The 288,358-nt window shown below is 38.3% G+C and overlaps 1 protein-coding gene across 4 annotated transcripts; it reads left to right on the top strand.

The window, feature by feature from the left end:
* The first annotated feature begins 42,872 nt into the window (after nucleotides 1–42,872).
* igsf11 (immunoglobulin superfamily member 11) lies at nucleotides 42,873–58,682 on the top strand. 4 transcript variants are annotated; one of them, XM_053321357.1, is made up of 7 exons: nucleotides 42,873–42,926; nucleotides 51,855–52,062; nucleotides 52,578–52,733; nucleotides 54,542–54,604; nucleotides 55,962–56,031; nucleotides 58,121–58,332; nucleotides 58,438–58,682. In XM_053321357.1, the coding sequence occupies exons 1-7, from the start codon at nucleotides 42,888–42,890 to the stop codon at nucleotides 58,680–58,682; spliced, it is 993 nt and encodes a 330-aa protein (XP_053177332.1). In that variant the 5' UTR covers nucleotides 42,873–42,887. The 4 variants fall into 4 exon arrangements, with proteins under 4 accessions (XP_053177332.1, XP_053177330.1, XP_053177329.1 ...); XM_053321355.1 differs by having other exon boundaries at nucleotides 55,884–56,031; XM_053321354.1 differs by having other exon boundaries at nucleotides 54,542–54,664; nucleotides 55,884–56,031.
* The last annotated feature ends 229,676 nt before the right edge of the window (nucleotides 58,683–288,358 follow it).

Genomic DNA, 288,358 nt, shown 5'->3' with positions numbered 1-288,358 from the left:
TAAAATAGGGAAAATTGTGCACTTGCATGCTGTATACACTTAGCTCTCGTGGGTAATAACGTACTTATCTGTTTAGAGAGAGACAGATTGCCACGGTCCACAGTGTAATATCCTGTGTTCCCTCCTGTCCATTTGTCTGCTAAGTGTTCCTATAGACTCTGTCATACGGCAGATTTATGCTCTCCTGGCTCTAGGCGACAATATTGTAAAGTATGGATTAGAACTACAGTGAAAGGCCATGGATAATCCCACTCTCTTGCTTTTTTTCTGTCATTCACACTCTTTTGTGCTCTGCCTCTGCCACCTCAGCCTGCTTCCCTTTTTCTTATGCTGTAAATCATACCATTTTTCTATCCAGGATTCAACCCCTAACAGAGAAGATTGATCATTTATAGCACAAAACCAATACAACCAGCCTCTTCATTCTTTTGCTGCTACTGCATTGATCTACTCACGTGTCTACATTTTTTCCTGTTTTGTTAATTTTATGCTCCAGAAAAGCAGAGACCTAAACAAGACAGATTGTCACATATCGGTTAGAAACACCTCATGATGCAGACAATGTTAACTTTAGCTGGTTGGTCAGTTTTGAGGCTGTTTATATTGGGTTCATATTGGAAAAGAGAAACAGTACTCACAAGTAAACCCTCATCAACATGGTCTGAAAAAAACAACAATTTCATAGTAATGTAATGTACTGTACTGTATTTCTATCATTTTTGTCAGGGTATTGAAGGCAGTAATATACATTTCTCAGTTTAATCTTGCAATGGGACAAATCCCCTCAAAAGAAACCACTGATTCCCTGCTGAATATGTTCACATGAACATAAGGACAAGAATTAGTTTACATATGAAAAAGCATTTTATTTATTTTCTGTTTTTTTGATTACTTTCTGTCAATCATCACAACAGTAAGAGGAACTGCTAAGCTTATAGTAGCTTTTTGTAATCTTTAGTCATTCTCCTAATATATTACAACCTGACAGTATAATAGCATTAAGTACTGTTTGGTACACTTGATATAAAAAAGAAAAGAAAAAAAAGAAGTTGGCTAGAGGTTAAACACAGACAGACAAACTCATGGGTTTGTTTATTTCCTGTATCCAGAGGCCTTTAATAGACTGCTTTAAATGTGGAGCCATTGTTTTGTTTCTGAGTACCAAAGGCATATAGGAGTTGTCACTTTAGCTGTAAAACATATGCAGTTGTACATAAGCCTCAGTGCACATTTATTCATTCAAAATGTTGCCCTCTTATTCTCGCTCTCTGTCTTCTTCTCTTACACTTTCATCTTCCATCTTTCTCATCACCATATCATCAGCATATTGCTGTGTCGTTCTCTTTCTTCTGTCACTGTAAAGTATCACTCTCACTTTAATCTTCACAGCAGAGAGGGAGGGAGAAAGAATGAGCGAGGGGTAGGAACATAGAAGTAAAGGTGCAGACCCCCACTCCACCCCCTTGGGATATAATTTATGTTATCGCATTTATTTACATCAAACCCAATAGTAAGGCCTGCTCTACACCAGTCAACCACTCTACTTCTGACTCTAGACATGAATAAAGATTCTATATTTCAATTGGATTTTCACCCCTTCTACTCCTCATGTCTTTGCCAGTAGCATCATTTTTTAGATGAAACGCAAAAAATATGTGCCAGTGAGGGCAGGGAGAGACAAATTGGAGCCATGAAACTATTCCTTTTCATGGTGAGAGGAGAAGGAGAGCTCTGTTAGCCTAGCTGACATTTCACTTAATTTGATTCATTACTGCGTGGTGACGCTATTGTCGCCACATGCAGGGAACTGGGCCAGTTGTACAGCTTTGAAATACCCTGATGGAGGACAGTACAGCCAACAGAGTATGATAAAATATGAATCAAGTCCAACTTGTGTAGCTTCTTCCTTAGCCCTAGCCTGAACTGCAAATTGCCTTCACCACAATTTCTCTCTGTGTTTGTGAACCAATTGTGAGAGGAAATTGTGAGAACGAATTGTTAGTAGAGATTGACTCCAGCCAGAACTGAACTCATGGGGTTGATAACTAGTTGAACTCAGCCAGAAATATGGAGTGATGCTGTAAGGTAAATTATGGGTTAGTTGAGTTGAATATAGAGAAAGAAATGTGATTTCTGCAGCCAAACTTCATAAGATTTCTCTCTAAAACTGTACTCTATCTTACCTTTAAAGATAATCCTGCTTTTTCTGTATTTTCAACAAATCAGTTTAAAAGACCAAAACCTACAATATATATAATAAAGGAAAATGTCACCCAATGCAACAGTGTCGCTCATTGATATGTTTTTAATCGCTTTTGAACAACAATGGAGCCTTACATCACAGAGGAATAATACAAGACAATACGCTGTAGGATCGATTCATTGTTGGCTTTCATGTGATTCATGTGATTTGTTGACAAGAAGAAAGAATATCACCAGACTTATCTTTTATCCTCATTTGATATTTCGGGAATCACACATTGCATGGATCAGTTGAATGTTCTGCACAAACTGAAGAACAATAAATAAACGTTCTTTTGGAAACTTCAATCATGAGATTTCCAGTTTTCCCACCATAGACAATATGTTCACTCGTAGATGACAGAGCACAGCAACAATATGTGGCTGTGCTATCACTGACATATGAACGGACTCAGATGGAAAGCAAAGCACAAGCTGTCTGCGGGACGTGCTGTCGTATGACTCATAGAGTATGCATACAGTACAGACAACTGGTCTGATGGGCAGTTTTGGCCACTACAAGTTGCTCACTCATACTGTTGTTCAAGCACATAAGGAGTGATGGACAATTTATGTTACATACTTCTGGCTTTGTTCTCTTAAACAGTTTAGCCACATTTATTTGTCCATTCCAAAAATGAATAGTCTGTATTTTTAAAATTCTAATCCAGTTTTAATATTTGTTTGTTATATGTTTGTTGTTTTGAACAGGCAACAACAAATATATCATCTTACTGTAGAATGAATGTTAGACTAGACTATATGGTATGTTCAGTTTTTCCAGTGTAACGGAATGATTTTAAGATCTTCCTGCTGCAGCTGTAAATGTCCAGGAGACACATGCTGTTTTGTATGCTATGTGTTATTGGTTATTCATTGAACTGTAGGGAGCAGCCGCAGAGAGCCACACATTACAGGGGTTCCCATTGCTGTTGATATGTATGATTTTATTCATATAAAATAAATACAGAGCGAATTATATTAGCATACTAAACAAGCACCTGCTCCTGGCTCTCCTTATGATATCAGCAAAAACATGCATTTAAATGAGTAATTATATTATAATTTGTAATACAGAGCAGGTAAAAGGCAAGTTATTACTTGTCACGATCCCACCCCTGTGCGCCCTGTGTGAGTGTGTGTTCTATTTATTTTTTTAAGTCTCCTTTTAGTATGAATGCTGTGTGCCTGCTGTGTTGTTGTCCTCTCTCTCTCTCTCTCTCTCTCTCTCTCTAGTTGACTGCTTTCCATGGGAGGAGTAGCACACCTGTGTTCAATGTGGTCAATGGACAGTGGGCTTGCAGCACGCCACAACTTGGCAGCTCATTGCCTCCATTTATAAAAATACATATAGGCTGTGTTCTTGGGCCAACAGTTCCTATAGCTTGAATATTTTCAGAGGCTCAGTTTGTTTTCTGTGACTTGTTTTGCAGTTGCAGTTTCTTTTGTACATAGTTTGTGAATTCTTCAGTGAAGAATTTCCACTTACCTTTTCCTATCCCTGAGTCTGCATCAGTATCCTTCCACCTACTTCATCATTACTGCTTTTATTACTGCTTGTATTCCCTGATGTAACGTCAGTAATCGTGATTTTCACACATATACACGTGTCTCATTGTTCACTGACGTTAACTGACAAATGTCTTGAGGAGAACAATAAACAATGGGGCTTTTTTGTTCAGACCAATCCATTTATCACCATCAACATCCGACGTGCAGGACTTCTTCCTTCCGTAGTAATATTAACAGACTGGTCTGCAGTTGTCAGCTGGCAAAGTATAAATCCTGGAAGGCGTTAATACAAAGGCGTTTTTGAGTTTGCCTGTGGACTGTTCTGTCAAAAGTTAGAGCTTTAGCTTGTTTTTGAATATATTTACACCATACAGAAAGCAAACACTACCAGTTTATTTTTTCAGTTGTATCAGAGATTCTTGAGGGCATCTACATGCTTGTAGCCTTGACGCTTTACTAAAATCAACACCTCCGTTTCTCTCTCTTGAGGAGATTGTGCTGCCCACCTTCTTCCATGCATCTTCATTCTAATACACAAAGGTATGAGAAACAAATGTGTGTGAGTGTGTGTGTGGGTTGTGGTGGGCCAGGGATGATTAGAAGAAGACAAAGCTCTACAGAGCCTCTGGATGTATCTAAAACCTACTGTACATTGCAGGAAGACCACTGTGATTGGCATGCAGAGACTACTATTCATTCATCATGCTACGCTTTCATACACCGCCACAAGTGATTTTAAACCAAGCCATCCACCAACTTCATCTCCCAAACGCCCGCTTTCCTCAGCTATAAATCATCATCTAGCCACAGGCCACTGGGCACAGAGCAAGGTGACACTCCACCCTGCTACTGGCACCATTGGAGGTGGGAAATGGAGAGAGACAGAGAGAAAGGAGGGAAGGAGAGAAAGAGGGAGGAAAGGGCAATAGGTTGAGAACAGGGAGGGGAGAGGGAGAGAGGGAGAGGGAGAGATGTGCATATCTGTCTACCAGGCTGTCACAGTGGGAGGCAAATCTTTGATGTAAACTCTTTTAGTATTTGGCTTGTAGAGACAGAGCTCAGACTTGAGTGAGACCAAGGGTGGTTCATAGCACCTAAGAAAGAGTCAGTCCTGGTTGGAAATTCAGACATTCACATACATCTCAGAAATGTGCAGTTGCTAGGTTGCATACATGAAGAAAGAGGGCTGGCGCAACAATATATAAAATATGTTTCCTTTAGCCGCAGGGAAATATGATTTCTACAGTCTGTCTGGTTCTTGAAGGAATAGTTTGGTGTACTGGAATTTTCCCCTACCTACACAAGGTCAGAAAAAGGCAGTTCCTTTTTTACATATGTGTGTGCAGAATGACCTTTTAACCCATAAATAGTCCATTATAGCTCAGTTCATGACTTTAATTAGTAGCTCATCTTAATATAGACTGTGAAACATCCCCAGGGAATGGTTTAAATAACTGCAAATTCTATGTAGATTTTTAGAGTAGCCTAATAGATAAAAAAGCAATTAAAAATAAATGAGATTATGTTAGGTAGCCTATGTAAAGTACTTCCCACAAAAAATCTAAATATAAGAAAATATCCTGCTCTATATGTGTTTTGAACTTATTTAGTGGAGCTGACATGAAAACTGTTTTGGCTTGGTAAATTTCTTCTGTCAGTCATCCAGGTGGAGGCAGTTTGGCCACCCACTGTCATCTCAGCTGTACAGGAGCTGCAGACGACTGCTTCTGTGGACAAATACGCTGAAAGCAGGTTGGAGATTGTTACTTGATGATTTTTCTCAAGAATGAGGTGTCACAAATTTGCGTCACTGCCAGTATGAATGGTTTTGCAATATTCACAGGCAAGTATGTTGCTCTTTCCTGGTGTGTAAAAGCCTTTAGATTGATTGATGCTAACAGCATGTCTATATTATAACCTTATGGCACCCACCTGAAGGCACCTCTGCACAAAAATTGAAATGTAAAAAATGAAAAGTTGCAGTTTTATGAGCTGGAGGTGCTGGCATGCAAATTTGTCTTACCTTTGGAGAGAGCCTGGGGGGCTGTTTGCTGCTACCTCCAGACTTTATGCTAAGCTAAGATAACTGGCTTCTGGCTGTAGCTTCATATTTACTGCTCAGACGTGAGGGTGGTCTCAATCTTCTTATCTAAACCACCAAAATATTGAACCATTCCTTTTACTAAGAAGCCTGTCATCATGTTTTCCAAATAAATCAAAGCAGCTTCATTTATCTATCTTGAGAAAGCACACTTTTTTGTCCGCTTGGTACGATACGAACTGAATGAGTTTGTGTCACCATCTAAAAAGGCTCAGGAACTCAACTGTTAAATGCTCTAAATATAGTGTAGAGGAACCGAGGAGGGGAAAAAAAGGACTGGCATATGTGGGATGTTTCCATGAAAAAGCAGCTAGTCCAATGTGATGAGCACATCAGTTACACAGGAGGCCTATGGGTTTAATGGTGAGCCACTAGAGCGTGAAAAGTGTATTGTATGTGTTTGTATATTCATGCCAGTGCAGCACTATAATGCAGGTAGATTGTCTTCTGTTAGATAAATAAAACCTCTGTTTGGTTTATAACACAGACTTTCACAAGAGAACATCTCATCTCGATCTGCAAGACATTCACTTGTGAGGAACAGCTTTTTATTCGCCTGTAACAATACCAATGATTTATACTGCCTTCATTAATCAGCTCTCAAATGTAATGAGCTCATCCGAGTGGGAGCAGAAGGTTATAATAGCAGCTTAACAGGGAGTTGGCTCACTTAACCTAGACTGCATAGGGCCTTATTTCATGCAAGATGGTATAGACAGAAAATCAAAAATTAATTTAATTAATCACCAGCTCAAGTTTAATGACCCTTGTGTATTGGAGTATAGAGAAACCAGTGTTACTGCCTTCACCTGCACACTTAGAATGGCACATTATTGCTCGCATCACATTGTCTCGTTGGAACACAGATGAAGCCATTTGCAATCTCATATTTATCACTTCTCAACTGAAATAAGGCAGGCAGGCTGGATGTGATGTGATGGCATGAGATTGACCCAGCAGGCTCAGCGGGGAGGGTTCAATACCGCAACGGTTTTATTTCCTAGTTTATGAAAGAGAAGCAGAAGAGGGTGAAGCCAGCCATCTATCAGCCCTCAATGTGTAACGAGGCTGCCCTTGTGCAGTGTTATGAGAAAGTCACAGCAGGAGGGAGAAAAGACAGGCAATATAGGCTATTCCTACACTGCCATCACTTCCTTCTTGTTCGGCAGTAATGGCATGTGGATGCCTGGTGTCACATGTTATTCCACGTTTCATGTACTGTGTAGTATAGAATTAATAAAGCCATAAGATTTAAATCATTAACAGGCATATATTCCTATGTTGGCATGTCGTTCTTTTTCTCATTCATTATATATCAAACTGATATGTGGCTTTCTGGTAAGCATGAGACAACTCATTCAAAGAGTATTCTTTTTTTTTCATTTTAACTATGCAGTAACTCCTTATCCATATAAATAACACATACAAGAAATACACATATGTACACCCATACCTACACTTACATACAAAACCACACAAAAACTGAAGAAAATAAATAGATTGAATAAACTAAAAAGATTAAATAAAAAAATAATGATGATGATAATAATAATAATAATAATAATAATAATAATAATAATAATAATAATAATAATAATAATAATGATAGGAAGAAAATAGACATGCAGTAATTCCTTTAACATAACCATACCAGTTTAGAAATTTAAACATATTCATGGCTGAAGCCTGTGCGATGATTGGCCCCCTGAGGAGGGAACTAAACTACCTCTTCTGAGAGAGTTCGACCATAATGCTTTTCTGGTTCAAATGCAAATGGCTCTATGCTGATAGGTGTTTTTCTCTTTAGCAAGGGAAGCACAAGGAGAGGCACTGCTCTTGTCTCCCCCCTGCAGCCTTTCTGTGACACAGACTGATGCAGACACACAGACGGCATGTGAGCAGTGATTTCCTGATGTCAGCTACAGATGGCCTGTGTCATGCCAGATTAATGACATTATTGGGGGGAAAAAAAGTCCACAGTCTGACACAAAATGTCCAAGTTTGTGATAAAACCAAACTATGTTGTGCAGGTTTGAAACTTCACTCACTAGAGTGTTTTCAGGTTTAGTTATTACTGCACATGCATGTGTGCAGGATTGTGTGTGTGTGAGAGAATATGTGTTCTGGTTTTCCATTTGGCTCTCTGTATTGTGATGAAAGGATATGAAGATAATGAGAGGGCAACAGCAGAGAAGGATAAATGGATGGATGGATGCAGTTGGAGAGGAAAGAGAGACTCCAAACTTTTTGTTTTTGTTTGTGTCAGCTCAGCATCAGTTCATACACCGGTTTCTTCTCACACAACACTTCATGATGGTAGAGAAATGAAAACCATGTGCTCATCTGCCCTGGACTGTAACTGAATCGCTTGTGTTAATAATATACACTACTAGCACAGTGTTGTCTGGGGTTAATGTATGTCACTTTGCAGGCTTTTCATTGCTGCCTGTTCACCAGAGCTGTTGTAGACAGAGTGCTGTGCTGCGGTGTTGGTGGGCTACCCAACACACACATCACCTACATGTGCACCAATACACACACACATACATACACACAGATATAAAAACACACAGTCGTCTCCCTTGCTCCAGGCAGTTCTTCTGCTTGGCTTGCAGTGCTTGTCCTCTTGTTGGCTAAATGACAGTGGGTAGCCTCTCCAGTTCACACTATGATGGCAAAACTTAACTGTTCCTCCAAAGACTGTCATCATCATCCATTGTTCAGATGTGAGACCATTTAATTTTTTTCCGAGCCTCCTTTTTGATTTTGATTCAACTACAGACAAAGATTAAAGATTTTTTACACACAGAGCACAGAGACATACTGTACAGTACACACACATGCACACACACACACACACACACACACACACACACACACACACACACACATGCACATTCTCACGCACTCACACACACACACACACACACTGACGGATTATTCTCACATCTACTGGCTTTTTGTCAAGTTCACACAACTGCCTCACACCAAAGGAAATTCATTGTTTTTCTGTCACCCCATCCTCCCTTCCCTTCCATTCCCCATCACACCTAGTGCACAGCGGTTGGAGTGTAGTTCAGCTCGAACTAATAACCATGATTTTTCTTACAATATTTAATGGAAGCCTGGTGATAAAGTTTAATCATTTCCTCAACTGCAGAGTCTGCATCTTGGGGTTATATTGAATATTCTTGAGTTTATATTGAATCCATATATCCTGAGCACAGTCTCACATGCTGTGTAATACCCAGTGGTAGAATTACAAGTTTGCACTTTAAGCTGCTAGTTGTCATCACTTTGTATGTACTTAGTTTTAGTCCCATAGCTAGCAGATGCTGGAGTGTATTTCTAGCCAGTCGCTCGCTGGTCTCCCAACACAACAGAGATGATGTGTGACTTTTTCTTTCAACTAGTCTTCAGTGTCAAGTGTATTTGCAGGGTGTAACACCATGCATTAGGCTAAAAGAAAGCTGTGTAGTGCAAATTATTATAAAGCACTGACTTCAAAGGCTGAACCTCATGTGTTACATAAACAATGAAGTGAAATATGTTGAATCATTTGAGCTCATGGATCCATTTCATGGATCCTGCTGTTGTTATTTGGCTTTTGCTTATTTGACTGAAGCCCTAAGGAAGAAGCATGCAATATATTTCATATATTGGTGGTAGCAAAGATGACTCTGGGCTGCTTGTCTTGAGTAATTGGTTACCTAATCAAGCATGTCAGTAATAGAATTTTTAATGTGAAAAAGGTCGTTTTTGGAATATGTTTGATCTGTTTTGCATAATTAGACTCTGACAATAAAACTGGGAGCAAAAGGGGCTTGAGTTTGTTGCTGGATATTGACATCTGACTGTTCAATGTAAAAGTTGGAATGATCTGATGGCAATAAAACCATTTGTCAGTGCAGTTTATGTTCAAACAGACGTATAGGAAACAGGAAGGTTTCATCAAATTAAACTCACCACCTAACTAACCCACCTGTATTGGTGTTTTACTTCATATTTTTAAGCTGAGTAATGATGCTAATTTACATGCAATGAAGCAATTATTATGATATTGTAAGGAACAAAGCCCATAAAGGGAAGTTTCCCTGAAAATATGATTTTTTATATTTTTAAAAATAAATCTTTGTAGCTGTTTCCCTCACAATGAAGCAGCTAGAAGTCAGGGTTGACCTACATGTTCCTACCTGACAAGACATTATATAATATTGTTTCTCATTATAATGAGAAGAACAAATCAATCCCATGTCCACGGAGCTGACAGAGGTCTGGTCCTGGTCCTCCTGGCCACCCTGCAGTTAGGCTGTCCTGTAGTGTGACTGTGGTACTCTGCTCTACAGCATTTTATTCTGTCCTACTGGATGTTCTACGGGCAGTGTGGCTTTACAGGTTGTGACCTAACCCAGCTGTTCTCCGGCTCTGGCACTCTCTCTCTCTGTCTGTGTGTGTGTGTGTGTGTGTGTGTGTGCGTGTGTAGACCTGGCTGAGCAGCCTCCTGTTCTGCCTTCTGCCATGCACAGTGTAATGTCGAAGCTGTGGTGGATTGCTCGGCCCATCGATCTGCACATCACACCTGACCACCTCTCTGCAGCCACCTCCTGTCTCACTATACCACCTACTGAGTCCATAGCAACACAGTGGAGCAAAACCTCTCACTTCATTCTCCCTCCCTCCCTATTTCCCTTCTGTGTCCAGTATTGACCTGGTATGGAAGCCTATGCTGCCATGCCAGAAAAAGAAAAAAACATTATAACGAGATAAGTTTCTCGTTATAATGTGAAACTTATCTCGTTATAACATGAAACTTATCTCGTTATAATGTGATAGTTTTTACGTTATAACGGTGTGTGGAGAACAGATAGGAATGTGGCTAATTTACATATTAAGTGTACTTCATGCTTGGATTGAGACATGACGAGATCCTGCTGTTACTGGACACAGTGGATGATACTGTGATAAATATGCTTACACTGAGAGGGATTTTAAAATGCATGGGGTTGTATACAGAGGGTCGGACTCATTCATCCAGCATACAGAAGGATGAATGAGTCCGACCCTCTTATGGTAGGGTCATTCATTCATTGGGCTGACATAGGAGGAGCCACCACTGTCCACAAACACTAACACGCATGTTAAGGGGTACACAGGTTGTGGTATGACTCCTTTTAAGGTGTGCTAAGACAGATCTCTCTCCTTATGTTTCATGGTAGGGTGAAATGACCACAGCATGTTTTAAACATAGATAGAGCCTCACTTCTAACAGCTGAAGGACAATTATCATATCAGATTGAGGGTAGGTGTGCCCCTCTCCACACACCAGCAGCAGACCATTTCATAACGCCGTTGTATATGGAGAAAGTGTGGGAGTAGGTATACAGGCATTTCACCTCTGCTTGAGACCAACTATGACTTTCACGTTATAACATGATAAGTTTCACATTATAATGTGATACTGAAGCATTTTTATATTTCTGGCGTGGCAGCAATATGTTTCCATACCCTGGTGGTCCAAAAAGAAAAAAAGAAAATAAAAAAAACCCAGGAAGCTCTATGAATGTAATGTAAATGTAGCTGTATTATGTACATTTTACTACATTTGATCAACAGTAGGGTTGAGTATTCTTTGAAATTCTTGATACTTGATATTATGTACTATACCAAGTTTTTTATTCTCTGATATCTGACTAAACATTTTTTTCTATAATATGTTTTTCTCATATCCAAACAGGAGTCATAATCTCTAATCATTTGATCTAAGAATAAGTAAACACAATATTAAATTTCAACAGCTGTTCAATACCAGTAGATACTGTTAATACTTTTTGGATACATGTCATCCATTACTCAAAGTATTGAAATTCAATACAACAGTGTTTATTCTTGCTGTTTAATCTTGTGTTGGTGTTGGATTTGAGTTTCTAACTAGGCACTTATATTACAACACTATTTACATTGTTATTGTCCAGCTTACAACTCTTAATGGATTGAGTGACTTTCCTTCTATAAGCAGTATGTTGTGCAGATGCAGTAGTGAGGAGGTGTTGATACAATAGCTGGAGGAGTTGTATCCAATTCATTGTGGGCCATGGAATAATGCAATGCACTTTCACACACACAAACCCATAGTCACATGTACATACTGAGCAGTAGTCATTCAGACAATGTCTGGGATTTGAACAGTAGCTCCTTTGTTTAGCCTGGTTGTATCTTTGTGCCTGAGATGAGTTCCTTATGGCTATACTAATACTTGGCTTGACTGGAAAACATGTGAGACAGAAAAGTGTTGCTATGTGAAACCACACATACTGAGGAATATGAAAGATGGGCACAGGTCATAAATAAGCTCTACTTGACATTTAACCAAAAGGTTTCACATCGCACCAGCTCCATCAGGGTTTTATCCCTACTTTGCATGTCTTTGCTAGTCAATGGTGTGTAATCCATTTTATATTTTCCAATGGCAACGTGTCTTATCACCTATCAGCACCTCAGCATCTGACTTAATGATTTCTTGAGAGACACCTCAAGATGATGGTACTATTTTAAACACGACAGCAGCTGTGGCATTTGAATGGTGGAGGTTATTTTAAGAGTTTTACGCACCAGGCCAGGCAATATAAACCAACAAATCTGTCTGTGTGTGTGCATGTGTGTGTGTGAGACAGAGAGATTTGTGAGAAAGAAAAAGAGAAGGTGAGAGAGGCTTCTTTGACCCCAGAGAAAGTGAGGAGGAGCTCAAGTTGCCAGTGCCGCTGAGTGAGGTGGCTATTCCAAGTATCGGTGTATAGTTTCATCTTTGTCATGTTGACATACCAAGCTCGGGCCTGGTCTGTCTGCTTGTCTTTCAAAGACTCTGTTCTAATTCAGAAACGTCTTACAGACGCCTCAACATACCACTGGATTCATGTGTCGAGAAGTCTCCGTCTCATTCTGGTGCTCAGTCTTAACAGAGGTGTTGAGGGACTGTGTGTGTGTGTGTGTGTGTGTGTGTGTGTGTATGCGCGTGTTGTGAGATTGAGTGATTCACAGATATCCCCTACCAGGAACTTGCACTTGTGTCAGCCATTATGTGTCAAGGTAATCTCCGCTCCTATGTATGGTGTGTACTGTATTATGATCACTGCAGCTATATATTATACCAAGCTGCTCCAGTGGTCCAGCTGTAATTAGCTTCTAATAGTATAAGCCATGTCCTTTACCTGATATGTCTTAATATTTACTGCACCACAGGGCCTACGAATGCACCTCTTATCATTCTCAGTGTATCTCTCCCTTGAACAGTATTTGCAATGGCACACCATTACTTTGAGACACCCTGCATGATCTACTAATTGCTTCCTTAAGGCTTGTTTTAGGAGCTATATTTTCTGTGCAAACAGCCTTCATAAGACATACTGTAGATAATCAAATTAAATCGAATACAATTTAAGGGCCGTCCTTTTTTTTCTCCCAGTAATGAACTAAACGTGCTTTATAAGTGTCCTTTAATATGCAAAACACCAATACCAAAGGACACATTCCTCGTGAGCATGCCTAACGAGCTGAAGGAACTAACGGTCCAAAATAATTAGTCTTCACCAACGATCACCATGCTCGTTAATCACCTTAGAGTGAACCGTGAATGCATAAACAGCTTTCATACTAGCCCTAAATCCATAGAACATTACAAGTATGTTATTACCAGCCGGATTACACAGAATATATGGGTCTTTAGTCATTACTAACCTCACAGTAATTCAGAATCTATTTCCATTGCAATCATGTAGGGCCCATGCCAAAGCATGAGAACACTTGAATACAATCAGTCAAAGGGGGAGGTAATAAATCGGCGGTAATCAAGCATCAGACAGTTTAGAGAGCAGTCAGGATTACTGACAAGCAATGAGAGCTTCATTGTACAGCGTGAAAATGTCTTACAGGTTATGTTTCTGTACGTATATGTAAACATCACCACATAAAGACTCAGTGCTGCTGAAAATGGCGAGAGGATAATAGCCTTGATTATTTATTTTTGTTGTGGGCCAAACATGTTTTCCTTTTGCTACATGTTCAACATGATTTATGACAGAAGTTGACCTGCTCATTACTGCTCCGTTCCAACTGAGTTAACCTCCCCCTCTCTCTTTCTCTCTCTGTGATAGGTATGAGTTAACTTATTTGCATGATTTACAGATGCCTCTTAACCGCTTTTCACACTGCATATATATATATGTAGACCAGATGAAGTTTTGCTATGTGTGTGTGTGTGTGTGCCTGTGTTGCCTGTGTGTGTGGTTGTGAAATATATATATCTATATATCTATATAGATATATATAGTGTGAGTGTGTGTGTGTGTGTGTGTGTGTGTGTGCGTTTGTGTGTATTGTGTGTTTTAAATAGAGAGTTAGCTGATATTATGCATGTCACGTCACAGCCAATTAAGCCCCTGCTTACTGGAGCCCCTTTAAGTGTGATTTTTCACAGGAGCGAGTGTGAAATCTCAAGGATTGGATGGAAATTACACCAACTCTATATTCAGAGGCTGAACCAGGCTCCTAACTCCTCTCATCTAAACCTGCTTCTCTAGGTTACCCAACTAATGAATGTGCTTGCATTGTGGTAATTTTTCAGCCAGAGCAGCAATCTGTGTTTGTACACTTACATTCAGGTGAAAGAAAATTGAAAACATCAGCCTGGTTTTTCTCTTATTTGTCAATGAATGATCAAAGAGGAAAGCAGAAAATTGTTAGAGATACAGTAACTGCCTGTTTTTTCCTCCCTGTTCCTATTATCAATATTAATAGCTTGTGTGCTAAAGCCTTCATAGCCTGTATGTCATTACAGTATATAATGTCTAAGTGTTGTCTCTGGGCAGGCCTCATATGGCTCCATACTTGGCCACAATTCTGACCCTGTGTTACCATAGTCAGACATTGATGATTTTTCCAGGGAGCTATCGTGGGATGTGTTTGAAGCTGTGTATGATTTAAACCTCCACTGGGTTGAAAATGATCCTTGGATAGGCTTATGGCTGAATCGCAGCCTCTCTGGGATTCATGTGTGAAACTGAGTGTGTGATGGAGAGATAACTGTAAAGTGGGACTGACTGTCAGTTTGTATTTTTAGATGGCAAGTTTGTTAACAATCTCCCCTCCACGTCTCTCACTCTCCTATCTGGTTACTCTGTTATACTGTTATTATGTCCCACCCACCAGACACATTAGAATGGACAGAATGGTCCCAAATGACGAGCACTGCTCTTTTATACCAAAACCTCTATTGTCACAATAAGTGGCTTGAATTAGAGTGTGCTTTTGTCTGTAATTGTGTCATATGTGGGAAAAACATGTTGCTGTAAGACTGAGTGCTTGAAATATTCCAGTCTGGAAGCTGTGCATTTTCCCTGTGCTGTAGAGTTGTTGTCTAGACATGAAATATTGCCTAGTTGACCCAGAAATGTGTGTGTGTGCTTATATGTTTGTGTGCGCATGCACCCGTTTCTCCATCTGTGTGTCACAATGTTTGTGAATGTGTGTGTGTGCGTGTGTGCGTGTGTGTCTGTGTGCGTGTGCGTGTGTGTATCACTGAATTTACAAGGCGTAACCTTGTCAAATAGGGCTGCATCATGTGCTGATCATCCTCCCGTCTGTCCCCAGGACAAATGTATCTCTTTTTCTCTCTCTCTAGCACTTTGTGAGGCCTATCTGTCTTCACTATTAATTGGGTTAAGGGCTCCGTCTTTGTATCTCTCTAACTTTGTAAGAGTCCAGCAGGACGGTTTAGTTCCCACTGAGGTTACAGATGCAGTAACGCAAAGCGTCGCACAGGTGATTAAATACTTTTTTCAGTTACAATCAGGTTACAAGGGAGACATCAATCACTCTGGGTAACATTGTTTCATGAGAACATTCTCATATAGTAGGAGTTTTTGGCTTTGAAATTCACTGCTCATCTTGTACATTTCTGTTTTTGTTACACAACAGAAAAATGCTTCTCCAGACACATGGGAGATAGGATTAAGATAAAATAGATAGGAAATAAGATTATTGTGTATTTATTTTATTAAGATTCCAAGGTATCCCTTTACGCTTCACTTGTATTTCAGTACTGCCACAATTAATAACCTCAAAGGTGCACAACTTTTGCTTCAATGTGCCAATTTATAGCCAAATATGTTTGCTGTGAAAATGAAGACCTCATAGTTCTCAGACAGCCTTTAGACATTATCCCAAGTTAAGCAACATAGAGTTAGTCAATGTCCTCGTGCTTCTCAGCCCCCATTGCTGCCTTTTATCTTCAGTGCAGTTTGTTCTTTGTACAAAGAAAAAAAGTCTGCATCACCCCAAGCAGAATTTCAGAGAATTGGTTGATACTAATTGATATTCTAAACTTGCCTGCTCACCCCTGAGGCAATCCCGTCTCTATTAAACGATACAGGATAACCAACAAAACTTGCTTTCTTGTCGATCTAAGCACATTTCTGAGCCCACCACCATGAAGAGTGAGGAGTTCCTAGAGCACGAGCTCCAGAGGAGAGAACATTTAGCTTTCCCCCCTTTTTTTTATTATATTTTCTATCAGGGGCAAGATACTCGAGGATGATATTCACAGGTCATGTGCTTGGCATTTTTAGATGATCCTGCTGTCAGAATATTGTATCTGTATTATACAGTGCTCCATATTAGATAGAATTATGCAAAAAGGACAATGTCTGTAGTGAGTTTTCTTTTTTCATTATGCCGACATAATTTCCCATGATCCTTGTCTTCTGGAATACATTATAGATAAAGTGATAACTGCTGACAGAGTGGTGCAACAGCACAGAGACACATCTGCCACATCTGTATAGTGTGGACTGCTCCCTGAGCCAATTCTCTCACTCGACACTTGCAGTAAAAATAGCTTTTTGTGCTTCAAATAAGCATGCAGATTACCTGAGTTTGTGAACCAGCATTCATTCTTGCCAGAAAATGTCCATAGAAAGTCTAATTGCTATTGGATAAACATATAACCTGCTGTGAGCAGGAAGGAAATTGCTCTGTCTCCTGGTGTCGAGCTCTTTACATCCCTCCCTTCCTTTTCCTCGATACCGCCACCCCTCCCCTCATCTCCTTGGCTGGGCCCAAAGCTTACAATGTCTTTGTAGGACTATCCCCAAGACAAGATGTGGGTATGAGTTTCAACCAAGGTCACCCATTCATTTTCTAGCCTCTGACAGTTCTGTGGTACAGATATGGGTCAAAGCTCTCAGAGTGTAGCCGTACTCCCCCCTTTTTTCTCCCTGACTCTCCGCTAAAGGGCTTTAGGAGGAGGGGGGGGGTATTGTACATATAGTCACCATTTCTTCGGAGACGTCTCAGTGGAATTTCAGTATAAATTTAGAATCTCCTGCTCCCCACCAACATTGAGTGCTGAGTGGAATCTGCAATGATCTTTCATTGATTCTGCAGCGCCATATGGAGGCCCATTAAATTGATCGCAGTGGCAGCAACGGGAGCGAAAGCACGCTCCCCGCTAGTAGATTTCCTCTGCGTCACTGTCACCCCTCACGAGTCTATATTTTACAGGTGAAGGATACCACGCGCCTAGACTGATTGGTTTTCTCATTATTTGTTAATCGTTTGGCATGAAGACAGCTAAGTAATCAAGACATGGGACTAATGTGCATAGAAATGAGAGAACAGCGAGGCTGGTGCTCCACTTTGGTACCATTTGCAGCTCTCGCTATAGCACAACAACATTGTATACAGTACAATGGAGCTATCCTCATGATCTCATACTGTACTGAAGGTTCCCATCGGACAGACTCTCGCAGAGTGGAGCATCTAAGCCAAGATTTCTTCATTATTTCTCTGTTGAGAGTGGTGCATGGTGATAATGTTGGCCCTCAAAGCACATTCTGTCCTGATTTTATTCCCATTGTCTCAGTTCCCACTTTTAATGAATATACAGTACAATAGCCAGCAGAGACTGTTCCTTTGCCAGCCTGTCTTCCCCAATAGTGAATCATGTTCTTTGTTTAATGACAGTATATCATCACTGCTATTACAACTCATACAGCAACCCCCCACATCCATTCTTCTTCAGTTCCTAATAATCCAATGTGATCATATTCAGATGAGCCTATGCAAATATTTCCTGCAAGGGCCCCATATGACATTTTACTCATTGTGTTCATTCCCAGGTTGGCTATCAAATTAGCTTACATGGCTTCTCAGGCTCTGTGCAATATGTGCCAGGAAATATAAAAAAAAACCCTTCATATTATCAAAATGTAGATATGAAAAGATAGATATACATTGCTCTCTGCCCTCATAAAAAATAGCAACCCGAGAAATTCTCACTTCTGGGGAGATGGAATGATCCATTTAAGAAATCGCAAGTTCTTCAAATATCGTTAAAGATGAATGCATGAATCATTCATAATGTGAGCCTCTCTGAGCGTGATGGGCGCCTCATCCCTCTTTCTATCACTCTTTCTCCCTCCGTCACTAATTCTTTTCTCACACACACACACATTAGTGGAAGTCCATCTCATTTTTCTCTTCTTTTTCTTTATGTGTTCATTGCTAATAAATACCAGAAATCAATCAACTATGCAGCAGCTAGGGTGACTGTTATCTGCTGGGACCACAGATGGATGGGGGGGAAGTGAATTTTGGATAAATGGCTACTTTCTCTCTGTTGCAACAGCCAGACATATTAGACTTTCCCTCAGTCAGACATGCTCTGCTACCAGTTTAACACTGCTGAATGTATTAAGGAGGGTCAGCCCAGGTAAGATTGGTTTAGATCACAGTTCTGACCTGGACAAAGTTCTGCTTACTCCTCTAAGTTCACTGTTTAAGTGACATTGTTGTATTTGTGTCATGATATCCACAATGCAGATCACAAAATCTAATAGCTTAAAGGTGTTACCTCAGACGACATCCCTGTGTGTGAGCCTTGAAGGGAGTTGAAAGTCACAACATGTGACTCGTACATACTGGAAAAGAAGTGCAAACAGCTCTCAAGCAGGAGTTTTCTATTCCCTGTGGAAAGCTTTGTTATGTGATGCTTTTATGACTCTTCTCTAGTTATTTTCTTTATTCAATTTGCTTCATTGTTGGCTGTAACTTGTTTCTTGCATGCTGGTTGTCTGACTGTAATTGCTCATAGTTCTCAAGTCTCTCTTGAAAAATAGTTTGATCTTGTTGAGACTACATGATTAATTGATGCTAGTAAACTAAGAAATGTTCAAACAACGAAATGACAGCAGCTTGATGGTAGGGAATCAATTTATATACCATATATATACCTCTACATACATACATACCTCTTTGTCTCTCTCAACATTCACAAAAAGATAGCTGCAGCCAAATACATCCATTATATGTCCATCCATTGTATTTAATGTGTTTTTAAACTAAAACCTACATGAAGTAGACCTATGAGCTCAGATTACTTTGTTACATATATATTTCAATCATTTATCATTTATTAGTCCTGTTAAAGAAACCCACTTACTGTATTCAAACTATCTTAGTGTCCCCATTACACTCAGTACTGAAATAAGAATGTTACAGAGTTGGAAACAGACAAATCAAATGATTCACCATATGTAATCAATTAATCTGCCAACATAGAACATTAAAAAAAAGTTTGCAATACTACTACTGTGCTACTACTACTACTAATGATAATGATAATAATAATAATAATATGAGATTGTGCGACCCCCAACGGTGTTACTAACACATCTTTCAGGTCATCTGAATAGAATGTGAATAGAAGTTGTCTCTGTAGTGTATGCAAGTAGATTCTCACATATCTCTGGGAGTCTATGTGCAACGTGTGGGACAGACTGAGAGTGGTGGGGAGAGATTCGTAGAAGTCAGCCAGTGAGGCAGACAGAAAGCGACAAACCCAAGAAAACCTAATGACATCTCTCACTGAAATGGAATCTGTAATATTCATGTTAGGGAAATCCTCTGGAGGTTTTTGGAGTAAAAGCGCAGAAAGCTCTAACTCAAGATGGACTGTTATGTTCTAGTTTTATGAGCAGCACTGACTGAACAGAAATATTGCTGCAAATGCACGTGAAGTTTTAACTTGCCTCCATATCTGCCAAAGTCACTCTTACTTTCCCTTCGTGAGTGAGAGGAACTAATGGTTATCCTTGTATCTTTTTATTCCCTTAAGAAGGCATGATGTAGAAAAAAATCCTTTCGGGATCATCTGTGTGAAATGCAAGGAGACAGTACGCTTTCTGCAACAGACAAAAATATTCTGAGGATTTATCCCTTGCTTGATGTATCATTCTCAGATCTTCAGGGAGGCCATGTGCACTGCGCCAGATCGGTGTTACATGATTCAGTATATGGATAGACTTAATCCCTTTTATCCATATGCTATAAGGGTGTGGCATGAAACTATATATTGTCCTCCCAATCTGTTTTACGTCATATCTTCCGGGTGATGAATGCAGAACACGGTGCAAAATAACATTGACTCATGCTGATATAAATGAGATTACACATGCAATATTTATGGTACGTCTCAAAGCTTATCCTAGCATACTAGCGTATAGCACAATTCATTTTCTCTCTGGGTATTTCACTTAAGGATACAGCCGTTGCGTGATATTTTAGCCCAGATCACTCTTTACTGCTTTAGTGGAGTTAAGTTTAACATATCAACTTTTGTTTCATTAATAATCAAACACAAAACCAGTTTTATCACGCTGGGTTAAATCAGACTCTACCTTGCATCTCTCACCATCTCTTTATATCTATTAGTGTATGACGTGTGATGATAAAAGGTCACAAAAGGTTAAGTGCTCACAGAGAGCAGGTTGAAACTTTTTTTAACATCCACTTAAGTGTGTGTACTTGGACATGGCCAAGTAAGCAGATACTGTTATTTTCAGGGGTGAAACATTTGTTTGTTAGTTGTCTGTGTTGGGTTTATTTGTGTATGTGTGCTTGTGCTTCCTCCATCAACAGAAGGCAGGAGGTTTATTAGAGCAGCTGGAGTCTGAATGCCTTCTGATGTGCCACTAAACTTTAAATTACAGACTTTCCTGAGCACATGTTTGTTTGTGTGTGTGTGTGTTATGGTGGGATCCTATACTATACTTATTTGGATTAAGCACATGTGAGCACAAACCTTCATATGTGTGCTATTACTGTACCACATGTTTATTCATGTGCACGTGTATGCGCTTATGCACGCCCCATAGGTGTATTCATCAGGATGGGAGACAATTATTCCAGAGCTTAGCACACCTACACAGTTCACCTTTCAACACCATGCACAGCTCGTCAATGGATGAAAAATTATGTTTTGCCTCCCAAAGTCCACCAGGGTATTTGTCAATGTGTAAAAGCGCAGGCTGTTGGCTAACTGGCCCACTGTGACACATTCTCAGCTTCTTTTTTTAAAATAAAATAGGTACAAGCAGTGACATAACTAACCTCACAATACTATGCCACGATTTTACACACACATTTACAAACAAAATAAGTTACCTTTAAGAAGATTGCTGCATACTTTACACTTTGCAGTCTTTCTTCTTAGTTAGAGTTTCTTTTCTGGAGCTTTAAGCTCTTTGGGAGTCCACCACCTATGTTTGACTGTCTTAATATGATGTTTTATATCAGCAACGTGCACAACTGAAATTTTCTTTGTCGGGTAGTTAACGAAGGATGCAGTCAGTTTCCTGGAGCTTTGGAAAAGGTTCATAGGCTGGTAACAACCTAGCCAATGTAGCATATTGATTGATTGACTCACATATAGACAAATCAGTGTTGAATACAGACACATGGTGCATTGTTTATGTTTTTCTATTGGGTAAGGTAGAACATGATAATTGTCTATGTAAACACTGAAAACAAGTATAATATTATAATTATTATTTCTATTGTGGTGAAAACAAAGACAATTTGGTAGCGAATGTTGAAAACTGCAATATTTTAGTATTTTAAAGATATTTGTCGGGACTTTGAGCTTGAAACCGGGACAATCCCGGACAAACTGGGACGCCTGGTCACCGTATAATCTATATCCGTGTGAAACTTTGGCCTGCGCATGTGCATTTTGAGTGTGTGCTTTTTCCCACATGGTCCAGGTGGCACGAGGAGGCATCCCTTCCGGCTTCCACTTTGAACGCACACATACACACAAGCACACTCCGGTGGATGACTGCACGTTTTTACGGATGATTAGATTACGTAAGAAAACACTGCAGAGCCCTAATAGTTGGTAAACCCAGATTACGCAGGATTATCATCCCTTTTGCTCCGCCTCTGTTTTCTGTATGTGTATGTGTGTATGGGTATGTGTATGTGTGTGTGCAACTGGGAGAGCGGATGACGGGCGATGAAACAGTAGGAGGATGGGGTAAAGGGGTGATGTGTGTGTGTGTGTGTGTGTGTGTGTGTGTGTGTGTGTGTGTGTGTGTGTGTGTGTGTGTGTGTGTGTGTGTGTGTGTGTGTGTGTGTGTGTGTGTGTGTGGGGTGGGGTGGGACAGGGGAAGGATGGAGGGGGGGGGGGGGGGGGGGTTGAATGATGCTGCAAACACCAGAGCCAGATGGGACAGAACCCCTAAGCAGCTTAGAGCCACAGTAATCATGCAGGCTAAGTTGCCATCAATGGTGTATGTGTGTGTTTGCGTGCGTGCATGTGGTTGCATGCATGAAGACGCGGGTCCGTGTATGTACATAGCGCCTCTTACGTTAAACTGGCACACGCTCGTGCACTGATGCCGACAAGAGAAAATGTGAGAAAGAGTGAATCAGAGATGGAGCAAAAATTCTCATGCAATGTAGATCTACGTGGTGTAGGAAGAGATAATTGAGGAGAGAGGGCCAAAAAGGTGGTATTATTTTCATCAACGTGCCACTGAGATATCACAGAAACAATGGAGTGGGAAATGACACTGTGTATGTCAAGCTACACGGATATCAGCCTCAGGGGATTAGGAATCAATAAAATTCTGTCAATAGCAATCAGCTTTGAATTTCTTTATCAAATTGATCATACAGGCTAAAAACAACAACAACAACAAAAAAGACCCTAAATAATAAAATTATCATGTGTTCTGAGGATATACAGTCAAGCATATTACAGATATGATAATACGTTAAAAGCCTTTACAATACACATGAAGAGCATTTGTGTTTTTTTTTTTTCAAAGCATTTCTGTTGTGTTCCTCCGTGCACAGTTAGAGCGCTTTAAAACTACAGGAAAAAAAAAAAAGAAACAAAGAAAAAAACGAAAGACAAGCAAACTGTGAAACCCAGGAGAGAAGCTTGCATGAATGTATTTACCTACATGAATATTCAATAATTGGGCTGCAGCACTTCACAAAGGGAAGTAATCACTGATTTATTTATTAGTGTTTTTGACATGCTATGCAATTATGCCACCACCGGCAAGCTGTTGGGCTGCTCTCTTGCCCTGCCCTAAAGCTGTGCTTGTGTGGGTGTGTGTGTGTGTGTAGCTGTGAGAGACATGGAACTAGTTTGGGTGTAAAGCTCTGATATTGATTTAAATGGATCAATAGTGATGATTGTTCTGGTGGAAGCATAATAACAGTGATCAATGAGTGATGGATAAATGATATGCTGCTTTTAAACTGGGTGCAAATTACTCACAGTGTTTCTTTTTTAAATCACCAAATCTGTCCAAAGACATTAGTCGTCATCAATTTGTGTGCTGCTTTGTTCCAATTATTCCGTTTGAATACTTAGAATCAGATGCTGCTCTTGCTCTGCAACTCTCACGTTACCTTACTTGTCTTTCACCGTATCCCCCACTTCTCTCGCTTTCATTCTTTCTCTCTTCGCCCTCCAGAGAAGAGAGGGTGATGACAGCTAGCCACACTCTCCGCTCATTGAACATTCAGCTTTGCTTTTGATGGAATTAATTTGAATGTAAATGATGCTGTGATGGAAAAGCTTTCATTGGCTCCACTGCAAAATTTCACACAGCCATAGCACTCTCCGCTACCTGTCTGATGTCTGAGTTGGTCCATGGAGAGAGGGAGAGAAAAACAACATAACGCAGCAACAATATGGAGCTATTACTTTCTCTGAAGCCATAACAGCCCAGGCTCATAATGAAATTACATTTCCACTCAGTGGATTTAGTCAATGATTTGATCAATAAATGACTTAGTTCTTCATTTGTAAATTTAACTCAACAGGGCCATTTGTGTCATGACTTATTGCTGTTAAGGCAGACAGCTGTATCAAACAAGAAAATGTATTTTGTACTACTAAAGTGGCCATTTACACTGTAATATGTTGATGTAAAGGGAAATGGAACATGTAGGAGCCATGTGTTTGATTTGTGTGTAAGTGTAATATTCCTCCGAGCACTAGGGGGTGTATGGTAAAGGCCAGGCTGGCCACAGGTTATTTAAGTTCATGTCAGTAATCGCAGGTGTTGCTGATTAGAAAAAGGGGCACACAGTTTGTCACTGTACTCAGACAACATCATTATGTGCACCTCAGCAAACCTCACCTTAAGGATGACTCCTCTTTTAATTTTGGTTTTAGAGCTGAATTATAGAGGTCCCCTAATTTTATTAGTGTACAAGAAGTGGGGAATCATGTAGGGATCATTGTTTTGGGGGAAAAGCCACATCTCTCTTCTCTCTAAATATGTTGTGTGATCTTGATTCTTCCACACAACCTCTTTCTGTAAACTTGCTTCACTTCTCACCACTTTATGTAATCTGTTTTTTCCACTAAAAACCATTTGTCTCCAAATTTTCTGATTCACCAATGAAAAATATAACAATGAAAAATACTAAAATGATTTGAAAGTATGCTAGTTAAAGTACAATTGATCAAAAACACAGTGTGAAAAGCATACGAACGTTGCTCGAATGATCAGAATTTGAGTAAACCACAGACTGTAGGCCATAGTAAATAGATCCAGGGATTTATACTCTTCTGACTCTATGTTAGACCCATTTAGGATCGAATAGATCCACAATTTATATTTGCTAACATCTGCACTCGACCCCTTGGCCACTAATCACTGTGTTTTATTAGGCAGCTGCAGCTTCCTTCATGTTCAGAGGTCTAACATGACGTTCACCATTCCACGTCTTTTACACCACCATTGATTTCCAGTATCCGTCCAATGTGAGCCTTTGGCCCGCTCACCCCGAGCATCATACATCATCCGACATTAAGGCTTCACCTTTTATATCTTTCTCCTTATATCATCATATCCCTTACAGACACCTCCGCCTTTACGGCTCTCTCAGCCCCTCTGATTTCAAACTGATGCCTCTCTGAATTGCCACTTATCTTCCCCTGTGAGAAAGACAGTTATATTTTTGAAGATATTTCTTAGCATGGGAGAGGTTTTTAAAGATTTATCAGCCTTTTCTATCGTTCGAGCATCCGCCTTTCTTGAACCCTTCTCTTTCAACTACCCAGCCTGGGCGTAGAAGTGAAAATCAGTCAAAATGTCACTTTGATGCTTTGTAAATCCTGCTCCTCTCTTTTGACTTTCCTTAGACGGAGGTATAAGAATCTCATATCTTTTGGAAATCTTATGCGTTCACTGTTCTCTCCAGGGTTCTTTGAGACAGGAATAGACTGATGAAGTGTGTGACTGCCTCCACAGTAATTATGTGATGAATGTGTTCATTCTGTGCGTAGCCCCGAGCACTGAATAGCTCAACTGATTATTGAGGGGTGTGTTTTTTGTGTGTGTGTATATATGTGTGTGTGTGTGTTCTTTGTAAGAAGACGTGAGAATAGATTGAAACAAAGAATCTCTAAGAAAGAGGGCAACATGTGTGCTTTGGACTCGCCATGACTCTGATGAACTTGTACCCCAAACAGAACACATCTTAATGGCTTCTCACTAAAAAATATGTATATAAAAATTAACCAAAAAGGTGGGCTATTCAGTGCCAAAGCCCACCCACTGTCATTTTCAATCACACATCCAGAAATATTGAGCCAGTTGCCAGTTATGCTATTTCTGTGACAATACCATTTCTCTCTGCTTTGAGTGAAATGTTAAGGCTAACACATCAAGCCTTCAACATTTTAAACCCCTTCAGATGGATGTTAAGCTCCATTAATAATACTGCGGTCTTGCTGTCCAGCTCATATGGATTTTCCTTCACCGATGGGATATAGTGTGAGAGGCAGAGAGTGACAGAGCTGGAGAGAGTGTGAGATGGATCATAGAGGGATAATGTACAATAGCTCCCATATCTATACTCCGAATAGACCTACATTATGCCTTGCCTCCAAGGGCTTGACTTTGGCTGCATTGTATTTGGAAGGTCTGCCAGGAGGGAATGTACAATGAATGCTGGGTGGTTGTGTTTTAGTCAGGGAGCCAGAAGATCCTTTTTTTTAACTTTGCATTAATATACAGTGGTGGAGTACATTTATCCAGGTGCAAGACTTATAGTAAAAAAAACAGAAAACATTACAGAAGGAAATATTTTACTTTTACTCCACTGTACTAATATCACAGCTGTAGTACTTCTTTTTTTTTTTTTACATACAACAAAACATGACGATAACCTTATAAAATATGCCGTATTGCAATAGATTAAACCGTCAAACAGGCAAGGCTGAGTCCAATGTGTAATGCCACATATGGCCAATAGATACTGGCTCCAAAAAATCGCTGCATCAGCACCTCTCTACAAATATTAAGTCATTTTTGTCATTATTGTCTCAAAGATGGTGCTGACTGTGAGATGTTGCTCTGGGCTTCAATCTGGCTGCAGTGTAAACCAATGGGTTGTGTCACACCTGGCTACTTCCACCTGTGCAAACATTATATGGTCAGAGTACCCCTCCCCTTCCATTTCCCCCTGGCTTTCTCAAGTTAATTTAAAAAAAAGAGACAAAGGGCCCCTCTTAAAAATAGGGCCTCAGGATCAAGTAGATTAACAATACTGAAGGGCCTAAAAGGTTATATTAATTTAGTCAGACTGTGCTTTTGTGGTGCCTGTAAACAAACAAATGTACAATTTATCAAGTAACAAATCACAACTCCCACACAGTTAACCTGGGACCTTTAGAGACCACGTGGAGTTGGGGGCGGTTGCACAATTTGCCTGATTTGTAATCCTTGCAAGTTTGCCCATGATCGAGCCAAAAATGCTGATTACTCAAGATTGTACAAATAATGATTATTAAAATATAATGAAATTAGATGACATGAGAAAGGAGCTAAAGTGCTGCACAATACTAATACCTCTACCAAATTATAGTTGTGCTTTTTGGTACTTTTACATTCTGCTGATAATACTTGTATTTGTATTTTTACACAAGTAAAGGATCTTGAATACTCCTATACAGTTTGTATACCACAATCACAGTCCCCCCACTTACACACAAACATGGACAAACACACACCCACTCATTCTGCCTCTGAGGCTGAGAACCAGCTCGCTGCCTGTCAGTCAGGCCCTGAGGAGTCTCCGCGGACCCACACAAAGACGTGCAGGAAAGATCAATGGACTTGCGTTTATTGAGAAACATATTCCCGCCTCCCACACAGAAGCAAGCACCTCCACCACACCATCACCACTTCCCCCCCATCTGCACCACCAAGTCTCTGACCTGCCCCCCCGACAACCGACGTAGTGAAGGTATTGATTTCCCCATATTAACGCAACCTCCATGAATAGCCCTGGGCAGCAGAGGAGAGGAAAGAAGAAAGGAAGGAATGAAGAAGAAAAATACAAAAAGGAGGGAGCTGTAGACGAGATAAGAGGAGATAGGGGGAAGGAGGAGGAAGGCAGGAGGAATGAGTGCAAAGCGATGCCTGGTGCTTCTGATACTGTACATCATGCTCAAAAAGATGTCAGATATAAGCAAGGCCTGAACTTCAGTACCCGCTCTGGCATTTGAAATGTTAAAAAGGAAAAAATGAGTAGTTTGAACTGTACTTGTTGAAGTTGTTTGTGATAAAGCGTGATACATATGAGTGAAATGCTCTCATGAGGAGAAGGGGGGTGTGGTAGTTTCCACTAGTGATAGTTACAGTATGGACACTACATAAATGATTTATACTATAGCATAGACTATGAATTGGACTGGATTAGACTCCTTTTTTTCTTTCTTTTGCCATTCTACCTACATTTTGTAATGATGTTTAATATGTGCAAACCAATGCAAATGTCTCTTAATGAGCTCAATACAAGGCTTGAGGATTGGGACAGAAGTAATGTATTCAGCTGTTTGGAGAAATTTGAGAAGTTTCAACTTTTTTTTACTCCATAAAATAACTAAAGTAACCATTGGGGTTCATCATACTGTACTAACACAACCAATAAAGCCAACCACAACCTCCACAGCCTTTCAAGTCTGAAGGTATTTGAGTGTCATAACTCAAGAGATTAAATTATATTTTGCTTGGAATGTCCCAGTAATAAGAAACGAAGTCCACACTAATTCAAAAAGTGTTGTGATTCTTATAAACTCCTATTACATGCATCCTTAAACAGATTATAACCTGAAAGCTCACCGCTTCTCATCATCTTAAAATAATACTGTAACTTGTTTTACTTATCTTAATGTGCCTCCCTGTCATTTACAACTCTGGTCAAGTAAAAACAGAGGTCAAGAAGTACGCTTTTTTGCAATTAGTATCTGACCTCGACCTGACCAGTGTGGATATAGTTGCGTTGGGGTGTTTAAAACATTAGTGTGTGTGGAGGTGGATCTGTCCTCTGAGCCATAATGTGCAGCACGTGCTCCTCACTCATCAGCTGTTACTCTCTTCTGCCTTCCTTCCCTTGTGCTGTCTCTTACACGCTTTTCCCTCCTTCACTCACGCACACTCATTTTCACTCATTTCCACTCATTTTCTCTTTTCATTGCTAACTCTCTCTTTGTGTAGGAGAAGTAGGAGGCGTGTTTGCCAGCCATATGGCAGTGCCAGAGGCGTCCGGAGCAGATGTGCTCGGCATTGGGGCTCTGCTCCATCAAACACATGCATACACACACACGCATGCACGAAAACATACACACACACACACACACACACACACAAACACACACACTCACAGAGGCTTACGCATTGCCTATTACTGAAGAAGAGATCACTGACTGACAACAGTATTATCTAACTCCCTCAGTGCAGCCACACTGGCTGCAGGAGCGACAAAACCTACAGCGGGGTACCTCAGAGATGTAGGTACTGCAACACTGAGTGACCAGTCAAACAGAAACCCACACACAATGTGACACAATTAAAAGCACAGTCCTTTACAATGTCTATAGGCCAAAAGGATGTCGGTTTGGAGTTCAGTATCATGTTTACTAAATTTTATATGTGTTCTTTTCTGTTCAGACTTTGTAGGAAAGAGTGTACTGAAAGCAGGCCATCTACTCAAAGAGTCACTTTTGGCTGATCAGTTTTTAATAACAAAAAACAAAAAACTTCTTCAGTGATCAGTTTGGTGCTTTGACTTCTTGGATTTTTCTGCTGTCTGGGAAAGAGCCCCCCTTGACTGAAGAGTGCTGACTCAGTGTGTTTGTGTTGATTTTTTTTTTTAGAGCAGTTTTTTGCTGAATAGTAGAAGAACGATTGAGGTGCGTGTGTGTGTGTGTGTGTGTGTGTGTGTGTGCGTGTGTGCGTGTGCGTGTGCGTGCACGCGTGTGTGTGTTACAGTACAGTTAAGTTTCCTCTGAATGAAATGGGATGTAAATTTGACCAGCGTGTGCAATGCAAACGTAAGTTGGTTCCCAGTGCTTGCTGAGCCAGCGTTTGACCTACATCAAACATCCAAAAGCAGAATAAGTTAGAAAGCATCACCATTCTGGTCAACACCTCAAACACTGCACATCAAAGAGATCAGCCAGAAAGACCAAAACTCCCCACACAGAAGCACTTTTATGATTTATTCCCAAATTACCATTTCAAATGTACCTCAGTTTATTATTTACATCTGATTAGTAGAAGTGGATCAGAGCTGGTTTCAGAGAGAAATCAAAGAAGAATGAAGCAGTGATTGTGCCAGGCCAATTATTATTACATTTATGATGCTGTGTGGTAGTTTCTTGACTGTCATAAACTGAAGTTTGATGTATTTCCATTTGGAAATATCAGCTCTGTAGTACACATACCCAAATGTATGTTTTTTATCCTGTAACATAGATAAAGAGATACATGTAAACCCATCATGGTGATGCAATAGTTTGAGTAGGAGGAGGATAATCTTTGATTGTATTGGGAATGCTTATGTACTGACGACCATGTAATGCAATTGTACAATACGATGTGAGTTCCCATGAGGATTCCCTTATGTGCATATTTGCCTCTGCAAAATGCTGTTCATTTCTCAGTACGCTGTTTATCATGTGCTCTTGTTTACACAAAACTATTTTCAAAGAGTCCATGCCAGCCCATCCCCTCCACTGTTCCTGGATCAACAAAAAATGTATCAAAAGATGTCTGTAATTAAAAAATGGTCCATGAATGGTGTCACTAAATTGGATATGAGGGAAAACAACAGCAACTAAAAAAGAGTTTTAAATGAGATTGAAATGGCTTTTGCAGGGAATCAATAGTTGTTTCCTCTCTTAATACCAACATACATCACTTGGTGTTTGTATGTCATGGTGGAGTCAGCTCAGGGCAGCTGTCCACAGGGAGATCACTAACTTTTGCGACACTGGGGGCAAAACAGTTAAGGGCGAGAATGTGTGACAGGTGGTAAAGTGCAGGCAATGGCTTTTTAGTCCATTCAAATATACAGACGGGTAACAATGTAAAGAAAAAAAACAATAGAAAGTGTCTAAGTAAGGTGTGGGCCTCCATGTGCTACCACGCCAGCTTCATACACCTTAGCATTGATTCTACAGTGTGTGGACTCTGATTATGGTGGTGGAGAACGCTATCTAACATGTCGGTCCAGGATCTCCCATAGGTGTTCAATTGGGTTGAGATCTGTTGACTGTGAAGGTCATAGCTTATGATTCACATCATTTTCATACTCATCAAACCATTCAGTGACCCCTCGTGCTCTATGGATGGAGACAGTCATCCTGGAAGAGACCACTCCCATCAAAATAGAAATGTTTTATCATGGCATAAAGGTCATCACTCAGAGCAACTTTGTATTGATTTACAGTGACCCTTCCCTCTAAGGAGACAAGTGGACCAAACCATGTCAGCAAAATGCCCCCACAACATAACAGAGCTACAGGATCCCGTCACTGTAGGGGATCAATCATTCAGACCTGTATTAAGACTAAGCTTACATACAGTATATGTAATATGTATATAAAATGTATATGTGTAAAAAAAAAAGAATTAAATAAATAAGAGCTATTGAGGTAAGAAGTAGCAGCAGCTCCTGTGGGGAAATGGCCTTGGTCTGATTCTTCTTTTCCCTACAGTCCATGACTGTCTCCATTCCTGTCTGTCTGACTGACATCCTGCTGTTTCTCAGAGAACAGAACTAGTTAGGCATCCTGTCTCGTCTAGCATTAGATACATTACCTCCTAGTTTCTGAGACAGATGGCACGCTAACTGGCTAAAATATAATTCTGGTACCAGAGAATTTTCCTAATTCCACTAATCTAAAGAAAGAGGGGTTTTTTTGTAGGAAGCCCCTGGTTATATTCACTAGAGAAACAATATTTATTGAACTAATGACTCTACACTAATGTCATGATCTATATGACTGCTCTGTAATAGTCTGGCTATTTGGCACAGGTAGTTTAAGATACTCTCTGGAGTTTCTGACCTCTAGTTTTGTGTGTGTTAGAAGATCCTTGATAACTCAGTAATACGATAGGTTAATGTTGAGGCCATCAGTTTTAACTATTTCTCCTTTCATATATAGAAACACCTCCCTTTTTCTAGCAATAGACTAAGGAAATGCATTGTTTTGTAGGTGGATGTGGCATGTTTGACTCCTGTTTTGGGTTGTCTACCATCAGTGGGCTTCATTCCATTTCAAGTTGCACATCTCTGCTTTGTCTTTTCACCCCTAATCCCAACTCTAACCTAAGCATTTCAGGCCTTCCTTCAAGCCTGCAGTAATACCCTAGATTGTCAGCAGTATAGTCATCTCTGAAGGTGACTCATTTAGTCACTATTCCCATTGAAAACAAACAAACACACAAACAAAAAGCCTAATTTTATAAAAGTGTTCTCTGAAAGTAGCCTTGGATGGCTTGTGTTCATGAATTGAGAAAATAAAAACTTTGTCTTGAAGCTAAACCAAACACATTGTTAGAAAGGACTCAACCTGGAGAGTAGCATGTGTCAGTATGAAGACTCTACATGGCCCCCGCTTTTAAATACAGACCTTTGAACCTTGACCCTGGTGCACGTTTGAAGGCTTATAACTCAGAAACAGAAGGAACAACAGACATGAGACCAACTGTTATAGAGAGCTGTTGACCTTAGCTACCACGTGACGAGAGTATAGTCAAATATATTAGATGCTGTCAAATATGGGTAAAATATAGTTCAAATTAGTTTTCACCCATTTATAAAATGAAACACTTTTAATCCAATTACACAAATGTGTTTGGCAGTGTACTCTAAATTCAATATTTACAACTTCCAAGTCTAGGAAAAATGATAATCCTTTTTTGTTTTTTAACTACAAGCTTGATAGAAATCAGCACCATAGTTGCAGTTCTTCTGGTGTAGGGCAGTAAATAGAGTCTTAAAAAATATATTTCTACTGAATATATCACATTTAACATTTCTCTGTCAGCTTAGACAGTTAGTGCCTGCTACTACCAATATTACTGAGAAAAATACATAAAACAGCTTTCAGGATTGTTAAAGCTGTATCTACGGAGCTGCATGTGTGAAAGATAATTAGGGGCCATTTTTAAGAAATTCAACAAAACCAGCTGATGTATTATGGCAGATAGGCTGGCTAACCTGAGTTAGAACAATTCACTCAACAGTTCATAAAAACTTAATAAAAACGGATTTTAATCATTCTGCTTTGGTTATTAAACTGTCACATGCAGTCAGTCTATCAGGCAAACTGTCAGGTTTTATCATGTTTTGTGCAAGCAGCCTGATCTCAGAAAAGTACAGCGATATTAAATCTCAACATGTTTTAAGTGTGCACACAACTAGTCAGCAGATCCTCCAGTACACCCACCAGACTTTTGCAGACCATTCACTGTACTTATAAGATTTTATAAGAATTTTCAATTTGTTAACAATTAAGATGTTGCACATCCAGCATGTATTACTAACCCAAGTCATTCTTAAATTAAACCAGTTTAAAATATGTGAAATCAAATGTGGTACACCACAGCCTTGGCCTTGCTTTCCTGATAATACACTTCAGCAGCACTGAGTTGAGCGAGGGTTCATTCTGAAGGTTAGCCACTCAGGGACTCAAACAGGCGATAAATCATTACGGGGCCTTATTACTGAAGTACTGCACTGACCAAATCACCTGCAGAAGCTCTGCTCTCCCAGGTGGCCCAGTCAGTGTTAGTGGGCTTAAATTCACTGTTTTCATTTGGAGAGCTAGAGCAGAGGAAGAAAGAGTGAATGACACAAAGAGAAAAAGATCAAACCAAGGAGAGTGAGACATAAAGAAAAGAACAAAGATGAGTAGAACAATTCAGAGTGAGAGCATGCCTACAAGCCAATTACTAACGGGCAACAGACAAGGTTACCTGAGGCTAAATGCTTGTTCCAGGAATAGTCTTCTAGTATTATCTGCTGGCTGGCACTTTGAGGCTCTGGCTGGCTAAGGGAGAAGCTTAGACTACATTTACATTAACCTATATTGTGCAGACAGTTAAGAGGGTGCCAGGAGTTTGGCCTCACCTGCTTTGTTGTACAAAGAGTGAAACAACGATGGTTTCCTACAACATCCCGGTTTTAGGGCCTAGCAAAATCACTGAGGATAATTCAAACCAACCTGCTCTACCTCATGAGCCACAGTGGCTTTGGAAGACCAGTGATTTGATTCCCGGTTCCTCCAGTCCATGTGTCAAAGTGTCCTGGGGCAAGATATTGAACCCCAAATTGCTCCTGATGGCTGCACCAATGTTGTGTAAATGTATGTATGAATTTAAGCTTCTCCCTGATGAGCAGGTTGGCACCGTGCCTGGCAGCCCTTGCCATCAGTGTATGAATGTGTGTTCAAATGGGTGAATGTGACTTGTAGTGTTTAGTGGTCAGAAGACTAGAAAAGTGCTGTATGAGTACAGTCCATTTACCATTTAACAAACATCTGCACAAAACAGTTTCATGTGGGAATTTACCCATCCAACCAGACTACATGGTGTTGTCTCTATTTAAGGGTAAAGGCTCTAATGCAGTTTATGCTCTGATAAAATGATTGATGTTATCTGTGACAACTAACAGTACAATAAGACACTTGTTATTGTCTGGGGGATGCAGTGTTGTTAACACCCATTATCTTCCTCCTAACTCCTATTTCTATACCAGTTGTACCTGCAAACCAGACACACATTCATTCAGATGTCTTTGGCAGAACCAAGACGATGTCACCTAGTTAAAAGGGACCTTAGGATGGCAACTGCCAAATAGCAAAACAGAGCGCCTTGCCAATCATGTCATCTTACTGGCAGATCAGTATTCTTGCCAAGATAGATTTACGTGCAGACACTGTGACAGGTTTGCCAAACATGCAAGTCTGCCAGGGAATGCAGTTACTACACAGACAGACACGGTATGAAGACTGCGAGGAGGCTGGTGGCTGACAGGAACAGAGTCTGATACTTTGGGGAAATCCAGGTCTGGTTTGTCAGCTGTCATTTGAAACAACATACAGAGGAACATGTGCTAGCAATTTGAAAAAGACTGTTTTATTTATTGGTTTCTGTTCGCAGTATAACAAAGTACAGGAATTATATTTTAGATCAGACCAGTAATATTTGTGATTAGTGTACTTCACAGAAGATGGTATTTGATGTTTATTTGGACATTGTATGTGTGTGTGTATGTGTGTAGCTGTGTCCAGGGCTGCATGTGCAGAGCCATCTGTTTGCTGCTTTAGCGGTAGTCTTCCAGTGCCCAGGCTTATCTGTGCACGAGGGCAGTGGCCTACTTTAACCTTCTGCTCACTCACTTTACACAGCCGAGCACATTAGTTTAGCTGATCACCCATTAGCTTTGTCATAGTAACTTTCCCCCAGTTCATTTGCATCAGTCTTAAAAAAGACAAGAATCATAAAAAGCCAATATTTCTCACTGTTATATTTTTTTTCTTCCACTTCTAAAAATGTTACTTCATTATATTAGTACACTAAATCCCATAATATTTCAATTGCGTCATCTCTCACTTGTCTCATGTGTTTCTATCTACATCTTATTGTGCTGACTAAACTGGTTATGTCACGAAATATATTGATTGTTTGGTAAATTCTGAAAGTTTTAGCTTATAGGGTTGTTAATCATTCCAAACAAACATAAAGCTGAAGCGGTCAGATGCAGCATCTCAAACAAGCAGTCTCTCAGTCTCATGAGGAGCAACTGGGGACGTGCTGCTGCTCATGTGATGCATGCTTGTTTGTGTACAACATAAGACCAGTCTGGGAATTGTGTGGTATTTATGTAATGTAAATATAGAGGGTTAAAAAAACCTACTTGCTGTGAAAATGCAAATATGCTGAATATTTTTATCGTCAGCATTCACGATTGTGAGACTGAATGAGAAAGACTTTAAGCAACTGTATATGTTATAGCTTGTTTTTGTGGGCTGTGAGGCCTTGTGTTCATCGTAGTAGTGCATTAGGAGCGCAGTAAGCCAAGCTAGTGAGATTCAGTGCTGTTTATAAGAGAGTATAAGGCTATGTAGGCTAGTCAGTGGGCCCTGTTACGGAGTTGGCTGTGGTGGCTAATGGGTCAACTAGGATGGGCAGGGCAGGGGATGAGGGGGAGGATGAGCAAGAGATTTTGAAGGCTCTTTCATTGGGCTGCTGTTTGCAGGACAGGCTGAGGAGAGAAGAATAGAGGGAAGGAAAGGAGGGATTAAATGGGCAAAGTCATGTGAGCAAAACCTCTGGCAGACGTTGAGCTGACATCATTATCTGAGTTCCCTTTGACCCACCAAAATCCCTCACCCATTGAGAATGATTTACCAATAAATATTACTAATAAAAAGAAACATCAAACAGATATATTATCTACATTCATTCATGTATCAATTTGCTGCATGCGCACAGCAGTATTGCATTTATTATGGTCTCTAGTTAAAAAACAGAGAAATACACAGCCTTTTGATTTAGGACAGGAAGAAGCTGAAGTTTTTTTTTCTGCTTTAGATCGTGCTGTGCTGTTGAAAGCAGAAATGTGTGTACACGGCACACAGGACCAACATTTGCTTCTTTGTGAAATATGAATGAGGACCTTTTATAATGTGGTCCCTATGGACTATGATTAGAAACTAGGCCTGCCCTAAAGGTTGAGTTTTTTTAGTCGAAAAGGTAACATCTTCTCACAGCCTTATCGAGAGAAAGTTAGTTGTAACTTTATTACAATCAGCTGTAGCTTGAGAGTGGATATTCAAAAGATTATATATAATGCAGTGTTGTGACTCTGGAGGTAGCTTACCTCAGAAACTGAAAGTTTTTCAACTTTTCTTTTTACAAATAAGCTTGCCAAGAAAGTAAAGACCCATTAAAAAGATATTAAGAATTCCATACAGAATTGCATCAAAGCTAACAAGTGCTATCAAAGCAGCTTACATTAACTAAAGACCATTCCAGGAAGGAAACTGATTTGGTTCATGACTTTATTTTTACCTCAGCAGCGCTTTGAGCATGGTGCTCAATGAGTTCCCATCAAGCAGCTGGGTACACAACTATACCACCTGAGTTTCACATGGATGTCTTTGCTCGCTTGTTGGTTTGCCCTGGTGCCTCACGGGCAGTGGCAACATCACAGGGTCTGCTACATACACAAACACAGCTCACCATGAAGCCCCTGGGTCTTTTGCAAGAGAATGGGGCACAGAGTTCCGTTTGTGTGTGGGCACAGGTGTCGGTGCACTTGAATCCATGTATTGACGTGTTCATTGCGTCTGTTCAATTTCATGGTTTCGCTGTTGTTTTTGTCCTTGCTGCAGTAGATTCACTTCTATTGAAGATGTTAAGACACTGCATCAATCCAAATTGGCGTTTGAGTCCAAGGAGAAGTTCTAAAAGGATGGAGATTGAATATGAAATGTGATCAGAGCTGCCAACTGTCACGCCTCGAGCAGAAGATACATGATTTTATGCTCGATCTCTCATTGCTCCCTCTTACTCTTTTCCACTAGTGTCTTAAGAGGTCTCATGCTTTGAGAAAATGCAGCTCACAAAAGGTGGCTATCACGTAGGAAACTGGCCCTTCGGCATAGGAATGTGGTTATTGTTGGTATGCTGCATAAGATAAATGAGAAGGTTTAAATCTGAAAACAGAGATTTGGCAATTGTGATGTCAAACTGGAGGAATTCAGACATTCACTGTTACCTGCAAAGAGCTAGAAAAAGAAGACATTTCACTTATACATAGATGTGTGCTTTGTTCCCTCTCTTTAGTCAGGACTTTACACCATCATCAATCATCCCACTTAAACAGGTGTATGTATGTATGTGTAAGTGTGTGTGTGTCAGCCCACCCAGGGAAGCTGTGCCAGAGGCTCGTCACATCACAGCATCAGGGGCATCTGTTTGAAACTGAAATAAAAGTAAAGCCTATGAATAAAAGAACCACATGAATAAAAACACAGGATGCAAATGACTTGCCAAGCAGGGATTGTGTGTGTGTGTGTGTGTGTGTGTGTGTGTGTGTGTGTGTGTGTGTGTGTGTGTGTGAGCGAGCGAGCGAGTCAGAGAGTGGAAGTATTGTATTCACCCTGCATTTGTTCACCATCCCATCATGGCTGCACCTTAGCTTGATTGAGTGAGTAAGCACATACACATAGGCACCACACGCAGACACATTTCCATGTTCTCTAAGGTGTATGGATTTCTCATACATTAATCAAAAGCAGTTTTGACACTTCTTGGCTCCCAAATGAGGGGAGAGAGCTGTTTTAACAGTGCATCGCCATTGGTTCTCTCATTCACTCCACAAGCACCGCCAGCACTGCCCGGGGTGACTTTATCAATTAGGCCTCTATGGAAACAGCAGCATCCTCCCTCCGTCCTTCTATCCTCCCTTTTTGTACTCCTCCCCTTTACTTTCTTCTTTGAATTTATTCTTCCTTTCTAGACCTCCCTATTTGACTTCTGTCCCTCCCTTCTCTTCTCTTGTGCTTTCCTCTTCCTCCCTTCTTTCCATTCACCCGTCACACCACTTTGCCCTTCCTTACTTCCTACATCATTCTTTCTCAATTACTTTGTCCTTTGTACTCCATACAAAACATTAGAATCACCTTCCAGACACCGAGTAGCACATCATCTGTGATTGTCTTTTAAGAAAAATGTCATCATAAATGAACAGAATCACAGTAAAAACTATGACAAATACGTACACTATTATTTTTCCACACAAAGTCTCTATATTATTCTTCATTTATTTATTTATTTATTTATATAGCAAATACATCACTTTCTTTGCTTTTTATCTGTTTTATGCCAATTTAATCTCAAAGGTGATCCCAATACACACACATGCACACGCACGCACACACACACACACACACACACACACACACACACACACACACACACGCGCACACACACAGGAAAAGAGAGAGAGAGATGTTGTAGTGCTAAATTGGATGATGTGGTTCAATATTAATTGAGGGAATGTTTTAGGAAAGATGGTTTCATATTTAACACTCTGAGTCATATTCTTGGAAATATGAAATTAAGTGTTAGGAGATAAATGAATGTTTCAGTGTTTTATTGAGGTCTAGCAAAGGCGAGAATGTTGGTGGCATTCATCAATTACAGGTACACATCAGTGTGGGCAGCACGGGGTCAGCATCAGGGATTGCTAGCTTGGTTCAGTTTTTTCCTATTTCCTGTCAGTCAGGCAGGTCTGAGCTCTGTTGAGCTGTGCCTCAGGGCTGCTCAGGGCTGAAAAGGAGAGTAGGAGAGAACAAGTTGTTTGAAAACAAGAAAAATGGAAAGACTTGGATGGTAAACTCAGTGAGATGGACAGCTCTTGTACAGCAGCAGTCAAAAGTTTGGACACACTTTCTCATTCAAGAGGATGATAAGGTGTGTCCAAACTTTTGACTGGTACTGTTAGTCATGTATGCACATTTGCCCGAAGATAAGAAGAAGACTGCATGAAGTTAACTGCAGAACTCCATGCGGTACTCAGCCTTTGGCAAGAATAGTAAAGTAATGTGCTTGAAAGGAATAAAACAGGGAGAAGTGTATCACATCACAGTGTATGAAAACCTGTCCTCTCTATGAGACAAACTATGTGTCATTTGAGTATAGTCTGCTGGAGATTAGAAAAATGTACACAACACAGTCATACGCACAGTTACAGGACACACATTCTGTTGTGTATGCATTTTTTTATCCCGATGGCCTTATATGGCAATGAGTCACTCACCCTTTAGCCTTCACATATCAAACTGTTTACAGTATGCATTCTGGAAGAGTGGTTGTTGACTGGACATGCTCCAATAGAAGAGCTGAGGAGACGGCATAAAGCTTTAGAAGAAGTGTGTGCAATAATGAGGCAATGCCAAGCAATGCCGTAGTGGTTGGTGAGCTGTCGAGACGTTCTGACTTGTCTCTTAGATATGTCCCTAAAGGGCCACCATACATGTCACAGTTGACATACGCTGATGGGTTAGAATAACTGAGCACGTGTGTGGTGGGTTGTGTTCGTCATGGTAGGTGGTATGTCGCGTGCGTGTCGGAAGGGCATGTGGGTGCATGTATGTACTATACATGCACATGTGTTTGATAGCATGTGTGTTCATGTACATGTTTGTGATTTTGTGTGTGTGTGTGTGTGCTCTTCTTTGGTCGTGGGAGCTTACAGGCTCTGTGCGCAGAGGTTTCCTAATCCAGTGTTTTGAAATGAGCCCTCCAGCTGTTGTGGGCTTGAGAGACTACCTTGGAGGAGGCTTAGAAACGATAAGATGCTCCTTGTATCTTCGTTCCTTTAGGACCGCTTTCTTTCTTTCTTTCTTTCTGTCTTTCTTTCTTTCTTTCTTTCTTTCTTTCTTTCTTTCTTTTTGTGACTTTCCTCCTCCTTCAATCTAGCACATTTAATATCTGTGTGGACATTAGAATAAACACTTGGACTAATCTCATGCCGCCAATATAATCGCACATATTGTTAAGGCCACAACCTTTTGTATGAGCTTCCTCCTCTTGAGCTTGAACCATCTAATATGAACACAGATTGATTCTGTGCAGGAAGTGAACATTGTGTACACAGAGGATAGAAGAAGATCAGATTAGGGAGGTGACCTAAGATTTTGTTTTTTTATTGTATGTACAATGATGGCCTGAGACTGCAGATGTCATAAGGGGTAATGGGAGCTCATTAGCAGCATTGTGATGTACACACTGAGGTCATTGTTGTCTCATTACGTAAGCAATTGAGTTACAGCGAGGAATCAAACAAAACGTACATTCCAGTGGAATATAATACCTTTAAATTAAGCTGCTTGCATAATTAATGGGGAGTCTTTTCTTGAATATATCTCTTATAAACTGTAATGAGGCAGAGCAGTTTGAGTGCATGCCTATCCCTCCTGTGCCAGCAGTGAGCCTGCAGGGTGTAGGTGGTGTCTGCCAGCAGAGGGAAAGCGTAGGAAGTCCAGCAGGTTTTGGACAGACAGAGAAAGAGCAACAGGCAGTCTGTCAGCTACAATGTATTCAAAACTCTAATTTGGCAGAAATGATGAAGCCTGAAAGTCTTAGCAGACATTTCCTGAGTAAATACACATTATTAAGTTATTATTTTACAGTGAAAAATACTCAGTAAGAAAATACTCAGTTTGAAGTACCAACTTATTGCATTTGGGCTCATTAATTACATTTTAATTAAATTGTTTTATTGCACACGAGAAAAAATCATAATACAAAAATGACATATAATACATGCATTACATTGAGATTAGGAAAGAGAACAATAACTATCAAAAACAAAAAATTAGTTTGATAAGAAAGATGACAATTTACAAAGGTGGGGAATATGATAGCGAGAGTGGTTATGATGTTGCATTACTTAATCAGCACAGAAAGAAGAGTGTAATCTGGTAAATGGTTCCAACAGTGAGGACCATTTACAAATATTTTAAAAAACTAATTTGATTCTTAACACTTCTTTAACTGACAAAAATGCTTCAGTTTTCAGTTTATACTTTTGCGTATAAAACTATATTAGCATATTGCATTATTTATTTAAAAACTCTGTACATTTCCTGTATACTACCACATTACATAACCGTTTCAATGTCTTAAGAATTCAAGCTTACACAGCAGCTACTGTGTAATCCTGGAAATTCATAGGAAAGGAGGGTATCTGTAAAATAAGAAACAACCTCATATGATAACATATCATTTGACACATGAAACTACACATTGCAAACTGTTGTGTGTATGTTTTTATTGTTTCCTGTCAGTTAAAATATCTAATTTACTAAGAATTTTTGCAAAATTAATAACTACATATGAACCCAAATATGAGTCTGCACTAAACTTAACACTTTTTTCTGTTTTTTCTTATTATTTTACCAAATTGCCAATGTCCTACAAATGTACCATTAAATAAAAGCAAACTACTCTTTCTAGAGAATTAGCATGGGATTAAGGGACCTTTAAAATAAAGCATATATTCTTTTACCTATAGATGATACAAACAACTTGATGAGATCTATATCTTAGTGTGCAATGTGGTCATTGCTTGTACTTGACATCTGGTTTGACTCCTACATACAGTACAAATGACATGCTGGTGTTTTCCTCTGGCAAGATCATCATCTTACATTATCACTAACAAGGGCAATTCACAGGACATGATCAATTATCTGTAATCATATCACTGCCATCATCCTCCTCACCATGTTTAGATACGATTACTTCCCATTGGGTTTTTTGGACATGGATACATGCTTGCGGGGGAGATTTAACTTAATTTTGGCTGTAATGTATTTAGCTGGTCTAGAAATAGGATGCTGCATGTACATATCTGTCTCTATGGGTCTGTTATGGCTGACGGCTGATGAGGAAAGCAGCTCCTTAGTTCTTTAGTTTGGGAGGATAAACCTTTGTTGCACAAGACAACAAGCTATCGTGGTTGTTTAGTATGCTGGATGCGTACAGCAATCAGAAAATAGTATCCAAAATAACCATTACTAATCCCACTTGGCATGTTCATTTAGTATGTATTGATACAGACCGTGTTCCCGTGAAAGAAGCAAGTTGTTTTAGGAAATGAATAACTCAAGAGACAGCCGATCGTGTTTCCCCATTTAACTGCTACATATTTCATGTCATCTTTCACAGGGTGGTCTAGATGTTTGTTTAGCTGCAGAGAGCATTTCAAAAGAGGAGCTTGGTTCAGAAATCATGTTTGTTTTGCTGTATAGATAAAAGGATGGCAGACGAGGATGAACTGAGAGATTAAACACAAGTTTTTGCCTCTTAAAATATTGTACATTCACAAGTACATGTCAGATGTTTTGCTCATTATTATTTGAACTTATAGATCTACCTCTCTCGGCCTCATTGTCTCTCTCTATCTCTGACTCCCCTAAGACAAGTTTTCCAATATCACTGAAACAGGTGATCTTGAGTCAAATAGCCTGCAGAAAGACTTTGAACTTGCTTCTTGCTTCTTTTACAGAATGAGAGAGATCATACAAGATATATCTGTTTGCTACAGTTAGACATCTCCTCTTCTCTCTCTGTTCTCTCATGTTATTTCCCTCTGTTATATATGTAATTCACAATATACATCTTGTCCCTGAGTGTCTATAAAGTATTGATTGCTGTCTTGTTTCTCCGCAGTGTGTGTGCGGGCGCTGGATGTGACGGTGTCCCAGAGCAGTATCCAGGTGGCCCGCGGCCAAGCAGCCGTCCTGCCTTGCTCTTTCACCACCAGCGCTGCTCTGAATAACCTCAACATCATCTGGATGGTGATACCACTGTCCAATGCCAACCAGCCAGAACAGGTAGAGAATGAATCACTCACACCCACTCAGAGTGGTCACTGCCTTACATTTTACAATAAGGAACCAGTTAGATTAAGTGCTGAATTAAAGGAAAGGAGTATTCTTGTTATTTGGATGTAGCAGACAGAATCCTGCAAACCACTTTGGCTTTCTGTTCCTTCACTGTGAAATGAATGTACACTAGCAGTCAAAAGTTTTAGAACACCCCAATTTTTCCAGTTTTTTTATTGAAATTCAAGCAGTTCAAGTCCAATGAATAGCTTGAAATGGTACAAAGGTAAGTGATGAACTTCCAGAGGTTAAAAAAAAGGTAAGGTTACCCAAAACTGAAAATTATACAAAAGCACTTCTAAGTAAGTCTTTCCTACAGAGAAATTGTGAAGAAAGTCAAGGTGTCAGAGAGTATAGTTTCCTTCACCAAAAGCACTCAGAAACTGGGAGAATCTCTGAAAGGAAGAGGTCTGGCAAGTCTGGCAGAGTCAGAAGACAAGTTTCTGAGAGTCAACAGCTTGCGTGATAGGTGGTTCACAAGACAACAGCTTCAAGCACAGCTTCATAGTGGTCGTAGTAAGCAAGTCTCAGTTTCAACTGTGAAGAGAAGACTTCGAGTTGCAGGTTTGACAGGTCGAGTTGCAGCAAGAAAGCCATTACTAAGATGTCAGAATAAGAAGAGGCTTGCCTGGGCCATGAAACACCACCAATGGAGTACTGAAGACTGTTCATCACGTAGGAGTTGGGTATGCCATTGAGTAGGCGAAAGGATGGCTTCCTCGGTGTGTGACATTAACTGTCAAATATGGAGGAGGAAGCATGATGGTCTGGGGCTGTTTTTCTGGATCCAGGGTCGGCGACCAAACCATTCTGCAGTGCCATGCAGTACCCTCTGGTATGCACGTAGTTGGTCATGGGTTCATCCTACAGCAAGATAATGATCCAAAACACAAGTCCAAGCTATGCCAGAACTACCTTAGGAAAAAAGACCAAGATGGTAAGCTTGAAGACATTTTTTCAATAAAAACCTGGAAAAATTGGGGTGTTCTAAAACTTTTGACCGGTAGTGTAGTTGTGACAGATGTGATTATAATGGTGTTTGGATGGAGTAGAGAACTGTTTAGAGACATACTGAGATGCATCTAACTTATTTTGTAATGTAATATTATTCAATATGCATCGTGCGGATGGCTTCACTGCTTACATTACAGCCAAAACAGGTACTATGAAACATCAGTCTTAAACAGTAGTAAGGTGTGCTCAGATACAGCGTAAAGAGAATTTCAGAGGTTGCAGAAATGTATAGAGGCAGACACAGATTCTGCTAAGTGGCCTAAATTGAGATGATAAAACATTTAATTTGTACAATGCATCCACCGAGCGTGGCAAGAATCTTCAGCGCGTCATCTGTTCTTGAAGATGATGATGATGATGATGACATCCCAACGCTAATGTGCAATATTCGTGCCAAACGTTCATTAGCCTTTTGTGCAAAACTAAATGCAGACTGCAATAGTGATATAGTCAAGCTTGAGCAGATACAGAAACTCAAATGTTCTCTTTTCGGTGCATCTGAACGCACCATTCAGTTATTAGTTATGTAACTTAGATTAACATATAATTGTAGAGCTTGCAGGTGTGTCCATGGTATAGATAACTATCACTTTCTATCTTCTTCTGTAGCCTTCAATGTCAAGTGGTATTTTTCTACCTTTAAAATTATGTATCAGCTGTATGGTAAAGAATATCCTGAAAGTCATTTACTGTTGAGTAGTTTTATTTTCATACTGCATGATTTAGACTTTAGTTGTTTCTTGTTGGTATTAATTTAGTCTCCCTTAAGTAGTTTCTCATCATCTTCGCTTCCTGTCTTGCTGCCCTTCTTTTCCATTTGTTTTTTTCTCACCTTCCCTCCCTCTCTCTCAAACTCTTCCTCCCCCCTTGTGGGACTTCTGTGATTCCATTTGAGTTGTTTAACATGCAGCTGCAGGCCGTACAAGCTCACCTGCCTCCCTTCACTTTGAACCCCGGCGCTGGTCGGCCGTCCAAATAATACAATCATCTTCTGCACTAATTACCTCACGCCCATGACAGGCTCTATATCGCAGCTGTTCTCACCACAGACACACAGACACACACACCAGCACACACACAAATGCAGACACACAAACTGGCATTAGACAGAATGCTGGTCCAAATGTAGTGCAAAATTGCATGCATACATGCAGAGCTTGTATATATTTACTGCGTTCACACATATATGCATGCATTATGTAGAATAAAAGTGTGAAAACTGACATGCATCTACACATCCACAAATAGAAATCACACAGTGATGCTCTAATGTGCATACCTGTGGATCAAGGCTTATACTCTTATCTTCACACACACATACACGCAGAGAAACTAGAAACAATAGCAAAATACACTAACACGTATAGCAACTTACTCATGGATGACTGCATGTGACTCTCAGATGCCAGCCAAGCAGTGATGGGTGCTGATACATGTAGAAGGCTGCATAACATTCATCTTCTCATGCTATACCTTCACACTGTATTGCATGACAGTTCATTTCAAAGGGACAGATTACATGGTTGCAACACTACGTGCATGCACAAGCGAAAGAGCATCAAGGATAACATAAAAAAGTCACATGACTTGTTTCCATCTTGGTCTTTGTTGTAGTTAGATGTTGCGGCTTTGTTTAATCTTGGTTTTTGGTTTTCCCAAGGTGTAAGGAGAGTTTTTTTTGTCACACACTGATGTTGCTTTACTGTTAGCTAAGCATTTTCATGGAGCTGAGCCAAGTATTTATCAACAACCACCAGAGCTGAGTCATCTGCATATATGAACAAGTCACATTTTCATGTAATTTATGTACACTAGGAACAGCAATGGCCCTAGCACAATTCCTTGGGGGACTCCACAGCTTAGGGGACGGGCTTCTGAGCTAGGGCAATTTTCTTTACTTCCACTATCTGGTCCCTGTGTGACAAGTAAGACCCAAGTAAGTAGCCCTTGGAAGTACCTTATCTCATCATTCTTACTAATTGCCAGTAGGGGGCAAATTCACTGCCTCAAAAAAGAGGTCTGATTGTATAGATGTCTATGAGAAAATGACACTACTTCACACTTGATTTTTTATGTTTATGTTCTCAATCACTTGTTTCAAGTCTTCTTCAGCACGATGTTCATTTTGTAAATTATGACTCCATTAAGGGTAAAATACACAATAAAGCAAGGTACAATTTAGAGGGTGGCTACTTCATGATTAACTAGTTGCTGCCACAGCGGTGCCTGAGGTGCTGTAGTTGGCCCCTGAGAAGCCCCTCCCTAGCTCTCATCCAAATATGGTCACTTATCATCACTTATTGCTCCAAAATATGAAGATGGCGATGGTCACAATACCAAAGTTGAAGCTACAAAATGGGAATCCACAAGCCATTGATTGTTGTCACAGTGGCTACATCCAGTATTTTAATGCAGGTCATCATCATTAGTTATCATCATCATACAGAATATAACATACCTAGTTAAGTCCATGCCCATAATTAAGTCTCTGTATACCTTCAGAGGCATGCTGCACACACAAGGTTTCAAGTGTGCATTGTCATTTTTTACACACAAGCATGCAATGACACACAAGAAGACACAGTAAGCTGGAGTTCTACCATCAGGCTGGTGCGCTGTCTAAAAAGTGAGCGATGAAATAAAGTGCTGCGTGGGGCGACAGTACAAGTACAAGGTCATTTTAGAGGAAGAGAATGTCATAAATCATTACAGTTGATGCTAAAAGCCATTAAGAATTACTGAACAAAACTCACCCACTCACACACCCTCACATCCTGCGTTAGCACTTTGCCAAGCACACTTGGACCACTCAGATCTCTCTCTTCTCAAATTTGAATACCAGGTTCCGATATAAAGAGACAATGCAATTTATTGGGCGCTGTTACACTGTTTACTCCACATTTTAGACTGTATAACTTGATGTTTCAATATGAGTATGAGTTTCATATACTTTGTTTATGATTTGAAGGAATCTCTGGAGTCTGTTTAGATGAAGCAGTTAATACAAAGGAAAGGCATTTTTTTTTTTTTAAATCTAAAAAACCGTCCCAGCACCAACCAGCAGACAAACACAGTAGCAACTAGCTGGGGAACATAGTGGAGCATTTTGCAGCTTAATAGCCAGATATTTCCATCAGGAGTGAAAGTATAAATAGAACTGAAAGGAGAGTGAATATCAGACTCAAAATGAATGCTGATGTTGCTCTGTATGTGCTGCATGTGTAAATAGTTTGCTATGTAACCTTAAAAGGTGAAAATATGGCAATGTTGTTTTTAAATCTTGTTTCCACTGCAGGTTTAATGAGGATTAATAGTTTGACATTGGACAATTTAAGAGAGAAGTATGATAACAGTGTTTGTTGTGTAAGGATTGAACATACTGTGCTTTAGCCATAAAACACTATCAGTGGGTTTAATGGCCTTGAGAGAGATGGCCTTGAGAAAGATGACTTGAGGCATCCATGTTTGTATTTTGGTGGGAGTTGGATACATTGGAGCTTTCCCAGTCGTAATTACAATCAAGTCAAATGTTGAAGGGAATGTTAATTTTAAGTTGTAAACTGGTAATTAATCAATGTTACAGCTTGTTAAACTGCAGTAAACCAATTGGGAGGAAAATAAGAAGCAGTGTAGTAAATTCCATTCAATTTTGAATGAAGCTGCTGCCTTTGAAACTGAAGATAATGAGATTAATGCAGAAAAAATGTCTTCACTGACTTCGTAGTGTTCAAATAACACTCAACCTTAAATCCCCATCTTATGATCTAAACTTAAGTGGTTGTAGTCGTGTTTGTTTACTCTGATTAACTGACATGCTGAGCTCAAGATTACAACGTGTAGCCATGTAGCTCAGAGAGGCGTATCCGTGTGTTTGTGTGTGTATGTTCATGTGTTGTTTTCTGTGTATATAATCTGTCTGATCAAACGTCCTGACCTCTTTCCTCTGGGCCGCTAGGTGTGAGATAATCCAGATAAACACACGCAAACCACACACTCACGCAACTAGACAATGGTTTTATGTTTCCGATCTGTTTATCCTTTCTAAACAGTTTGCTGGATATCAGTTATTTATGCACTAATAAAAGCTCTAGTTTCACTCTTCTCTTGGACCATCTGTGAAACTAATTTCTAAAACTAATTTTGTAGTTGCAATCATTAAAAGAGTTGACATATCAAAAGTTTATGACCAGCACTTTGGAGACATTCCTTCATGGTGGTGAGCCGGGCAGTTTAATGTTGCCACTGTCTTTTGAAATCTTTTCAAATCCAATTACGTTAGTCAGAGAAAGAAAGTTGCTGAGAAAATTTTGTCAATCCAAGTCTGATTAACACTGCAACTTTTTTGTATTTTTGCTAAATTAGGTTTTTTTGTCTGGAATATAAATTAGATATGTTTTTATCTGTTCCTGGATAGGAGGTGTTTGTTGATTTTTTTTTTAACCAATTGTAAAATTGTGCAGTTCAGTGAAATTGAGGTCAGAGAGAATCTGTGGTGCAGAAATGATGTTAATCTGTAATTGAGAACATCTGTCATAGTATTTTAGCTGATCAGATTCTGATCCTTATCTGAACCTAACAATCTGCTAGAGGTTGTATCGGATAGATGCTGCATTCACATTATCTCAAAAATGTGGCCCTTTTCATGTTTTGCTACAACCCCATTCTGATTTCATGGTGGAGAGATCAAAGAAAATGAACAAAGACATGAACTCAAAATGGCATGTTGTGTGTCCGAGGCCTCAACTCCTCCCTATGGAGAGAGAGAAGAGGTTACACATGCGAAGAGAAGAGGTTACACATGCTCAGCTTCACAGTATCTCGTATACAGTAATGTCATATGTTTTATTGATCAGTACAAAGGAATTTTTTTTTAATTTGCTTATCTTCACCCATGGGGCATCAGTATGAGGAGTCAGTGACAGTACATATTTACAGGTACAGTTTCAATGTCTTTCCAAAGGATACCTCAGCAGTGAGTTGATGATACTTGAACCCAGAACCTTTAGTCGACCTAACCACCCTGATTTTTTCAGATCCAGATGACTTACACTCTTGGTAACATTGCATACCGTAAAAGCAAGTTAAAATGTGGACTAATATGTATGTACTCTAAGTGAACAGTACTGAGATGGTGAGTGTATGATGGCAGCTATGCTTTGCAAATTAACTTTAATGGCTTTCGAGAAAGTTCAGAGTGATCAATCTTTATTTTTAATTAAAAGTTCCATCAATGACTCAATCAGTGACTTGGCATCACCGCTCTCACCCATTGATAAAAAAGAGAATGGTGGCCATTGTGGCAGAAACACAACTCTCTGGTATGACATCATCCTTACCACACATGGAAAATAGTTGGAAATACCATAAGGTATATGCGCATTATGTAGTATATGGGCTAAATTGTGCAAAACCGGCATAAAGTGAGTAAAAAGGATCTGAGCACATATTGTTCAGCGCATGTCTCAGAGGATAGAAAGAGATAACAGTGGCGGCTTACAGTCTGTAAATTGAAGGGAGACTGTAGGGGTTTAGAGGTTTATTCAGGCTTTATTGAGGCGGTGGCAGTATCCCTTGTGTCCAGGGCCAACAGGTCCTTTGGGTCAATCAGAAGTAGGCTATGGTCATGAGACTAGTGTGGTAATACAGAATATCCAGAGGCTTTTTGTATGCAGGATATAGTGTGAGTGGATGCTTGTACTGTATGTGTCTGAGTGTGTGTATGAAGAGGAGTGCAGAGGATTTTAGCGAGGAAAGGATGTAGCAGAGGTTTACTGCTGGGTCAGCGGTGGAACGTCCAGCTAGTCACTTGGGCCAGCAGAGTTCTTAGGGCCATCCGCCATCTGAGCGTCAGCCATGACCTCTTTTCTCCCTGCACACAGCGACAAAGCCAACCAGGCCATGCGAGAGGATGAGGTGGTATACACACACACATAAATTTAGATCACATAGACATGTACAGACAATAGTTGGCATGCAGCACATTTTAAACTATAAAAACTGACCATTGAATTACTATTTGATTATAAGCCTTGATTTATACTTTTTTTAAATGTTAAAACAAATAAAAACCAACAGTTTTTAGTGCAAAAAAAAGAGCACAAAAAAAAAAAAGAAGCAAAGCATGGGCAGGTGAAAGATGCGGCTCAGGTTAGGACCTGCTTTAATCCTCTGCTCATTCATGCACACACACACAAACACACACACAGACAGTGTTGTGGGTGAGGCCGATTGATTGGATCACTTTCACCGGGCATGCAGATTATTTTGTTAGGTCATCAGGAGTGTTGAGCCAGGTCACACCGATGCCGCCCGCTAGAGAGAGATACAGGCAGGTAGGCTGTGAGAGACAGACAATGAGAAAAAGACATTACTGACTAAATCTAAGTGAGGCCACACAGTTATTAGCGCCATGTAGAGACTGAGACAGTTGCTGTGACCGAACAATCACACACACTCAAAACTGATACACTCTGTGTGAGTAAATGAATCTTCACTGACACACTGAAACACACACACACACACACATACACACACACACACACTGAAACACACACACACACAGAGGAGATGCAGTTGCAGGCTCTCCTCACAGCTGAGGAGCTGCCTATTCATCTGCACATAAGAGGACAAAGCGAGTCTACTGCACTCAGGAAATTGCAGCCGCGCAATTTACAACCGTTAAGCAGCGGTGGAGGACACAGTCACATACACACCCCTGCACTTTCATCAGAACTATCACTCTCATGCATACACACACACACACACACACATGCGCGCACACACTGAAGCTGGTTGTTTCCCTGCCTGGGTCTTTGAACAGTTCAATGAGGGCTCTTTTCACCAAAGTGAATAGCCCCTCTGATTCCCCTCCGTGCTTTGTGTGCATGTGTGTGTGCGTGCCCGTGTGTGAGTTGGTGTGTGAGTGTGTGGGAGTGAGTGCCGGGCTTGTGTGCACATACTGCGTGTTTGTGTGTGTCCTCTTCATCTTTTGTGTGGGCCCAGCTGAGGGGTGAGAGCTGTTTTGCATGTGGCTCTGCCTCACAAATGAGCTGTTCAGTCCAAGTTTGAAGCCCGGGGGAAGCTTTTGAACAAATTGATCTTTCATTGCTCTTAAATTTGGACCTGATACAACCTCACCTCAACCCGAAGGCGTGAACTCAACTGTTCAAGAGTGTTCTTGCTTTGATTATTCTCAAAGGTCACAGATGTAATGATGAAAGTTGAGGTTTTGACATATTTTCTCACTGAATTTGATTCCATATGCAGAGGACTGCCTGCATTGCGACACATGGATTCATCAGATTGCTGTTTATATGTTTCTAAGTCAAAATGTTTTCAATTATGCATACCATTTAGTGGATGCTTTTATCTAAAGAGCCTTATACTACCATTAAAGAATACTTTTAGTATGTGCTCCTTACCCTGAAACCGTCCTCTACTCACTGAAGTAGAAAGAACCACTTACAAATAAAAGGTTTTTTGGTTTCTCTGTCTGTTTGTTTGCTGTGTCTTAAGACATACAAGTTCTGTTCACTCTTTTACTTACTCTGTCCACTGTCAAGCTGTTTTCAGCATCTCAATAGAACTAGGTCTCCCTCTAGTGAGGGATATTTGTAATAGTTAGAAAAAATGTCTGAATAATACTCATTTACATTTTTTGTCTATAGGAGGACCTAATTTTAAATTTTTCTTTTCTTTTTCTACACACTTTATTTGTCACCTATATCTCTCTCTATCTCTCATCCTTCCCCATGCACGTCCTATTTTTCCAAACTTTTCTTTAAACTTAATGTCTTTCTCTGCATCCCCTACCTTGTCTGTCTCTCTTCCTTCCCTTCCCCTCTCTGTGACGCCCTGTTCCAGGTGATCATTTACCAGGGTGGCCAGGTGTTCAGCCTCGCCAACCACCTCAATGGTCGTGTGGGCTTTGTGGCCACCATGCCAAGTACAAGTGCCTCCATCTTCATCAACAACACCCAGCTGACAGACACTGGGACCTACCAGTGCCTGGTCAATAACCTCCCAGACAGAGGGGGGCGCAACATTGGCGTTATTGGGCTCACCGTGCTGGGTAACTAAATGCAGCAGTGCCACAGATTGATTATTTATTTATTATTGTTTGAAGGTTCAAAAAGATAAGATAAGACTAGTCAAAGAATAAGGCAGGATAAGAGTTTTTTATGCACTTTTATCACATCTCTATTATCTTAGATCTTGTAAATTTATCCTGTTTGCAGAAAATAAATCTTAAGTGTCAGTTAAGGTAAGAATAATATAACCTATCTTATGTCCAGATTGTAAGAATAGTGGCCTTACCTGCTTAATCTATTATTTCATTGTTTGAATCATTTGGTGAAAGGCAACAGTAATGTAGAGCTCTGAAGTAAATGTAAAAACGAAGTCTTCATCATTATGACAAAAAAAAAAAGAAATTGAAGCTGAACCAGAGGAATCATTTTAAGCAGCAAGTAAGCACGGTTAGATTGCAGCTATTTTGAATATGCAGTTTCTCCTGCAATTACGAAAACATTATATTTGCTTTGTGAACTGGTTAACATGACACCACCCACTCTCTCCATCTGCCAGTGCCCCCCTCGGTGCCAGCATGTCGAATCCAGGGCACGCTGGATGTAGGCAGTGACATCATGTTGATTTGCAGCTCGGATGAAGGTATTCCCACACCGTCCTACTCCTGGGAGAAGCTGGACGCGCTGCCCAAGCTGCCGAGCAACGCCATGCAAGGTATTAGACACAAGCTGGCCGTCGGAGTACCCTTTTGCCCCACCTTTGCTGGTAAATCTCACACGCATAGCTCAGCTCAGATTCAGCAACAATCCCACCATCATCGCCACCTGTTGTGTGCCAGGCCTGAACTACTGCCCGCCCTCTGATCCTGCTGAAGGGTGATGATTGATGGAAGGATGGATGAAGTGATTCAGATGTAAATTTGCGACTGAGTGTGTGCATGTGTCAGAAATGTGTGAAAGCAAATGAAGTGATCATGCTTTTGTGGTGTGATAATGTTCTTCCTCCTTCTCTCATGCTGAATACCAAACTCTGCAACAGTTTTTCCACCTAATTCAAACATTTGTTTGAACTGGGCTGGTGCAATCACTGACTTAACACCTGTGCAGATATTCTCAGATCTACCAGGATCACAGCAGCAGGTGTGTTGGAGTTGCAGGTGGTTTTCAGCATCAGAAAGCATTGGTGTAGTAGACTCTCCTTTCTTTTCCAGCTTTGCCCATTGCAGAGTCAAATAACCTTAATCAGTGATTGCTTGTGTCATGTGTACACTACTGGTCAATAACAGGCTGCTATACAATGAGCAAAATCAACTGCAGAGAGCAGATTGCCACAGTTTTTTTTCTTAGGCAGCTATAGAGACAAATTATGTGGACACCTGCTGAGAGTGGACTGCAAATCTGAAGAATATGAATCACAATTGCAAATTCAGCTAGACAAGTGCTTCATACATTTCAGCCATCTGCATTTTATGGTGCTAATTGGTGGGTCAGGCATGTCAGCACTTTGATAAGATAACACCTTCAAGCTTCAAAGAAGCCCAATCATGTCTCATCTGAATTGTAATTGCACAAAAAGCTTCACGAAATGAAACTACCTAGTGTTAACATTATATAGAGGATTTATAGATACTTGTAATTGCACGTAAGCCATGTAACATAGCACAAACCACAAGTTACTAATATTGCATGTTGATATTATTATTTTTGAACTGATCCTACTATTGAAATAAAAATTTAATTGTCTTTTGGCATTTCAATTAAAGCTATTAGAGGGTATCCCACCCTGTGTTTACAAAACAGAAACACCAGTTCACTAAATAAATATAGGCCTATTCTTCAGTTGCTCATGAATACTGCTTTGAGCCTAGTTTGACCTGATTTGACATGTCTGATGTCATACACTGAAAGAACAGGCCTTGTTCTTTTGTGTGATGTATGTTTTATAGATTTGAGTTTGTCTTATGCTGTTTGCATTTGATTCATTCATATTGAAATAGGATCCAGGATTTGTTACTGTCAGTCTTATCTCTCAGTGTGTTGTGTTCAGTTTGATACATGTATGTGCTCAAGCAGTGATAGGTCATGTCACTATGAAGAGAGCAGAAGAAAACCTGTCTCACTTCCTGCAACTCATGGTGAAGCCTTTTTTAAAGAAGCCAGTAGTGTATTACCCTTGTTTATTCTGTTCATTCATCATTTGTGGCAGAAAGGAATATGCACCTTTACTTTACTCAATAGTGTACTTCACTTTCTACACCCTGTATTAAAGGTATACAGCACCCCCTATTGGTAGATGTTAGTAGTTCAGTTAAATATATTGTGTATTGTCAACACTTATAAATGTTAAATGACTTATTTGGTTTAAATTAATTTAAAATAATAGGCACAAATAGGCACTCTTCATGTAAATGTTTCTTTCTTTTAGTTCATATGTTTGTGTGCTTGGACACTGTGCTCTGTGTCCGTGTATTTGAGTTTTTTAAATACCTTTAGTTACTATGTGGTTCTGTGTGTGTCCACCAGACCAAATGCAGGGCACTGTAACACTGAGAAACATCAGCACCAGCACCTCAGGACTCTACCAGTGTACCTCCAGCAACGCAATTGGCAAGAGCACCTGTCTTCTGAACCTTCAGGTTGTAGCACGTAAGTATACACAGACACACTGCTGCTGGATGAATGAGGCACTTCTACTGTCATATGGTACAGACGTGTTTATTTATAGATAGAAAAGCCACCTCCACATTTCACTCATGACTGATGAAGATAAAGAAGCCTCCTACTTGAGTGGCACTTGTCAAATAGACAGATAAACAGGAAACAACACAATACAATAAAAACACAGCACAAGAGCAGAACATCTTGCAGACAGCAGAACTCCCCACATTTGACACCAATCGCACAAAAAGACAAGTTAAAACAGAGTTGGTTTGGGTCATGCAGGGCCAGTATATTTTTTATATATATAATCTGGCAGTGTATGACAGGCTGACACCCAGTGTCAGAAGTGCAGGCATAAAGACAGCTGAGTGCTGAGTCTGTCTGCCAGAGACAGCAATGGATCTCAATTATTTAACTACAGGCAATGCCAACATGGAGCAGATGTAAATACTTTGAAAGTTGACGTTTTACGTCAAAATGTTCTTTTCCATCCCTGTTACTACTATTTTCAGTATTATATAAAAAAAATCTGATTAATAAACACTGTTCATATATGCCATTGTGCATTAGAAATACATGTTTCATAGCCATTTCACAATCCTGATTTAGAAACAAAACACATTTTATAATATATTGTTAAACCCCCACCCTATGTTGGCCCTATGGGGTGAACAGCAATCCACCATTTATCAAAATACAACAGAAACACTAAATCACATAAAATCCCACATTGAGGCAAGACTAGCAGTCCGCAAACAAGATGCATACTCTCTGTCACAGGAAGCTGGAGCATTTAACCTCTTCCTCCATGGGCCAGGTGCACCTCATTGAGGACTGATTAGGTGTAGATGACCTGGATGGAGCAATACACAGGAGAGGAAAAGGACACAAAGCACAGCTGTAACAGTACACAATTGTACTTTTTAGACAGCAGCTGTTATTTAGGGAACACATGAGTCATATTAGCTGAAATTCATGACCTCAATTTGCTGCTTTATGTCAGAAAAATTGATTGAAATGCACAAATAATCTTGAACACAAGCTAATCAACTTATTATATTGCTTTTGTCGTGTTATTTAGTTTTTTGCAACCCACCCAACTCTCTCTTCAGCTGAGGACTGTTCTGGATGATTTTGACTACACTCTATGTAAATTATTTGGCAAACATTTGTGACACTGTCCCCTCCTTTCTCTGTCCTGCAGCCCAGCCTCAGAGTGTGGGTCTGATAGCCGGGACCATTGCTACTGGAGTCCTGGCTGTCATCATCTGCTCCCTGTTAGTGGCGGTTACACTCTTCTACTGGAAAAACAAGAACAAATATGATGAGGAAGAGATCCCCAATGAAATCAGGTTGGCCTTTGATTGCTGATTTTTCTCTTTCTGTACAGGATGGTGCTTTGGTTCATTTCAATCAAATAAATACAATATGGTTGACCACTAATGGCCATATGTTTCACTATAAATAGTACACACCTATTCTATATATGGTGCAAAGTTTCACTGTGTTTCTGACCCACTGTGTTTATATTTTAACCAAATTTCACCAGTAGAGAAACAAATGTTAAAGCTGCTGTAGTGCATAAAGAACAGATAATATAGTGCATGTATTGGAGTTGTGTCTAAGGGGAAGTCAAGCAGTTTCCTGTGTATGTATTTCATGCAGTGGCAGAGACTACATTTGTGGCCTATTTACTGTATTTCAAACGGCTGTAAAATACAGCTGCAGCTTTGTGTTTCTCATTGTAGAATACTAACAAAGTTGCAGCTCAGAAAAAGCCCTGGCCAGTGACTTGGATTTCAAGTGCGGAGCATTCAGCTTAATTTTATCTCGTTTTCCCCCATCATCACAGCCTAATTTGCCTTTTCAAACAGTCTGTGAAGCTCTGTCAGTTGTTTAAATGGGCAGCAATTTCAGCTCTCAATCTCTCCATGAATCATTTAGAAGATAAATCATTGTTCGGATATGTGAGGCTTCGGCTGATTGGAATAACAACTGCATCATTTTGGGCTGAAATTCTGCATTTACAATTTCTACCCCTGCGGCTCTGCTTTTCTTGCATATCACAAGAGAGATGTTTTCTCAGAGCCAAATGTATGACTAGCTCATCTACTTAAAATCATTCATAAAACATCAATTATATAAGTGATGTTTGATTAGACTGTACATCAAAAATTAGTTGTAATTTTTTAATGACATGTTGATTAATTGTAGTGGTGGTGGACACAATATTCTAAACATTTTTCATGATGTAATTTAATATAAAAGCCTTGTAACAAATCCCATCTGAGGTTGAAGTTTTGTGTCCAGTATTGTGCTGCATGATGATCTGATGGCAGAAACGAACAAATAACTATGTTGAGTCTCAGTATGTACTGCAACTGGATTTTTAATGCATCATAGAGGACTTATGTTAAATATTTAAAAAATAACTAACTGACTATCTTAATAAAATCATTTCTCATATTACTGATGTCTTCACAAAAATACAGCCATCAGTCATTCATTCATTTTATTTACACCTGTGCTTTTCCAACTGTAACTTTTCATTTCTTTGAACTTAGCACTACAATTTAGACTTCATAACCATATAGATGCCATTTAATGCCTAAAACTTAAATCTTTTTCTTTACTATATCAAGGAGTGTATTTGTAGTGGTGATATTTAACTGTTTTTTTGAGTGTCTATTGGTGATTTTAAAAGCAGCAATAGTTGATTTTTTTTTTTGGAAAGACACAACAATAAGATATTATCACTTTATAATGCTGATGTGATAGACTTGTTAGCAAAAAGCTGCCAATTTTACACATCCATCACACCTACTGGAAATGAACCACTGCCATTCTGGTGTTTGTCTGTCCACTCGTGTCACGCTCACGGCTCCTTACCTTGGGTTTATGTCTGTGGGGGCTGCTCATGTCTCTGAAGTGTGATACTCACTTGTAAATATATACAGATACCTTTTATTTATTGGCAGTTGACATAGAGGTCACTGGTAAAGACACATTTTTAAATATATTTCGTGTTTGTAGTCCGTCAAACAGAGAGAGCAAAGTAGAAAAGTGGGAGAAGGAGACACTGATGGATGCTACGCATATTCAGAGTTGTTTTCTGGCCACCCTGATTTTAGGTCTGTTTTGGTCCTGAGAGAAATATCTGACTCTTAAGGTGCTACATGGTCCACGTCGTTGACCACCTAGTTTCTAACTGCAGTTGGGTGCTGGGCAGTTATCGAGAATGAGAGTGAACCAAAACAGTAATTTGATTCTATGTGGGTTCAACACAAGTAGTGACTTTTTTCACATTGGTTGTTAATTAATTGTGATATGAAATATATTGATTTTTAATTTTGTAAGATTGTTTTTAAGAAAGCCAATAAATATGTATTTTGATGTCAGATGTTAACCAAACTGACTCTTTTTAAAATATCTCCCCAACAGAGAAGATGACCTTCCTCCCAAGAGGTCATCATCAGTTAAGGCTTTCCATGCAGACGCCTCATCCTCAGAGAATGACACACTGACATCTACCAACACCTACAACAGTCGTTACTGGCACAACCCAAAACCTAACTATGACACCAACTCCTACACCCGCTACAACGGAGACACGCGCCAGACCTTCTCTGCAGCCACCCATGCCGCACATGGACATGGACAGGCCCAAAACGTAGGACACGGCCACAGTTCTGTGGCCACAGCACCAGGCTCAGCCCCATTGTCCCGCCACGCACCACCCACAACAGCAACAACAACAACAACATCATTTGCCAATGGCAGCCACACGCTCCCGCCACCCAAGACTCTGGTGGTCACCACGAACTCTGCTCCGTCTCCCCCCACCATGGTGCGCAGCAACGGCTCTGTGAGCCTAAAGCCAGTGGTGACATCCACACACGGGCAGCACACGCACTCCTATGCGGTGAGCCAAGCCACGCTGGAGCGGATGGGGGCGGTGCCTGTAATGGTGCCTGCCCAAAGCAGAGCGGGCTCGCTGGTCTGAAATCTGATTTGGTAAACTGTTTGCTTTGAAGAAAAAAAAAAGACTACATTAGTTTTTGGTTGTGATATTTGAAATCCACTGATGAAAAACAGACAGAATATGGGCTGAAGCAGCCCGCTGCCCTTTACAGCTGTGTCTTTCTGTATGTCTCGACCTTTTTATCTCAAAACAAACTGATTTTACAGTGCAGAGTTCATTTAATGCCAATTCCTTGAAAGAAAAGGACCTTCCATTTTATAGACGAGTACTACATGGAATCAGGTCAACCCCTACATGGATGGACTTTCCTGGTGGCTGTGGTGAGAACCAGTTCTCAACCACTTTTGGACGATTTCACAAAGCTAGAGTGAAATTTCCTACACAACCTCGATCTCCAGATCTTTTTCAGGGCTGGATCATTGTGATGATTGTGTTTTTTTGAGCTGAAGGCAATGCAAGGCATTTTCATCTCAGTGTGTCCATACTGCATGGTCAGTGAGAAGTGAGCTTGGATTCCCACATAAATGCATGTGTCCCTTGTTTTAAGATAACAAATTAAGTCCATATTCTTTGAGATAATTTCTTCTTTTGGATTGATGGTAATGATAGTGATGATGAGGATTATTATGCACTAAAGAAGTGAATGTTTAAAGTCTGTTAAGGGTGATCTAAAGGATGAAAGTATAAGAATAAAATTAAGTTGGTTGAAATTGCCTTAGAAGTGTAGAGAGCGAGGGACTTTGTCAGGTGCAATACATCACATAATAAACTTCACTGAATGCAAACATTTTAGTTATGTTTTTGCACTTTTCTGAGAAATTATATCAAAACTGCTGTCTTATAAAGAATAATTCAGTCTTACTAATGAAATGCTTTACCCATACAATATAAATCATAATATTTCTGCACATACAGTAGGGGGAAATGACACAGTACTGGTGATAAGTTTTATAAAATAATACAAGTGCTGGATTCTTGTTTAAACTTGCAGATGGATCTTGATGTAGTCTTTGCTGTGTTCATCCTTGCTGTTGTCCTAATCTGGTAAATGTCACATCATTGCTGCTTTAAGAAGATGTGGAGAGGATGTCTTACGTCATAAATGCTTTATAAAGAGACATATATATATATATTTAAAGGTGAACGCCCCGCCCCCCTGACAAAATCAAACACAGACTATTTTCTACTGTACATATTGTAACTACAACAGTAGGCTAGATTATGGATCAAAGAAAATACATTACATGTCTGATTGATACATACTTTACAACTCATGTGTCTTAATTTTTTGTTACGTTAGACAACAGGCTCAATTCGATAGACAGTGTGATTGACTTCGATAAAGGAATGGGTTCTTTTTTATATTTTCATTTTCTAATGAGAATTGCCATTTCAGTTCGAGATCTGGGGTAAATACAATATGGTTTAATACTTATGGTCATATGTTTTACTATAAATACTTCACACCTATGCTGTATATGGTGCAAAGTATCACTGTGTTTCTGACCTGCTGTATTTATGTTTTAACCAAATTTGAGCAATCCTCGTTTCTTTCTGTGCATGAACCGAATGCACAAGTTATACACAGCTATGATACAATATTTCATACAGCAATTATTTGTGTGTTACATGCAGTATTGGAATGTGTGTTGTTATTATTTTTCTTTCTTTTAAAGCTATTTTTTTCTATACATCTAACTTATGGGTTTTAATTAAATGCGCTGTTTGCTTTTAAAGTCTTACAGAAACATATTCGTCTGCTAACAATACAAGATAAGAATTCACATACAATACAGATGAGATACAATCTCATGACTTCTGGTAAAAAACGTTTTTGTATTATTATCATTATTATCTCACCACTTCACTGACTCCAACACTTTATATGAAGATTACTACATTAATGTCTCTCATGCCATGTCCAAGTGTGTGTTAGATGCATCCAATAAAAAGTGTGAATGAAGTTAATTGGATTAGAACATTTTAAAAAAGCTGGAAGTTTAGAAATTAAATTTAGAATGACATTAACTTACAGTATTAAGCATATAAGCAATAAATACTAGCCATGGTGATGTACTTTTGTATTATTGATGTTATCCCTTAATTCACACATTTATGGATGGAGTCTCAAAAACATACCCGGTGAGTACTGGTTTTCCATGCGAGTTTGTAATAATGTACACAAACCTGTTTCTTCTGATTTTGCCCAAAAAGTCGTGATGGAAATGGCTTGTAGTTTGAATTCTTTATTTGTCAATTTATCCTCTATTCTATCAATCACTACAGCATGTACTGGTTCAGATCAATTACAAAGATCATGTCCATCAACACTGACCCAGGCCTAGGTCTGACCACAGCTACTCTTCTGTTGTGTAGCTGAGTTGTTGCAGAATAGTTCATCTTTTATTTTATTAAGTCTGCTCTCCTGCCTGCAACAAACACACAAACACAGAGGTCAAATGATCAGTTTATCATAAACGCCCAAGCTTCCGATCATCTTATCTCCTTATTCGTCTGTCAGTGTTTTCACTGTGAAGTCTTCTGTCTATGTAGATCCCAATCACCATCTGTCCCAGTGTCCCTGCCCTGAACACTGGCTGACAACATTAGAGAAGAACTTTTCTCCTGAGATCCCTGGAGATATTCTTCCAAGAGAGAATGAGAGACTGGAAAAGCTAAACTGAGATTATTTAACTCTTAACTCTGCCCTACATTTGCAGGAGCAATAGGGGGAAAGTGAGCACAATCGGTAGAAAACTACTGAGGTTTAAACCCATATTATATAAAGATCTCATCTTCTACCCCGACCATTAGGTTGGCGTATGGTACACAAGGTGGTTCATGTGTTGTGTATATAAATGAATAAGGACATGTGATATATTGCCAATAGTAAAAACCAATCTGTATATATGTAAAGAAATACATATTGTTCTTACTGTTGGGTTGAGATGAAGTAGGAAAAATAACACTGGAACTTGTAGTGAATAAATATTGTTAATACATTCTAGTTGGCATCCTGCTTATTTGTGTGTGTGTGTGTGTGTGTGTGTGTGTGTGTGTGTGTGTGTGTGTGTGTGTGTGTGTGTGTTTGCGTTTGTCTAACTGCTTCATGTATTCAAGGTGAATCTATGAAAATACATTTTTAAATACGAAATAAATATAGAAGATAGAAAAATACACCCTCAAGTGGAACATGATCATTAATGAATAATGACATTGTACTGCATTTTAATTACATTTATTATATATTTAATATATATTTAATATATTTTGCATAAAATATCTCATTTAGATAGCGTGTTGAGGAGGAGCTGCTGGGCCCCACTGGCAGAATACTGTGTAATATTAATACCACATTTCAGGGTTTGCTCAGCAAGCTTTCTATGAAACACATTCATTGAGCCTTTGGTGCTGCTGCAGGCTGTTAAGGCAGCCATAAAGAAAAGAGATCTGTACAGAATAACAATATGAAAAAATATGCAAGTGTGCTAGTTTCTTTGTGCACTTGTGGGTTCTATTCCCAAGATAAATTGTGTAATATTGCAAAAAAGAAAGGAAAAAGATATGTTAAGTGTATTGTAAGTAAAGCTGCAGATTCCAATCCACACTGGATACATGAACACATACACATTAAGATGTGCAATTATTTTCTGTTTACACATCTCCTCTGTGTGGTGCTGCTCACCCTCACAGTTTAGCTGATTACAATTTCTCTCAGTTGCTTTGGCACATTTCCCGAAACAGCTCATATGTACAGAAAAATACTATAGTTAACCTGCAAAAGGTTGTAACTCATCCAAAACTTTAATTGAGTGATTGCTTCAGTGAGTAAGCCACTGTCATCAAAATGATTAGTTCCTTTCCCTGCAATGGTCACACAACACAGAACAGTATAGTAAACAGAAAAAAAAGTAATACTGAAACAAAACATAGGCTGACTCTATGTAGTAGTATTGTAGGAAAATGAAGTAACAGTGCTTGGAATCATAGGACATCCTGTAGCTTCTCTCTGTTCAGTCACAGATTGTCATCATCCTCACACCTAATGCTCTCCCTTGCAATGCAACAGGGGGAGAATAATCTTCACAACCATCCTCTCCATGCACCTGCTGTTGCTCCATCAATAACAGCATACATCGCAGCATTTATCTGAGCAGGCTCCTACATGTTCTCAAACTGCAGTAATGCGCTCTGTAAATGCTCATGACTTACACTTGTGAGCTCACTGGACAGCGCATGCCATTGGTTGATCTAAGTTGTAAAAAAAACCTCCCCATTTGTGAGTAAAGTTCGAGTTTCACCTGACAACAGATTTATCAATTTACCAGACTTTACAACCATTCCATATCCATGCATTTTATGAAACATGGGCTTTTTCCTTCAGTAAGTATTGTGTGATGAGTGACTGAATGCATGTTTCTGCTCATTACTGCCTATACTGTGCCATATTATCCTGATATTCACATATCTCATCAAGCTGGGGGGGATCAAGAGTTTTATGTATTGCCCTGAATTATAGATTAGATTGTGATTAGAGGAATGGTTGTGTGTGTGTGTGTGTGTGTGTGTGTGTGTGTGTGTGTGTGTGTGTGTGTGTGTGTGTGTGCTCTGTTGGTATGTCCATGGTGTATTTAGCTGATTTATACCAGCCATGCTATGATATGCACCACTAGGGGGCAGTGTTTATACATTTATGCAGCTCAGAGTTGCAGAAGGTTCTACAGAGCCACTGAGGGAACATGGAGAGCAGAATTTTTTTTATATACTTATCTCAGGATCCTGATTTAGTTATCCCTGGATCCTGAGATAACTTTGTGACATTAATGTTCTTCCAGGTCAGGTAGGGAAGAGAAGAGTCAAAGAGATAGAGAGGGGAGGAAGGGGGAGAGAGAGATGGAGAGGAGGGGTAGACAGAGAAGGAGGGAGTAGCAGAAACAGAGAGGAGAGGAAGGGGGAGAGAGGGATGGAGAGGAGGGTTAGAAAGACAAGGAGGGAGTAACAGAGACAGAGTGGGGAGGGAGAGGGAGAGAGAGATGGAGAGGAGGGTTAGAAAGAGAAGGGGGGAGTAACAGAGACAGTGGGGAGGAAGGGGGAGAGAGAGAAGGAGGGTGGAGGTGGTATGGACACTAATTTAGAGCTTGATTTAAGTTAGCTCTTCCTAAATGTATTAATAAATTGTGTTTAACAGGCCTAATGTGATGTATGCTATTCCTGAACCAGACAACAGATTTCCTCTCCCCTGTTGAAGAAGAACACAATCAACTGTGCAAACATGAGTGTGTCTTTCCGTTGGCTGTACCATGTGTTCCAGATGTCTATGATCGCTGCAATATCTTTATGGCTGAGTCCTGTCTTATACCACCAACAGATCCATACCAGGCTGTGAACATGTATATGCAGCTAAGAGAGGCTGTCACTGCATCTCTGTAAATCACCCCACCCTCCCCAGAGGATAGACATGCAACTGCTGTTGGCCTCCCCCTTACATTTTTCAGAGGATGGACACTCAACTGCTGTGCACATTATTTATAAATCTTTAGTGTTCCTTTTACAAATACACAGGGATATTGGTACTCACTGCACTGCTTGTTTGTTTCTGTAAGTATATAAGTATATAGTATAGTATGTGTATATGTTGGGGCCTTGTTTTAAGGCCATGGTGGACTGAGCCCATGGATTTTCTTTGTCTGCTGAAAGACAAAGCATGAAGGGCGGCCTAGAGGAAAGATCAAGGCCTGATTCCTCAACAAAGGAAACTGCCAAGGGGGCAAGCGGCGCCTCTTCCCTCCAGCCCTAATGGTCTGGGTTTGAATCAAACTGAACTCTGGATCCCATAATCCCTTTTGGGACTCTCGTCCCTCATTGGCTGTGAGGCACCTGATGTCGCTCCAGCCCGCTGACGTCAACCCTCGCTGGCGAGACAAGATTCCAGCTGTTATACTTGAAGATAACAGTAAACAGGATCCGCTGGCTTTCAACTAGTGCCTCTATTTGTATCTGCAGAAGAAACAAGGGAAGTTCCCTTCATTTTGGCCTGTGGGCAACCTATACCCACCGCCATAAACACTTTTGCATCCGCAAACAAACTATGCCACTTCGCGGATGCCAGCACCTCATTGGCGGACTTTTCCCTAACGGACCTTGAATGCCACACCGCTCATTGCCCTGTCAAGATAAGAGACCATAAAGCAACCATAGACCCCACTGTGGCTCACGAATATCTGTGGACAGACCAGCCACTGCATTTCCTTTACAATTACATCTCTATCTTTGTTGGCAAATTAGCAGCCTGTGGGTGAATGCCATTGTGAGTGAGAGGAATAACAGCTTTGTCATCCCGCATCAGGTAATACAGGGACTTTCACTCGTAGCTTCACAGAGGTACCAGGACACCCCATATGTCTGTGGGACGGAGGGCTGTGAGAACATAGGGTCAGAATTTCAATAATTTCTTAGAAACGTGGGAACGTAGAGCTGTGGGAACGCTCTGTGTCACTCTGAAACTTCTACTCATACAATACACCAACTTCACCAATACAGAATCACTCCATACTAAATGTAGCTCTCTGTCACTGCTGCCTGCCAACTGTCAGCGTCGAGAAGTGCTGCTGACTCATCTGTTTGTGCACTGTCAGTGCTCTTCGTGCGATGGGTGCTAACTATACACATAGTGTACATACACACATACACTACAGCTAGTACATTAACATATTAACATTAGCTACAGCTAGTGCATTAACATATTAACATTAGCTACAGCTAGTGCATTAACATATCAACATTAGCTACAGCTAGCGTGTTAAGCTACATTATTTCTGCCCACCTTGTCTCTGTTTATTTGCGATATATCCTCCTGTGGGACATCTCTGGCGGTAGTCTTCCAAATCCTCCTCCATGGTTCCATATTGCCTCTTGAAGCTGTCCCGATAGCTGCTGAAGACCCGGAAGTACACTGAACTCGCAAAGTTAGACAAAAGTTAGCAAAAGTGTTCTTAGGATCCCGAGATAACTGGCTTCTTTTTTTTTCTCCATGTCCCTTCAGGGGCTCCACATGTTTTTTTGTTTTTTTGCCTCATTTTCCTTCGGGGGCTCCGTACTGTTCTCTACCACACTGGTAGAAAATTCATCCTCACAGTGTTGCATGCATTATAACATGGCAAAGTATCCACTGGTAATGGATTGATTATTAATGGACTTATTCAAATTTAGTTGAATGGAGGGGAAATAACTTGCAGCTGACAGAACACTTGTCTTAATGCAGTCTTAATCGGTGCATTTTAATTACATTAATCTCATGGCCTCAGTTCTAATCTGAACCCTTTATTCTTCCTCTAGCCCATTTCAGCTTTAAGGATCAACAGGAGTGACCTTTGGAAAAGCAGAGGCAGAAAGAGCAATGGGGCACTGCTCCAGAGGATTGTGCTCATTATTTGTACGTGAGACCACCACCCTGGTGAGTGTGTGTGTGCATGTGTGTGTATGCACATCATAGGAAAGTGTGTTGCAGCCAGAATGCTACGTGTGTGTGTGTTCACACTCCTAAACAGAACATTGTGGTTCATTATCTGCTTTCTGAGATCCAATTGATCTTGAATCTAAAAAATCTTTTTCACTCTTCCTCCCAATATGTGAGTATGTATGTCTTCTTCTTACTTACAACACAGCTCTGTTTAGTCATTGTTTAACATTATTGCCACTTCACTCCTGAGCACTCAAGTACGTAGCTACTTGTTCCGGCCAAAAAACACATCATTAACATATACCCAGTTCAGAGGTCAGCAGGAACACCCCAAAGACGACAATGAGATCCATCTTCATGAGCATTCACAAGACAATCACTAATAATACAATGGCATAATATGGCAACAAAACTAGAAGATAAGATACCCTCTTTAATTTCTGAAATATATGATGACATGGTAGGTTGGGCCAAGAAATGTGTGCGCAATGGACATTGAAAAGTCCTCTTAACATTGCTCCAGTGTCTTCTCCTTAGCTAAAGGAACTGGCTTTATTGTATGTTAAAGCTGATGTAAACAGTTCAGAATATTCAATCAGATTCTTGTTATTCTCACAATCTATGCAAAGACCATGTTTATTTTGAAAAGTGCAACATAAATATATTTTATTAATACTATCATTTAATGTTCTGTTGCTCTGATAAATGTTAGTACAGATGACCTTAGTAGTCTAGACAATGTATTTTAACCTCCTGCCCTGGTGGGCCGCAGCAGAAAGCTTTTAACTTTATTAAACTGTCAGAAATGTTACCATACTTAATTGTGGCCACAGAACTTCGGTGAACCAGAAGATAATATATTTTACAATATGGAAAGGTTGAGACTGTGTGAGACTTAACTTTTCTGAGTTCAGCTTTCTCCCTCTTTGTCTCTGTCTCATTATTAGAGACAAAGCTGCGCTCATGTGCAGGGAATCGGGAAATCATACAAAAATGCTGAGCACACAAGGGGATATATACAGTGTAGTAAGAGAGGTCCAGGTTCTCTCCAAATGTGATACTGAATGATACTGAATCTCAATCCCCATGAAACTGGATACAATTACAACAATCTTCAACTTTCAAACCTGAAAAAATAGCAACTTGTGATGGAATCCTGTGTATATGTATCTATGTGAGTGTCCACTTGTTCATCAATATGCGATTCACTAACTACAGCTAAGGAGACCAATGAAACAGAGAACAAATGAAAAAAGACAGTGAAAAAAAGGGTGAAAAAAGAGAGAAACCCATTTCCCAGCAGGGCAGACATGTGGCCAACTATGGAGCTGAATATGGCCAATCAAGCCTCTCTGGTTTCCAGGCTGAATGCACAATGCTGTTTGTGAGAAATCACTTTGGACATCCATTACATGGTCCTATCCAAGATGTTCTCTTCTCTCCAGTGTCGTCTATAGAGCAGCCATCTCATAATAGCCCTGAACTGTGGAACTGGCTGCCTGCCTCTCGCTTTCTCTTTATATTCATGTCTGCAAGATGTGAAATGTGAATCTATCTGCCTGTCTGTCTGCATATCTATCTATCTAATGTCTCACACCCCCACAGCTCAGTGGTCAAACAGTGGGGCACCTTCAGCAAGAGACTTCATCTTATTCAAGGATCGTTACAGGAAGTCCTGCCAGCTACCATCACACTCTATGAGGCTTGTCGTTTTACAGTGTAGATAAATGTAATATCAGTAATTGTCAGAATACCTGTCTACACCAGTGAGGTGGTCCCTACCAGTGGAAGTTTTTTGAATAATATTGTCTTTAGTTTTCTTTAGTAAGGGCAGAAAAACAGTAACCATACAAATAATAATAATAATGGTACAAAGAAAGGGTTCATTTTAAGTAATTGAATAAGAGGGACACTTATTAACAGTCTGTGTTTACAAAGGTTTACACATTATTGTACACATACCACATTAATAATAATCAATCAGTGAACATGTGCTGACATTCAGAAAACATGTGTTCACATACATGTAAGTATGGATTTATACTGTGATGACCAGTTGGTAGAGGATTAGGGAGATGCTGAGCAGCCAGGGCTAACTGCCAACAACATCTGACACCACAACTACAGCCTGACTGATACTGGAGGTAGACATAACATACTTAAACACTGTCAATGAGGTTTACTCAAAAAAATCTGGATCAAAACATGCAAATTAAATACAACTAATTAACACAGCCCTCTGTTGGACAAACTATGCAATGGCAACACCACCCCCAAATGACCCCAAACCCATCTTTAGCATTTCTGCACTTGCATTTCTTGTCATTTAAATTTCATACAGAATCTGGAACAGTCCCAAATTTTGGGGAAAATAACCCTTCTGGAAACTTCAGTCACCTGGGTCCCCAGTTTACTTCTGTGGCATTTGTTAAATATGCTGCCAATTTAGCATTTTAGGTCATTATTTTTCTAATATTCCCCATGGTTTTCTGGTGTTTGAATGCCTTTCCTGTTTTCCACACAGCAGCTGAGCTTGCATATCCGGGAAAATGCTTGGAATAAATTCATCACTGTTAGCATTATATTAATTTTCTATTGCTAGCTTTGCTATGCATGATTCTCTGAAGAGTGTTAACAAGTTGTGCAGAATTACACAAGCCATGCTATTTTTTAAAAATGTCTTTACACTTTTTTCAGTTTAATGCAATCCATCAAAGCAAACACACTTAGTTCTCCAGGCAGACTACAAAAGCAATCAATACAACACTAAAGAAGATGACGACAGAAAGGAACAAAGGAGGGAAAGAAAAAAAAATCTGCAGTTTGTTTGACGGCAGTGTTTTTCTTGTGTGGTCTGATAGAGTTGCAGAAGTTCTATAGATGTTGTTAACCTGGTGAGTCAGGGGTCAAAGCAGTCCATCTGGGAGAGAATCCATGGAGAATGTGAAAGGGAAAGAAGAGAGAAAATGAGGTGATAAGAAAAAGATTCAGTACAGCGATGGACAGGTTCAGAGTTTAAAGAAATAGAATGGCTCAGAAAAACAATTTAAACTTTGAGCGAGAGTGAGATGAAGTTGTAAGTAATGAGGTTGGATGAAAAAGTTACTATACAGTCGAATACCCAACTACTTTGTTACTTTTCAGGTTAAAAAAAGTAGTAAATTCCATTAAATTGTTATTCAAATTTACTGGCAAGGAACAGGAATACCATTAGTTAGTAGTTCTATTTTTCACCTCTCATTTGAATAGTTTTTCAGATGGTGTTACCAATGAATGTGGGGAAGCACAAACATTTCCATGATTCAATACAATTTAAAATGAATAGATCAGTTTCATGTAAAATTAGTCCATTTCATTATTCATAACTTGTTCATCTCCAAGTTCATCATGTGGGCTTGCACATATTTTTCTGTACTTGAAATTCTTACTTTTGATGATGAGACTTACCAAGGTGGCACAGTAAACACACATGTGGTATGATATGACATAGACATGTATGTAGATGCTGATACATTTTAACCACCATAGAATAATAAAAATGAATTTGTATATCCTTTATTCCTTAACCAATACCACATGCTTATTATTGTAACTCTATGTGGGTGTTCTCTCTCACATCCACTGAATGCAACTTGCCTGAGTTGTGACTACACTTGAATATTATACTTAACCCCTTGCTTTTGTATTCCAGGATGGTTATTTTGCTACAGTTCTACTCTGCTTTACTATTTGTTTTGTATAAAAGTGTGCAATGGATTATACTGCCTTGTTTGCTTTGGAAGTAGAGAAGAACATATGGGGGACTGGAGGAGAAACTTTCCTCAAACTGATCTACAGTGTCTCTGATGTTTGTCTGGAAACCAACGGTCGAAAACAGCCTGTAGGGTCTAATAGCACAGAGAGTAACCCCGCAATTCACCCTCCCATCTCCTCGAAACAGGAGAATATATTGTCTGTGGGAAAAAAGGAGGCAAGTGTGCATGATGTGAGTGGGATGTGACAGACACAAAATATACACGCATCTCTGTAGGCATGCACACACAGAAATTTAAAGACACTAATTTACAAGATGTGCTGCGCTTTGCTTCTACCTCATTTAGCTTCGGGCAACACATCAAAAATTCACAGCGGGTAAGCAGGAAGGCATTTTGTGTGTGTGTGTGTTTGTATTTGTGTGTGATCACAGTATAACATTGTCAGGAGTGGAGTGAAAGTGAAAGCTGAGGTCTCATTGGAAACAAAATACCAGATCCAATCTATAGTCTATAACTTCCAGTTTAGAAAACAAACTTTTCATGAATTTTTGAGTCAGAGGGGATTAGATGGACTGAGACTGACAGGAAATGGTATAACAGCAGATTGCTTTTTTCAGAAGAGAAGAGATGTGGGACCAGATCTCACTGATGAGATGTAAGATGCAGGTTTGTTGGACTGAGTGAAACCGCCGAGCTTTCAGAGTCATAAGACAGTCTGATGTAAAAGTAATTAAATGATAAATATATAGAGTCAAACACTAAGAAATGATTGCCTCATACATGCAAAGGGACTGATTTCTCAAAGCCTTGATGTGATTTTTCTGTTTTGTAGTCAATGGAAAAGCAGCCAAGAAGATCAGATATGAGCTTCTTTGAATTATATACAGGGAAATAAAGTTCACATTTCCAATTAATATAAACTTTTAATTGAACACATACTCAGCATTTTCCCAAAGGAATGTTCATAGAAATGAGAAGAAAGAAGAATGTTAGACCTGCCTGAAGTCACATTTTTGGCCACTTGCAATGAGGTTTTGGTTTTTAGTTTCCATAATTTCCTAAGGAGAATATCTTGCTCTTTAGTTCATATCTCAGCTTTAAAATGAATCAGCAACAGAGAATATTTCTATGACCACCTGCCATCAGTGTTTGGGGAGCCAAGAAAAATACCAGACTTTTTTTTCTATCTGTGTGAAGTGAATGAAAGCAAATCCCCTTACAGAACGGTAACACCCCTTTAATGAAATGCCTTTTGGGAGACAATTTAAGTGAAGTGGTGGATCATTACTGGCTCCATCTTGTCCTCTTTATCTATAAGTGTTGAAGTGGCTGTGCCTCAATCTTCTCTCTCAATGCACCTCTGTTGAAAAGCCTCCATTAGAAGAAAGAAAAAAAGTATGATTGCATTGTGGTAAAAGGAGGATATTGCAATAGCATGATGGAATCAAATTTGGTGTGGTATCAAGGCCTTACCACCTGTCACATAATAAGTTTCCCAGCAGCTGGCAAGGATTCTTCTTCCTCTGTGCCCTTTGTCATTTTTTTTCTCTTTCTATCTTTTTCTATCTGTGCTTGTTGCTTCTTTCTCCTCCCTTCGTCACCTTATCAATTTACTGGCAGCCGTATTTTATTTGTCCAGAGGAATAGGCAAAGAAAGTAGATATCAGCTGTTCGCTGGTGGATATATTTTTTGTCAGCCTGGTACAGAGGATAATGAGTGAAATGAATAAGAAACTGACTGACAGGTTAAAAATGTTGAGCATGCATTCATATTTATGATTTTATTTCCATTTCAGGTTTTACATCAGATTTTCCTTTATTTGATTGTTGACAAGAGAGTGACAGGAACAAGATGTTAGTGTTTATTCCAAAGCAAAATGATCAGCAGAGGTGGCTGCCTGTTTTCAATCATCAAGAGGCTCGTGTCGCCGCCTTCTTTCTCCTCCTTCTCAATGTGCCGCTTCGTCTTGAGGCAAAATTCTTTGTGCTGATTTGCATTCTCCACATCTTCCATTCTCTCTCTCTCTCTCTCTCTCTCTCTCTCTCTCTCTCTCTATATATATATATATATATATATATACATATATATATATATTTGCCCCTCTTCATTCATTATCATTGTCTTGGCAAAAAAAAGTCTGCAATTCCACATTTGTGAGAGCCATTCAGTCTTCCTAAAAGCTCTGCTGGCTATTTGTCTTGATTTCCTTCAAGCTGTTCTGGAAGGCAGATTTCGTTCTTTCATGCACCTCCATCCAGGCAGCTCCAAATCATGTCCTTTTGGTCATCCCAGAAAGCTCAAACCTGTTCTGTTTTCTCCATCTGAATACAGAGACTTTCCAAAAGTGAGAGTGCTTCTTTTGCCTCTCTTTGATCTTCTCTTTGTTGTTCTTGCACTTATTATCAATCTGTTCCTGTTTGGATTCAGGATCCACTCCTCCATAAAACTTCCCAAACAATTTTCCCAAAATTGAACTTATAACTGCAATTAATAACAACAATTCTAAAATTCTCCTAAACCATTTCATGTTAAATTTGTTTCAATCAGGAGAGACAAGTGAATGAGAAAAATAATGCTGTTTGTTATATGAATAAAATATGATAGTCATTGTCAAGTCTTTGGTGCTTGGTGTCTGGTGGAAGCTGATGAAGTCCAATGAGAATGATGCTGATGAAAAGATGGGACTGCTGATCTTGCGGGGACTGGGCGGAGATGAGGAGGTGGAGGGGCACACTTAACAGCTGCATGCCAGACTAGAGCAAAGAAAGAGAAAGAGAGACATATTTAAAAAGACTGTATCTAGATGACAGGGTAACGATGAAAGTGTGTCATTGTGCTATTGAATAGAGGTGATCGACAGGTGACAAATGAGACTCAAAATATGCCCCCTGAGCACCGAAAACAAGGAAATAGGTCAGCATGCGTGTATGAAAAGTAATACAGGGAGGAATGAGCAACAAACTGGTACGCAAAGATATTCTTCCTCACTGGACTTTGGCTAAGCTTCGATACTTTGCTTCAGAACATTCAGTGGTATCTGAGAATCTGAAAATGATGTTTTATTAATCAGACATAGACTGTTCTGAGAAAGACCTCTCACATTATTCCGTTTAGTGTGTGATGGAAGCTGCATAATAACTCTCACTGTCAGTTCCACTCAAACTTTTGGCATTTTCACTAGTAAGTGTTTAGAAAGATGCAATGGCAAAAAACAAACAAACCAAAAAAACAGTGGCCAAGCAACAGCAGGCCAGACAACATGGCCAACTCAGGTATCTCAGACAATCAGTGTCACAATAACTTTAACATGCACTTAAAGCATTAATGAACAAATGCGGAGCAGCTGTGCTGGCAGGTGGCAGGTGACACAGTCAATCAGGTAATGAGCAGAGGCAAGAAACTCTGAAACCAGCGAGCCTGGTGAATAAACTCTGAACACCGAGAGAAAAGGAAGTACAGAGCCAGAGGCAGAAGGGAGAAAGCAGACGGTGAAGGCATCACCATGACATTAATGCAGCAGTTTCATATCCAGGAGGGAGGTTTGTGCACAAAGCGGTTTCCTGAATGAGCAGGGTCGATGGCAGTTCTACCTCGGCTTTCCTTCTTTCTTTACACTGGAGGTGTTTTTTTGAAAGGGAGTTGACAGCCAATCACCTGCTCAGCAGACTGGACAAAACATTGGCTGTTGTCCTCGGAAAAAACTAGGAGGCGGTAGGAAGACTGACTGCGATAAACAGGCAAGAATGGTTACGGCTATTAAACAGCAGAATTGGGGTAAAATTTGATATGATGCAGGTCATTTGCTCCACCTGTATGTTGCTGGAGTGTAACCAAAAGATCCCCCCATCTCATTATTCATAATGAAAAAGCAAGGAGTGGAGTCCAACTTTTGACAATTACCAAGACTTTCGGGATTTTATAGAACTTCTTAACTACATACAATATGTCTATCTTCCTGGTCCAACCAATGCAATGTATTTTTAGGGTTACTAGTGTTTTTTTCCCCCATACATTTTTTAATAGGCCTATACATTATCTCATGATTCAGTCTGATGGGATCTTCGGCAACCATATGATCATGACTAGACCAATTCTTCAGCAGGGTTTAAGAGGTATGTCTGTGGTGTGCTTTGTTCAACCTGAAAGCTTATATCCCTGTCTACCTTTTTTTTTTCTTTTTTGTAATTCTGTTAATGTAAAGTAGTCTAATACCAAGGGAACCAGGGGGATTGTTTCACAGTATGAAGAAGTCTGGTGTAAGGAGAAGAGAAGATGGATAACAGAATAACCAAAGGACTGTAATGTATATCTTCTGAGATGCTTTTGCTCTTGTAGATTACATTTCCATTTAAATAAGACGCTATATTCTGTAACGTGTAGAAGTCTGAGAGAATACATCAGTATAGACCAACAGCTAATACTGATAACCAACATACAACAGCAGTGTGTACAGAAGCCATGTTGTCACAGCTGTGAGCCAGGCTCTGTGGTGCGCTACTGCACTACCTCTGTCCATGGTGCTGAACCACAGGCTGGATCAGTTTGCTCCCTGTGGTCTTTCGACACACGTATCACAGTAACAGGCATGCAGTACATGCAGTGGTAGACATAGTAGTTGGTCTCTATTCACTATCCAAAAGACTGTGGTGTTGAATGAGTACCTACATTAATCCATTACAGCTCATTTCACTTCAGCATCTCTAGATTTTAATGCTCTCCTTGGCACCGACTTCACACACCTGCCTCATTGCCCTGATTACACAGCCAAAACCCATCTCAGGGGAGTTCAACACAGTGGAACATACTAAAAAAGACGATTTCTTTTATTTAGGCTGACACGAAACATTGGACTTTTTACCCTGTTTGACAGAATGGAATGAGATAATTTCACCTACACCAAATGAATGTCTCAGAATATTTCTTTTTCTTCTACTTCTATGCAAGTGTGAAATTAAATGGACTGGCAAATTCACCCTGTGAAATTGCATGATAACCGCATTCCTTAATTGTAAAAACAATTTTCCACCCTGAAAGTGATGAATTCTATATTGCGATTTGTCGAGGGTACCACGCAGTCAGTGCACATTTGTATTTGTTGTCAACAGTGGGGAAAAGGGGGAATGTGAAAAGGGAAAGTTAGGATCCAGTCTGACACTGTTATACAACACCAGCTCAGCGACAAAACTGACCTCTATTACTTCATAACTGTGCTTCTAAGCACATGTGTAAAGATAACATGCACAGGCACACACAGAATAATGAATAATGCATGAACATATGTAGTCTGTGTGTTAAAACAGATCTGCGTTTGTTGCAGTTTTTTTGGAATTAATAATCCTACATCATAGACTTCTGGGATTTTTCAAATATTTATTGGTTGAATTCCATCTGGGCAGTAGCCTACTTTGTTTTCTTTTTCCTTGATTTCCATTGATTTCCTTGCTTTATTTCATCTGTTATTTCCGGATTGGAACACCCTGAAGCACAGAGAGAGTAAACCAGTATGTTGATGCAATGCCTTTATCTTTAATGGCTTCTTTAGCACAGTTACAATGCTGATGCTGGCACCAGGCACCATTCATTTTTGCAGCAGAACTATTGCTTAGGCTCTCTCTGTGTGACTCTGTGCTGTTATTAAAGGTGGTTACATGCGTTTCCCTCAGCAAAGTGACACAACCTTGATCTGTCTGAATAATTCATGACTCACCCTGCAGATTTTCCAACATTTACAAACTGACTGATAGTTAATGTTCACTGTTACTGTACACTCTGTTCTTGGAGAAGTATTGTGCCATTCTCTCATGCTACCTGAATTATTAAATGCTATTCACTTGGAAAATACAATATTTCACCCATGTGCTCTGACAGTGCTAAGTCCCAAGCAAGCCTCAAGCAAAAACCCCCTCAAAAAAAAAGTATGTGTACTAGTATATGTAGAGGAAGATTTAGATTAACTGAAAATGATTGTTGTATGCAAATGTTGTGTGCTTCCCTAACACATTGTGGAGACTTGAGCTCAAATGCAAATGGCTTATGCCAACAAATCTTGGTGAATGTGAAGCCTCAAGTCCAACTTTAGGTTTTAACTCTGTCATCAGAAGTGAGAACAGCTATCCTGCAAGAACATCACATTCAGACAGAGTGGAAATACAGCCACAGTGGGCTCATGAGGCCAGCAGCAGTCCCCCAACAGTGGCAGAGGCCAGAAGAACTCAGAAGCCAGAAATCATATAATATTGAAATGCTTCTGTGAATGGGACAGTTTGTTTGTCCTGTCTCTAAAGCCTGAAAATAAATAATATTGTGCAGTTTCTTTAAACTTAACCTCAATATTGCCTGAATACTGCACCATGCAACCAAGCTCTATTTGCAGGTCATCCCAAGCAGTAGACAGCAACATTTACCTCTTGGTCATTCTCCTACACAGACTGACAGACAGACAAGATGTACAGCTGATATTTTCTTTAGTTTTGTAAGTTGCTACTTCTGTCACTGATTCAAGTACAAACTATCCCTCATGGTGAAGTTATTGGAAGAGGTTGTTTGTTTTCTATCTCTCAGGAGATTATTATATAAGCTGATTTGCCAAAGGTGAGCCTAGAGGCAGCATGTTCTCATAAGATAGAAGCTGGGATTCATTAACATTCTTGTTGTACTGTTTTGTCACTTTGAACTATGCACACAGTAGTGGTCCTTCCCACTGCTTTGCTCTGCTGTTGTAGATACTCTTTTAAACAAAGACAAAAGCATCAAGTTATAGACAAGCATTGATATATAATGTGACAGATGACACAAGGTTAAAGTGGTGGTCCTCATCGGGTTTGGCTAGCAAATAATAAAGTGCAAAGTATGTCAACAATGTTTCAAATATTAAATGTTAAATTCTTGTTTACTCTAAAACTTTCTACTTAATAAAAGCAAGGACACAGCCTTCTGGCTAATAACAAAAATTAATTGGGATTTTTCACAAGATTATTAGGAACATACACACTGTGCAGACTTCTGCAGTTGCTACCTATTCACTCTCTTAATCTGTACCTAGAGCGTCATTAAAAAACCTTACACTGCCTCACCATCAACTGACAGATACTGCATAGACAGACAGCGTGAATGTTTGATGGCACACGAAATGACAATGTAGTTGCAAAGCTTTTCTGTTAATGAGCACCTACCGACATGACAGGAAGCCTTTTGATCCAGGTCAAGTGTGTGCTAGAACCATTGTCCAGGACGCAGCATATCATATGAACAAAGTCATACCTGTCAACCTGTGGGTGATGAAATATTTCCTGCATGGATGCTGCTGACAATAGCAAAGGTGCTATTGGCAGATTCTGGCTGTAACCATGCCATCGTTCTGTGCTGCAGTGGAGCCTAGGAGATCATCAAAAAGAAGTAGAGAAAGCTGTTTTGGGTGCTGACAAACCACTGAGCTCTCTCACATAATGGTAAACAGTGCTTAACAGAGCCCCACTTTCATAATTTATGGGTTACAAATCATTTTGTAGTCATGAATGAATATTTGATTATGTAGACTATTTCATAATGTTTGACTGGGGTATGCAAAATACTACCCAGATGATAAGCATGAAACATGGAAAATGCTTTGATTCCCTAACAGTTTAGGAACAAGTGTAAATAATAAATGACAACATAAATGATTAATGCTGTGTGTTATGCCATCAATATGTTGCGTTATGTCATCATAATATAATAATGGACAGCATATTATTGACCTAATTCTAAACAAATGAACTGGTCTGGTTGTTGCTTATCAAATTAGATTATGAGATAAACATCATGATGAGGTAATAATCATAAATAATCACATACAATTGAATAATAATATAATAATCATATTGACATAAGACATTCTTTAACTGCTTGAACTATATTAGACTTATACTGAGACAGGGAGAGTGTTGGTGTGTTTGTCACAGCCATGCAACAATAGCGTTTGTAAGGGTATGCGCCTTGAAAGATATCTTCATGACAACCCCAATTAACTTTGATTTATTTACAACGCACTCTCCAAAACCCTACTGAGACAACAGACTGCTATAATATGAGCAGTGGCTCATTGGGCTCAGTTAATAATGCAAGGCAGCTTGAGTCCCCCCTCCTTTTGTGCAAATGCTCCTTTTTCTTCTAAATTTCACTAGATGGCAGAGCAGGACAGGATATACAGCCGCACCAACCCGCAGCTCGTCACAGGGAGATAAGAGTCCAGTTCTTTGGTTCCTCTGCACTTGTGCGGTTCGCATCATCATCTGCTGCTGCTGCTGCTGAGCTGCTTCACTTTGACCCATCATTTCCTGAGGATAGCTCTTTATCTCCGAGGTCAAGAAATAACCTGTTGGACACCGGCCCCTCGCCAGGATACCAAGTTTCTCGTCTGGAGCTGTTGGACCTGACTAAAGGACGTCATGCATTACTTCTGGGTTTACAGCGTTTGGATCCCCGGCGTCGCTTTCCTCTTCGGATTTCAAGGCAAGGATCGACTCTTTCATTCCTTTCATTTGAAATGTTACTGTGATTTTTAGTAGCCGGGTTACAACTGGTGAATAGTAATGTGGTGTGGCGCAGTTTGAAGTCTTTGGGGATTGTTTGGGGCAGTGCTGATTGATTGTGGCGGTTCACTAGGCTCGTGTTAATGCGCGGGTCTTTGAGGTCTCACTGTTGCTCATCTGGGAAATTGTATCTGCGTTTCATGCGTGCTTGAAATGTCAAAATGCCCTGCGTGAAACAAACTGCCAGTGCGCAGAGAGCCGGGGACGCACTCATACATGAAGGCTGTAGAAGTGTCACATGCAACAGATAAGTGCTTTATGAAATCTGCCTTTGTTTTGTGGGGAGACTCAGACTAAAGACACAAGTGTGAAGTGGACAACAATCTGTTGCATTTTGTGGCATTGCTTCATACAGCAGCAGTCCTGGTGAAGAGCAGAGGGCACGAGTGGAGGCTGATGGTTCTTCTGGCAACAGGCTGCTTGTCATTTAATAGTCCAGGTTGTTCTTTGATGGTCCTATGATGATATCATGCTGGTCATACTGGTTGAATCTAGTTTAAACCTGGGAAAAAACTTAAATGTTGTTTGGTGCCAGTCATCAGCAGTTCATGCTGCCTGCTGATGTTTTGTGTCAGTGGCAGTCTGTGCTTTTTGTAATTCTGGTTAAAGCTAGGCGACAGAGTAAAAAAAAGATCACGCTCAGTTTTTCCATTTCGACAAATATCGTTAATCTGGACATATATGTATTTAGATAATGCCATTTGAAGAGTTGCCTAATAATGTCTGTAGCCTGAAGGAACCAAAGGGTTCATTAGTTCATTAACATCACAAATAAAACAACATAATGTAAACATGTGCAAACATGGTTTGGTTTAAAATATTTTTTGTGGTAAAAGAATTAGACTGATATGTTGGTCAGTTGATATTATTGACTGATATTGGTAATGGCATGTTATCCAACATACACCAATATTTCCATGTAGCATATTGATGTTACACCAGTTTCCCAGTTAAGTGTACTGTTTCAGTGCACACAACAAAGATTATTGTTAAACTGTATAAAACCCTGCCTCCTTTACATATTTGTATAAATGTTTTTATAACTACATTTGAGGGATCATTGCAAAAATGTGTGTTTAGTTATATATTCTGTATAAGATTATCAACAATATATTAAACATTGCCTTTTTTATTTATTTTTTTAAATTCCCAATATCAGTATTGGCATCAGTCCCAAACAAATCTAGTATCGGTCAGGCTCAAAAAATAATATAGGGGAGACCAGGTACGGTTGTAACACTTTTAGCAATCTTCCCAATAAATCAGAAAGCGTTTACACTGGAACAGCCTATTTCCTATATTAAAAACTTTAATGTGCCAACTACAGAAACAATGTATGAAAGTGCTTTTAAGGAATAAAAGGTTCTCCCTCATGCTATAGAGCTTGACTGCTGACTAGACACATGTTAACCATTTCTATTTTTAGCTTACAAAACAGTGAATTCAGTAATAACTGTTTGAATTCTTACATATTTGATCTCATGACAGTATCCAAAAAATCTGATAGAAAAATCTAAACTTGTACCTCAAAAACACAGTGTCAGTGTCATCACTCTAGCTTGTTTCTGATTGGAGCAATTTGAAGTGTTACAACCGTCCCGTGTTACAACTGTACCTGGTCTCCCCTATTTAATAACATCTAATTGTAAACATTTAACTTTTGCAAACATGCTTTAACTTCCATAACAAAATAAGTTTGCTTGCCTTTTAACTTATTAAAATAATGTAAATAAAACTGAAAGCTGTGATCTCATCAAATTCTTCTGACAGGGCCGCATCTCAAATGTTTGAGGTTCAAAAAAAGTAAACAAGTGGATCACAATGGCCCTGGCACATTCATACACTCAACTGTAAGTTCAAATATATTAAGTATGCTCTGGTGGTTTACATCTCTCAAATATTTAAGAAGTAGGATTCCGAGCAAAAAGTGCAAAATTGTAATCCAGTCATTATGCTACATCTTTAATGCATACAATACATATTCTGCCATAACATCTTCATTCATCTTACTCACTGTTCATTTCTGTGCTTAGTTCTTATATCACTAGTTTTCTTTATGAAATGAAGCTTAGAGAATGTTCAGTCAGGAAGACACTAATACATACAGGAATTCAGGGGTAACTTTCTACCTTCTTTCATGCATGCTCAGCCATTTCCTAGTTGCCATGTCCAAAGGCATGATCTTAATTGAGTTGTCACCTGTCACTCTGGGCAACCAATAGCAAAACAATGGCTAACATTACTTTAGATGTAGTGGGAACTTCAGGTGGTTATAATCCTGCCAATGATAGCATTAGCATAGACTCATAGACCGCGGTAGTCAGTGGTCGTCTACTTTGATGCGCAGACCAAAAATTGCAGACTGACTGGCTGTTATCACATTTATTTCTGCTGTGTGATAGGCTACATCTATCAAGTAAATGTTCAAAGTTCATCATTGTTATTGATTTTCATTGTGATCCCAAATCAAGATCGTTTTATAGCCCACCTCTAATTCTGGTTGAACTGGTTAACCAGATGTATGCTCATCTTGTCTAGTGTATTTGCATCAGGCCACATATGTCCAGTGAAGCAAAATATCAGAAATGCTCATCGAGAACACCTACCAAATGTTTAAGAGACCATCAAAAGACTAGTCACCACCTTTTGCTTATCTGGAGTGGCTTTCACATATTCTGTGGGAAACCCTCAGTAGGGTCAACTGATTTAAATGCTCCAGTGTGACCCTGCAACATAATCTTCAGTTAAAAAAAATCTAATTCCACTAACCTTTGGAAAACAAGAGATGGAAGTCATTGTAATCCTTTCTTTTAGTCTACCAGTTTCTTTTAGTCTCAACTGAATCTCTTCTCCATCCATTTACATCGTCTGACCTCCCAGGTCTCTTTTCACTCCAGCCATGACTGTACTAATAGAACTGATTTGGCCCGTCTCAGGGAGCTGAGAGTTGAATCAATTAGCTTCCTTTGTCTCCCACAGGAACACACTACCTACACTCTGACCAAGCATATTGGCTTCACTTTAACACGGTTCTGATGCTGGCAAGCAGCCCAGATGGTATGAAGGGCCGGAGAGGAGAGGAGAAGAGAAGGAGGAGGAAAAAGGGAGGGAGACAGTCAGTGTGGGAGTATGAAGGGGAAATAATGGGTATATGAAGAAGGAGAGGCAGAGTGGAGAAAGTGAGTTCCCCAATAGATGAGCTTAAATAGATTGTAACATTTAATCAAAGGTGTTGTTTTGTATAAGTTTCAATGATCAGTATCATTGTTGATGGAATCGTGGCTCAGCGGCAATACCTCCTTTTGTTCCACATCAAGATGATCCTGGATTTGTCTCAGGAGTAAAGTGTGAAATGAATTGTGAGAACACATGTTTTCTCAGAGCAGATGATGAGAGATCATCTATGTCCCCTCACTAGGAGTAACTGTCCTTATTCCATTCTCTCTTTTTCCCACGTCCTAGCACCTACATTTTATCTAGCTGGTGTAGTGGTTGCTGCCTGTCTTGAATTTTAAGATGATGTTAAAATGTTCTTCACAGAGCAGAGACTTATGAGAAGTTTTTAAACTTGGTAATACTGTGGAAATTCATGCCCACGGTCTGCAAACTAACAAAGTTCTCTACCGTACAGATCTCGGCAACTCCCAAAAACAGATGTACCCGATGTACCAGATATCCTAGCTCGCTTCATACCACTAATGCTAAAATCCTCAACTTTCCATGCATTTCCATAAACCACAGGAAGTAGACATATCGGCTTTATTATGCTTTTACTTGTTTCATATTTAGAGGTGGGAAAATGAAACTCTGCAGCATATCCGACATGATCTCAGTCCTGCAGGTTTCATGCCTAGCTCTCTGGAACAACACTGCTGTGCAGGTCTTCAGCTTAGCGGCCAAACTACAGGTCATGTGGTCCATCCATTACAGAAATGTAACAGGATGGAGAAAATGTTTATTAATGGAGATAGTGATGCATCTTTTGTTTTCGATCACATCTCTTTTTTTCTTTAACTTTTATTGTGTATAAATAAACATATAACATATGCTACCATTTAGCTACAGTATGCTACATTCCTTGATCATTTTAGCATCTATATTTTTATGATTTGTTCAAATGATGTCAGAACTCTACTGTATGCAACCATACTGCCACTCTGTCTAGTTTTTTAAGAATGACCCAGACCTTTTGACTTGTCTTTTTGTTGCCTATTTCATAGGCTGGACCCTGTTTGTACAAACACAGAAAACAGTTCCATACATTGAAAGTAAAACAGCTGGCAAGCAGCCTGGATGGTGTGAAAGGCTGTGAGTTAGAACAGCTAGTATTTGTCAGAGATCAGATTAGGCTTGATTTTCAGCACTGAGGTCCTCCTGAGGCGCGTAGCTAAGTGATATATAATGACAGGTTTTAGTTTTTACCTCCCAAGGAGGAAGATAAAAGTATCCTCTTCTTCCTTTCTCTGGCTGCAGCTTTTCAAACATGTGAAGTGCTGTAGGAGGTTGTGCTTCAGTGAGTCTGACATCTTTTAGCTGTCAGGGATTCAGCCAGAGAGCGAGAGAAAGATGTCAGTGAGGCAGACCAATTTTCTTTTGTTGGCCTTAAGACTCAGAGATTGATTCAGAAATGCATTCATTTTTCATCCATTACCACCTCAGATAAAGAACTAAAGTGTCTGATTTATGTCCAGTTATTGTCCATTCACTAACCATCATCCCTCTGTTCTTCAGAATCATCTGGGCTTGCACTGACATCTTCTTTTTCTTTCTTTCTCTGTTGCTAACACCTTCCCAAGATCCCAAGAGGTGTTTGAGTTTTTTTAAACCAGATTGTTTGTGAATTCTAGTCTGTTTTTCTAAGAGAGGTCTGTGAAACTGTGGTTTGTTTGAAGTAAAAAATGTGTCATTTCTAAGTTGAATGAAAATAAAGCAAAGATGATGAAACATCTGATGCCACTTTTTCTTTTAGGATTTCCACTGTTCTAACTTTCAGAACACCCACATACAGCACACTGCCCATCATACTTTGAACACATTACACAACTCCTCTCCTGTACACCAAGTCTTATTCACCAAGTATTTTCAGCTAGTTTTTTCTGTATTTTTAGCTTCACAAATGGACATTCACTTTCCTCTTCTCCATAAGATACACATCTCCCAGCAACTGAAACCAAGATTAAGCTCCATGTTACTTAACTTAAGCTCTTCAAAGGGCTGCCTTAAAGCTTTGATCTTCATATGTGCCTGTTCATCAGGGTACCAGAGACTCCCTCTCCTGCCGGTTACATTTAATTAATTAGGACAAATTGCTGTATGTAATTTCCATTAGTAGGTGCTTTGCACATTACGTTCACAGTGTGTGAGAGATATATTACATGAACAGAGAAGGATAAAGACATGAGGATAAATGATCTGTTGCAGAGATATTTAAGCTACTCCAGGAGACCATCAAATATTGCAAACACTAACACACTAACTTATTGTGTGGCAGTGACAGGGAGGGATTAAAATTGACAGAAAAATGACAGAAACATATACAGAACATACGTAGTTGCATTCACTTCCCCACACAGGGCAGGAAACAACTACAGAGATGATCAGTTTGGAGGAAGAAAATCAGAACAGAACAGGAGCAAAAGAAAAACGGTGTTGGATGAATCACCTGATGATCCTGCACTGATGTAAACTTTTTTTTTGTTTTGGTGTTTGGTGTCAAATCATTATTTGTACAGTGGAAGTCTTCACACTCCCTGACAGGGGAAAACATAAAATCAAGCATCATTTTGCTGTAGTTTTTCTTGGAAGTTATACATCAACCATTATCCCAGTGGGAGCTGCGCCTGTAAAATCTAAAAAGAGAACAGATTTTTAGAACAAACAGGAAATTAATGAATACAGTTAAAACCGTGTGCCACCTCTTTCTTGTCACCATTTTAAAAAATAGAATCAGCCCCAATACCTTCATTGGATACAGTGAATGTACATGTCTGTGTTATGTGACAACAATAAAACCTTTGAAAAGATTTAAACATTTTCCTACAGACTGTCTCATATGACCAGTTCAGTTGTGTGCTCATGTTGTGAATATATCCTCGGTTTTTTAATGTATTGTGCCTGTAAGAACATAACTCTCATGTCAGCCTCTTGTTGTGTTTCACTACAATTTATTTTGCAGATGTCATTCCAATAACCTTGATTCTCAGCATCTTCATTTTAAATCTACAATTTTGTACATTTGTGCTTTCACTGCCAAGCAACAATAGTAGAATGACCTTTGGCCATTTGGAAAACGCTCATCGTATCTGTGGTTATAGTGCACTGCAATATGAATCTCATGACTCTTTACTTGAAAATGGCCCTATACTTACATCATATCAGAATGAAACATTCAAAAATCAACTTTTCAGGACAGAGAGTAGAGCTGCCTTTATTTCCTGTTTGATGTAACACTGATGTTTGCCTTTTATTCAATTTTGCTGTTGTGAGTGAGTTTATTATTTTCATTTGACAAAAACAGCAAACATGAAGGGAAAAGAAATGAACAAAATCTTAATGTCAGCAGAATAAGTTTCTGTTTCTGTTTTATTTAGAGCTCTGCTTTTTGGAATGGAAACCTATTCATTGGATCAAACCAAGTTAGATTGATGGAAATAATATTTGACACAACAGCATAACACAACAACCCAGAGAAAAAATAACATCTGTGTGGAATCAAGACAATGAAGAAAACTAAGTGACAAGAACAAAGTCTGCACAATATCTGGCATTGATCATCATCTTTCTTGGAAACTGTTTTATTAATCTTCTATCTGGCATTGATTTTGTTTGGTCTCCATGCCTGTTTTACAAAGCAAACTCAAATTATATTTGGATTATCTGGATTCACTATGGCTAAAATTTACCATCTGCACGCTGTTCTCTGTACATACTGTAAATAAATAACTGAATCAACTTCATTTGATTGTTGATGATATGACATGAGCCTGATATTTTTCAGTTTAAAGCAACATTTTACATGTTTTGGTGCTGTTGTCACAGTTACAAGTCCTTACAGTCAAACCTGTAAAGAGCACATGCATATTTGCTGGGTCATGACAATATATGTTCAAAGTTAATCCAAAATAAATTACCAAATATGAAAGAAGTATTGAGCAATATTCAAATATATGTTTATCATGATAGATTGTGTGATAATTAAGTCACGTGTTTATGCATCTCTAGACTCTCCCAGTGTAACAAGAATGAAGAGAAAGTTGAGGTGAATTTCCATATCAGCTGCCGCATTCATAAACCTGGCAAAAATGTACATTCTTTTTGTCAGATTTGTAAAACTGTGTGTTCGCCTGCTTCTGTTTTATGAATTACATAAATAGATGTAGAAACACCTTTTTAATAAGCTGTGTTCATACTAGTATTCTGCCTGCTTAACCTGTCAGACCTGTCATTGAAACAAACAATGCATTCTCACTATGCACTGGTGAGGCACCAATGGTTTCCATTACATGCACCATTATTTTGCCACCATTGTCACCATTAAATTGTGTGGCTATTTACACCATCCGTGTAATTGATTAAACACCTGGACCATCATCAGCAATGATATCTCGTCATGTTCAAACATGATAAATGTCTTCAGTGGTCACTTTGTAGCGCTCAAATTGAAATCGAGTTTGCAGGTGTGTCACAGTTATATAATTAATAACACAAAACCAATTTCATTAATTCACCTTTGAATCGTATATTACAGTTTGCTGTGTAGATGCATAAAAATAACAATCAGTCCAGCAGGTTATCAACCTAAACAAAGAAAAAATAGTGTTGTTTAAATTGTGTCTCTCACTTTCAGTTTTCACTCTCCAGCCATAATATAAACTGCAGCTGGCTCTTAAAAAACATGTGTATGCCTGGTCTGAAGTATGCATGAGGTGTGCACATTATTTGAATACCAGATAATTAGTCTTATAAATACCAGTTTATGTGCAAGATAGCATATGCATGGTTCTGGTGTGTATGCATCATTTATACATCTGGCCCCAGGTGATTACAGGGATTCAGTTTACATGAAACTGCTGAAAACATTTTTTTTTTGCTTTATCAGCCATGCTTTGCAGAAGGTAAAACAGTGCCTGCTCCACAATAATTGTTAAATTAAATACAATAAAAAAAGAAAAATCAATACCCAGTTGTTACAATCTATTTCTCTCTCGCACACGCTACTTGCTCAACATACTGATATGAGCAAATAGGATCGGCCTCATTCCAATCTCTGCTCTTGAGCCAAACGCTTCACATTTCTATTACTGACAGGCTGGCTGCCTTTCCTGAAGCAATCACACACCATAGAGATACAAAGATTGAGCTCTGAGGTTTAGAGAATCTCTCAGTCACTGTCACACTCTCTCCTTCCCCACACTACAGAAAATGTCCCCTCTAGTCTTGCTGCTCTTGTCTCTCAGAATGGGGTTTTCCACCAGCTGCAATCATAGATTCTTCACATGCAGTCCAATGAGAAGGAGCCTGCAGATAAATTGATTAAGGCTCCACTGATTTCACCATTTATTTATTTATTTTTCTTGCAGTAGAAGCTGATGGGAGGCTGATGACTCCTTGGGATTTACTTCACTCTACACCTTACTTTAGTTGCTGCTCTCGTTCTCCTAAATTTTCTTATTAGCTGCTTGTACTTGTATGTACTGTACGTGCTTGGTATGGTATGTATTATTGGTGTATAATCATCTGAGGGAATCTGCTTCTCCTCATTAGTTTTCCATCCGTGCAGCATAGATTAGACACTTGACACACACACACAAGCACACCAACCAGCGTGCATGCACACACACACACACACACACCAGCCATACTGATGGAATATCATGTTCTCAGCTGTAAAATAGGAGGAAAGGAAGACAAAGGAAACAGGTCAAATGGTCAAATTTGACAATAGAGCTGAATGGGTCTTTGTACAGCATGTTCTCAGTTTCTTTCTGTAACAGTGTATTAAAATTTGGTTTCTCTTCTGGTGTAAAACCTTCATCCAGCACTAGTCTATGGCTTTGATTTGATCACATGGGGATTCATTGTGTAGGAAGATGGCGGCCCACAAGTAGAGATCTGTTGTGTAATGACATCAGGGACGTGCTTTGAATGTATTCGCGAAACACTTTTATGAAGATCTCCGAACATCCACACTTTGATCTCACATTACTAAGATTGGCTTTGTCAAATCCTACAAAAAAAGGCTGTTAGGGCTCTGGCAGCAACAAGCATGTCAGACTTCACCCACGCACACACCCACAAACATGACTTGATATTAGTGCACAATTTTCAGCAAGGATACTTTTTTAACTTGTTAATATAAAGTGTAAATCACAGTTCCTCAGTTCATAAAAACTGTGAAGAGAGAGAGAGAAGAATATGACAGAATATTGTGAATGTGGGCGTGAAAATGAATAGGGGGCAGAGGATGGTGAAACAGAAAGAAGAGATATATTAGCTTGATTCCTCTGGGATCAAAGCAACATTGCAAAGAAACCAATTTTGTCTTAAGATAGTCACTGACTGAAGAATTGTTTTTTTTTTCAAGCAAAGAAAAAACTGAGATTTGGAATTGGCAGAACTTTACATATTTTGAAAGTGCGTACCACGATCAATGATTATTCCGGTTGACACAGAAATGCCGTTTGACCCATAGAGTAAAGTAAGCTGAGAACAAGCTTGCTAAGTGCTGTAAAGCTGGAGAACATCCTCTAAACCATTATGCATGCAGCTGTTTCATGTTTTGGGCTTGAGTACAGTTTTTGAGAGAGCCGGCAGGTGTTAAACCGCCAGCTTCCCAGCTATGTGTGGCAATGCTGCTGGGAGAAAGAGAGAGAGAGAGAGAGAGAGAGCGAGAGAGAGAGAGAGAGAGAGAGAGAGGGTAATCACACTCTAAGTCATAGTGTGTGTGTCAAGGTTTTAAATATTTGGCAAAACAGTGAATATTTTCTCACCAGTGCTCTGAAAGTGACCAACATCTGCAGCAAGCACTTTGGTTGTGAGGATTCTGAAGATAACCTACAATGAATGGGAATGAATTATCCCCAAGCTCTGTAATTTAGGAGCAGTGTTGTGCCATCCACAGCCTCCTGGGAGAAGAAGCCATTAGAGGACAAACCTCTGGAAAGTCGAAATAATCCTGGTAGCTATCCCCTATGAATGTGCTGTATGTCTAAATGTAAATGTGCTCATTTAGAATTGTCTTAATTTGACACATAAACTTTTTACTCGAGACAATTCAGGTAAATTAATATAATGATGAGATAATAAGAGGGGGGTCAATAATGGTATTATCTGGTTGAAGACATTAGGACCAAAAATTAGTGTGGGCATGACTGTTTTGTAGTTTTATCCTTACAAGGACTCAAAGGCAAACATTTCATGAGTTCTGTTTTTTTTGTTTGTTTTTTTTAACCTTGTCTTGCTTAGTCAGACAATATTGATAACACAATCCATTAAAACATGGTTTTTGACATTAATATATGGGGTTAAATGCTCCAGTGTGATATACCCCTCTCTCTTCTGTCTTCATATTTTAACTCATGGCTGCTGATGCCAGCAGAAACTTAATAAGGTGGCCAAACAGCAATAAAGTATGTTTGTTCACCTCAGTTTCTGCCAACTATTTTATGATCTATCCAAACCTTTGCATTCATTGCAATTCTCACAGTGTCCCTTTGGGATTAATGAAGTAGTCTGTCTGTCCATCAAGTTCAGTAAATACAGTACAATCCACATGAATTATCAACACTCTGCCACCTCTGAAGTCTCTCTGTACAGTTTGCTGTTAGTGGTCAATTCCCCATCTGAAATCCCCCCACCCCCACCACCACCCTACCACCACTACCACCACCTCAGCAACCAGGAAAAAGAGGATTACATGTGTCAATTTGATGACGACCACCTTCAAATCCAGGAGCCATACCTGCAGAAAGTCAGCACAGTGTAGTTCAGCCATCAAGACACCTTTCTTGTGGAATGTCTATCAAATATATCACTGTTTTACAGCACTAAAACTTGAGGGGGTTTATCTTGCTCGTGTGCTTCAAACTTTTCAAAACTCACTTCAGCCAACTCTTTGCCTTTGGGGGTTGTGTTTGTTTTTCTATCACATTTTTAAATAAGACAGGTTCCAGATAGATAATCCACCAGTTTTTTTAGATCATGGCTGTCATAGTAAGTCATAACACAATCATAAAGTGAGTCGCAAAAGTAGCTTTTGCTCTGCCTTTCAATTTGCATATATTTTACAGGTTTTTGGCTATACATCCATATCAGAGTGATAGCATCTGTAAAGCCTATCAACACTTTGTGGAGAGAGTGCAGGGGGAATAGACCAAATATCTCTACACATCTTCAGCTCATTTACATTTTGTCAGATACAGGTTTCTACACATTTATGCTGCATATTGAGAGATATACTCACTTAAGTGTGTCGGAAAGGTGAACGCAACTGTCTTTAAGCTGCCTGTGAATTTACTCTAGTGTTCCTCTGACAAAATGCATTTATTTTCTATCAACTTTCATTATTCTCTTAATGAATGGTTTAGTTATTATATTTAGTTGCAGTTTTACTGTGATATTTCTTGGGATGCCAGCTTGTTCATTCTTTGAAACAAGATCTTAATTGGGCAGATTTTTCTTTCATGATAGTGCCAAATGTTCTAAATTTTGCACAATTTAATTTGAATTAGAAAAAAAACGTGTATGCTTCACTGGCTCAGTGAACGTGTGGCATTTACTGAACTACTTTTGGATTAATCTGATGGGAACAGACACATTGATTAAATTACCAATGTGGTGAAATTTAGTTTAGTTTAAATACTAACAGGACACAACACTGACCTTACTGTAAAAATGTGTTTTGATCATATGAAGATGTTATCGAGGTAAAGCAGAGTTCTGTTGTGTTTGCAGCTACCTGACCGAGAGATGAGACCTTTCAAAGCCTCGTTTCCTTTTCTTTGTCTTTTCTCTCTCTCGGTGTGAATGTGGGTGGGTAATGTCAACAGATTCAGGGCATGAGGCTTTATTTGTCCTGATGTCTTTCTTGGTATAAATATATTGTTACGACCCCTCCCTTTCTGCTCGCCATCATACAGTTGATTACTTCCTGCAGGAGTTGGCAGTCAGGGAGGGTCGTTAGGGCAAGGTGCTGACACCTGGCTAGGCCTCTATCAAGGTGATGAATACCAGCCTGGTCTCATGCTCTCTCTCTCTCTCTCTCTCTCTCTCTCCCTCTCTCTCGCTCTCTCTCTCTCTCTCTCTCTCTCTCCCCCTCTCTCCCCCTCCCTCCCTCCCTCCCTCCTAGGCTCCACGCCGCTACAGGTTCTGGGTTCGTTTTGGTGTTTTCCTTTTACACTCAACAGCAGCACACAAATGTCTCACTCATCCACACACTACATTCACCACTGATGCCACTACTCTCCACACCTCATGCTTTTTGTAGATATGTTGTTTTAGTTACAATAAAACATTTTCATTTGGCACTTCAAATCCTGACTTGTCTCCCCTCCTTGTCACATATGTTGAGCCAGTTTGTGACAATATAAAGACCAGTTTGTGGTGATTACCACATGAGGCCTGTCTTGTGGACTGAGAACTGTGATTACAGAAAGACTTCACAGAGAGCCCACATACTTGGACAGTAATCCAGACCTAAATATAGCACCCTAGGTGCATACCATTGTTCTCAGCAACCACTGCACTAGTTGTCTGGTTTCATTTAAATTAGTGCTAAATTAGTGTCCCATCATGCAGTTATGTATCAAATATATGTGTATAACAACAAAACAGAAAACTGCAACAAGTTCTCCAAATTAGGCAACCAAGGTGAATGTTTAATTTTGGTGTTTAATACGTAATAGACCAGAACAACTAATAGGAATGCTTTCTAAACAATTGCCCCCTTTGGCAGTAATCCACTAGACGTCATCTGTCAGTGCTCTCCAAAACCGTTACAAATCACTGTTAAATAATAATGAGATTTTATGATTTGACAATACTGTGGTTAACATCTTCAGAGGCACAAAACCCACTAGGTTGGGTTTATGGAAGGATCATGGTTTGGATTAAAATGATCACTTTGTTAAGGTTAAAGCAACAATAATAACCACAGAGTTAAGGTTAGAGTAGGGTAGTTACGGTTTTTCACCTGTCCTGACTCTTGGTTAGAAATGGGAAACAAACTGTTGTCTCCATTGCAAAGTCCACTCTTTGCAAGTTTGGATTAAGCCATCCACCCAACCCATCGCACCACTGCTCTGGGTCACAATTACTACAGCTACTGGATGGCATCTGTCACTCAGACATATCTATATGTTGTTTTTGGGTGACTGATATTGTGCTGTTTTTCTTGGGAGAAAAGCCTACATGCTTAACCCACTTCAGTGGAATTCATACTTACAGGAAAACCAGCATTTTAAAATCAGCAGAGTAACATGAATTACCAGTATGGAATGCCCATAAGATTCTCTCACACCAGACCAGGCTGAAATACAGGTTGGTTTTGCCTTGTAGTTCACTGGAAAGCTGTTGCAGTGTGACAGATCATGCTGTGCTGTGTCTCTTCCTGCATCAAACTGCTGTTGAGTGTATTTGTATCTGACAGTAACCTTCAAATAGATACTCTGCTGCACTGGAGTGGTGTTGTCAGTTTAACTGTATAGCCTGTATTGCAAAAACTGACAAATGTCAAATCAAATAAAGACAGTTTGATTCATATTTCAGTCATATTTATTGTCATTGTTTTCACTTTGAACTGAGGTGCTTATAAATAAATGTTATTTTCTTATTTCTTGGAGAGTAAGACCTGAATTAAAAATACCATACATAACTGCGTGTCTGAAAAGTGTGCGTCTTAAAATAGAATGCTTAATTTTAGAAAAAAATAAATACAAAATGTAGCTTGAGTTTCCCTTTTCCTTCTGTTTTGCTAACTCCAGTTCACATCTTAAGTATCAACCACAATTTTATGATAAATAATCTCAACACATCTTCACACTTGAACAGCTTTAACACCTCCTTTTCTCTTTTTTCCTTTTATCTATCACTACCCCACTCTCTTGTTCAGTGAACGAAGTGAGCTCTAGCTTGTCCTGTGTTTTCTGTGCTGTCAAGTTGGATTTGAATGGTTATGTTTGCTCAAAAGATTTGTGCTTTGTCTCTTAAGCCCTTGTTTCACCTGGGGTTAGCATGCGTCTCATGTGATCCCATCATAATTGGACAAAAAAAACAAACAAAACAAACTACTAATAAGTTACCACAGATCCTCTTTAAGTCGTTATGTAGCAGAGATGAGGTTCGATGTGTTTCAGGTGGTCTACAGAATGATGAAAACTCCTTCTTCTTCTTCTCATTCTCCCCCCTCTTCTCTCTTATCTTATTTTATCCACACTGTGTTTTGAAATGTAAGACAACCAAATCAGACTCATTTGTGAAGCACAATTCATAGATCAGAAAGCTATGTAAGGCACTTCAAAAATGTTCACAGAGCAAAGAAGATTAAGCGGAATATGAAATCTCTTTTCCATAAATCACCTTAAGTCAGTGCTGGAAGAAGATGTGTCACAGCTGGCTGGCAGATCTGAGCTGCTTGTCACAATGACCCACTCCACTGGGTTGTAGAAAGCTGCACCCAACTCCAGATTATAGTCAGTGACACCAGCATGCCCTTCACTCTGCCTCTGACCTCTCACCTGAACATCCACAGTTGGTATTAGAAAGTACATTTTATGTGGAACGTATAAATAGACAGTAGAGTCATGGTAAACAGTTTGGTATGTGTGACTTTGTGGTTGTATAATAATGTCCACTACTGTCTCCTTTGCTCCAAATGAACAAGGGTTTCTACAGTATGGCTGCTAGAAGGAGATGTCAGTTGAATGTAAGAAAATGTAACATGAAATTTGCTGAAATGACAGATGCTTTCCTTCGAAGAGCAGTCTCTGAATGCTAGCTGTCTCCTCGCAATGCAGACTCCTGCTTGTTTTTCTGTAAATTGTCCCATTAAAAACAGCTGCATCTCAGGAGGGAAATGCCATCATAATGTATTCCACTTGATTCCAGCTTGTCACACTTATGTCACTTATGACACACATCTTGCTCATAAAACACTATTATTAACATGAATAGCATGAATTCCCATCAATATGTGTAATTCAGATGTTCCTCTGTGCTAAGCCTCTTTCAATCTGACACTTGCCCAATTTGAGATCACTTAAATATCACTACTCATCATATTAAACAACTCTGCAATCAACACAACACCATTTGTGAAATTTACTGTATGCCATGCTGTCAGTATTTGAAACATTACAGCGTGCTCATATTCTTACTGAGGACATTTAACACTCCTTGTAAATCTTAACCAATCTACCCACAGAGAAGCTACATTTTCCACACTTTTTATATAAATGCCTTGACTGCTTATGGACAAGTGGCGTCAGTTCTGAGAGATGTGCTGTGACTCCTGCTGAAGGGGTGAGACTAATAAGAACCAATAAAACACTCCAACAGCTGCTGTGTAACTGCACAACAAAAGAATAATCAGTGTGATTTGGAGAGTCCAGTCATATCTCACAGAGTGGTGGTGAAAGAGGGGTCGAATTTCCTCTTAAAATGCTGCCACCATCACTCAGTTTGTTAATCATTGCAGCAGGTTTAGGCATTGACCTTATTATATTGGATAATAGAGGAGAATTAAGGGCACTGCACCATCATCTGCTGTTTTAGAAAAAGACAGAACAACTACAACAGTAGTTTGGAGACATCTGTCAAAAATGAAGGTGAAGAAGGGTCAAGAGTAAAGATATGTTGTGAGAGGGCAGATCTGAAGGTCACGAGGAGAGAATTATGTCTTGACTGGATGAGAAAATTCATGTTCATTAGAGACAGAAAATGTCGTCTGATATTTCTGTTTCTCATCCTGCTCTGTCAAGCCTTTCTTTTATTTGTTTTATTTCTCTCTCTCTCTCTCTCTCTCTCTCTCTCTCTCTCTCTCTCTCTCTCTCTCTCTCTCTGATTTACTGAGGTGACCCATTTGAAAGTACCTCATGGAGTTTGGTTGCAGGGAGACACATTTCTTTATCTCAAAGTCAGATAAAGAAAGAGGGACTGTTTTAATGAGATGGAGAGAAAATGGAGATAGATTTTACTGCCACCCTCTAAACTAAATTATAGCTGGAATCTCACCAGCTGATGATGTTTAAGAGAAGTTAACACCTCACTTTCAGGTGGCTTGGTGTGAGACATGCTAACTGTGGCACAGCTTACATCACAGTAGTCTGATATCTCATCATGCACTGATGAGCTTTTCCAAGCTGACTCCCAGTGTGCCAGTTTCCTGTTATATAAGCAGCCATATTTCATATTTTTGCCAGTAAAACATTCAGCTTTTACCAACAGTGAGCAAAACTGATGCTCCGAGGTTCCTTTGAGATCTTTAAGAGATGATGTTACCTTTTTGTGCTATCCTGTCAATGTGTTCTGATTGAGAATAACTTATACATAAGTTTTGTTTTTAACTTATATATAACCTTAATGAACTTAATAATGTAATTGTTTGTATTATTGCCAGGTGTATGTAGATCACTCATTATGTTTCTTATCACCTGTCAGACATACCTGTTCTGTTGTTTTGGTATTAGGTTGCATTGCCTCTAGTTCTCCACCTTTTGTGTTCAAAGGGTGCTGTCCATGGTGCTGAATGCCATTTTTTTCATTGTTTTCTGTCTGTTTTTTTATTTTTATAGCAGGGAATATGTAACAAAGATTGTAGATATGTACCGCCTGATTTACTAAAGGCTTGTGTGTGTAACACATGTAAACATGTGCAAACTTGACATCACCCTCAAAAAAATGTGCAAGCTGATCTACTAATGCAGCACAGTGTGCAAAATACAGGGAGGAGAAAATGTAAATATGTTATTCAGCACACGCAATTGTGATTTACCAAACTGGATTGTAATTTTGCTGACTGTAACTGTGTCTATAAATAAAACCTTTGAAGGGCAGGTATTAACCTGCTGATCACTGCACACAAATGACTGCTGTCACTGTGGAGAGGAGGAGATGGAGACACAATGACAGAATACGCAGAGACAGATTGTTTCCACCTGTGTTAATACCTTTGGAGTGGAATATTTTTAGTTTTACTAACAACATTGACTTTGTCACAAATACTCTCCCATATGGTGTTTTGCTGCTCGTCCAAACTCTCCATTAATACATGCAAAATCCTAAATTTAAACACTGCTGTCTGAACCCTGTTGCACCTGTTTTCATTTAAACAGTTATTCTTAGTAGATCACCCACAAAATGCACGCTAACTAAATGCACAATCTATTGCACTGTGCACGCACATTTAGCTCCCTTTATTTGGGATCTTAGTAAATCAGGCCCATGGTCTTGGTGTCACATCAGAAAATATGCATCATTTTGAAGGACATGGACCAATGGTGCATTTCTTCACCAGTCTTGGAAGATTAAACAGTATTTCACTGAAGATCCCTATCAGCTGGAGCATCCTCACACAGATAGTGTCTGAGGGGTGGCTATGCTTACTTATCTTTGATGTTTGTTGCTGATTTAAAGCAGTGTACTGTTGCTCACCTATTATATCACACTAAAGCAATTCACTTCCGGCTATTTGATTAACTGTAGCCATCAATTCTCAATGGAAACGAGTGCCATCATCTGATAAGAGCCGCTGGCTTTCTAATAGGTGGAGAGATGGTTTCTGGGTGAAGGACATCAGCATTTACAATAGAGGAGTGGAAGCAGGGAGGATTAAGCATCTACATATGAAATGTAAGCACTGGGTAAGTTACTGTTCCCTATAGCCTGCAGGCTTCATTAGTCTACATGCTGTCTTAGCAACATGCACAAAAATGTTTTACAATAAAATATTTAGATTTTATATCTTCTGTCAACACACAGACAGCTGGATACTCATGAACCTCAGATATTATTGCTCTTTTTTGACTTTGCATTCACAACTTCTTTACAGGACTGTACAGTATCATCCAAGTCTGTTGGCAGCTGCATGACTGTAGTGAGTTGAGAGCAAGCAGTCACGGGTCTGTATGACTTGAGGTTCATACTCCACAGGTTGTATGGTTTCTGGGTCTGTTGTTTAATGCCATGTGTCATGGTGTTAGTGTCAGGAGAGGCTCCAGGAGTGGATATGACCCACAAAGATGTTAAGAGACAGACAGTGGGCAGGAGGCCAGGAGAGATAGACACAACACAATCTACTGCCAATGCTACACACCTACACAGCTACACACACACACACACACTGCCACATTTGCCAGAGGTTACTCAGCTGGCTGGCATCAAGATTCCCACCATTGAAGCATCCAACTGGCATTAGCAGCCTCTAGCCATGGCCAAGGACAAGGAGCAGCCAGTCACAGCTGGGGAGGGCATGATGGGGACAGTGGAAGAGCAATGAGCCATAATCTGTCCCAAAGGTAAGATACAAGACTGGCACAGGCAGAGATGGGGATTTTAAAAAAAACCTGGCACCGTGGATCTCTGAAAGAGAGAGGGGAGGGTTGGGTGTACAGGTGGTTCAGTATGATGAATTCAGCATTTTGTAGTCGTCTTACAGATAAATCTTTGTTGTGCTGTGATCACTGTCATGCACTGTTCTATTTTTCTTTGATAAACATCTAGCATCCTGTCTTGATACTCGGAATACAAACCAGACAGCTATTCGAGGAATACAGATCTTCTCAGTGACATCAACTCTGATTCAAGTCTTTGATGTTTCAAAATCTTGCTCTCTATCTGGCATGAATGCATAAGGACAGTTTTTTTCAAAATAACTTAAAACAGCACACTAAAATGATCATAGATTGTGCCAAAGGGCATTCTCCGTGGGTTATTTAGTTGTTTTTTTTCCCAAGGAACATGAAAGATTACCACAGGGTTAAACAATGTGTGAAAAGGTTTTTTTGTGACAGAAAACAACATTTCAGTCTTTCATGATTACAAGCATAATACATATTTAAAACCGCAGCATAGTTGATGTTACCAACATGCATTATGTGTATCCTTGGGAACAAGCATGTGACCTTTTGGTGAGTTTTTAAAAAAACCTGCATTGTTGACATCCTTGTTGCCCAGTTGTTTCCTTTTGCTGGTACTACCAACCACTTACTGTCTGTAGGTTAAAACATCCTTGTGTCTGTTTGCATTCTCATGTGTTATGTTGAGATATTCATGCTTTGTGGTGCTTTTAAAACTCAACAGGGTACATTTAACTGTTTGGGATGTCTGGAGTTCAGATATCATCATGCACAGTAAGTAGACGTGTTATAGTATCTGTTAAAACTAGAAGGCATTCAAAACAAACATAAAAAGTACCAACTAAAATCACACTCTAAGGATAGAAATGTGTTCCCACTATCATTTCTTTCTATGCTTAAAAGATCTTATGGGACTTGACACAAAGGCAAGTCAGGACTCAAGTCAGTGGGCCCCTCTAGCATGAAATCTAGGCATTGTTTTTCCCCTTGTCTCTAACAGGCAGTTAGTCCCGGGAGGTTTTTGAAAGATTGAACAGTTTGTTTGCTGATGTGTGTGAGTCTCACTGAGGGGAGATTTTTATTTATTTATTTATTTTTGTAAAAGCTGCATTAAAATCCCACAGCACAAGGACACTTTCTTTCTCTCCAGTCCAGCTGGAAACCAAGACAGGCAGGGCTGCCAAACCCATGGTGGTGTTGTGAGGTGGAGGAGAACCAAGTGCAGCCTCCAGCAGTAGTGGATACGCAAATGGCCACACACACAGTGGGTAAAGCCATAAATAACACTGTGAGAGTCCTGTGTCTTAGCTACAGGTGTGCCCCGTTCTGCACTTCCTGTCGTGCATTTCCTAAACTCTGCCTTGATGGCATGGTTTGGATTTGAATTTCCCAGGAGGCTTCACTGTCACCTCTGTTTTCAGCAAATCATTGTTATTCAAATGTTGCTTGGTATTATTTTTCACAAGCGTCAACGTAGGAGTTGAACTACACTGGCCTTACTCACACCTCCTGGATACATATTTATGAAGACATTTGAATAGTGTGATTTTGTTATGACAAAATATCATTTGGAGAAAAGAATAGTGAGGAGTTGTTTAGATAGATACAATACAGACTTTGTTTTGGAGGTTTTTCCTTGTTTTCAGCCTACAGTTGGAGGTACCAGGTATGGTTGACAAGTTAAGAAAGCCTGTTATGTGTTTTAATATAGCAATGTTGTGACATCTGTTTTGCTTGTTTTATGTGTTTCATTGTGTTTGTACAATGTTTGTTGCCATTTTGTTTATGATTGATCAGTTAGAGCTCAGGATTCTTGCCAAAGTCCTTTCATTTGCAAGTTTAACAGTTCAAATTTATACTCATGCTAAGATCAAAACAATGAAAATTGTTAAGAGCAGCTGCATGGAAAGCCATTTATCTACAGACTTCTGAAAGGAGCTGATCTGCTTTCTGCATCACCCAATGGAGGGCAAGAAAAACAAAACGAAAAAACAAACAGGAGATGGCTTTTGAATAGATGATGGGAGAGAGTGGCTGGAAAGAGGGCGGCGAATAATGAAAAGGAAACACACAGGGCAGCAGTTGAAGGAGAAACATTTAATTTTTAGATTATCCAAACAATTCATCTATCAGTTCAAGCAGAACCATGGGGTAAATGGCCTTTTTTATAGTTTGCTTCAGTGTTTGCTTTCTTTTTTAGTTGTATTAACCAGGCTGTGAGCAGAGCTAAAACATCAGTGAAAAATCTTTTTAAGGGACAATTTGAACAACATGAAACATGGGCAATGGCTGTACAGAAATGTGAGCTTTGACCTTTAATTAACTGCAAGTTTTTCTTTTCTAAAGAGAAATAACTCGAGACAAAACAGCACACTGTGTGTTCTTGTATGCCAAATAACACTTTTGACTTTCATTGACAAAGAGTTTCCAAACAAAGTAAATAAATGAATACATCTACTGTAGACTGTCAGATATTTCTAGCACACGCTGGAAAACATTTGGAGGCTTACAACAATGTTAGATCTTTATAGTTATGATAGAAATTTGGAATAGCATTTCATTGTATATGCCGTTGCCTCTGTATACTCTCCTTCCAGAGTCTGTTTCATCTCCCTCTCTAATGCTGCCACCCTAGGGCTCTGCTGGATTATGTGTGTTTAGAGCTGCTCAATGAGCACTTACACTTCACTTCCACCAGGGAGGACGACTTGGACGTAATCACATATCCAATATTTAGACACACTGACTGTGAAACTAGCATATTTATACTCATTAGCATATTATATTCACATGCCTTTAACTTGTCACCGGTGGTTAATTAATTTGCAACAGCGACAGAAACCAATAAAAAGTTGCTGAGGAAAACAGGTTTGGAGAAAGTGTTTGCTCAGGATTTCAGTTTATTGGACATTGTAAATTAGTTTCTTCTTAGCTTTATGCTCATGTAGATTCCTTGAAGGTCTCTGGCTGCCAGTTGTTTCTGTTCTGCAAACCCTGCACATTTTGCAGACAAATACAGTATGCATAATTTCTGTAATAAAGAGAGAATTTTTGTAGATAATGTTATCACGGGGGAAGAACTACTGAATGATTTGAATTAGTAACGTGACTGGATTATACTCACACACAGTCTACCATGGCATCCACTCAATGAAATTCCCTCACAGACAAAATATGGTTTGACCAATACACAAAAATAATCTATTTGTAGGAGGAAAGCCATTAACACTAGAACCACCACAGGGTACAATTCACCAGTGGCAGTTTTTCAATTGTACATTTCTGTTTAAATACATTATTCATCGGTTTTGGACTTTTCCTAAAATAATGTTGTGTTTAAAAACAATGAAGTTTAATCCAGATTTAAAATACAGGCATTATACCTACAGCCACTGGGTCAAATTCACCTGTATATGAAATGCATTTATTTCCGTGTGGTTTATGTTTAAACATTTAAACATTCATCGGAGTATGTGATCTGACTATTACATCAAGTCATAATTAAATTATACACAGAGCAGAGGAGAATGGCCTGCAAAGAAACCTTCACCAAGTGCCTGAAGTACAAGAAGGTTGTCTGTTGAAAATGCCTGCACAGTATCATGACAGCTCATGAAGTCACAAAAGTTAATCTATAGATTTGTGTACATGGACACAAATGTTTCAATTTTTCACATGACAGTCAGCACAACTTTCAAGCTTTCGTATTTCAATTAGATTGTACAATTGGATGTAATTCAATTATTTTTCATGCCTCTCATGTTTGAGTGACAGATGTCATCTATGATGCCTATATAAGGTACAAATTTCCATGTTTGGATTTGGCAGGTTGGGTGGATGGTTACATAGAGAGGTGGCAAAAAGTGGACTTTGCCACATGAGATCACTGATCACCTCCTGTTTCCAACCCCAAGTATCATGTTTCCAACTGCAAATTTCACAGTGTTGAATGTCTGCCCACATATGTTTGAAAGACATGTAATGTTCAAGTGAAGATCATTTAGCTCCTCACAAACATGTATTGTGTGAAAAAAATATTTGTAGTTAATTGATTTTTGTCTCATTCACACATTGTTAGAATTCCAATATGAATAACTGATTAGGTGAAATTATGCAGTTGACTTTATTATGTTTATGTTGCAACATTAAATCACCCATAAGTGCTGTGGTTGTTCAATGTTATTATGATGGCTCATTGTTGTACATTGGTGTATTTTGGCTACATTGCTCATTTAAATAACATGAGATATCCTATGATGTGCATTTATAATAATAATATCACACCTCATTTATAATAATAATATCACACCACTCAAAAATGTAAATATTTCCCTCAAATACACATTGTCAGTGTGATTTTAGACTGATTTATATTGAGGGACATGCAAAATGATTAATGGTGTGAAAGATGCTTTGATTGTACAACAACGGGACCAAAACACAGCTGATGATTAAACTAATTTCATAATGCAAACATGAAATACAAAAATACAATAACAGTACTTTTTGTTTGTTTGTTTGTTTGTTTTAGAAATGTGGTAGCAAGTACATTTTATCTGTTGGGGGTTTTAGGTGTATAGTGACCCCTGGTGGTGCTATTTTTCAGGTTAATAACCTAGACTTACACTCAATGAGCCAGTAAAATAAGAAGACTCTTAAATTAAACACCCAATTTACAGGAATCATGTTAGATGTAACATTTCTATTTAAAATGATCAGTGAAGGCAGCCACATTATGCCTGTTGCTCTGCAGGAGATGATACAGCAAACAAAAAGGCTTGGCCACTCTTGTGTAACCGCTGCAGTGTGAAATGGTGCTACGCTTGGCTCCATCTCTTCAGGTTCGATGGTGCTTCATAATCAGCAGCTCCCTCAGATATGAGCTGGGCTGTGAGCCACATGATGATAAGCACTAAAGGAGAGGCCAGCTGTGTGTGAGAGAGAAGAAGTATGTGTTATTATTATGTAAGTGTGCATTATGTTCATTTTAGAGAGATTTAAGGGTTTGTCAATTTACATATTTCCACAACAGGTGCCAAGAGTTAACTATCTATGATGGGGCACATTTGTGCAGAGGTTGGCATATTACTGAAAAAAGTATGGAATTAAACAATTAACTTACTGTAGTGTGTTTATTATTCTTGATTATGTGTGTTATTGTAAACCAAAGTCATTTTATATCCATTTCTCTAAATATAATAATTTCAACTGGGGAAAAAAAAGAACTGAAAAATGCTCTTATCTCACCATCTAAAATGACTGATGAACCAGAATCACCAGTTTTCGCACCCAGCAAGCGAGCGATTTATGTGGTTCGGGCAGAGTTTTTTTAATTCAATTTGAAGCACTAGTGTGAGCAAAAACCTCACAGTTGAGCTCATAGGATTTGGTTTTACAATCACGTACGTCTCTTGGTGCAGAATGTGTCAGAAGCAAGTCAATAAATAGAACTACAGTATATTGTTTTAATGAATCCCCTTGGACTCTGAAAGGACTATCCACTCCACTATCTGTCTTCCTGTCTGTGTCCATCAGTAACATGTCGCCAAGCAGCACTGTTGAACCCTAATCATGGTCATGCTGAGCTGCTGAATATGTGTGTGTACTCTGTGTAGAGAAATGCCATATTTCTCTGTCAGTAGAATCTTTCCAACTGTAAACAGTAATATTTTTGAGCTTCTAGCTTCTGGTTGCTGCCAGGAGGGCAGATCTGCTGGTGAGACTGTGATCAGGGCCCAGTATGCTGCATAAAAAATCCTGCTGGGAGATCTGGGAGGTAACAATAATGATTAACAGGGCTACAGGCATGCAGGATACATGAAGAGGATGGAAATAAAACAGTAATATGCAGTGATGAGTGTAAGAATTAGTCTCATTTTCACAAAACCCCTGAGAAAACCTGAGAAGGATAAGAGGCACACAGAAATAGAAAGATCCTGAATTGCTCTTTTTTAACCAATTATGGCATTTGTTTTCAGTGGAGATCATTGTAGTGAAAGTTGGGTCTCTCTTCTGATGATCACACCACACTGTGTGTTTGCCAGAGACTGAGATGTTGGGGGTGGGGAAAGTGAGATCACACCATCTGCAGGGAAATGATACATAGAACTACAGCCAGAAGTAAGTAGGAAAGATGGAAGTGTTATCATATTGATAACGTATATATTACACCTAATTTAATGTTTTATTTCTTGAGAGTGAAATAATGTAGCTTAATGTCTGAGCTTCTCTAGTGATAGAAGAACAAACACGGGCGACCTCCCTTGTGAGGGCTTCTAATTGAAAGCTCAGCCAGCCACTCATGAATGCTGTTGTTGTGTTGGCTTCAGGGCTCTGTCTTCTCCTGGCATGCTACCATTGGATGCAGTCCAAAAAAAGCAAATCTCTTCTAAAGGATGGTGTTAAAAGAGTAAGCTATATGTAATATACAGTATTATGTGAGATATTAGGCAGTTTTATGGCCTTAATTCTTTATTATCTTTCATAGTACTTCAGAGGTGGTTGTTTCCAGAGACAGCAAGAAAATACTGTGAATAAAAACAATGAAATTACAAATACAAAGGCACATATCAATGTTTAGACTGTTAGATTGCTTGGAAATTAAATTAAGGGTGAGCAAAGAAATTAATAGATGAACTAAAACATCCTTTTTTAATCTTCTGTAGCTCAAATAAACAGCATAAAAAAAGTCATCAACTTAACAAAGACAGATGTGTTTCATTCACACTGTAGTCTTTACCAGGCTCATCATGCAGCTTACATCCCTGTGATATGTGCAGTTTCATTATTATAAGTTTAGAATAGATTTATTTATTTAGCATTACTTCCTTTTTAACAACAAAAAGGCTTTCAGTGCTTTATCTACATTTAGTTCCCTTGTGTTGTACCAATAATGTGTTGACTAGGTAATATAGTAATGTGATGCACTTTGCGAAATACTTTCATTTGTAATTAAAACAATTTTACAAGGCTTATGTACAGGAGGGTTTACGGGACAGTATTACCACACCGCACACACAGCAGGACATTAAACAAGGTGTTCTGTGGCAGAGCAGACAGTGCTCAAGACTGTGTGACATTATTACCATCTGTGCTTCTAATTAGATTGTTTCCACAAAACATCCACACAAATAAGCACAGTGAGTCAGTCACTTATAACACAATACTAGGTGTTTAAATGTGTTTAGTCAAATTTAAAGCTGAGAGATTCAACATCTAGAAGTCAAGTAAGCTGTAGCTTGAAATTACTATGGAAGCAGCTGCACTTCCTCCATCCCACACCCTCCCTGTTTCTGCTCCGTAGCTCCATCCTGCCTTTTAGTTTAGCTTTTAGTTTTGGACATGATGATTATAATTCAAGCCTCTTGGAAGCGTAACATCAAGATGTGGTTGTGAAATGACTCCAGTTCTGTTGTTGAGCTTACATGGCAAAACACTTTAGTCATATTTTCTCTAATAGATGAAGGACAAAATACTTGATAATTTCTTCATCTGATATATCCAGAGTGAACCTTGTGGCTGTTCTCTTTGTTACTAAAAATGCAGAACTTTTTACTTACCTGAAAAGCAAAGACTTTCCCACATCCCTGATCTGTAATAGATGAGGGTCCTGTGCGCAGTCTTGGTCAGTCCAGATGTTGCTGTAGCTTTTGGATAGTGGCCGTGGTGGCTGGTGGCATGGTGACTGAAATCACACAGGCAGCTTGGAAGAATTAAGAAAGGCAATTCAAAAAGTAATATGACAGCCAGTGTCAATAAATAATAAAAATCAATAAAAGCAGTAATTGCAATAGTAAAACTTTAAAAGTAAAACTACCTTGTTCAAATTTGTTGCAGTTGAATATCTTCTGCCAGTTCTTCATTTCCTGACAGGACGTCTTCATCTCTGAAGTAATTACACACACTGCGTCGTTTATAGCAGAGGTTTTAAAAGTGGGAGGCGGGCCTCCCCAGAGGGGCTCCAAACAGTTTCAGGGGAGACTCAGTCAATGGAAGTAAAAAAATTACATTATTTATTACATTGGTTATCTAAAGGAGATCACATAGATTTGCCTAAATGTGTTTGATTTGGTTAAAGAGATAGTTCAGAGGTATAGTAGCTTTGGGGAATTTTACTGTTTTTTCTCACTTTCCCAGAGTCAGAAACTAATAAATTCCTTAGAACAGACTTTCTTATGTTTTTTTTACGTAGTCTGAAGTTATGCCAAGCAACAATATTAGGCTATTTTGGCCCAGTTGTTTAGTGTCTATGGGATCCCATACCCATAGGCATCCAGGAACTAAGGGGGATGAGGGAGCATTTTTTTCTAAGCTTTATCTGAGGGTAGGCCCACAGTTTCAGACACTGAAAAACCCAAGGTTTATAGCACATACTGAAACTCATTATATTGTATTTGCTGAGATGCAATACATCATTACAAGGGCTGACATCACGTCTATAGCACAAGTATAGCAAACACCACAACAATATGCAAACACACTTTGTGAACATTAACGAGGACATTACATGCACAGACATGCTATCATTAGTCATTTAAAAACACCTCATACCTTTCAATAAAACTGCTGGTCTGGTTTTATGTTCAATATGTGCTTTTTCTGTGACTCTCCCACCATACGACATGCACCCCTGTTTTGCCACTTTGGGGGCGGGCATTGAATAGACGGCCCGCAACCCCCCCCCCCTTTCTGATTGGTCACTTTAAATGCCTACTGTCTCCAGGTCAGAGCCAATCAGACAATATACAATGCTAGCCTATAACAGCAGTGGCTTTTCCCAAGCTGTTCAATACATTTAAATTTAAATATCTGTCTGTTCCTCAACTTACCACTTTTTTCTCTGACATCTCTATCCGCAATCAAATTCTGCCGCCAACCGCAATGATGTTAAATTCAGGCAGAAGTAGAAAAGGAGCTTTTCAGCTCTACTGTATGTAAATAATAATAATATTTATTTAATTCATACTGTATGGATAAATCAGAGAATGTGAAAGACAGTTTCATATATTTTAATAGAAACAAGAAGAGAGAAATTCAACAGAGCAGTAAGGTCAAAGAAGTGAAAGGAAACATAATTACAGATAGAGGCGACAAGCATTTAGTATTTCCATCACCAGTATTTTATAACTTGCATCACTCTTTTATAGGTTTATGGACTAAAATGAGTATGTTTTGTTAATGATGACATGCTGTTACTCATAATATTGTGTGTGGAATGGGGTCACATCATGTATTTTGTGCACTTCCCCAATTAAATGGATTGCATTCACATTGTAGGAGTACTTCCCTACTTTTGTATTAAATTCTTGCTCTTGTTAAGATAGGGGCACCACTAAAGGGAAAATATGTTTAATTAATGAATCTCAAAACAAAGAATTGGAGTTCTTTTCAAGGAATTGACCTGTCTTCTGCTTCCAAGAATGCAAACAAACAACTTCTTGCTGATAAATGAGGGCATTTATTTATAGCTAAATGTTTCAAGGAATACATGAAGATTAAACAAAGGGATAAAATACCTTTTTAAAGGGTGAGACAAATGGGTCATACGTTGATGATAGTGAAATGAAGTTTGTGATTCAACTTTTAACATTATAAAAGAACGGCAGAACATTAGGGAAAATCAACTTCTATAAGGTATAAAACATTTGATTCGACATGAACTCTTATCACATAAAAACTGTGAATTTGTCTACTTGTTGAAGCATTGTGGCAAAGATGAGACTGTTTCAGCTGAATCCAAAGTTGCTGCATTGCAGAGTCACCAGTGAGGTGTGGGCCTATCTGTCTGCAGGGCTGCATCATGAAGGAGCCTTCGGGGCATGTACGTTCCCAGGCATTTCCATTGATGCAGTTTGGTTGCCAAGCAGCGGGCCCTACAGCGTAGCCTCCAAGTCGGTCTGGTGGTCGTGCTTCAGGGCCGATAGGCAGAGATCCAGGCCAATACATTGTCGTCCAGGTTCTTAGAGACGGCCAGCGAATTGGCTTCTTTTGAGTCCTTGTGATCTTACAGCCAAGCGTTGAATAAAATCAATCTGGCTACACTAACTTTTTAAACTATATACATGTAGCTGTCAAGTTGGCTGGAAGGCAAAAACTTCAAAAAAGGAGATATTAAAAATTCTGTAATGCGTAATGTTACAAATATATACTATAAGAAACAGGTCTTAAGTTGAAAGTGAGGCACTCTGAGGCTTGTTTAGAAAGATGTTATATTTTGCTTGTAGTTTAGGTAAGGATCAAAAGCAGGTTTAAGAAAAAGATGTCTAGAAAGCTGAGATAAAATAAAACAGTGCTTTTCCTTCAGGCAACCCGAAGGGGAAGTCAATTTTAGGCACTTTTATCAGTTTGCAAAGTTTTGGGCAAAGATAAGATGCTCCCCGTCAAATCCTTGAATGAATATGAATTCCTTTATTTGAAACTTCAACCATAAGCTAATCTGTGGCCCAACATTGCAGTTCATGTCTCAGTGTCTCCTGATGTTATTTCAAATTTTACATTCAGAAAGTCACATACTTCAGTACACTATGGTCACTCATCAACAGTAATTTTAAAAAAATGGATTACATGTTAACCAAGCATTTGAAAAGTAAACAACACATAGATTAAACAAATCAGTTGCCTAATCGAAATTCCTCACTACTACTAATTATCAGAAATAATTTCCTATATATAGCTACTAAATGCAGTTAAACCAGCAATTAGCTGATCATAAAATACAAAAAAGACAGAAATGCAGCCGTACATGAAACTCACTTGTATATTTTAGTGTTGGAGATTCATATCCATAGTAAATAAATGGCAGTGTTGCCATTTTATGAAGAATGTATATAAATTCAATTTTATTAATTCAGTCATTTTTTTTTATCATATCACTTTGGGAATTGGAATATCTTACAGGAAAACAATTGCTGTGTAGTTAAACAACTAAGTCACATTAATTCAGACTTGGCCCAAAATAATAGATCATTTAATTAAATCACTTCAAGAAAACATTCTTTAATTCATCACTGAGGTCTGGAGATAAGCAAAACTAAATGTGAGGAGGAGAGAAAGTGGGAAGGTGTTTGTTTGTGTTAACAGATAGAGATAGAGAGAAGGAAAGAATGGAAAAGAAATACTTAAGACGGTCTCTTAATCTTGGTAAATTTCTTTATCCTGATGTGAAAAATTTAATTCCAGTCTTGACCCATGTCTTTGTCCATGTGAATGTGAAGTTCTCTTGACTTGTGTGTTCTTCAGTTCACCTGACCCAACGGTCGTTTAAGTGTCTTTGCCTCCTGTTGTTAATTTCGTTATCTCTTCAGGCATTGAACTCTGAGTGTGAGAGCTCCACTCTACATTACAACTTAAGTAAACAACGACAACCTCAATCATGAATTTGTTTTAAATTTCTTACAAGTAGTCATTCTAGGCATATAGCCATTTGATTATTTTTCAAATGTCACCTTTCATGAATTTGGGTGCCTGCCCCTCCAACATCATCTGCACATTACTGCCAAGAAGGCAGCTCTTGCTGAAAAGTAAAACAGCTGCATTCTCTCTAATGACCATCAGGGGGCTTAAAAAGGAAGGCACTTGATCTTTAACGAGTTTATGGTCTCAATCACTAGTTTCAAGTCTTCTTCAATAGAGCATGATGTTTATTTTGTAAATTAGGGTCCCATTTAATTTAAATTGGATCATGAAGGAGGGTATGCTTAGGGCATGGCTACATTGTGATTGACAATGTCAATGTAGTTGATACTATAGTAATCACTGTTTCAGTGTGTTTTCAGTTCGTGAAAGTAAATTGTAATATTGTTTTTGACTAAAATGTCTTGTTCAGCATTTGGTTGTATTAAAAGACCCTGCTCAGTTTTAGTACATTCACTAAAGCTATGCCTCCATGCCTTTTATTACGATCAGTGATGAAATAAACGGCGTTACTAACGGCGTTACTTTTTTCAGTAACGGGTAATGTAACTAATTACTATTTCCATTGTTACAACGCTGTTACGTTACTTAATTAAATGAGGCATGTTACAAACTGAAGCTCATCTACTCAGTGAACCTGTTCTCATCCAACTTTGCTCTCAGCCTCAAAAGCTGCAAAGCCGGGGGTTTTTTTGTTTTTGTTTTGGAGAGGGAGGAACGGGAGAAGGGAGGGGCGGGACAACCGTGATGATGATTAGTTAAGGCAGAGTAAGATTTCATGGTAAGCCAATCAGAGGCAGTGTTCACACATGCACACAGCAGCCTCACACAAACAAACTAGCAGAAGCTGCAGCAATGACGAGTTCGGAGGAAAAGGTTGCGTTTTTAAACTGGAAGTACAGACACTACTTTAATCTCCTTGAGGTAAAAGGCAGGAACATACATGTGAAATGTACATTATGTATCAGAGCAAAGTATTTGTCCACGTCCGTTACAAGCAACTCTAACCTAATGAAGCATCTCTCAACGGCACACGTGACTACAAAACTTGTGGCCAAAAACACAGACATATTTATACTTTTTTTTTAAATTATTATTTTTTAAAGTAACGCTTTAGTTACTTTCCCTGGTAACTAGTTACTTTTATAATGGAGTAATTCAGTTACTAACTCAGTTACTTTTTGGGAGAAGTAATTGTAACTATAACTAATTATTACCAACACTGATTACGATACAGGTGGGCTAGAGGCAGTGATCACCAACATGATGCAGTAGAAACTGTTGTAATTAATCGTGTATGCATATTGTGCAAATATAAACTTTCCAAAATGTGGTCTTCAAATAATGCCTTTAAAATCGTGCTTAATTTATTTTAAAATGTACATGCAGATTTACGCTACCTAGTGGTCAAAAAGTTTATTACGGTAAGAATATGTAATAATGAAGAGACCCTAACTTTAGGTTGTGGACCCTAATTAAGGCCAGTACCCTTCAGACTTCACTTTAAAAGAAGGCCACATCCTCACATGATGTGAACTTTGTGACGCTGTGAAGTCGGTGTTTGTTCTCTTGCTCATCCAGAGGGATGATGGGTGCCCCCTCAGTGCCCAGTCCTTGGTTCTGTCCTCTCATACCTTTCATGTTGTCCTGATCCAAAGCTGACCAGCTGTCCTCCCTCTCAGCCTGTCTTCTGTCAGAGCCAGAGGCCTGGAGCGGCTCTCTTGTGTTCTGTCAGTGGTTGGACCTCAGCTCTCTCTATCTGTTCTCCAGACTCCACACACAGAGCAAACACACAGAGACTAACCTCCATATTCTGTCCTTCAAACCAGAAGGAAACGTATCATTGACTTTAGTCATGTTACTGTCACACCCAGCTGCTTGAAACTGATTAATAAAGCTTTTTAAAGGATCCATGATATGAACATTTTGATTCGACTTTAATAGTTATAACCCACAGAGGACAATCCACAAATGTGTACCATGAGTATTTCAATATCCACAAACAAGTACGATCAAAATGATAATTAATTAAGTTGTACGGAACAGTTTATTTATGTTTAATATCTGTTATACACTTTATGTTGTTGTTAAAAAAGTAAAAGTTTATGAAAATCATATAAGTTAATATATTCTATAAAGCCCACCCAGGAATACTGCATTCCAATTAACCTATAACATGTTTTGATGTAAAATTATTAAAATGTTCTCTGGTATGAACATATAACAACACTTTTTCCATTTCCCCACATTACAGTATCTTACATCTCAACAATATGTATAATATGTGTGCATGTATCACCAGCAGCTGGTGTAGTTACTAATTGTACCTCACAGTTTTGGAATTGTTTCTACAGTTCAGCAGCGAAACAAGTTGGTCAAATAAATGCAAAAAATAAAACAGAAATTAGAAATTGGCCACATTGCCCACAAACTGATGGGACCCATTTAAAGGCCCATTTATGCTCAATGTACGTACGAAAATGTATATGTCCTTTTCAAACGGTGTTGCTGCTCACATACTTCCATGCATCCTTTATGTTGGCACAGATGTTAACCAATGCATCCACCAGGGGCAGCGCAGAGTCAAAAGTTTATGAAAACGACAAACTCAAAAATAAACATGGCGACTGTGGAGGAGCGATTGATAATGTACCTCTTGCATAAAAGACAAAAACGTTATGTTTAAAGTTTCTAAACAACTCGCACAACCTTTCCTCAAAAAGTTAGACCATTGTTATTACTTCTTCATGTCTCGCTGGTGCTATGTATCGAGTAGTGACAGCTACATAGTATATATATCTATGACAGCAACACTGCCCCCACGGTTTCCGGTGATACTGCTCCGTTTGGTCCGTATCCGTAAGCTTTATGGAGACGTGCAGAAATACGGACGAAATGAAATCAGAGCACGGACAGAAGGCTCCGTCCTTATCTGTATCCGTATTTAACGTTGAGCATAAATGGGCCTTAATGTGTACAAATGGATCAAATGCATAAATAAGTAATTTGTGCATATTTGCTAATGTTTGTGGATATGACTTTACACAACACAAAAAAGACATGTTTGTGCACAGTGAACTATTTGTGGATCACTGTACACATTTGTGGATGGTCTTTTTTGAGTTAAAGTTTTAAAGTCCAATCAAAACTTTTATACCATTATAGCTGTTAAGGTGATAGTTTACTGAAAATGCTGAAACTGCCATGGATTTAATGCATGTATTTGACATTTGACTGGTTCTATGCATCTCGTTAAGATGCCAAGACTGCTGGTTTTTGCATGCAATAATGTAGTAGTGAGCTGATTATGCATCAGGTTGTAGCTCTGCCCAGCAGAGGTAGTCAGCAAAAGCTTACATTGGCGATTAGATTATCAAGCAATGACCAGATAATCACCTGACACATTCAGATTAGGATGGAAATAAAACCAGGCACAAGGCCAAAATAAATAAATCAGTAAATAACTGAATGTCAATTCTCCTGTACTGTGAGTAAAAGTAATAACCATTTGCACTTTCTGCAGGTATGAAGTTGTAGCATTTTCTAATAGCTTTAATTATCTTCTCACGTATGTTTTAATGTGGCTGTTTTCCTTCAGAGTGGATCATACAGCCAGTCTGAGATGAGGTAGAATTAACCCTTTTTGTCATTTGTACTGGAGCCTAAGTAACATTTTAAAAAGCCTAGAATTAGTTTAATGAATTTAACCAGATACTAGTCTATGAAAATACTGAAGATCATTATTCATTACGGTCATGATCAGTGATTGAAGATCACAACCATTTGTGGCTCATTTGAACTCAGCTGGTGTCCCACAGTGCATGCTGGGAAAACGCTCCTTTCTTTTTCATTAAATTGTCTGCTATCTCTCTCTCATCTGATACTACAGCCACATATCAAGCCTTGAACAGGTCCTTCATCCAACAGCTAGTAATCGTTAGATTGGACTTTCCATCTTCACTGACAGTCATATCTTTCAATTTAAGAAAGCTTCTCTGCAGCCTAAATATCATATTAGCTGCAGTAAATACAAACATGTATACTACTGTGAGAAAGAAAAGTGGAAAGAACTACTTTTCATCAGAGAATACTTTCTTTTTCTTACTCTTGACATGTTGCAAAGCTGCAGTCACTCTTCATATTGAATCACTATGGGGTTTTCCCAGTTCTCTAGACAAGAATGTCATGTCCAAGAAGAAATGTTAAGATGTTTAGTTTTGTCTGTCTTGTGACTTCCTGTTTTATTTTGAAATTTTACTCTCCTCTTGTTTCAGGTAACTTCCCTTCCCCTTGTGTTTCCCACGTCTGATTGTCTGCCCCGCCCTGATAGTTTCCACCTGTTTCCCATTACCTTGTGTGTGTATATAGTCTGCGTTTCCCTTTGTCCTGTGCTAGTTTGTCAAGTCATGTCACCAGAGAACCATGCCAGCCACATTGATCCAAGTCAGGTTTTTTGTAGTCTGTGTTACGTTTTTTGCTGTTGCCTTGCTTTATTTTGATACTTTGTCCTTGTGCTGTATCCTAGTTAGTTTTCCTTGAAAGAGTGATTTTTGGTTCCACATTTTTCCTCTCTGTGATTTTGATGTGTGAACTCTGATTATTTATTCCTCTGTAAGAGTGACTTTATTTTGCTACTTTGTTATTGAATCATTTTTCAGTTGTACTTCGTCTCTGAGTCATGCGATTGGGTTCAAGACCTTGTTCAGTTCTGACAAAGAGTTACACCCCCCCCCCCTCCCCTTTTATATCTTCAACCAATAATACATTTGGTATTAAAAGCATTTGTGCCTTGCTCGCCCTCTTTTGTTCTGTTTTCCTGGAACACATTAATAGTAGAACACAATTGGCCAGCTATCATTTTGTAGGACCTAGAAGACATTTTATATTGTTTTTAAATCCATTCATTCTTCTTTATACATATTTCTGCATTACATTTATTGCAAAGCATAAAGTGTTCACCTCAGTTCAAGCAGGTAAGTCTGTTTCATGCCGCTAGACTAAACACATTCTTTGAGAGTAGCTTTCAGTAGCTAGAATAGATGGTCGGAAGAAACCCAGTGAACTTTCTCCCCATATCATACATATGATTCCTTAATGAAAACCAAAGAGTGAGTTTTGGTTTCTTCTCTCTTCTACTGCTTTTCAATTTTGCTACATTGTATTGCCTACATTCCACACTGGATTTCCCAATCTTAATGTGTTTGATAACTGCCTCTTCATCTTAATATGTTTTCTTTTTTTTTGTTTCATGTTTTTCTCCTGTTGTGCTTCAGTGTCAATCTCTACATATAGAAATGCAGGTAGAGCATGAATAGTTGCTTTGAGCTCTCTTAGCACCCTACTCACAGGATTTATGCTCAAACTGTGATGATGTGAAATATGGGAAATTATTTGTGGATCATAAAGGACAACACACTGTGTTTCCAGTCGAGCATCAAGCAGACAAAGTCAACTCAAAGTTAATGATGGCTGACGACACCATCAGTGTCTTGTTACCGTAAAGCGCTGATGCAGACAGACACTATGAGAGATGTGCAGATTGACTTTTCGGATTGATTTTTGCTCTTTGGAGGTGTCTCCACTTCACGCTTCACCTACTGTACACATACTCTAACAGATGTTTTACAGCGGAACAGCAGAACCTTGAAGTGATTTCCATCATCTCTCTACCACACCCACAATCTGCCATTCATCTGTCACCGTCACTCATCTCATAGCAGGCAGACACCGTCTGGTTAGATGGATTTGGTTTCCTCTTCTCTAATTTACACTTGACAACAGAGCAGTGCATGAGACAAACTGTGAAATAACAAGACTGTCAGCTTGTGTGACCCTGCTGAACACAGTGTGCTTGATTTTCAGCAATACATTAGAAGGGAATATTGCAATCGTTTGGCTCATCTGGTGTTTACTGTCATCCATATTTCCAGCCCCATGTTCAATTTATTGTTATTTCTCACCTCATTGTCTGCTCTCATGATGTTTTAATAAGGTCTATAATTTAATCTGCAGCAATGTAATGCCTCAGTAATATTGCTTTGTGCCCTGGGATATTATATATATATATATATATATATACACTCTATGTACAAGTATATGCGTCATATACTGCCAATATGACTCTGCTTTTCTCCTAAAACGGAAGAACAGATAGAAGGACATATACAAGAATATATCCACCTCTATAAAACACCACCTGTGCTGTTCTTGCATGGATTGAGACAGATTTTTGACAGGGCCAGAAGCTCTGTAGAGGATACAGGTTTCTGCTGGGAATTTGGTTGACTAGTAGGATACAAGGAATGAACACGTCTGCAGAGACTCAACAAGAGAATCAGCAAGAGGATGGCAAGGATTTTTCATTTTTCTGTTGCTGGATGCAGCAAACAGCACAAGGAGAATGACTTTTTTTTAAAAAGTATAACGTATGTAACTGAAGTGAAAGATATAAAAAGATTAACTGTGATGTTATGTTTGTAAAGATTTTACAAAGACAACATAGGGTAGGTTAGAACGGTTACAGAGCTATAGGTAAGCTCATTTCTTTTCTGTTGAGACTCCAACTAGTCAGTGACTGTAGGAATCAATGACAGGTACATTTAATGACAAACAACAATCTCAGAAGACATTGGCAGTTTGAATATAATACAGTGCCTTTATGGATTAGGGTTATTCACTTATCATTATGTTTCCACTGCCCCAGAGAAGCAGGAGCCTTTCATGCCAAGTAGCACAGAGTTGTTGTGGCAAATAAGGATTGCATTAATGTGACACACACACACTTTACTCAGTCATCCTCTATTAGTGATCAGTACTTTTTTACTTACAGACACAAAATGCCCTGTTTACTATCTAACATGTTCATGCCTAGTCATAATTAATAAACCTTTTATTCACAAACTTCAACCAATAAGACAGATATTTTGCAGTCAGAGCATCAGTCTTTCATTATTCTTTGTCAGAAACATTGTTTGCTGGTTCTTTATCTTTGTAGATGGGGCATACTGGAAAGATTTTCACCAAGAGTAAGCTTTAACTGTAGCAGTTGTGTTTGAGTCAGTGTTTGCAGAGGTCTTGAAATAATGTAATTCCTGATTGATTTTGCAAACCTATTTTCTGTATGTTAAATGCATAAATTGTTTCTTAATTTATTTTTCTTTATCTTAGAGTTTGTTGACAGAGCTATATACTGAAAGCTGATAATTTAAAGGTTTGCTCTGGGAAGTCTGCTGCCAATCACTTTTCAGTTTAAACTATTTTCACTGTGACACCTTTCAAATACAAATTAATTCAGTAGTACCTAATTCCGAGCATAATAAATGTGTTGCTTCAAACTTTTCCATTAAGTAAAAGATGTTTAAATCATGGAAAATGATATTATTTGTAATTGAGTGACACGATGCAGAATTACTGGTCAAGGTGACAGTTAAATGATGTATTATGCCTCCAGTTCATGAAAGAAGGTAGCGTGAATGTCAATGAGGAGGCTGTGTAATCTCAGTGAATATTCACCTCACAGCTTACTCAATGTAACTGTCATTCACTTTATACCACTTTATCAAAGATGAAGCCACCAACATGAGAATGGGCAGGGAAGTTGTTTTTTTTCAACATTTCTATATTAACATTTGTCAAACTCAGTCAAAATGGCAGTGTTGCTGATAGATTATTTCCTCTTGGAAAGCAGATGGGTTTGATCACAAAGTAGACAAAAGTGAATTCCACTTTAATGGGGGTTTGGGAGATTTATTTGATGTCTTTAAAGGTTTAAGTTTGTGGGAATATGTTTTTAATAACATTACTCCACATGGTGTCATCTGTCTTCTAATTTTGTATGGAAGTTTGTAGTGGAGGTGGATACTTTTTTGTCTAATCTGGTGAATGATTCTGCACTGAATGATTGTTGGACGAACACTCATTTTGCCTTCACTGTGACATTCTGAAAAATGTTTGTCTTTCTCCTCCTCTCTGTCTTGTGAAGCTCTGATAGATGTCCAACCATAACAGTCTGTATGGATCTGAAGCTCCACAGCAGAAACCTTTTAACTTTATTAAACTGTCAAGACATCACTGTGTATTATGTAGTTCAAAGACATTCATGGTTTTAACACGCAGACTGAGAATGAGGGGATACTCAGTGGAAGACCAAGTCTGCCTATTTTATTTCTTTTGTTATTTCTGTTGCTGTCTCTTTGTCATTTGAAAACTGGTAAAAATGGATGATAATAATAATCATAGTCATTATCATTTTCACAAACAGAGAAGCCAAATACAGTTTTAATAGCTGAATTGGGGATTGCTACATAAACTCTCTTAACTTCATGTATCCTAGTGTGGTACAAAAAATGAGCTAAAATGTTGATGGTCCCCGCTGTTGAAAGCAAAATAAATGTCATAAAAAAAACCACCTCCTGTGCTGTAAGACTGGCTTCTTCCCTCCTTTGTGTGTGTCTCCCTCATTGCTCTTTTCTTTTCTGTTTTTTGGGACAGGATATGAGCAGGTGAAACCTGACTGTCCAAATGAGAAGAAAATAATTGGCCTTGGTTTGGAGATCCTTCTGTCTAGATTCTTTCTTGGGTTTATGTATTTATTGTTAGCATCAGGTTCCCCAGTTACATGCTCTTTAAACCTAAAGATGTTGAAAATAATGTCTTCTTTTTTGTGGTTGCTGTGATGCTCGCATTCCTTTTAGATTTAACATCATGAAGTTCAGCAGAGATCAGAGTTGTTTGTTGTACCATAAGGAAAAGTTCTTGTTATATGTTGCTGTAATTCAGTGGGTTTTTATGACAACAGAAAAAAGCATAGTTAGTTTCCCAGATGTTATTTTAATTGCTGAACCATGAGTTGCTGATCTATTTTTTTTATAGTAAACAGCCTACCTATATTATAATAATAATACTAATACTAATAATAATAATGCATTTTATTTAAAGGCGCCTTTCAAAGCACTCAAGGACACCTTAAATATTATATATAATATAATATATATAATATAATATTGACATTTCACTTGTTTAGTATCTCAATGTTTTCTTCTGAATGTAAATGCAGTTTTAAAATGATATTAATTAATCTATTTATTTCACTGTATCAGCACCCACAGTCTTTATACAGATGGACCTGCTGCTTTTCTTTATCTGTTGTTCCAGATAGCTGAACACTGAGTCCCACTTAATCTGACATTCCTGCTCTCTTCACCTATTGATCTTCTTCTCCGCTCCTTCTCTCCCTCATTTATAAGTAGACACTGAAAATCATGGCTATATGGCTATACAGCAGTATTGTAATGGAAAAGCATTGAGCTGAAACTTATTTCTGTTGAGTCATGAGTCTCTCCAACCCCGTCTCCTCGTAATTCCATTTTCATATCACTAAATTGCAAGAGCAAATCCTATTTTAAGGCAATGTAATATTGCTCAGATTAAGTAATGTGACCATGTTGTTATTTAACATATTTGGCAAGTCTCAAAAAGTGTTGCTAGTGAATGTGTGACAGTTGTTCTCATTTAGTCTAATTTCTTTAAATCTAAGGAGAGGAGGAGACCTTATTTTAATTGAAATATGGTCTGAAACATTATAAAAAACTGTAAAAAATAAAATATGATAAATAAAAATGCTGACACTTTCTGGGTGTTTTCAGAGGGAATCAGAGAGAGAGAGAGAGAGAGAGAGAGAGAGAGAGAGAGAGAGTGAAAGAGAGAGGGAGAGAATATGAGAGGACAGGAGGGCAATGCCACCTGAATATAAATAATAATGCAATAAGAAATTGCATCTGTTGATTCATTTTTCTCCATTAGTTTAAATGATGATAGAAAGCTCCCCACCAAATTGACAGCATGCCGATATCAGATGCACACCCATGTACAAACCAATCAATTCAACTAAATCAAGTATAGGAAGACAGAATGTAGGTATCTATATGAAGTTCTTTAGTGTGCTTTCATAATTACAATGTGAAACCAAAGCTAATTGGATCAAATGTAGACAATTTAACAGAAACATGGTTGGATGGTAAGGTCCTTAAAATATCTGTCCTCTGTAGTGATTCAGGAGACAGTCACACTGAAACAAATTGAAGTCTTTAGAGAAGATTTCCCAGATTTTGTCTGGGAGCTCCAGTAGGAGATGGGGTGAAATGTCTGGAGTGTTGTCACTAGAAATAGAAATAGAGATCTTTATTCAGGACACAGGAAATTAGAGCTCCCAGAGAGGCATTAACATCAGAGAACAAGTGCCAGAGAGAATCTATTCTTCCAATTATATGATTATATTATAAATAGAGTGCATCACCATAAAGAAAGATAAGGATGTGTCCATGTGGGCTTAGGATGTCTTGTAAGACACAGTAAAATATCTACTCTCTGCAATGTCTCTACATTCAATAAAGAATCAACTGAACCACTGTCCCATTTATTCTCAACCTGTTAAAAACAAGGAGGATAAATAATTACAGTATCTCCATCCATGCTTTCTCCAGATGAAATATACACACACAGTATTGACTTATAGTCTAATCAACCTCTTTGCACCAGCCACATGTTGTGGCATTTATGAAAAGAGGTCATGTTTTATTTTTCCTTCCAGCTTCTCATCACAGAGAGTTGTTTACTCTTTGCGATTGCACTGCATTGTTTACTTCTACAAGGTTATTCCACTTAAAATCTAAATAGTAATTAGCAAGTCTTTTATGCACTTGTGTCCACTTCAAAAGCCGAAAGCTGTTAATGGTGCTCTCATTGTGTGCCTCTACGTGTATGTGTGTGTTCAATAACCAATATTGGGTAAGTTATTCAGAAATATACTTTATGGATAATAGGATGAGATGATAAGATTTATGTTATAATGTTTAAGAATGTTTCTCTGTTTGACTTTAAAACAAACATGTATTTGTTTTATGAACCGTCCAAAGGTGTTAAACTCTACTTTAAGTCACCCTATTTAGTATTTATAAGCCCTATACAAACAGTTAATAATGATTTATAACACACCACATTATAATGTGGTTGTAAGCAGATATAAGCATGTATTAATGTATTAATATTAACTCCTGACTGAAATAGTGAACAAAACAAAAACTATATATAGAGATGTCTCTACTGAGTTGCAACATATGCACTGCTTACAAATTTTGATTGGTTAGAGTGAGGTGGTTGTTTGAGTTGAAGAATGTAGGCTGATTGTTACTGTGGCAGCACAATGTTGTTTGTCTTTTTTATTTCAGTGTCTGTAAGTTTTGGAGTATTTCAGAGGCTAGGAATGCTGCTTTTTATACAGAGAGGTTAAAGGTAAGTATAAAACACACATTGATGTTCCGTGTTCTCTGTATAAGATGGTGAGGTGTGGAGGTGGATTAGTTCCATGTTTCTATCCCTGTAACACTCACCAAAACATGTACACATGTGCTGCATTGAACAAAAAGGAGAAGAAAGAAAGCAAAGTACATTTTGATGTTCACAAGAACAGCAAGATGAATTCATTTTCACCCCCAGAATACAAGTTCTTCTCTTCTTCTCTCTTTTCTCTCCTCTTCTCTTCTCGCATCCATCCAAGTGAATGGGGTAATTGGTCCCAAAGAAATAAGAAAAGTATGAACCATTCATAAATCATAATCTGTCACTTAATGTAGTCACTGTGTTTTTCCTCACATACAGAATAGTCTAAGTATAGTCATCTAGCACAGTACTGGGCATAGTAATATGACTGTAATATAACATAACACAATGAATTTAAAGCAGAATTTATAATTGATTTCTTCTTAGTCATGCATCTTTTCAAAGCATATTTAATTATGAAGTTTAAACTCAGGAGTTTCTACCACTCATCATTCATCTCTGAGAGGCCCTGCTTGTTAGAAGTGGAAACTTTTTCTCAACTTAGTCTTGTGGACAGCATGATTGATGGGCATGAACAAGTTTGCTGTGCTCTCAGCCTATCATACAGCTGCACTGTAAAAAACAAAAAACAAACAAACAACAAAAAACTCACACTGCTTAAACCTGTTATAAAGTAAGGCTGAATAAATTAAATTAAAGAAGTGCATAATAAACAGTAGCATAATATACTGCAGTAAATAAAGCAGTCTCCACAGGAGAGACCTCTGCTGCTGTTCTGTCTCTGTCCATGTTGATGACCAGGAATATGAATCAAAGCTGTTTGTTACTCAGAAACAGTGGTTCTCAAAGTGGGGTACGGGGACCCCCAAGGGTCCTTGAGACGGTTTCAGGGGTCCTCAGCAAAAAGGGGAATCATTTATTTTCAGTGCAATTTCAACCATATGAAAGACTGTATGACTATTTTGGTGATGGGTTTCATACCCTTTCCTTAATAAAACATCTAACAGCAAACATCTTACCAGATAGGACAAAATCTTATCAGTTAGGGGTTTGTGGTTTAATTTGTGTCAGTTTAGGGGTCCTTGATGTAAAAAGAAAAAAAAAACAAAAAACGTTTGAGAACCACTGCTCTGAAAGATATTTATCAGACATAATTAAACTCATGCATTCTCCAAATATAGCCTACTGCATAATTCAATAAATAAGTCAATAACCACATTTCTGATATATATAAATATTCTCCCCAAAGTCTGAGGAGTTAAATTAGTGGACATTAGTGATTTTGGAATTGACCAAGTCCAAGGTGAACCTAATTAATCCTACATCTGACTGTCCAGAACTAGAAATTACAAATCAGTTGTCTATGATTCATTATAAGCTTTATAAATATTGAATTAGACCTGCAGATTTATGAAGGGTGTTATTCTGTGGTGCTATCTGCAAAGATGATTCCCCTGGTGGTTGATGGCTGATTTTTATCTTCCAGTGCTGCCATTTTACCACAATGAATTACATTTCAATCATCATTAAGAAGCATTGCATATGTACACTTTTTCTTTTACAGAGCTTTCATTCACAACCTATTTTTCTCAACTTTCTGTCTTCTTCTACTTGTATTGTAAATGAATAGCTTAATTTGCCCCAAAGTGTTCTATTCTCTTTATCTTGAAAATCCAGTTCATGTCAAGCTTATAACACTGTTTTTGTGTAAAACCTTGTAACAGTTTTTTTTCAGCCTCAAAGCATCTGATTGTGTTTTGACTCATTCAGATCAGTTCACAGTTGGATCTCAGTGGGCTTTGTAAGCAATGCCAAAGGATAATAGAGTTTTCTTGTTCTTGCAAAATGCAGTCATGGTTGTTTTTTTTCAAACAGCTTAAAAATATGTTGTATTAAAAGCGCACAGGAAGTAGTATGGCATTACTGCAAAGTGTAGTGAAAAAAAGGGATGTTGTGGTCATAGTGTATTTGAGCAGTAGCAATGCGCTACAATATGTATTTTATTGATCTTATTAATGTGAATGAAATCAAAAGAAAGTGGAAGTTTTGAGCTACCTTCACTCCTGATGTAAAGGTGTAAAGATACCTTGTCTCCTCTATTCCTACCACAGATGCCCTTACCTGATGGTGTTCATCACAGTTTGAATTTAGATAAAGTTATTCATCTCCTCAGCTGGATGTTTACCGAGTGCTTTGCTTGAAGGCTCAACAGCAGGAGTCTCAATTGTACATTTTCAGTATAATATGAAAATTAACATCTCACACATTTTAGATCTTTAAGAACTATAGATGTTTACCAACAGAAAGAGATACATTATATCATCAAGCCTATTTGATATTTGTTACAACCTACTGTCCTTTAAATCATCATTTCCTTCAGACAGTGGTAGCTTGAAATGCAGCGAAAGAGTTTTGGGTTATGAATAAGAATACATACCTCTGATAAATAATAATAAATAATACTATTCTGTCCTGGGATCTTGGTCTAATATCATGGGCCACAGTCAACATATACAGTATACTTGTTAGCCACCACACACCACTTAAACTTGTGCAAAGAGGGAAGAAATACAGGGTCCAGGCAGAGGGAAGGGTGGAACCTCACAATGAAAGATGGAGACATTTTAATTAGGTTAAAAGGAAAACATCCTCTTTACATTTGGCATTATCGAACAACTCTGACAGAATGCTAAACTTAATCAACCAGCTCTGTCTCTGTGTTGGCTTCACTCCCTGAAACACTCCTCCATGTCCTGCTTAGAGTCATTCTGCGATTCAGGAGCTGAAAGATAAAGCTGCAAAAAATAAAAGACCATCAGGTCTAAATATCAGACATGTCATTCTGCAGAGGCAGAGCAAACCTCTTAAATTAGTTTCCTCTGTTGGATTAAAAGCATTTAATGTCAGGTGCTGGTTGCACTCAACCTTTCCTCTCTTTCACGTCTCCCTCCATCCTTTCTCATTCCTCATTTCACCTGCTGTGTTCAGGTCATATCTACTCATGTAGAGTAATCCTTTAAAAAAAAGATTTCATATCAATCTGGCCTTTGTTGGTCTTTTACAGTCAAATGTGGTAAAACCTGAATGTTACACTCTTGTAGCAGTGGCAATGACAAGAATGAGTTAAGCTACAGTGTAGGTACAGTTAGTAAAGGATATAGGCGCTTTATCATACATATACTTTTTGTCACCAGAAAGTTATCAAAATGAGAGTGCAGTAAAACAAAGTGTTCCACATAATACAGAAAATTACTCAGTAAATTTACCCTGGACACAAATTTAAAAATGTATATAATTTCAATAAAGGATAATTACTATGGAAAAAAGGACTGAGATTAGTTATGTGTTGAATCAAAGGTTAATTGTAACTATTTTTGCACATTTGTGCCTTTCCTCAGATATACAGTTGGTCATAATGTCCACAGCAGAGATAGACCAAAAGAAAGGGAGGAACAGTGTTAGACTTGCTGGAGGCTTTAGACATCTATTTTAAGTCTGTACAGAGGCAACTGTGAGGAGACATGCAGGAGACATGAGAATAGTTTGTTCAATGCACCCCCTCCCCAGTCAACAATGATTCACATCACACACTACCTTCCTTCCCCAAACCAAGTGAATTGTCCAAGTCCTATTCCTTTATTCCTTTATTCCTATTGAGTTATACTGTGCTCTATGTGCTCTGAGAACGGTAAATCTTATGTTGGCATGAATTGTGGGAATGCAGCAATGTGCTTGTAGAGAATTGCGGTGCATTACAGAGAGTGCACTTCACTACCAAGTGCATTACAGATTATTTGTGTGTATATTCCATCTACAGTGGCAGTTTATAGCAGTGCACATAGACTTAAATAATTGTTGTATGCTGATTTGCTTGCAGTCATCAGTGATGTTTACTTGCAGAATTCAGCAGGGTATGTCCATTTAATGCCTTAGTCAGAGGATATCAACCTCCTATTCGTGAATCTCATATTGATGAAACAGCTGCTTAGACTGTTTACTACAAAGTGCTCACCTCTGCTTTAATTCTGCTGTAAAATGGTAATGGAGCTCCATTAGAAAATGTAGTGCCTCTGCTGCTCTTGCATACTAAATAGTACAGTTTTCACAAAAAAGGCTCACTAGAGTCATGCTAACCCCCTGTGAGGATCCATGTTGTGATGATTATTAGGAATCTAAAATGTTTTCACTGTTTTACTGATGTCTCATTTTAGCAGTTGTCTCTTGAGGCCTGTAGTGTTCAAATGAAATATGGGTTGACTACACATTTCTCTGTTTATATTGCCTCTTGCACAACCCACAGCTTCTAAAATGTCTTTACTATTAATTTAGACAAATATAATTGATTCTTCATGTTCATTAGTATAACACCAATAAGGCAGAGTAAAGTTCAATTAGATTTAAAATGCTTACCAACATCTCTAATTTTCACTTGCTTGTTCACAGTATGAAGGCCTCTCTTTCACTTCATTTAATTTCTTCAGCTTGACGAAGGGGAAGGTACACGTTCTTTCAACTGCAGCTTTGATTGTGTTTTGTCAAAGCTCAACACAGTTATGTACAACTGAATCACTGACTATTTTGATCACATGTTGTGCAACCAGCACTAACTCATTCCTTCTTCAAAGTAACATTTTCCATTCAAGTTATTTAACTAGGGGATTAAATCAAATGAGTTAATATAGCATACTCTGCAGTGGACATTTAAAGTCTTAGATAAAGGTTTATACAAATATATTGATTTTAAAGGTGGACTTTACATACAACACCAGATTCATTTCATTTTGATACTTGATAATTTGTAGTCTCTCTTTTTGACTAATTTAACGTTTCCACATTTTGATATATTTAATGGGACGGAACCTTTGACATCTGTTTAGGGTTCTTTTAGTTCACCGAGTATACAGTCTACCTTAAAATTTGATATTTTCTCTATGTCACTTGCTTTGTATTATTTATTCATTAGTCTTATACATTTCAGACATGTTGAATAAGATGTCAATATTCCATTCTGCAATGTTCTCAGAATGTAGAATGTTTATGACATCACAGACCCTCCACATCTAACCGCTTCACTAAGTCACAAGGACTGTCAGTCAAGTACTGACCAGTCAGCTGACCTGTGTTCACTAACCAGTGTTTTAAGTTAAAAGTCTTTTCTCAAATCATGGACAACCATGAAGAAGGTAAATATTGTTTTATCGTTGTATTGTTCAAGTTTGTACTGTGCAAGTGTACTGAGCAAGACATTAAGACATATTAGACTTACAAGAAATCTGGTTAATTATACATAATGATATTATGAACATGATTTTTGCAAGGCAGTTTCTGGAACATTACAGTATAATCAATTTTGACTCATTCACAGTTTTGGCAGGAGTGATTTTTCTGTAATGTTGAAAGTAAATGGATACAAACATTAAAATACTCAAGAACCTGTAAAACATAGTTGAAACAAAAGCTTGCAAATGTAATGGACACTAAAGTACTTGTTTATTTTCTTATGCAGAATTGTCCATGGATGCGTCTTTGCACCTATCTGTATTTTTAACTATTTGTAAAACCTTTCATTGATTGTTTTGTGCCTCAGTGGGAGGACATTCCTTTTGAAAGGAATACAAGAAGCTAGTGTGGTTGGATAAAAGAAATGCTAGGCCATGTTATTAAACCCACATGTTGATGCAAGAATAACCTAAACCATTCAGCTTGTTCACTTGACAATTACCAAAAATTTTGTATGATTTCATCAGAGGGATCAGATCACTTCTCTGTCACAGCTCACCAGCTCCTTCCTTGTATGTACATAACTGCTTAAATAGGTTCTATGTGTCTGTTGGGAAAAATGCCACACAGTGGATTAGTGTGTGTCAGAGCAAGTTGGTGTGACGAAGCAGACATAGCAGTCCATGGAAATTATTTTCCACATCAGACTGAAATATTTCTCCAGGATGTTGTAATTCTTTGTTATAATTGTGTCAGCAGCTCTGAGCGTGTGGCTTTGCTTTGCTGTATCACAACATTATTGATGTAGATGGCGATGGAGGCTTGTGGAACCTAATATTAAATCTAGTTTGTACTGTGTCCACGCACATTCAAGAATGACTGTCAGTCTGACAGAGTAAAGGTCAGAATTCTTTGTGACAATGCTGTTTTTCTGTGTTATTGGTAATTGCTGCAGTAGACAAGAATATGAAGGATATTTTTCAGATCACTTTTCCTAAAGATGACAGTCTACTCAGTGTTGTTGAGTTTAAATTATCTAAATAAAATATTGAAATATTGTTCAATACAATGAAGGATTGTACTCTGAACAAAAAGAAAACTGATACTCAGACTGTTCCGAGAATTGTGTTTGTCATTAAATTAAAGTTAATGATTTATGTATTGGATTTTCTAGAGTGACGGTTATGATAGCGTAACCCTAGATCTAAAAAGCACAGGCGGAACCCTCTACTGGACTCTATAGGTAATACTTTCCTCCAACCACACACTTGGAGTCACCCACTGAAATTTGCATTTGCATAGCTAGCCAGACACCCTGCAAAGACCATTCACTGAGTTATTTTGGAGCAGAGTTGTACCTGTGAGCACAGACCTTGATAAGGAGCCTGTTATGTCCAAGAGATAGAACCTTACAAATGGACAAGGTCTAGACCAAGATACTGCCGTGCATATATTCTCAGCTGACACCCCACTGAATAAGACCACTACCTCTCCATAGCACACAAACAGAGGCCATAACATGCCAACACTGATATTGGGCACAAGAGGTGCAATTTTGCCTATATAGAGTCCCCATTAGGACAAAACGCCTCTAGTTACAAAGTTATTGACCTTAATGAACTCCTTATGTTCTTAGGAACAAAGGAGGGGTTTTGTCTGAGAATGGCACCACTATGGTCCCGACAAAGCAGTAAACAGCTGGGGTGAACCAACAGGGCACACAATTCATTCACTCTCTTAAGTGCAGGCAACAAAGTTGTCTTGAATCATACATTTATCACTCAATAGAGTCTGGAGCACCAACGGCAGATTCAACTGGCGGGCGTAGACACAAATCACCAGCTGTTTGTCTCCTAACCCTCTGGAAGAAATGTTTCACAAGGGGGTAAACGAAGACAGGTCTGTCACCAAAGCCCTCATGACAGGAGGAAACACTTAACAGTGGCATGAGACAGCTGCTTTTCCACCAGATATTGAAGAAAGGAGAGAACCTCTCCCATCGGACGTGTCAAGGGTCCAGTCTCCTTTTCTCACATCGGTGTTGGAATAGCTACCACTTTGCTTCATAGAAAGCAATGCTTGGATTGTCTGCACCACCTGACAGTCCCGCCTGCATCAGCCTGTCCCTCACAAGAGCAGCTGTGGACTAGACTCAGCCCTTCCTGTTGATGTAGACAACCATGGTGCAGTTTTCTGTTCTCACTAACATGTCTCCCCTGAAGCAGAGTCAGGAAGTGTTGGAGAAACAGGATAACTGCAAGTTTGAGCAATTTGATTTGTCTGTCTTCCCCTAATGGCCACACACTGTCAATGGCTCTTGCCAGACAGGTTCCCCCCTCTCCATCAGGGATGCATCTGTGATCACTGCTGTGTAAGAGGTCATAACCCAGCGGTGTTCCTGCCAATAGATGCTGAGGTGTTTGTGCCTCTTGGGCACTACTCGGCTTGACTTGACGCTACTCAGTTTTTTTGCATTTCCATTAGGGATAGTACCTGGTACCTGGTACTTTTTTAGTACCTGCTCTGCCGAGGTTCCAAGCGAGCCGAGCCGATACTAAATGTGACGTCAACAGACTGCCAGCAACAGCGTTACAACCATATGGCTCAATTTTCTTGCTTTGTGTGTGACAAAAAGCCACATACAACAGCAAGTACACCATTGCCATTGTTTATGTGTTTGTTGAGACCAAAGTAATGTCACTGTTGTGGTATTGTGAAACTGATTGTGAAACACTAAGCATTAAGCATTCACTCCAATGTGTTGATGCAAGGCATTATTCATTTTTTTTGGATGGCACGTCACTCGCTGCTTGACTATTACCCCAGGACATGAGCCATGCTGGCTAGTCAGATAAGGAAGTGTGTTCTCAAAATCCTCCTTGCGCACCTCAGTAGCCCTCCCACAGAGTACTGAGACTGTCTATTCCAGAGCACAGTCCAAGAAGGGAGGCGGACACAGTGGCATGGTGGAACACATGGCAACGCTAATATTGACCAAGCAAGGAGCCAGCTACCATCTGGCAACTGTGGCAGGCTGTGGAAAAAAACTAAAAAACGTCCTACATTTAGACTGCCGTTTGTCTGTTGCTGTTTGTTGGAAAAAACAACTTAAAAACCATGTTTGCAATTAAAATCCATTTATCCATTTAGAAGGTAAAGTTAAAAATGACCAAAAACCAAAGAGTGCATCAATAAATGTGGTGAATTAAAGTAGTCAAATTTTGCCAGAGCTTTTGACAAATAAAGGATAAAACAAAACAACAACCTGAGGAAAAACAAATAAGGCCCATCAAACTCAAAGTGAGCTTTCAAAGCAAATAATGTTTTTCCAAGCAGCAAATAAGAAGCTTTCCATTGTTTTGTATTTCCTCTCCTGTCAGAGAGGTTGTGAGAGCTGCTCACTGTTTATGCACTTGTATGTTGGATTGCACTCTACACTGAGTGGAAGACTAATTGAACTCATACAGAGCAGGAAACACAGATGTAGACAGGATCTATTGTTGTGAGGGTCAACACTGGCTGTATTGTGGGCATGGTAACAGTGTGAGGGAAGAGTTCAGAAGTGGATTTGTCACACAAAGAGGTTAAGAGAGATGCAGCAGGTATGAGGCAAGGAGAGAAAGTCAAAACAATATCACTGACTGAATACAGAACAATCATATGGTGTGGTGGTTTGTAATGTGGATTAGATCATTTCAACCATTGTGGATTAATTTGTTGGTTTTTAGTATTCTGGTTGGAAGTTGGACTTCTTAAATGAGATCTGAGGATTGCTCTGCTGTGTTAGTATTAATGTTAGCAGTGGAGAGCAGCCTCTCTGCTGCATCATTAGCAGGATTGAGGAAAGACATCACTATCTAACACTCTGAGCAGGCACAGGGCTGTTGAAGTTAGACAGACTGAACACAGTTATTTTATTCACCTCAGAGTTGGTTTGATTTTTTTTAATGCTGCAGTGTGTGTTGGTCAGACAGCCTCGTTTGTTACTGCTGAAGTTTGCTGCTCTGCTACACTAACAACAGTGCTTGGGTCATGGCATAGCATGTTCACAGTATACTTCTATACTTATGTTCATCTCGCAGAGGTAATTATTTAGTCATTAAATCAAAATATGAGTTCCACCTTTTCCTTTTTTGTCAATATCACATTATTAACTAACATGTAGAAAATCAATTTTCGACATGGGTGCATTTTTTGGACATGAAATAATAATGTCTGCTTTAGTTGTATGACTCTTACCTTCATGGGAGTTGTATTATATGTAAGGTTTCATTGTCATTTGCCTCAGATGTTTTCGCTTTGTGTCTTCTTCCCTTTATGTTTCATTGTGTGCTGTGAGGTCCAGTGATGCAGGTCTTCCAGGTATGAGCAGCATGGGGCATTCTGATAGTCTAATGGTTTGTTCATTGAACAGCAGCTACCGATTTAGAGCCCATTTTTTCCCCATACTCTTCCAACATCAAGACGTAATTGATGTTCTGTTCAGTTTTTGTCTTCTAGTGAGTTTACACAATATAAAAAGCCAATCTACATCCCTGTTCTAGTAAATTGAAGCACAAATTGGTTTACAACCAATGTCTTGAAATCAAGTGAACACTTTTGTTGTCCCTTTTCTGATAATAAGCTTGTAGAGCTTGTGGAAATTTTTTCAGGTGGTATTATGGTGAGCTGAATTTGCAGTACACACATCAATATGCATGTGCACGTACATGTGTGTGTTAATGACTGTAGTTCTGCCTGACTGGATCAGAGGGAATTGCTTATTTGGACTGATTTGAGGCCAATCAAGTAAGTGTGTAGATGTCTGGTGGTGGATGGATGTCTTACTTTCATGTTGTTTTTATTAACCATATATCACAATTGTGTTTTCATTCCCTAAGCATCAGTCAAGATATTATAGAAAGTGAGAATTTTTATGTTGGCAATCTTCTTTAAAAAGAAAAAAAGTCATTGTTGTACTTTATGTATCCTAGATTTTTGCAGAATTGTCCAGTATAGTCCTCTATGGGTTGTAGTCTCTTGGAAGGAGAGGAGGTTTCATATTTCAAGTTTAAGTCAAGTATGAAATGAGGAGAGGGACAGGCCGGCAGACAGACAGTGAGAAATAAAATATAGGCGGCACTGAAAGACAACAAAACAATACAAAGGGTGGGATTAATCAAGTGGTCAGTGAGCAGACAGCCATGGGGAGAGAAAGACAGAAGCAATCGCTATTGTTTTTCTTCAGTCCCAACTCTTACAAGTCTCAGATATTGTCTCATTGAGAATACTACAACCTCAAGATGGATGTCTGCACTAATTCATCTTTTATTTCTAACATAGATTCACCTCCAAGACCCGACAAAGACATTAGCCCCTACCAGCTACTGTATTTGGTTTAACATAGTGATCAATTCTCACTGAAAGGGAGTAAAACACATCACCTGGTCAGTGCATCCTGCTCCTTAACAGAGACACTGATGTTGGATAGAGAGAATGTGGGAGGCTGAAGTGGTCCACATTAAGTATAGAGCGATGTGAAATGAGAGGAAATGAAACAACTTTAATACAAACACTGTGTTGTTCATGATTCAGTTACAGCTCCCAGTCGCCTGAGGATTTCAATATGTTATTGTTTTAGCAACAAGCAGTGACGGATAAAGGATTTGATTTTATAGCTGCCATTTTATAGGAAATGGAAGATTCATAAACCTTGGCAGTTTCTGTTGTATTCACAGTCTGTTGGGAAATGTGCTTTTATTGTTTCAAAATGCTACATTTCACTGTCAAGTCACATTTAAAGGCAAATTCTCACCTGCCGTGTTCAACATTATATTTTTAATTCTCATTGGATCCTGACCTGAAGGAACAAAACTGCTTCTCACTGACTACATTTTGTGTGGCTGGATTGTACCTTCTCTTTTCTGTCTAATGCAATAGGAAGTAGTCTGTATGTACCACCCAAGTTTTGCACCACGGGTTGCAAGGCATCAGTGTCTGTTTTAATGTCATGTGTCATGCTGGTAGTGTCAGGAGAGGCTCCAGCAGTGGATGTGACCCACATAGAGGTTAAGAGACACACAGCAGGCAGGAGGCCAGGAGAGAGAGACCCAACATAGTCTACTGCCAAGGTTACACACCTAGACAGCTACACACACACACACGCACTGCCGATCGCCAGAGGTTAGTAAACTGGCTGTTGTAAAGACTTCCACCACTGAACCAACTGACTGGCATTAACAGTCTCTAGCCATGACAAAGGACAAAGAGCAGCATGTCATAGCAGAAGAGGCCAGGATGGGAGCAGTTAGGGGAGCAAAGAATCATAATATGTCCCAAAGGCAAAATACAAGGCACAGGCAGTGATGAAGATTTAAAATGACATGTTGGTACTGTGGAGTTGACCCAGTCAGGGGAGAAACTAAAAAGACAAAATGAGAGAGAGAAGTCTGAGAAAAATCTGGGACAGATGTACAGGTGATGTGTTTTATTGAGCGCTTTGCGGTGGTCTTGCAGATAACCCTTGGCTGTGCTGTGGTCACTTTCATCTATTTTGCTGTATTGCTCTGGTATCCTTCTAGCCTCCTGCCTCAGGACAGAACAAACTGAACCAGTCAGTTATTGGAGAAATACTGATCTTAAGTCAGATCTGCACTTTGTACAGTGCAAATTTAATCAGGAATACTGATCTGCTCAGTGGCCTCTCTTCTGAGATTTGAACATAAATTACTACAGGTAATGCTTGAAATTCAATTGGATATGTCTGAAATTTGTCAGACAAATTTGAATATGGGAACACCTTGAAATGAGGGCAGAGATACTGCACAGTGAAGCTGAGGGCATGTTTTCCCACAGGCAATGGAGTACATTAGAATTAGAATGTAGGAAAAAAGCTTGAACTGAATTCCATCACATAACTTATAGTAGTTTGTCTTCAAAATGATCTGAAACTCTCATTTTCCCTTCACACACGTAACTAGTCAAAATACATGCTTATTTACCATGAAATGAGATCTTGATGAAATGGCTGTGTCCCTGAAGAAGAATCAAGTCCAATGTTGATATGTGTGAACAGTTAGATGGATCAAACCAGGATCTCAGTGATGTGTGAAGATCCCACATATAAACACCAGACACAAAACATGATTATTTTTTAAGTTTCTAACCTTTTTTGTAATTCATCCAATTGATTAAAAAATATGACACATTATCATCTACCTGATGACAATTGAGACTGAAATAGGACTCAATTTTCACTGTTTGTGTTTAATTCTCAAGTGGCCCCTTCCAGCCCATTAACATAAACTGTATAATCTATGTAATATATTAATCACTGATTCATGGAATCAAACATTTGAACTGTAGGTGTTAGCTCCTTTCAGCCTCTTCTTCTACAAGCCTTTCAGCAGGTTAATTCTGGCAAAAAACAAACAAACACACTTTGTATTGATTAACATGAAGGCAGCTGCAGGAAATCTGCATGGTGTTTCTGATCATATGAAATCATGAAATAATGCTCAATTAACTACTGGGCATCTGATGCAAATGTTAATTTCAGTTGTCAAAACCAGCAGCTGCACTCTCTTAAACACTCTGATGATGCCGATGCTTGTCAGTCATTATGTATTGACTCTGTTGAAGATAAATCACTCAAGTCCTTGTTCAGAGTTTGCTGTGATGGTGGTGTTTATTGACATCCTGGGACATCTGTGATTGGACTGACACTGAGTGGGTCTGTGACAGTAGACTGACCCAGAGCAAATGAAATGGAAGCATTTTATACAGTAAGGTCAATCAGCAAGTGAAAAGAAACAAAAGGGCAGGAAGGGATGGCATTGCATTCAGATTGGAACTAGGGCCATGTTAGTAAGGGGGGAAGGTGATTCTTAGACAGTCAGATGTCAATGATAAATGAGAAGGTACTGTAGCAAAAGGTAAAATCATCAAGGGGCAGGAATGATCAAAGGGCTGTGCTCAGATGTCACTCAATTAAAGGTGAGATCATAAGGGGCAAGAGTGACCAGGGCTCTGTTTCCAGATGTCACTTGATTCTCACGTCTCTGCCCTCATGTGTATTTCTTCTTCAACTCCTATGGTCAACCAGTTAACGTACTCCTTCAATGAAATGTATAAGAGGGCTGAAAGGGTTTTACTTCTGGAGATGAGTCAGTTTCTCAGCTACTTCAGTACTTTACTTTGGGCCTTTTTGTTTGTACTAATAAAAAACTGAGAATGTTCTGTGTTCTTCAGTCACACTTCAGTCATAGGTCAGAGAGAGAGGGAGTGTGAGAGGATACAGAAGAGAGTGGAAAAAAAGAAAAGCGACCTTACTGTAAGAGCAGAGGAGAGAAAATGAGATTAGGGGAGATGGTGGTACTGTAGGGCGAGTGTTTCTTCTCTCAGGAAGAAATGACATGAGGAAGATGAAGACAACATGAGGCTCTGAGGGAGGAAGGTGAAAGCAGATAAAAGCGGGAAGATGTGAGGAATTGTGTAGTCTGCTGTCTCTCCCAGACAATATGAGTCTGCTCTCTAGTTGTGTGGGTGACAGGTCTCAGTGTCTCCCAGAGGGAGACACAGCTCAGCTTCCAGGAAGGAGAAACACAATCTTTTAGCTGGGATAATGGTTCCACACTTTCATGATACGCTTCTTCCTTGACCCAGTCATTTATCTTCGTCCAGTATCTCTGTCAGCCTAAGGGTGTAACCGTCTGTTACTTACAGTGTAAACATGGCTGTTCTGGTTCTGCTGGGAGCCATTTCCAATGTAAGTAATCAATACTCATCAGTCATCCTCCTACACTGCTGATTAACATAGAAAATGAAAGTCACTAAGAGTGGGCTATGTTGAAGATTGGGCTTGGCAGGTGCGCAAGTCAAGTTCAAGTTTAAGTTTGTTTGTCCCAGCATAAGACCACATAACAAAACATAAAACCATGCAATATGCTACAGAAATATACAACAGATTACATAGAGAGATACATATCCACTGTACCCTTCCGAGACATCATCATCAAGAGACCATGTCCTGAGAAAATGTACAGAAAATTAAATATATTAGTATTAGTAGTATATACTTTTATCCAGTTTATCCAGTTAATCAATTGTGTGACTTATGAATACAACAAACATAATTTGTGTTTCTTGAACTGAGAACAGAATCAGAAAAAAACTTAAATATATATATATATATATATATATACAAGTTATAGCTACATATGGATGAGGATGTCTTATGTAATTTGCATTTCTTTTTCCCAGCAGTAAAACCTGACTGGAATAAAATACATTCAGAAAGAACAAGATAAATAGCTTTACAATGAAGTGACACTCACAGAAAATCTCTGGACTTCAACCTGCTGAGGAGCTGGATCATGCCTTTCAGAATACATGTTGTGGGATCATTTTTACAAACATTCACCTCAAGTTTTGAAACTTTGACCATGTTTAACATATACATCTGACACCATAATAATATATTAATAACAATATATTTATTAACAAAAAATCTTAAAAAAGCAAATGTCTGGTGATTGTATGAATATGATCACCAGACGTTATTATAACAGTATCATCTTTTAGACTATTTATTGTTGCAGTGAATAAAGAAAAACCCACCAGTCTACCTAAAACCCGCTGATGTTTCTCTAAAATCCATAGGCAATTGCAAATATCTTACATTTATAAAATACATTACCCCTGGCCCTGGGTGAAGGTCCTTGCTGTTATTTCTTGGAGGTATCCCACTCATGGATGTTTGTCCAATAATTACAGCAAGTCTTTAATCTTAAACTGGCAGATCAGATGGATGTTTGTCCTCCTCTTGGTTCTTTCTTTTTCTTTTGTTCTGTCATACCTTTTTTCTCGTCAACTTCGATATCAAACCATTTCTTTTTTTTTTCTATTTTTTAACTTGAGCCACAGTACATATCTCAGGGGACAGGATTATTGCAGCTCACGCCTCATGCTTTTTCTTTACCATTGTCATTCCTGAGGAAGCACTTTAGAAAAGTGTTGCTTTTCTGGCTTCCACCTCAGACAGATTTCTTCAGTCATGAAATTCTTTTGTTTTAGGGGGCCATGCTCTAGGCAAATGTATGTGCTTCTATAGAGAAATGGGCCAGTATGCTGATTGCAAATTGCTGGCACTTGCCTGTCAATTTAGAATGACTCTGATTCACTAACATACGCAAAGTGGTAAGCACAGAATTGGCATGTGCATGTGTCATGAATCTGAATAGTTTTGCGTGCTTATTTTATGCACATAGTAAGAACATTTCTACACACTTATTAGTGAATAATACACAATGTCCTTTGCAGTTTTGCACAATGGAAATTAGATTCAGTCCGACTTAGTAAGAACTTTGAGAGAAAAATGTAAATAGGATGAGGGAAAGAAAAAGGTTTTCTGTGTACCTCTGCTGTAGAGAAAGAGATGACTCATACAAGGATACTGAATTTCTGTATTGCTCTGTGTGTGTGTGTCTTTTTTGCCTTGCTCTACGTGGACTTGATAATGCAATACAAGAATGGGAATATGCTGAAAGGACAATCACACATAGATGTGGCTTAATGTGTTTCATGTTGTTAGTTGCTGATAACATTTGCATGATGTGGGGCACAGTTTGGCCAGAAGAAGCCATGTATTAAGTGTAACCATGCATGGTTACCAGTTTAAGATGCTGTCTAGATTTGGGTCTTGTTGCCGTGATGTGCCTCAAGGCTGTGCAGATCAGTATGTACAGGAAAGAGTATTTGTCTGTGGTCTTTATCAGCTCCGTTGTACAACATCACCTTTGAACCACTCATAGCCCTTCCATTCAGGACTAAAAACAGGGTTAGCAAATCCATAATCCTCTGTTCGTTTTTCATCTTCTTGATGGAATGGATTTTTTAAAGAAAAGCATTACAAAAGAAACCTTGGCAAACCATTTTAAGGATCAACCAAATATAGTAAGATGTATTTTTCTGTTTGTGAACTGCAGCATACCCCTGATTTGACCCTAAATCCACATGTTCAAAATGCAGTCCACTTACAGTCTGTGTGGAGAGGCATTGTGACATAATGACTTTTGCATTAAAGAACTGAAGACTGATGTTTATTGTCTTCCAAGCAGAGAGAAGACTCAGGTGACATTAGGGTCTTGTTACTCTTAACTCTCTAGTTTTGTTCATCATCCTTTATTTGACTTTTACACAGGCACATTGACACCTTTTTGGTGCAATGTGAGATTCTCAAAACATGGCCAATTGCCCTGTAGTGGACTAAGTGAAAGAGCCATACAGTGTCTAAAAATAAATAAATAAATAAACAAAAAGGGTTTGTGTGATTCACTGACTAAAGATCCACCCATGAAGAATTATCTTTAAGAGAAAAATGAGTGGGACACATAGACACTAAGAATTGTTGCTTTAAGTGGTCTTTAATTAACCTTGGCAAACTTAGAGAATAGATGTTCTGGTGCGGTCATTATTTTTTAAATGTAATATACAGTTGCAAGCAGCAATTAGAAGTGAAGATCCTAATGGCTATTACTTTGAATGTAAATGTGCTTTGGCTGCTTGTATTTCTTTTAATGGCTTTAAGATGAGCTCAGACTCAAAGGTTGGTTTTATCACCCTATTGTCTTCTCTATCCTTTCTGTTCACCTAATTCGAAACTCAGTTTAAAGTTCTTCAGCCAATTTAGGGTCTCGGTAAGTGCTATGTAATAACCTGCATACACAGCAGAGAAAGGTTATGTATGGCTCTGATATTTTTGATGAAAATGCCTCTATCAGTGTAATGGCTCTGTCTGTGTCTGATGTCTCTGTGTCCTTTGCCTCAAAGAGGGAAAGGATATTTGGAGTCTGAACTGTGAAATGAATACATTGTCTGTCATTTTCTCTGTGCACTGAGCTTAAATAAATGTCTGTAATAACTCAACTACCAGCCTCAGTTCAGATCACTGAGATTCAACAATTTTCTCACTCTGCCAGTCATTTTATAAACATTACTGAAGCTAAATTATGTCCTTATCCAAAAGAAAATTAGATTCAAATCAGGATCTGATAAGAAATTCCTCTGCTTCTCAAAGGCTTTTATTCTTTTGAAAATCAATGTCATTCTCTGCTGCCTTTAAGTGTGATAAGGTCATTCAGAATTATAAACACCTCTCTGGCTGTCAGCTACACAGTGATTTGATATTGTTGGAAGCAGGTTTCTTTTAAAGCCTTAATACCTGATGTCCAGAGCTGCTAGCAAGGTCATCATGTCTGCTATGTGATAGATATGGACATTTCAAACAGTACTGGAAAACATAGGAGAGCTGTCTGGTTGTTATTACAGCTGAGAAAAGCAAAATAAGGAAATATTACCTCATTGCTGATTCTGAACTGATAATACATTATTTGAAGGGGCAGTATGTCAATTAATACTATGATTTCTGTTTTCCCTTTTGTCTTACAGGTAAGTGCTGCCAAGGAACTCCTTCACAACTAATGCAAAGAGAACAAAATGGTGGGATGTAGCAGAGATCTTCTATCTTCAGCACCATTCATGTCTCAGTGGGTTTGTTCTTCTTTGTCTCCATAAGAGGAGAGAATTATATCCAGAGAGCTGCTCAGTATCATCAGATGGGACACAGGCGTCCTTCATGTTTTTCTTGTTGTTAAATACAAACATCAACAGCTGGAGAGTCCTGATAGGAAGAAACAGAAACAGAATATTATCATGTTTCTTAGTGGAATTTTGAAGTTTTGAGTGTTTAAGAAAAAAGGCAAGCTACATTTGAGGTGCTTTCAGACAGCGAGTGGTTCCTATCACAGCCACTGCCTGGCAAACACTGATGTTCTGTGTTTTGAATCAGCAGCAGCATCCTACCAGCCTATGGGCTAAACCACAAGCTGCAGCTACCCACTAAATACAATCTGCAATCTGCTAAGTTATGACTTAAAATAGAGGAAATGGTGAGCAATCCACAAGAAAGCAACAATCATTCAAGAAACTCAGTCTACTTTACGTGGTTGCCGTGGCAACACACCAGGTGGCGTTGGTAACTTAACATGTTGAACATTCATGAACTCAAACATGAAGCAAGTTAAGTCAGGAGTCTGATTATGAGTCGTATGATTCAGATGGTGAAATATAAAGTGTAATGACCTTTTTTGTCTCTCACAGCAGACTCAAGCAGATGTGTTAGCTTTGTTACCGTCTGAGTGTTGTCCTTGTGTCGTAGCTGACAGGTGAGGCTTTCTGTTATTAGGCTGCAGCAGATACTGATTGGCATATCTTATAGATAAACCCTCAGGCTGGAACACTGGGACTGGCTGAACTTTGACGAAAGCAACATGTGTTCAGAGCCAGTGGCAATATTTCATAGACTGTTCTCTTGTGTTTGTGTGGGTGTTGTTCCTGTGTGATATGCTGTCTGTAAAGTGGGAAAGGAAGTGTCTCAGTTCAGCCGCTGGTCTTTTCTTCACCCCATCATCTTCTGCTTTAAAGTCTGCACAATTCATTTGCTATCACCTCCTCTTCCATCTTCTTTCAGCAAAACATGAAGCCACAGCTCTCACATTTCACTCAATAGATAAAAGCAGAGTGCATTTAGCAGCATTTTTATATAACAAATGATATATCTTTTGTAGCTTTTTGCTGTGTTAAATGGAGCAAGTTTGTGTTGAGAGATCAGTCATAGAAGCATTATCAAATACATAAAGCATAACCATGTGGTCTGGATGTAGAGTCTTTCCCTTTAGGCTGTAAAAGGAAAATACTTCGCAGAAGTCACAATATAATATACACATTATTAAATATTATTCCAGACAGATTAACAATGATCAAGCAGACACACCTACACTTTATGCTGATGAGCCACCTGTCTATCAATTTACTAACTGCAATAAGAAAAGTCATAGTTTCAGACTTGTGAATCTACTTTAATTGTATTCATTCTGATAATCACAGTCTCACTTTCCTCTAACAGTTAGCCTCACTTCAGTTATATTTGTAGGACCAGAATGAGCACCTTCAAAGGAATGAGTGACAGCTGTGGTATTACTCTGCCAGCCAAACATACATTTTTTTCTTTGTTTTTTGTTGCTTTCTCCCTCCTTCCCTTGTTTCAGACCTCTTCTGACAGAGAACCTGCTCTTTTTTGACTGATAATAACAGGCGTTCAGATAGAAACTCTGACAAGAACAAATCATACAAAGCTGGAGAGAGAGATAAAGACTCATTATCCATTATTAAACACTATTTTCCTTAGACAGATATGAGCAATTCAATATATAATGGAAGTGATTCTCAAGATGTTTGGCTATGGAGGCTTTTAAACAGGTGATTAAATCACATCAGTTTAAGCAATGACACTTTAGCTCTTGACAGAATGTTGGTCCTCAGACAAAAACTGTGTTCATTACAGGCACATTGTGAATCATCTGCTTATTGAGCTTCAAGGAACTTACTTACTAACGTCCTTCAAGTTGTCTTGGAAAATATAACAATCATCTATTGTAGGTTTGGGAAATAGCTGCTGCAAACAGGTTCAGTCCATGCCGATTAAAGAATGGATTTCCTTGGTGACAAATTTTCATAGTTTTGAAACCATATTTAAAAGGATCAACACCCTTGTACAGGTCATTGTGAATTACATCATATTGTGAAAGTGATTTGATTTAGAAGTCAACTGAGCAATTTACTGTCCTGTGGTAAAAAGCACTTCAAGTGTCCTGGCATTTGGCTGTGAAAAACACTCAAGAACACTCATGGCTGGCTGGAGTTGACATAAAATGGCTGTCATATTTTCCAAACCACCATTCTTCTTGTTTCGTTCAATATCTGACTCCAGATTTCACCTTTTGCCTTTCTGCTATTTATTTCAGTCCAAGTTTTCTCTATGATGGCACAGATAAAAATAAAATGACACTATCTTTCTGTTTGTCTCTGTTGTTCAAAAGATATTGAATGAGCTGTCTAAATAGATGAACTCTGACATTGTCTGGACTCCTGCACAGCTGAACACGGGCAACACTCTCTGCTCCACTGACACAGTAGATGGATACAGTTTGAAGGAGTGGAGATACTTGATGGTTTTCTCTCTGGGGAAGTGTGTCTCTCTGTGTGTGTTTCTTCACATTTGGCAACTGAACCATACAGTCAGATAAGATAAGTCTAAGATTTTAATTATACGCTCTTCAAGCTTTTCCCAGACTGTCTTCACTCATTTGAATTTGTCTGCCTGTCAGTTATGAAATCTTAAAAAAAAAAATTAAAAAAGCCTTTCAAACACTAACTGATACTCCCACAGATTGAGTTGATAACATCAATTTTGAAGCAATGCCATATTTCCACTATTTTTATGCATTAAACTGCAGGTAATATGCTAATATGCTCCTCAGATCTCAATATGCATATGAAAAATCAGATATAATTATGAATACTGACTTTCAAATGGCATTTAATGTGTTTTGACAAAGTGGGAAGTTTCATTTCAAATCTGTGACACCAGTAAATTAAGATTGATGGATGAAAACGTATACTTACTTTCTATGTCATTCTTTTCATTCTTTATTCATAGTGACGTTGAGTTTCTGTTTAAATTTGATGTTGTTTATCAGGCAACCATCATGTCAGTCATGAATTAAATCAGTCAAACTTTGAGTTGATTATAATAGAACTTGCTGTTATAGTTTCTTAGTCTCAGCAAAGAGTAGCTGATTTTTACTCCTGTCAACTTGTCAAGAAACATAATGTTTGTTAAAGTTTCACGCAAACCCCAATCCTTCTCCTGATCACATAGTTATTCCCTAAATGTAAGGGCTGAAATTTTCATTGAACTACTACTAATTAAGCACCCAGACTGCTGTCAAAGACATCCCCTTAGTTTTGGGGACCTGATTAATGATAAAAATAGAGGCTGCAGATTTCACAATGTTTTAGTGATCTGTTGGGAGGCGCTGTGGTCTCCCAGAGGATTAGGACTATGAAGGATTTAGTGATTGCAGATTACAAAAAAACATAAAAACCCTCACCCCACCCCCCTTCAAGTGTGTAGGAGAACCTATGGTGGTGGCAAAACTCAAGAAACACAAAGACAAAAGGCCTTCTCTAGAGCCAGTGTTTGGTTTGTCCATTCTGGGCTACTGTACAAACATGGTGCTACAAGATGGTGGCCTCTATGGAAGGGGACCCACTCCCGATGTAGATATAAAGGGCTCCATCTAATGTAACAGAAACACAAATCTTATTTTCAGGTGATTGTACACTAATTAAAGCATACTTAGGGATATTATAGTCTGTGCCTGCAAAGTTTATTTTGCTAGATGCCCCTAAATTCTACACACTACACCTTTTAAAAATGTGAAATACTTTCATATCGGCCACAGCCCTTTAATGGCTAGCCAAGATGATGATATGAGACCACCAGTGTCGGTTATAACACAGGTTCAATGGCCCATGAGGAAGCTATAATGTAGTGAGCAAATGGGCTTCTCAGTGCAATATTTCCCATGAGTGATTTCACCCTCCCACCAAATATCACTATTTGTGAATATATATGGATCCAGTTTAAATGCTGTATTAAATCGCATCATGTGAAACCCCAGATTGTGGTCAGTGAAAAAAAGCAAACAACAACAAAAATCTAGTTTGAATTGCAAAGAGATCCATCACATGTGTAAGTTTCTCTGTGTGTGAGAGAGCTTGAATGTAGCTTATAGCCTGAGCAAAAAGGCATTCAACTACAGCCAGTTGAATGTGTTTGACCGTGACAGCTGAAATGAGATTCACATCACACAAACTGGTCTACTCTTAGACTATTTTAGAGATGGAAAGAGATTCCTTTTACCTTTCACACTATCTGTGTTGATAAATGGTTTAATGTGGGTTTCTGTTGCTGAAATTACATGTTTCTGTCTTGTTTAGTTGGGTGGGAAGGTCACAGGTGTTAGCTGGTGATAGAGGAACAGTAATGGATCAGTGATGATGGGAAGCTGCTTTATGTATACATCTCTCACTGTTTTAGTGACTTCCTGTATAATATGATGATGCTATTTATTTGTGACATGAGATGAAGGTACAATCTAATCTTGATATAGCAGATTGGAGTATAGATCTTAGCTGAAAATGGTCTATTTAGCTGATATCTTCAAACCATGACTGTCCTCCACTATCAGGTAAATCAGTTGAAAATGCTCCAATGTGCTTGAAAATCACTGCAACCTGTTCCTGATGCACAGCGGGAGCATTGTGATGTTCTCTGTCTTCTGTCCAGCTACCTGTGTTAGATCAGAGCTGTTTTTATCCTGGATGTCTCCACACATGTTTAATCCTATTAGATCACAACATGTCTGCTGAGCTTATCAACACAATGCTCCAGCAGATGGTGAAATGTTGACTGTTCACAATGGAGGGAATTAACACACAGCCACCTGATAATAGAAGTTGGTGACAGCTTCCTTTAAGGGAAACTACAGGGTCTGTGTTGACATTTTGAAGTTTGATCTTAAATGATTTCCCCTTAAATAGGACTACTGTGCTGTTTTATTCGTATGTACCTTATGTGGGTCTGTACCTTGCAGTCCTCATTTTAAATGAAGGCCATATCCTCACATGATGTGAACTTACACCGAGAAGTCAGTGATTGTTCTCTTGGTCAGCCTCATATTCTTTTTTTTTTCTTCTCATACTGAAGAAAATTATACTTGTCAATGTGTGCAGATCGGATATTATACTTTCCTTAGTTAGTGTTTTATAGATGAAAATTAAACGTTTGAATAAGCTGACTTTATTCATTCTGTTCACTATTGATGATTTATTGAAAACATTTTAGTTTAGTCTCTGTTGTGTTCTTCATCTCTCCTCCATGAATTCACTACAGTTTTCTTTTGTAGTTCTTGTCACTTCTGTACTTTTCTTTCTTTCTTTGTCCTCCTACATCGTTTCTGTTCCACCATGTCTCTTCAGCCCAAAGATCTCCAGAGTCTAGTTTGCATCTGCCATCCTTGCAGAGAAAGTAAAATGTTGTGTGATGGTGATGAATAATAAGCAATTGAAAGGCAGGCAGAGCATCCAGATATTAACTTCAGGTTCATTAAAACTACACATATGTTGCAAGATATTTGTTTCTTTAGGTATTATTGTGTGAAGTATAATTAGTTATCCTTTCACTTTTTTACATGGTTAATTGTGGTGTCCACATTTTAAGAACCAATATGCTGGAGTTGAGCATTGTTTTATCAAAAATAATAAGGCTTTGCTGTGATGTGTTTTGTAAGCTCAAACCTTTATGTTTTATTAAATTAGTAGCTGTTTTTACTTGAGAGAGAACAAAAGCGGGTTTAAAAAAGAAAACAGTGCAATGAAAACAACTCTAACTTTTCTGATATTGACTGTATTTGTACTTTAATTAATCAAGCAAGGTAACAGTTCTTTGGTTTTTACAGGCAGCCTGTCAAGACTGTGTACCGTGCAAACAGTCTTAGCATCCCTCTAATAAAATGTGATATTGGCAATAAGCTGCTAATATCATGACAGTAAAACATCATACTTTACAGTATATTGTTATGCCCCAGTCTAGGGGTGCCTATAACTTGAGAAGGCCCCATCTTCCCCAAATCCCAAGTAGCCACAAAGATATGTTTGAATATAAGATGAACATATAGATATAGATATAAGGCTGAGTTGTTAGGCTTCGGGGTGGACTAAGGCCAAAATAACAAACAAAACGATCCTGTCTAGGAAGTAAGAAACTGACCTAAGAAAACAAATGACAAAAGACTTACCTCCTTAACTAATAAAACAGGAGAAAACAAGATTAGCAAAACTAGCCTTCCACCCTTACTACTCAAAAGACACTATATCTAATCTCAAACAAGGTAGGACAAAGCAGAAGTGTGGCCGGTTGGGAGAGGAGGAGGATGAGGAATGCCTGCTGCCCCTAGATGGCCGCCATCTTGGCTCCTTATATACCAGGTAGTTTCCCGGCTGCAGCCAATCATTGGCCAGGGCATGGAACCTTTCAACCAATCGTCTCACGGCACACCCCTATTTGCATGTGAAAGTGAAAACAAAAAGACAGGGCACACATGCACACACACAGCAAACTGAGAAATTACCACAGTCATAACAATATATAAATTAATTTATTAATATTTTTGATATGTCGTTGTCGTTCCAGACAACTGAACATTGAGACCACCAGTCTGAACAAAAGTACATACACTATTCTCCTTTAACTGGCTATCGATTTTTTCCTCCTTGCTCTCATCTGTGAATAGTGATTGCAGCAGCTGGCTCTTTGTTCACAGCAGTGACACACAATGCTATATAACACAGAGAGCTAGAAACACAATGCTGTATTAGAAACGCTGAGAGCTACAAACAACATGTTCATGATAACATGTATGCAGTGGAGAAAGTACGGTCTCTTCAATCTGAGTACAAATTACACCACTTTGCACTTTCAAATTACGTGCAGTGCATACACTGAAGTCCAATTTTGCATGCAGGAGATACGCCAGCCCTTCCCAAGATAGTGACATCAATATAATGCACCAAGATGATTTTGGCTTATTAAAATGAGGCAGGTTGGGTGGATGGCAGAATAATTTGTTAGTAATAAAGTTGCAATTGGATATCCTCAATATCATGTCAGGAGTTGCAGCCGGAAATTTTTAACACCATGTTGGGACATTTTTTCCACATTTTTCTGTTTTAACTGCAAACCATGAAAAAATAAGGTGTAAAAACATTAAAAATGTGGCGTTAAATTGGTGCATTACCTGCATGTAAAATTGGCCTTTGGCACACACACTGCTTCAATTGTAAAAGTGTAAAGTGCTGTTATTTGTATGCAGACTGTGAGACAGGGTTGAGAAGAGCAACCCTCTGCTTAACAGCATTTTTTTGGTTTTACTTTGGTTAGACCAGTGTTCTTAAAGGCCAATGCATAGTAACATGCTTTCTAATTGATCAGCAAAAATGCTACAGTTCTTCTTTATCAACACCAACTCTATAAATACAAAGAACAGAGTTGAGATATACCGATTATTATTTCAGTCTGGTTGCAGAAATCAGCAAACTACACTCACAAGGCACACCCAAGCCACATAGTCCATCACACTTAACCAGTTGTTCAACTGCTTTAGCATTTATGCACAACTCCCACTCCTTCAAAATGGTTCATCAGTCTGCGTTTCTCAAAGGTAAGGTTTGGAATTTCAATTTCAGCCTGGGTCTTTTCTTTCTACAGTTTGCATCTTTTCTCTTTCTGCTTCTCCCCACAGTCCAAAAACATGCTGTCCTGGTCAGCTGGAGACACTCATCTGTCATCTATTGTGTGCGTGTTTACCTGTGTTGCTGATGTTTTCTTCTGAGTTCCAATGTGTTCTATGGAGCAGCAACGCAGTCATTAATCAAATGGTCTCAGCAGAACCAGATCAGCTGAAGGTCCAGTGTGACGAAGCCACTGGGATGGATTCACTATATATAGACAAAGAACTTTATCCAGGACAAAGACCAACAGCAGTAGAAACTGGAGCTCCTGTAGTCATTAACACCATAGTGCATTACAGCAGAGTATCGGTACCTTTGGTGTGAAAGTGGGAAGCTAAATCAATACAGTGCACACTGTTACAATGTATCATGTTGGATCGAGATTCAAGGAATAAACATTGAGCTATCTCTTTGCTATTGAATGTAGGTGTAAGACTCTAAAACTGCTAAAAATAAGAGAACAAAAACTATTTGACTATGTACTTCTGTTCTCATACCTAACATACGCAGTAGTAGTCCATATTAACTGCTTATTCAGTACCTCACTGAATGATTACCTGAGAACAAAACTTTGTCACTGAAGTTGAGGTTGTGATCTCATTACTGTAAACAAACCAAAATTGGAGTAATGAAAGCAGCACCTCAATGCAAAAGTGAAGAGAAGAATACAGGTAGGATGGAGAGAGATGCGTTTCTCTTTTTTCATGCAATGCACAATTATGTTGTGCAAACAGACACCAAGTGATCAATGATAAGTGTGCAGACTTTAACATAACAGCACAAGAGCACCTCAGTTCACATCTGAAGATGTAATAATCGTAAGAAAACTCTGTCCAAAACATTTAACCACTTTGTCTCAGTTTGACACTTACCACTGTCGTTGAAAGAAGCCCAGCTTGTTATATTTACACATCAAAGAGAAAATGATGTCATGTTAAAGCCTAATCCATTTATGTCATACTGCTCCTTTAAATCTTAAGTGTATGTAGAATTTAGTTGCTCTTGATAGTAATGGAATATAATACTCATAAGTAGGTTTTTATTAGTGTATAATCACCTGAAAATAAGAATTAGAATGAGCCCTTTATATTTACATAGGGAGTGGGTCCTCTTCCACCGAGGATGCCATGTTGCGCTGTCATGTTTCTACAGAAGCCCAGAATGGACAAACAAAACACTGGCTGTAGAGAGGACCTTTTGCGTTTTTTTTGTGAGTTTCATGGCCACTGTAAGTTCTCCTACATACTTGGATGAGGAGGGGGAGGAGAGGGGTATTTAGTTGCAGGCTCACCATAAGATGCCACTAAATCCCACACACTGCACCTTTAAAGCTCCTGTCTGCTAGAAGTATTGATTTATAAATAATTTTCAGCCCACAGCAATTATGTCCTCTGGTAAATATGCGAAACCTTTAGCTAGAGTTGTACACTGAGTGGATGAGTGAAGCAGAGTGGTTCACCTCTAAGCCCTTCCGTTTAGTTAAAATAAACTCTAATTCTTTATTTGACAGAAGGATGGTCAAAATGCTGCCTGGTCTGAGACCTTCAATCCATGAAATTGTGGATTTTTTAATGCATATAAAAAATGTTTTTGTGTTCGGGGTGTTTATGGTATGGTATGATGTTTTTGGAGGAGTTTGAACTATTTGGGGAGAATGAGGAGGAAAACCTTTGATGAATGTGAGAACAGAGTATGTTTGGTTATTTCCCAGGGTACATTAAAGCTCAGGGGATTCTGAGATTTCTTTTAATGTAATAACATAATTCTGCCTGGAAATAGGAGACAAAATCAAAAAATAATTCATAAATTTAACACGATTTATAGAGAACAGTCCAGCCAGAAAAAAAGTGCATGAAGAAAGAGAGAGGGAATCTATGCTGATCCACATTTAGACCTCTATGATTCTGCCACTTGAGACTCTCAGCTCTGATTCTTTTGCTCTGCTGCTTCTTGATGAATGAGCACAAGACTGTTCCTCCAACCTGCTCAATGCATCTCATCAACTGCATTCAGTCCTAGTTGTTAAAGGAACACTGCTTTAATTCCTTAACAGACTAACTATCATGTTTGACATAAGGAAATGACATATTGATTTTGGATTTTCTTTGTGATTCAGTTTCTCTTCTTTGTTTTTTTTCTCTCTCTCTTTGTGAGACTTCACAGTTGGAAGATGGTGTTTGCTGCCCTCCATTAATATTTATATTTATGACACTATTGTCAGTGATCCATGAACAATTTTCTTTTTTCTCAAAGACAATTGTATTGTATTTTTAACATTGTGACCCTTAGACCTCATGCACTATATATACTATGTATATTTATAAGGCTATAGAATTGACAGAGACTGCCGTTCCTGGGTCAGTATCAATCTCTGGAGCTTTAAAAGATGGATGGATCATAGTGCTGGCTAGTACAGCCCATTTAGAAATAAAGTTAAAGGCATTGTACTACACTGTATGACTTACAATACGTTGCATGGGATAACATGGGGGATACCCCATGGATTTCTTTTCCCCTTCTTATCACCACGAATAATATTTAACATAAATTCAACCATAAACCTCGAAGGGACTTTTTCTCCCTGAGCACCATTTCTCCTGCGATGCATCCCCTGCCTCTCTTTCTTCTACTGACTGAGATCCAGACAGACTGTGTGTGTGTGTGTTTGTGTGTGTGTGTACATGTTGTTTTTTTCTTTTTAAGAAAATGTTACACTGAGTAATGCTACAGTAAACACTCTGGGGAAAGAGGGTCTCCCTCGTAGGAAAAAAAAAAGAATTCTCACAGGTGTGAAAACTGCAAGAAATGAAATGATATATTTTCCCCCCATGACTTTGTGTTTTAGCATTACTACTATTAACACTCATGGCTGCTGATTCCTCATCACTGCTATTTGGCACAAATGTATTATGGAGGCTAAGTGGAGGAAATTGAAGAGAAAATGTTTGTTCCATCAACATAACACGTTGCAGCGACTTTGAGGACAGATTAATATACAAAGTATTCAAGTTAAACTAGAAGTCATCCATTCTTAATCAAAGTTAGTAGTCTGCAGAGGATTTTGAACCTTTTTAAAAAAAAAAAAAGTGAATAAAGAGGCATGTTATGCTATATAGAAGATGGGAATTTGTATCAAATACTGCAGCGTTTTCTCCTTGTGGAAGTTAAGTCCATTACACATATGAATGTGGATCACTGTTGTTTTTGGGTTCATGAAACCTGAATCAATGCATCTACATAAGCTGAGAGAAAAAATGTGTCTGCCAAACTCTCCAAGTATAAACCTTACATAGAGTTTATGTCTATGCAGCCAGGCAACCACCTAACAAATTTTATAAAAATTATGTAACTGAAATGATTCTGTTGACCTGTGTTTCAGATGTAGTGTAGCATTTTGTTTTTGAGAAACTAAATAATGTTTAGTCTTTGTTTTCTCGTGTTGTTCCCCCTTACTGCATCTCTGAACATAATAGTGATGGTGAACCTGTGTTCCAGTGTGTCGCAAATCTTGTAGCTGACAAGGATTCAGCCTCAGTCAGCGTGAGAGGAAGAGCATGACATTGTAGGGCATCGCAGAACAACACACAGCAAACAAACAGAAAGGGCAACTCATAAAACCCCATAGCAAACTGAGTGTCAGTCTCGTAAATGTCAAACTTGTTTTTCTGATTGAAGAATGTGCTCTCTGTTTCAAATGGTTTTTGACATCCTCAGATTTGACTCCAGAGAAACATTTAGGGAAGAATCATTTCTGAGAGAGCTCTCTCCTTGAAAGGAATAAAAGTCTACCTCACTAAATGTAACTGTAATGAATTGCACCATCATGAAACACTAATGGAATTATTCGATTGCTGCGTTGGAGTAAAGTGGGACACACTTTTTTTGTTTAGATGTTTTGGAGCTCTCAGCCTTTCTGAAGAATGAGACAATCAGAAAGAACATTTGGCCTTTGATGAATGTAATTATGTGTCTGCTCCAAATGCCTTCAGGTCTGTGTGGAGCAGCAGCTTGAGTAATTATGTTTACTGTGAAACTGTGAATATTTTTAGCTGACTGGATTAATGGAGCACATGCACTTGAAAAAAATATTTGTCAGTTAGATAGGTGAGACCTGAATGTATATTAACATCCATATTTTATGTGATGACATTGAGAGAAAGACGTCATGCTTTTTTTTTATTGTATTGATTCCTCCTGCTGCACAATGTACCATGACCTGAATGACTTCTAGTCCTTGCTCAGAGTGACTGAAAGCTCCAGTAATAACTCTCCGCTCCTACTGTGAGGTAGAAGGATTTGTAGTCCTTGTTTAAATTTCAGTGTGATTTCTGGGATTGACTCAGAGATGCTTGATAAATAGAGATCCTGATCTGCTGTAAGCCTTATTGTCCAGGCTGGTTTGTGTTGAAGGCTTTTAAGGGACTTACAGAGCTGGCAAGTTTGTCTTGTTGGTGTAAAGGATCCATGGACAGTAACACTGTAACACCTCTAACATGTTTTATTGTTATAGCCACAATTACACCATTATGGCCAGATTGGTTGTATCATTTACTGACTCCGTGTTCCCAACTCACCATTCACCCCACACTGATGTTATAATGGCTTCATGATGACTCTAGTAAGAACATATTGGATTGATTTTCTGTTATCAACACAAATCCATTTTGCTTTTGAAGTGAGGCAGTATACTAAGTGCTAAATAATTGATCTTCACATTTGCATATAAACGATGAGCAGTCTCTGGCTGTGACAGCAGGATTGTATTGCTGTCAGATGATGTGAGTCTTGTGGTATTTAGTAATTTCTGTCTTGTTTCTCCTTTTTTAAAATTTGTTGATAATTCATGGTTAAAAATGGGTTGTACCTCAGCTTTAGCCCAGCCTTTTTCACTGTAAACTTGTATACATATATTCACTCATTCACTCTTCACAACCACATGACTGTGTCCTAATTCTCAGTCATTGCTGTTTCAATAGATAGAATATACTGTTAAAGCAGATTTAAAACACATTCACACACACAGTTATTTTCACCTTACACATACACCTACTGTACATACACACACCTGGTTGAGTAAGATTGTTCATTACATTTTTAAGGTTACCTGTGACCTGACATCTTTGTGTAGGGTATCAGCTCCTCTCAGTGGGCAATTTCCAGATAGTAAATCTAATTAGAAATCAATTATCTCACCACTAATGGGCCTGCTGATGCGGAACCCTTCACATGTGGGAAATCAGAACAGGTTACGCTTTACATTTAAGTGCTGAACTACTTTGACTACACAGTACAGTACAGGATTGGAGCTATTTTCTTGCATATAGTAAGTCATCAGTTACATTCACATATAATGCAAACAGGCATATTCAAAGTAATTTCTACTCAGTATTTTATTTTTGTTCATTTAAAGTCATTAGTATGAATATGAGTTCTCCCTATCAGACAGTAAAACTTAAGAATTCAACCCACTGTGACTTTATTACGCATTTATGGATTTTACAGTCTCCCACAGTTCCTCTAAGTGTCTCCAGCCTCTAACATTAGTTTATACAGTAGATAAAGGTTTGCCTCACATGCTCAGTGTCTTGTTAGAGCTGAAGGAGTATAAACCCAGAGGTCACCAGAGCTTTTTAATGTTCACTAGTGAAGTTGAAAGAGGTATATGTGTGACTAGTAATAGCTATGAGGTTGTAAAGATGCTTTTTGTGTGATGTTTTTTGAAATATATCTCTGAGGGTCATTTTATCTGACCATCAGATACCAGGGGACATAAGATATTTGCACTGATACCGGTCTTCTCCTCCAGGACCTGTAGGTTTATTTGTACAGGGTTAGAGGGCCTCCATTGGGACACACAGACAACTAATAGCCCTGTCTCTCTGGAAGGCAAAAGTGGCTGTCAGCTCATATTTCATCAGCTGCCAGAGAAAGGTTAGAAAAAGGGAAGTTGTCTTGATTTTATCAGGGCGGGAGAGAGGAGATGGGGAGGGGGGGGGGGGTCACTTTTTCAGACTTGGAAAACCCCTGAAGTACAGTGTTAGTATATTAGTGAATAGAAATTGTCCTTAAATTGAGAGATTGTTCTAAGTGATAAGACAATTAGATGAAAAATGTACAAAATATTAACCAGTAGTCTTTCGTTTTCAGTTTTGGTTGCTAGATCCAGGCACCTTTTTTTATTATATTTTTTTCTGACACAATATGACTAAAATTCCTGTAAAGTACATGTGTAACTGAATGTATCACAGCAAGACCAGGTCAAATACCATGTCAAGCCTTTAAAAGCATCTTTGGTCTCACATTCAGCCTCAAGCACAGACTCAAACACTACTATATCCAGAATAAGGCCAGCTGCCAATCATCACAACCAGCTCACTACAGTTGACTCTCTGGTATATCCACTGTGTTCAACCCTATCACAAGCATTTGACTGTATGACTCTGGCTTTTTTTGAAATAATGTTATTCCTTACATAATGCTCATTGTGTGTGTGCCTTTGTTTAAGTGTGAATACCTGTGTATCTGAGTTGAAGTGTTATAGTATTTGAAGGCTTCATCCCTCCCACACAGCAGGTTAGGGGTTTCTGCTAGTGGATATTTTCCTGAAATAACATTAGAATAGTCTTTTGTACATTCTGGGAAATGAATGAATACATAACAGTGTTAATGAACTCATAAGTATTAGAATGGTTACAAAAAAATGGATAACGTAAAATCTATCAAACTTGTCTTCAAACCCACAACCACTTTAAACCAAACAGTATTACACTATTAAACAGCAATATTGTTGTCAATGTTCTGTGCCAGCACACACACACACACACGCACACACAACACACACACACACACACACACACACACACACACACACACACACACACACACACACACACACACACACACACAACGCTAATAAATGGGAAGAGGAATCAGAGCATTTAACAGTAGCAACTTAATTAGTTTGTGCTGTGTTTATTGTCTTAATAAATGATATTGTGAATGAACGTAGTTAACTCACAAACATAATTAATGCAGTAGAAACTAGAAAAGACAGTGGGAAGCCAAATTTTGCCTCCAAAGGAAATTAAGTCACTTGGCTCTAGTTTTGTGAAAGTCAGCCAACAACAACCACGCAGGTTATTCAAAGGTCATGTGTGCATGGTTGAGGCAAACTCACCAGTTATTTTTATGTGGTAATCAGTCCTCGTACATCATAAAATTCAATATCAAAAACATCCTAACTTTATCGTTCAGCCTCTCTCTGAATAGTCATGTATTGTGAACACAGACGGCCTCACCAAACTTTAAAAAAATTACAAAAAATCATCTCCTCAGCTGGAAGTTTACCAAAGCTATTAAGTTGTTTGCCAGACTTGAAGGCTTAATAACAAGATCTCACTATAAATTATCAGTAAATGAAAGAATTACAGATCAGTTAGCAAACCCATGTCATCCTCTATTGCTCCTCGTCTCATAAATATCACTGGGTTTGGAGGTTTGGAACTACATAACAAATGAATACAGTCACAAACCGTATGTGTTCTGTTCATTTATTGGATAAGCAATTTAATGGTAGGCTGGTCTGTAGGTCTAATCTGCTTTGCTGACTGATCTTAAAGTGTATATGTTGTTTGTCTCCCCATTACTTCATAGATTACTTGTCTTCACCTATCTTCATTGGTACACTGATGTAGTAGCTCAATATTACACCAATTCCTCTAAAAAGGTGTTTTGTTTTATTTAATCTGTATTTCTGAAAGTAAATGAGCCACAGTATAAAAATAATATAAAAAAGTATAAAAACACTATTAATAGCATTGTCTTTCTTTCTGTCTTTCTTTCTTTCTTTCTTTCTCTCATCGTGTATTAACAATGTATTGTAACCTTGAGTGTGTTTCTAGAAGCAGAGCCTGATTTCTTATTCAGAGTGTGTGTGCTGCAGTAATGTCTGTCACATCCCATTTCCCTCTAGAATAGAAAATGTCAGCTGACACACAGTTCAGGATTAACCTGCTTTTGTGTGTGTGTGTGTGTCCTCTCTTCAGTACACCTTGCAGTCAGTTTAACAACGACATGACTCAGCACACACTTTCATCTGTATTCTTGACCTCAACCTTCTACTATGTGTGTGTGTGTGTGTGTGTCAGAGGACATGTATATATGTTTTCTTGTTGTACAATCTTATCACTCCTCAGTTTGACTCAGTGTGGTCATTCACATTTTAACGTAGTTTAATGTACCTCAGCTTTATATCCCTTCGTCCTTTCAGTTTGAATTGTGGCCAGTGAAATGACTGGAGAGCCCAGATGACCTCTGCCAGTGGAGGTGAAATGAGCCTCCTGTAGTGTGTCAGTCCTGGCTGGAATTTCACTGGCTGCTCATGTACACTGCTGGCCTCTTTGACAGTAAGATCAGTCTAAACTAGGCTACATCTTGCAGGTCATAGCAACTGACTGCGTCCAACAGTGTCAGTATTTGTGGATTGTATACTGATATCTTAACAGTTTGTGTCCCGTCATGCTTTCCTTTACTGATATCTGTATACTAGAATAGCACCACATCTGGCAGCTTGAATGTCATTTTAATTTGGAGCATGACTCTGGACCAAAGAACATTTGATTTACTTTGTTAGTTTTCTTTATCCGAGACTGTGAAGTTAAAATCAGAGCATGGTCCTGATGTTAAACATGTTGTTTACACCAAATTCAGACATTAGTTCAAAACTCTGACAGATGATGTGATATTGTCTCCTGCAGAGAGACATCAGGAAGATGCTTATGAATCATTTTAAAAATCAGTAACAATATTGCACAAAATACATGGCTGTATAACTAAGAAAATGCCTTAAGATGATCACATTGATGTTAATTGTTGTAACCAACTGAAGTCATGTGAGACTGTCCAGAACCATATAAAATAAGTAGTTTTATGGATTATTCATGAACCATGAAAACGACCAGAGGAACATACCACACAAGTAAATGTGTCATCAGCTCATGTAACTTACTGTTACTTTTTCAAATGGATATATAAATAATTGACTCAGCTGTTTCACACATACTCTTCAGTCTCCCAGGAATTAGAGGCATGACCTGCCAGAATAAGAGGAAATAATGGAAAGGGACATATAAACTCTAGGTTTCTGGCAAATAACTGGGATACTATTTCAGGCGCCTCTAGTGATTTTCACTGTTCACACTTGCAGCAACATTCAGGAACACTCCATCTTGTGCCTTTTTACACATACCATGGCAATGCTGGAATGACTGAGGGAGAGAAAGAGAGAGAGCCTATGTGTGATTGTGGTTGCCAGACTGGAGCAGAGAGTATGAAGTTAGAAGTATAAAGTTATCTGTTGACATCAGTGTAATGTGTGTACAATTTAAGCTATTCGTCAGTGAGTTAATGCTCCTGCTGGAGCTACATTTAGAGATGTTTCTGTTGGAGCAGCATGTCCACCCACTGAGCTCCACTAATCAGCAGAGTGATGAGAGAAATTTATATTTCTTTATTACAAACCAGTTTGCTATCTCTTTTCTATGGATCTGACACCCCTCATCTCCATTCTCTATATGCATGCTCACCAAAACCTTTATCCATAACGTTAGCTACTAAGCTATGATTTGGATTGTGACGTTAAAGATAAAATAATAATGTTAAATGGAAAATGATGCTGTGATATTGTCGCACCAAGCACAGATGTTTATAAGGGATTGGATAGATGATAAATTGCTATTTTTGTGTTGTGTTTAAATATTTTAGATTAAACATTCACACGCTTTTGTAAATGTTTATTCATGTAACTAAACGTATTGCTTTCATAAAGCCACATCGATTATTCAAAGCTCCGTCAGATTCTAGATTTTTGAATAATCAGCTGGAGCGTGACTCATCATCTGACGGAGCTTTGAATAATCAATGTGGCTTTATGAAAGCAATACCATTAAAGTTATATGAATAAACATTTACAAAGGAGTGTGAACATTTTATTTACACTGTTTTACATCATAGAAAATAGCAATCTCCTCTTTTTAGAAGTCTTATGATTGGTTCACTTGCTCCGTGTCAGAGTGTCTTTTATCCAGATCAGCATTTTCCATGAAATGTTACAATGTTTTATTGGTGATACAGATTTCCCTGAATATTGATCCCTGCTCCCGTTCACACATGACCACATGCAGGAAATGTTCCTGAACATAACATGTCTGAAAGGGACTATAGATGAGGGGATGTTTGCACTAGGTGGTATTTGTGGTTGTATAAAAGCCATGGTCAGCTGTTTGACATTCAACCCTTATTCTAGTGTTTTCTTCAGAGACCAGCAGCTTGAAATAGATACAACAGAGAAGCATGAACATATGTATGTAGTCACTCTGCCTCAGGGAGGAACACCAGAAAATGAGGAAGGTTTTAAAAGAAATATCCATTCTGCCGAGTGTAGACTGCTCTGCTGCTTTACCCTTTGTGATTTGCATTGCTTCTATGTGATGTCTTGGCATAATATATAAAAGCCCTTTTTCTCCTTAATGTGATGGCCATGTCAGCAGTGATAAGTGAAGCCTTTTTTCTAGTCTACTTTTAGAATAAGCTCGGCTCACCTTGGCATTAGCCTCACTTCACTTCACTTTAAAACTTTTTTGCTTGTCACACAGTCCAGTAGAAGTGACACAGTTCAGTGAAGGAACAAGTGATTGACATGCATTTTAGTGCCCAAAGGGCTGTCAGGCATTTGTCATTATAGACGAGGATGCCCAACTTTCATTCTTCATGCTCTACATTGATTTAAATATGTTGAATTTACATTTTCACTCACCTATTTTTTCTTCATTCTTTCATATTTTTTAATAAGAAAAATAAAATCTTCATCAACTCACATATTAGCTTAAATATATATGATTTTGTTAAATTTTTTTTCATTAAATTGGGGGAATGATACAGATTTTAATGCAGCTAATCTAGGACTAGATATATCTGTGCATCACAGGCTTTGTGAACTTGTCTCCTGTCAGGTTTCCTGTTTAGTGATGTGTCCAATACCAAAATGTAAAATGAAATACTAACTTGAAATATCCCATTGATGTATAATTAACAACAGTGTTCATACACTGTGGTTGACCAAGCAGCTGATCTTTGACAGTCTCAGTTAGCTGAGGGAAATCAGAACACAGAAATGTTTTCCATTTCATGACTTCTACAATAAAAACAAACATCAGTCACTGCATGTTCAGTGCTCCTGTGACCGCTGAATCTCTGCTCCTGCCTGGCTACTCTGCACTAAGGACCTATCAAAGAGAACAGAGGGATCTTACTGCATTTGAAAGCATCAATAAAACATTTAAAAAATATCTATATTAGATGAAATGAGGTTTGAACACTCGATTGACTCAACATGTGTGGTACTGTGATTGTTGGTTGAGTGAAGTCAGTAATCAGATATTATTCAAATACTTCATTGCTTCTCTGTTCATTATTAAACACAGAAGCACCTTTACAAAAAGAAAGTCTCTCTAAAGACTAAACGACTGTGTAGCTCTTTGGTGGAACCTTTTTGTACTTTTGCTTCCTCACAAAGGAAAGTTTTCTTCACTTAATTGTGATGAATTATGTGACTGTACCTTCTTCTGCTACTTTGACTAGTTTGGTTTCAACTATGTTTGTAGTGTTTGTCTTGTGTTGAAGGCAATGCAATGGTTCTCTCTTTTCCAGACACAAACTGCCAGTTTCTCTGAGTTTTCCTTAGACAAACAATTCAACAAATCCCATTTTCAGCTACTGGATTCCATTGAGACTGGATAACAGCTGGTTTGTCTGCATGTTAAACTGTCAAGTGGCCAATAGAGATGGTGTGAATTAGACATTGTTTGTCTTGATTATGTAATTAATGCCCCTCACTTCCTGAGACTGACTCCATTTCCCAGTGCCACTCTTTTAATTCCTCAAATACAAAGAGCCAAGAGCCCAGCAATGAAGATAATGGTTTCTTTTCTCTGAGCCAAAGCATTACTCCTGATGGTGTCAGCGCTGAAACATTTGTCATAGTTTATCTAATGTGTTATGGAACTTATCAGTGTAATATTAGAGCAATGTCAGTGATGGTCAAAGCAGCTATTTGCTAACACGATGTATCACTGCTGAATCAGTGATGCTGTTGTTTCACAGTAATGGATTAACTGTTACATAATGAATAGAGCAACTTTCCAATATCAGTTGGATGACCACCATGTTTCTGCTGTTCACTGTGACTGTGGATAATTAGTTGGTGGATAAGTGAAGTGGAACTCACATTAACTCTCTCTCTCACACACTGTGAACAAATTAGCTGTCAGTCCACAAACTGAACCCTCACCTGTCTGTTTCTACAGCCTCCACACTCTATTCTGTTCTCTGCTGCTCCATCTGTCACTCACTCTAACAGACACACACACACACACACACACACACACACACACACACACACACACACACACACACACACACACACACACACACACACACACACACACACACACACACACACACCTTGCACACCGTTGAGGGGAGTTAGCTGTCTAACACATACTGGATATGAGTGACAAGTCGGAAATATAAAATAATAATTATTTTTCACCAATGCATTTTCCTTTAATGCCAGTGTATGAGGAACATCTGCATTATATACACAAACTGCATTGTGTCCAGTTATATGCATTATTTGTAACAGTCAACTTGCTTACAAATGCCACTTATAGTACAACAAAACATTTTAGAGGATGCAAGGCCAATTAATACCTGTTGGAAGTTCCAAGTGTAAAAAAAGGAGGCATTATAAGTGAACTAAAATATTCACACTATACATAATGTATATTGTCTACATTTCATAGCAGGATTTAAAATATAGTTCCCACCATGCTGTTTTGCCTTAGATTCAGAATGAATAATTAACTTTTAAAGCACCTTTTGGGAGAGACACAACACATATTCATTTGGATTGTGTTTGGTAACCAGATGTATTTAGCTTCCTTCTGATCAACAGATAAACTTTCCTCTTCCGTATGAAGCTTTAATCAAAGTGAGGAAAATGGTTGAAACATTTCTTACACTGAAACTTTCTTCTGATTGACACAGTACATCTCACTTGAAGAGATAGGAATCAATATATTTTAGATGCCTTAAATAGCCATTATTGGCTAATTTTACAGGAATTATAAAAGGATTCTTAAGAGGTTAAAGGAATGTGTCCTTCCCTGACTTTCTCAGTTGCCCCTATCAGCCTGTGAACTGATGTCTGTGTGAAGGATTTGGGTGAGTTTTTCTCTGACATTTTTGTGTGCTTCCTCATGCCTATCCTCTCTCCTGGCCACAGCTCACTGAGCCAACCAGTGTTTAGAACACAGTTGGTTAACTGGTCAGGTTGAGTTTGGGTTGCCTTATTTTTTACAGGTTGGGCAAACGCTCATAACGGTTCAGGTGGGTATTAAAAAACCCTGTTGTGTACATCACTTGAACTGAGGTGAGAGAGAGTTTTGCTGAAACATGATGCAAAACACAATTAGCTAGCCAACATGCTGCTACTTGCTTGCACTATCATAATGCAAGCACACACACATGTGAGCAACAGGATGCTACAGCTCATTCAATGGCTGATGGTCTCACTGATGATAATGGGGTTTCTGATTTTTACCTAAAGAACCTTTCAATTAGAGTTACAGTGGGCCAGTGATTTGCGTTGTTGTTTCTTGCTGTGTGAATTGGTAATTTCTGGTTGATTTATTCCCCTTGTGTTTGTTGTTTTGCCGTTAACCCACCCTGAAGTCACAAGTATGAAATAAACATTTAAGAGCTGTAAAATCCCTTGTAGCTGGTGCTTCTTGGGAGCTGAGAAGAAGGAAGTCTCATTTTCATGTTGCACCAGGGTTTCCCCCAAGGCATGATACAATTATTCTATTCAGTCGTTGTTCTGGGGTTATTTCCAAGTGTTTTACTAATTGTAGCTCCTTGTTTACTCCCAATCTTTACCCCAAAGTCAGTGATCCCTTCTCTAATTCCACCTCTGAAGCAGCTTTAATTTCCTCACCCTGCAGCTTTCATGGGATCACTGAACATTCACACTTTAATCTGACATTAATAAGCTCATAATTGGCCTGCTGACAGACTGTGTCATAACATCTTGGGAAGGGGCCTATGGGTGTTGGGACTGAGAGATATAGCTCTTTAGGCCTGAAGCATATTTTTTTTATATCTGAGTAAAATGTCAGACTTGCTCTCCCTGCTGTTCTTTGCTATATGACTGATAAAGCCATTAATCCATCAGTGGGTACATTGTTAGACATCTCATATAGTCTTTATGTTTGTCTTTTTAAAAAAATATATTCTCAAATATTCTTGTGTCTTTCAGAGTTATGCAGTCTCTATAATTCAGGTTATAGTCATGTAGGGAAAAAAGTACAATTTACTGGAGTTGGTTAGGACAGTGATGTAGTGGTCAGGGTACAATGCTTTCTTTCTCTTCTTTCTGTGTTTTGTGATCTTTTACCAGCTGCGTCTGTGGTAAAAGTTGTTCAGGCTATGTTGTCTCCATCTCACACCAGATGTCTGAGCTTTTCTCAATTTCAGAAAGAGAACTGCTCATTAATCTCTGATTGCTTGGAGGGTCTTGGTTATGAGCACAGGGCAGAAATGTCAGACCAGCAGTGATCACTGTGAGTCAGGTTAGTTAAACTACATTAATCATGCCTGATTCTGTCACATTTACTGTTGCTGTACAGTCTATTTGTGTTCATATGAGCTTGAACATCATCTAAGACCAGAATTAATGAATTGGCTACTGAAAGCTCTCACTGAGCTCCACACTCATCCTTATTGCAATCTGACAACTTGTTAATCAGCAGCTTTTGTTGTGGGTGCAGATAATACGGCATCATCTTGTTTGTGTGTTTGTTTATTTTAGCATGACCACACACACTGACCACAATAATGAAACATTGGCCATATGTACTTCTGTGGTTAGTGTGTAGGAGTGTATGCTTGGAAGGCCTGCAGCAAGAAAAGTGTAATTGTAATATTCCTGATTCCTAATGGGTCAATGGGTGTGAAGCTCAATTTTTGGAGACTTGTCCTTTAGATGAACTGACTGAAAAGCATCACCCAGTACTGAGATTTTGTTGTATGATAATTATTCCATCACAAATTTGATTTTTTTTTATAACAAGACTAAAAGCCTGCATCCTCTGCCAGCATCTCTGTGAGCTTGTTCTTGGGCACAGTGGTGGATTGAGTGCAAATGTCTGCATGTTAAAATAATGAGAGTGCTAACATGCTTATACTCAGTGAGTGTAATGTTTCCCATAGTGAACTGTTTTTTTGACCAGATGATATTGCCAGTTGAAAATGTCAAGGGAAGTATAAAAATTCAGTTCATCTTGGGGGTAACGTGCATGTTTTTACCACATAATATTCTTCTAATTACAGTTGTGTATTCACAGATTGAGCCAGTTCTTCACATCCAATTTATGAAGCTGCAACTCAGTTCCTGTATCGAAATAACGTGTTTGTTATCTAAAAAATAAAAAATAAAAACATGAATGATTTGCTATTTTCTGTTATCACAATGAAGTGATTGTGAGACTACATGCCAGGAAAATAATAAGCCTCCAAAATATGAATGCAACCTTTCACTCAGGATGTTGTAACAGAGTTCTAAATGTGAATCTACAATGAATGTTATAGTTCAGAACTCACACAGTGAGGATTTGTTTCAATCTGCATTTAATTTGTTATGCCATGCCTTTCTAATGAGTGACAGGGGCCTCGTGAGATACATGAGTTGAGAAGGCAGAGTAAGAAGTACACACACACACACACACACACACACACACACACACACACACACACACACACAGCATGTTACCGGTGGCTCTTTGATTTGATTTCCGTCTCCTTCTGTCTGTCTCTTGTACAAAAGAAGAACAAGTCATTGCAACTGTTTGATTGGGATTTTAAAATAAATCAGCAGGATTTGGAGTGCTGTATCAGGTATCACTGAAATACACAATAAAAAGGAGGGGATCTTGGAAGGAAATATATTTTAATACTAAAGTATCAAAGAGGCTTACTGAAGAATTTGTGTGAATGCATTGGTATGAAAGCAGGTGACATGACAGATCCTGGAATCAAGAGAAGAAGATTTAACTCTTTTTTTCTTTACTGGGATGATATATAATTAGAATCAGGTCATTTGTTTCCTGCTCAGTGTGACGTTTTTGAGTGTGTTTTCTCTCTTTTAGTTCTGACACAGTTCAATGTAACTTGACAATTCAACATTTTCAACATTTTATGTAGTGCTTATTGTTATTTATGTGCAGTGTATCCAGTTAGAATTCCTCTAAGTTCTTAAATAAATTCATCTAGTGAGTTTTACTATGTGTGTTATGTTGGGATTGGCGCTCAATTTTGGTCAGTGAGGCTCATCTGTAGTTGGGATCTGGTTCACTGGAGGGATAATGTCTGAGGGTCAAACAGTCATTGGAGATTTGTCTCTGCACAGAGAGAAATAAGTGTTGTAAGCCATGTTTCATTTGTAAGAGTCACTTTGTTCCACTACTGTTTTATTCTATTTTTACTTCCTGCTTCATGTGTTTTCATCTTATTCTTTGCTGCGTCCACGTTTACTATATTTAGTTTTTCTTTGCATTGCTCCATTTACTTTCTTTACCATGAGACCACCTGCTACAGAGATCACAGATCAACTTTCTCTATACCCATCTGGTATGTGTTCACAGCCTCAGAGGAAGAGACAAGCTGAGCCCCCCCTTCACTAGTTCTGCCCAGGTTTCACCACTCATCTCCATCTGTGTGTTTATGAACACACAGAACACACATTTCCACTTCCTTTAAGATTTTGGTTAGCATGAGAATACAACTTCTCCCTTTCCACCCAAGGACAAGAGACTCACTCATCATGCTGTTTCTGATACATGATCCATCTCCCTCCACAACTATCTGCCCTGTATGTGGTTGTCAGTGTGTTTAGACATCATATCAGTCATTTTAACACTGTCTACATACTTTACTGTTGTAGTTGCATATTTCATATATTCCAGATGATTGACTGACTTGATAATATATTGTATAATATATAATATATATTCAAATTTTCCTCCATCTGAGCAATTTGATTCTCAACATGTGTTCCCTTTGTTGAAACATATATTTTAGCACAGTGAAATATATCTGCTCTATACTCTACGCTGAAATAATATGATTCCTATCCAAAAGCAGCTGAATTGATAATCCCATTAGACAATAGGAGGGTGAAGATATGCCTCTTCAGCAGGGAGCACCTCTCTTGCTGCTGGGTTATCTCTGTCTCAGAGGAGGAGTGCTGAGCTCCAGCTGTACGCCTCTTGATTTCACACTGAACTGAGAGATACTCACAACCGCTCCTCACACAACTTCTTCAAGACTCTCACTGAAGACATCTCCACAAGACCTTCACTGGGAACATGTTTTTAATGACATGTTTTGCAAATCAGTTTAAGGGAGATCATTTAAGTGATTCTGAAGTTAGTTGCAAAGAATGTTTTGGCACAATCTTACTGTACATTGAACGGCAAGCTTTATTTATATAGCACATTTCATACACAGGGGCAACACAATGTGCTTTAAATAAAAACATACAATTTAAAAAAGTAAAATAAAACCCAATAATAGTAAAAATGGGAAACATTAAAACATACAATTAAAAACCAAAAAACACAATAATAATAATAAAAACAAAGTACAGAAAAATAGAATGAACAGTTATCACTACTATACTACACTAAAATACAATGCACTACAATAACTATGATATTTAAAGAACACAGAATGGTTTGTTTGATCATATCACTGAGGTTCAACTGCAGAACTTATCTGTATAGGGTTTAGATTTACTGGTGAATCATCTAACTGTGGATATATGTAGTCTCTGTCACTGTGGATTGCGGGTGATTCATATTTCTTAAAATCAGTCCTCCCATAGAGGCATCTGGGGTACAATACTTACTTGAAATGATGTCTTTTTTTAAATGAATGTGTGGACTGAGGGTTATAGAAACTGAGCTGAATTGTACCTTTGCTTCTCATAAAATACGTGAGGAATAATATTTAGCATTTTAATAAGAACATAAACTTTTGCCCTATGTTTATATCACTGCAATTTGAATATTAATGTATAAGTATGCTCTGCCTGCTTGCCTTGTCTGCTTTACTTGTCTGCTTCACAGCGCCAAAAGCCCTAAAATACTCTAGTATTAATCTATATTATTAATATCTATTAATCTATCTATATTGTACAATCTTACAATAGTTAAGCTATATGTCAGACATTTAACACAATACTGTCATATAAATAATTATACTACACCCGGACTCTTGGAGTTACCTCCTCATCCTCAGCCTCAGAGACAGATATCAAGCTCAGCACTGAACCACATTAAATTCCTTTCCTGAGTTTCTGTGGACACGCAGCATCAAATTAAAGAGATGTAATGTAGTGTAGTAGCTACTGCAGGTTTGTTTCACTGATAAGAATCGATGAAACAAACCTGTAAAGAGAGAAGCATACAGTTGGACTTGGAGCCTAGACACAACTCACATAGCAGTGGAGGGAGACAACAGCAGATCCTTTCCTACAAAAGTCTGCTCATAGAGAGAGAAGATGAACATGCACAATCGTGCATACAGATGCAAAACCACATGCACACACCACATGTTTCCAAATGATTTCAATGTCTGTCATATAAAACATTTACAAGACCTTTCAATCTGCTATTCTACCAGAAGAGATAATCTTTTCAGCACGGACACAGTGTTTTTTATTGTCTTCTGTTGTTTTGTTTAAAAGGATGGCAGATTACAACAGATGAGAGATTAACATAAAATGCAGGACAGAAGAAGAGTGATTATAGATAGAGGACAAAAACAGAGGATGAGCGAAAGATAAAAAATAGAGCAGACACATAAGAGGACATCAAAGAGACAGAGACTAATTAAATCAATGACAATGGTGCTGTTTACTCAGAACACAGTGCTGTATCATATTGTATCATATTGTTAGAGCAATGTGGTGCACAGCATGTATTGTGGAGTCACAGTGTTTTCTGAATAGCATGAACAGCACGAAACCTAAAGTCAGTTCAACACATACCAAGTGTTTGTTTTGTCCGAACTTACTTGCAGCACAATGGTGCATGTTGTTTCTTATCTGCCAGAAGACCAAATTCATGTCTGAAGATATCACAACATATTTTACATCCACATTAGAACAGTATAACACCAGTGGATGCCATTGTAGTCTAGTGTCAAGCACATAACATGAAGTTGTTTGAAATCCTTAGTTACAATGAATGCCTTCTATGTGTTAAATTGCAAATTAGTGTTTGACATTTAAGTAGTCCATGTCTTTTTTCTTAACTAAGATATAATATAGAAACATAGCTGACCATGTTTTTACTTCACACATCACACTGAAATACCTCAGGAATTTAAGTTTTCTTTTTTTGCAGACATCATTGATTTTAGTTTAATTTCCGTTATTTTGAACTTCGATTTTTATGGCCAGTAACCTTGAACGTCAATTTGTTTCAAATAAAAACAGAGGTCAGATTTATTCAGTGTAGGTCACCATTAAAAATTAAGATCACATTGTGAGATTTGAGCTCCACGGCCTCGTTTTGTTTCTAAGGTTAAGGATTGATTTCTTTGTAAAGTGGGACAGAATGAATATTCTGGCAATGAGAGATATAATCACTTTAGTTTATGAGAGGGCTGTTTGTGCAGATAGTGTGTATTTGTATCTTAAATCACTGGGTTGTTAACAATCACTTTGCAGAATGAAACCAATTTTCAAGGTGCCAAATGATAAGCATTGAGCAGTAGTATCATTTTATAGCTATTTGAACACACCTCTTCCTCTCTCCTTCTTTTACAGTCTCTAGCAGACAGCTCTTGCATATCACAAATTGTCTGTTAAATGAAGCTGACCATGAGGACACCATGTGATTGACATAACCATTGTGTGGCTTGCCAAACATTTGCCGAACAGAACTATCGTTATACCAGTAACAATAAGTCATGTGGCTCTATAGACATCATAATGGCTCAAAACATATACAAGTTCCAAGTTACTTCCAGTTACCATTCTGTATTCTTATATAACCATTTAACTGATCAATACTATGTACTGTATGTCATTGTACCGCTGTCTGTTATTTATGTGGAAATCATAATGATTGTATGTTTCTCTTGGCCTTGAAAGCAGCTCAAATAACATCCAGGGCTAAATAACTGTACATATTGTGATTAACTCCAACACACTGCATTGAATACAAAGACTCTTTACCAATGTGCAAGAAATGAGTGGCAGTGAGTCAGAGAGTATATCAGTGATAAACGACATAGGGTGAAAAGTTAGAAATGTTTCCTGGCAGAAGGACGATGGCAGAACCATATTCACTTAAATACTATTTTTTATCAGCACTTTGACCTCATTGAGGTCTTTGTCACAGTTTCATGAACAAATTGAAGGCAATGGTTAAGGCACATACAGCAAAACCGAAACATTCTTATACTCTCTTACTGTATTTCGTGTTTCAGTGACAAAAACATCAACTCCTATCAAAGTTTGTGCACTTTCATTAACTCCACGTTATCAGAGTATATAATTATCTTGAATCATGAAAGGATCACTTGAACACATTGGTATTCCTCCTTATTCACTTTGTGTGGAGACTGTATGTTTGTTTTCAGACAACAGACCTTCACGTTTTTCTTCATTTTTCTTCTGGTTTTCAGTTGAGCCTAGGATTTCATAAATATGCTATTCTCTACATTCATGTCCAGCATACAGAAGGTGACAGACAGCACAGACCTGCATGAGCTGAGGTGACATGCTGTTTAATAAGGTTGTTTTTTTTCCTCCAGAGAGTAAGACAGAACATTTGAATACAGGAAGAGAAACTTAATTTAAATTTTTAAGTGGTTCCTTTTATGAAGGATACATCAGACAACACCAAGCCACACACAAAGAAGATAATTTTCTCTTTTAACAGCCAACATCCCTTTGTACTTCTTTTATCATATTCAGTGTATCATTGGCTTTGATCTGAAGCTGATATTTTTGAAAATAGAGATGATAAGCAAAGATTGAAGTGTGTTGATGATATCTCTACACTGAAGACGTTTTATTCTGACAGAATCACTGCTTGGTGTTTGATCTTTGTTTCTTATCTTCCTCCTTCTGGCCCGTCCTGTCCGCTCTGCCAGACCTCAGGTACTCTGCTATTGATCTGTACAATAAAGATGATTGTAGAGTTTTAATGAAGTCACTCTGATTGTGTAAAACTTCACTTCAGATTAATTTCACTTCTGATGTTTGTTTTCATTCATTTATACAAGTGGATCTGCATAGTACATATGGAACTACATGAATTATTACACCATTCAGAAAGTGAAGTAACTGAAGTAAAACAACATTTTAAACACAGTGTCTGTATGAGCCACTCATGAGTTTGTATGAGTAAAGTTTATTACTGTCAGTAATTGTCTTATTATATACTTCTGCATTCTCTTTACTTCTGCTCCTCCCTCGGGTCTCTATTAGTGTTTTCAGTGAGACGACAACGGCAATCAAACATACAAGACATACTATGTTGGAGATGTCATCAAGTCAAATGAATCAACACATACAGCTCCCACCTACAGCTCTACACAACCTTTAACCTCTCACAGCTTAATGCTTTGGTTTTCCAGCTACACATAGACATATGGTTGAGTTAATTAAGAAAATTGGATGCAATACATTTTATTGTTATGAGCAGGATTGATTGTGACCTGAGACCTTAGTCACATGGCATTCACCTCTCCCCGTACAGTCAACTGTCTAATGAAGGCAAACATGCCACAAAATCATCTTTAAAAATAAAACAATGTAAACAGACTTTTGTGGATAGCATGGTTTTTATTAAGTCTTTAGCGACAACAACTAGATTAAGAGTATTTTCAAACCTATAGTTTGTTGCTGTGGTCCGAATCAGTTGATGAGTTTGTGCATTTTCCTCTTGGTTTGGTTTTTTTCACAAGCGAGCCAAAATGCAGCACCACAAGCAATGTGAAAATGGTTGGTCAACATTGGTCAGGTGTGTCTGGGGCAATAGCAAGGACATAAAGAAGGAGGTCCACTGGCCAAATGCTATGTTGTGATAGACCAGGTCCAACTTTAATTTATTCTCCACCTGGTTATTAGCAAATGTTAAATACACCAGTACACCTGGGAGGTGGGTCTGATCAAGGTGGGATCACATTCCCACCACAAACAAGTTAGTTGTTTTGGTCCACATCTGGATTCAATTACTGTGTTCACACCTACCCAAACGAATCACATCAAGGGGTGAAACGAACCAGAATTTGATTTAACCAGAATAAACAGTGCAAGTGTGAAAACACCCCTATGTTATTTTGGTCCATGTTTTCCCAGCTCATTATTATGGTTTATTATGAATGAATGAATGAATGATGCACTGACTGGTGAGCACTTTAACATTTCATTGGCAATAAAGATCTATTCTATTCTAATTTGCAACACCTGCCCCCATGGAGGGTCATAAAAACACATTGGCGCAAGCAAGACCAGAAGATGATAAGATCTGTTTGACATCAAGCAGCAAATCACATTCTTTAAATGGCTTAACAATTAAAAAAATATATATATATCTCCTCTTGGCACCGATAAATACAAGGCTAGGAGCAAATACTGTATGATCCATTTGAGTTCACCACTGGAGGTCAATTTAATTACCTATGAATATCAGAGGAATGTGGCTTAGCTTAACACTTTCATAAGGCAGTGAATGTAAAGCATTGGTCCCTGCTGTTCAGCACACATTATCTTGCTGGTCAGGAACAAATGCTCCATCAGACCTGTAGTGATTGAATGGCAGCTTAATTGTACTTCAGTCAAGGTCTCATTCTGAAAATGCCTGTTTTAGGTTTTTGTAAAGGAGACTCGATTTCTTTTGAGAAATGTTATACATGTAAGAAAATAATTGCTGAAAATATGTGAAAAGACTGCAAAGTAAGTAATTCTGAATTATAGAGTTAGGCTGTTAAACTGTTGTTCACCGTTGTTGTAGCCCTGAGGATGTAACAGCTCGGTACCGCTATAGGGGCGTTGCTGTTTTTCCACCATTCCACCAAATTTTAAATACTTGATTATTTGAATCAGTCAAATTAATAACACATTATTCTGTGGTGTGAAAAACTCAGAACACATACTTATTGATGCTTTAGATATAATTTAATTTGTACTCCTACTGAACAATTTCACAGCTTTCTTGGACATCAGACAGTATGATCTAATCCACACATACATTTTCATACATGATAATTACCAGGAACTGCTTGAGTAGTTGGTGCATATTTTTAAACAGACATTTTACAAGCACCACATGCATTAGCTGACTGACTGGCTGCTTGCCAAGTGGCATTTAGCAGACTGAACACACTTTCTAACCTTTAACTGGAACCTTTCAAAACAAAGAGTAAACCATTTCTGGCACCATTTTCATAAATTATCCAGAGTCAAGACCTCTCTGAGTGAAAAGAGAGAAAAAACAAGGAACAGACTTCAGCATTTCTTTTAACTTTTCTTGTAAACTTCTTGTCGAGAAGAAAACAGCAGCAGAAACATTTGATTTTGTCAGGAAAAACCTCAAACTCCATCACATTCTGTTTTTGTTACAGATACAGTATTGAGCTAGAGTACCTGATGATGGTTTTAAAAGAAACCTCAATCTTTCCCCTTATTTCTCTGGTTGACTTCTAAATGTGTGTTAATTGACACACATAATAGAGAATGTTCCTGCCAAAATTTCTCAACCTAACAAAAAACTCAGTGTGTAATTTAGCCTGAACAGGAACAAGTATGAGCTATAATTTTCTATGTCTAGACCTGCTACAGTAAATTGTCATGATAATTTCAGAAAATTCAGTTAATTCAGTTTCATTGCCATTTAGTGTTGACAGGATTATAGCTGAGCTGAAATGTAAACACCTGGTCTCCCATTATGTGGTGGTTGGATATTCTTTTGAAGACTGAAGCAGCAGTAACTAAATGCATATCTGGGGTAGACTGATATAAGTTGTGCTGAAGGACTACTATTACCAAGTAGTTTTAGTTAGAAAAATGAACGTGACCACAGAGGAGCCGCTTCATCTGTTTGAACACTATCTTAAATCTTTCCCCTTTGTTTTTTTCAAATCATCTTAGTCTCACATTATTTTATGATCTTTGTTTAAATTAAGCAAACACTGCTCTGATCTTCTCAACAGTCACTATGTGGCAAGGCCCAGCAACTAAAAGTGGGCTGTACTTAAAATTAAATGATCTGACAATGCCACCTAGGAATTGGCAGAGCCTAGGACTCTGGAAAGGCTTACAGGTTTGAAAAAAAACAATCAGGGGAGCAGAGTTAAAAACCAAACAGGAGAGTAAAAGTGCAGCAGATATCTCACTACCAACCCGAGCCTGAGTGAAATAGCGTTGGCGGACACTAGCTGCTTCACGTCTCCTCACTGCAACTTCTCATAGTTCTGTGCTGGCTACTGGCTCCCAGGAGGACCGCTTCTCTGATGACTGCTCTCTCCTACGTCTGCTGCAACCCACATGCCCCCTGCTCTCTCCTTTTGCTCTGTCCCACGAAAAGTCTATCTTAATTGTGTGGTGCATCCCCGCACCAGTTGCTCATCAGGTAATTGGGTCAGTGCAGGGGGTGGTTGTGGCGCTCCCAGCCTCACCACAGTTCATTAACTGTTTAAAAGCACACCTCACAACAGACTAAAAGCAACAAGCAATTCAAAATGAAAAGAGATGACTAAATATAACATGCACATGCAGTTTTTTATCCCTTCACAACCACATCAGTACAATATGGGAGACACATTACCAGCTGGATCAGAAAAGAAGAACACAGTCTACACTCAAGATATGTTAGTCAGAACAGAAGAACTGATCTTCAATCAGTGCTGCTGGATGAACTGAATGTTCAGAAGATCATTGGAATAACCAACAAACTCACAGCTTTGGTATTACTGAGAGTCAATCATAGACTGTTTATTCTCTTATCTCATTATTTTATTGGTTTAGCCCTCCACTGACAGAAAACCTGCTCTGTTTTGACTGATATTAACAGGGGATAAGATCAAAACTTTTAGTGGAAGACATTAAACAAACAATATCTTCACTTGACAGTAGTGCGTAACATGCAAACAGAGCTGAGGTGGTTTTGATGGCCAGGATGATGTTTGTTAGAAAATGTTGTTGGCTGTTAAGTCAGATCACTAGTTGAAATGTGACAGTGTTTATCTTTCTTCCTGATTTCCTCCTTTAAAATCATATTTAACTGTGGATTATGTGTAACTTTGCACTCAAAAATGACTGTCCAGTTACTATAAGACAATGCAAATACAATTGTTTATAGCAGGGTGGGTCAGTCAGTGTAGCTTAGCATAGCACACAAGATATAAGGATTGACTAAGCAGCTGAGTATCTGCTCTTTGCTTGGGTGAGGGCAGGATTACAGAACAGCCTAAAGGTGCATTAGGTATACCTAGTAACTTGTAAGACTAGTAGTGTAAGATAGCGGATTGGAGCTAGACTAATGTGTGGTCATGGCATTCTGATGAAACAGTCTTTAGTGCAAGCAAATGTAGTCTAAGTACATGCAATGTACAGATGAGGATGCCCAGTCTCTGCTTTTTATTTGGGCAATATCAGGATTTAGGAAGTAGATTTATTTATGATATTACCCACCATAGGGTCCAATGATAGGTCAGTACATCAATTAATACTGGGCGTAACCAACTTTTGGCATATCCCATTATGTGTGTTAATAACTTTGAATTACTAGTATTTGTCGCTTCGCCCCACATAATCATAACAAATATTTTTTTCTTTAAGTCTGTTAGGATATTAGCTCCTTGTCTGACTGTACACCCCCCAGAGAGATTATCTGACTCTGCAGGAGTCCGCTGGAGTTTGCAGGGTGCAAGCTCAGCAAAAAATCAAATACAGTAGGACTCGGGGAATCATTTTGTCTATCTCTTTTTAACTCAGTTACATTATAAGCCTTCATAACAAACACTGTTCTTGTATTAGTTATTTGAGGAACCTTAAAGCAAGTTAATATTGACCTGACCATGACAGCCTCTCCCTCTCTCTCTTTCGCTTCTATAAAAATTTAAAATCGAGTGAAACAATATTCTATAATTGTGCTAAATTGTCCCAATTCATTGTCATGCAAAAGAAAAACAAATAATAACCATAATACATGCATGAAGTTTTAATTTTAATCTGTTCTGTTGCCACTAAAGCACAGTAACAGCAGTATTTAAATGGCTTCCCTTAAGAGCTGTAGAGGCTGAACTGAGCCGCATCTTTTTTTCAGAATGATGTGAAGAGGCTTTCTGATTAGAGTTTATCTGCCGGCTGATGGCAGAAATGACTATGAAAGGTCTTTGTGTTCTCCCTAGTCCATAATAAGCCCCCTCACATTCACTAAAACCTGTAAATGGAACATTTTCAGTGACAAAAAGTGAGCTGTGCCTGCTGGCTAGTTAAGAGAGAGGTTTGAAGAATCAGATACAGGTACATACTGTAGCCTACTGACTGTTCAGACTCTCTGTACTAATTGGTTAGTTAGCAGTAATGAGTTTGATTCTCTCTATCTGCATCTAATGTCATCCTGACAAGTTTTAAAGTTCTCTCCACCAATTCTGATGCATTTAGATTTTTGCTCTTTCATACAGATGGAGAAAGATCCTCTGAAGCCTCACGCCTACACATTTTTCACAATACAGATAGAGACATCATGTGCTGTCGGGAGAAAAAAAAAACATAGTAGAGACATTTTAGTCAGTAGTGATTTCAGTCTCAGTTCATCACTTTGTTCTCTCTCCTTCACACTGCAAGTTTCAAGAGTTTTTTTTTCCCATCAGTACTCAGTCATTCGTGGGTTGTGATGAATAATGTGTTCTTTCCTGTCTGCCTCTTTTTTTCACTTTCTCTTTTTTCAACTTCTGAACTTTCCAGTAGTTTTTTTTTCTGTGAGAAATGTCCATCCCTTTATTGAAAGGGTTCTTTGACACATCGAATTTTAGTTCATCTTTCTGAAACAGAAAAGTGACACAACTGCTCCACAGAGAAAAAAAATAAGCTAAATTCACATCACATCAGACATTCATTGGAATGGAATGGAGGTTATGTGTTTAAATAGCAGCGGTGAAGGCTGTTAGCAGCCTATAGCGAGAAAATTGAACCAGAATCAACTTTTGGAGAACCTGACTTCATGCTGCAGTGGCCAATCACAGCCAGTGATCAGACTGATTAGGAGTCTCATTTAAAAATAGTGCATAGGGTCCATACTAAAAGTATATGTATGCACAAAAGCCGAAAATGGCGTGTCTAAAAAAATATTTTATATAAAACCATGTGCACCCCTGAAGGCAATGTTCCCTTTCTTTGTTCCCCTGTATAATAATCTACCTGGATATGTGTGCATGTGGGTCAGCCTCAGATTCCACCCTCTACACACCCAGATTCATCCATAAATTCATGAACACTGATGTACATGTATTTCTTTTGCTGTTACAATCAGTCTCTGTCTCTGAGATGCCTGACCAATCAGTGTCGCGGGTCAGCATAGATGGCCACTTGCTCATCACACAGCTGTGAATGGACTTTTAGTGTTTTACTGAATACAAATGAACACACCTCTGCAAGGTTGTGCCAGGTCTGAATATGGCAAGTAATGTTTGCACTTAGACAATATACTACTACTATCATACAGAGTTCCACTTTATGTTGGTTTCCACTCTCCCACTGAGCGTTAAGCATCAAACTATTCAGGCTCTCTCTGCTAATATGACCGAGCCCTCTTCACCTCATCTCAGGCCTGACCACAGGCCAGCCTCTCTCATGCTGCCATGCCAAGCAGTGCTGGCAGACACACTAACTCAGCCTGGCATAGACTAGATCCTGTCAGCTTCTCTTCCTCTAGAAAGAATCAGCTAATTATGCGATAACAAAGGACACCTAGTGACAGATTCCAGCAGCTGAATTGGCTGAACAGAAGCAGAAACGGTTAAAATATAAATTTTATAGATACTTAATTTGTGACTAAATGTGAATTTTACAGGTAACAGTTTTTTAAGTTGTTTGCATCCACGCTGAAATTTTGTCTGCTCTGAATGTCCCTATCTCTGATCACTTCTGTCTTTTTTTTCCATGTTGAGCTGAGCCATCAGCATAAAATTGCTGCACTGGATCTCTTTCTGTTTCTCGCTCAGTAGATGATGGTGATAACGTCAAAGAGGCCTTTTGATATTATTGCACCTCTGGAAGTTAGAATATGCGCTGCACACTTTGGAAAAGCAGTTACAGCTGTCATCTTAAAAGATAGTGTGGGAAAGCAGAGTGCTGATGGGGAAAGTAAAAATCTGGCACTATGTCATCATATCTCAGAGTGGATGTAAAATATAACCCGGCAGTACATTGAAGAGTGAACATTTTCCCAACATTATTGCAATGAATATATAAGAACACTTTTCATTGCTTAACATTCAGGTAAATCTGGTTTGAGCTATAGAACTGTCAGCCTTTTTTAGAGACAAAACCTCAAAAATAATTAGTTCTCTCATGAGCCAAACAAGTCAACATGTCTCTTTATTTTACCACACCTATATTCATTTTGTAACATAAACTCAGTGTATATTTATGTACATCAATGGCTTTAAGCTGCTTTTTAAACTATATTTTTGTCCTTTTTCTTCTATGTCTTTGGGCTCCTGTCTCCTGATCCATGATCTCCTCCATCTCACATCTTCTTCTGTGGATCCTAAAATACAGGTAAACACATGGGTTCTGAGTTCTTATACTGATGAGGTGTGAGAGTTAATATTTGAGTGTGTTTGTATGCTCTGTTTCGCCGGGTGGTCAAGTTAGTGACTTTAGAGCCCTTCTGTTTGTGGATACAGATGGAGGGAGACAGGCCATTACGCTGTTCTCACAAAGTCAAACTTGTTCTGACATCAAAGGGAGCTCTAAAGTGTTACCATCCGTGTGTGTGCATGTTGATGAGGTGAAGCATCACTGTGTGCTCAGCATCATCGGTACACACAGGTTGTAAGTTTGAAACTAACGAAACTTGATCAATACAACCTTGGTTGCTACCACAATCTGCTTTTTTTAACACATGCATCAGACACATCTCATGCTGTACATCTCATCCTGATACTAATCAGGGAGAGGAAGGATCATTATTTGTTGTAGTAGGATTATGACATGTTGAAAGTTATGGTTCAGTTATCTCTTATTTTATTCAACTCTTAATGTATACATCTCATACAATATGTTTTCAAAGGTTTTCATGTTGGTCATTTTGGGATTTGAGGTAATATAAACTACTACTGATAGCTTATCAAGGCTTACACTAATTTTACAAACACAAACACCTGTTTATCCACCCGCCTCTACTTAAGCAGAGAGGTCAATGGTAGAGTGTTTTATTAATTGTATGGATTTCAGCTGAGCTAGACGATAACAACAAACAGTCTGCTCTCCTGACATGTGAATGAAATGCGGATGCAGGCAGCGTACTCAGCGATGTTAACATGCACGGGTCAAACAGACTGTTCAAAGCTGTGTGATTTCCTGAGGCTGTGACACAAGATCAGAAGGAAGCTCATCCACATGAGGGAACTGCTAACAGGGTCCTGCAATATGAATTGTACTTACTTTATTAGAAAGGCAGTGATTTAGCTGCATAACAGCAATAGCGAGATGGAAAAGCTCCCTGTGGAGTGAACTTTAATGACAGAACAGACTTCAAATATGATCTGAACCAGAGACGCTGTAGTCTTGTCATATCTCTTCTTCCCGGCACTGCATGTATTTAGCTCTGCATATTTAAGGGTTGTTATTTCCTTCTAAAGAAGCAACATATTAAAACTGACCTTTGTAGTGATAGAACAGACATTTTGAAATAGCAAAAAAACCCTCTATTAAACTGTGTAATGTGGGCTGAGACAGGGTGAAACAGATCTGTACCATTGATGTGTCCACATACAGTCAAGGAATTTTTGATCCTACTGGAAAATAAAACAGCTTCTTAACTCATCCAATTTATTCTTATCTTGATAAGAACAAGATGAGAAAAAAAACAACCAACCTCCTTGTGCTGCACAGTGGCAACGGGTGTCTACGGCACGTCAGATATGTTTGTTTGCTTGTTTGTTTCTTTGCGTAATCAGAGTGTGACACCAACTACTGGTCATGGATTTTCCAATCCCTGAAACACATCGGAAGCACTAAAGATGTATCTAATAGCTCACATGTGCTGGCTGATGTTTGTTTTCCAGCTGCTTTCTCTGTCTCCGACATGAGCTTTAAAAACAGGAGAGCACATTTCCACAGCTGAGCACACTTCCACACTCATTGGCATTTTTCGGTATAGTTGGGAACAACTTTGGAAGTTGAGGCACTATGACGACTGCCAAGAGAGTGCAGGAGAGGAGCGAATACATCTGCAGCAAGGAGATGTATTCACAAGCAAGTCGGCAAAGATGGGTGCAATTGAGGGTCAGGGTCTGTGGTAGCAGGCCCCCTCTACAGACAGTGATGTGTTTTATTGAAACATTGCTAAAGGATAAAATTGATAATTCCTCAGTTTGTGCCACAGTGTTAAGTCACCATTCGACAATGGATCACAATCATAGTGATAGGGGAGAAAAGCAGGTGGTACAGTATGTGTGTATATCAATGTAAATAATATATGGTGCAAGAACTACACACTTTGAGAGTCATACTGCTCTGAGTATATTGAACTTCTGTCCTAGTCATTTAGAGCCTTCTACCTCCCCACAGGAAGTTTGGACAGTTATTTATCACTGTTGTCTATATTCACCCGAGAGCGAATGTTCAGCCTGCTGCAGATATATGATATTGAGTTTAGGTTAGAAACGCTGCTGCTGATGCCTCTAAATTTGTATTGGGAGATTTCAATTGCTGTTGTACAAAACATGTATTGCCCCACTTCCATCAGTATATTATCTGTGCCACTTGAGGATTGAGGAGAGACAGAGAGAGAGAGGGATAACATAAAGAATACATATAGTGGTTATCCAAAACCTGCACTAAGTGACTCAGACGATGCTATCCACTTAGCCGCTCTCAATTAATAGCTGCTTAAAACCAGCAAGCCTGAGTTGAGCACCATCCAGACATGGAATGATGAATCAGTAGACTGCGAGGGGATGTTTTGACTGTACATCACAGGACATCTTTATGGATAGAAGTGTGTTATGGTAACAGTGCTATACCAACAAAATGTATTAAGATTTCCCCAACTGATAAAACATGAATAATGGAGAATTTAAAGCAGCACTGAGGAAGAAAAGTCAGCCTTTCAGCAGGGTAATAGTAGGCAGGTCAGAGTCATGCAGAATGATATTGGGCAAATTGTCATTAGGTGTAAAGAACAATATTAGCAGAAGATGGAAAGGAAAAATGAGGGAGAACAATTTAAGGCGGGCAAATGACACAACGATTGGACAGGAAAGGAGGAAAATCACTTGTAGGTAATCACAGGGATGATGTGATGGTTGCAAATGAATTAAATAAATCCTATGGTAGGTTTGGCACATCAGATTTCAACACTGAGTGGAATCTAATTAGGCAATAACTTAGCCCTGGTCAGGAAGTTATCATAACAGCGGAGGAAGTCTGTCAAACTTTTAAAAGGATTAACAGAAGAAAGGCAGCTGGTCCAGCTAGATTAATTGGGTAGGGTGAAGGAGTATAGGGAAGAGCTTAGTTTTGATGGCAGTCACTTGTTTCTGATCTCATTAATACAGACTGTGTTCCCAGAGCTTGGGAATCTTTTATTGCCTGTCCCACAATCATCAAAACCACAGGCCTTAGATGATTGGTCCAGTTGTTCAGATGTCCAGTAGCCTTAACATCTATTATAATGAAGAGTCTTGAGAGAATAGTGCTTGATTGTATTTTCAGTCAGGTGCAAAGCAAACTTGGCCCACTGCAATTTGCATATACAAAGGGGAGGAACACACAAGACATCTTTTGTATGTATTGTATAGATTTCTCCTCTGCATGTAATACTATAAGACTGCATATTTTAATAGAAATGCTGTGCTGCTGTAGTTAGAGGTGAATACCAGAATCATTAGATGGGTGGTCCTTTTTTGACTGATAGATCACACTAGATACATTAAGTGTCCTCCCTGATTATTACTAGACTCTCTTCAGTGCTATTCACTCTCCATACAAATGCATTTAGGGCTAACTCATCTGATGTTTTAAATGTTTCATTTTCTGATGATTCAGTGTTTGTTGGTCACTCAAGATGAAACAATTAATTAATGATGACTGTATCAAAGTTGTAAATGTCTATAGTAATTGAGGTAAAACTGTCATGGGATTTAAACACAGCATTTACAGTTTATGATTATAATGATTATACTTCATGTGGAAGCATTGACATTTTGGACATGACAGATATCATCATTCAATTGTGGAGAGTAATCTAACTTTGTGCTTCATTGATTGGAATTTGTCTGTAGTTAACAAGAACAAACTCAACAAGATTAGTAACACTGACACTTTGTTGTAAATCCTGTGTGGCGGGTAAAGGGCGGGCAATCCTCACTGATATATCACACCCTCTGTATGGTGAAGACAACTTGTTCATCATCAGGATGGAGGTACAGGATACGACCTTTGCAGACTTAGGGTTAGGGTTAGCCCAGACAGAGATTCATTATACCTACCATTATAGCTCTATAACAAATCCTGATGATATGAGGTGTGTCACTTGCATTTTGTTGTATTTCATTCTTGATTGTTGATGATGTTGTGGAGCACTTAGTTGTTAAATATGTGTCTTTAATTGTAATATATTTTATGTTGTGGTTGTATTTGTCTGACAGTTGCCACATAGACAAAGAACATTGGAAAGGATAATAAAGTAATCAGGGGAAATTATTACACCCTCTCCATTCTCTCAAAATGAAATACTGCAGACACAGTATTGACTTCAGCCTCATCAAGCTGTGTGCCATCAGCAAACCTAGAAGCACTTCAGAGGAGCCAGATGTTGTTTGGATACAGACAGAAATACAGTATTGTGTGGTGAACCCAAACTAATTAGGGAAAAGTAATGTGCTCAGTCTAATGATTTGCTCCTAAGTGGTGATCTGTTTGTGCACCATCCAGAGGCATCACACTACCTGTCTTATTTCAAATTGTGATTTTATACTTTTTTTGAATCAGGATTTAATCATTCTGTATAATTTTAAGAAGGATTTGGACTTGACACTTAGATCACCACATTTCAAGTTGACCTAATTATCTGAATGCATGAGCGTGTCATTATCACAACACCATTCTTATTTCTGCCACAGTTTTTACCATTTAAAGGATAACAACACACTTAAATTATGTTTTTTAACTGTCAGTCTAAGCTATCCCTTTCAATATCAGAAACTATATAAATAATAATAAGTTAAGCTGTCACTATTTGATATTTTTGCACTGACAAAATGGCAGATTGTAACTGCAAAGCTGAGCTTCTCATCATCTCTCCTTAGAAATTAAAACAAAACATTTCCAATTTTTTTACAGTCAGACATAATGGTTACTTCTCACACTAACATCCACAGTTTTTCTTAGGGACAGACACACAGTGAGCTGCCATTATAATTGTAAATTAAGGCACCTGGAAGTCAGGAGCTTTTAACTGAATTTTAAGTGGAAGACATGAGTGCACTGCACTTTGTAGAGTTAATGCTAACTTCCTCTCTAATGAGTGAATTTAATGAGGAGGACTTGTTTTCCCCTACAGTGACAAGAGTGCAGAACTGTCTGTTTTGCTTTTATGAACTAAAATGATTCTCACATTGGTTACACATCAGAAACTGTTTTCTACTGATGAGTCAAAGCTGTCATCTGCTCACAGTGGGTTTAGTTATTGTGCTCAATCTGTGCATCAACATTTAATGGAGTGTTCAGGCTATTTAATGTACAATAATAGTAACAGTATTCCAGGATTTAATGGGAGAAAACACCACATATCTGAGCGCATAGATTACTGACTTTCTTCAAAGAGATCAACCAGACTCTTTTTGAACTGCAGTAGATTCATTGGGCACAGGAACTCTGAACATCCAGTATCAGCTCTGTGGTACTGAGAGGGAGATCACTCTGGCATACAAACGTTCATTCATCATCATTTTGTGCCCTGCCATGTATCATACAATGGTTGGTGTGATATGTCACTTATCATATTCAGAGTTGTTGGTCAAACAATAGAAATTCATGACATTTCTTGTATATAATATGCAAATACTCCACATCATCTGCCTTCTGTAGTTAATTAAAAAGCTCAAAAACAGTGTTTCCTTCTTTTTAATCTTTAATTTAAAGCAGATGCCAGTGCTTCTCCCAGGGTCTGTCCTTATTAACATTTATTGTTTAGAACCATCAAAGGTAACATAAAGAATAAATAATACAACTGGTCTCATACAGAAATACACCAAAACACATGCTTCAAACCTGGGCATCACTGCCGATATTCATTTAATGTTTACATGCAGATACTTCTACTGTTTGTAGCTTGTCCACTGTCCATTTGGCATTTTTAGTGTTTATTAAACCATTAAACACCAGTTCTCTACAGCAGACCATAAAACCACCAAACCTTGTGTGATTTTAATCCAGTCTTGCATGAGTGTTTACAGCTCCAGATGCTGAGTGTCTCGTTAGAGCCGGGGATGGTATGGAGTATAAACCCAGAGGTCACTTGCTTCTCTGCACTCTTCCTGTCTGACAGCGTGAGGGTCAGAGCCTATTTGTGCTGCTTCACAGATTCCTGTAATAAATGTGTGAGCAGATGAAGTGTCCTTGGTTAACTGTCTTTCCTCAGTGTAAAGTAACTTTGCTGGTTGGAGTTCTTGTGCCATTACTGGCTGAAAACTTGCTTCTGGTCACAATTGATCTTCTGCCAAAAAAAAGGAGAAAAAAAATGTTTATGTGTGGTCTACATCCTGTAGATTCAGAGTAGTCAGATGTGTGATTGAATCATTTAGTGACTAAAATAATTTTGATAGTGGATAGGGGAGAGGGGAGAGGGGCAGAAGGAGAAAATGGTGAACTAGTAGAGATGAAGTCATTAGATATTGCTTTGGAGAGAAGGTGTGTTTACGTGTGCGTGGGAGAGAACACATAATGTATTTTTCACTGCATGATGGATGCAGATGGATGCTGTCAAGCAACTTAATGATGCTGCTTTTTCTGAGACCAGCCCTCATGCTGAGAAACACACTGAGTAACAGTCCCAAAACACACATTGTATATAGGCGCTCATATACATAATAATTCAAAAAGCACACTATCCACACTGGGAAGTCAGTAAACACATAACTCTTGGTTTAACTACATGTGTTGTCATGACATTAACCATAGCATGTCATTCATACTGATCATCAACATCTTATGCATCCCCACGTCTTTGTAAATAAATATTTCTCGAAGACAGCAAGAGTTTTGGCAGCAGATTCTCTCAAAGTCACGGTGAGACTGAAAATATAGACCAGATGGGATTACAGCCACAGTAAGCAGAACAGCCTGTATTGGTCACTAGATACTTTCTTCCTACTGAGAAGCATTTAAAATGGCCTCAGGGAAAACAAATGAGTGTGGCTGTCAAGCTGTGCACACAAACAGATGAATAAATGATGTGAATATCCCGCAGAGACTTAAACCTCAGTTTCAAGGTTTTTCACTTCCAGCTTCTGCAGAAGAACCAAAGAGAAAGAAGACTTGATTTAAAGAGACTAGACTTTTTTTTAAACATTTTTTTCATAGATGAGAAAAAGGTGAAAGATGAGTCTAATTAAAATCTGGTGTAAAACTAGGTTCCAAAGGTGTGGATTCAAATATTTGTATTTAATATCTCACAATCTTACAATGTCTTTAATATCTCCTGCGCTGTTCATCTCTGTAATGCTCAAACTTGTTTTGTTCATTTTGTGCTGTATTTGTGCCTCTCTCTGTTAGTTCAGCCTATGAGAACACAGAGTTTGACTTTGATATTCACAGGGACTGTAAACATTAACAATGACAGCAACAGACCAACAGAGAAAACCGGTGGGAAAGGTAGAAGTGGGAAAAGGGCATGGGTTAGTTAATAAGGACGGAATATGCGCCCACCCTTGATCGTCTACTGATGTGAGCACTGACTTTTAGTTTTGAATGTCAAGTCAACGCCTGAGCAGAGAAAACCTTCACATTTTTCTACACATAAAAGGAACAACATACAACTGCTGAAAGGTGTTTGTTCTTTCCTGCAGTCAAACACAAACTTTTAATCCCACTGGGAGTTCTGCTCTGGAGATCAAAAGGAGAGATGGATTCTTGCAACGAAGATGAGAAATTATGAATATAGTTTAGCTTTTGTTTTGCTCTCACTTTATGGTGATCAGATGTTGCATTGCTGTAGTCACAAGCGCAGCACAAAAAATATGGAGTGAAATCTGTCGGATAAACACAACCTGTAGTGCAGTGCTGAATTTTCACAGTTTTTTTCTCTCCAAAATGAACAACTTTTATATTTATTTTTTCAGTCGAAATTCAATCATTTAATAAGTTTAAGCAGTTATTTAGCAAATTAATTAATAACAAAAAATGTGGCTCTACTTTGAACACTCAAAGTTTAACCTTAATTATTCTATCTACCAATATACCCACACACAACAGGATGGCCACCCAATTGCTTGCTGGGTGATGGCTGTATTATCATCATCATTATTATTATTATTATTATTATTATTATTATTATTATTATTATTATTATTATTATTATTATTATTATTATTATTATTATTATTATTATTGTTATTATCCAATTTGACTCAGACACATTGTATCAAATGATAAGGTGGAGGGGGAAAAAGTCAGAATTGATCAATAAGACACAGGCATGTTTTTTTAGGTTGTGTTAGGATACCCATCAATGCAGTAGCCACGAATTCACAATTTGAAAATGGAACTCAGCTTGGTATTGTTTCTATTACTGTCCTCAGTATCACACTTGCACAGTGGACTTACAAATTACAAAATGATGAATCCATTACAAATGAGGATGGCATCATCATTTCAGAACCAACATAACAACCAAAAATATAATTTGGACAGTCTAGTCGCTCCTGATATTTTAATGATTTATAGAATGTGTTTTGGTTTTTTTCTGAGCTTCCTACCTGAGGCTGCTCACCACAGTCTGAATTTTAAAACATATATACGCTACCAGTCAAAAGTTTTAGAACACCCCCATTTTTCCATTTTTTTATTGAAGGAAACTGTACTCACTGACACCTTGACTTTCTTCGCAATATCTCCGTAGGAAAGACTTACAAGTGTTTTTGTATAATTTTCAATTTTGGGTAACTTTACCTTTTTTTAACCAGTGGCAGTTCACCACTTACCTTTGTACCATTTCAAGCTATTCATTGGACTTGAACGCTTGAACTGAATTTCAATAAAAAACTGGACAAATTGTGGTGTTCTAAAACTTTTGACCGGTAGTGTATATATGTATTTTAATTTACTCAGTTGGATGTTTACTAATGCTATAAGGTTTGATGCCTTGCTTGAGGACACAACAGCAGGGGTCTCAAAAGTAAAACAACAGTAAAATCAAAGCATAAATAGAGACCTCAGCTCTACACTAGTTTTGGTTTTGGGTTGAAATAAGATGATACAGACAAACATCTGAGTCACAGCTTCAGAGTCCTTCACCTCAAAAACATGTTTTGTAGTTGTTTTTTTTAAATGTCTGTCAAAATTCTAGTCAAACCAGCAAAGAAAAAAATAGCTGACCATTTGAGCCTCCTGTAGACAGCAAAACACATTTTTTGTGGGCAGCTAGAGGAATGAATCTTTCTGGAAGGACTCCCATTGGCCTCAACTGGAAGACTGGATGCTAAAGAATGAGTGCAATAAAGAGAGAAATGGGTGCTGTAAAAAGGGGAATGGGTGCTATATTGGGAGAGTGGGCGTACAATGTGTATGCAAGCTGAGGATGTGTATACAAGCTGAGGATCATATTTCAAACCATTGCTACAACACTGGTGCACAGCATGGTGGTACAGTCTCTTCTGATGAGCAGGGTGTATTTCCTTTTCAAAAGCTGTTATATATTGTACCCAGTGTGCTAGCTGTGTATCTCTGAGTGGGTTTCAAGAAGCACAGACTACTTACTTATTCAGAGTGTGTGTGTTGCAGTGTTGTTTGCCACAGCCCAATCTCCCAGTAGAGCTGAAAATGCCAGCTGACACATTTTAGTCCATGTGTAAAAATCGTATGTGCAGTGTGTTCTGTCTACATGTGAATATGTGTAAGGTCATACATATACACCCACAATGTCATTTCTGAAATAAAGGCTTAGCACAAAATATGGAAATGCTATTCTACTCATTGATTAATCGCAGGAGGAAGATGGAAGTATTCATCCTATGACTATGAAACCAAGTGTGTGCATGTGTGAACAAGAGGCAAACTGTAAAATGCTATGGATAAAAGCATAATATAAAAACAGTCAATTTAATCAGCAGATTATAATTTGTCAGGTCAAATGTGTTGGACCCCATTATAATGGCAAAGGGTGTTTCATAGTCATTAACTCATTTTCACATACTAGCAGAGACAGGGTGACATCATCATAAAGGATACTAAGTAGGGGTGTGATGATACACTCAGCTCACGAGACGAGACACGATATTGGGTTCACGATATCGAGACGAGACAAGAGACTATTTTTAAGAAAACTGTTCTTTCATTTGAAATTCACAAAATGCAAATAAAGCAGGTGTATTTTGAAATGTCTTGTAATGATTCAGTATGCAGTAGCTACTGTAAAAGGTTTCCCCATATAGATATACATTTTATAGATAGATCATTTTGGTATGAATGGAAATAACAACCATAAATACAAAAGTTAGATACAATCACAAATACTAAAAAGTGAATTATACAAGCAATTCTAGTATATAAATATAAATATATAATATAAATAAAGAATCAAATTATCACATATTGCTAATAAAAACACATAAATAAAAGGCAATTGCACAAATCCTGTATCACATAAATACCCAAGTAGAACAACATACTTGAAAATTGTCTTTTGGTGGGCCCCCTGGATATTGCTTTGCGAGACCAGCATTCACTTCTACGAGAAATATTGTCACGTTTTAATCGGCATACTCCTAATATTAAGCAATTAGAGCATTTAATTTGTGCAATTATCTCTGAATGGAGTGAATTTTTATATTGTATTGCAAATGATGGTGATGATTAACATGGCAGCAGAAATAATGGAGACATCAAAAGAAACAGTCTATTGGCATCTGATGTTTTTATATCAATATTTAACTCAAATTAAATGTTATTGGTGAAATGGTTGTAATTTGTGTGTTCTCTCTGATATTCAGGTGGTTTAAAATAGCCCAGATTCATAACTGGGTCCTTAGTTACAGTGTGACATAGGACTTAACAAATGCACTGATTTCCTCAACTAAGAGTTTACAAGGAGGGTTTTTGAAGTGTGTGATGACGTCATTTAAATCTGATTTTTCAAAGTTGACTGATCCTATTAGTGATTAAAAACACAGCTCACTTTGGTGACACTGTAATAGTGCTATTAGTATTTGATCAGTTGATTTGTATTGATATCAAGTCTGTATCTATTTAAAAAATGAAGTTGCTGCTCTTCTATGTATACCTGCTTGCCTTAAAGGGCCAATTAAAAGCACTTCAACTTTAAGAGCTCCAGTCCATACACTTGGATTTATATTTGGAGAGAATTGTGAAACTTTCTGGTTTTGTTTTTCCTTGAGGCATATACAGGTCAGCAAAATGCAAAGTGCCAATAAGGACAGACTTGATTGTGTTGCTGTATATCGAACAGCTGAGACAGTAGAGAGACAAAAAGACTCAGAATTCTTCACAGTAACAGCCCTTTAACAGATCCAGACTGCTGACTCAGGCAATTTTCACTGATATGGATGTCTGTCGACTTGTCATTGTCGAGGTAACATTAGTGGATTTTGGGACCTTACGTTGTAATACACACTGTGTTAGTAGGTAGAGGTTGGCACTTTGCCGCAGTTTAAATCTTCCAATGTGCTGATGTGTGTGAACCAATAAAATAGGATCTGCCAAATCCAAAGTCCTGCTCTTAACTCTTCAGCCAAATGCTTCACATTTCTATTACTGACACAGTGGCTGCCTTCCCTGAGGCGATCACACACCATCGAGACACAAAGATGGAGTCCTGAGGTTTAAAATATCTCTGCCTAAATGTATTTCTCTAATTTCTGTCTTTCACATCTTTCATCTCATTCCTACCTCACAGTAAATGTTCCCTCTAGTGTAGCTGTGTCTCACCAGCTACCATCACATCTACTCTCTTATGCAGTCTAATAAGAAAGAGACTTTAGAATCAGATTAAGGGACCACTGATTGCTCTCTAATTGGACAGTGATGAGAGGATGATGTTGTTGCACAGAGCCCCTCTCCTACTTGTTGCTCTGTGTTTGAAAGATGTAACCTGATTGGGGCAGAACTGTTGTAAATTTAATCTGAGATGGATTTTAACTGCTGTCCAATTTTCTTACTGTATTGCTCCTAATGATGCTGTTGGCAAGATGGGGGAAGAAAATTTCACTTTTTCTCCTCATGAAATTGAATTATAGTGATAAATTCTGCTAGAACTGAAGATGTCTCTTTCTGAAAGTCAATTTTTTTTTCTCGCAAAAAACGCTGCAGAAGTGATTAATGTGTTCGACTAAAAGTGTCCATTTTGAGGTTTAGTGCTTTTTCATCTGTTGGTAAATTGACAGATTTCCAGCCAGTTCTGCAGCTGTCTGTTACTATGACATTTGAATAAGATCTAAATCCTAACAGCTCCATTTGAAAATCATCTAATTGCTGTCAGAAAGGCCAGGGCAGGAAGTATGCTGCAGCCTGACCTCTCTGTCCATCCAATATGCCGCACACGTGAATCTACCTAGTTTTATATTATCATCTCTTTGTACTGAATGATTCTTTTCTTTTTCATTGTGTATTTAATAATTAGTGGTGTTGTCTCTCACACAAATTCTGCAAAAGACTGTAACATGTTTGATTCTGGTTAGATATTTTTAAGTGTGTATACAGTGAATCCCCCTGCTCAGAAGTGGGCAGACACGGTCTACCTGTATATGTGTACCTCTAGTGGCAGCCCAGCTTGAACAGTCTCTTCATTGTTTCACCATGTGTTGCACTCCCGCAAAGAGGTGAAAACTCATGTTTAGTATGAACAGTTGTGCCAAGCATGCCAAAGATCCACCTACAATGAGTAAGTAGAGTGCTGCAGTGCTAATATTTTGTCTGTCCTTTCAAATGTCACTGTATTGCTTGTATGAAGCAAGGGGATATAGATTTAGGTGGGGTCATATGCAAATGTCACATTTCATGTATAACATATCAATAGGGATGGTAAAGGCTGATATTTACCAGCTAGAGGGCTGACCAGCATTGAACAGTGTCGTTATCATCGACAGCTCTCATGATGTTGACATCATTAAGTCCCCAACAGTGTGTGTGTGTGTGTGTGTGTGTGTGTGTGTGTGTGTGTGTGTGTGTGTGTATGGATTCACTGATTTTCAGGTAATACATGAATTATGAATCAATTAAAGTGGCCATGATTATTTCTGTAATATTTGTAATCACAGAGAAATGCTTAAATATTGGTAACATTGAAGTTAAATCATCAATTTTTGAAAGAAACAAAGAAAGTATTTTTAGTGAACAAACACTCATTAGGTGAAAGTATGGTACAGACACTTCTACTGCAGTACATGGAGGTCATGACAGATAGTCATCACTCAAGGATGCAAGTGCCGTCTTGGCAGTTTCTTTAAATTGATTTGACATTTGCAGAAATGTTATGGGAAAATACCTTGAAAGTAATTTTTTTAATTCTATTTTTTTTTTCAAAAGCAGAGGTCACACTTGGCTGGTAAAGAATGATAGTCCACTTTATACTTGACTGGAAGATGTTTACACATAACCTTCAGTATTGTGAGTCTGTGTGTGTGTTTATGACAAAGTGGCAACAGGAATGACAAGTAATGGAGCTGAAATCACTTTCCCATGGAAACAGCCTCTTTTGCAGTGAATACTGACAAAGTGTAGTCTTCTCATTCTCTGCTCCACTTTTCTACAGCTCTAAGTATTTAAATTTAACAAGTACCACTATCAGTTGTACTGACTTTCTTTTATAATTTACATATGGTGACTGCATTCATTCACAGGCACTAAGACTCTTTAAAGATCAAATAGTAACTGCTCTGTGCTTTTGGCAGATAGCATATCCATCCATTGTTTTGTTTTCTTTTTCACAGCTTGACTTTTAATTCATAGAAAAAATAAACAGCAAACTTAATTGTATTTGACAAGCAAACTTACAGTATATTTTATAATGCAGTGATATCTGGAATTTGCACATCAACTCCAATACATAACGTTTATACATTTGGACATAATTAAGGTTAGGGGTTATAAAGGTCATGAACACAGCTCAGCTTTGGAGAGATTCATCTAGACAGAATGAGATGATGGACAGACAAAAAGACGAGTAAGGACAGAGGGAAGAGGTGACATATTTAATCATTTCCCTGTGTTATTTGACAGATGTCTCTCTCTTAGGCTCATTTGAATGTTCATGCTTTGCTGCCAGGCTCCAGTCACCATTATTAATTAGATAATACCCAGAGACTCCCACTTCTCCCCTCTCCGTATAAAACACAGACCTTCTGAAGCTTCTTTACATAATGTAGACCTCTCTAGTGGCAATAAAGCTTTGCAACAGAACAGTGTATATTATTACTCATTCACAAAGGGGGAATATCAGGGGGAAACTGAAGCAGGATTGTGTCGTCATTTACATTTGTAATTCAAGAAGCAACAGTAGCTAATTTACTTTCAATTGATTCTACTAGAAAATCAAATTAGAGCTTATTATTGTCTTCTTGAAACCATTGTCCTCATAAGAAAGAGCTTATGTAATTAAAGTGCTGGGGGCTGGTTCTGGACTCCATTTGGTTTGATTACTTCATTTCTGCAGAGTTTGAAGCTCATGTTACTTTATGTCTTTGTTCAAGCTCAGACTTCTTTATCACAGCTGGCATTTTGTCTTTAGAAAGGGAACAAACAAGGATAGATTTACAATTTTTCAAGTCTCATAAAAAAACTGTGTTCTATTGACATAGTAAGAGGTTTTCCATTCTCCTGTTAAAACTGACTATTAACATATCATGTTCAAATATGCTTTCAATATAAGTGATTTTAACTGTAATGTTGTGTAAACATTTTTCTGAAGCTTATATGAGGCTACAGCAGTCTGATAGTCATATCAAGTGGATATCTGCCACATTTACAGTCTTTTAGCATCACATTCCCTCTTTGTGTTTCCTGAGACAGTGTTTCCATGTTGGAAGTAGGCTTTAGTAACAAAAAGAGGGATTTTGATGATTCCAGTGATTTGAATGACTGAAGCTTGAAATTATCTTCTAATGGACAGGGGAAGTGATTGTGGCAAGAAACACCTACTTCAGTGTATATTTGGGCACCTGACTATTGTTTCAAGATTAACTTAAAACAATTGTGAACCTGACCTTTAACTCCCAAACTTCAACAATGTGTGTGAGTTTATGTATTCAAATGATTACTGGTTGGGGCTCTAAAGGAAGTTCCCGGAATAGTATCAGTACCTATTCTAATAATATATGTTTTCGTAGTATCTACTTTGCCATGAGTTGTAGCTCAGCTAGTATTAAATATGAAATGGACTGTCCTAATGAAATATGGATGTGTTGCATGCTTTTCCCTTGGCCTATGTGGCCTCCCACACAACCCACAGTCCCTAAAGTTCTCCATTATTAATACCAGTGTTGCTAAATCTCCCACTAGGTGAGATCATGTCTCATCTATTATGCCAGGTCTTACTGCTCTCAGCCGCGTGGGACTTAACTCTGTCTCTGTGAATAAAACCTCATTCAGCCTCAGTCATTTTGCCCTCTCACCAGAAATGACCCTTCAAATGAAAAGCTATTAATCCTAACATCATCTCCTCTGAGTTTTGAAAAAAAAAGAAAAAGGATGATGCAATCAAACCATCAGACCTGTAAATACATGAAATATGATTGGACTTGTATTATGTGTGATTACAACTTAACTTTAACTGTTAATTCTCTCACATTACACAGAAAGTTGTTCATATCAGCACTGAGCCATACTGTAACACTTCTCAATATTATGTATATTATTATTTTTTTAGCTTTTTCTTTTGTATTGATATTTGCCTTCATCTTTATTTAGAACATTTTCTGTGGGCGTGCAGGTGGTTGAGTGGTTAGAGTGCATGCCATATACACAGCCGACCCCGGTTCGAATCCCGATCAGAGGTCCTTTGCTGCATGTCACCCCCCCCTCTCTCTCCCATGTTTCCTGTCGATCTACTGATGAATAAAGGCATCTATACCAATAAAATCTTTAAAAAAAAAACATTTTCTGTATAATACATATATAATAAACTACAAGTAACATCACTTGCTGTCGTGATTGTTGCGCATGTTGGTGCCTAAGAGTGACAACGCTTCACCAGCAGCCCTGCACAAGAATCGCTCTGATAACTTCTTGACATCAAGAAGTACACACACACACACACACACACACACACACACACACACACACACAAAGCATGTTATTTGAAGAAAATGTTTCCCAATCAAACACCATACATTGTTGGTGTACTGTTTGAACAGCAAAGATGTCTTCTATTGTAATCTTGTTGTTCACATGGAGGCAGAGAAAGGAGAGGTGAACAACTTGCTTTAATGAAATGGAACTATTATGTTGGTGAAAGACAAGGGTCAGTTCAGTCCTTTGTTAGAGTTTGTCACGTTTCACATCTCCTCCAGTGCTCTTGCCTGGAGTAGTTTCTATTTATCTGCTGTCTAAAGCACCACAATGGATAAGCCTGAGTTGCAGCAGCATATTTTTGTTCAACATTGATCACTAAATCAACAGTGACCTTGAACTAGGCTTACAGTGTATACAGTATCTAACGACTAGTACACTTCCCCTTCATAATTCCACCCCTCCACATTGATATCCACATTGATTTGTCTGCCTTCAAGTTGCTGACTGTAAACGGGATTATTGACAAAGTCAACTGCGTTTTATCCCTACCTGCTCTGTTGGCTTAACTGCAACTTCAGTGTTAAATATCTTGGTAAAACCTCATGGTATGAGATTGGGGATCAAGCATGGTGGATGTTTTCAGCTTTATTGAGCTGCCTTGTTCCCTACTGAAAAATGTGTTTTTGTATGTTAATTGTTAATTAATTAATTAATCAATTATTAATAAGAACCACAGCCAGACACATAGTAGTGTGCATCCTTTTAACTGTCTGGAAATTACAGCAGTACTATAATTATGTGCATATCTGTACAAAAAATTAAGACATACTTTCTCTGGATGCTACTTTTTGGCTTATCAAATTGCAAGGGGGTAACAACAGAGAGCCAGGTTTATTAAACTGCCACATTGTTAAGATTCAAGAGTGGCACAGGGAGTGATGGAGGTTTGAAGTGGCCTGGCATAGTGGATCTGACTCTGAGAGAGACTGACTAAACTTGTAGTCGTTACAGCTCCCTGAGAGAGAGAAAGCTGTGCTCATGTCCAACAGTAGAACACATATTACTCTCAATAGGTTATAGCAATATTAATTTACTGAGTGACATCACCTTTGAACCTTATAGTCAATTCCGTTCTTTCTGACTTTTTGAGGAACCTCTGAAGTAGAACATATTGGCTATATCTTTATCAGTATTTAGGAGAAACAATGTTTATCTAAGCCATGTAGGTGATTAGAAAACATGCCATCTTCACACAGATCTTCAACCTCTTTAGGAATCTAAATCCTCACTGCAGTGTCTTCTGTATGTGTCAAAACATATATACCAGTATTGTTAATAGCAAATGCACTCATTTAGTGATTGCACTTCGACTAATTTCATGCTGCATTTCTATTCTATAAAAAAAAGGAAAAAAAGAGAGAGGAGGACACAGTTGTAAAACAGCACATACTGTGTGTGTTTGGGGGATGAAAACTGTGTGTAGGAAGTAAGCAGCGATCCAGTAAGATCACAGATACACACCCACTCCACTCCCTAACATGGTGACAGCTGCACCTGCAAATCTGTGTGGAAAGATTAATGAGGATTTGATGTGAAAAAACTGTTTTCCCCTAACATTATTATTACTGTTATTCAGTTCACTTAAATAATGACTCTCATGTTTAATTCTGGTCTCATTCTGTTCACACGAAGCACTGACTGAGGCAAGTCATTTTGTATAAATTACTTAATTCCTAAAAGACCTGGGGCCTCATTTATAATCATTGCATATGCACAAAATGGAGCTTCCTACAAAAAAGTTGAGATTTATAAAAACAAACTTGACAGGAGAATGTGCACATCTGACCCAGGTGTACGAACATTTTGGAGACAGGAAATTGGTGATGCACTTGTTGAGGTGGTGAATTGCAGCCAGATTGTATCATGATCCCCCTCAGACATTTAATTTAACTTCAAATCAAATGTTAATTATAGATCCACTTTATCATAAACATTCAAGCCAGCAAATGTTTGCGCTTGTAGTGAATCATCATTTAAAAGCTACAAGCCAACGCACATCTTAATCAATCAATTAATCTGTAATTTATCATGTCTATATATTATTGAAACACTAATGCAATGCACTGTCTCCAAGGAGAATGTCTGACTGTATAGGGCTCACATTGGGTTGGTCGGTCAGCTGTGAACACTGCTGAAATGCCAGGATGATGCTCGGATGTGTCAGGTGGCAGGATTTTGGAGTCTGGTTTGTTTTTCCTGGATATTAACTTCCAGTGTGCTACTATACAGGTCACATGCACGTGACACTTTATACAGAGAAAATCTAGCCATGCAGGTACCACAAAGACACAGGAATACAATATGTTTTGATATCACTTGTATAAAAAACTTCACACAGTGAATAAGCGGGACAATTGTGAGCAAGACAATAGCCACACTCTAAACACAATAATGCCTACTGCATAGTAAACATCCGGGAGGCAACGTCACTAATTACTACTTGAATGTGGCAACATAGAAACAATAATTTGAGTGCATCACCATGCATGGATGGACACAGCAGGACTACACACGGCATTGTGTTTATTATTGTGGAGATTAATGTTCAGAAACTGAAATGAGCAAACAACATGCACATCATTATTGTTGTGGGCTTTTGCATTGACTATTTATGGTTAGTTGTGGGCGAAAGGCATGGGCAAATGTGTCCATGTGCACACTTTTCATATTGATTGTGATGTACAAAGGGAAACAAGTGTGTATTTGTGCTAGTGCACAGTTTTATCAGTTTCTGGTGAACACCATTACACTTCTGGTATGCGTCCTTCACACTGTTTTTTAAATGAGCACCTGGACTGATCTTGAATACATGATGGCAACAGGAGATAATGGTAATGAGCAAACTACAGCTTGGTAACAAATGAAATGAAAACCCTACATGGAGGAGTGGAGAAACAATGATTGCAGATGCTGTCTCTTTAGAGCTGCAAGTGCCTTTCAATCCACTTGTTTTTAATGCACATTTTCCTGTGCATATAAAAAATAAATGAGCAGTAACTCCCAAATTTAGCAGTGCATCGAAATGCTCATTGATTTACATTTTCTTTTGCCCATTTTTTTGGGAAATTCAATTAAAATTGTCCTACATTTGGATCGACACTAGTGTCTTCAGTTCTCACATCTGTTTCATCTCTAGCATATTAAAGCTCATACAGTGAAGTTATCTCAGGCTGTTATTTCCTTCCAGCTTGTTGTTACCTTTCTCCTATTAAGTCAACACAGTTTGTATATGGGATGCTGTAATGATTTTCCATTTTCTTCAGAGAAGCTTCAAGCTGTCTTGCTGCTATGAAAACACAGAAGCAGGGTGAGTAGTCAATGGAGACTTTGCTTCATGGCTATACAGATGTGCTGTGAGGTGCACAACAGGCAAAATCAGGACAACTAAAAATGAGAGGAGCCAGCAGGCAAACTAGTCAGTCAACAGGAAAAGGAGGATAAACAATTTATAGGAATGACAACACTTAAACAATCTGACAATCTGCTGAGGGGAAACACTGAGTACAGGGAGACTAATTAGCCAATAAGGTGCAGCTGGGGAGGAAGGCGCTGCAGCAGGTCAGGTGGCTGATGAGATGATTGGGAACAGGTGTGTAGAGCAGCAGGCTACCTGATGGACAGGTGACATATGACCATCATTATTACCATTACATTTAACAAATACTGCTAATTGGCATGGAAATGTGCTGTATAAGGAAAAAGAACTATCTCTTACGGATAATCCACCTTGCACATGAACTCTAAAACAAAATGTCTATAAGCAGTCGGCTGCTTTTGTAAATATAGTGTGTCTCATTATAATGACTGAAATATTTCCATTGGATTATAGCCAGTTTTCAGTAATGTGCATACACATGCATACAATTAGTATTGTTTTAGCGGGAGAGAGCATTTTGGCAGAACTTTTGATTGATCGATGTGGGTGTGTTACAATTTAAAATTCTGTCACATTCAGTTATCAATCAGTTATGTAATTACAACGGGCAGAAAGGTGGGAGCTGAAAAACCTCCACTGGCCTCTCTTATACCTCACCATAAATATTTATGAAGTCATTTGAATAATATGATTTTGTAACTACAAAATATCATTTGGAGAAAGGAACAGGAGAGAGAAGGGAGGTGAAAAATGTCAACAAGCAGAGGAGGAAGATGCCTCCAGGGTTGAAGGGCTGATGAAGGAAACACAGTTTGGAATTGAAGATGTATGAAACTGCAAGTTATTCGATGATAATTTTAGTCTTGATGGTGACACACTTGGGCTTTTGAAACATCTCCCCATTTGATCTGCTCCTTACAGTCTCATGTGCACCTCCTGCAGCTCTTTAAGTTAAAGTTTCAAACACCGGTCATGAAACTGTTCAGAATATCTGTCTACTAGGTTTAAATTGAACTGATTAACAAACAGTGCACTTCCTCCTTGAGCTACTCTTCTGTCCTCTCTTAATTATGATGGTGTGCCTAACAATGCTTGGCCTGTAAGTAATTAAATACAGATCCTCCTCCTCAACTATGAGTCAATATAGAAAATGAAATCCAGTGTCTGTGTGCTCGGTTGGAGGTATGACCCAGATTGTTCAAGGTCAAAATGATTAGTCTGTTGTATGTAGCAGAAATATTCATTTGTTTGTCTTTGTTGACACCAGGCTAAGTGAACATGTTGAGTTTTCTGCTCATGGCACCAGTCAAAACTTGACAGGCATGCTTAATGCAACACGACTAGGCCAAAACCTAGTATATGGCTGGACTATGTGTGGCCAATGAGGAGAATTGTTACCAATTTGTTAGAGGGACAGTCAGTAGTAACTCCCCTTGCTTCTGTCTGTGGATGTCTGTAAGCATTTGGTCTCACCCATATGTTAATGTAAGATTAGCATGCTAGACTATCACTCTATGACCTGTGTGACTTTCTATCCACACTGTTATGTCTTTCAGAGCACACAAACACCATAAACACCTGCCCAACATGTTGCTGTTAAATCAGAATTGCTGTGGCAGTCTATAGGCTACAAACAGCATGCCACAACTATGCTAACTAACAAATTACTAACCACTGTGTAATCTGGTAAAAATGGATCCATTGCAGTTCTTTGTATCTGTGGGTGGAACAACGGCCAGTGGGGAAAGTCAACATTGGGATGGCTGACCAATAGTGTAACTTGATCACGCAGTGGGGCCACTGAAAAGTCAATTCTCAGTGCCTGTGTGTAAGGGAGCCTCCGAGTTTCTGCATCATATTGCATACTGTGTCATGGTTGGTTTCCAAACTAGTTGTAATGTCACAAATCATGCTTGTATGAGCATGCCCTCCATAAGAATTTCCCCCTCAACAGATTAATGTCTTTTAGTATCAACCTCTGCACATACATCATTCCAGTGGTGGTGAAATATTCAAGTGAGCAAAATACATGTTTGAATAATAGGGGGGGATTTGTATTAGGCTATACATATTCAATTGTTTTCAGGACTGTAATTCCTCTGCTGAGTTTGTTTATTCTGAAACAACACGCCAAATTTTACAATAATGCGTTGTCCTTTTTATAAAGTAAGTCACTAGAGAGCCCCCAAATCACAGTATTATATTGTATGGCAGGTTAGTGGCCCATATTAGAATCATAATTACATCAATTATAAGAAAACAACAAAATTACCAACTGACTGCCCATTAAAGAAGCATCAGATTTTTGCACTCATATTATTCCTCTTCTATTCACACATATTGTAAAATGAGATTCAGTTTTCACAGACAGAATGTAAAATAGATGACGGAGAGAAAAGTTCTGACGGTGCCCTTGAAACATTTATTTCCAAGGAGAGAAAGGACGACTTTTATTACTATGGCTCATACAGAGAGAGAGAGAGAGAGAGAGAGAGAGAGAGAGAGAGAGAGAGAGTGTGTGTGTGTGTGTGTGTCTCAAAGAGAAGAGAAGAGACAGCACTGAACCTTTTGTGGAGCTTGCACTCACTCTTGCACTCTCCCTGCCATGCAGTTACAGTGTAATCTTTTTGGATGGCTGCTATAACATTTATTGATGTGATAATGCTTTCATAGTTAACTTTACAATTGTTACTTCCAGTAAGTTCTGTCTCATTTAGCATATGAAAAAGAACTTTCATACTGTGAATACAACATATTGATCAAATATATTTTATTGAGAACTAGCCACCAGTATTTGGCTTCTTTTGCATAATTTAGTTCACATTATCGGTCTGTGGAGTGAGCCACAATAATGTTTGCTGTTTGAGTGGAGTAAGTTTTATGCAGACTCTTCATTCAGGGTCTATTTCATCACCCGCTCTAATGCTGCCACCCTAGGGCTCTGTAGGATTACTTGTATTTATAGCTGCTCAATGAGCGTTTACACTATGATTCCGCCAGGGAGGAAGAGGCCCCTGGACTTCATCACACATCCAATATTTAGACATGAAGACTGGGGAACACCATGCATATTCATGATACAATATTATTTTAATTTTCATGACTGTCTGTTGGCCTTGAATCATGGCGTATGTTCTTCATGTTTACCATCAGCTGTACAGAAAATTGTAGTACTCTGCTGTGTGATGGAATATTTTTTTTCACTATTTCATTAAGCAGTTCATCATTTTAATATTTAGTGAGAACAAAAATCTGGTTTACATCTGCAATTAAATATCCCACAGCCTTTATTGCACCATAGATTAATTACACAGTTGGAAACACACAATCTTTAACAGGATTTCTTACCCCATGTTATTGTATATCCCCAAGTAAACAACAAGTATTTTATGATATCATAAACTGAGGTTTTGTGATCTTTTTCTCTCTTTTCCTTATCCCCAAGGTCCTGGGCTGGCAGTAGTGCCTTTTCTGCAAGCTTGCATATTTCATAGACAAATATGCATATTTTATTTATTACGTTTGGCTTGATAGTCTTCTTTTGAGAAAAGCACAGACACTCATATCAATGATTTAAATAATTTTAATTACTGAAAATACTGAGTGAGAGTCTGATGCAGTCATCCGTACTGTGAAATTCCCACAGAAACTAAATGTGGTCCTGGCAAATTCACTGAGCAATTCTGCTAATAAAACACAAACTGTTTACTTCTCATTTATACATTTGCAGCTCTTAACAATATATATTTTGCGTGTTGTTGTACAATGCGGTCTCAGTGGAGCAGTTTGGTTTTTTTTCAGTGGTGCATTGAAACAACAGAGGTAAATTACAAATATACCCTCTGAGCAGATACCTGCAGTCTATGTGCTAAGTGGCTGAAATGTACATATCCTGTATAAGTAGATATATGTTGTGTTAGCTCAAATACATCTGCAACAGATCCAGCATGTCCTGTTGTAGAGCCACTGCAGTTGTAATGTAGCTCTTTTGCCTCCATTTCTTCAGATTTGATGGAGCTTCATTTGAAGATAATAATAACCCCTGTTGGGTAACTGTGAAGAATCAGAGACATGGAGGAAGGAGGATTTGATTAATTGTTAATAAATTATTGTCGCAAAACACAATTACAAAATTTTTATTGGTCAGACGAAAGATTACATTCATAAACAGGACCAAAATCAAATCACTGCAACACCACTAACTTTTACATTTATTTACATTATTCATGGCTGAATAGAAGCTGAACTCTGCATTGACTTTATCCTTCATTAGAGACACAAGCATAATGTATGAGCCACCTCCTCTTCAACTTGACACATTTTTTGCTTTATTTTTCAGTTTTATATATGGATCATTTGGCCTGTCCTATTAGAAAATTCACTATCTGCCACTTCACTGCATTTTCCATCTTGTAACCTGCACCCAAAAAAAAGCAATTCTGTGACATGTATCAATGCCATTCAAGCACAGTAATTCAAATAACATCTCAAGCCTTTTCCACTCCAAATTAGAGTGAAAATGATTTTTGCTTTAAAGGTACTTGTAGACCCTCAACACATTTCTACATTTGCATGCTTTGACTTTTTCTATTCTCTCAGTCAACTTTCAGTCAAGCCATAAGTTGTACCTTTCTTACTCTTTTCCTTTATCCTTCAGTTTCCTTGCTGTCCTCCTCTGGGACCTTCGGTAGGCCACTACAGAAGGAGTCAGAGATTGTTTCATCCTCTCTGTATTCACTGTCAAACAGCTGACAGTAGAAAGGAAAAGCTCTCTGCATATCTGACAGGGTTCAGTCAGCAGCTGTCCTGTATCCAAGTAAAGCTCATGGATGATCCTACTCTGTCAAGTTTTCTTTTCTATACTGAAGGAGAACTTTGATGGTGAGTCCATAAGAGCAACACACAAGATTGGACCAAAGTTTTAGAATTGAGGACTCCCAACAGCCTCTATTTCCTGTTAACTCTTCACTATTGTAATCTCTTCGTCACTCATAGATCAGATAACAATTAGTGCCAGTATAAGTGTAGTTGTTTAATTCCCACTTTCACATAGTTCCAGAATTATTTAAATGATGTGAAACCACATTTTATGTTTCTATTACTTCCTTCTTCGTTGGAATTAGTGTCCAATAACAAAGCAGGTGGGTTGATTTATGACAAGAAATGAATGTCTCTTTCCCGTTCCACATTGACATGAACAGAAAGCAGCATCTTGTCTAATTGTGTCATTAGTATTAACATTGTTATTCACTTCACTGGAATGCAAACGAGGAAAATGTTACTTAAGCTATTGGTCCACAGTGCAAAAACATATTTGTTTAACAATAATGGCTCTAAACTTTTGAGATGCTTATGTTCACAGTTACATAAGATACCATAAATAACAGACAAGCTATGTGTTTTCAAGGATAGCAGCGTCCATAGCAACCACCATAGCAACAATGGAAAACATTGCATTTCTACAATTTCATTTCCATTTTCCATTCCTCCAGCAGGACACACCTACAGTGAACAATGAAGTTTCCTTACATATAACACACACACACACACACACACACACACACACACAATTTCAGTTTACTGATGTTCGTTACAATAACATCTGTGACTTCACCAACAGCATCAACCTCCCACACAACAGTTGACACCCCACTGAGAAACCAGATGGATATAGTTGGATTTGTCACAGTGGGGTTCATTATTAAGTGACTTCTATATGCTTAACTTTCTCTTTTTTTTACTTTCTCCACTACAGCACCTATGGTGTAAATGGTATAAATGCCTTAAATTACCCATGTTTTCCTGACAGATGATCTCTGGCAGTCATGTGAATAATGACTGTCCTGTATAAAACATAGTGTTGTGGTGTTGCATTCACAGATGAGGAGGAGGAAGCAGAGATGATTGATAGGCAGAGGAAGGAGGATGGTGGGATTTTCTCTGATGATTTCATTGTTTAGCTGTCTGCCATAAAAACAACAACACATTACGAAAAGCAGCCACTAGTGTGATGGTTCATTCATTTACAAAACTTCACCCAGGAATTTGATGCTGTCAACATTACAGCATTGTCAGACTTAGTCATGAAATTACATATGCAGGGAAAAATGTGATGCCATTCCCTATTTGGCAGGAGATCATTAAACACTAGAACAGCCAAGGGGTCATTTTTACCCCCTGGCATTTTCAAATACATGTAACTCTGTTAAAATAAAACCCCTGCATCTCTCAGTTCATGACTTTTCCTAAAATGGGTTTATTACTCATCTAGTGAATTATAGGTGGCGCGGGATGAAAAAAAGATCATCAAGAAGGTCATTTATACCCAGTGTTGATGCTATGAGGTACAGCTCAGTAAAGTTTATAGTTAGATCTCTTTCTAGGTAGATCTCCCAACCCTATTTATCAGCCGTTATTTTTATGCACACAGATAATTAAGCAGCACTGCAAACATGTGTGATCTATGGGTGAACAGATGAAGAGAGCTGCCAAAACATTGTGTATATGTGTGTGAGAGAGATACTGTAGCTCCCCATTATAAAACAACACAGTGTTATCTAAGTTCTGTTTTATTCCACTACAATAATTAAAATATTTACATGCACTAATTATTTTGTTGTTTGTTTGTTGTAGCCTACATTTATTGACTAATTTAAAGATTTGACCTTTTTTCCTCTATTGAAATAAAGCAGTTGTAAAGAATAATGAATAGCATGTGTTCTGTTTCTTTATTCCCAGTAGTGTAAGTAAAACACAATGTTCTATCCAAACTTCATTTTTGATTTCAACAGTAATTTAATTACTTAAATGTGTTAATGTTGTTGACCTTTTCAGCCTCTAATGTAGTGGGCTAAAGCCAATGTAAAATTCATAAATCCCATAAACTTAATTAAATATTTAAATAATATTAAATATTTATTTTTGTTAAGTCTTACATATTATAAAATTCTTTTTTAAAAACGTAACTGCTTCAACTGACTTTTTTTGCAATTGCTGATACTGTTGCAGCAGGGGGTGAAAGCAACCCCTCCCAGAGGATTTAGTGTTAAAATGCACATACAGTACCTTAGCCTGCCAAACTAAGACACATATATTGATATTTAGTGAACTTTGGTAGACATTACATCAGTGATGATCTAAAAGCACACATTAAACTTAAAAAAAAACGAAGAAAAACAAAATAATATACAAACAATATCACCATTAAAGTCTGAGTTTCAGCTGACAACACTTGTCTCTTATACTCAGAAACAGCTGATCAACAGTTAACTTGATGTTATCACAAAAAGGAAGAGTAAAACTATTTTGTGGTTGGTAACATTGTGCCAAAAACAGTGTTTGCTTACTTAATTGTCAAACCAGTAAACATGTGCTGATCTTTTTTTTTGTTGAGTCAATACATTCAGAGCTGAGATAGATCTTATCTAGAAATATATCTGCTCTTCTCTCTCTTTCTGGCCCATCTTAGAGAGGTGGGATAGCTGGAGATTGCCCCTGAGTCTTTGAGGACCATAGTCAGCCCAGCAGGCCTCAGCATGTCCCACAGTTAGATGGCCACACATCACTGAGACACACACCCAACTATTAGTAGAGCCTCTCTGGAGAACAGCTGTCAGCTGATAGCACACTTGGCTGATGGAGAGGACTGAGGAGAGATAACAGTATAGAAAATAGTGAAGTCAGGCTGACTGTCTGTGGTGAGGAAGACAAGCTTGTGATTGTCTGAAGAACGAGTGACAGGGTGGTGTGTCACTAAATAAATGTCTTTCCATCCACTGGTGCTGTCGTGTCATCACCGATGGATGCTGTCAAACTGCTAAATGATGTCCGCATGTCCCTTACTGACTGTAACAGCACAGTACATGCACACACACATACACTACAGTATATACAAATGCACTTCAAATGCTTTTTACCGACTTGACTACCCAACCAACACACATGCAATATTAATCAATCTAGATATTGATCATTGTGAATATTTACATTATTTACAATTCAAGTCTTTTCTATTTATTTAGTTTATTAAGTTATAAGAAGAATGTGACAATTACAAACTACAGTGTATCTGAAAACAAAAGACAGAGGCTGTGCTACACTTGAAGTAGAAAAAAAAAGGTTTGCGTCACACTTACTGAAGGAAAAAAAATAGAGTATAACAGATGACAGGTGTAGTGATTGTACTTGTTTTCATGTTAATTATAAAGCAGTCAGATACAAAATTGTTAAATCTTTGAGACCTCCTGAGGAGTGTTTTGTTGGAAAAGTGAAAAAGAAAGGTTTAAAATCCTGTTTAATCAGTTTTATCTCTGTACTCTGCCACAGTTTTTAGCCAATGGAATCAACCACAAACTTCTGATCAGATGCTCTTTATGTGACGACCACAGATCAGTGCTGAGATAATTGGCTCCCTGATGAAAGCAGGACTTTTGGGTAATCAGATAAGCCTTCTAATCAAAAAGGCTTAAAAGGCTGACCACCCAATTGCATGCTGGGTTATGACTCCATTATTGTCAATTAGCTTATATTAGATAGCGTGCTGTGGAATAACAAGATGTTTCACTATTGAACCTCCACTAGCACAGTGTCAGTTGAGCAGCTATTTATTCTAAATCACAGCTTTACCTTGTCTTTAGTGAGCTATTTTTGTGTTAATTATAAGTAGAAAATCATAACTTTGTAATAGTATTTGATGTATAGCTTAGCCATCTAAAGATAAACATTTTGAGGTCAACCGTGTGAAGTTAATCTACACTGCCCATGTGTGCAAAACCAAATCTGGCAGCTTCAATGTCACTCTAATCAGTCAGTCTGTGCCTCTCGTCTTTAACCTCTCCCGACCTTATTCTCTCTTTTATGTTTGACTTTGCTATGCTAATAAACATCACATATAAGTTCATGAAATGTTATCTCGACTGAACACCATTAAAATATCCACTTTTCATCTGTGCAGGAAGTTTTGTTTTGTTTTTCCTGACTAACTGGCTCTCAGAGTTGTGTGGGCTGTGTTGTTGAGCAGTTCTCTTCATCACAGCCTGTGAACATAACTCCTTACGAATATCAAGGACCAGTGACCATGTGATCCGTTCCATAGCTCGTTTGCTTTGCACTGTAAAGTTTCACTTCAGAAACTTGTGTCACTCTCTTCAGATGTCGTTCAACATTTCAGCAATATGTAAACTTCTAATATCTTGATGCTTTAATGCTATTTCTGTGTCAGACTCGAACCTGTTTTTAGCTATGCCTCTCATGAGATCTCCCAAATTGAAGAAATGTATTTATGTCACATCCTCTTTCGCTTTCCTTTGCTGTATTTTCTGCTTATTTCCTTCCTTCCCTACCTTTAAGTAATTATTTCCACATACAGTAGCTACCTCAGTGTTCTCTCCTCTCTAATCATTGTTTCCCTCTTGCTACAATCACAGCTACTTTACAGTACAGTCCAATGAAAAAGAGGCATGTAACAGCTCTCAGCATGTATGAATCATGCTTTTGGCTCTGGAATACAAAACAGGATGTTTGTATCTGTTGTGTGCAGTTTGTCTTGGTGTGTTGTTTTTGATGCATAAACTTTGCAGTCAAGTGGGTGTCTATATGACTAATGTGCTTAATTCCAAGCAGGATTATATTTTGTCTTTTATGTTTTGCAGTTGTAAGTCATGAAGTGACAGAAGCTTTTTCCTATAATGTTCTTTCTATAGTCTCTGTTTGAAAATCTAATTAGAGCTTAATATTGTCTCTTGAAATGATTGTCCTCATAAGAACGAGTTAATGTGATTAAAGTGCTTGGGGCTCCACAGGCCTGGACAGGGTTTAGTTTGGTTTCCCAGATGTCATTATGTCTCCTCCATGTAGTTAAAGCTCAGAAGTTATTCGGGTCATTTTGTTCAATCGTCGACGTCTTCACACAAACTGATACCTTGTAGAAATATTCAAATGCAGTTTAACAACGAATCTCATTTCTCACAGTGTGATTATTTTACTAATCAACAGCTCACAGCAGCAAACATTAGTTCCTTTACTTGTTACATGACTTTAGTTTTTCAACCCAATTTTGTCAATAGTGCCTTATCACAATTCCAAATGCTCTAAACCCACATGTCCAACACATTGTGGTTTAAGGAGCTGCCAGCCTCCAGTTTGAAAAAATTTACAATTCTCCTTATTAAGTCGCTAATCACATTACAGCAAACAGTTACTATTGTAACTAATATGCTACTGCCTAATACTGGACTCTAGCATACTGTAGGTCAATGGTTTGCTTTATCCATCTTGCTCATTCTGTGCTGTTACTTGCCCTGCTGATGATGCATCTCACAGCTCATCAATAACCAGTATCCATCAGTCATGGCTGTTTGTAACTCATCTCTCTGTTGAGTCTTTTCATTTATATTTTTAGAAACAAAATAAATGCTTATTTCATTCTCTTAAAATGAAATATGAACTCTCTCTCACTAAGTTTACACAACGACCAGCAACTTCAAGGTCTCTAGTTTATTTTTTCTGTTTTAAAGCATTCATGCACAGTTTTCAGCGACCAATTGTATCTCTGGAGATATGCAGAACTAAATGACTGTTGAACTTTGTACTTCTGCTGTCAGACACGCCAGTGTTCTGCTTTGCCTGCAGTAATGCCTGTATTTATGAAGTCACTCTTGTGTTGAGAGCTTTGCGTGGTTCGGGGCCACTGAGCTGTTGACTTCAGACTGTGTTCACTCTACAGTGTAATGTAACAAAATGAAAATAAAGGCAGCTTTAGTGAGATCCATAGAGACAGCATGAGCTATGCTCTTATTCCCACTAAAGCTGAGGACTGATTTTTATATCTTTGCTTGCGATGTATCTACAACACATTTTTATACTGTTAATTCTGTGTACATACATTTGTGCCTTAATCCTTAATCCTCCAATTGTCTAAACACTGTTGCAAAAAGAAAGAAAAGAAGGTTTAAGCAAACCACAACAAATATGAAATCATTCTGCTCTGCATATGCATTTTTTAAGATTCAAATGTAAAAAATTCAATTTGAAAGAAAGTTCAAGCTCAAAGGCCACAGCAGTTCTTCATTTCAGAGGGATTTCTCATATCAAAGGGTCAAATGAAATTTCAATAGAGTTTTCCCACAGAGAGAACTGAATGAAGACAAAGATTGTTAAGTACACAATAACATGAATACACATAAACTTTCCTCCACAAAGAAGATTGTATGGGTCAGGATACACTTAGCTGCAGATCAACTTTTCATTAAAATGTTTATCTCTCTCTCCTTCTTTTAAATGACCAAAGAGCAGAATTTGAACAACCAGCTGGGGCACTCAGGTAGCACACAATAAATTAGACATGGTCCTGTTTCAGTGAAACATCTGGACTCCCACATATGGTAACTCACATCTGTAAGACCCATCTGGGGCACAAAGTCTGCCTCAACAGCACAAAGGTTAGTTTTGTAACAGTGGACAGGAACCTGAAGCAAGGTTGTCTCACTCACAGCCTGCCTCTAATGTATCACGAATTAAATCAAATCTGTTTTCCTTCTTTTTTTTTTTATTGTTGATAACTGTCCAAATATCAGTTTGTATTAATTTAACATATTAAACATTCAAACACTTTTTGAGCACTTTTCAAAAACCCGCTCAAGCAGGGACGACACTGAATCACATCATCTCCCCAGTCTGATGTGTTTTGCCTGTAAGGTTCAAAACATTCAGCTCATTATGCATATATTTTCTCTCTGGCGCTCTCTCTTTTTTTTGCATGTGCTGACGTTATTTTCTACAATCATATTTATAATGTCAGGATGTTTGAAGGTTGATAATAAGGCTCAAACAATTTCCACTACACCCCTCATGTTGTTATACTAGAACTGTCATAGTGAATAACAGGTCTTCATGGAAAATAAAATTGACTATCTCAGATAGGTTTAGCTGTACCTTTCAATTTGCATATTATTTACAGTTATTTGTGTCAGATGGACTATACATTATTTGTCTACTTGGAAATCCTGATAGAAGTCTATAAGCTTATAATGTTAAACTTTTGATGAGACTTGATTTGACTTTATGACACATTATTGAGGCCATATTTGTGTTGGTGTACTAGATTAAGGAGATTTTCTTTTAAACTTCCCCTTCTTTCACACTTTGACCTGATTAAACCTCCTTTTCATCTTTCTGTGCTGGCTTATTCGCCTCTATAGTAAACCCTGTGGCATCTCTTTCTTGTAGCAGTCATCTTTCACAGAGCTCAGAAGTTTAAAAGCTGCGTGAAATCACAGTTTTTTTGTTTTTTCATAAATCACTGTTTGTGTCAGGGTTTGCTGGAACTCCAAGCTGCTCCATCATAATGCTTCACTCCACTGGTTTGTAGGAGGCCACTCATATCCTCTAATCCCTGTCTGTTCTCACATGGTTAACTTCTTCGTGTCCACTTCTGTGCTCTCTGAACAATGATACTGTGTGGAAGGAGGGATTACAACCTTTGTGGGTGAACATGTTAGTGCTAGTGGGTGGTGCTTGGTTACTGTTAACACCAACAATGTTAAATCCAACAGCAGAGACTGGATAAAAAAGAAGAAAAAAGAAAGTGAAGAAATGGATTGAAAAGTGCCATGATGAACACATGTTAACATTCTACTCCAAAATCACAACTCAATTCCTTTTTTTCTACTTTCTATACAGAGCAGGTAAAGGTGAAACGTGACAGAGGTGGATCAGTCGTAATGTAATGTAATTGAATGGAGCAGCAAAGTGTTGGAGTTATAAAGGTGGGACATGGGGTGGCTGTGGCTCAGGAGGTAGAGTGGTCATCCACCAATTGGAAGATTGGCAGTTTGATTCCCGGTTCCTCCAGTCCACATGTCGATGTGTCCTTGGGCAAGATACTTAACCCCAAATCGTTCCCATTGCTGTGCCAACAGTGTGTGAATGAGTATGAATGGTTAGTTTCCCTCTGATGAGCAGGTTGGTACCCTGTGTGGTAGCTCCTGCCATCAGTGTATGAATGTGTGGGAATGGGTGGATGAGACATGTAATGTAAAAGCGCTTTGAGTGGTCATAACAACTAGAAAAGTGCTGTATACACTAGTAGTACAGTCCATTTACCAGTCCATTCTCCATAATATACCACATCAAAATGGTTGTCATGCACTTTTTATGTCTGTTAAAAACATGTTTTTCACAAAAATATAAAGAATAAGGCTTTATTTCCCTTTTTTCTTATTTCATCCATGACACACAAGAAATTGATAACTGAACCACACTGCCCAAGTCGACCAGACTCATTACTGAAAACCAGTGTCAGAAATAACAAAGGGCAAAATTGTTCTCATTGCTTGGCTGTTATTCTGTAATTCCCTAATCTGTTATCACATCCATTGGTAAGTGACAGAAGCACTATTTCTAAATCCACACACATACTTGAATTGTTTACTCTTCCCAGGCCTGGTGGGTTGACTGTGATTGGCTGGATGCCTGCTGTTCAATCAATCTAACTTGACTCAGCTACGTTTCATGAATGACTACCTCAAAAAGTGGGGAGGCGTACGGTAGAATAATTTTTCTGTGACAGTGCAACATCCGTGGCTTCGACGCGCCTGACTAAGTGTACTCAGTGTATTTATCAAATACAATTAAGTAAAGTTAGACCATGAATGAGACCTATTTTTTAGTTGCTAAAATATTAAACAGAAAAAAAGAGGACAAGTTACTCAATTCATGGCCCATTGTGAGCTTAATCTTCAGAAAATCTATGAATTATACCTCTGAATTTTTGAATACTAATTCCTACATTTGTATTGAAAAGGTTCCTTTTGTGCCACATTTATTCTACTGTAAATCAGTGCTGTGACTTTTACCGAGGGTGCTGGCCAGTGATTCAGACACTGCAGACCCCTTTACATCCATTATCACTTTTAAAGAAATTTGTCTCGTGGTCAGATTCTTTGGTTAGATCTCAGCTCCTCCGGCTACAGAGAAGGTTATTATTCTTAGCACTGAGACACATTACATTTATTTCTTGGGTTTCTGCGGACATACGGCAGCAGAGATGAGAAATGTGATTTGACTCCTGCTGCAGGGGGTAAGGCAAATATGAACCAGTAAAAAGCTGTGGCAGCTGTTCAGTAGCTGTAAACCTGTAAAGAGAGAAGAATGAGTCTGACTGAAGAGTCCAGTCACATCTCACAGAGAAAGCAGCAGGAACATGAGTGCAGGTCAACATCCTCTGAGGCATTTTGGTACCTTCATATGAAAAGATTAAGAAGTGTCTGATTGATTATTGATGAGCAAAGGTTCAAGCTTCTCCACTTTTTCAGTTTCCACTGAAAACAACATATTTTCCATAACCCTCAACCATAAAGGGCCATACCATTGTTTATGCATTTTCATTTTAGCTGATTTGCAACAACCAATGGCACTTTTTAAGCAACTTGTACTCATTAGCTACTTGAGAAGGAGTTTTCTTTCTCAATTTAATACAGTTAACAACTCCTTGCTTGCCCTCTATCATCTGGAATACTGTCTGTTTCTCTGCTGTCAAGGGCTGGATCAGACTGGGTGCTGGAGCTGGTTGGTGTGACAAGACAAATATAGCTGTCTGCGGAAACGGTTTTCCACATTATGCTGAAATATGTTCTCAGGATGATGTAATCCTTTGTTATAATTGTGTCAGCAGATTTCAGTTTGACCTTGATGTAGAAAGAGGAGGAGGCTAAAGCCCATACACTCAACAGGTACAGTCTATCACAGACGAAGTGAAGGCATATTTTCTCAGCATTTCAATTACAAGTAATTCTTGTGACATAAAGTGTTGTTAAAAATACTTTTATTGTAATTATTATATAAAAGACAGACATTTTACTGTGTAGTTTCAGAGGAAACACTGTCTTCACTAGTTTGCTTTGAATTTACACAGATCTGTGTCCTGTATGACCCTGAAAAGGTTGTAATTTATTCCCTTGTTGAGGAGCTTTGCAGGTTTGAATGAAGGAATGAATGAGTCTATGTGGAGTGAATACATCAAATATTTAGGCACAATAGGTACTTCAGAGGGATGCAATCATACTGTGGAACAGTTAGGCAAAAAATAGATTTTTTTAAAGAATCAATTTAATGAAAAAAATGTATTTACAATAGTTAATGACTCAATATTATTTCTGTTCTTCTGAGCCTGAGAGTCTGCTGTGATTGGCCACCAACATATCAACTAATGCAATAATGTAGTTCAGTCTCCAAGGATGAATAGCAATTAAAATTAATTTACAGCAATTTTCCAACAGTGGACGTGTTCCACATGCCGGTGGTACCTGTACATTTCATTCACACACTCCAATGACTCATCTTGGCCCTGATTAAAATCTGAATGAAATCCTGTGTAGGGGACAGGATGCATAACTTTACCAGTGTGCTAGTGTTTCAATGTAAAAAGAGAGGAAATGACAGACAGTTCCCAGTGACTTAACATCTCCTCCAGTTGAATTTGGTGAAGGAGCTCAGAGGACAAGCTGCTGTGGCTGCTGAGAAGACTGACAGAACTGAAGTCAGAAAATTCAGAAAGTAAAGGAAACGCATAAATCGTTCCCAAAACACACTTTGACAGAGACAAGGAGGACATATTCAAAGGGCAGCTTGTGGATTTGGTTTAACTTTCCCTCTCTTCTGTTTTGTTATAAAGGCCATGCATGTACAGTATTTAGTTCAATTCAGTTTTTGCCCAAGGACTCTTTGACATGTGGATTGGAAAAGTTGGGTATCGAATTGCTGATCTTCCAGTTCCAACTAGAGGATTACCCACTCTACCTCCTGTACTGTAACCACGTTGTGATAATATAATTTAAGATAACTGAGATAATATAGTTGTAGACACTTGATCTAAAGTGGACTACTCTACTGTTTATCTGAGAAAAAGGTCATTCATGGTTAAGCTCAAACTAAATTTGCCTACTAATAAGTGTTTGACAAGACTATTCAAATGAATTCATGGCCCTTATCAGCCTCAAGCTAAACCTGAGTCCCTGACAATCTTTTCATTGTGTAGTGAATCAGACTTTCTGCTTATAATTCAACACTACAACCATATTATTAGTATCATTAGCTTAGTCACTTATATTCCACTGTCAGTCAGTTCAGAAGTGACACATCTTTCTTTTTTCCTTTTCTCAGAAAATGGAAATGTTTGATTCGCAGATCAATGATGGCTGGAAGGTTGTGTCAGTCAGTGGGTGGAAGTGAAAAACTAAGAGTATACTGAACAAGGCTGTGTGGGTAGAATTATATTTTATGTAATTATGATTACTTAAATTTTTTTTATGTACAGTCTTATGTAATCTTGTAAGACCTTAGGTCAAAGCAGCAAACTCAACAGGAGCTGAGTAGATCTCTAGCTGTAAATGTGAAGCCTTGATTTAGTTTGCTGCTTCCTTCTCTGCATTGATGTGAACAAACACATAACATGATCTGGATGGTCTGAAATCCTTACATTTTCTCAACAATCAAACAGAACGTGTTTCATAATGTGATGCCATCATGGAAATTGCTAAAATTGTCCCTCCTGTGTCTCTATATGAGATTGTTGGCTAATAGTTGCTACATCCACATCATCTTTTATGGGAATGCCACAGCATACAATCATCACTGGCCTCCATCACAGTTACCATTTCCTCCCTTTCTAAGACCTCAGCATAAATACTCATGATATACATACTTATTATGATAAAAATGATTTAGTAATGCTTTTGAAGAATTCTATAAAGAATACTAAATAGTATAAAGCCTTAACAGCTGAAGAAGGAATACTCTCTTCAAGATGGGCAAGTCCCTTGGGAGCCTTGTTGGTGGTGAGGCACAATACTCTGAAATGTTTAGTGTCATTGCAACAAAAGAGCCAGCAGCATGTGAAAAAAATGGAAAGAAAAAGAAGAAAAACAGCATGAATAAGGTAGAAAATGTACAAGTAAAATACACCACCGGGTGATGGACAAAAGGTAGGAAAGGACATTGAAGATGGAAAAGGACAAACAGAGGGAGAAAGACGAGGATGGCAATAAGATAAAGTAGCTGTATGGTCTTGGCATTATGTCACTCTGAGTGGACATACTTGGTTTCTGTATGGTCGACTGTCTTCATCAGTAGATCCACAATCAAATCAAGATTGTCTCTTTGGAGATGTGTTCAGACTGACCAAATGGTGGCTTTAGAAGCAAAGCAAAGCACCACATTTATTCTCAGGTCGTGCAGTGTTTACCTCCTTCAAGGCGTTTGACACTGTGAATCACACTCTTAGCAAAATTATCATATTTAAATTTCTTGGCTGAAGCCATAAAATGGATGAATTCATATTTGGCTGATAGGACACAAAGTGTACACTTTGGAAGTAGTTATTCTCCATATCTCAGTAATAATATTGGTGTACCCCAGGGGTCAGTATTGGGCCCGATTCTGTTTAGCATGTACCTTATATTGCTTACCATCAGTTTGTCCATCTGTTAATGTCTAAAAGTATGCAGATGACACTGTTCTCCATGAACATGCAAAAAACAACAGACTGCAAGTAAACTCACTGCAGCATTGGTCCATGTCTGTCACTGGCTAAAAAAACTTATCTTTACACTTGAACATAAATAAAACAGTCTGTATGTTCCTCTCCCAAAACTCATCATATACAGCAGTCTGATGTTTTCATTGAAGGCCAAAAGCTCATGGCTGTATCTGATTTTAAATATATTGGCATCATTTTGGATTGCAATCTAACTTTTAAAAAGCCATTAAAGCGACTCTTACCTTTCTTGCATTTCACACAGCACTTTGAAAAAACTTGAACAGCAATAACCCCTCCTCCCTCCTATGTCCTATTACCTTATTAATAGCATTTTAACCTAAACAAAACAATGTGTAAAAATGTAACAAGGTAAGGGTAGCTTTAAATTTAACGTGGCTAACTTTAGACATGTGAGGCCGTACTTGACTACAGAGGCTGCCAAACTTTTTATGCATGCTATGATCTTTTCTCACATATCACACTGTTACACAAGCTGGTCTCAAGCAAATACACAGTCACCAGGGGAGACTGTGTCATACAGTATAGGCGCAATACTTCAGTACACGCCTCAAACTTCTGGAATACTCTCCCTACTGATGTAAAAATAAAAATAACCAAAACTGTAATCATAACTAGACTACTATATACAGTAACCTGCATTGTAATTTCTCTGTATATCTAACGCCTTGTATGTCTGCCTGTTTTAAACAACTTGTTGTTCTAATTATGCTGATTTGTCACTCTGTTCATTTTTCTTGATTTTTATTTTTATTTATTATTTTTTCTTTCTTTCTATCCTGACCTGCCAAGGGACACTGGATGAAAACTGGCTATTCTAGCTACATTAAACTAAAAAAACCCTTCTCATAACCATTTGTGTTCCACTATGTCCCACAAGTTCCCCAGTAGCTTTTCCAAATACACATTCGATTTAAATGTCCTCCAGAGGAACAAGGAAAAAAAATACAGCCCACCAGAATTACATTTCCAGAGTTGGCTGTGAACTGTGGTGGATGAAATGAAGAAAACTACAGAAATCAAAATTTAGAGTGATTTTCTCTTTTCCCCCATGTCTGTTAAGTCTGTTTATTCTGTTATGGACAAAATAGCCACAGATTAAAGGGAATTATCATGAGCTTCTGGGCATAGTTAGTGAGAATAACATACGTAAATAAACAGATCAATATTACATTGGTGGAATCATCAGTGGTGGGGAAAGAAAGCACTGAGATGTTTGGGAGTTTTGATTGAACTTCAATAGAAATATGTATCAAGAGCCACAAATATTTCACTATCCATTAAAATAGTTTTATTTGTATTCTTTAAAGCCATATCCATGTTTTACAAATGCAAATAGTTTTACCACAAAAAAGACTTTACTGTAAGGTTTTGCCAACACATGTTCAGTTACCCTTTGTTAATTATGTGTAATTACCCTGGAGTGTGTGTGAAGTAAAAATGATTAATTCACACCATGTTCTTAACACCACTTTAGTTGTGTGAGTCTGACCATGAGTCATTCCACTGAAATCTTTTCTGACTGGCTCTGGTCTGACTCCTGCCTCTACTGTGACCCTCTGTTAGATGGTTCAAGAGAGGAAATGACTCTAGCACTTTTTTGTGTGTAGAAGGAGAGAAAAAGTCATAAAGCCACAGCTTCTCTCTAAATGCAAATTAGTAGCTAAAACTGAAAAGGAGTTCAGAAGGGTATTACATTATCAGCTATTTCAGCCAGACTAGTTTAATTTCTTAACAATGGTGTTTGCTAATATGGATGAACCAAAATGATGTAGAAAGCCTCTGCTGCCTGATGATGAGAGGAGAGGAGAGGAAAGAGGAGAGGATAGAGGGGGGAAAAAAGCAAAGGGATATTTTTGAGGAAAACCAAGTGTATCAAGAAAGCCATTTGGCTAAATACATTTAAGAAGAATGGGGTCTATTGTGTCTATTGTGTCTACCCCCCCCCCTCCTCAGTTGTCTCAAGGTGTGTAACCTCCCTTTTGTAGCAGGAGTGATTTCCTCTGTGGGAGGTTTACAAAGCGAACACTACTGAGAGAAAAAGTGAAGAGAGACAGAGAGTGAGAGATGTGTGTCTGGGACATGGAAAATGTATCTCATGAGGTGAGTCCTTCAGGGAAAAATGATGAATGGGATCAACAGCAGTGTGTTGATGTTGTTCTGCCTCCGTGACACAGAGAGTCAACAGCTGCTCGCCTTGCTAAGAGCCTCTCCCACCCCACATATTCACACAGGTCTCTGCAGACAAATGCGCACAAAGACATAAAAGTGCACTAGCAAAAATGTGACCTCCTCTTCCTCTCCCTAAGGGTGAGTCTAGGCTCCCTGAAGAGGAGGCTAATTCTGGCTGCTTGTCTGTATTGTTATCCAGGGATCCTCATCATAGGCGAGGGTTTGAGTGTACTATTTCAACAATGAACCCAGCTCTCCAGGTTCACCTTCAGCGCATGTTTAGGATTACCAGTTCTCTCTGTTAACTTCTTTGAACAAACTCTACTGGGTGGGCCTCATTCTTCATAGATACAGATCCAACACCACAAGTGCAACTATATTCCATGCTGTGAGCTTGACTTGCATTAAAGTGTGCTTTCTGTTGAGTTTGTGTTTGCTACCTTAGAACCTATGATTGTTGCCCTATTTCTCTTCATACACTGTAAAACTGTAACTAGTTGTTTCAACTTAAAAATACGAGTGAAAGGCCTGCCTTAAAATTTTGACTTAAGTGAAAAAACATAATCTGTTGTTCTAACATGACTTTTTGTTATTTTGACTAAATATTCCTTGTTGTGGAAACCTCTGCATTTGTTTGGTTGACTTGAATTTGATAATTGATTAAACTCCTTTGGGTAGTTCTTTGAATTTGCAATTATCTTAAGTAAAGGTGTGTTAATTTGAATTAGTTTATTGAGGTTAATTTAATTTCTTGGAACGTACATGTCCATTTCAACATAGCTAATGTGGCCTGTTGGAATAACTGTCTCAGTACAACAGATTTAAATTTGGACATCATTTCACTCCATATACAGTTGTTTAGACTTACAAAAATTTCAGATTGGCTATTTGACCTAATCATTCAAAATTGTGCTAAGCAAAATCTTATCATTAAACCACCACCACAAATCACAATTAAACTCCGCAAAAACAAAAGAAGAACCATAGACGTCTTCACTCGTCTATTCACTGTCTATTCGTCTATTAGCTCAGTCTCTGTGGCAACTGAGATGAAATAATATGCTGAAATAACAAAAAGGCACAATTCCAATTTACAGTGTATAGAATATATTAATTATATTATCTTCAAAAACACATTACTTTAGCGGCTTTATTGAGTTGTGAATCTATGTGGTGATTGACCAACAATTCACCCAGTGATGGGTGTACTCTTTGGACCACCATGATACATGAATACATGAATGAATAAATAAAAACAAGCTGCTTTTTAAGTTAGAATTTTTAATCTCTTAAATCAGTAAATCGGAGGTGCAAGAAGTAACTTGACAATAAGTTGAATGTTATCACAGAACTACCACATATATTTAGACCCAGCAAAGTATTGTGGCTCCAGACCTCTCCTGCTCCACCCAGATCAATCAATAGACTGTGTACTGTATGGTCCATACGTCATACCATGACGTATGGAGTTATCAATCAGTCCAGAGACTTCTCCTGTTATATTTAATGTTTTCATATACTCTGGCTCTGAATCACACAGTATCATCTCTCTCAATTTCATATTAGGTTGGGGAATGTTTCAAAGCTCCCATAAGGGCGGTTTATATCTTACATTGCTGATGGAGCTCTGACTCACCTCACCTCTCCTTTTTACAGTACATTGAAGGAGGCAGAAAAACAGCCTTTTCAACATCATTCCTCTTGTGCAGATTAGTAGGAGTAGGTATGATAAGCACAGTGGGCAGGTGTTTTTTTGGAGAAATGAACAGGCTGTAAGAAGTGCGACAGTGCATATTGTGTGTCACTTTTTTTTTCTTATTGTTCTTTTTTCCTTCCTCAGGTAGAGTGAATTTTCAGAGCATTTTAAATTTTTTCCAGGTGTTTGTTGTTTATCTTTGAGGTAAAGTCACAAGTAATGACTCCATTAAACAAATGACTGTATCCAAAAAGGGGGAAAAAAGACAATACTGGCCATGTATGTGTCACTTAATAAGATGATTCAGACCTGGGATGCCAGCTGAGCTCAATTATAAAGAGAAGCCTGCAGCATCTGACTATGGTTGTCTGTTTTCTCATTATCTTGGATATGAATCTCACACAGCAATTGAATAAACACAGATAAACTTCTGTAAGAACCAAATTCTCTGTCACCTACACATACAATAATCAAATCAAATATATCAAATTTGTGTGTGTGTGTGTGTGTGTGTGTGTGTGTGTGTGTGTGTGTATGTGTGTTTGTATGCCTCTGTCCTTTACTTAAAAACTATCCACATAACAAAACATTAACAAAATGAAGCATATTGTTTATTTTGTGTTGCTCTCCAATCCACTTCAGTGTTCATGTCATTTGTTCTTGTGCTGAGGCTGAACTGAACCTTTTTTTGTTCTCTATGGCTATAGTCGAGTGTACTTACCATCCATTCCATAATAAGCCATCTCAGATTCAGTAAAACTTCCTGAGGGCTCTTTCTGGAGGACACACATTTAAATGCAACAGTCATGAAATAATCCTCAAGAAGATGAAATGTTGGCATAGGCTTTTTAACTTTAAGACTTTTAAAAACTGACCCTGTTTCAAACCTCATGTTTCTAAAATGTCTGGACTGATACATTCACAGACATGACAGAATACTGTACTGTATGTATATAGATTTGACAGAAAGTATACTCACTGCAAGCAGTCATGCAGGATTTTTCACTGCCTGTTTCACATTGTTGTTTATCTGATGAATATTGATGAGCAGCCAACATCAGCAGTGAATCTTAATACTCAGCTTTTTGATTACTGGCAGCAGCCTGTCAGTTAATATGCAAGGCACTCATCAGTCATATCAAATAGAAAACTAGTCAAATGTGGCAATTTGCAGTATTATGATATCCTGAAATCTAATGGCATTATAGCCTATTAAAATGTTGAGTCAGTCATAGTTTTCTTTAGTACTGATTTATGTGTCCTGAATATGGAACAACTCTTTAGTTTGTAATTTTAGTTGTGTTGTGTTTTAGTATAGAGGTTTCTTGGATAACCTCTACATCTGTACTCTCTGGCTTGTTTACATTATTTTGCTGTTTTGTTTTTATTTTAACACATTAGATGTGATAATAGTGTTTAAATGGAACAGATGCTCCACATTTTGTTATTATATTAAATGCAAATTGCCAATTACCTTTACAGATTACATTGCATTTTGTATGTAAACAATCATTTAACACACAGTGTCATGGCAACCACTGGAATCTTAATATTTTTGGATGGTTTCTGAATATTTCTGAAGTATCAAGGTTGGAGAACACCATTATTATCCACTTATTACTTCACCTAAGATTAATTTAGTACAAAGTGTATGTTAGATATATTATCTGCATCATTAGTGTTTCAGTTTGTGGAATCATAAGAGTACTTTAAATCCTATATCAGAGCATGTATATGTTTTTGCAGTGCCATGAACATGTAGAAAAGAGGAGAGAAAAAAACATTTGAATGAACAAAAAAGGCAAAACACTTTGTGGCTATTGTAATGGCCCAATGACTCATGGAAAAGCTGATGTAGTGAAGAAAAAGGAGGGGGAATGCGCTTTCAGTGGATCTACAATATCGTTCAGGAGCCATTTTGAAACGTCTTTTTTCATATTTTTAAACATAAAACAATAAAAAGTATCATCAATATTATCTAATTTAAAAGTAATATGATTGCGCATGTAAAAACACAATAACCTTAAATGGGGATATAGTTCTGTTTGATGTGCCAGGGTTCTGAACCTTATCTTGATTATTCAGCAAGCCGAAGACATAGCTGAGAGAGTGATGCAAATCCCTCATGGATTTACACCGAGCTGAGCCAGAGCAGCAACACTGCTGTGTTAATGCTTTAAAAGCCACCATAGTCCTAATAGGGTAAAACTGGCAGGCAGGGGACAGGGGAGCAGTGGAGGCAAATCGTAACATGAGATAGTAGGAGAAATAAGTAATGACAGGTCATCGCAACAGACTGCCTTGTAATGGTAAAGAATTTAGTTTGGTGTGTGAAGTGATCAGCAAATGTCATTATTTATAGGCACTTCTGGTTTTCTATTTTAAAGCACTTGGGGAGGAAATAAGTCGGACTGATTGAGTGATATATTTTAATAGAAATGAATGTTGCAAGCACAAGGAAATAAGTACTTTGTTTGAATTATAAAAGTAATGTCTGCAAGCACACACCATTGAAACAAGTGGTGGTGATCAACTGACTAAACATATCAATAGTTCAGGATCTCTGTTATGAGTAGCGGAGCAGGTGGACCTAAATACTTCTTTATTCTAGGCTTATACAGGCAAAGAAAAGCTGGCAGAACAAACCAGAAACAGAACAAAACTGAATAATGAAGACTGAAACAAACAGAGCAGAACAAAGGATCTGACAAAACTGAACTGAACACTAGGGCATACAAACTAAACAAATGAAACAACAAGGAACAGGTGGCAAGACACAAGGGCAGGTTGGGAGATGGCTGGAAAGACACAGAGAGCAGGGCAGGGCTAACAAGACCTAACAAGGACCTCGACTATGAAGCAGGATTTGGGGTAAGCAAGGTAACTTCAGGTTTAAGTCGGGTTTTCAGTTGTATGATGGTGGTTTGCTCCACTGGGGTACAGTACATCTCCATAGCAATTTATGCTGAACACTCCAGAGCACGTTAACTCCAGAGGATTAGATCACAAGCTGTCAAGACCCCTACCACGGACCAATCAGGCCACTGGGAAAAAAAGAGATATGATACTGATATGATACAATAAAGTGACAAACAAACAAAAACACATACTATACAGTATATATATTTCCACTCTGGTTTTAAAGTATAGCTTCTAAAACTAAGAATTCAAAATAAAAACAAAAGATGTTCTCCTTTTTTTTATAAATAATCCATGAACTGTTAATTGGCCCCCATAATTATGGATGCAAAATTTAGGTCAGATAGGCCTCATCAATCATGAACTACTTTTTCACTCTTTGCTTCAGTAGCAGAAACTGTCTGGCATTACTTCTAAGTGTTTTTATGTGACATATTAAGAATGGTTTCCTCAGCCTCCAACTAAAAATCAAAAAGAAAGAAAGAATGAAAGAAAGATAAAAACTAACTCTATACTCAAGTCATATATAATCCCAACATGTATTGTAAGCCTCAGCCTACTTTTAATACTTTGAAATGATTTCTAGTGTTTCTACATCTTGTATTCTGTTGTATGATCACAGGCTGTCGTACATGTCACTTTGTTGACTATGGCTGTTTGTTGTACCTAAAACACAAGTTTCCCATAGGTCATCTCATATCAGTATTTATAGTTCAGATGATGTCACTTGTATTAACAACCCCATCTCCTTCAAATGAACACGCTTGTAGCTGGATAGGAAAACCTGGAGTTGACTGAGCTAGTTGATAACCAGCTTTGAAATACTGGTTATTCGGAAGGCCAATGTTAGGCTCAGCAAAGCCATCTCACGAAAAGATCCTGGTATGTTGAACTTGTAGTGCTGGCCGCAGGTGTGGAGCACAGGTACACAGACATGTCCCAGAGCTCACATGAATACAACTAAAATAACTGCACAAGTCACAGCCAGCACACTGCTGACAAAAACATGAATAAATCAGTCTCTCAAGCAGAGTGACTTGCATATTGAAACAACATGAATTGAACTTGAAGACAACTGTAGCTGTGAATTACATAACTGTTTTAGCTCATTTGAACACTTTGATTTTATGAGACTCAATGTACCAAACAACAGTATCTCAAGTGTTCATTAAGTATAATCTTCAACCTCTCTTATCCATCCTTCTTCCCACTCAGTCCAGCCATAAAAGAGCCATAACAATCTGGATCTTTTTGCGATATAATTTTCAGAAAAGTAAGAGAATCATCTATATTTTCCAATAAAGAGATGTTTGTTAGTCATGTTAAATTGCCTGCAGGTGTTTATATTTGTGCTCTGCCTTCTTATCTGCATAGTCACTGCTTATTATAGTATTCATAAAAAGTTGAAAAGCTGTATGTTTTTGCTTTCATATATGTAGTCACCAGTGGCCTCACCTTACTCTCCATGTTCTCTTTTCTTTCCCTTCAGCGCAAAAATCTCCAATTTTGTCTGTGAGAAATGCAGTTAAATATGAGTATTTTTCTCTCATTTTGTCTTGCCTAACATGAGTGATTTGACATCCCACAGTTACTATTATACAAGGTCTCACTAACCTCTCTCTGATACAGTGAGACTGAAAGTATGACAGATGATAAACAACCAGCACTGTTACACTGGTCTGCTCCATGATTTTTGAAACCATTTCCATAGTGGCACTGGTTCTATAAAGTACTGTAAAATATAATATTCACCAACCCATCACATATGTAAAACATATGATGAGATGAAACATTTTTGACTATAATATTCAGTTCATGGTTTTTTGTGTGTTAAGTTTCCCTGTTAGCTCTGGACTGGAAAACCCACTTCCAATCCCACTTCATTTTCTGATGCATTGTTAGATCTTTATCTCATGAGTTTCATTTAATTGGTTCTGTTTCATGCCATCTTCTGGGCCATTTATCTATAATTGAAACACAGCTAAAGCCAGGGCAGAGAGGCCCTGTCATTGCTCCTTCCTAATTATGGGTATTCACCCTCCACTGCAGTGGGGGGCCAGGGTCTACTACAGCTACTGGGCTTTTCATTACCTTATTTTCAGACCATAGCAAAAAAATGAATAATGATTGCATTCTATTTCCAGACTTGTTTCTGTAAGTTTAGTGAACTATCCTGCATCATCATTGTTACATGGACCCAGCAGGGGCAAAGCTTATATCATTGACTGAACCACATGTTGCACTTATTCAGCCATACACTTCCAGTGGCTGAATGTTTTTTACCTATTCCATGATAATATAATTAATTAATTATTACGAGAATTAAGTTTATAATAAATCATACAGTTTTAAAATGCAAAACAGTTAAATGAAACTTGCAATGTTACAACTGTTCCTACTGTGTTATACTGTAATCTGCATTTGCCCAAACATAAATTAGTTTATTTATTTATTCTTTCTTGTGTATGTATGTCTGTGTGTGTGTGTGTGTGTGTGTTAAGTTTTTTTTTATGATAGTTGAGGTTTACCATAGAGTGTGCCTGTTGCTTTAAGAGAGTGTTGCCATTTTATCCACATAGGAAGTGGTACATTCCTAATTGGTAGTAAGCACCTGTGTTTCCCATGAAAAACGCCAAAAAGACTGAAAAAAACAGAGGAAACTGCCTACTGACATGAAAGTGTGTCAAGAAATGACTTAAAATGGAGGTAATGAGCACCTTTTTCAACCTTGCTACCTGGAAAAGCCTTACATGAGAGTGTATTAAGAAGTGACTTAAATGGAGGGAAGGAGCAAGAAGTGACTTAAAATGGAGGGAAGGAGCACCTTTTTCAACCCTGCTACCTGGAAAAGCCTTACATGAGAGTGTATCAAGAAGTGACTTAAAATGGCAGGAAGGAGCAAGAAGAGACTTAAAATGGAGGGAAGGAGCACCTTTTTCAACCCTGCTACCTGGAAAAGCCTTACATGAGAGTGTATCAAGAAGTGGCTTAAAATGGAGGGAAGGAGCACCTTTTTCAACTCTGCTAACTGGAAAAGCCTTACATGAGAGTGTATTAAGAAGTGACTTAAATGGAGGGAAGGAGCAAGAAGAGACTTAAAATGGAGGGAAGGAGCACCTTTTTCAACCCTGCTACCTGGAAAAGCCTTACATGAGAGTGTATCAAGAAGTGACTTAAAATGGAGGGAAGGAGCACCTTTTTCAACTCTGCTACCTGGAAAAGCCTTACATGAGAGTGTATCAAGAAGTGGCTTAAAATGGAGGGAAGGAGCACCTTTTTCAACTCTGCTACCTGGAAAAGCCTTACATGAGAGTGTATTAAGAAGTGACTTAAAATGGCGGGAAGGAGCAAGAAGAGACTTAAAGTGGAGCGAAGGAGCACCTTTTTCTACCCTGCTACCTGGACAAGCTACAAACAGGTGAGGTTTCTACTTAATTCCTAGGTATTTTCAAATAATAAGCCCAACTTTTACAAGAAAGACATGTACAAGGATACATAGTAACAATGTGGCAAATGTATCAAACTGTATTGCTGCTGCTTTAATCTTCTCTGAGTTAGCGTTGCCTTTTTCATGGCAGACATGTTGATATGTTACACAGGTGTAATTAATGACACTAAGATGGCTGCCTTCTATTAAGATTCACCAGTCCCAGCTGCAGGTAATGTGCCAGCTAACTCACTGGCAGTGTTTAATGAGACAAAAAAACATCATTACTGTTATTAATTACACCTGTGCTTTTCTGATATGACAAGTAAAAATTTCCCCAATAAAAATGTGTATTTAGAGCAAGTACAATAGCCTCACAAGCTAGTTTTCGAGCTGTACACTGTGGAAATCACTATTTTGTGTCTTCTTGGTGAGTGGAGGAGTTACTCTTATGCTATTCTGAGCATGACATAGACACACCCGGCAGGTACAGCATGGTATGTGTGTGTGTGTGTGTGTGTGTGAGAAGGTCAGGGTGTTTGAGGAGCAGAGTTTAAACCTAGATGTCTACTGGGTTTAGGTGGAGTGTGCTGTACAAGCTGTCACTGACTAAAAGGTCAGGTGACTTTACAGTGGAGGGTAATTCATAGAGCCCTGGGACACTAACGGCACTTTGTGTAACACTTTTATATGGCAACAGAAACATGTTGAGTACTGCTGTATTACAGTAGTACCTGAGGTTATATGTCGGAGATACAGTTGCAATGTATATTTTGGGTGCAGTTTTTAGTGTATCGATGAAAAGCACTTTGTTCTTCACAGTTCTTGTTAGCCTGCTGAGCTGTCCACGTCCCTGCAGAGTTAACATTATCGAGTTTGGCAAAGATAAAAGCTGTTTCTTGTAATACAAAAAAAAAGGAGCTTTGAGTTATGTCAGCCTGGATTTTTTAATGGTGATGTTCAGAAAGGTTTCTTGTTTGGTGTCACTACAAAGTAGAAATGTGTGAAAAAAAGATAAGGCTAGCTCCCCTAACAATAGTGGTATATTCTAATTGCTGAAAGGTGGTAGTTTGTTTTTTGTATTATTTTAGGCAGCTTGTCAGGCATAAGTAAATATGAGCTATCGTTCTGGTGAACAGAAACGGGGGATGTTTTTAAGCCATCTTTGTCTGGTAATTACAGAGTCAGCCCATTCTTACTTTGTTTCTGACTTAACATAATTTTCCCAAGTGTAGCTTTAAATTAATGAGCCTTCACATTGCATTTTTGTTGTTTCGGAACCATTGTTGTCGCAACAAAATCCAACTCTTCACCCCTAACTGTCTATCAGTCTCTCCTCCTCTCCTTTTACGAATAGACAAAGCAGCTGCTGGATCTCTCACAGCAAAAAAACATCATGCTGTACTGGCGAGAATGCGAGGCAGAAACTGTTGATTCAATTTCTGTTTTTTATAGAGGTATCTGCCCTCATCTCATTAAGTCTTATGATTTAGTTGTACTAGTGGTGAGATGTCAGTACTCCCAGTGGACCACCACTACTGAAGTGTCTCTAAAACCTCTGTTACAGTTGTCTTGAATATATCTTGTTGTGGATGGGGTTTTGCTGATGAAAGTTACTGAGATGGTGTTTCATGAACACGAGACCAACACGAACAGGAACAAGAGCTTAATAGAAATTTGTTAAGGCTACAACTAAAGCCATTAGTCCACTTGTAGTGTCATCTTTTAGGTTTTTTTTTTTTCGGTTTATTTGTATTTGTCTCTCATACAGCCACATAGGTGAAGTGGTTGCTTCTGGGAGATTTTACTGTAGCTTCAATAGTTCCTCCAGGAGAGAGTGCAACATAACAAGTCTAACAAGTTTATTTATCATGTCATTGATGGTACATGATATTATATCATGGTATTGCTGTTGAATGTGTCCTCACCTGTGCTCTAAGCAAGAATGGTATTAATAGTCAGCAAAATATGTGTGTCACATCAAAACCACTATTTTCTAATAATCTTTGACATCAGAGAAATTATTACACATGCAGAGTTAAGGAACTTTGCAGTTAAGGTTGCTAGGGACACATGGGGGACCAAAAATCTGTTGTTGCCACATGTTCTCATTGCCAAAAAGTGAGCGCAGCTTCTCTTTTGTAGAGTAAACTTCTATATCCAGCACACAATCATTCATTGTTACTATACTGTCTCTGTCCATGCAGCTGACTTAAAGGATGGATCAACCATCTCTCTGTTACTGTAGTTCAGTTGAGTAGATTTATTTCGGTTCAACAAACCTTTGTCCAGCAGTCCACACAGCGTATCTCCTCCTGTGTAGTCCACTGTCAACTCTCTGAACTCCTTTACAAACACAACAGTCCTTGCTATTGTTGGTAAGACTCAACCAACCAACTATGCTGGCAATCACCAGACATAAGGCATGGATGATGATAAGAAGTCCTTAGCAAATTAAGACTTAAACAGTTGTTTTCCCTCTCAACACAGAAGATGTCTGTCTAGGCTTTCTTTAAGATATTGTACAATAGCCATTTGAACAGTTTGGAGCAGACGGAGGGGAGTCAGTCTTTTCCTGAAAGGCAAGGTCTACAAGGGCTTCAATATTTTCAACTTTCATTTCAACTCACCAATTAATCAAATGAGCTGTGTGGATGAGGAGAGTTTGTTACCTGGAATGATTCCATTGTTGTAAACTTCAGAGAAATTGTAAAGAAAACTAATTACTGGACATATCATGTGTGTTATGTAAATGTATTCTGACACTAGATAATGAGAATTTCACATCTGCCAGCAACTCATTGCAAACACTGTTTCTGAGGAGCACTGAATATCAATACAGATGGTTGCACAGAGGTACACTTGTAGTATAGACAGGTAAATTGTGTTTCCATTTCTGTAAAATACACCCCTCTGATTGAGGCAAGGATGTATCAAATTGTATTTATGCCTTTTTATTTGTCTATAACTTAATTGCATTTTTATGTCAGCTGAAGATTGAATGAAGGAACGTCAGGTGATGACATGAGTCCTGAGTGAGTATAGAAGCCAAAGACTTTAAGAGTGAGATGGTATCATGTGAAGTTGTAAAAAGTGGCTTATGTTTTTGGTGTGGCAGCAGCATGCATATGATGTTGTAACTTAATATTTTCCCAAATGAAAAGTGTAATTTTGTACCTTGTAGCAAACATCTCTGTAAATCAGACCGTGTTTGTGAGAATCAGCGTCTGCTTCAGTCTTTTGATTTTCACTTTGCCATCTCATTGAAATGGATAATCTGCTGTGATTATTTCATACAGCTTATAGAGTATCACTGTAATCACAGGTAGCTGTTCCACCTGCTCTGTCTTCCTCTAACAAGGCTGAGTGGCTGCTCATTCATCACCACTGCTGTGTTGGGCCGATAAGTTTTATGAGAGAGAATTAAGTGGCGGAAATTAATTGGCAAAAACTCACTATAAATAAAAATAAATTTACCACCATAAACAACTACCACTAAAAAATGTTAACTGGAGTTACTACAGATTTTAAATACACATGGGTATGGGTTCAACTTAATACAGCACTCAAATGCTAATGCTTATATGCACAAGTCATGAAAACCCTTCCCAACTATTGTAATGTTGGAGATTAAATTCTATTTGTGCTTCCTCTGGCAGATTTAAAAGTTGTCATCAATTCTTTAAGACAAAGGAAATCAAATTACATTAAGAGTTATTTAGTGAATGTGTGCAGATGTTTGACTATCCACTTGTAGAGGTACCACTCATTCATACATAGAAAAGGTATGGTTTTCAGTAGTGATAACGGCTGAATGAAAACAATTTTAGTCTTGGTCAGTGGCTTTCCGAGTATGTTGCAGTATGCACTCCTGCAGAAAGAAATAGTACAGTCTTTGCTGGTGAGAGTTCTAGTTAAAAAAACAGACCGTCTAGTTCATTACTTTTATGGCATCTTCACTCTTTCTGTTTAGACATTTTGAGTTTTTCTCCTATGCATGTCTATGGTGTGATGTAGCCGTACAGCCATCTGTCAACATGACCCCTCTGATACTTTTGGATTTCATACCACTCCTGCTAGCCAGACTCCTGCTAGCTGAGTGTCTGCATGTAACAACACAGTATTTCAGTATATTAGGTTCCTTGAGCTGAAGAGACATGTCAGTTACATTAATAGCTTAGCTTGTACATCCCAAGGTTGAGGAAGAAGTGTACTTTTAAATGTAAAGTGGAGTGACAGGCTTATTTTCAATGACTATAGAAGAGTGAGTAAATATCAAAGAGAGCAACCTCTGACAGGTGTAGACAAACATTCATTTGTGATATGAAGTTACTAAGGAGATCTCCCACTCCTACTATTTGTGTTGGGCTTTGTTTCAGCCTTAGGTGAATGTGAAGAAAGATTGAAACATCTCAACTTATGTCATAATTTACTCAATTAACATTCAGTTGCAAGACTTAATGATTTGCGAGTTAAGAGTTGCTCCATCTCATGGTTTCATGTGAGGCTGAATGGCTGCAACTAGTTGTAAGAACTGATATGACTGCAAGCCAACTGCACACCAAGAAATTGGCTATTTCTAAAAAAGATATTCATTTTGAAGAAGGAATGAAAGACTTGTGTTGCAGCAATCATTTAACACATCATCATTCAACTCATATTTCAATTGTTTTTGTTTTTAATCCCAAGAGGTTTTGAAATGAAAAGTGTATTTTAGTTTTAGTTTTTACTGGCAAGTCTACATCTCTGAACTGTCAATCTCCTGTTCCACCTTCAAATTTCCAGACCTGCTGACCAATCACTGCTCTCCAAAAGGAGATTGAGAATTCTCAGCTGTTGGTCCTAAATTGTAGAAAAGTTTACTGCTAACGAATAAATCATCCCCATCCATTGATATCTCTATTTGGTCAATGTCTGTTGTTTGAACTGTACAAAATAAATTACTTGACGTGAATTGACGATATAGCCAAAATGTTTGTAACAATGTAAAAATGATAAAATCACAAGCAGTCAAACTGCATACAGAATTATTATTATATATATTCTTTTCCCTTTTTCACACAAACTGAACTTCCAGTCATCAGTATTTGCATGTTGAAGCTCTGCTTTGTCCATCTGGAGGCACCATGCATGGAACCACAACAGCTGTCACTTGAAAAGGGCAAAATAACCATCTTCAATTTAAAAACACAGAGATTAATACAGATGATGATTTACCCCAAAAGCAGCAAAATATCTAAGCTTTCCTTTGCCTTAAAAAAATATTCCATTGCTGTTGTCATTTGTTATTTTGATAGTTTGCCATTGTGCAATAGGAAGGGTCTGTATGAATACGAACTTGTCAGCTGCGAGAGGGCAAGCGACAGGAAATGAACAAGGCAGAGTAGAGATATGAGCATATGAGAGTGACGTGCTGCAGATAATTGCTAAAAGATTTTTTTTCTTGTAGACTGTGATGCATAATGAAGGATAACCTTTTACTGTCATCACAATAATGGCCTCCTCTATTTCTGGCTGAGGGGGTGAACTGCAGTGTTCCTGGTATGACTCTGGCCGGAGACCTTTTTTGTGAATGGCATTCTCTGTCTTTCACTAAACTAATTTCCTGTCATCTTTCTATGGGCCACTTTCAATTAAAAGAAAGAAAGGAAAAAAAACCCTAAACAAGCACTTAACAAAAGAAAAACATGACATGACATTCTGATAAGCGCATCATTATTTCTGGGGCTTTTTGGAGAATGCTCCTATTATGCTTCTATATCGACTAACACTGATACCTCCTTTATAGTGACAAGTGCATTATGTTTTATCTCTCTCTTTACATGTGTGGTGTGCCCCTCAATGTGACTGGTGCCTGATTGAGCATTCCCCAAGAAGATTTCTCTTTATCAATGGAATGAGTGATTTGGGTCTTATCATGTATTCATGAGATTTAGGTCCAATGGCACACTCTAAATTTGATCTAAATCTAAATCTGTATTACAAGATATTGTGATTTGGGTGTTTTGACCATGGTGTTGGTGAGGGCCGTCTAATATGTAGGCATGCAAATTCTCTAGCATGTGGTTACTGTTAAGGCCTTAGCACATGATTCAGATCATTTGCATACTCTTACTTTCTTACTTTGTCTTTTAATGAATTTATACTCCTATTTTCAAAATAGTACTTAGAAAGCTATATAACACATGCAAGAATGTGAACTTGAACTTTTCTTTTTTTTTAGAGAACTCTAAATGTAACGCTTGAACATAGAGAGAAAAAAATTAATGCAAATACTTTGAACACATTTAAAAATCATTTGGGCTGAATAGCTGAAATTGCACACATACAGTAATATTTTGACAACATAGGTCTGACACCGCCATTTCGGAGCTGCTGGATCAACAGAATACACAGTGCTCTCTATTGCATTGATTTTAACCACAGTAAAGACAAGAATTATTGTTTGAGCATTACTCACAGCATCAAGAAAACCTCTCCCCGAAAGAAGCGAGAGGTGCCTTTGACAATCTGTACCTCCTGAACTGTTCTCTCTCCTCCAAGAGGATTATACCAACTGAATAGTGATTCACAATCTGAATTGTAGCTACTCCCCAACTTAAGTTAATTGGCAGTTACATGAAGGAGGCACTCCTGACCTTAAGAGCTTGTTGATATGCAGACAGACAATCTATTAGAAGTCATAAATTAAGTTGCATTTCTGAAAATTATAACCCAGTTTACTGTCCATCCATCTACTTAATTTGTGTTTTTTTTAAATGATCTGATCACCGGTTTTGTTATTATTAGGAATAGACAGGTCCCCTGTAAGCTTTTGGTGAGGTATAAATTGTTGTAGCTCATAGATGTTTTAGTTCACTGTGGCAGGTTACAAAGCTGTTTCCTCTGATTTATAGTAACTATAAATAAAGAGAGTTGTAGTTTCCACCACATTCTGTAAAGCAATAATAATGTTTTTACATAATTTAATAATTTTGTGTAACACACACTGGGTTAGGTAGTCCTGACTGGCATAAAAGTAGAGTCAGGACAGGTCTTAATGTTATTGGAGAGTAACGCATACATGCCAGCAGAACATTTTAAGCCTACATATTAATGTCTTGTCAGCATGTCTAAAATAGAGCACCAACAGGGTTACAGTGTCCTGACAGAAAATCCACAGCATGCTGAGTTTAAGGTTTTAACATGTCGTTGTATTGCTGTGAGGCCATGTGCTGACAAACATCTATGAATCTTAATAGCATTCTTTCAATGGCAAAATTACCTTGATGTTTTATTTGTTGACGTCCAATGACCCCATTTAATGCATAAGCATTATAAGGGTAAGCGTATTGTTTTGCCATGTTTTCTCCAGCACAAGGACTACAAAACAGGACCTCATTTATCTCTTTCATACCTGTAAAACATACAAAAAGTCAAAATATGTACATAGCAAGGTTATGCTTAGGAACTGTCGAAGATAGCAAGCAAAAATACAATTTGTTGTTTTTTGATTTGATGTTTTTTATCTGCTATATTATACAGTAATTCTCCTCACCATATATCTCTTGCAAATATATTTTGCATTCTTCATTATGTGATTTAAGCATCTGTGATCAATGGGAAAGTCAAACTTGTCAGTGAGGATTTTGAAGTAGTTCTGCAGTAGATCGTCCAGACTTACTTGTTATAATGTTAAAGAAATCAATTTTAAATGCAAAATGAAGTCATTACAAATGATCATGACTGGCTTTTTATTTGCCTTATTACCATACATATTTGTGAAATACTAGCTTTGAAAAGCCTGCAAGAAGTAAGTGATATTGTGGTGAGGTCACATGTTAGATAGGTTGCTATCGGAGGAGGTGACATGTACCTTTTTGGATGGATTTTAAGTAAACACTTTTCTCCTTTCACCGTATGTAGGACACAGACACTTATTTGACCAAAGCATTAGGCGTTTTGGGTGCATCATTACCTTTTGAAGAGCTACATTGTCTGTGCCAGTTAACCCATCAACCATTTTTGGAGATTTAGGGGCTCATTTGAATGAGGTCTTTTCATTTCTCTTTTGCTCTATGCAATGTTTTTGAGAAGCTAATTTCTGCATGGACTCCAAATAAAGACTTCTTTGGTAGTGTTGTTTCCAGGGTTTCTCCAATTGACTGATGTGACTGAGCATGTGCTAGCCTTTATTTTTTTGGTGTTGTGGCACAAATAACCTCTTGCAAATCATTCTGCCTTCAGGGTGATTTTTATCAGTCAATTTCACATTAACAGTAATGGGGCAATCTTTAAAACGGCTGTAGCCCATGCATTTGAAAATTGGTGCCATGGTCTGTAACTGCAGGGTCTTTAAACAGTGCCATTTAAAACCAAATCTATGGATGAATGGATTTGAATCCCTTGGAAATAACATTAGTCCACTGCAGTCTTTGAAAACTTTTTAAAACATTTGAAGAATTTAACTTCTGTGTTACTGCTTTCTGTGGGGATCTAAGGAGATTCAGCCACTTCCTTGTTACTTTCCTGTAGTAGAGAAACATTATGAATATTTTGTATATGAAGAAGGGCTGCTCGATTATGGAAAAAATTATAATCACGATTATTTGGGTCAAAATTTAAATCACAACTTTTTTCTTTTTACTTTAGAAACATGCTGCATTTATTGGACATTTCTTGAGGGATGGAAATACGCATGTGCAGCTTTTTGCAGACTTTCTATATGACGTTGCACAATGGATGACAAAAAATCGATTCCCCCAATTTTATTAGTTTTGATATTGTTTGGCCCCAAAATCATAATTACAATTAATTAATTGAGCAGCCTTAATATGAAAATCAGTTTTGAAATATTTCATTTTGGTAACACAATATCTAACTTACTAATTCTTACTTGGTTGCTAGGAAGGTTAGAGAAGGAGCCTTTTCTAAATCCTTCAAGATCTTTTCTTGAAAATCTAAAACTAAGACAAATGTAACTAAAAGTACACCAGATCTGTATACATTTATTATGTGAAATACATTTACCTTTTCACTGGGTGATGGTGAAGGTTTGGAATCAAACGAGGACTGTCTTTCTTTACAAACTGAGACGAATGACTGTGGACTCCACCGTTACTGCCACTGTTGGTCTCTGAGTGTAACCTGGAAAGACAGACAGTGGGGTAGAGGGGTGGAGTGTTGGAGTGGTGGCAAATATAAGATGCAAATTATTCACAACCATCTGGCTTGCTGACTATCCTGTAGCAATTAAAGTGTTTTGTCTTCGTCTTCTAAATTTTACACATCATAACTAATGCTACAGTTAACAGTAATGAATAAAAGAGAAACCACTGTAGCATTATATTTATAAATACTTGAAATTACTGAGTTAAAATAGTGTGTAAAGTAATCAAAATAAAAATGTCTTTTTGACCCCTTTCTTGTGTACTTCATATTAAGAGTAGCTTGTCTTTCAAAGTAATGTGTACATATAGACATCTTAAAATATGCATAGTTGCCTCCCAAATCTTTAGCTGGTTCACAGGTGTGTTTAGTACTTTGGAGTAAGTGAAAGCCAGCTGGATAGTAAAGACATTAGTCCTTAATCCTGGCCCCAGGTTCAGCAACTCTTTCAATGCTTTTGATTGTTTGTTTTAGCATTTTAAATGTTGTCTGTAGAACTACTGTACTGTACTATAGAAATGGGGGAAATAATGAATTTTGTGACATGAAAGCTTTCAGTAAAACATGATGTAGCATCTCAATAATCTGTGTGATATACTGTTTCTGTGTAATGGAATAGTATTTACCTTTCCAAAGGTGGTTAAAGTGAAATGTAACAAAATAATTACAATACACTGAAATAAAACGCAACATCTATCCAAAGGGCATGAGTGCATGTTTATGATGAGTAATTTCAAGCTCAGGATATACTGTGATTCATTTGTGTGATGTATCTCAATAATCAACACAATCTTCTTTACAAATATGAAGTTACTGTGCATCTACAATCAACATGCATCAATGTGTCCAAAATGACTTTACAAGGAAGTAAAGTTAAAGGATTAGTTGAATGGCTTCAATGTGCTGAGCTTCTTTCATGCCATCCTAAGTTTAGGCTACTAAACCGTATCTCTCAACAAAGAAACTTTAGAATTATTGGATCACTGGTTGCTCTCTAATTAGATTAATGATGAGATGTTGAGTCCCTCTCCTCTCGTTGTGGCTCTGTTTTTGACATGGTAAACCTGGTTGGGGTAGATCTGCTGTCTCTTTAGTCTCAGATGGCTCTGACTGTTTGGGTTGACTGTAGTGATAAATCTAAACAGATGTCTTGGAATTGTTTGTGGCGGTGAGGCGACACTCTGTTCATAAATGTATTGGGGACTGAGAGGTTGTTAATGCATTAGGAAATTAGACTGGGATGCTCAGCGGCTCGCGTGTACGTTTATTAGAGTGTGACAGTTCTGAAGATATGAGATGTCTGATGTCACCAGAGACACTACCACCAAAAGCCTTCTCTGTGATGCTTCAACAGTCTGTCAGCAGGCCAATAAAGAGCTAATTATTGTCAGATTAAAATCTGGCTGTTCAGTGATCTTATTAAAAATGCTGGCTGAATAAATTAGATGTGCTTTATGGATGGAATTAGACAATGAATAGGTGAAGAAAGAGCTGAAGAAACTAAACAAAAGCTCAGGAAAAAAATGTGTGAGACCAACTAACATGCTGGCCATGACACGCTTAGTCCCCAACCACATAACATAGGTTATGACTGCCATTAAAGTAACATGACAGCATGATACTCAATAGTTTGTCTGTTTCAGGCAATTCCACCTGACGGTTCAAGTTTGTCATCACACTGAGGCAACAATTCAGTAAATCTAGTATTGCCTGAATTGTAACACTGACCATATTGACATGACAATATCAAAGGCATTAGGGGGATAGCTACCTCAATATAAAGGATATGGTAACAAAAAGTCTTATGTCTCAAAATATTGTCATATCTCTGAAACCAGATTCAACTCACACCTCAGGAACAACTTACTGTCCTGCCAGCATCCAATTTTCCAGACAAAACAACACAATGCACACCCTTCTAGATGCAAAAAGCCCTGTGGTGCTTGAGCCAAAATGATTTTACCCCAAATTATAGTTTTGAAATGGAGTCCAGCTTCTTCACAGTAGTTGTCTCTGCTGCCCGGTGCTGTGTGATTGATGGAGCAATTACTCTAAGAAATGGTCGAATATTACTCACTCCTCCCAGCCTTTGTGCTGGGGCTCTTCAGTGACACAGACCTCTACGATCATTGTTCTGCACGGTTTACACACAATCCAAAACACACACAAACCTTACTTTGTGTGTATACTAGAGTTTTTGTTTGTTTGTTTGCATTTTAAGATCATTTCCAGGTAGTGCCAAAGATCTTGGATACTAATTTGGTGAAACAAAACTTAAGTTATTCCTATCAAATAATTGAACTTTAAACCTTTGCCACTTTAAGTACGCCTCCACTCACATGGCAAATTCACTCTTGCATTTCAGTCAGCGTGGGTAACGCCACTGACAAATATATACATGATCCCATGCATGAGTGCAGATGTGAGGAAACATTGACACACATATACACTGACATACACTGCTCCTGATCAGGATGAGCGGTGTTCGGGCAAGCAGTAGCACAGTACTGTCATCATGTAAAGCAGGAGCATCTGGTCCTGTCACAGATGCCAGAAAACACGCAGACTGTTTGCAGAAGAGCTGACCTCAACTCCCTCAACACTGACAGCTCCCTGAGAGTCAGACACACTCTGGCTGGAGAGACACTGTTGCAGTGAATAACCTTATGTAGGGCTGACATGACAGCTTAAAGGCTGAAATGCCAAAAGGCCTTTTCTTTGTTGTCCCTCAAGATAACCATTTGACACCCTAACATTGTTCATTATGCAACAACAGAATATAGTAGTAGGAGTTGTGCTCTGTAACATATTTATAAGCCACTATGTGACTTTGTTATGAAGTCTTCCATTAACAAAAAGTAACACTTTACATAATAATGAGTTACACGTGTGTGGATAATTAATGTATTGAGATAGCAACAGAATAATACTAACAATTTGGGATGACGCGTAGTATTTTTTAACAGACCAGCACTTTGATATATTGTAAATTTTGACAATACACTTAGTTCAGAAGTGTCATGCTGCCAAGTTTACTTTATTACTTGTGTTTTTTTTACAAGCTGAAATATTAAAATATGTGAGGGTTTAAATTTGTGCTTCTGAGGAATATGGGGGCATGTCTGCTATATACAGGTCTATGGCATTTTTTGGAGTAAGTGATATTCAAATATGTTGGAATGTTACAATAAGTTAGACTTTACACTACACTGATGGTAATTTTATCATACAGCAGTATGTGCAGATGGTGTATATCAGTCAAGCAAATCCCATGTCAAACCTAATGTAGACGGACAAAATAAACACATAAAATGCACCATTAGTTATGTCACTGCAAGCGCTTCATTTTCTAGTAAGTTATTAAGAAATAATGAAATCAGAACGTATGAGACAGTGATAAGTTGGCGCTACTATTTTAGACTTTAATGTCAGGCACTTTTGTCTTTCAAGAGAGAACTTTAAATGAGCCTAAGTAAATGCTTCATTTGGTTCTGAGGTCCTTCTTAGCTTTTGGATTAAGTGTTAATTAGAGGGCAAATGAAGTGTGGCAGAGAGATTAAAAGAATCGCCTCCTGCAGGTATCACTATTCCACTCCACACAGGCAATAATCTCACAAAAGTCCTGAGTATGTTGATGAATATTAATTTGAAAAACTTTACACCAAGACCTAAAGCCTGTTTGTTTGCTTGTCTTTCTTCATTCAGCTCAAGTACAAAAAAAGCAAACAAACAAAAATCCAGTATTAGAAACACCTTTGTTCACTGTGGCGGCCTCATGTTGGTTATGTGTATCTATAGCAGGATGATCTGTTTGAATAGAAACGGACAGATTGAATCCTTTATTTGGACCTCATTAATAATAAAGAATGCAAAAAGGGAAAAAGAAAAGAGAGACAGAAAAGCTTGCATCTTCTGGACAAAAGGCTGGAGAGAAGGAGTGACTGAGTGAGATTTATCTCTGCTCTTCAGAGGATCAAATTCACAATCGATTTTTCTAAATTTGTCCATTTTCCCAAAGGCACAACTCTCCCACAGAATCATTTCCTAAAGTACATGACACCATAGATGATATGAGCAGACACCTCCATGGAGTGGACTGTGATATCCTTTATCTAATAAACCTTTTACTTGAGTGTGCATCTTTTAACATTTGTATTATCAAATTTATTTTAACACAACATCCCTGCCACCAAAGCTTTTCCCTTAAGCAAAAGCTAAAGAGAAATACATGAAGGCAGAGGAGAAAGGTATAGAGGCAGATAGATGAATCTACTGTGCAGCCTATCTATTCAAACTTGAGATATATTTTTTAAATTGTCTCCTAGAGTTTTCTGTGTCAGTGTTTCTCTCTCTGCAGAGTTCTTCCTCAAAGCTGCTCCTTGCCTAGTAAATGGTTTCATTAACCTGAATGGAAATGAATTATGGATACTTCAGGGTCACAAGAAAAGAAGCAAATGATTTCCCCATCCATCCTCTTTGCTTGTATATTGCCCCACATGCTGAGCTCTACACAAGGTTGGGAGGACATGTGTAAATAATGTATTGCAAGGGTTAGACAATAGGAAACTACTAAAATATCATATCATAGTCATATCTAGTCATTTGACTGGTTTAGGGACACATCAGGAATGTCATTTTTGATTTGATTATGGCAAGAATGCATTTGTTCCCCACACGCCCCTAAAAACACTACATTATCATCAATATAGCAATATCATTATCGCTCTCACTCAAACAGTATGGGATTTTTTTGCTGTGCTACACTTCATTAAATATCTGATATATTCTCATTTTCTCTGGCGATTACATCACAAATGAAAAGCCCATCCATTTCCATCATTTACCACTACATTTTTAAAACATTTGTCACACTTTTTCATCTTTTTGAAATCTTAAAAGTCAGAAGATTGGAGCTTTTTTTCCCACTCCTAAATGTCAACCCTTTAAGCAACAGAGAAAGTTATCAGTCCCAGCACACAAGCCACATTACGTTCATTTTGCGGGTTTCTGTGGGCAAGTGGCATCAGATGTGACAAATGTAATGTGACTCCTGCTGCAGGGGATACAGCAGATAAGAAGCAATAAAACACTCTGGCAGTTGCTCTGTAGCTGTAAACTTGTAGAGGGAGAAGAATTAATTGGGGAGGAGAGTCCAGTCAATTCTGTATTTGTAGGGTTTTCCCCCATTATTTTTCTGTTATTTCACAAGCAATCATGTTTATATCCACATAGGAGGAGTATATTGCCAGTAAAAGCTATTGTATAATAATGGGGCTGTGGAAAAAAGGGGGGCTGATTCATCTAGACAGAAACAAGCATCTCTTTAAAAGAACACAGTGGAGCTATTGTGTTGGAGAAATCTAAGGGTCATTCCAGTTCTCCGTCACAGTTCACCAGGTTTAACAGCCCCTTCTTTGCTGTCACCTATCAGCAGAAATAGGCTACATATATCTGCTGGAGAAAGCACTGTGTAGTGGATTAGGCAGCGGTGTCGGAGCAGGTCGGTGTGACGAGGCAGATATAGTCGTCCATGGAAATGATTTTCCACATCAGGAAGAAATATTTCTTCATGATGTTGTAACTCTTGGTTATAATTGTGTCAGCAGCACTGACAGTGCGGCCTTGGTTTGCTGTTTCTCAACAACACTGATGGAGAAGGCGGATGAAAATTGAACGCTCCTGCTTCACTCAGTGTATTTTGACCAACTGTAGTCACTGTGTCATTGATGGTATGAAGACACCTTTTAGCAGCAGCTGAATGCTGAGAGATTTGTACCTAATCTATTCTGCTCTCATAATTTGCACATAATAGCCTCGAGACACAGCAATTAAACATCTGATCTGAATAGATTTTAATCAAATGTCAGACTAATATGAATTGTTCAGTAGATTATAAACTACATCAGAACACATTTAGAACATTTGATTTTCCTTTAAGCATTTTGAGCAAAGGGCAAACAGTACACAGAGAAAATGTTAATATGTAATGATTGAGTCATGTCAATCATGCCAGATAGACTTTGTTTTCAAATATTTCTTTCAGCTACCCTTTTTTAAGTAACACATGTAAAGTAGAAAAGTTTAAGCTGAATTAGGATGAAAAAATACAACTACAGTTTTAGTCACACCCATTTTATTTAAGTGAGGTGTTTCTTTCCTTTTCCTCTCGCTCACTTCATCTCTGTTTTATTATCGCTTGTTCTAGCTTCTTAAAAAAAACTAAGAAGAAGATAAGAAGTGGCACTTATTTATATGGTAATTCACGAAGGAAACCCCACAAACATACTTAAGATTCAGTAGAGTGAAAATAATATTTGATCTGTGGCTCCGTATGTGGGTGTCTGTGTCCATAATGTGTTTCTGTGTACTTCTGTGCTCTTCATTTACATTAATGATCATGTAACCACACATCTGATTTCCACTTATGGGGCCATGAATAATGTGTCTCTACAGTGTTCCAAACTCTAAACAGGTATTTGCACAATTCATTTGTGTGTATCCTAAATATTAAAGAGGAGTGCTCCTTTTTGTGGCCTCAGAAGGAGCATGGGAGGGTGAAAGTGAGGTTGCCAACCTCAGAGGGTTGGTCCTCATTTGTGGCTAAAAAACACCGAACTGTTAGTAGTCAAGTTGCATTGTGGGTAGTATAGGCGCACTGCACTCCTGTTTTTGCGAAGGGGTGATTTACAGTTAATGCACAATATACTGTAATGTGATCCAGGTAGGCATCCCCTGGATATGTCTGCATCAGGCAGGAGCCATGTTTCCTTTTCTGGATACTAGTCAAATACAGCAGCAGTCATAGTCACAAAAACTGAAGCCGAGTTTATTTTAATTATCAACCAGACAGTAAGTGGGAAGAAAGAAAAGACATGAATAAATAAAAGAAGACATGCATAAAATATGAGGAAGGTGTTGCAGTGGATTTGAGCAGATTCTTTTATTTGACAAAAGGTTGGCATCCGGAGACTTAATGTATCTCCTGAATAAACAGTGTTTCAGAAATGTGGTCTAAGACCCAATGAAGAAATGATTGGAGAGGAAGACGTGAATAGGTAATGAAAGGTGAAGATGTTCAAACAGAAGTGTAAAGAAAAAGGCGGGGGCTATAGAGGTGCTTACATGAAGCAAGAAGAACATGAAGAGAGAAAGCAAAAGAGAGACAAAAAAACAGAAAATTAACAAAACAGTAATTTCCCTACACAGCATTGCTTAAATGTCATGAAGGAAAAACAAAATGTGGTTTCAGTCAAAACAATTGGAAAAGTCAAATTAATTTCAAACAACCTGATTGAAAGATTGATGTAAGTGTCCCTGTAATTTAATTTAACATTTTCACTGTAGGAATAACACTACACTTGGAAATTAATTTGAAGCACGCATAAAGTTGAGGGGCACCGTGTCCATTGATTTATTTTTCCTCCTAATTCATTAATTATACATAATTAAGTACAAAATTAAATTAAATCAGTCTTATACCTGAAAGTCACAAACTCTAAATGACCCCCATCATTGAAATAAAGGAATTATACAGATAGAATGACTTGGCTATAAATCAAGATATGTATTTAATTACCAAGGGATAGCAATGAATGGTAAAGACTGACCATATCCAATTATATAAATTAATGCATAATTGAGTAAATTTAAATAACCAAGTTATTGCAGACAGAATGAATGAATGAATGGATGTAGTGTTGTCAAAAACAAGTCAAAAACACAATGAAGGGCCAAGACTTTAACTACAGCCAATAAAAAGTACATTTTGAATAGTTCCTGCATCAACTCTGAGACATGTGGAAGATGTTTTTTCTACTGTTTCCATGGTGATGTGAAGGCTTCTTGATGGGCAAGGAAAAGCACCAATACTGTGCAGGAGAGGGAGCAACTCAAACAAATGCTCCTGCACCTATATAGATACACACTGTTAGACCAGAAGGAATCATCATTTTTTTTGAAAGAATTAAACTCTCCTCTTATATTTCTGGGTTCGTTGCCCTACATCACTCTGAATAAAAAAAGACATCACTTTGCAAGCTTCACAAAAGTTCACTATTCATATTCATAAATGTGTAACCTCTGTCCTCTGATGAACAGTATTCCAGAGAGGGAAGTACAGCTAAAATGAAAATGAATTTCCTTCATCATGGAGCACTTGTCGAATCATCTTACAGCTCAATCTTATGTTGTAATTGTATTATTGCTTCTTCAGCCATTTTCTTTTTGTCACAGAACTCTGTTGGATTACATGTATTTAGAGCTGCATTGAATGTGTAATTCCATTCAGGTCTGCAAGTCATCCAGACTGCATCAGAACAAGTCTAAACTCATTGAATGATAGTCAATGTGACATTAATAGTGTTAATGAAATTGGAAAATTCTTGTTATTAGAGGGTTATGCTTATCACACTTGGTGGAATAATTGGGAGTAATTTGGGAGTAAATGGTAAAACATCTCTTTTTCTAATGTGTGTAATCTTCAACATGCATAACACATACATGTGTATCAAAGTAAATCACTCTCCAGTTCCAGTCCGTTTCTGTGTGTAGGAGTGAGGCACTGTGACAATGTCACCATTCCATTAAAATGCCAGTTTGTAACAAAATGAAGAACTAAGAGAGAAGAGAATGGTATGTCAGGTTATCTTCCCTCCTAAGAGGAGAGGAGCCTCAGCAATCAGACTACATAATCATCTTGTGAAGCATTCTTCCTCTGCCATCTTCCATTTACTTTTTCACTTTAGAGGACTACTGACTTTTTATAGGATTTTTTTTTTACTTTAGAGGCTACTTTAATGTCAGTTTTCAGGATGAACTACTCTGGTCTATCTAAAGTAAATACGACATCCATTACTTATGCTAATGTAATGTGTTTAGCTTATTGTAAATTGAAAGGAGAAGTGCCTTTCTGCTGTTCAGTTGAAGGTTTTTCCAGCTCTAATCACTGAGATGCACATCATGAAATACCAAAAAAAACAAAGAAAACAAAACAATTCATGACAAATATACAGCGGTGCACTTCTGCTGCAGAATTACCATGGTCTTGTTTTGAGTCATCCTTGTTCTACTCGTTTTTTTTAAATGGGACATCAATGTTAAAGGTGTCATTAGAAGAGTAGCATAGCTCATTTAATAGAATAAAGGTATAGGGCACTATGTAAAAGGTTGGCATTTATTCCTCAGTCTGGCAGTACAATACAGGCTACAGTGTGTATTTTAATACATGTTGCAGCATCTCAATACCAAGAAAAGCTTTGTCTGTTGTTAACCCACCTGCTGGAAGAGTGAAGGGTTGTATCCTAGAATAGGGGATTCACCGATCAATCGGCTGCCGATTTAAAAAAAGCTGGTTTTATATCCAATCGGCCCCAACCGGTCACTGTCGTAATTTCCGGTTTTCGGCTGATCGAACTGACCCGCATGCGTGGTGCGTAGCAGCTCAACGCGCCCAGAGCAAAACAGCTAAAAACTAGCAAGACTCAGGAAGAAAACATGTCGCTGATTTGGACTTATTTCACTTTGTGCCAGGACGACCCAAATCCCCGGTCAGTTTCACAACGGGGTACGGGATCATGCCTATGTTCCCCGGGTCCTATGTTCCCCGCTTTGTATGTGATCGGGGAACATAGGGATGATCCCGTCTACAGTTAGCCAGTTAGCTGAGTTAGCCGCCGAGTTAGCAGATGAGTTAGCCGCCGAGTTAGCAGCCGAATTAGCCGCCGAGTTAGCCGCCGAATTAGCAGCCGAGTTAGCCGCCGAGCTAACAGCGGAGTTAGCCGCTGAGCTGGCAACCGAGTTAGCCGCGATCGGGGAACATAGGTACGCTCTCCGGGGTACTAGGGGTACCCAGAAACACTGGAGGGGTAGTCAATAAATTACTTTGTACCAGACGGGACGTTTTTGAATGTTGTTGTTTGAATGTAAGTAGTAGTTATTGACGTGTAAACTGGACTGAATGTTATGGTCAGTGTTGAAAATAAATCTGCTCAGGAGGCACTGTTGAAACTCTCACTCTATTTCTTATTTCTGATGTTTTATTCTTGAAAAGGGGGGTTATGATAGCATATAGCCTACCACTATTTGTGGTTTTAGTTGCAGTTATATAAGCAAAATGTTGTCTGGGAGAAGGGTACTCAAGCCAAACAAATATAGTGTCTATTATAGGGCTGGGCGATATGGCCTTTTACTAATATCCCGATATTTTTAAGCCGTTTCACGATACACGATATATATCTCGATATTTTGCCTTAGCCTTGAATTAACACTTTGATGCATACAATCATGCCAGTATGATGATTCTATGTTTCTACATTAAAACATTGTTCATACTGCATTAATATATGCCGATTTTAAACATTCATGCCAAAAGCGTAAACAACTAAACAAATTCATCAAAACTGTATTTATTAAAGAGTTATTAAGCAGTGGCACAAACATGTCATTTCAAAACAAATAAAGTGTCTTTTATGCATGATGTAACTAATATGACACATCAAAATAACACTAAATTAAAGTGCACATTTTGTGCATAATGCCACAAAGATATTTTAAAAGAAAAATATGCACTTTTGCGCAGGGTGTCACTGAGATGACATTTCAAAACAACACTAAATTAAAGTGCACTTTTTTTACATAATGCCAGTACAATATTTAAACAAATGAATACAATAAAGTGCCTTTTTCTGCATCATGTCACTATTAAACATTTCAAACAACACTAAATAAAAGTGCACATTTTGTGCATAATGCCACTAGGATATAAAGGTAGAGCTGTCTCTGCTAGGTAGATTATATCAAGTGTGTCGATGATCTTTCTGAATCCGGGCTTTTAACCACACTCACTGGGGCCATGTCTATCTCTGTGTGGTGTGTTACTGCGGACGTTATCTCCTTCTGTTTTTGACTATTTTAGTCGTATTGCTGTTCTGGAAAAAGAAGACGCCAGACTCAGTTGCGTCAGTGCTGGTTGCTTCGGCACTTTCTTCAATATGTCACTGGCCGGAGATGTGCTCTTGCAGAGTTTCAAGCACACATGGTACCATGTGTGATATAACTTTGTTGTACTACCAGCTTTTGTGGTGACGCTTTTATGACATACTTTACATATTACGGTTTGTTGTTCAACGTCCTCCCTCTTGTACCCAAACCACCGCCAGATGATGGATCCTGAATAGTTTTTTTGGGAATTAAATCTCCCTCCTCCACTTGTCCATATCACCTGCTGCTCCCGCGACCTGAGATCGCTGCTACTGCTGCTACATGCTGCCGGGCATATGACGTTGCACGCACAACAGAATGTGATGTACGTACCTAGGTGCGCTTGTTTTATCTCTCTGTGCGGAGAGATGAGAGAGTGAGAGAAACCTGTAGTTCAACGGGCCGCGACTAAAAACAAACTGCGTGTAAATTGAATGTATACTCGAATATTCACGATATAGTCATTTTCTACATCCCACAGAGAACAAGCCGCGATACATCGAGTATACTCGATATATCGCCCAGCCCTAGTCTATTATATGATTATAATTATTTCTTAGATGGAAAATCGGTATCGGAAAAAACGGTTTTGGCAGGTCATTCCTCCTTAAAAACCAGAAATAGGTATCGGCCAAGAATTTTGCAATCGGTGCATCTCTATCCTAGAATGTAGTGACAATGGGTTAGGCTAACCTGACTGGGCTCACTCACCTTTAAGGTACGATACAATATATTTTATTGAGAGATTTAGATGGAAATGTCTTCTCTCATTAAGATGCTAAATAGACTCCACTGAATCAGAACCTGCACTCTAGTTGGGTCCTTGTGTGGTCTGAGACTTTTCTCTAATACCTTTTATATCATAGAGAAGAGGTGAGCCACTAACCAAAGTCTCATTACTATTTAATACTCACCATGAAATATTTACATTCACAAGGTGGGGAGGTTCTCAAGGTAGATCTGCTGGAAAAATAATCAGTATTCATATTATATTAATACATACATCCATATCATATTAATGGGCTTCTGTCTGATTGAGGATTATCAGAAAATTAATTTCATACATGCAGCAGATTAACTGGAAAATCCATTTAGAGACAAGAAAGCCTTGTCGTGACCCAAAGGCTACAGACATTTTCATCTCAAAATAACATACAATAGCAGAATAACAGACTCCTGATATTCTCTGTGCCTACTTTCATGCACCTCTTTCTACCTCTCATCCTCCAGACATTTCCTGCCATGTACGTGTCTAAAGAAATCCATTCTCCTCGTTCAATATTGCACACGGCAGGATGTGTGCGTTGACCTTTCAGATTAGAGCACATACAGAAAAGCACAGTTTGTTCAAAACTGGGTTGAGGATGATGTTTGTGGCTAATCACACTTAATTTGCACCTGGTGTTGAAATCAGTTTTTCTTGTGCTTCAGAAGTAATGGAAATCCAGTCATGCTCTTGCACTTACAGCTCTTCAGTCCATGTATCATTAGGATCACATTATACTCATAAAACAAGTATGTAGGTGAGGAGGTGCTGAGTGACCAGAGGTGATGATACTGTGTGCTTTTAACCTGATCTGCCATCTGCTGTCATAATTCTCTTATTTGTTTGGCTTTCATCATCCAACAATAATATTAATTTGGCCTGCAAGGCAGCACACAATGCTGCACCCTATTAGGAATCACTATACAGCCTGCTTATTGGATCGAGCAATATGAATATTTTCCTTTACTGGCTTACCAAGATCACCAAAATTGACTGTCAAGAGCTTTGATACAATACTTACACCTTGCATTAACATGCATCTCACCTTTTATTTATGATACTGATCAAATGTCATTACCTGCCATACGTAGGTATTATGTATAACAGAGTCTGTGTCAAGTGTGAGCATGCATCATATTTCTTTTCAGCACTTGAACTTTATCTTCAAAAAATGTTCAAACTAATAGAAAAGAAAAGCTCTGTGGCCCCTGCAGCAGTAAAAATGAAACAGACACACATACACACAAATCCAATTTATATCTGGTTTGTTGACATCTGAGTCCACATGCAGCAACAACCTCCTACACAGTTCAACACGCTGACAAAATATGTCGCTCCACTGAGACACCAGATGAATGCAATTTGATTTCATGGTTCTCCAGATCTCGGGGTTACAGATACAGAGAATCGGTGTGTACTCAGCCTCACGTGTATGTCTGAATGTCTGTGTGTTACTGTGCCAAGAGCTACGAGTGTCCCCGCTGTGACAGAGTTTTTGTAGTTAATGCTGATACAAAGTGCACATCATTATGATTTTACACATCGGGTAATCCAGTTGGGAGATGTATAATTTGAATGTAATTTTTTAGGTAAGTCAGACATTATAAAAAGTTCTCCAGAGTTTTCGAGTGATAATGAGCCGTCTCTCTCACTAAAACCTCTACCTAGATACAAAAACATTTTTCAAGGATTTGCATTCAGCTTTGTGAGTGAGTTTTGTCACTTGGACTGTTGACTGTTGAGAGGTTAGAGTTATTACACACATAACTCTTGCTTCCTCAGACCATTGACACAGATGATTGTACAGTTTAAACGGTCATTGTTTGGATTGTTGGTACTCATGAAAAAAAAGAAGAGAAAAAGATGATGCCATACAACTTGTCACAACATCCGAGGAAGCTAAAGTAGATATATTTCTCCAGAATTGCTATAAAAACATAAACAAGCACAGATCATTTGCAGTCATTACAACAACAAAAGTAAAAATTTGCATTTACTTCTTTGGGCTGCACCTTTTTATAAATGGTGTCTCCTTTTGATCAGTGACAAAAAGAAGGACTGTGCTTGAGTGTTTCAACTCAGGACGGACTCAACTCCCCATCCTATATGATTTCATCTATACTATGTATGGAACACATTCTTCAATGTGAAGATGAGACTCACTGAACCAGAATTCAACAATAGAGCATATCTACTGGTACCTGCTATCTAACAATCCCAAATCCCTTAAAGAAAATCTTATCAGATAGAATTTCCACTGGAGTCTCTGCACATATGTATGATACTCAGCATGAACATTTCCAACTTTGGTAAATTCTCCTCTTCCATGCAGGAGACAGAAAACATCTTAAGAGACACAGATCTCACACTTGCAGAGACAAGAGACATCTAACAGTATGTGAAGATTTGACACCACAGATACATCATGACATTTACAATGGAATAAAATATCCAATGTCTGAAATGTTGCTCATCCTGCTGTCTTTACTCCATCACGGAGTTGATGAAGCAGGTTCTCTAATTTCAGTCTAGCTACCTTGCTTGGAGCAGAGCTGTTTGTTTGTTTTATTTCATTTATTTTTCATCCGGCATGTCTCCACACCTGTCTGATCCTATTAGATCACTCTGTAGCCCTGCAGATGGTGAGCTGGCAACTGTACATAATGGAGAAAATGAACATTAAACCACACGATAATAGAAATTAGATTGGCTTTTACCTCTATTAAGGGAGCCTTCAGACTGTGTCACACTCTGCATGAGGTACTATATTTGCAGCTCCGACTAGCAGAACAGTCATATTCAAATGAGCTGTGTTTTATGCAGGCCAGTACCCTGCATTCATCCTCACATGGTGTGAGCTTTTGGACACTGAACTGTTTTTTTTTCTGAATATCAAGCTAATGTCACTTTTTAAACCCATCAATAATTTAGGTAGTAAATATAGACAGAACTTTAGCCATTTTAAAGGCTTTATTTTGTTTAGAACTTGATTTATCTAAAGTGTGTTTATCGCACAATTGAAATCACCACAAAAGCAAATGGTGTGAGTTTGAATTACATGGGAAGAGAATTAACCCTGCTAATGAAATCCTTGTTGCCCAAGTTGGGAGCATAAATATAAACCGATAGGACAGTTGTGTTAAAGAGGGTCTCAGACACCATTACAAAATGCCCTTGAGGTTCTGCTGCTATAAACTTTATCTATTTTGTGAATTAGGAGAATTGCTCCTCTTGCCTCTGTGTTGGAATTAGAGTGGAGCATTTGATCTATCCATGGCTTCCTTAACCTTGCATGATGACAGGTCACATTCAGTCAGCTTACTGAGAAAGAGTGGTAGCAATCTGTTGAGGTGATTTTCCTTTTCCATTATAACTCAAAGATGAGTTGAGTCCAGCAGACAGAATTGTATGCCTGTCTTATAAAGCTCCTGCTAGATGTTGTTGAAGAAAGCCCTCTTTTTTTAAAATGTGAAACCAATGAAAACACACCATTGCTGAGGTTCCCTGCCCCTGAGGTTCTGGGGTCAGTGGAGGGATGCATTCAATCAGTCTGCAGAGCTTTATTTTGGACAGTGAACATTTGGAAGCATTATTTTCACCAACATCTCAGACACAAATTAACATGATCCTAACCATCCTCAATCCCCTCCGGTCCATTTCTTATTCATAGATTCGGCCCTCTCGATTTATCCTCCAGCTCCTCCAAACTCTCCAGCAGAGGACTGTTTTGGGCCTGTAAAGTTTTTTTTTTAAATTTTTTTAATCACATCCTGTGTAACCATCTCCTCCACTCTCTTTACACACTTAATGCGACAGAATACCTTTTAGAAGAATGAAGAATTTGGTGTAATGAGGGTGTTTCTTTCTTGTTTAACTACAATGATATCGTGCGTCTCTTCAGTGTCCAGTCCTTGGAGCTGTCCTCACATATCTTTCCATGTTCTCTCAACTTATACTGAAATGGACTTGCAATGATGGAAGTTAATAATGCTCCAAATGGGCAAACTATAGTGTGAAAATTGAATGATGTTTTTTCTTCATCTTGATTAAAATCAAGCATCACTTTTTATTTAGTCTTTTCTATATTGTGTGCACAGATGGGGTACAGTAATGAGTGTAGTTATGTTCATGAGTGATCTCTGATAAAGGGGTATACTTTTTTTCATAGAATTGGCAGACACATTAAGCAGTACTGTAGTGGTTTATCTTGATCTTAACCTCCTCCTTCTTCTTTTTTTTCTTCTTCTACCACCTGCTCCTTCATTTCCTACCCCTCTGCTGTGTGTGTGAGAAGTGAAAGTGAAAAGTAATAAGTCTTAACTTAAGAGTTAACTAATGTTGAGTTGTTTTCATATGGCAGCAGTCACAAAGATGTCATTTCTTGAAGAAGTTAGTAAGTAAAATTCACTTCAAAGGGTTTATTACTTTTACAATTGCTTTAGGCTATTTCAGTACAGATCGAACAGGTCAAATACATTTTTAAAATGTATCAATAAACTGTAGGATATAACAAGCAAACAAAAATAATTAAAACATTGAATTCCTGTAGAACAAGAAAATTAAGTAGAAAACTCCTTTTGGATAATTACGTGTTGGTTTAGTTGAACTATTGGGAATAAAGGAATTCAGCACTCTGTTCATTTTACAACTACTGTATTTCATTACAGTTCAAAAAGGTCAAATATGTTTTAAAATTAATACATTGTAGGCTATACCAAACAACAAAATCATTTTTATAGAGGAAGAAAAAATTGAAAATCTCTTTTTTTTTTTTTTTACAGTCAGCGCAACACTAAAGTGTGAATCCTTCTTTCATTCTTCACCACCAGCAAAACATTATATATTTGCAGTACATTTCAAATACTAAGATGGATCAAGGAAGACATGTTGGTGGAGAAAGAATAGTAGCAGAGAGAGGGAGCATGCATGGAGGACAAAAGAGAGGAAGACCAAGAGAGGTGATCTCTGATGAGATAAGGGTCACAATTATTGAACATGTTGTAAAGCATGGTCTCTCTTTGAGACAGGCTGTTTTTTTAACAATAGCTACCATCCTTTTGTCCAGTCTGCAGTCACATTATCAAGACTCTAAACACAATTAGCACACCATCCATCCGTTGTAGACCATACCATTAACACTATCCATGTTGTTTTCACATAATATGGAGTCAAGTATTACTACAATGATTAAATTTTCTTTACATAAAAGCCTGCCCAAAACCAAAATGATGGTTCTTTCTTGTCTTATACTTACACACAGCATTCCAGAAATGAAAACCAACCACTACTGATTCTAATCTCAGTCAAAGACACATCCAGGTATTAGTTATTACACGATCCTTCACAATAAAAATGAGACTTTTTAGATAGACAGCCTGGTATTTCACAATGTGGAAAGCATCAGTGTGTTGACTGAAACAGTTGCACAATGTTCCTTTTGTAGTTTTGTTTGTAGTACGTGGCTCATTGTGTGATGTAGGTGTGTTGCTGTGTTAAGAGTTCAGAAAGGTGTGAATAATTCAGAGATAACTGAACTGCCTATTACAGCACAATACAATATGTTCACCTTTTTACATGTTCTGACTCTAAACTATGTTTTGTTTGGTTTTACAGTAGTAACCAACAGTTAGGAGGGAGAGGTGTAATAATTTCACATATGCAGGAAATTGCCATTGTTGATATGGTAATTGGCAATAATGTAATAAAACTGCAGGGGATTTTAGACGAGTGCTGGCAGACAATATCACTTCTGGGAATGTGAATATAGCCAGCACAATAACAACTGACTGCTAGAGAGACATAAAATGAGAATGAATCAGTTGTCTGTTCAGTAACCACACAGGGTACATACACACATATGTGATGTAAAGTGTTATAGAACTGTAGATTTACAGGATTTTAAATATACATGAAAGACAGGCAAAAGATAAATGTATGTGTAATACATTATCTTTGGGGATGAAGCTGGATTCAACTTCGCAGAAACATGCCACAGGGGAAGAAATGTGATTGGTCAGAGAGCCACCATGGAAGAAACAAGCCAGAGATCATACAGCAATAATGTATGCATTATTTACCAATGATGGTTTGCTGTTACACAAACCACTCACTGTCCCCTACAATACAGATGGACTCCTTACTTTTCTGGACAGTCTGCATAATCAACTTGCTCCAGAAGAGGAGAAGGGTTAAAAGTAGGCTCATAGTTACCATGGATTATTATTTATAGTGCATTTGAGTTGACAGCAGTCATACTGGTACAGCACATCATTATTTTGAATCACTTCACCTGTCACACATTTATATTGTTTCAACCCTCTCTTGGGGCCAGTGAACATTCAGTGAAACATTCAGTACTTACATTTCCTTCCAAATATATTTACTGTTGCAATTTAGTAGAATATAAACAATGTTTCTAAGAGACAGGGTCTGCTCCAAGAGAGAAGTAGAAAGATGAGATAGGTTGCAGATTATATTTTAAGGTCTCTTTAGAGACTGTTGTTTGCTACATTGACTCCCATAGTAAGTAAGTGCAAAGGTAAACTGAAACCTATGGCAACAGTTGTCTTTCAGTCCAATTATTGGTTATATGGTTATTGGTTCTTGTTTATGTCTGCGGCAATTTAGGGTTCTAGTCTTTTAAGTTAAAGGTTCCTATGTTGACAATGTATGTTGTTACATTTGCTAAGTGTTACTTATGCACTTATTAAAGTTATATTTACATATATTATTATATTAGTATTTATTTTATTTATGTAATTCCAAGACAGTTTATATAGGAGTATATTTTACTCATGGATGCAGTTGTTTTTGTCCTCAGCCCAGAGCAGCTATTGCCTTTGGTGTGGTCTTATCTTCCCCAACCAGCTCTTCCTTCCCTACCTGTCCTAAATTAGCCCTGTCCTGGTCCCTGTGTCATCCCAAGCCAGTTGGCCCCCAGCGTGCCCTTGTGTCTTGCCACCTGTTCCTTGTTGTTCCATTAGTTCAATTTGTATTTAAGTCCTGGATTTCAGTTTGTTCTTGTTGGATACTCTGTTCACTTTGTTTTATTTTGCTTTGTTCTGTATTGCTAGTTTAGTTTATTTAGTTCTGTTTTGCAATATCTGCACTCGAGCCTAAATAAAGTGACATAGAAAAGAAAAACATAATCTACCTCCAAACATCTTGGTCAGGATATACATTATGGGTGGAGCAGAGTCTAAAAAAAAAGCTTTCTGGAAAGAACAAATACTAATTTTTTACCAATATTTATTTCCTACAATTATTTTTAAAATTCTTTTCATGAAGGAAAAAAACTACACACATGTAGGGACTCTGTCTCTGTGTCATGGATGTATAAATAGCTGCAGGTATGTTGGTCAGACAGCTGAACTTCCATATAATGGTTCCATATATAGTTGTCCATGGTCTGGGAGATGTGGGAACCGTCCTTTTGAATTATTCACATACAAATACAAATAATGTGGCTGCCTCAACAAGTTCAGATATAAAATAAATACTAGGCTCCCTCCACATCTCTAATATAAATGTAATGTGGCACTTTGACACTGCTCTGATGCTGGCAAGCAGGAAAAAGCAAGGAATGCTGATGAGAAACAAGAAGAGAACAGAGAAAGGCTGAAAAGTGAAATAGTGGCACTTAGACTGAGATAGTACTTATTTCCATGTATTTTCCTCTGGCTACCTTTGTGATTAAATGCGAGTAGTTATGCTGCTCTTCATACTGGAAATACAGCACATCAACAATAAAATGTTCTCAGATAGATCTGATGATGAATATCAGTGTGAAAACACCATCAGATTTTCAGGTTTGATGCTGGAAACCAAGGTGACCAGTGAGTCATTTAGGAGTCTAAGTCTCACTTACAAACTTTTGCAATATGGTTAAAGAGGGCAAAGTGACATCTGGATAACATTTTGACCATTGATTGCAGAGCCACATTCGCAGTATTGTGCCTGAAAACGTTCAATGAACGATTGTTCATGAACTCATGAACTGAACGTACTGTATTTCTGCCTGATTATTATTGTGAACACTCTGTCACAGTTTAACTTCGTTCACTGCACATTGGTAGCATGTTCCTGTCATAGAAACACAATAATGTGGCGGAACACCAGCATGGTGAGCAGCTGGTTAGCAGAGAGGGAACAAATCAGAGCTGAAGCTTTAAAATTCCCATTGCTGCTTCTCTTACTGTGTCCAGTGAGTTGCACAAATGTTTTCAGTTTGGGCTTTCCACTCATTAGTTCACACTCTGCACTCACCTCTAGATTCCTATACTGTATGTCCACCTCTTCCTCCTTTATGTTTACATTTCTTAGAATAGCACCATAATAGAATTCTAAGCAGTGACTTAAAAGGGACCTATTATGCATTCACCTATTTTCAATCATATGCTATTGTGTCACAAGATCAGATGACACCAAAATGTCAAATATTGAGGTGAACATATGTAGCAATAATCCCTGTGAGAAAAGAGACATGAGCTCAAAAAGACTGTTAAAAGAGGCTGAACTGAGGGACTGCATATACAGTCAGTATAAGAAACATAAGTTTTTTGAACTGTGAATCATGCAAAGCTACTGTAATAAAGACCCAGAATAAAAATATAGAGCTGCAAATGAGCTTAATAGGTCTCCTTTAATGAGAAACCATGAGGTCGGCTCAGATAAGAGGAAAGTAGACAGGGTTTATATATTGTACATTTGTGTGAAATTAAATTCTGATTTCACAGCAAGATTATAGACAGCCAGAAAATAGATTTTTTTTTAAATCACTAAGCTATTGCAAACCTTCAGATTTAATAATTCTCTTGTTCGTTTTTTTCTTTTTTTTCATTTCACCAAGGCAGCAAAATGAACAGCTATGGTAATGGATGAGAGGTGATGAGGGTGAGAGTGTGTGTTCGGGAGTATACCAAATTTGATATCACCTGGTGCATGATGTAATTGTTAAGACCCCTGTAGTTGATACTAACAGGAGTCCCCCTTTGGTGCTGCTCTGCCACTCCCCAAACTGAGTGAAACTTGTCGCCTGGTATTTCACTTTTGATTGGGGTAGCATGGATGCCCTTTTCTCGAGGATTCATCCAATTAATTAGGACAAATTAAACTGTCATTTTAATGAGTGATTTGTTTGCTTCTTGAGTTCACAGTGAGAGACACAGAGACAGGGAGTCAGTGAGGGGAAGACTGATTGTCAGTAAACTGGGTTTTTGTTGCATCCTTAATCTAGTCACATCTCCCATAATGAATCACACGTCCCCAAAGCACTAATGAGATGTTTTGACTGCCGTGCTGGAGTGAAATAGGACACACATTGTTCTTATTTAGCTATTCTAAAAGTGAGACCCTCACCTATGCTTCAACTGCAATGAATATAATTATCTATTTGCTCCAAATACGTCCAAATATATCTCAGCTAATAAAGCAAATAAACAGCTATCTCCACAGTTACTGTATATTACGTCTTTTGTTGCACCACCTACTCAGAGGAGAAATGAAGTGGCCAAAATGTCAGTGTCTGATCCAACATGTGAAAAAAGACTCCAATGATATCCCTTAATAGTCAGCAGGAATAAGGCAGATGTTTTTGTTCCATTTATGTGCTACATTTTTGTCGTTATATGGATTTTTGATGCTGTCTTGCTAGCAGCGCACGCCATTGCAACATGTGACCAACATTCTGCTCTGAAACTCAGATCTCAGTCAACGGTGATGTGCTGTGTGAGTGCTGCTGAACAGTTAGAGATACACTCAAGGATATAGACCTCCCTCATCTCCTGTCCTCCTGGCTTTTTTTCTGTATTTGCTTAAAAGGCTACATTATGTCAAACTGTGGCATATGTATACGATGCTACAGTATATGTCAGTGTCCTACAGTTATTTGGTTTTCCATTTCAAGCACTATGAAACCACCTTGTAGTAAATAAGTAAATGTATCTATCAATCTACAGCCATGATGGCAAGTTTTTCATTATTTCATATTTTAGTTAAACTGGAAATATCATAAAGAGTGAAGGTGCAATTCACATTGCATATTGCCACCAATGTAATAAGTGAAAATCCTGCAAAAGACAAATCATCAGCACCTCTGAAGCTCATCATACAATGCATCTGGAAAGTATTGACACCCCTTCACTTCCCCCACATTTTGTTATGTTACAGCCTTATTCCAAAATTGATTACATTCCCTTTTTTCCTCATCAATTTAGACCCAATACCTCATAATGACAAGCGGAAGAGATTTTTTAGAAATTCAAATGTATTAAAAATAAAAAACTGAAATTTTGCATGTACATTAGTATTCACACCCTTTGCTTTGACACTCAAACTTGAGCTCAGGTGCATCCTGTTTCCACTGATCATCCTGGAGATGTTTCTACAACTTGATTGGAGTTGTCTGTAGACCTCCGACACAGGATTGTATCCAGGCACATATCTGAGGAAGGGTACAAAAAAATGTCTGCAGCATTGAAGGTCCCCGAGAGCACAGTAGTCTCCATCATTCGTAAAATGCCAAGTGTCACGTCTGGAAGAAACCAGGAACCTCTCATCATTTGGATAATGCTATCTGTACGGTGAAGCATGGTGATGGCAGCATCATACTGTGGGGAAGCCATTTTGGAATAAGGCTGTATGATAACAAAATGTGAGGAAAGTGAAGGGGTGTGAATACTTTCTGGATGCATTGTATATCCATTCCAATCTCCAGCAGTCGGGTTTTAGTTTTGCAACATTTGACTTAGATTCCACTGAGAGAGTGAATAAATATTTAATTTTCTAGATTGTGAATTTTTGAATACATATTGTTTTTCTTTCCAGATATTGTTTTTCATATATTTATACGAGAAAATATATTTTGTGCTATTCTTGCCCTGCATATACAGTGTATGTCATACTTGAGTCTGGTTGTTCATTTAAAATAAAGGATGGGAGTCTCTGTGATTGAACTTAAGGGTTTAATATCAGTGCCAAAAAGCACCCTGAAAAAATACATTTAAACAGGGAAAATATAAAAATGAGCTCAAGGACATATTTAACATTACACTGTCTATTTAGTTACGAGAGCTCTAAACAATAGTGTCTACTTATGTTGAAATAAGTGAGTGTTTCATATTGATTGTGTTACCTTGTGTTACCTTGAGGCTTCTTGACTGGAATTTCAGCATCTTTAGCCACACGTCGTGCTGTATGTGATGATAAAAGAAGTGTTTGGAGGGCATTTTGTGATTTATTACAAATCCTATATAAAAATAGTTTGAACAGCAACATAAGTTTCTACATTTTATGTCCAAACATCATAATACATCTTAAGCTTGGGTGGGAGACTAGGGGCCCCGACCTTGCCTGATTGGCTGCTGTGATCAGTGTTTTAACTCATTCATGATGATGTGTGCAGAATATTCAATAGAGTTTAGGTGTACAATTATGTGTCATATTTTGAAAAGTCCACACAGAAGTTACACTACAATGCTTTATCTCTCTCATTGTTGCTCAACTCAGTCTAATTAGCAGGCGTGGCAGCCTAATTCTTCATGTTTTACTGATTTACTCACAAAAGACTGGAAGCAGCTGAATGGTTGTGACGAATGAGACACATACTTTCAGGAAGGCTGGATGAAGTAATGAAGACATGATGTGTTTGTCATCACTGAGGGGAAAGGGCAGCAACAAGAAAAAGAAGTGACAGAGACACAATAGAAGACAGGAGTATAAGATGTAGCGAGAGAGAGGATGATAAAGAGGAGATAGAGAAGTAGAAACATGAGGCTTTTCACTTCTTCAACAACATTTTATTGGGTATCTGAAAAAATGATATTGCCAGTTTTTTTTATAAGAGTGGGAAAACAGTAGAGAAATAAATGACATAAAACAAACAGGCACAACAACAGTGAATTGAGATTATTAGATTTTACATCCCACTTGTTTTTTTTGCCTTTTTTGTGTGGTGTAACTGATAGCTAGTACTCTCACTACATGCAAGACCACAGAGCATTACACACCAATGCTAGAATCAACTAACTGTAACACCCATCTCAAACCCAGAATATGTGTTTCACAAAACAAACAAATGCTTAGGAAATTGTATTTTCTCCTCATCTGTAGCGAGCAGAGAAAAGAGAGAAGAGGACCTAGATAATGTGATCTGTTGTGTGAGGACACAGAGAGAGACCTACTGTTCTGTAGTCTCAGTGGACACACAGCATAGATTTCCATCAGAAGGACTTCCCATACTGTGTCTTCCTGAGTGTACTATACATAATAATAATCTTTCTCCATAATTTATATGAATTTTTGAGGTCACACCTTGTGATTTTGTTGTATTAGATTGCAGGGGAACAGTTCATGAGCAGGGTGACTGGTTATCTTGAATCATTTGCAATAGTTGGAAGGTGCCTGACAAGATAAGATTATCATGTTTGGGTTTATACTGTAGTCAGTATTAGCCTCCTTGACTGACTGAGGCCTGTTTGATTGGCATTGGATTATGCACTGTCAATAATATACCTCTGACCTGTATAATTTAAAAGGTGTTGGTGGCAAGAAGTTATGAATACGAATATCTCTGCTGTTTGAATCAAAAGCAGGGAGGTGAATAAGTTCGTGAACTGGACTGAATGTCTGTTCTTCCAATGTAAAAAGAAAACTTAGTGTTTCAATACTAGAAGTTGGGCAGGTAATGTTCTTAGTTTTGGGATGTCCAATGAATGTTGGTCAATGGAAAATAAATTGTGAGTGTTAGAATGTGTAATGTGTATCTGAGAGTTTAATATCAATAATAACTGAATGATGCCTGTTATTAGTTGGAAGGATGAGGCTGGAACTCATTTATTGTACCTGTTGCTCTCATTTTACCCAGAACACTTGGACCAAATGACACCTTCAGTATCTTATCTGTGCCCAGCCTAAACCATAACGACGACTTTGGCTTGTCTATTGATCTCAAATGCTCAGTTTGTCCCTGACGCTATGCTAGGATCCTAATTAGTGGTTACAGTAAAAGACAAAGCTCCAGATCCATGAGCCTGAGTCACTCCAGCAAATACAGTCCAAGAACTGAATTATTTACCTAGCTATGTGTCATTTTCCTTTTTAAATCTCTGACTAGAAACATGAACACCAAGAACATATATCTCAAAAATGTTGTAAATTATTTTAAGACTACAAACATAGCAGGTTTCTTGATATTTATTGCTGTCTCCTACAGTTGCAAATCCAAAGTATTGGAAGGTATCATTGTTATTTATTTATTTTTGAATAGTACATAAACATGAGATACCAACTTCTGAGTTAAATCACCAACTTTCAAGGCTCGTCCTTTTTACATGTTTATCAGGGATGAGATTTGGTCTTTTTTAAATTAGTCATTACATCATCCTCTTTCTCTTGTGTTTAAGAACTGCACAGCTAACGTTCAAGCCAGCACCTTAACTCACCCCAGTCGATAAACTTGCATTCCGAGCTCTGAACACCAGCATCCCCCCAAAAAACCCCAAAATAAGTACCAAATGTTTTTGGCTGCAGGACCATCATTTACACAAATTTAAATGAAAATATTTGTGCTTTTACTCACTGTAGGCAAAATGATGCTTCAGTGCAGATGGTGCATTGACAACCAACCACTTTCTGTTTGTTCTCCGATATCTCAAGATAAATACAGATGTGAGTCCCCAAGCCCACTCCACAGCTTCTCATCTGCTTAAATATGAAGATCCTCTCCGGACATGTTTCAGAATATATAAAAACTTGCTTGGTTTTGCTTGCTTGGAATAATAATTTGTCTGATGTGATTGTTCCACAAAAACAAGTTAAATTAACTAATTAAAATCCTTTAAAAGGACACATATGTCATGACATTATCACCAAAAAAATCAATGCTTTGTAATGCATTTTTTCATTGAACGAGGATTGTGGATTTTATCCTCCATCTCTGACAGTTCCAGTCCAATAGCTTGGGGGCCAGTATGGAGAGAAGATATTGTTACAGGGACAAAGACTCCCATTGTGACACACTTGGAAAAAACTGAACCTATCCTTTAAGGCTCCTCTGTTGTTCATTTGGAGTGCTTTTATTGCCAGAGCTTGTATTTGTTTCCTACTGAACCACAAAATTTAGTGTAAACCTTGGAAAAAAGATTTACTTTGGCACAAGTCTAAGGCTGGAGAGCAGCCTTTGCAGCAAAGAAAAGAGAAAATGTGCACAGAGACGAAGCAAAAATAAAGAACAGAACAGTGAGACTGACATAGACAAACAAACACAGAGGGAAGTGGTAAAAGGACACAGACAAGAGAAGATAAAGCGAAAGTGAGTGGAAATGAGGTTCAATTGATCCCCTCTCTATCCTGTCTTCTTTTGTAATTGAATGTCAGCATTAATGACGCTCTTCAAACTGTAAGTAGCTCAACCTTATAAGGTGGGCCTGGTAATGGAGTTGCAGCAAAAGAAACACAGTAACCGGCTCGTCAACCCAGTGGTATATGATTTGACACTCATATGGGTTTTGTAGTGACTGGCTTAGGAGTAGGGTTGCAAAATGATGTGCCTTTTCAAAGTTGGAATCTTGCCATGGGAATTAATTGGAATATATGGGAATCAACGGAAATAAACTGGAAATTTACAAAATTGCATGTCACAAAACAGGATGTATAAATAAAATTTCCACTTAATTTCTGTTAATTCTCACAAATTCCAATATATTCCCATAATTCCCATGGAGAGTTTCCAACTTGGAATATTTCGGAAATTCACCAAAAATGTATTGGACATTTTCAGCCCCTTTGCAACCCTACCCAGGAGTCAGGAAGTATAGCGTGATGTCCATTAATCAGATGTTTTGCGGTTCAATCTCCAGCTTCCCCAGTTCACATGTTGAAGTGTCTTTGGACAAGATACTGAACTCCAAATTGCTCCCGAAGGCTGTGCCATCAGTGAATGAGCATTAGAACTCAGAATAAGCAGGTTGTTACCTTGAATAACAGCCTCTGCCACCAGTGTATGACTTTGTGTGTGAATAAATGAATGCTGACATGTAGTGAAAAGCACTTTGAGTGGTGGAAGACTAGAAAGGTGTTTTATAGCTACAGTCAATTTACCATTTCAAATGCAGCCCATACAGTATGTGCACAAAAACTGCAATACAGTCAAATCTCTTAACAAAAGCTGAAAAGAGGTTGCTGAGTGTACGTGTTAGTCTAATATAAATATACCTGTGTCCCTGAAAGCCAAAGCAGGCTGTAGGTATATGAAATAACTGAGCTGCTTTTATATCTGCAATACAACAGAAGAAGAGAGAGTGTGTGCAGCAGTGAAATGAGTGTTGTGTTATGTCACAAGCCCTGTTCTTCCCTGGTTTAATAAATGGGATTATTGATTTCTGCTGTATTGCTAATACAGTTTCAGTTTTATCGACATGAAAGTTTCCATTGTTGGACTGCTTTTGTAGTAACTGTCAGGTTGACGTGGAGAGCCTACCTGCTGTGAAGTCTGGCATCTTTGTCATCGATGTTGCCGTGTCAACGAGGATTCAAATTTACAATCTGTTCTCCTCATGTTTAACAGCAAAGGGGCACATGCCCTATTCTGATTTCAAGTGCCTTTGTGATTACATGAACAAAGGTACCTGCTGCTCAGTTGCACTGCCTCCGGGACTGTCCGCATCACCTGACCACTTTAGACCATCTGTAAGAATACTGCACCTTTTTCTACCTGTCATATGTAGTGGTTACATTGTTGGTCAGAAGAGGCTGACAAGGGTATACAATTCTTTCATTTGGGAGAAATTGACGGATGACAAGTATTTAATTTGATCAATAGTAAGCTAAAAGAAAAGAAATGTGTGGGGGGGAAGAAAAAGCTTGTCTCCAGAAAAATATAATACTTGTATTTTTTTGTGAATTCATAAAACAAAATGGTTAACATAAGAAAAAGATAAGCAGGAGACAGGTACTACTAGGAGGAAGGAGAGCTTAACAAAGGAAAAAGTTCTTTTGTCACCACATCAGTGAGGCCTGGACTGAAGCGGTTGCAATGTGATGAGCCGGCTCACGCTGTTAGACTATAAAAAAAATCTGTATCGACGCCTCCTTATATATTACAAATAAACCACACAGCGGCCTTTCTGCAGTTTTCATCTTTTCTCTCCTGGTGGCTTCCTCTCAGCTGCTGCAGATTTTCTGCCACAGTTTAACAGACTTGAGTTGTTACTTGAATTGGAAAATCAAGTGTGTGTGTGTGTGTGTGTGTGTGTGTGTGTGTGTGTAATCATGTGTCAGCCCTGTGATAAACTGGCAACTCATCTCAGCTTGCCACCCACTGTGTGTTGGGAAAGGCTGCTGCTCACAATGATCCTTAACATGATCAGCAATTTAGAAAATGGATGAAATAATCACCAAGGTAGTGTGGTAACTTATTATTATTTTTTATTTATTCAGTCATTGAGTATTCACAAATTCAAAAAGGTTCTCTTACATTTACTTGTTAGCAACAACATGTAAATGTATTTGAGGCATATTAGATATTCAGAACAGAAACATTTCATCTATTAAAGGAGGTAATGGAGTCAGTTTTGCTTTGGGTAAGTGAATGTTTTTTGAAAGTTATAAGTGTGTGTGTTTGGATCTGTTTTGCATTTCAGTAGTTAACAAATAAGAACGCCATACAAGTGAGAAGAAATCAAAAGAGCATTCCGGATTTACATTACATTTGGATCGGAGTAGGACAAGAGAAAGTTTTCTTTTTCTCGAGCTGGGATAAATATTTACAAACAGACATCATATTGGAATTAAAAGTAGCTGTTATGTGGAATGTATTATGATTAAAAATAATTTTAAAAAAGAGATGGGAGGGGACTCAGGATGCTGATTGATTTGAGCAAATATGAATAAAGTAAAACTAAATTGGAAAGTAGAGCAATGTGAAATAGATGGGGAAATAATTCATCAGCTGCTGAGCCTGTATTTCATTATATATCTGTTTTTTGTTTTCCATACATTAGTATTAATATGGAATAATGGTACAGTGCATGCAACTGTGGAAACAAGGGCAGTGCTGAGTTCTTGTTCTACGTTCTGTTGTATTAATTGTGACCTCCATCTATAGTGCAGGTGAAAGTTCAGCCTCATTTCCCCTGTAGCTTCTATAATAATAGCATATCTGATGACACAGTGGTTGTGTGCTACCTTATGTAGAGGGGGTGATGCAGCTCATAGAGCATTAACTGGGTACTTTAGAAAATGGTGTGTGAATAACTGTCTTGACCTTAAACATCTCACACAGTCAGGCTCATGCTGCGACATCGCTCATTGTGTGTGTATCTGCACAATTTTTGATGCTCTAACATACAGCGAACAAGTATGGTAGGAAGATAGTGGCAGTAATCTGCATGTGTGTTGAGATTATGTGTGTGTGTGTGTGTGTGTGTGTGTGTGTGTGTGTGTGTGTGTGTATGTGTGTGTGTGTGTGTAGCTGCTTTTTACTAACAGCTGAGTGGGTGTTTCCATACGAAACGACCTGGAGTGGACGAGTGGGGGGTGGGGGGGAAGATGGGGTCTGGAGCCTGGAGTCATCATGTAATGTACATTGAACATTGAGTCTGTTTTTACGAGAGCAAATAGAGTTCAATTCCTTAGTGATTTATGGTTAGGATGTACAATAAGTCCATTTGAGAAACACGTTAAGTAGTGCCTGTGTGAGAGGATGTGTCTGTGTACATTTTGAATTGAAGTCAGCCAGGTAGAAAAATATAAAAAAAACAACAACCCACAAATGTAAAATAACTGGACTGTATCATTGCTGGAAGGTGTTTTGTTAACCCACATGACATACATTATGGAGACAGAATATTAGAAAACACTTTGTGTTTGAATCCAGGCCTCTCTGGCACACTGTCAACCCAAATGGAACATCCAAAGCTTTAACAAATACAGGGTTTATTGAAAGGCTATTGGACCACATCACTTCATATGTCTACATGATTCAGCTGTGTTGTAATCCAGCTTCATCCCAGCTCAGCCTTTGCTTCAATGTCCAGTGGAGATGTTTCAGACACGAGTGCTTTTCTTATTTACACGTTTTTACAGCTTCTTTTGGGATGATAACATATGCTATGTGGCTGTGCTAAAATAAAGCAGGGGTTTAGAAGGCCTCATGCATAATTAGAAATCAGCAAAAATAATCACTTTTACATGAATTGATTTACTACTAATATGGTGGAATATTAATTTGCCCATTGGTTGCAAATTCATGTCAATCCATAGTCAGATTGAATGATTAGTGTCTCATTGGAACATTCATTTCCTGTTATCTGCACAGTTTCTAATTTGTTGCCTCAGCACTACCAAATGAAGAAAGAAACATATTTAACTGTGGTGTTTCAAAGTAAAATGAATGGAAAACTCTCATTTGGAGAGCCACTATTTACTTTTGTTTCCTCAACTGTGCTCAGCACAACACTCATGTACAGTATGCGGATAATTCATCCTGTCACTTATTTTTCTCAGTGAGAGTCCATCTTCTGCTGAGTATCATTGTAGTCACATGGGTACGGTAGCTCACCGTTCCACCTACTCTGTGATGCTCTAAAAAACACCTGCTGAGGGGCTTTATTAAAGTCAACACCATGCAGGAAATCAATATATTTCCTTCAGGCAGAATCCACTTCAGTTTCTTTCTGGATAAACAATATGTGTGGATACAACAGTGTCTCCACATTTCCAGGTTAATTGAAAAAAGAAAAAGAAAAAGATAAAACTCATCCATAATGCTCTGTTGTACTTCTCTGCTTTTAAATCAGAGAATAAGTTTCTCTGCAGGTGGCTTAATGGAGCTGTAATGTGCTTTGAGAAAAGGATGAATCATTCATCACTTGGCTTTTTTTTTAGAGACTGGTGAGGTGAGGGTTCATTCAGTGTTGTATATTGCATTTTAGTGAATTTATATCTCCATGTGCAGTTGTGTACAAGAACATATTTACATGTTGTCCGTTTTATTACAGCCCTTCATCATTTTTGTCTGCTCTCAGATTTTGGACTTCCAGGTTTCCTCCTCCATTTATATTCACCTTTATAATGCAGCCAGACAGCCATCTGTTCAGTTTTCTAGGAACAGCCCAGCTGGATTGAAACCTTTCGACCTCATAATACATTTCTGGCTCTGGCTGGCTGGATGTTAGCACACACGGCCCAACACTGCAGGGAAAGTAAGGTAGCATCAGTGTCTCAGAGATCAGTATGTATTTCCACTGCTGAGGCAAGGAGCAAAGTGATATTTAGTCATATGTTTTAGTTTTTACATCCCTAGGTGGAGGATAAAAGTGTCCTTGTCTTCTTCCCCTGCTGCAAGCTTTAAAGAGGCGAAGTGCTGTAAAAGCCCCGCTTCAGTGAGTCCGACATCTTTTAACTGTCAGTGCTTCAGCCTCACAGAAATGTATGAAGCAACGACTTCAAGGTGATTCAGTTGCATTGCATCACATTCACTCTATTTTTTTATTTTATTATTTTTTTTCTGGAGAAAACATCTTCCATTTTGCAGATGAGCATGGTCTATGCAGAGCTTTCTGTGTCATCCCTGCAGTATGTTGGTTTGTATAAAGAGGGGGAGCCTGACAGCCAGCTGATGTTTTGGTGGTTTTTTTCTTCTTCTTTTTTTTTTTTTTTTTACCACACCTTCAGTTTTATGTAAATGCAACATCCACCATGCAACGGCATCCTCTCAATTTCTGTTCCTCCCAGCCCAATGTCTCACTGCTTCCACTTGGAAACATTTTGACTGTACTGCATGGCTTTGCTTAAGAGGACTTAGCAGAAGCAGCAGCAGCAGTTGTAATAGTACTAACTACTATTATTTATTGTGATGTTTAGTTTTTAAAAGGTAGGTTTTTTTACATGATACTGGTGATTGCAGGCCTTTTTTGTTCTCTTCTGGTGTTTTGTTTCAGATTCATCAGTTTTCATGATTAACATTAAAATCAGTGGTCTGCCATTGTCTTCGGCTCAGAAGAGGTAAAAGCCAGATGTTCGGACTCAGTTACTGCAATGTATTGGAGAAAGACGTTGATTTTGAGTTAATCAGAATCCAGTAAGCATGTTCCAAAAATATGAAACGGTTGTACATCTCATTTTCTAGTCAAGGAGGGCAAATTACTAATATGTAACTTTTTTATCTGATTCACATCACAAAGGAAAAATACTCAGGCTGTATTCCTGCAGTCATTTATCTTGAAAGCAAACCACAGCTGGACCAGTTCCATCTATTGTTTAGACTGATTGCTTTACCTGCATGTTGTGTGTTTTTCAAATACTTGAGAAGTCATGATCTTACTTCATTTCTATTGATAGACATTGCAATAGATCATTACATTAAAGCTAAATAGAGGAAAGAAGTACTCTTATTATGAAAATAAAGAGCATCTTTCAGTAAAACAGTGTAAAGTTACTTGAGGTTTTCAGTGTTTGTGGCTCTCAGGTTCTCAGTGTCACAGCTGTACAAAACAGTGCTGACTGTATTGGTCACTGGATACTTGCAATCTACTGAGAGCAACTTAAAGTGGCCTCGGGGAAAATAAATGTTTGTAACTGTCATGTTCCTCACACACATACACACACAAACTTAAGCTTATACACATCCTCTTCTGAATTCTTCCTAGTGTTCTCCATCCCTCCACCCTTTTTTATTCCTTTTTTTTCGGTCTCAAACATTAGCATGTGTTTACTGCATTGCTTTTTTATTTTGTCAGTGTTTTCTTTCTCTTAATGAGGTGAAGATCAAACATGAGATGCAGATTTTCTGCAGCTAATCAAAACTAGGACAATTAAAATTCTCACACAAACAAATAACAATAAATAAATAAATAAATAAATGAATAAATGAACGGATACATAACATTGAACACCTGACCTGGAGCTTGTAGTTTGAGTTCCTCTGATCTTTAATAACTGTCATGAACTTTTCAACCCAGTCAGTTCACCTGTCACACTAGGTCAGGCTCCAATTGTCCTATGTATTTTATTTTTCTGTGGGTCAGTTTTGGGTTCAAGGTTGTTTAGAATCAACACTGTAATTTAATATTCAGCTTTTTGGGATTCATTAACATGCTTTATTAATGCTACATCCCCTGTCTATTAGGTGCTATTGATGCAAAGGGAAAAAACATCATTCATTGAAACAATGCACTATTTCAGAGAAAAATCATTATTTGGTGGAGCTGTTAACAATCATGGACATCTGAAATGTGACCCTGACCACACACTGCTTTTTGTAAAATGTCTAGCTAAAAAGGTTTTTTACAATGTGTTTTATTTTAAAAGCCTTGCTATATTATCCATTGTGTCAAATCTCCATATTGTGACTACAGCTTTCAAATAAATGTAGTTGAATAGAAAGTACATGTCCCTCTGAAATGTAGTTGAGTGGAAGTATAAATACTCAAGTAAAGTACAAGTACTTCAAAATTGTACTTAAGTACTGTATACTTGTGTGTAAATGTAGCGTTAGTTTTCTGCTCTGATAAACAGTTAGCATGTGTAGCAGGTGATATCATTCTTGTAAAAGTAACAACAGCTGACCATTAAGCACCAACCGTTACTTTTCTGGTGCAAACCATGTAAGTTAGTTTGCTTACATAATTTATGAACAAGCTAAAGCTAATACTGTAGATTAATAAAGGATTAGTTCTTTGTTTACTCAATCAGTTGAGGGGATCAGTAGTAGATATCTACTGGAAATGAAGCTGTGTTTCAATATATTTGTTTAACAATGTGTGTGGAGGTGTTGGCACATTACTGAAACAAACAGTAGGTGGAAGGCTCAGAAAGGCATCAATATTATGACACTATGATTAACAGTCCTGCTGCTCAGATGTGATCAGTCATGATAGACTAAGAACATGGTTTCTTTTGTCATGCTCTGGTGAATTTGGTTTATTTACACATGTAAACATATATGTACAAGTTAAAAATGGTATTCATTTTAAAGAGAGAGGTTTCAATGTGGAGCCACAACACAGCTGAAGGTCACCTCTTGCAGAGTATGCAGAGTTCATAGTTCATGTTACACATTTCTCTCCATATATGGAATTACCCAAATGTATTATTTCGTAGCTTTCTGTCCAACAAGTGGCAATGTTATAGCTCTAATCTGTATCATTATTTTGTCTTATTTAGGTTAGTGGTCATTATTGTTAATTCATTGTTGGGTCAGATCACTGAGAAAACCCATAATCCAAAACTGAAACCATGTTTGATATGTTGCCCTATAATCTCTTACTTGTTGCTAGAGTGCTCTGGATGGCTGTGTGTTCACACAGTATTTGGAGGGACAGGTGGCCACATTTAGTTCCTGAATAACCTTATGTGTGTAAAAATGATAATTCTCTCATTCATGTAAACTCATACACATTTCTGTCACTAGACACACAAAGATGTTGCCATATGGAGAGACGCTCCCCATCTTCTTTGTTTCTCTATAATACTGTACTATAGGGGTGGGAATCACCAGAGGCTCCACGATACAGTATTATCACAATAATTGTGTCACAATACAATATTATTGCAATTTTAAATATATTGCAGTATATTGCGCTATATTGCAATTCATTACCCTTTTTTCAACTGCAAATTATGTCCCCAAAGGAAAACATCTTCCTGCACGCTGACTGACACCTCTGCAGACCTCACCAGAAAAACTAACTACAGCCCTGTAGTGCACTGAAAACGCAATTGAGTTTATTATTCATATCTGTCTTATTCTATCTATCAATAATCCCAATGTGTAAATATTTTGTGAAAGCACTGATCAACTCGACAATATCGTCAACTCGACAATATCGTCATAATATCGATATCGAGGTATTTGGTCAAAAATATTGTGATATTTGATTCTGTCCATTTCGCCCAGCCCTATTTTCGTACCAAAAACTTATATTTTCAGTGGCAATTTATATAATAAAATGTCTGTGTATTGATACAATATTGCCATGCAATATATCACAATACTTTGCTGTATCGATATTTTCCCCCACCCCCTACTGTACTACCAGAACCACCTGTTTTTCTCTGTCTACATATAATATGTATATTCTGGCTATGCTGCTGCTGCACCTTTCATATATTCTGATTCATTAGACCTCTGCTCAGGTTGAAACTGGCTGGTGCGGAATTGTGAATTACCCGACTCATTGTTCCAATAATAATCACAAAGTAGAGGGTAGGAATATTTGTTGCATTAGTTTGTTGAGAAAAAAAAGTGTTTGGGTTTTTGATAATAATCCTAATCATCAGATCATGCCGGTGGAATTAGAAGCATAATAGCAAAGTATAATAGTGCAGTTCACTGTCATTCTCCTTCCTATTTCATAGTCACTCAATCATTCATTGATACTCTTCTTTGAGTCACAGCTGGTACTCTTTAAATGTTTCCTCCACATGTTGACCTCTGGTGAGTTCAGAGATCATCCTTTTAATGCGTGTAGTCAGAGATTTAATATGTCAATACTATTTTGTTTATATCTATGGTTATTCTTTTTGTTTATGTGATGCCCATCTTTTTATTGATTGTACTGTTTGAAGGCTTCACTATAGAAATCAAGGAAGTGATGTGGGCACAAACAGCAGGGAGAAGAAGTTTAGAAATATTATTCAGAACGTTCATAAATTGATTTGAGACAACAAAGAAGATATACAGGCAGTGAGATAAAGCCTGTAATCCTCTTATGGGAGTAAGCAGACACCAGTGCAAATACAAAACAGCCTCACAGACTTGTTGCATGCCAGAGGTTGTGGGAAATTGAAATTATCAGCTCCTGGCTGAACCTCATGAATAACATGAACAACCTCTTCAGTTAATCTGCTTCTTCCAGTCAGCCTCAGTTTGAAAGCCTCCGCAGTTGGTTCATTCAACACAGGTTGTGCTGTGCTCAATAGGCCTTACCTACAGCCTCACTGATATGGACCTGGCATTTACAGAGAGAAAGGAAATCCCACATACTGATTCTCCTGCTTTATCACTGAGGCTCCTGCCATGGAATAAATAGAAATATCACACAGTGGAGATAGACCACTCCACATGGATTTTTATCCCTTTATTTTTAATGTACAACTGCTGAAACTTGTATGAAATACATCTATCCAACCTATGGTAACAGTAGTTTGTCCAAGCAGAGTTGCCGTATGTAACTGTCCACTACGGTGGACCGGACTGTGCATGTGCGACTCACATCAGGTAATGACAAACCTGTTTCCTTCATATCACTGATTTGAAGGAAACGGGTTGATATGCTGATATGATATCAGAACTGTTGTAGCACCTTGTTTTGTAGTCAAGTCAAATTCATTAATGTGCAGTCAAATCATGACGGACATTATCTCAGGACACTTTTCACATAGAGCACGTCAAGACCATATGCTTTAATTTACAGAGACCCAACAATCCCCCCATGAACAAGCACTTGGCAACAGCAGCAATCAAAAACTCCACTTTTTAATGGGAAGAAACCTTGAGCTGAACAGGGCTCTAGGTGGGCAGCCATCTGCCATAGAGGGGCAGCTGTAGCTCAGGAGGTAGAGTGGCAGTTCGATTCCCGGTTCCTCCAGTCCACATGTCGATGTGTCCTTGGGCAAGATACTTAACCACAAATTGCTCCCGTTGCTGTGCCAACGGTGTGTGAATGTGTATGAATGGTTAGTTTCCCTCTGATGAGCACTGGTTGGCCTGTGTGGTAGCCCCTGCCATCAGTGTATGAATATGTGTGAATGGGTGAATGTGATGTAGTGTAAAAGCGCTTTGAGTGGTCATCACAACTAGAAAAGTGCTACAGTCCATTTACCATTTACTTAAAAACACAGCAACAACAGTAATAACAATAATTTAAATAATAATAATAGCAGTAGTTGTATGTCAAATAATAATAGCAGCAGTGTGGGTGTCAAGGTGACTAGCAGTCGGTCCACAGCTGAAGGTCTCCTACGAGATGAAAGAGCAGAAGATGCCAAGTTAGTAACGTATTAATTGTATGTGAATGCAGATGGAGAGAGAAAGGAGGAGAGATGAGCTCAGTGAATCATGGGAAGTCCCTGACAGTCTAGGCCTATAACAGCCTAACTAGGGACTGTTCTGAGGCATGTCTGCACTGGCCTTAACTATAAACTTTATCAAAATGAGAACGTCTTAAGTGTAGAGAGAGTGTATGCCCCTGGAACCAAACCAAAAGATGGTAAGCTGCATTCTAGGGAGTACAGCATTCTAGAGTAATAGTGTACTCTTTAAGATATGATGGTGCCTGACCATTAAGTGCTTTTCTAGGTGAGGAGAATGATTTTAAATTCTACTCTGGATATTAAAGGGAGATGGTGCAGAGAAGCAAAATGAGAGACATATGTTCTCTTTTCCTAATTCTTGTCAGTACATGTGCAGCAGCATTCTAGGCCAGCTGGAGAGGTTTTAGCAACTTGTTAGGGCAGCCTACTAATAAGGAATAACTATAATCTAGCATAGAAGTAACACATCTGTGGACCAGTTTTTGAGACAGCATGAGCCTGATTATTGCAATGCTATGTAAGTTTTTAAAAAAAGGCAGTCATTGGAATTAGTTTCATGCTGGAGTTAAAGGACAAATCCCGATCAAAGACAACTCCTAGATTCATTATGGTGGTGTTTGAATAGCCATATGACTTAAGCCAAAGCAAAATAACACGTTTTAACTCTGAGTTTAGCCTACAAAGAAAATGTATGGAGTGTTTCAAATAATAGTACCTAAAGAAAGTATGTGTTTAAGGTGAACAGTAAAGATCCAAGCATAGAACCTTGAGGAACTATGTGTACTGTAACTCTGCATGCATGGATGATTCATCAATGACATGTACACATCAATCTGATATATAGAGCTTAAACCAGCTTAATGCAATTCCTTTAATGCCAATTAAATGTTCCAGTCAATAAAGAATAAAGTCCTTTGTGCAATGCAATTAGGAGGTCATTTGTAACTTTCAATAGTGCTGTCTCTGTGCTATAATGGGCTCTAAATCCAGACTGAAAATTCTCAGACTATTGTTATATAGAAAATCACACATCTGATTGGCAACTGCTTTCTCAAGGATGTCAGAATGAAAGGGGAGGTTAGATATAGATATATAATTGGCTAGAACACCTGAATCAAGAGTAGGCTTTTTAAGAATTGGTTTAAATACAGCTAATTTAAAGGACTGTGGTACTGTTACTAAAGACACGTTGATCATATCTAATAAAGAAGTGCTAACTGAGGGAAAGACTTCCTTAAGTAGCCTAGTTGGGATGGGGTTTAAGAAGCAGGTTGAACATTTTATTATTTAAGAAGCTTGTGAAGTCAATGCTTAGAGCTATAGGAATACATGCATCAGTAGAGTTATGAATCTTGGTCAGCCTGGCTAAGCACTGAAAAGGAACCTTTGTTCTCCTCTATTATTGATGAGTAATCATAGATGGCCTTCCTATATGTTGTAAGCCTTTCTTGCCAGATTAAGTGAGATTCTTCCAGTTTTGTGGAACACCATATCTTTTCAAGCTTTGTGATATTTGCTTTAATTTGCGGGTTTGGGAGTTGTACCATGCAGCTAACCTCTTTTGTTTTATTATCTTTTTTTTTAAAGGGGCAGTGGAGTTTAGTGTCATTCACAGTGAGCCTGCTGCATGACCAACAAGATGATGAAGTTAGCATAAAAGTCTGTTGTATTGAGACATGGCATTAAAATGAATGCTGGTGGATTTTCTTGCTTAAATTTAGTTACAGCACTATTGGATAGACATCTAGAGAAGATATTTGGTCTAATTGCATGTATTCTAGTCAGAGGAATTCAAAAGTTAAGTTTTTGTAGAATGACACTCTGAGAGAAGCCAGCTGAGTCTAATAATAAGACAAATGCAGTGCTTTGGCTTTCATCATTGATGTCCATATGAATATTAAAGTCACCTACTGTAATTGCTTTATCTGTGCCAATGACTAAATTTGATTAAAAACTCAGATAAAAATACAGTCCAGGACTGGAGGGCAGTACACCATAACGAATAGAATGGTCTATAAAGTTGTCCAGCTTGGGTGAGAAAGACTAAGAACAAGGCTTTGAAATGAGTCATAATTAAGTTAAGGTCTGGTTATGATTAATAGACTCGAGTAGAAAATAGCTGCAACTCCACCTACTCGGCCTCGGCGTCTCAAGGAATGTGAGTATTAATATGACAGAGGGGAGTGGATCCATTTAAGCTGACATATTCACACTGTCAGGTTCCAGTCAGATAAAATAAGTCATGATAAACTGATATTAGATCTTTTGCGAATACAGCTTTAGATGGCACAGATCTAATGTTTAGGAGTCCACACTTATTTATTCTATTTTGTTGTGCGATTACAATGTTGGTATTAATTTCTAATCAATTTTTTTGTAATCCTCTTTCTGTTTACTTTTGATTCGATTGGTGTTCTGCTTTTAGACTTTCTGTAGTACAATATAAGAATGCTATACACATATCTGGGTGTTTGGTATTAAGTTGAAACATGATATACTTTCATCATTACAAAGGGATTAACAGGAGAACCGATATAGTTTCTGGGGATGTTTTTGTTCTTCCTGCTTAAAAGCTGCTCCCTTCATGCTTAAAGTTTGCATTAAGCTGAGAGAAAATGATCAGCGAGTGCCTTTAAGGCTCACAGAAAGAAGAAAAGAATGATGTTTTCTCCGTCTTTCAGTTTTCACAGCCCTGCTTTGCATCTTGCTCAAAACAAATTACTTATCTCCTTCACTCTGGAAAATTGGTTTCCTCATCTGTAGGTGTCTGTGACGACAAATATGCTCTGCCCCACTCATTGCATTCACCTCCACATTTAAGAAGACATTTAGAAACAATCCGAGTATGCACAGGGAAAGAAAGATAAAGAAACAGAAAGACTGAGTGAAGAAAGAGTGAGCGTAAAAAAAATAGACTTTAACTTTAGTCTTCTTGAAGTTTAAATCAAAAACAACCTTTCTTCTTTCCCCTATGATACCTCCTTACAAAGTGTTACAGGGCATTTCTGTAACCAATCCTTCAGCTGCAGAGAATTTACATTTAAATGAGTTATACAATGCAGCATAGATATGTCGTCTTGGGATAATGTATCAGTGTAAGTCTGTGCTCATATCTGCTGTATTTATAAATCAATAAGTTTAACATGAGAATATTTTGGATTCAGTCTGTAAACATCCATATCAGCTGGAGAAGTTTTTTGGGGTGCAGATTCATGCAAATCCTTTCCCTGCAGCAAATATTGGGGATTACATCTGCTTAGTATTATGTGCAGTACCACTCAAAAGTTTAGTAACACTTTCTCATTCAAGGGAATGGGAAGGTGTGTCCAAGCTTTTGACTCATACCGTACACGTAATTCTACACTAATCCACTTTCCTCACACACACAACATCTGAATATGATTTGTTTGACATTCGTTAAATTTCTTATAAAGAATGTCATGGAGAAATATTTATTATAAATAGACATGCTGAAACTTTATATCTTATTACAGATATCAATATCCATCAGCCATATATGTAAAGCAGTCACATATTTCACCAGTTAGCATGCATTTCATTAACCAGGAAATGAGGGTGGCAATTTAGCAGCAGCAGTGATTTTCTGTTAAATCAAGACATCGGCCTCTCTGCTTTTCAGACTTCACTTTACATTTAATTTAAATTCCATGAAAAAAAAGCCATCCGTCTGTCTGATTTGGCATATGTCAGAGTTTCTTACATGACTCCAGTAAAATATGTATTTGTCTGAATGCACATTGCAGTGAATGTTGAAATTAATTTGGTTGCTTATTGGTCCTGGACACATGACATAATGGTGTGTGTGTGTGTGTGTGTGTGTGTGTGTGTGTCCGTCCGTGTCCGTGTTCGTGTCCTGAAATGTCCAAATTAGAATCCACAGCAGATGGTCAGTTATGCGCAAAATCACTAAAGGCACATAAATGATTTTGATAAAGATCATTATACAACAGTGTATAACATAATTGCTATTTGCATTTGACAGTTGACATAGTAAGTTAACATTAATTCTGCTATTGATTAATCATGCAAATCAGTATGATTCGATGTGTATTATATATTAGGACTTTAAAGTGAGACCAATAATGACACTAGCTGGGTAAATCCCAAAAAAAATATTTTCTTTTCTTTTCATGACACCACCTTCTCACACTTAACACGCATTTAACACACAATGAGCAGCAATAAATCACTTCTTCGCAGACAATGTGTCTAATTGGAGCTGCAGTTTGGTCACTTGGCAGGGTCTGGTGCATTTGAACTAACATGTCTTTTTGTTTTTTTTCTTCTGTTTTTCTAGGTAAGATGGACATATTTGAACCAACCCTACTTTGTGTGTGTGCACAGTTGTGTTTGTGTCTGCCTGAGTGACAGCAGCACTTCCTCCTGGAAATACTGAACTTTGAAAGAGATAGTAAGAGTACACACACACACACACACACACACACACATAGAAACAGCGTGTTGCTATGTTCCCTGCCGCTCTTCTAACATTTCCATCCTGCCTCAATTCATCAACTTTTCCTGATGACTGATTTGATTTCCATGTTTTTTCTCACTGGCACTCATACGGAGAAAAACTGCCTTAAATGTGTTGTTTGATTGGAGGATTTTTTCAGTGATATGTGGGTGATACACATGAGTTTGGCATTGAGAGGTTCCTGTAAAAAAAAGTAGTATCTGACTTTTAGACCCTACTGTGTCTTATCCATCTTAATGAGGATGTCCCCTGCAATGGTTTTCAATGAACAGGGGTGCCTTGTCAAAAGTTAATTAATGGAATTTCTTATGCTCTTAATGCGTTTGAGACCATCAGTTGTGTTGTGCTGAGGTACACAGCAAATAGCCTTATTCAACTACTCTATTGATCCATACTGTGGCAAGAACTCAATAATGTAAGAGAAACAGCAGTCCATCACGACTTTAAGACTTTAAGAATCTGGAATATTTCAAGAACTTTGAAAGTTTCTTCAAGTGCAATCACAAAAAACATCAAATGCTCAGCTGAACCTTGTTATGAGGACCGAAGACCAGGAGAAAGACCTCTGCTTCCAATGATAAGTTAATTAGAGTTACCAGCTTTATAAATCACCAATTAACAGCACCTCAGATTAGAGTCCACATCAATGCTTTCCAGAGTTCAAGTAGCAGACACATGTCAACATCAATTGTTAGGAGGCGGCTGCGTGAATTAGGCCTTTATGGTCTAATTGCTGCAAAGAAACCACTGACGGAGACCAGACAGAGGAGAAGACAGAATGGAAGGCTCTGGTAAATCCCCAATTTTTGACTTTGGTTCCAAACACCACGTTTTTGTGAGATGTAGAGAAGGTGAACAGATGCCATCTCAATGTTTGGCCATGAAGCATGGTGAAGGAGGTGTGATGGTGTGCGAGTGTGGGGGGGAGGGGTGACACTGACACTGTCACTGTTGGTAATTTCTTTAGAAAGACACCTTCAGACTTTGTAAAAGGCTATTTGGCCAGTAAGGAGAGTGATGGAGTGTTGCATTAGATGACCAGTCCTCCGCAATCACCCAACCTAAACTCAGTTGAGATGGTTCGGGATGAGTTGGACAGCAGACTGAAGGAAAAGCAGCTGTTGAGTATTCAGCATATGCAGGAAACCTCTTTTGGGAATATCAGAAAAGTATTCCAGTTGACTACTTAATGAGGCTGGTTGAGAGAATGCATAGTGTGCAAAGTTGTCATCAAAGTACAGTAAAGGTAGCTACTTAGAGGAACCTAAATATGCAGGTTATTTTGGTTTGGTTTTGGTTTGTTTGTTGTTTGTTTTTAATTTTCTGCATGCTTCCATAAGTGATAGATTATAGTTTTTGGTGCCTTCAGTAAAAGTAAAGTGTATCACCAGCCTTGACAGCAGAAAAACTAACTAAAAACTCACAGTATGCTTTGGAAAATGATTGACAGTAATGTAAAGTATACAGAATTAATGTGATCAATCATCTTTTTTTTAACCCTCAGAAAGTGAAATCTGTCAGGCTTTTACTGTCGACAGAAAAAAGAAAAAAGAAACATAGATTAAAATTCTAACTAATGGCCTGCAAACGTAATCATTTCATCATAAAGACTTTTGATCCCTCAGAGAATCAGCCTCTGAAGACACTTTCTACTTAAGACAACTAAGCCTTTTTCTGTATCAACTGCTGAAATATTTAAGAGACTCATTTGTTTTGTTTTTTTAAACCATCTCCGAACCTCAAAGTTATCAAAAAGAATTGAAAATAATGGCAAAAGGTGATGTAAAGGAAAAAAAAGCTCCATGAGAGATAGATTTTGCTTGAATTATTTAGGGCAATGTAATATTTAACTGACTTTGTGAATGATAGGGTCTGTCTTGCAACTTTCTCACATCCTATGATCAGACATCTTAAAGAGTAAATATTATCTTTAATAGCTTACATCCAAAGATAGTTCTGGTTTCCTTCCAATAAGCAGCTGTGTCTACCTATCAAACACAATCTGAGGCAAGAAAAGCTGTATGAAATGTCACAGTATGGTATCTGGACTATTTGTCATAGCACAGAGAGCACATGAGTAAGCCATTAGAGTGATAGTGAGAATGCATACACAATACCAGGACCATGAAACTTAAGTATTTAAATCTGTGACATGTCAAAATGTATCTCCAAAAAACACACGCTCTCCTCCACTGTTTCAAAGATTACACACCATGAGATCTCTTACCTGCATATCCTGCCATGAATATGTACTGTAGGCCTGTACATCATAAGACTATCTGCAGTGTGTGTGCTCTTTTGTTAAAGCAAGTAGTCTGATACTTTGCACCTTTTGTTAAAATATCTCCTCTAGCACAGACAGATAATCTGATTCTTATTCAAAGCAGCTGAATTGATCATCTCATTAGACTATAGGAGGGTAAAACTGTGCCTCTTAATTTCAGTTTGCTGCAGGGTTATCTGCTGAGCTGGAGCTGTCTGGCTCATCATTTTATATAGAAGTCAGTAGATGGGGAAACATCACTCTTTCCCATCATCCTTGAGACTGTTACATAACAGCAGGTTGTACGGATGAAAGATGTCTTGACATATCTGTTTGGAGGAGAAATAAGAAATGTAGCCATGATTTTAATTGCAGATTTAGACTTTAACAGCTACAGTACGTTGTGCGTACACGTTCTTGAAAAGCTTCAAACTTTGAGTCTTTTTCACAGTATCTACTTGTGTATCTTTCACAGATCCTGGATGGGTAGAAGCATATAGTGACTTTCATTGGTGGCTGGTGACACAATGTTTGGGGGGCGAAGTTTGACAGTTGGTGGTCCTGGGGTTAGTGTCAAACAAACTGTAGCACTACTTCATACCGCAGCAAAAAAAAAAAATAATAAGAAAGAAAAAACAATCTAAAAACAACACAACACACTATAATGTTCCTTCCCTGGTTTGTCTCAGTATGGTATCTCAGACCCACAGAGAGAGGAATAAAACATTATTATTAGATTTGATAAAATGCCCATTTCACTCATGTTACCTAAGTTACCAGCAGTTAAAGCAGAGTTATCAATAAGGTAAAATGCTTAAAAAGAGACATCACCATTTATATTTTAGTTATTGTGTCTTCAGTCCTGATTTCACTGTAATCTGTAACTTGTTGCAATACCTAAACATGACAATAAATGACTCATTAAGCTCTATACACTGCTGTCACAGCTTATTTAACTTCTTATTTTAGTAATGAAATGTACCCTAAATCAACTGTAATAGTCACTTCCATCATTTATTATCCTGCATTTATGCATTTTAATATTTTACACTTTATTCAGTTATGTCTTTTATAAAGTATTTTTAACCCTTTACAATATTAATAACAGGAATGCAGCTACTACCTGATATTTTGTATGTCCTGGATGCACCCACTGACTGAATCTATGTTCCTCTTATGGAGCTTGGCATAGAGGAGGTCCACATGTGGCCAGATGTGGCCAGCTGCAGAAAGAGCTCAGCAATGCTAAGTCTGCTAAAAACATAGCTTCATGCTATTGTCTTGATCGCTTAAGCTTTCTGTTGCATTTTTCAGAGAGATGTTTTAGGTCTCGTCCCCCGTCATTGTCCTCAACGTTTCAATGCCGACACTTAAAATCAGCAAGCAGATAAAGCAATAAAAGGAACAGCTCACACCACATCCAGCTAGCCAGCTCCATTTATCATAACAGCTGCGGGAGAAGCTCCGGGTATCAGCTCCTCCATCACCTGCTGCTGCTGAAGCTGGTCTGGTCCAAACAGCTTTACCGGCTTTTTGTCTTCTAGTTAAAGTTTTGTGAAATTACGTTTTTGTAGAGAAATTACCAAATAATCTTCTTTAATTTCCGCGGCTCTACTTAAACGTAATCTCCTGAAACTACCGTCAACAGGAGTTTGGGTGACAGCAAAATGGAATTGTCCAATCACAGTAGATTAAAAAACATAAAACATCAACAATTTGCTGCCAATCAGAGAGCAGCTTCAGGTCATGTGCTTGTCAAAAGTTTGAGGGCTTACATTGACTCCCATTAGGCCGGCGCCCCGCACACAGGAAGCACATATAGAAATTATAAAATACCATTTGGAATTGATTTATAATGACTTTGCTGACAGACTAACAGGAGCATTTTAAAAGCAAATACTTTTTATTTCATAATTATTTAGCATGATCTAATTTTATATTTACTATGTTTAAGTAGATTTTCTCTTGATATTTGGAGGGGGCGGTGCCCCGGCGCCCTGCATTAACCAGCCGCCGCTGGTGACTTAAAAAAAACCTTAATACATTTTACATGGACAAGAAAAAAACAAAAGAATCAATCAGCTTATTGTTAGTCTACTTTTTTATGCATTTTGTCGAAGCAAAAAAGATCAAACTGAGATTTGAGCTGCGTAGTGTTTTCATTGAAATATAATGAAAGATTGTTTTCTTTCTGGAGTGCAAACAGATTGCATATGGAGACATCATTAGACATAATAGGTGTTTATCAAAGGCTGCAGGTGTAAATATCATGTTTTGATTTTCACACTAAGTGGTACAGACGGCTCTACTATGGTACTGATTTATCTGCTAAATAAAGCTGTCTGACAAGAGATTTAAGCAGCCTGTGCAGTTGTAGCAGTGAGGAATGTAAAGAGTGTCCTTGTGTTCAAGTTTCTGAGGGTTTTGTGGATGTTAAAGCAGTGACTGAATAATATGTGTCTGTACAGATTACTATATAACGTGTCTCACAAAGACTTTAAGTCAGAGCCACTACCGTCAAGGAAATACACATTTATTATTATTCCTAGTTAATCAATAGACATTGTTTGATATACGCAAAAATACATTCAAATAATAATGTAAACACTGTTGAAAATAGAAAAGTGGATTTTAAAAGCTTCCATAGAAGGGGTTTTTTTTTTGTCTAGCAGCACAAATGGAGCTGCCTGTTTTCACTGCCTCTCTCCTCTCAGGATGTGAATAATGTGTTTCACGCTCGAAACATACTGTAGTACTCTACAGTGAATTAAACTTTAATTAGACTCATACAGAAAACATAAACAACAGCCACAGATGTGGACAGGGTCTGCTGTTGTGATGATAAGGGTCATGCTGGCTGTGTTGTGGGTTTGACCACAGTGTCAGGGAGAGGCTTCATAAGTGGATGTGACGCACAGAGAGGTTAACAGAGACACAACACACATGCTGTCTGTAATGTGTAATTTTTGTTTACTATGAATGTTGTGCATGAATCTGTACTAGTGCTGCCTTGATGTGATCATGGTGAACAGAGTCACCATGTCAGAAAAAGAAAAGCATTATAGCAGATGAACCCTCATGACCTCACAAAAAACGAATTATTAGTAGATATTTGTAATAGTAGTCGTTATGAGCATGCTGATCAGTTATTGTACAATATTTAAATGTGATTATGGTGCAGTAATTGCCTGTTTCCCCTTTACTTCATGGGGACCTGTTCTACTTGTCCTTATGTACAGTCATATCCTGGAATGTCACAATGTAGGATGTTCATATTAAATATGGCCAAAATGTCAAATAATGAGGTAACTTAGCAAGATATTGATACAGCTCATCCCTAGCAGGCTTCTGGAAAGCTGGCTAGTCAGAACAGAGAGGGCTCAGTGTGAAGAGGGCCTTAAAGAGACAGGAGCTAAGTCTGCCTGTTAGAGAACGAGGCTGAACTGAGGGGCTGCTTTAAGGGCCAGTTTTAGATTAATAAGAAGTTTTTTGAACTGTGAATTATGTAAAGATACTTTAGAGGAGCCTCACAATAAAATATAGAGCGGAAATGTGCATAATAATAGGTCGCTTTTTAAAATTATAATGCTGGAGAAAACATTCTCTCAGTTACTGTTTAAGGCCCATCTACCAGACAACAAGAAGAAAAAACGAACAAACAAAAAAAAAAACATCTAGACAGAATTTAAGTGTGACCCCTCTGCTGGTGCTCAAGTGATTTTAGTGAGTCACTGTCACTGTTCAGGTCAGACACTTAGATGCTATGCACATGACACATTGCCAGTGGTTACTTGGCTGGCAGGCTGGCTGGCATAAGAATTCCCACCACTGAACCAGCGACACTCATGACAAAGGACAAGAAGCAGCCGCAGTCACAGCAGGAGAGGGCAGGATGAGAGCAGTGGGGAGCCATCACCTGTCCCAGAGGCAATAAACAAGACCGGAACAGGCAGTGATGGAGGTTTAAAATGACAACCTGGTGACTCAGTCCAAGACGAGAGGCAGGGAGTGAATACAGTGGTGATGTGCCATTTGTTTTTTATTCCATCCAGAACTCAGCAGTGATCTTACACATGACTCTTTACTGAGCTCTAATCATTGATATTCATTTTGAAATATGGCTGTGATGTTTCATCGGCATCCTGCCGAGTGGTAAGCTATTGACGGGTTTTGATATTTTCATCATTCTTGCAAAAAATAGTGGTTGGAGCACAGTGTATATACAACCCTCTATTTCAAGCTGCAAACAACTTAGAGCTACTAAGCCTCAGTAGGTATTATAAACATTCTAATTAAAGTCATTAATGGCTAAAATTCTTGCTTCGTTTTTACCACAGGCTGCCAGTGTCACAATATTATACAAATATTCTTTGAGTTTTTCAGTACCGTCTTAGTACAGATGTTAAGTATGTACACATCTGCTCAGATGTTGGTGGTCAAGCGTTTCAGTCAAGTTCAAACTGGTGAAGTTTTACCTCTGGCTGATAATATTACATCAGACCCTTTCCATATTTCATTTAGAGAACATCAGATATTGAGTCCAAATAGCTTTACTAAACAGACTGCAGGGATCTTTTGTTGGTCAGTCTGTCAAACTGTTACATTTTTTCACATTTTCTGTTCTTAATATGAATGTGAGCGATGGAATTGATTGCACTGCAGCTTAATTTGGGAATAGCAATTATAGAATCTCATCATATACATAGTTGAGGGTGTTGCACAAATACAGCATGTATGTGTTAAAATGATCTTTGTAGTTGATACAGTTGTTTAGGGATCATGACTACACTTTCATAAGATTGAAATTACCAATTTAACCAGACCGTTGTGCTGCAGGTGTGTCCATCGTATGGCTCATTTTATTTAGGGGATGGTTCCTAATGCAGGAATCACAAACACTATAGGAATGGATGCAGCGCAATTGTAGCAGCACCACATTTGCCCCTGTCTCCATACATACATCAAACAGCACTTGTTTTTGTATACAGTAAGTGTAGGCCTCCCAGTGAGTACAGCCGCTCCCTCTTCAGTCCTTTCAGACCTTAATTCTAGCAAACAAACAGATTCAGTGGCTCCACTCTGAATAATTTCATGCTACATTTCTGTTTGGAAACAAGCATCAAGGGAATATATAAGAACAGCAGATACTCTGGGCGTGTTTGGGTGCTAGAAACTGGGCGTAGGAAGAAAAGAGTGATCCGCTTAACCAAGAGACGCACATCCCACTCCACTTACGAACATGCCCTCAGATGTGAAGGGGAATGTGTGTAGGAGGATTAATGAGGATTTGATGAAGTTAAACAGTTTCTCTGTGAAAGAATAATGACATCACCTCTAATCAAATACCACATCAAACACTGATTCACAGCAGGAGATTTCTCACACCAGTGTTCTGGGTCAAGTGAAAAGGAATACTCTGAAAGTTTTAAGAAAGTTTTTACATTAATAATGAGGGCATTTCTACATAATGTACGTAGCAGGAGATCCAAATGCCAAAAATTATATTTTACATTGAATTATTATTTTTTTATAGTTTATAGAAAAAATACAATATGCATGCTTTCTCTTAAATCAAAAGATCTGAGCTGTGGGCAAATTTTCACTCTGCAACACTTGCCCACAAACATCCCAAAAATACTCACAGCATTTTTCTTGTAAAGAGCCAGATACAACAGCCACATTTGTCTTTTCAGATATCCATCAAGTTCCCCACAGTGTTAGTCACAGAAACTTTGTTCTCTTTCCAACTGTCTGAAATTAGTTGAATTGACCTTCCTTATCACCCTAAGCAGAAAATGGAAAAAAAAGGTAGGGGGAAGAAAAGAACTGACTGAATGGATGAGCGAAACAGTTAAATTGTAAATTGGTTTTCACTCAATTTTTCTTGAACAAAAGCTTGAAATCCAGAGACAGAAAGTGCTCTACATGCATAAATATTGCAGTGGAAATCTTTTTTTGTTGTTGTTGCGATAAAAGGAAACACATGAAAAGGCATACAAAGGATGAGTAGAGAAAGATTAAGTGAGATAACAGTGAAAGAGAGAGATAAAAGGCAAAAGGAAAACACCAGAAGATTTTGAGAAAGACAGACAGTGTTATATGGTTTCAGTTTGCTTTGATGTCTTTGTCATGTGGGTCATGGCAGAGTCAAACAATTTATCTGTCACTACATGCAGCAAAACCAATATGTCACATAGGCTGTTGAGAAGTGAAGTGCTGAACTCTGTAGGACTACAGCTGTTCAATGAGCATTTACTCTTCAGATCCCCCAGGAAGCAGAAAGCCTCCGATGGTCATCACATATTCCTGTTATGCCCAGCTCGTTTGAGAGCAGAACAAAGCAGGGAGGACCACACGGCAAGAGCTCAAATTAAGAAAGTAATTTATTAAAGTTAACAAATGTAATCAAACCAGAGTTTTAAAGGCAAAAAATAACATGAATCAAGGCTAGTTCTTAACACAATCAAAACACAAAAACAAAACTGAAGTTCCTGAGGAGGGCCAGAGAGTTGAGAGAGAGACATTTTGGATTTCCTGGGTTTAAAAAGGCTCCCAATAGGTGACCTCAATCCCTTGACGAGGAGCGAGGGACCAGACTATTTAGGGAAGAGAGAAAACAGAGCAGAAGGCAAGGCAGACTATCCCCTTTACTATGGAGGCCCAGGGCTGTCACAATCCTCACTTGAAAACTCTCTGCTTATAGGACTACTAGTTTGCACTCAAATTACAAATGCTGATTAGAAATTAACATCTTATTTTCTACTTTTTGTAAACTTTGGCAAGTTCTCACTTCAACCCATTTTGTGTCAAGTGGATCTCATGTCAGAGAAACTTTGACAGTGCTGGACAGAGATAGAACAGAGAATGTTATTGTCCGTGCCAATGAGTTTCTGTGTGTTTGCCATCCACCTCTGTCATCTATCTCTCTGTCTCTGTCCAACTCTCAGACGTGAATAAACTGACTGAACACTACTAGAACTGGCGACTGAACGGGAACCATTTGAAGTTAGGAGCTTGGACATCACAAACTGCTGCGCCAATCTGCTTCTGCAGTCATAATCACATTTAGTTTATTTAGTCTAAGCCCTTGGTCCTTGCTCCTGTTGCTGAACTTTTGCAGAGCCATCCAAACCCACTAAAACAAGAGTCTCAGGTTATTTTACAACCCTACCGTTTCACAAGATTTCTCTCGTTAGGGTGTGTAACCGTGATCGCTTTATCAGCTTCTTTAAGGCTTTTAGAATTGACTTCAAGGCTCTGCTTCTTGTTTTATAAAGCACTAAATTCTCTCGTTCCTCAACAGCTCTCAGACCCGCTCAGTGTTTATGAGCCAAACAGGTCTCTCAGGTCATCTCACACATGCCTGTTTAAAGGATTAAAGTGTAGTCCAGGGAAGTCCTTCAAGTCTTACATTAGCAGTGTGTATCCAATTAATGGTGATCTGGCTGTTGATGTGTACCATCGGTCGTACACTTTAATGTTAGGTGGCTAAAGATTCAAGGACTAGCAGACTGTCACTTCACCCCCTTCCTCTTTCTTAATGTGCATAATGGACATCAACTCTGTGTGTAATGCTGTTTTTTATGTTAAAAGTCTGAGACTCTCCATTTTAACATAGCTTAAGTAGCTTCCTTCATTTGATTGGTCTCAAGTTCTGTTCTATAGACTAAAATAATGCAGTCAAACTCCCTGACTAAGATGAAGAGAGGGGAAACATAGGGAGGACCTTTAGTAAGACTAGACAAACCCTTTTTGTTTTGATAATACTGTCTGAATGTAGCTGTTAGTGTTTTAAAATAAACACACATGGAGAGAGGTATTTAAACGTTAACACCTTTTTATTAGTTGTGGCATGTGGACAGATCCTAGGGGGAGGACTAATTGTTTCATTAACATTTTAAAACATAACACACTATTTTATTCAAATCAATAGATTAACATTTAAAGCTTTTGAAACAGCCCAAAGAGGAAAATTATTTATTCCTCACTCTATTATGTTTAATGGTCGGTGTCTTTCCACATTTTCACTCTGCCTTGCAGTGAGTCTTTAGTGATTTTCAGGTGTCGCTGTGATTTCCTGCTTTTCATTTGAAGAACTGGGAGGAAGGGAGATTCAACCCAGAATAACCTTCAGGGTCCAGTGTCTTCGGCACCAACTATTTTCATTACATTTCTTTTTATGATGTTACATTTTATTTGATTGAAAGAGACACACTTTCTCCATCTCAGAATGATAACCAATATTGTAACTAATCATAAATGTAACTGACAATCATCAACACTCTTACTTTTTTCCTCTGTCAACAGAGTAGTCACATACACATCACCCAAACCTAACTGCAGGTCATCATCATCAGCAGATCATTTTTGGGAAACATGGTCCTGGTCTTTAAAGACGCACCTTCAAATAGCCACTATGTTATCCACTTATGACAGGCAACAGTTGCCCTTCCAATATGGTCACTTTCTGAGTCAAGTTATTTCAAACAATTTACTGTCACTTGACATCCTGACATCCTGAGATCAGTTGATTAAATGACTCAAGCCTACACGTGCTCCTGTTTGGTTGGAATTTAAACCTGCATTCACATGGCCCTTTATGGAATAGTTTGGATATACCTGTACACGATAAAACGTCAAGGGGTCATTAAAGTTAATCAAATTCACCCTAAGGAGAACATGAATATGTGTACTAAATGGCAATATATCCAAGAGTTGTCAAGACATTTCACTAAAAGCCAAAAATATCAACCTTTGTGGTGGTGCTAGAGGAAAGGTCAGGGGGTAACCAAAAATCAATTAGATTCATCCTCCATGGAATATGAATGTCTATAAAAAATATCACAGCAATCCATCTAGAAGTTGTTGGCATATTTCAGTCTAAACCAAAGTAGAAGACCAACCGACCATCCATAAAACTATACTGCTATCAAAAAAATAGATTTTTTAAATGTAATTATCATATTCATTAACTATGAAGTTAATATTTTTTAGGCTACAATAGCCTTTACTGTATAGCACTGGTGTTAAGAGATATACAGGCTGCCTTTGAGGGTGCTACATGTGTTTGTTCAGAGCCAATAGCAATCACAAAACTTTCATCATCATCTATATCACCATCACTCTTCACAGCAGTCGAACCAAACACATTAAAGTGCTTCCACATTTTTATTGAATCACCTAGAGGAGTCACTGTGCTGTCTATGTCTGCTCACCCATCTGTTTCTATCAGCAATATTAAAGTGCAACAGGGCTGCTCTTCTGTAATGAGTCTTCATGCTGCGATGAATATGTGTCGCACTAGAAGTGATGATGATTTCTAGCTTCCAGCTCTGGTTGCTGCCAGCAGGGCAGATCTGCTGGTCTGAGTGTGAACTTGGTCTCGTATGTTGTATAATGACATTCTGTCTGCTGGAAGCTCTGTGAGGTTACATGACACTTTCACAGTGCTGTGTGACCCAGCATGCAGGAGGACAGAGCTGCAGGGACTGGTCTGAATGTAGAAGTAGAAATACAACAATGGATATATAAAGACAGACTACAATAAAATGAGAGTTAAAAACCTGAATTGTCAGGTTTGGGATGAACAGAGATCTTCCTCAGGACACATCCAGGACGAAAGGGATTTAATATATCATTTCTTTATTTAAAACTATCACTTAGCACAGATTGAAGTGACTACAACAGAGTGTGTCTTCCCATGTTGTTACTAGAGTGACTATGACTGGCAGACCACTAAGTGAGACCTGCAATGTAGGTACCAGTCCATTTTTTACACATAGTTACAGTTTTTTGGCAGGACCTCACACAGGTTGAGCTAGTTAAACAAAACACAGTGCTACCCTGGCTGTGTGTGACCACATTAGCTAAAGCATACATTCATTTGATTTTAATATATAATTGGGGCCTTTTTTGTTATAATCTAAGCCTTAAACAATTATCAAACATAAAAATGTTTTTATGACCCATAATTTTTTTTTATGGGTCATAAAAAAAGTACATTCTGATTAATACATTCTTTAAAATGTGTGTTAGCAGAGAACAGAGCTGCTCTGCAATGGAAAGCATCATTTTTCTTCAGGCACAAATGGCCAACTAAGCAAACTAACAATGGTGAATACTAAGAAATATATACTGCAGACGCTAACATGAGGTTATTTCTACAGTTATACAAGAGAGACTGCTGCAGAAATTGGTGCACTCAGCATGCTACAATCTTTGTAGAACACATGAGTTATCGGCAGTATAAACAGGATCACAGCAGCATACATAGTAGATACATATCTAACTATTACAAGAGCAGAGGTCACCATGGAAACGTTTCCAATTACTTCAAGTAGCATATCTAATCTCTAAAGTAAATTGTTAAAGAAAACACTTATACATCATCAGGGGCAGATTTAGTGATTTGAAGCCCCAGATAAACACTGTCTTGCTTTCTTTTAATACACAAAATCAGTGTATGAATTACTAAAGGGGGGTTATAATTTACAGTACTTGGCTACAGACAACAATTTAGCTGCTTGGTTGAAATTTAGACACAACTACATTTGGTTTTCACTCACACATTTGAACTGATAATACAGGTCTTTTACCAACAACAAAATAGAAGACTTCTAAAAAAAACTATTTATCCATTCGTTTGCTGATATTTTGTCCTCGCTCTAATTTTTTTGCTGCTGTCTCTGTCTATTTGTCTGCAGTTCAGACTGTCTTGTCCTTTTCTGCTGATATTTTCTCTCCTTGCTATGATTTTTTTTCTGCTGTCTCTGTCTATTTGTCTTCAGGTCAGACTTCCTTGTCCTTTTCTGCTCCCAAACTTACTTGTTTTTCTTGCTTCTTTTTTGAGAAACTTTGAAATATAGCAGGTACTTAGCATTAGCACCAGCAATTACCAGCTAACACTACTTTTTAAGTAGTCAGAGTAATTTCAGTCACTAATAATAGTAATTATTGCTTATTGATTATTATAATTAAACTTGGTAAGATAGCTGACTAGCATGGTAGCTAAAGGTAAAAAAACTGCTTCTCGTTGAGTTAAAACAAGACAACCAAACTGACTTTAACTCAGTTGGTGTTTTTATCAGTGTTATTCATAATGATTTTGATAAAATAATGAATTTGAATATTTCAGAGGCTAAGATTAACTGTAGTCATGGAGCGATGAGGTCACACGGTAAATAGGCAGAACGTGATTGGTCATCCTAACTACATCTCCGTGATTAATGCATTTTGAGACTGATTTTTGAAATACTTTTCTCAAATGTTAATAAACCTACACAGAATGTCAATAACATCTCAAAGAATAGTTTCATGTAAAAAACTAATTTTTGCCGGAATGTTTGTAAAGCTAACTTGGTGAGGGCATTCATGATGCATTCCCTAGCTCCTAAACTTAATGTTATCCATCACAAAGAAATGCCTAACTCCAACCCTAACCCTAAACCAAGTTTAAACCCTATTTTAACCTTCACCCAAAACCAAGGCTGAAACCTTAAATTGCCCTTTTGAAAGTATTTTAGAAAGTGTGGACCAGCCAAAATGTTCTTACAATCATAGCCATACAAGTAAACACACTCACACAAACACATAAAGGCATTTATACTATATTATATCTCTGCATATATACAGTACATATACAGTGTTCAAGAATATACAGTGTATATAAAGGTATTCAAATGTGGCCAGGCACAGTACATAGCATATTACAGTCACTGATGAAGTGACTCATTTTGCCTTCCCCTTTTAAATTCAATTATTTGACACCTAATTATAACACTGCCAAGGATTTTAAATCATGGAAAAAAGCTCATATTATGATATTGACAGACCAGTGTCAGCTTGCTCTTAAAGAAAATATTGTACACAATTTCATTTTGCAAACCCTTCCCTTTCAAACAAGACTTTATTGGCTTAGTTACTCATCCTGTCAGCTTAGTACACTGAAATTTGCATGCTAATGCTCAGCCATGACAACCTTTTATAAGGATTTCCCCAGCACAGTGGTAGGAGTAACACCCAACTTTGCTGAACTATCAGAATTATTATTTGACCATTAACCTACAAAACACTAGTAACAGTAAAGTGGCTCTATCATTTGAGTATAGCATGCAGTGTGGAAAGATGTCCTCTTATCACCTTATTTGTGTATATGTACCGGAAACAAAAACACCTCACTGCATTTATTGTTCATAATCAAATTTAGGAGCATGAACACACAACAATCCCAATCCAATTCAATTATGTAACATCTGTGACTGTACTAACAACAACAGACCTACACAACGTGATTCACCATTGAGACACCAGATGGATACAGTTTGATTTGTCACAGTAGTTTTCAGTTTTATGGTTTAGGTAACTGTATGCATGGCATGTGTGAATGTAGATGAGGTTATTTGTACTCTGGCTGTGTGTACTTGTCTGTTTATTCTCCCGGACAGTTTCAAAGTGTGTTTGCTTTTTTGTACTGTCGCAAAATAGCCAAAAAAAAAAAAAATCTGTCAGTTGTTTCAGCTTGAAAATATAAATGCCAAGGAAAAAGTCTCCAATATGAGCTGACTGTCATCTCTGCTAGTTTTAGGATGTTATAATGCAGTGGAGTTCATTTCCATCGCAGCGGTTTTCAAGTAATTTGTTCTTCAGAGTTTCACAGAGGCTGAACTGGGCTACATCTCTCTGTCAGAGCGAAGTAAAGAGGCCTTGTGATGAGTCCGTCTGCTGGTAGAAAGGGCTGCAATGTGTCTTTGCGTTCCTGTCAGTCCATAATAAGTCCTCTCACATTCACTAAAACCCCAGAAACAGAACATTTGAAAGGAAACACATTCAATGAGAACAGAGCTTCATCACTCAGCTTGTAACATTTTTTTTTTTTTAGCTCAGAGACGTTTGAAGGACTCGACTGATACTTTCTCAAACTGTTAACACTGAAACAGTTTGTTGCAGCCCTGAAGGTCAACACATCACATCACAGGCAGTCATTGAGGCTTCTATTTATATACTAATGCACATATTTCTTGAATGCCTCTCAGTATGAACAGTACAACACAGTACACAGTGTGATAAGAACTAAGGGTGAAACACAATGACAAATTCCACTTTCATAACGGCCACTTACGAGTACTTAAAGTTAGCAGACAAAGAATTCCACAGAAATAAATGGTCATTGTTGGACTGAAAGTGGCAAGGCAACACAGACAGCAGAAGTGAGGACAGTCTATGTGTTTGAAATAGAATTTGTATCTATGAATTCCCTCTGTTCTGTGTGCATCTTTGCTAAATTGTGCATTTGTCTTCTGTATTGTATGCATGAGGGCTATCTACAGTACATACAGTATGAAAATGAAAAAGATGCAGAGAGAGATTACATAAAAGTACTCATTGTCAACCCAGTTAAAGTCAAACTGTGTAATAGCTATGTTGGTCCACAACACGAAACCTATCACAGGTATTTTTCTGATAGTCATTTCTTTGTTCTATTCTTTTCTATTGTCCACATCATGTGACCTAAACAGGCTGACATCAACTTTATTTTCAGTGGAAAAGGCAATATTTTAAGATAGATTGGGCATTTAAATGTGGCCTGATGACATTTCTAGTGCTAAATGTGCATTTTATTTTTATAATCTTTGTTCAGGTAATGTATTTGATAAGTGTAGTTATTATGGAGATGTTTGCAGACTTTCTTTAATTGCTATGGTGGCTGCTTAAGACACTGTCTTTGCATTATGTAGTTATCTGAACTCAACTAACTGCACTTTCAATAAGAACATGTTGAGTTTAAAGCTCTCAAGGGATTAATTGAATTAAAAAGAAAACAATTTGAAGCTTAGTAATTGGCTTGGTGTTTTCCTCACTATCTCATTGATTACATTTTATTTTAATGATCTCATCAACCATTCTAAAAACACAAAAGACAACAAAGAAAAAAACAAAGTGCCCTTAAGGCCATTAGTTTTCATTCTCATTTGATTCTGAGAAATAAAGTTAAAAACTGAAAAAAAACATCTTTACTTTTTTTTAAACAAAGATCAGCGGCGTGGCAAAAATGTCTGACATTGTACATGACTACTGTAATGAAAAGGTAGTGAAGCGGAGAGAGAATCTCAATGATACCTATTCTTCTATGTACTATTAATTGTGTTTTTGGAGATATTGACTTACTCGCTTCACTCTGCTTAGATATTTAGAGTTACTTTTGCTTGAGATCCAGCTCTCTCTGTGGAACAGAAGTCCAGTTACAGAGACCAAACACACTTTTAACTGGATCTGAACCAGAAAGTGATGCTTTGCTCTTCAGTCATTTGGCTCTCCGTCAGAGGCAAAGTGTTATCAAGACAAAGTCTTTAGGGAAGCTTTCACAGGTTTTACTCACCAGCTGAGAGCTACACTGTTAGCGCAGAGCTCTCAAGTATAATAAGAGCAAAAC

The sequence above is a fragment of the Scomber japonicus genome, chromosome 6 (assembly GCF_027409825.1).
Source record: "Scomber japonicus isolate fScoJap1 chromosome 6, fScoJap1.pri, whole genome shotgun sequence".
Lineage (NCBI taxonomy): Eukaryota > Metazoa > Chordata > Actinopteri > Scombriformes > Scombridae > Scomber > Scomber japonicus.
This window is presented reverse-complemented; position numbering and strand designations above follow the sequence as displayed.

What these genes read in the sequence shown, in the direction of transcription:
- igsf11 (XM_053321354.1), top strand. Translation starts at nt 42,888, where the DNA reads ATGGTGATACCACTGTCCAATGCCAACCAGCCAGAACAG. An exon ending in GAACCTTCAGGTTGTAGCAC is followed by an intron (nt 54,665 to 55,883) that starts GTAAGTATACAC and finishes TCTGTCCTGCAG; the next exon opens with CCCAGCCTCAGAGTGTGGGT. An exon ending in CACCCATGCCGCACATGGAC is followed by an intron (nt 58,333 to 58,437) that starts ATGGACAGGCCC and finishes CAACAACAACAA; the next exon opens with CAACATCATTTGCCAATGGC.